The 268,320-nt window shown below is 38.0% G+C and overlaps 4 protein-coding genes and 1 pseudogene across 11 annotated transcripts; 2 read left to right on the forward strand and 3 right to left on the reverse strand.

Moving 5' to 3' along the window:
* Positions 1-14,325: 14,325 nt before the first annotated feature.
* On the reverse strand, positions 14,326-14,924 carry LOC130855883 (60S ribosomal protein L14-like; annotated as a pseudogene).
* Positions 14,925-38,469: 23,545 nt separating this feature from the next.
* On the forward strand, positions 38,470-39,225 carry C6H3orf80 (chromosome 6 C3orf80 homolog). Its single transcript, XM_057740333.1, has one exon. The coding sequence runs from the start codon at positions 38,470-38,472 to the stop codon at positions 39,223-39,225; it is 756 nt and encodes a 251-aa protein (XP_057596316.1).
* A 19,038-nt stretch (positions 39,226-58,263) lies between these two features.
* IFT80 (intraflagellar transport 80) lies at positions 58,264-170,212 on the reverse strand. 4 transcript variants are annotated; one of them, XM_057737841.1, is made up of 20 exons: positions 170,083-170,212; positions 155,916-156,001; positions 153,234-153,453; positions 145,240-145,350; positions 143,655-143,723; positions 131,767-131,876; positions 128,389-128,478; positions 127,387-127,524; positions 104,014-104,193; positions 94,297-94,415; positions 90,048-90,122; positions 85,235-85,398; positions 80,743-80,807; positions 79,032-79,167; positions 78,464-78,611; positions 77,182-77,353; positions 76,253-76,342; positions 75,989-76,161; positions 67,558-67,681; positions 58,264-59,820 (listed from the first exon to the last, which is right to left on the reverse strand). In XM_057737841.1, exons 1-20 carry the CDS (start codon positions 170,144-170,146, stop codon positions 59,710-59,712), a joined length of 2,445 nt encoding a protein of 814 aa, XP_057593824.1. In that variant the 5' UTR covers positions 170,147-170,212; the 3' UTR covers positions 58,264-59,709. The 4 variants fall into 4 exon arrangements, with proteins under 4 accessions (XP_057593824.1, XP_057593825.1, XP_057593826.1 ...); XM_057737842.1 differs by lacking the exon at positions 170,083-170,212 and adding an exon at positions 168,266-168,629; XM_057737843.1 differs by lacking the exon at positions 155,916-156,001 and having other exon boundaries at positions 153,234-153,311; positions 170,083-170,149.
* Positions 168,870-203,193, forward strand: SMC4 (structural maintenance of chromosomes 4). Of its 2 annotated transcripts, XM_057737839.1 has the most exons (24): positions 168,870-169,432; positions 170,140-170,283; positions 171,120-171,298; positions 171,762-171,953; positions 173,502-173,678; positions 180,158-180,322; positions 180,597-180,724; positions 181,112-181,252; positions 181,918-182,068; positions 183,445-183,609; positions 185,549-185,782; positions 187,252-187,437; positions 188,435-188,596; positions 190,790-191,015; positions 191,109-191,188; positions 192,032-192,184; positions 193,293-193,419; positions 197,940-198,129; positions 199,214-199,358; positions 199,641-199,814; positions 200,260-200,442; positions 200,564-200,796; positions 201,319-201,502; positions 201,984-203,193. In XM_057737839.1, the coding sequence occupies exons 1-24, from the start codon at positions 169,420-169,422 to the stop codon at positions 202,134-202,136; spliced, it is 3,885 nt and encodes a 1,294-aa protein (XP_057593822.1). In that variant the 5' UTR covers positions 168,870-169,419; the 3' UTR covers positions 202,137-203,193. The 2 variants fall into 2 exon arrangements, 1 of the variants encoding a protein (XP_057593822.1); XR_009054206.1 differs by lacking the exons at positions 201,319-201,502; positions 201,984-203,193 and having other exon boundaries at positions 168,876-169,432; positions 200,288-200,442; positions 200,564-200,700.
* A 1,863-nt stretch (positions 203,194-205,056) lies between these two features.
* Positions 205,057-215,635, reverse strand: TRIM59 (tripartite motif containing 59). Of its 4 annotated transcripts, none has more exons than XM_057737848.1 (4): positions 215,526-215,629; positions 214,522-214,595; positions 209,781-209,839; positions 205,057-206,503 (listed from the first exon to the last, which is right to left on the reverse strand). In XM_057737848.1, the coding sequence occupies exon 4, from the start codon at positions 206,498-206,500 to the stop codon at positions 205,298-205,300; it is 1,203 nt and encodes a 400-aa protein (XP_057593831.1). In that variant the 5' UTR covers positions 206,501-206,503; positions 209,781-209,839; positions 214,522-214,595; positions 215,526-215,629; the 3' UTR covers positions 205,057-205,297. The 4 variants fall into 4 exon arrangements, with proteins under 4 accessions (XP_057593831.1, XP_057593830.1, XP_057593828.1 ...); XM_057737847.1 differs by lacking the exon at positions 215,526-215,629 and adding an exon at positions 214,717-215,238; XM_057737845.1 differs by lacking the exon at positions 209,781-209,839 and having other exon boundaries at positions 215,526-215,635.
* Between the last annotated feature and the right edge of the window lie 52,685 nt (positions 215,636-268,320).

Below are 268,320 nucleotides of genomic sequence, written 5' to 3' on the forward strand. Positions count from 1 at the left end.
TATATACAAGAGTGCTGTATGCTCAAGTATCTAAGCACAGATACTCCAGATGGATAAGAATGTGTTCTTTTAGGGAAAGGAATTAGGTACCTGGAAGTTTGCCCTGGTAGGGATGCTAACTTTTCAGTGTATATTCTTTAATACTGTTGGAAGGTTTACCATGTATATTATCTTCCACTGAAAAAAATTTTTTCATGTTTTACAGCTTTACCCCTACATTTGGTAAACCATAGCTAAGTTAATAAGTTTTTAAAAAATGGGATTCAAATACTCTAACTACTTTTGTCCAACTACAATGACAATGAAATACAATAAGACTTCCGTGGTGGTGCAGTGGTTAAGAATCCGCCTGCCAATGCAGGGGACACGGGTTCGAGCCCTGGTCCAGGAAGATTCCACACGCCGCTACCAAGCAACTAAGCCCATGTGCCACAATTACTGAGCCCCTGTGCCACAACGACTGAAGCCTGCGTGCCTAGAGCCTGTGCTCCGCAATGAGAGAAGCCATCACAATGAGAAGGCCATGCACGGCAACGAAGAGTAGTAGCCCCGCTCACTGCAACTGGAGATAGCCCACGTCCAGCAATGAAGACCCAACACAGCCAAAAATAAAAATAAAAAAATAATAAATAAATAAACATGAAAAAAAACACAACTCTGACCAAATTTTAATACATAGTTAAATAAGAAAGTTGCTTGAAAGCTTCAATTTTTCCATCTCTAATACAGAGCTATTATTATGAAGACGGATGGAATAACTTTTGTAAGATTGTGTGAGATGCAAAATCATTGAGATGGAGTTTTGCAGAAGCAGCTCACCCTTGGGTAGACGTAAACTAAGGTCAGCTGCAAAAGCAATAGATCTCTTTGTATTGGACGTTTGTTACTTACTGATCATTGGATCATTTAGGTTGAATTGGACTTGACTTATGGTGATCAATTATGTCATTTTGCATTACAGGACCAAATTCATTACCAGATTCCTTCGGGACTAAGTTTACCATTAAATATGTTTGCAGCAGCAAATTCATAATCTGCCTGTCAATTTATTCCACTGCATAGTCATTCTCCTGCCCATACACTTAATTTAGCTGAAGAAACAGTAATAAACTATCTTAAAATTGCGACGGCACATTACAGTTCGCTCAACACGTCTGCATATTTTATCACATTCGACCCTCTGAGCAACCCTACAGGGGATGCAAGAGAGACATTATTATGTCTGTTTCACACACGGTCGTAGTTAAATCACTCAACCAGGGAGCAGAGAGTTGAGATTAGAAGCTGGGTTCCCACAATCCCCTTCCACCCAGTTATACATATTTTACAGGATGTACATGAAAGTTTAGGAAAGGGTGTATTTCTATACAAAATCTGTTTTGTCCTATTAGAACATAAAGACAATGTGTCAACTTCATCATTTCTGTTTTTTCTGAATGGAATTCACATACACATTGTTTCATTTGTTTTTTGAACTTACTTTGACCATTATATTACCTAAATTCACATGGGTAGCCAAGGAGTGTTCTTGTGCAATGGGCACCATTCATTTTCATGGTCTCATTTATGACTCACGGATTTGTGTGGGTGTTGAAGAGAAAAATCCAAAGAAAGAGGAATAGGAAAACATTTCTTTCTATATTTAAATATAAATAATAGAAAGAGGCTGAGCTAAGTTATAAATAACAGTGAAGTGAAATGTTCTCTGGAAGATCCATGGCAATGGCATTACTGCTGCCTGAGAAATGTGACTGCTTAAAACCCTGGTTTGGAAAACCTGTTCATTGTAAAACAAATGCTTTTTTATTGTTATTATTACATCAGGTCATTGCCCTGAAATTTTCCAGGCTTACAAGTGTAATAATTGGTTTCATACATTCCAGTGATTCAAGATGTATGGTTTTTAATATGCATCACGTATTAGCAAGAGCAACTCGGGCTATCATTTGGTGTGTTGCTCTGGAATGAGGTGGATTCTTATTATTTTTGGCAGCAAGGTGTGACGACATGGTTATTATTTTAAACATTAACCAGTTATTGTATGACAAAAATATTATTAGGTTCAAATTACCATCATTATTATTCTTACACACACTAATAAAGGCATTAAATAGCACACCCAAGACCAGAATCTGGGAACTCGGACAATATCCATGGCATTGACGTGATTTCGTTGCAGTATTTTTCAAGATTTAATGAAGTTAAAAGTAATTTAGTTTGCTTTTGGACATAATCTAACCTGTTAGCAGAAGAAATCACCTAATCTGTTAAGGGAAAGTATCATGATTTTGTGTAACTGCTGAAATCGCCTTTCTTCATAGCTTAAAAGGAAATGCTCACAGCAGAATGTTTCACATCCCTTTTATTTGGTTCCAACTTGCAGAGTCATCTTACTTCTAAAATGGTTTCAGAGCCAGAGATGGGAGGTTTCCATGCCAGAAAGAAACTCCTCTTGTCTTTGAATATGTATTTACCTTTTGAGAATTGAACCCCAAGGATTCAACTGTGTAATTGCATTCTAAAATTTTTTGTTTCCATTAGATACATTTAGCAAGGCAGCATCCGTCTGAAGCCTCCACAGTAGTCATTCTAATAATCATGCACAGTGTTAAGAAATAACTTCCACCCCTTCTGTACAGATGCTCTGAGAACGCCACAGGGAAGCGGGAAAAGGACAGCTGAGCTGGACCCATTCAAGTGTGAATGAACTCCTTGCACTTTTATTTTCTATTCTTCAAGATTGATTTAACTAATCCAAGCTAAAAGAAAGCTAATTACTTTGTGTTTGAGTTAATGTGGAAGTTTACATTATATTCTGAAATGTTAGCCAACATCTGAGATAAAGATGTACTAACCTGTTATTGAACATTTACACATATAGACATACAGTGTACACATATAATTGTATATTATATATAATTGTACACATATAGCTTTTGTCCTGGGGAATGGGTTATAGTGAGCAGGGCTACTACAGGGAAATGTTAGCCCTTAAAAAAAAAACTGACAATATTATGAAAATATAAATTATCAGAGCCACAACATGCAAGAGGTCAAAGTACACATGCACAAAAGAGCATGCTGTTGTTAAAAAGCAGGTAACAGAGGAGATCAGAAACCCAGGCAGTTAATTCATCGTTTAAAGGGACGTCGGGTACTACGAGTCAGGCGCTAAACATTTGAAAGTCAGGCCAGGTAGGTATGGTCCAAGACCCGAGGGACTAGAGCAGGGGCTACAAATCCAATTCCGAGGGCGGGTCTCCTATCCACTCCCCAGGAAGATGGGCGATCTCCCACTCAGAGTCTGTGATCCTTTGACTGCCAAGTAGACTTAGGATCACCTAAATGAATTTTGCTACCAGGATAAATTGGATTTGGAATTATCTGTTTGCCTAGGACTCCCTAAGCTCAGTTCTCTTTCTTGGTTAGTAGCAAATGAGCAAACTGAAACATGCCTGGGGACAGTTGATGCGTTTAAATATCAGGAGATAAGCACCCCACCCCATACCTCAGAGGTGGAACCAAGGTGCCTGAGTGCTTGTCTTGCAGGAGCCTGAGGAGGTTGCTATGGAAATATGATCATATTACTGGAATCATTTGTGTGCCCAATAGAACTTGAGTTTCAAAGTCCACAGGAAGCACGATTAAAAGGACTTTCTTTGGCCTGCTGCGTGTTTACAAGGCAGTTACTTAATGGATTGGATTGCATGAGTCTAGCCACCTCTGAGAACCCAGGTAGGGAGAAAGCTGACATTACTGGCACCCTGGTGCTTGCTCATGATAACAAGGGGACTGGAGCTCCTAATACTGAGGATAAGCAGAAGCTGAGGGAGCGTTTACAGACACAGAGCTCAGCCTCTACACCTGGGCAAGAGCGTTGTTTCCTTCTGTCACTGGGGCCTGTGGTTAGAGCAGGGCTCACCCTGCAGATTCCAGGTGGAGCGTTGTGGAGCGCTAAGGGAAGGGGTTGACAGGGACGAAAAGAAATGGGGAAGGAGTCGGTGGAAGGGAGCAGGACAAATCCAGCATGCAGAAATCCAAAACATGGGTGAGGTTTCCAAATCCAAGCTGTAGGATAGCTTACATATCCAACGTGAGGCAGGCGAAGGGCAGAACGGAAGCAGATGTGTCAGGATCGCACTTCTGAGATGGAGCCCTGTGTTTGATCCAAGGATTGTCTCATCCCAAGACTCTTTAGTTATTCCCAGCCAAAAAACTATTGCCTCCGCATGAAGAAAGAGCTATACTTCACCAACAAGAGTGGATTCTGACAACGTGTATTTATTGGAGTTTATTGATGTCAAAATATGCCAAGTACCTAGGGATCAGCTTAAAACAAAAGGGAAAACGAACAAGCAAACAAACAAAAAAACCATGTTTGTATCCATTTCCATCAGCATCCATAGGAGTTATAGCTTAAAGAGACTTTGGGGATTTCCTACTCCAGTTTTTCTTTTTTTTTTTTTTTCCAGATGTGCAGCTGAGGTCCAGAATGGCCAAGTGACTTGCCTGAGTACACACACAGTGAATACCCGCAGTGCTGGTGCTGGAATTTGCATCTCCTGACATTCTGGTCAGTGTTCTTTCCATCACTCAGGCTTTTAATATTCACAGAGTATTGTGGATGAAGGAGCAAGTCTCTGGGGCTTCAGCAACCAGAGCATCATAAATTCAAAATCTCTCAGAAGGGGAGGGAAACTCCCCTCAATGGTAGGAAGTTGAATGAGAAAGAAGAGTAATGGAAACTTAGCAAAGACAATTTGTATTTGCTCCTGGAAAGGTGGATGTGTGATCCAGGATGTATTAGAGAAGTGTTCAGCTGGAAGTAACAGAAATCCAAGCTTTGAGACCTGAAATGAATATGAGGGTATTTTTCTCACCTGACAAGGTATCTTTTTTCCCCCTTTTTAAAAAAAAATATTTTTATTTATTTATTTATTTATTTATTTATTTATTTATTTATTTATATTTTTGGTTGTGTTGAGACTTCATTGCTGCCAGTGGGCTTTCTCTAGTTGCAGCGAGTGGGGGCTACTCTTCATTGCCATGTGCCGGCTTTTTATTGTAGTGGCTTCTCTTGTTGTGGAGCACGGGCTTTAGACATGGGCTTCAGTAGCTGCAGTGCATGGGCTCAGTAGTTGTGGTACACAGGCTTAGTTGCTCCGTGGCATGTGGGAGCTTCCTGGGCCAGGAATCAAACCCATGTCCCCTGCATTGGCAGGTGGATTCTTAACCACTGCGCCACCAGGGAAGTCCCCTGACAAGGTATCTGGAGATAGGTGGCTACCGGCAGTGGTTTAGCAGCTTCACAAGGGAAGAGGCAGATTCTCTGTGATTCTCTGATGCTGTCTCCTGTTCACAAAATGGCTGCCATAGCAGCAAACACATATCCAGAGAAGAACTGTGTTATAGGCCACCCCTAGCTGCAAGGAAGGCTGGGAAAGCAAATGTCTAGATTTTCCAGAATTTATAGTTAACCTGGGCAGGGGAGGAAATGCTTAGAATGGGTGTTGGTCTAGGCAGTCCATAAACTCTGGATGGCAGGTATCACCACGTGCTCCATGGCTCCATCCAGGCATTGCTAATCCAGACATTGCTAATCTAGACATTGCTAACCAAACAAGCTTGGATGTGGCCTCAAAACTCTTCCCCACAGAGTCTTCCAAGTGAGCACTACCAATTAGACAAAGCCGGCCCGTGAGATGAAGCCTATTTGCTCTCCCTGATTATTTTCAGCTTTCATGGCAACTCTGAGGTATGACAAGAAAGCTCTTTTAATAAAGATAATAATAGAGCTTAAATATCCAAATTGTAGACACACAGTAAGAGCTGGTCTTTGGTCCCGAGTCTTTGTTTTACAGCTGAGGAAACTGAAGCCGAGAGTGGCTAGGGCTCTTAATCACAGCCACACAACACGCTAGTTGAATGTGGTCCCTTTCAGAGCAATTACCTTGAGAGGCTTTATACTTATTCCAGTTTTGCTGACAGTACTCAGAGCATCTCTGAAATTCCTCTTTTAGAATGTCTCTCATTTAGTTAATGAGCTGCTAACACGAGAAAATTTAGCTCTTCTATTTTGCAGTTGCCTTCTGTCTTCTTCCCCACGCCCTGCCCCCACAACCAGTGCTGCCCAGCTCACTTACTCATTAATTCAACAAAAATGTGTTGAGTATGAGTGCACCGGATCCACTCCAAATGGCTCTGGCTTATTCTGGAAGATCAAATCCACTCTTGGTCTTTTATCTTTACCGGCCATCTCCGCGCCTCTTCCACCCCTCTCCCCCCATCATGCTAAGGCTGTTTCGTAGAACAGGCTGTTATAGGTAGTTGTTCTAGAGCCAGTACTGCCCCACAGAACTTCCTGTGGTGTTGTAAATGTTCCAAAACCTGTGCCACATGCAGCACTTACAATGTGACTAGGGTAACTGAAGAACTGACTTTTTATTTTAACTAATTTAAATTTAAATAGCCACACGTGGCCAGTGGCCACCATGTTGGATAGCACCGTTCTGGACCCTTCTTCCATTTCCTCCCAAACTCATCTCTCTTTGTCTCCCAGATCCCTGGCTCAATCCCAGCTTTGATCCATAATTTTCCCCTCTTCTCTAGAGCCCCTGTGTGGTTTGACCTCCTTTCTTCTCTGGCTCCACTGCACTTTTCTAGTTTTGGCAATTCCATGGTTCAGACATTCCGTGCGCTAGCCCCAGGTCTGTAGACCCTCATGGATGGCCCCCTCCTGATCAGCACATGCAAGAGGACCAAGAGATTCAGACAGTTGCCATCCCATTAGAGACATTCAAAATAATGTTCTAAGGGCTCTTTCCCCTTTTCATTGGGGAGTCATGAAGCTAGAAATTTGCCCTGGATCCTAGGATGGCTTTATCCTTGAGACTGAGTTTAATGGCACTGCAACAGGTAGTCCATGGAAGTCCTTCCCGCTATGTGCATAGCATACTTGGAAAACAAGACTGGACAACAATTCTTACTACTGACACTCTGAAGCACCTCAAATAATCCGTTACTCACTAGAAAGAAGCAGTATTTCCATGGTATAATGATGCATCTTTGGTGCTTTTAGTGGATGTGTATTTGTCTGGAGATGCAGAGGTCTTTCACCAGCCATTGTTGGAATCTGAGATGCGGGAGCCTGGAGAGGGGGTGTTTCTGCTAGGATATATCTCCTGGAGCATTGATCTTTCCTAAGCAATGTAGAATGATGAGCAGGGTATTAAGAGGAAGCAAACCACTTCACTTACCTCAGGTAGGAATATGGGCTTCCCATAAAGGGTTTTCAGTAGCAAACATGTAACTATGAGCTGGTGAGAGTTTGGGCTGAAATATTTTCCTGCCCCTGGAGGTTATCTGATAGTTCAGAGATGACCCTTCAAGTAGATAGAGGCCCTATTGATAATAAAATCACTAAATTCTCCAGGACTTAGTTTACAGAAGGTCCCCTTCCAGGGAGGAGATACCCGCAGCGGCTGAACTGGCTTTGGGGTTTTTATCCTGGAGATAGCAGAGACGACTGGGAGAGAGGAGGAGGAGGTTGCCTTTAGAGGGAGGGCAGTATTCATGAGAATAAGCCATTTCCTCGCCACCCTAAGAGACAAAGAGAATGGGTGCTGGTTCGTTACCGTTCCTCAGGGACTCCTGGTTAAAAATTGAAGTTAAGAAAAGAGGTCCACAAAACACTTTTTCATAAAGTTTGGGTTTTATTCCAGGAGGAAAAACTGATGGTCTTGTTCCCTGTTTGGCTGTTGGCTTGGCTGCTGGACCCCTAGCCTGTTCAAATGCTTGCAGATTGGGCAAGGAACCCTGGGGAGATGTGGCATGGTAGATGGGGTGGACGTGGGGTGGAGGGACAAGAAAGATCTGATCCAAGCTGTCAGGCCCCAGTTTCAGAGGTTAAGGAAGGAAGAGGAGATTGGAGCTGCTCAGCTTGGAGCACGGAGGTCTGCACAGCTGAGGAGTGGGGGGCAGGTGTGTCTCCCAGATGCCTCCACAACACCTGGGTTGATCAAGTGCCTTGGGAGTAAGGCACTGCTGACAATGGAACTGGATCAGTGGTGACACCCATGGGAAAGCGGACCAAACCTTGACGCACACTCTTGCCTAAGGAAACAGCTTCCCTCCTTTGCAAAGAATGGGAAGAAGAGGTGAATGGAGAAGGGAGCAGACCAACCCACCGTCCCCACTCCAGGCCCCTACAGCAGCAGGTCACCCTGAACTCAGGAAAGGAGGAAAGATGTGAATCAAGTATGAGGGTGGAGTGTTAAAATGAAACAGGACTGAGTTTTAATAACTGGGTCACATTATTTTAACAACTGAAATGATGCAGATTTATAGAGTTGGACTGAGATGACATTAAGGGAGCCCTTGACCCAGCAGCAGAGCATAGATGGGGACAGATATTGGGAAAGTAAAGCCATTTCACATATGCACCCCCACGGGTTGAATAACCAATCACCAAACTGGTTAAACACTTCACTGGCCTTGCGGTGCAGGTCCTGGGTCTCACGGCCCTGGGCTGCGTGCTGCACTTACCATCTGGGTGCCCTTCAGCATATTTTGGGAAGTCTCCTTGTTCTCAGCTTCCTGTTTGGAAAGTGGGGCTAATATATCCTATGTTATACAATTATGAGGCTTACATGAAATAGTGTCTATACACATTCAAAAATAAAAGGGACTTGCTTTTTGCTGTTTGCTCCTCCACGTATCACCTTCCTGGTACAACGTCCTTCATCTCACCTCCTGGCCTGTCCTTGGCTGCAAAGGTCCTCCTGGCTCCCGTGTCACTGACTGCTGATGAAGTGAGGTTCTTTCCTGCCTCAGAACCCTCCCAGGCCCCCCTTCCATTCCACACTGGATCAGTTTTCCCTGCAGGCCCTCAGCAGTGACCACCAGAAGCATCCTCTTTTAGTCTCAACAAACTTTTTCTCTTTTTCTTGAGTATCCTGAGCCCTGGGAGTTAGCGCTGCCCCTCAAGGTCTGCCCAGTTCCCTGAGGGACCCTCCGGCCACTGACTCTTCTCAGCCATGTTAGCCTGGAATAGCTGGGCCAGCTCAGCATGGAGCCCTGCCAGCAGACATCATGAAACTGAGCTATAACTTATCTATTGTGAAGTGTACAGAGCATTAGTGTACAGCTTGATGGACTTTTATATAGGCATACACCCATGTAACTTTTATATAGGCATACACCCATGTAACTTTTATATAGGCATACACCCATGTAACCACTACCTAGGTCAAGATTTTTTAAAAATTACATCACCCCAAAAGATTTCCCCATGCCCCTTCCCAGCCAATAACCCCCTACCCCGGAGGTAATCAGCATTCTGACTTTGAACACCACAAGTGGGCTCTGCCTGTTTTTGAACTTCTTATAGTACATAGAGCCATACTGTATGTCCTCTTTAGTATCTGACCTGTTTCGCTCAACATAATGTCTCTGAATTTCACCCGCATTGTTGAGGGTACCAGTGGTTTGTTCCATTTCCTTGCTGAGCGGTACTTCAGCAAGAAAGTGTAGTACAATTTGCGTGTCTGTTCACCTTGATGGGCACTGGAGTTGGTTTCCATTTGGGGGCAATTATGAAGAAAGCTGCTATACACATTCACATAATGTGTTTCTGTAAACACATGGCACTCAGTTCTCTTGAGTAAATGCCCAGGAGTAAAATCAATGGGTCATGTGGTAGGTGCATGTTTAGCTTTAGCAGATATACAGGCATTAATGAATGCTATTTGTTCAAATAAACGCGTAGATGGATGAAAGACACTTTAGTGCCACGGTTAGCTTTCAGACACTAACAGAGGAATCTATGAATTTGGGGTTAAAAAGGGTTTGTTGCAAATAAAGCTTTTTAGACAGGGCTGGGAGTGGTTTTAGGACAGAGCACGAGGCTTTTAGGCACAGGGAGAGAAGTTCCACCGAAAGACCCTGGGGAGAGGCAGGTGAGAGCCGGAGTGAGATGGAGGCTGGGAGGGGTTTCACGCAGTGCTGAGAGCAGGGATCTGGCACAGGCTTGTGACCCACACGCATCTGAGCCCACAAACAGAGCAGTAAAATATGCTTCCAGGGGTTCTCCGTCATATTTCTTAATTGGTTGCCCTCACCTTGGGAGTCTTTACTCATGAAACATTTAGCCGCCCAAACATCATCAGTTCAGCCCTGTGCATAATGGATCAGCCGAGTAATCCGCAATGAGCGCAGCTGTCAGTCAAGGCCGCCCTGGAGAATACAACGGGCCCAAAGCCCTGCCCCCTCCCTCGCTGCTGCAGCTGCCCCGCTTGGCCCAGACACCCAGTGCCACCCTGCCTTCTCCAGGCCCCGCGGGGTCTGCTCTCAAATCCCTCAGTCACAGCTACACTCCCTTCAGTATCGGCAGCCCTCCCCCACTCCCAGGAGTGCCGGAGTACTTTCTGAAGTTCAACAGGGAACCGTGGGAGGGGTAAAGGGATTGTGATTAAGGGTGGGATTTCAGACGCTGGGCGCAGGGGGGATTTGCGGAGAAAGCGATGGAGACATCCCAGTCTCCCTAAATCTCGCTTGCTTTGCCTTTGCACGTGATGGACCCGGCCCATGACATCTCTCTGCACTTCCAGGTTTACTATTAGACTTAAGAAACCTTTAACCTGCTTTCCATGGCTCTTTTTTAATTTAATTTAATTTATTTATTTTTAATTTTATTTTTTTAACTTTTTATTTTGTATTGGAGTAGAGTTGATTAACAATGTTGTGTTAGTTTCTGGTGTACAGCAAAGTGATTCAGTTATGCATATACATGTATCTATTCTTTTCAAATTCTTTTCCCATTTAGGTTGTTATATAATATTGAGCAGAGTTTCCTGTGCCACACAGTAGGTCCTTGTTGGTTACGCAGTTTGACTATAGCGGTGTGTACGTGTCAATCCCGAACCCCCTAGCTTCCATGGTTGTTACTCACCTCCGGGACTTTGGCTCCCTTCTCCCTTCATTGTGGCCACACTGGCCTTCTCTTTGCCCGCCACGCTCCAGGTTCTTGTCTCAGGGAGTCTGCACACATGGCCCCAGCCTACTTGCACCCTTCCCCCACCTCCCACCTCTTGCTAATTCCCTTTATTCCTTTATCGCACAAGAGTGTCATTCCTGGGTTTCCGTTCTATGTAAGGTTCCCCTCAGAGACTTGCGTGTCCCTTCCAGCTCTTGTGAGTCTTGAAAATTTGAAAGTTACTTGTGTGGTGCTCAACTGATGGCGACTGCCCGCTGGAATGTAAACCCAAGCGGACGTGTGTTTTCACAGCATAAACACTCAATCTAAGCCTATGGCATTAGGAACAGAACCAGTGGTCTCTACCCACACTCATGCCTTTCATTATGACTGTCTCTGTAAGGCAAAGTACAACAGCACTATCATTCTTACCAGTAATGCACCAAAATCTTCAGTCGTACTATTTAAATTATTTAAGTTTACCGGGGGAAAAAATGCTAGGTTTGTCCCTGCCCTTTGGAAAAAATATATTTTTAAAAAGATGGTTTTGCCCAAGCACTGGAATTGAGTTTAAATTAGCTATTTTACCTTCAGTCCAGATCTTAGTTCGGTATTGTAACCAGCAGGAGGCCTTGCCAGGTGGTTCTCAAGTAGCATCAATTCTGACTTACTCTCAATCTAATTATCCAGTTTGTGGATCATTTAGCTCCTGGGCTTTCGTTTCTCTTCCCATCACCTGTCCCTCAGTGATACCTGTTAAAGCTCCCTCCACAAGGAGGGGGAAGATCGCTGAACCTTGGGTTACTCAAAGTGCTCGAGCCCCACATGGCTCTTCCAGGCAGGAGAGAGCCCAGGAAAGTGACTCTTGCACTCCCCAGGTGTTCCTACTCCGGCATTGGAATGTGGACTGGGAGATCCTCATCTAGGTGGCTCAAGTCTAGAGGCAGATAAACCTCAAGTTCAGTCCACTTGCCACTTACAAGTTGTGTGATCTTGGATAAGATGCTTCATCTCACCCAGCTGACCTTTTGGGTCTTAGATATGTATTTTAAAAACTATCTCTGAGCAATGAGACTTAAGTTATTTAAAATTTCTGTGCCCCGGTTTCCTCCTCTGCAAAGCGGGGATACTATATCGTAGGTGTATTGTGAAGATTAAATAATCTAATATGTGCAAAACTCTGCTAAAAATGTATTAGGATGGTGGTGATGATGGTGGTGGTGGTGACGGTGATGCTTTTACAGTAATGTGATTTAAGAGTGTCAATTCTGAGTCAAACTTAGGTTCAAATCCCAGAGGTATACCTTGAGGAAGTTGGTCTTTTTAAGGTTCCGTTTCCTCATCTGTACAATGGGATGATAATGAGGGCTTCCCTCATAGGGTGGTTGTGAGACCAAAGTGCTCAGTGTGGTCCTGGTATTTAGTAAGCAGTCAACAAAGAGTAGCTATCGTTCTGGTTGAAATCATTATTGTTACACAGTCCTCAAGGGAATCTTTAACTTGAGACCTTGTAGAGATGGCAAAAGGATATTTTGGAAATGTGGAACTCACCGTCTGAACTGATAATAGACGACTCAGAAGACAAAGTATGGACAATGACCTAGAAAAGAAACGTGTGCATCTAATGTCGGTCCCTGTTTCCTCTTACTAAGCAGCATTCTTAGCTGGTCCTGGCCAGTCAGCTTTTGGGGGTGGGGGTAGGGGTTGCCCTGCTGCCCTTGTGCTGAGCAGGCTGTCAGCATCTCGGTTCGGAGCTCCAGAGGCTGAGTCTTAGTCACTGCTCAAGCTCCTGGCCTTCTGTTCTGCAGAAGGTTGGGTTTTACTTGTTGACAGAAAAGAAGGGGCTGCAGAGGGCCAATTTGTGCAGACAGTGTCAGTTCCGTGGCCTGCTGGCATCCTCTGCTCTCTCATGGCACAAGGAACATGAGATGGTCCTCAAAGCCTATCTGGGAGTGGAGGTGGAGGGTGGCCTTGAGTCTGCCTGGAAAACAATCCTCCATTTAAGCCCAACAAGACGCACCCCCCCTTCCCCCGCCCCGTGACTATTAAATATTCCCCAGCAGCAGCCTCTGGGACAGCTCAAGGGAGCTTGTCACTGCTTCTCACTGCTTAGTGGCTTCATGCCCAAGATCTAAAGCAGCAGCAGCCCATCTGGTCCTCCCACAGTGCTCCGAGGGAGATGGGAGAGTTCTCAGGCCTCTCGAGTTCCCAGATGAGGTGATGGAGGCCCAGGGATGAGCTTTGCTCAGGTTCAGCCAGTTAGTAAGCAGAGTACCTGAGCCTCAAGTCATTTCTCCAAGTCTCAGGCCATTTCTCCTTCCTCCAGGCCCTGCGTGGCATGGCCCCTGCTGACCTCCACAAACATGGCTCACTTCCCACTGCCACCAGCCCTGGCCACCTTGCTCTTCCTCAGACAAACCAGCTCTTCCTGCCACTGGGCCTTTGCACTCTCTGTGTTCTCCCGGCTTGGCACTTCCGTGTCATTGGATCTCAGCGTATGTGTCACCACTTCCAAGAGGCCTTGCCTGGTCATGCTAAAGCAGCATTCACCAGTCACTCTGCACCTCATCCTCTGGCTCAATGCCTTAACATCCTTTATCGCAGTCATCTTTGTTTATTTCTGTCTCCACCATTAAGGCAAGAGCCTCAGGAATTGTGTTCACTGCTGCCTCCTGGCACTTGCCACACAGCACTCTCCTTAGCCCAGGCAGCTGAGGACCTTCTACACAGAATTAATGCCCAGAGGCTTTGCATTGGGCGCTGAAGCTGTGCCCTCCCCATGGGGTGAGGGGTCCACAGGGCCAAAGCTATACCCACCCGGAACCCACCACCTCCCCTTCTAGACTACACTGGGGGTACCCAGGAGCTGGGCTTCCCTGGCCACATGGCCCTAAACCCACTTCCAAGGCCTGTGTGGGCCTCGGCTTCCCAAAGGCAGATCACACCCCTGCTGGGAGACGCAAGGCCTGAGGCGGGAACAGCATGTGCAGCTGAGGCCCCGAAAACCCCTGGGCAGATGGGGCAGAGTGGTGAGGAAAAGGGGGCTTCTGTGAGGGCTGGGGGGCTGGAGTAGGGGTGCCGTCCTCCAAGCCCCCGAGTTTTAATGCAGAACCCCAAGGAGCCCCAGAACTACATTTGAACCTGTTTTTCCAGGTTTCCGTGAGGGTATATTTTATATATATATATCATATATTTTTATAAATATAGATATTTATAAAATAAAAATATCTATATTTATATAAATACAAATATATTTATATAATTTATTTATGAATATATTATATATTTATAAATATATATATTTAGGATGTCAAAAAGAACCTTTATTCTGTTTATAATAGCCTCTTATGCTCTCACGCTTTCTTGCCAGATGCCTTTGGAGCAGGTGCTTTCTGGGCTGGAGATTTCTGACCCTTCTGAGCTTTTGGAGGAGGTGCTGTCTTCTGGCCTGCAGCTCGCTGGGCAGGAACCTTCTGGGCTGGAGCCTTCTTACCCACAGTGGGCATCCTTTTTGCTGGAAGCTTTGCAGCAGCTGCCCCCTTGTCAGCGAGTGCTTTCTTGGGAGACACTTTCAGGAGAGCTGCCTTTTGAAGTTTCTTAACTTAAGCTTCATTGGTCTCTTCCTCATTTTCCTTGCCTTCGTAACTTTATAATGATCAACATCTGACATCTTGGCTTTCTCTCCTCTGGCTTCAATCTTCTTAGCCCACCTTGTGCCTGCCCGCTTTGCATTGATATCTGCCTTCTGGAGGTCACTGTGTGGGAACTTGATGAAGTTAGGGAGCTGCATGCATTTGAAAGGCAAAGCCTGTCTCCTTACTTGAGTGCAAGGTCCATCCACCAAAGCCCTGTTCTGATCAATGACATCTACAGTCGCAACCAGCTTCCCGGCATGAGGCCCAGAGGAGACTTAGGCCATCCGGCCAACCTCTACAAAACACCTGAATACCATGTTGGCGGCGTCCAGCGAGAAGCGTAAGGGTATATTATTGAACAGTTTGTTAGTTTGATTTATAACTTAAAATTTAGTATGAGGGCCTCCAATTACTCTTTCACTCAGAGCCTGACAAATGTTCAGGGCAGGTCTGCCAGCGTATAGCAGACAACCACTAAACATAAGCTAAATAAATGTATAAGTGAATGAAGGAATGAACGAACAAAGTTTAGGTCCATACACCAGAGCTTCCACAGTGGCAGCTGGGGTCAGTTTCTGCAGAGAGCAAAGCTGACCCTCTGAGTCAGTCTGGATGTGCACAGTCCAAGTGCAGAGCTAGTGCCATGGTGGTCCAATCAGGCTGCCCTGGGGATTACGTAGGACAGAACCAGCCTCACTCATGAGATCAAATTAGAACTGTAACCAAAATAACCAGCCATTTTCTAAGGTGGCCTAGAAGGCGGCTTTGAGCTTTTCCATGGATTTAATCCCTCCTGCTCTGTCTTCAACCATTGACCATATGTGTGTTTAAAGCAAGGCATTAAGGAACATCATGGCATACAGACAGCTCTGTCCTATTTTTCTAGAAACTATGAAGCTTGTGGACAAGCCCCAGTAAGATAATCTATTAACAAAAGAAGAAAAAAAGAGTTAATTCCGTAAAATGCAGTAACTGCTAAGTCAACTCCTTTTAAAACATTTTAGAGATTTTAAGGTCAAGAATTAATGGTCCGCTTACTTCAAAGGAATCAATTTATTTCTTCAGCGTTCATTTTCAGAATCAATCATTTTGCGTCACCTAGAGGACTTAAGAAATTGAACTTGAGAGCACATTACCGTAAAACACTCATCAGTCTATGTATGACTTCCAGCTACTACAAGTCTTTTTCACATAAATCCCAAAGATAGTAGATTTCTTGTTGCTTTGCTCTAAATGTAACAGCTAGTGATAATGTGGTCCTGCAGAGGCATTCTAAATAATGGGTAGCAAAGCAAAGGGCTTGCGGAGATCAATTCAGACTAACAAGCATCTGGAGAGAACCTACACAGGCCAGGCATGTGCTGGGTGCTGGCAGGAACATTCAGCATCATCGAGCAGTGCCAGTAGCCAATTTGGGAAATGCGTACAGAAATATGCATTTGCTTTTCCCTCTGCTGGCTGAGCTATTCCTGCAAGATGGGTTTATTTGGGGGTACTGAATTATTTAAGGATTTATGCTGAAAAGTTTGAGGGCAATAATTAAGGGCATAATTAACAAATGGCCACATGTATTAGGTTTCTGCTGTATAAAAACATCTAATCAAATTAACCTAAAGGCTGATGCTAATATTCCAACCTGCAACTAGTATGTTGGGTGACCTTGGGCAAGTCACTCCATCTCCCCAAGCTTCAGCCTGGATGGATGATCTGTAAGGCTGCTCCCAAAGCTAACAGTCTGGAAAACTCCGTGTTAATCAACACCACCAATGATTCAGACAGACCAGCTGTTTGGCTTCAGAAGACGAAATGTCCAGATGAACAAGAGGGCATTTACCATTGGGCTTTTTGGCAGTTGCACACCCAGTGAACAGTGCTGGGAGCAGATTAGTAAGGGAGCCTTGGATAGAGAAAGCTTTAGTAATTCAAGCCTTTAAGCATCCTATTTACTGAGAAGTGGCTCTGGATTAAATAAACATTGAAATTACACACTCATCCCAAATTGGATTTCAGGCTGAGCGTCATTACTAGAGTGGAGGAGAGGCAGCTGCAGCTCAAGGTTACCTGCTCTCCTCAACCTTCAGGGCTAATTGGATCAAGGTTAAATTCTCCCAAACTGCCACATAATTCACATTGCATTTGACTGGAGAGAGACTACTGTTCATTGCAGGGGTGGGGGATGGGGGAATCTAGTGATCCCACCCCAAACTCTTCACTGAATATGTATTGACCTTGAGAAAATCTTGTTTTGTGACCACTAAAGGTCCTGCCCGTCTCTAACATTTTACAGTCTATGGCTTGTTCTAATGAGAATCGGGTCAAAATTAATGCTCCTGGCAGCCTCTAGAGTAGGTAAGGTAGAAATGTAGCAGTAGTTCCAGACCTTGGCTGCATGTGGTAATCACCTGAGGAGCTTTGACAGTTACCAATGTGGGGTCCCACCCAGAGATTCTAATTTAACTGGCCTGAGGATAGCCCGGCCTTTAATTTTAAAAGCTCCCCAGGGAAACTAGTGTACATCCAGGATGAAAACCTCTGCTTCAGGGAGAAAATTACATGGGGTATGTCACAGACACTGTTAGCTACACCGAAGTCACTCATGCTCATGCCTTGTCTTCTGATAAAAAAAAAAAAACTAGAAAGGGAGAATACTTTCCTCCCCAGACTTCTTTGTAGCTAAGAGGCCCATGTGACCTAGTTCTAACCAATGAAATGGAAGTAGAATTCAGTGCGTGGAGAATCCAGGAAAGCTTTTGAAGGGAGACTGACGTAGCTGGCGTGCCCTCCAGCCACTTGCCCTTTGCTTTCTTTTCTTCTCCTGCCGGTGACATAGATGTTGGCTGTAGCAGCCACATTACAATGAAGTGGACGAGATCAGATGCTAACGTAAAGGTGGCAGAGCAGGAAGAGGGAAGGTGCCTGGATCCTTGGGCTTTTCGTGACCTGTGATATCTGCCCTGCTGCCTACCCTGGAACTCCTTGATGCTTAAAATAAATAATCCCCTTATTTTGGCCACTGTCAATCACATTTCCTCTTGTAGGCAGCCCACACCATCCTTAAATAATACACAACATGAAAGGTGATAACAAGAAACGCTTTGCTTTCTCAAGATTTCCTCAATCGTATACCAGGGACCCAGAGTGAGAGACAATTTCCTTATTTAAAAATGGCCATTATACCTAAATTACTTTTTCTCTTAAACCAGGAGAAGTCATGTGGGGGGTTTTTTTGTTTTTTGTTTTTTCTAACTTTTATTCTGTTTATTTATTTTTGGCGCCTGGACGGGAACTTGAACCCTGGGCCCTCAGATTAAAGCCATGTGTTTTTATTGCTGTAGGAGGCTCCCCAAAGGGCCTGTACTTTGATCGAACCATCTGGAGACTAGCTACTTCTTTAAGGTTATGGCTCTTGGAAAACTGTGCTGACACTTGACTGCCATCCTGACCCCAATGAGTCTCACTGAGGCTGGCTTGTGAAAGGCCTGGTGTGCTCAAGGGTGCAAGGGTAGGAAGCTGAAAACGGAGTGGCGTAGAACAGGGGCTCAACAATCCTCAGGAGCTTTCTAAAGAGATGTGACCTCAGAGGACATGATCCTAGCAGTGATTTATAACTAGGTCTATGTGGCTGGCGTGGGGGTGGGGCGATTAGCTTCTCTTGCTGCCTTGACGTCCTCACTTCTCTAAATCTGCTTTCTATGCCCACATTCCACACTCACAGTGGAGAGACAACGTGTTGCCTGTCCTTAGGTCACCAGCACCTAGCAGAGTATCTGGCAGACAGTAGGTGCTCACTAAAGGAACAGACATTCATCCTCAACGTCTGCTCACACCCGTCCACATGGACCCACCACCACACCCTCTTCCTGTGCGGTGAGAAATCTAACCTGTTCTAGTTACTAAATTACGCTTCCTGCTCTTCCTACCTCCTCTGAGGCACCCGACGGCCTTTCCCACCCTGGAGCTGGTGTTAAGAAAGAGAAATGGGAAAGCAGCAGGAGAGACTTACGGGGCGAGGGAGGTGACTTTTTGTTTTAAGGATATGTCTGTCTGCTGGTGGCGGTAGTCTAGCAGAGATGGAGAGGCTGAAGATTCAGAAGAGAGAGCGGAGAGACAAAGGGATAAGGTCCTTGAGAAGGTGAAAGGGCCCCAAGTCAGGGCATGAGTGGAGGGTTGAACTTGAGAGGAGCTGGGGCACGTCCTCCACTGAAACAGAAGCTAAGATGGGCCCTCTGTCAGTAGACTTGTAAGTTTGGCTTCTATTTTCCTAATAAAGTGCAAGAGAGATCCTCTGCTGAGTAGAGTGGAGGTAAGGGTATAGAAGGTTGAGAAAGAGGACCTGGGATAGAACTACCGTGACTCTCTTCCTCTTTTCCTTTTGGCCTCCACGGGCTGGTCTTTTTCATGTCCTGCTGGCAGGCTTTTGGTGACTGGCATAAAGATTGGCTTTGGCCTCCTTGGCCTAGGTTGTGAGATCAGATCAATCTAACTGTCTTGGTACTTCCCTGGTGGTCTAGTACATAAGACTCCAGGCTCCCAATGCAGGCGGCCGGGGTTCCATCCCTGGTCAGGGAACTAGATCCCACGTGCATGCCGCACCTAAGTCCACTTGCCACAACTAAGAAGTCCACATGCTGCAACTAAGACCCAATGCAGCCTAAATTTAAAAAAATAAAAAAATGTCTCCAACTATCTTAATTGTCTAATACCAACTCACACAGGGAATGGGCATGGAGTTATTTTCCCATGCTAAATCAAATTAAGTTCATTCAATTTCTCCCCCAGACCTCAGCATCACCCATGACTATCCTTATCCTGGTGATGGCAAGGGAAGGAGAGGTAGAGAGTCTGGTTTGGGCTACAGCAAGTGAAATTTGGGAAATTCAGTGAAGTCAAAATAAGACCACCCAGATCCTGAAATAAGGTGACTGAGAGAAGTAAAGATTAGTTCTGGGGTCTCTGGATACCTTTTGATAAAGTTTCCAATGCTTCTATAAGACATAATAGAAACAGTAATCTTAACATTCCCAGGATTATTGTAACTTTATCTTAGTTAACCTCAGTCCATTCTACACAATGAGATTAATGGAGATGTCTTAAAATATGGGGTTGGAAGTGTAGAACATTGAGAAGAAACTAGGGAGAAACGGGAAGTGACATTTTCTCCTAATTTAGACCCCATAAAATTCTCCAGGAATACCTCCTAGAACTCTGCTGGGAATTCCACACCAGGCAGGGAAACAGAGCCATGTCCAAAGAGGGGATGGGTGGGAATTGTGCACCATCTTTCTGGAACCAAGAATGGGGTGGGTCCTGAACATCCATCTGGTCCTGGACAACCACGATTCTTGGCGTCAAATGTAGCCCAGAGAGAAGGCTATGAGGCCCACAGCTTGTGTGCAGAACTGAGGGAAAACACGGACCAACATCACTCAAAAAGCGCATGCCTTCTCCTGCTAATTCAGCACCACTGTAATTCCCATCCTCTCGTCCCCTTTGTTTATGCTCCTCCCAGTGGAGTCTTCAAACTCCAAGCCTCACAGTCGGAGCTTCTACATCTCAAGGCAAATTTCAAATATTTGACCATGCTCCTTTTCCCATCAAAGTGACCAAGAGCCACAGCACTAGAAATTTGGAGTTTCGCTGGAAGTAGAGTCTTGTAATGCATGCCTTTGCAGAGCAGTGACTTTAACATTATGGAATTTTACCCACTTGAGAAGACTGCTATTTATTGAGGAATTAAGATTAATGAGTTGTCATGTTCTTATGATGGGAAAGGGGAGAGATAATTTTGCATCCATATTCAGCCTTCTTCCATTAAATTATAGAGTCGTGTAGGAAAACATCTGGATGGCCTCAAAGCAGTGAGTGGCCAGAGTATTGGGCGTTGAGTGCCTTTTGAAAGTGTACATTTACTCAAAGGAAAAAATTAAAAGGAGGATGTTGGAATGTAAGGGTGGTTATGTCCTCGTTCATTTGGTAGAGGAAATCCAGTGTTTCCACCCAGGGTAGTGAGAGAGAATTCTAAGGAATTTAAATTATAAAAAAAAGAAAAGAAAAGAAAAGAAAAGCAAGTAAGGGAAGGTGAAACTAGAAAGAAAACAACAAAGGGTGTTGTACCCCTAAAGATGTATACCCTTGGGCCACAATTTCCTCTACCACTGGGCATCTAACCATCACTCCCTAGTACATACATTTATTTTTGTTAACCATTGGCTCTCCAATGATTTCCAATGGATTGCGGTTAGAATCCTAATAGATCTTGTCCAATGGTCTTCAATCAAGATCACAAAGAAAGACAAGCCAAAAACCCCATTTGCTCTTACTCTGTTCAGAGTGCCTCCACATTAGCCCAACTTTCCACTTATGCCACTGACTTCAGACTTCTGGATGACAAGCATAAAATAGCTTTGTTATCATCCCCAGGATCTGAAATTACGTGCCATCCCATTTGTGAGCTCATTAATCTCTGTTTTCCAGTGGGAGCTGTACAATTACAAAGAACTGCTCAGCAGAGGTCTGTAATAGCTGTCCAATGGCAGCATCACCAAGCCACAGGCACCTCTGCCTGAGTGGAATGGGAATGCGTAGTAGGGGGCAGGGAGGGCAGGTAGCAGGGGGCTTGAGCTCATCAAGTACAAGGCTTGTTTAGAATTTATTGTCGTGTTGTTAAATGTGTTGTAGCTTTTCCTAGTATGATGGCTGTTTATTTATTGATTTTTCAAAAAAGCTTTCAATATTGCGGTTTGTTTATCATGGAGTTTTGAGCGGTTGAAAGTTGACCTCAAAATTGATGTAATTAACTGATTTTAGTTTTCTCTGTTTAATTGATGTTGAATTACAGACAAAAAAGTGTGTGGGGGTTGGTGTAATTTTCTAGTTAGTTGGATGCCGTTTTTGGCTTTTATAGCCTTCTGGTTACTCAACAATAACTTTGCAAATGTTAGCTTTGCTCTGATTATTAGCTTTATGATGATTACTTTGCCATTTTGGCTAATCAACAGCTGTGCGGAAGCTCATTGTAATCATATTTTTCCTGCTTAGAAATTAGCAGATGAAGGATAATTGCTGCCGAATCGCTCTAGAGTTCTGATTGGCTGCTTCCTGTCTAACACTGTCAAAAATGAAAAATGAAAACTTAAAGAACATGTAAAACTTTTATTTTAACTTTCTAAATAAACAATGAACTCTTGGCCTTTTTTAGGATCCAGAGGCTGAGAATGAGTTGCTCATTTCTCTACCCTGAGACCAACCATTTACCAAATCAGGGTAATTTAATTATATGAATTAAACTAGATTAAAGGTGCTCTTTACCACTTGTGACTTAAGCAGCCACAGAGTCATGATGGATGACAACATTTCTTAATCTCCAGAATTTAAGTAATGGACTTTTCCTTTGTACGTACGTCATAGGAGCATCAGAAATTTCAACTTGCAACCAGGGCTGGAAGGGCTTGGATAGACCATCTAATCCAGGGTTTGCCTGTGGACCTGGGGATATATATGCACATGGACATATTTCTGGGAAGAGGAGTCCAAAATTCGCAAGGGGACCACGGCTCCAAAGAAATTAAGGACCACAGAACAAACCTGGCTCTCTCATTTTACAGAAATGGAAACCAGCAGGGTCTCCGAGTCCGTGGTGGCAGAAGTGGGACTGAGAAACAGGGTTCTCATACCTCCCGGCCCTCCTTGCCTCTCAGAGAAGCTCCCACTTGCCCTAATCCAGCATCGCTGTTAGCACCTCCCTGCCGAAGGCTCAGCACCCCCTCATGGCACTGCTCTCTGACCTCTGCTCGGACAATAAATTTGGGCAAGGGTGTGATGTGCAGTGAAACCCACTGGAGCAACAGGCCCTTCTGACCTCAAACAGTGACCAAAGTCGATGGCTGGTTGGTTGTTTCCCTGCTACCACTGCTGTTGCACACGGTGAAGAGGCTGTGAGCCATGGCTCATTCCAAAATGAAATGCACGGGTACAAACCGTCAAGGACCAACCATGCAACTAAGCGCTGACATTCAGATTTAAATGCTTTCATGACCCCAAAGAATATCATACTAATAACAAATAACAGTTTGAAAAATTGTTGAAAATACGCTCATATAAATTTATGGAATTCCTTTAGGTTTCAGATGCTATTAATATTTGATTATGAAATTCTCTTTCACAATTGGAATAAACAAGGGAAGAATGGTTAAAACCTTCATAGTCTAGGATGTGTTACAGATCTGAACATCAAAAAAAAAAGAAAAAGAAAAAGAAAAAATCTGCAGAGCTGACATGCTCTGAAGCACTGGTTTGCAAACTTTATGTATTAGAATCACATGGAGGCCTTGATAAAACACAGGGTGCTGGGCCCCACCCTGGAGGTTCTCAGTCAGTAGATCTGAGAAGAAGCCTAAGAATTTGCAATTCTAATAAGTCCCAAATGAGCCTGATGCTCTTGGTCTAGGGACCACGCTTTAAGAACCATGTGTCTAAAGCTCATGTTTATGGACATAGAGAAAAGACTGTGGTTGCCAAGGGGGAAGGAGATGGGGGAGAGATGGAGTGGGAAGTTGGGGTTAGCAGATGTAAGCTTTTATATGTGGAATGGATAAACAACAAGGTCCTATCTACTGTATAGCACGGAGAACTATATTTAGTACCCTGAATATGCAGAAAAAGAATGTGTGTGTGTGTGTATATATATCTGAATCAGTTTGCTCTACAGTAGAAATTAACACAACATTGTAAATCAACTATACTTCAATCAAATAAATAAACAAAGCTCATGTTTATTAACTACACCTAGCTTTATAGTACCACCTTCACACTTACATATATGACTAACTCTTAACTTAACCACTCTGATAGGCTCCCTGTCACCTGGCAACCATCCATCTGCCTTACATATCACTATAAACACACCTGTCCCTGCCTCTTCCTCCACCCCACACTGTGTGCTCCTTCAGGGCAGGGGCAGGGGCTCAGCAGGAATGTGTTTCTCTTTGGGTTTCCCACAGTGTCTGAAGCTTGTTGCTTTGAGGTGTAATGGAGCTACATTCAAAATAAGGGGGATGGTCTACATGACTTTAAGAATCCATTCTGGCCCTAAGGTTTTATTAGTCAAAAGCTACCTCTTCAACCTGGCCTTTGCTCTCATCTCCATGGCAGATCCTGACTAGCTGATCACTGAACCCATTTCCTCCTGTCACTCCAGTGTACACAGATGAATTATGTTTCCCAGCCTCTCTTGCAGTAAGACGTAGCTGTGCAACTGATGGCTAGTCAACAAATGTACATTAGTTCCAGGGTTGGCTCACAAGAACCACCCACACGGGATCTTCCAGCTTTTTCACCCTGCCACTGGCTTTAGGCAAATCAGCAGATAAAGTGATGAGGAAGGACCCTAAGGCGAAAGGAGCCTGGGTCCTCAAATCACTCAAGCACCCATCTAATCATATCATCCTGTAAATGGCTTCCATTGTCATAATAAGAAACTCTTCAAGGCCTATAACCTGTCTTCAACTGACCACTCTTACCCTGTATCCCACGCAGCCCACATCCTAGGACTAAGCAGAGATGCTAATCATCTAAGCTAAGCACCTCTTTGTACACAGAACTGTTCACGGGGCAACCCCCAAATGCCTACATGTGCTTGGACTTCTTTAGGAGAGGGGTTACAGAGCAGTCAGTGCTGTAATATCTGTAGTCCTGCTGCAAGTCCTTCCTGGCATGGAGGGGTTCAGGCTCCTTAGGGCCTGTTCTGGCTGAGAGAGGCTGGGAGGTTTACTCCCTGCTTGTGCAAAAGGGCCTGAGGGACTTGGGAGAGCGTGAGTGGTCTGGGCTCTGAAGGTTCTCCTAAGAGCCTTTAGAGACCCTTGCAAGGAAGAGGAATGGAAGAGGAACTAAGTTTTTTGCAAGTGTCCCATGTCCAGGTGTTATACTGGACATTTTAGGTGTATTTTTTTAATTGAAGTATAGTAGATTTACAATGTTGTGGTAGTTTCAGGTATATAGCAAAGTGATATATATATATATATATATATATATATATACACACACACACACACATATGTTTTCCTGTTGCAGATTCTTTTCACTTACAGGTTATTACAAAATATTGAGTATAGTTCCCTGTGCTATACAGTAGGTCCTTATTGATTATTTTATATATAGTAACATGTATATGATAATCCCAAATTCCTCGTTTCTGCCTCCCCTTTACATGTATTTTTAAATTTAATGTAATGTAACTCTTATACATGGGGACAATGAGACCCAGAGAAAGTGAGTCTTTTACCCAATATCACACAACAGTGCCTGGTCTAAGTCCTTCAGATCCCAAAGCCAATGTTTTTTCTAGATACCATTAGTCTCTCTAAAATCTGCCCCAGGAGTATGCCACACTCAGGAGACTGCAAACCCCACGTGATAGACACTACATTTTTTTAATCAGCAGACCCCCAATTATGGTTTGGGCAAAATGTGCCCAACTACGAAACTATATATCCCAGATCCCTTCCAACTAGGGGTAGATGCATACACAACTCATCCTTGTCAATGTGGTATAAATAGAATTGTTTTCGTAGAGCTATTAGGAAAGCTCCTTAAGGCAAGAGCAGACACAGCTAGAATATACTTTATTTTTATTTGCATGTACTTTTTTTTAATACTTTTTATATTTTGCCCTTCTTTTTCCTCCTGCCTGGAACTCAGAGGTGGAGTTGATGTTTGTAATCATGAGGTAACAGGATGACATCACAGGACAGCATACCAGCTCTGTGCTGCCTCCCACAGGATTTCTCCCACTGGAAATAAGTAAGAGCAACAACGCTTATTTGTTTGTCACCATTTCTTCAGGTTTCCTGTTCCTTCCAGTCAAATAAGATTCTAAGTGTTTCCCCTTTGAACCAGTCTACTACAGAAGTGGTAGTAGATTCCTGGCTCCTCTTGCTAAAATATATATTGGATCTCCTGGCTCCTTTTGTGCCTCAAACCACATTCTCTAGAGCTTCCCTGGAGGGTCCCCAGAAGGAGGGGGACTGTGCGGTATGCAGGCTGAGGTCCTGTGACTGAATGGGCACCAGCCAAAACGGTAACCTTGCCTGTGGTTTATACCCCTAAGCAGAACTTCACTGCCCTCCCACTGCAGCTGAATTCCTCTACCGCACCTCCAGCATGCAACCAATTACACATCCAAAAGGACCCAGAAGAACACTTACATATACATGTCTACACAGCCAAATCATGGCACATGTTAGTCCTCTTTTCGGTAATGGTTTTTCATCTTCTCTCAACTAATTTCAAACAACTAATCAAGATTCTCCAGCTCCACATGAAGTTTCCAAAACGGGCCTAACCTGGTTCTAATCACGCCAGAGCCCCAGCAGTAGTGACCATGCATTGTGCTTTGCATGGCTTCCTGAGTAGCAACCATTGCCCAGGAAACCAATCTGAACGGCCTGCGAAGACTGTTCATGAGACACATGTGAAACATCCCCAAGGATTCACAGAAATAACTGGGAAGAAACATTTGCTCTGATTACTATGGCTGTGGAGTAAATCATCCCAAAACTCAGAGGCTTAGGCCAGCAATACACATTTATTATCTCCTTTAGTTCCTACGGGTCAGGAATTCAAATGGGGCACAGCAAGGCTGGCTTGGTTCCGCTCCTCGACGTCCAGGGCCTTGGCTGGAAGACTCAAAGGCAGAGAACCGGAATCATCAAAAGGCTCATGCATTCACAATCTGGTGGTTGATGCTGGCTGCTGCTGGGGGCCCTGCCGGGACTGTCCACGAGAGTATCCACATCACGCTTCTCCAGGTGGCCCGAGCATGGTTCCAGGGGTGAGTGTTGCAAGAGATGGAGCCAGGTGGAAGCCACATTACCTTTTATGACCTAGCCTTGGAAATCATCCAGAGCCACCTCTGCTGTGTTCTGTTGGTTCAAGGGGAGAGACCATATCCCCCAGCTCTTTCTTGATGGAGGCATGTTCATATTACATCGTAAGAGCATGTGAGATGGAATATATATATATCAGTGCATATACATATATTTGTATACATATATATATGTATCGGTGTACTTGTCTTTGGAAAATAAAATCTGACACCATATTGAAGGAATTTTATCAGGGGGTGGGAGTGGGAGGAGAGGCAAGAAGTCCAAGCTCAGGGTGCCAGAATGGTCAGGTTCTGGCAAAGGCCCTCTTCAGGGTTGCAGATTGCCTTCTTCTCATTTTATCTTCACATGGCAGAAGGAGAGCAAGAGAGCTCTCTGAGGTCCCTTTTAAAAATGCACTAATCTGTTCCTGAGGGCTCCACCCTCATGACCTAATTACCTCCTAAAGGCTTTGTCTCCACATATCTTCACACTGGAAGTTAGGATTTCAGCATATGAATTTGGGGGTAATGCAAACATTTAATCCATTACACTTGCATTTATTCTAAGTCATTAGACTATAGAACTATTATACACACTTTACATTATGATGACCCACAGTTCTCAGTGTCTTTTTCGGTCCCAACTCCTCCTTCAAGCTTCAGCTTACTTTTCCCCTTCTTAGTAGAGCTGTCCCCTCCTCCTCAAGGGAGTACAGCCTGCTTATGCTCCTTGCCCTCCTTGTCAGGCTCACAGAATTCAAGATATCATTTTTGTAACAGCTAAATGCTCATATTACTCCTGGTCGACAGTAGTTAATATCAAACGTCGGGGGGCATTATTTAATATTCCATCCTCTGATGTTCTTTTAAGCATCTCGTATTTAAGTATAAACCTTAAATTATATCTAGAAGTATATATTGACTTACTGTAACTACAAACCCAAGATGCAGTAAACATGCTCGGAAGAGCTTGCCAAAATGTTACTTCTAAGAGCCTATTAAGGAGCTTTAATATTTTATTTTGGATTATGCAGATAAAGTTTATAAACAAGATTGTTAAAAAATAATGGGGATAAGAAGCCTTTCCATCTCTTTCTTTATATCTGAGTAAAGGCAATAAAATGCAAGTTTATATCTCCACCTCATTGGGCGAGAACTGGGGCCATTCCTATGCTCTCCAGACTGATACAGAGCCCCCCAACCCAAACCAACCTCACTTCTCAACAATGACCAACATCTATTGAGAGGTTATCATGTACCAGCCACTTTACATATATCATCTCACTGAATTCTCATGGTGATCCTGAAGAGGGGTATCATTATCACAATTTCACGGAGCTAATTGAGCAAACCAGTGGCAACACCTGGATTTGAACTCATACCTGCCTAATTCTAAAACTCAAGCACCTTCAACCACCCCACACACCCTGTCTACTAATGCTTTGGTAGGTCATGTGCTAGAGCCCTGTTAAGGTCAGCAGCGAGCTCGCCAGGCAGGCAGCCACCTGCAAGCACAGGGCTCTTCTGGTTTCCCTACTGGGAATAACAAGATCAGAGTTCAAATCCTAGCTCTTCCCTTTTCTGCAGCTTTGAACGAGTCACTCTCTTGAATCTTGCTTTCTTCTACATTATCTAAAATAATGTATCTAATGAGCATTTACTCTGCACTAAGTACTTTGGATTAACTCATTTAAGCTTCGCATAACCTTATAAATTAGATTCTATTATTTCCATTTTATAGAGGAGGAAACTGAGGCTTGGAGCCATTAGGTGGCTTGCCCAAGGTTCCAGAACTAGTGGTAGAGCCAGATTGAAACCCAGGTCTGTCTGATTCCATGGCTTAAACTCCTAACCATGCAGCATAATTGTCCGTACCAACACTTCTCTGATCCACCTTGCTAAAATGAACAAGATGATATACATGCAAGCATTTTGTAAAAGTTAAGCATGAAAAAAAACACTGCTGTGTTTCTGTTAGCTGTTTTGACTCTGGTTGTGGTAGGAAACCATGCTGGAAGAGAGGCTCTCTGGGAATAAATGTCCACATAAACAGAGGAATCTAGAATTCTGGAGCCAGCACCACTATACTCTCTGGAAGCAAAGACAGGCAGCCAGAATGCTGTATTACTAGATAGTTCCACTTAACAGGATCCATTTTGTTCAGCTTTAAGAAAAAGTAAATCACTGTTAAATGTCTTTCTGAACTGCTTTAATTATAGATTAGCCTTGTCAATCTTAATAAAAATGCCTTGTGTTTGAGGTTTATATATGGAAAACTGCTCAAAAGTGATTACTTTTATTTCCCAAGCATGTCATTTAAAAAAGTCGTATATTCACAGCTTGATCCCTTTAACTCTTTTCTTAGACTCATTCTTAATCCGACTCTGTCTAAGACTAAATTATGGCTCCATGATATTGGACAGTTTAGATGTCGTATTAGTGACATTGTCATTGATTTTATATTTCTGTCCAGACTAGTAGATTTTAAGCAAAAATAGCGAGGCCCCAGAAATAAAAATGTGCAGTTACTTCCAAAGAATCCTCTTTTATTATTACAGTAAGATGAATTTTTAAAAATTAAGAAATCTTCAAGATTCTTGATTCTAAGGAATGCTCTTAATTGATGGTGAACAGTCCTATTTTCTTGCAGATTTATTTAAAAAGTGGTACTTGCCTAAGTTATGCAGGGGAAACCCGGTCTATGGGAAATTAGCCTCTGTAAGAACCCTAATTCCTCAAAATATTAACCGGAGTTTCAATTAAGGAAAAAAAGGCAGCAGAGCAGTGTGAAGAGAGTTCCTTAATCATGCAAGTTGGGAAACTGTTACTTTATATTGCTTCTTTCTAGAGAATCATATTGTACCATAACAAATTAAAGGTTCTGAAAAATCCTGAAGCAGTAAGAACATAATTTTCTATAACTGGGCATTTCCCAAACTTACTGGACCATAAAACCCTTTTCCCAAATAACAATAACATCCCATAGAATTCATGCACTGTAAGACTTTGGCAGTCTATTATAATTGATTCTGAAATAAAAATGAGTGAGGAATGTGACCAGACCACTTCAACTTCCCAAGACGGGGCTTGCTGAGAAATACAGCTACCAAGAATATAATTTTTTACTTTGAGATTAATTTCTTTTCTTTTAAAGTTTATTTTATTGAGGTATATAGGTTGATTTACAATGTTAATTTCTACTATACAGCAAAGTGATTCAGTTGTACAAGTATATATATACATTCTTTTTCATATTCTTTTCCATTGTGGTTTATCACAGGATACTGAATATAGTTCCTTGTGCTATACTGTAGGACCTTTTTGTTTGTCCATTCTATATATAATAGTTTGCATCTGCTAATCCCAAACTCCCAACTCATCCCCCCACCCCCACCCCCAAGATTAATTTCTAAAAGGACTTTGGTGACACCATAACATATTGATGGAAAACTCACAACACACTCCAAAAACCCTACAAATTAAATTTGGTGTTATTTATTTATGTCACATCTTATTCCACAAAGAATGTGCTATAACATAACACTAATACAAATGGCAAAATGTGAATGGAATCAAACAAATATAAGTTGAATCAGAAAACCAAGGCCATATTCAAGCAGAAACATAAATATGTGTGGGGAGGGGGAACCAGCGCAGATGTTATAACTAAATTTTAAATTTAGTTCTGAGCTCCCCAACAACCAAAACCAAAAGGGATTCATGGCCATTTACATAATCACCATGATGAAAAAGGAGAAAGCTTTGACAGGTTCTTAAGGAAACAAAGCTTTTTTGGACTGAATTCTAAAAGAAATCATTCAAAAGGGAGAATTTCATAGGAGACATTATGCTTCCAACCATTTTCCAAATGCAGTAACAAATTTATGTGGCTAATTCTTATAGCGTTGCCAATGATAAAGCTCAGGCCAAATATTAAATTCTGCAAAGTTAATGGGTTCCATTTGTCTTTGGCTGATTCAGGAAGACAAGTTACAAATCTAATAAAGTCATGATAACCCTAAAACAAATTTGCTTTGTACTTCACCATTTTCAGAATTAAACTAACAGACAAGAAGAGATAATGAGCTGTTTTTACTTAAATTATAATAGTTAACACTTATATAAAACTCTGTATGTGCCAAGCGGTGTTCTAAGCACTTTACATATGTTCATTCACTTAATCCTCACAACAACTCTATGAGGTAGGTATTATTATACAGATGAGGAAATGCAGACCCAGAGATTATGCGCCCAAGGTCACAGAGCGGTACTAATACTGTCTACTGTCTCTTGCAATTGAGGCCAAGTTTTCCATGTGGATGGATGCCAGTCTTAGACAACAGAGTGGGGAAAACTACTCCTTTCAATCTATAGAATCAGAGGAATCATGTAATTTCTCATGTTTGCATCCTTAGAGCTGGAGAAGGTGGTTCAAGGGCAGCGTATTAGTCCAATCAGAAAACAAACCATTCTGAGTACTTAAAAAAAGGGAATTAAATGCAAGAGACTGGTTACACAGGAAGAGCTAAGAAACCCCCAGGCGATGGCGAAGCAGACTGGAGATCAGCAACAGTGGGAAGGGGAAGTGTTCCTACGGGAGCCTGGGGCCTGGGATTGCCCACCACAGACCTATGGGAGCCATGGAAGAGCTGCCAGAGCCCCCACCTGGGCTTCTCCCTTTATCCCCCCACCAAACTCCCACTGGCTGAACCCTGCCAGAATCCCAATAACAGGGAAAGGCACCCTCTAGGGATCAGCCCTCCTGTGGTGCAGGGCAGAGCTATGAAGTGTCGAGGAATGGATCTAAAAGTAAAAATGCCCAAGACTAGCCCAGGTATTAACAGTTAAAATGTGAAAATTGTGTCTTCCAGTAGCTGGAGCTAACGGGCTGCAGGAGCAAATCACTGGGTAAATGAAGGCTTGTCCTCTAAATCCCTGGTCACTCTAACAAGGGGAAAATCCTCTTTTTTGTTTGAAAGAAAATGTAAGTAAAATACTTCATTCTGCAGGTAGCAAAATTGTATCGTTACTTAAGAGAGGGCTACATGTTGAAAATATAAACAGAGTCATACACTTAAATTAATTCCATAAAAATGCATTTAGCATCTATGATGTTCAAGTTGCCAAGGCAGAGATTCCTAAATGATGTGGCCCTGGCATTCTGGAGTGCTATAAGCTCTTCATAGATGTGCTCCCAACTCTGGTCGGTCCATTTTGTCCCAGCTAAGCCCCACGCATGCATGGTGATGCCTGTACCACGGAATGATGAATGGGAATAGGTCCTGTGACTCGTGGTCATGGAAGATAAACCTTGCTGCAGGAAGGAAGAAGAGCGACCTAACAGCAAATCAGGACCATAGAAAGATGGTGTGCTGACAGGAACATTTGAGAACTTTGCCTCATGAATTTCTAGTAGTCCACAGGCAAGCAGGCAGGAGTTATAGTCAAACAGCATAGCAATGGGGATTTCCCTGGTGGTGCAGTGGTTAAGAATCTGCATTCCAATGCAGGGGACACGGGTTCATCCCTGGTTGGGGAACTAAGATTCCACATGCTGCAGGGCAATTAAGCCCCTGTGCCACAACTAGAGAGCCTGGCGTTCCACAGCTACTGAGCCTGTGTGCTCTAGACCCTGTGTGCCACAACTAGACGGAAGCCTGCATGCCGCGAAGAAGATGCAGCCAAACAAAACAAAACAAAAAATATAGCAATGGCAGAAAGTTAGTGTGTGAGCAGGGGAACCCTTCAGGTGAGCTTCCCAAAGTACTAGTCAAAATGATGCCAGTCCACAGAGAGATGGAAACCACTGTTCTGCAGGGGCCCAGACATAAAGCCTACTTCTGTGAATGGATTTCTAGAACCCCCAGGACTAACATTATGTACCCAACACCTGAAATGTGAGGTAGAAAATGAGAATTGCAACAAATGGGAGATGGTGTTAAGGGGATTCTGAGAAGAAAGAGATAACTTCTAGGTGGGGACTGTGGATTTAGGGATAACTAGTATACATTTTGGAGAGGAAGTGATATTGGAGCTGTGTCTTATATGGTTTTGACCTATAGAGGTAGGAAAAAGAATTGCTGGTGGAGGGCACAGCAAAAGGGAAAAGACAATGTCTCTAAAGTAGGGGCATGGCCACTGTCTCTGGTAGTCATATATTGAAGTAAAGGGTATAGGAAGGAAGGGAGTGGAAAATCAAGATGAAAAAGGAAATTTAAGATTATACCCAGAAGGCTCTTTAAAAATTCATTGTTGCATGACTCTACAATGAAAATTGTCAAGGGAAATTTTGGCTATTTGGCCATACTGACAATCTTTTAAGGCAAGTGTGTTGGAAGAGTTATTCCATGCCATTCAACATCAGAAGCAGGGCGCTGGGTAGACAGACCATGACCCTGCCCAGGGACGAATGGGCAGCTCAGAGTCAGTGCCCCTGGTCCTGCTCTCCTGTAACTGTAAGGTCACGGGCAGGATCCTGAGCAAGAACAGACACCTCACATTCCATCCAGTTCTACAGAGAATATGCAGAAGGAGGTATTAACAATCAATTTTTCTTTGTAATGAAAGGGAGGCAGAGTATATTACTAGTTTCAAGTTAAAATAACAGAGCATAAAAATGTTTCACCTTATGAAATTATTTCATCCTTATGAAATTATTTCATTGTGCTTTTTCTGCCAATGTGAGCATTTGGCTGGTGCATCGGTCTACTGACAGATATATTCTAACTTCAACAACTTGACCATTTTAAAAAGTATGAGTGAGAAAGAAATTCATTCAGCTGATATAACTGAAATTCTAATTTCAGATCTCCTTGGCCTCACTAAATATCTCTCATAATATTTATGGTTTGATTTTTATATCTCCAGCAATAAAAAAAGAAAGATGGCCACGAGAAATTAACTGATAAATTGTTATAAAGCAAAATTAAATAGAGATAGTTAAATCACTGATAAATAATGTCATATATTCACTTTGTGTTTCAGAACCCACTACATGCTTATTTTCTCAAGCATGTACCATTAGCATATTGGTGTGCAATAGATGGCTTAGTTTATGTGTAAAGAATGTAAAATATTGAAGCTGGGGGAGTTAATTTTTTGTTTTCAGAAATGCATCCAAAAGTAGCTGGCCTATCACATCATTACCTAAAGCATTATTAATGGGTTACTGAAAGTAGCCACAAAAGTGACAGAAATAAAAGCTTTATGTCCTCAGAAGAATCTCATATTCATGGTCTAGAACAGAGCCCAGCTCTATTTTCCTTATACATAGCCTCTTAATGCATCTGAAGTTGTCAGAGGGAACACAAATGCTTCACCCCAAGGGTCCCTTTGGCCAGGCCCAAGTCAGTGAGGCGGTGAGAGGCTTCCCACCCTTTTTAACCAGACTTGGATTCACAAGCCTTGGATCCCACTTTTAGCACCGCCACTAACTTACTCTGTGATTGGGATGTTTTTCAACCTCTCTTCACCTGGAAAAAGGGATTAAACTCATTTCACAGGAACCTAGGAAGGAGAAAACAAAACAATGCATGTGGAAGTACTTTGAAAGCTGAAAGGCCAAATACAAATGTAGCTGTTATTATTTTCCTAAGAGCCTGAATATACCTAATCTTTCGTTTCTAACTTCAAGCATGGGAGAAAGATTTCGATTTCCTTTTGTGCCTAATTTGACCATAAGATACAAACCATGTCACTTTGACTTTTCTCCTACTTCAAGCATTTGGCTTGAAAAAGCCTTTTTTGGGCAAGCTGCCAACTTATATTGTTGAGAGGAAACCCAGACTCCACTCCAAGTCTGGCGAGTGGAGGTGGCGAGAACAGGAAACAGTGCTGGAATTTTCCTGGTCTCCAAGGAAAGGTTGAGCAGGACTGCAGAGGTAACCATATTCACACAACCTGTTACAGACCCTGCAGGGAACCAGACTGGGTTTAAAATTGAACAACAGTGAGTCATGGCTTGATTCTACTTAAAGCTAATCTATGAGAGGGTCTCAACTGTTGAAGCAGAAATTATACAGGCTTTGCCCCAAGCATAAGAGATGATGTGTGAAGGGTCTTCCCACCTGGGGAACTGGTCCCCATGAAGTTTCCTCTGCCTGGAGCACATCATTTCTCTTAGCCTTGTCCTTTCCTAAGGAGCTCTTTCTTGGGGAGAACTTTCTGGCTGACACCCTCACCCCACCCTAGTTTAGATCACATCCAGTGTAAAAACTCAGAGCTCCTGCACTTCTCCTTTATAATCATTGATCTTTGTCTGGAATTAGTGATTCTTTAGACTGATTAGCCTCTGTTTTTCTCTCTTCTCTCTCCTAGCAAGCTCCCTGAAAACAGGGAATCGTTTGATTTCATAGTGACCCCAGGACAGAGCAGAATGCCCAGTTCAGAGTGGGCCCTCATTAAATATTTATTAAATGAGTGATGAAAGAAATATGATTTGAAGAGAACTTCAAAGCAGAATATTTCAGATCATGAATCATCTCTAGGTAGGCACATTTATGCAAACCCTCAATTTACTGTTGCTCAGGGAGGCCATATTGCACGTGGAGGGAGACCATAAAATGAGGACATTAATAAATCAACTTTAATGGCAAATTAGTAGTAAGGAAAAATGTTGCACACCCAAAAGGGGGAGTCTTAGAGACTGGATGGTTTATAAGGTCCAAACCGCCGATGTTTAGACCTTATGAAGGAGGGATGCAAAAAGGGCAGAGCTATTGCTCCCCAGGTGTGAACTCCCAGTCAGCAGACATCAGAGAGAAATTCCCCTCTGGACCAGGTGCCATGGGACAGAACAGAAAGTTGCATGATTGGGCCACCCACTCTTCCTCAAGCTATCAGGACAGCTTCCAGAAGCACAGGTGAAACAGCAGCCACTTTGGTTGTGTTCTGTTTACTTTCTTCTGTTCTAAAAAGTTGAAAAATATGGCTCACTTGGCATTCATTCACATGAATGTAAATAACAAGGAAAATAAATTTTTCAAAAAATATTCTTCAAGCACCACAGCAACATAAAGCAGTTAATTGTTCTTAATTTTCATCAAGCTGTACTCCCAGAGACCATGCTTTTTGGATAAAAGTCAGTCCCCACCCCCCCTTCCATCATTTTTTTCACTCTTGCACACACTTACAATTTGGCCAGTTTTCAACAAAATAAGGTTTCTTTTTAATTTTTACATTGTATCTTCCTTTATCTTTCAATTATTCTATGGAACATGTAATTAAATTCCATCTTCCCCACTAAGTGACTTGAATTTGTCACTTCCTGGGAGCTAACACATTTATTTATGTGTTAAACAAATATAAAAAATAGGGACTCTGAGTAGTGAAGATCATGTCTTTTCTGGGGCTTTTAAAGCTATAGAGTTTCTTTTCTTTCCTTCAAAAGGTTGTACACAATAAATTACATTGCAAATAAAAATGAATTAAGTGAGACTGAGAGCTCAGAGAAGAAATAAAGAGGCGCCAGTTTCTGCAGAGGGTCTTTAATGGACAATGCTTTGGGACTATCAATTTGGAAAGAAAAAAATCAAACAAAAATCCATTCCATACTCATTTTGCAGACCTCATCCTTTTCTTTGTGTTCATATAAGTAACTCTGCCAATGTTTTGTTTTATATAAGATCTATATTGTTTTTCTACTGTGTCCTAATAGTCTGCAAATTCTAAATCTCTTAAAGGCAGACAGAAATTAAACAAATTAAATGCTGTTTGTTAAGTAATTTCAAAATAACAATAAGCAGGACACTTTCACTTACGCATCATCAGCCGTATAACTTCCCCTTTACTTTTGCCATTGCTCCTACTATGACCAGCAGAAATCCTAACAGATCAGAGAATAAAAACCCAAAGAGATCTTCACATTTTTTTCAACTTCATACTCAAAGTCCATCTCAGTCTATCAACTGCTTTCATCTTTGAGATTGTTTGAAACCCATTAGTTTTATTCTTCCTTGGGGAAAGTAAGAACAAGTAATGATCAGAGAGGAAGCTGCCATTTCTTTCCCTCTGTGGAGTCTCTCCATTTAGTAGTGGCTAGGACTGCAGACCTGGGTTTATTCCATGCTGGGGAGGAATCATTTATTTCTCCATAATGGTGAGCACCTAGCAGAGTTCTTTCAATGTAGAAAATGTTCAGTGCAAATCTGGCAAAAGAATGGGTGAATGAAAGAATAATTTTCATTGTTTTAAAATGAATCACTTCTGCCCTGTTATCTTACTACAATTTGAAACCCCTTGTTAATCAGTCTTTACAAAATAGGTTTTAGGCCTCCCTATAGAGAAACAGATGATGGCACAGAGAATCACTGTGGCTTGAGGAGAGCTTAGGAAGAAGGACCTGTGCTCAACTAAGCTCCACAAGAAGTAGCTTGTCTGAGTGACACTTCAGAGATTCTCCAAGAGGAGAAAAGATTGTTTTGGAGTGTGAGACAAAGTAAGGTGCACCCAGCAGCAGAAATATTTAAACTGTTTTCATTTAGGAGGAGCAATGACTTGTCCAAATCAAGCCAGCGCCCCAACCTTGTTCCGTAAGGCTATTAGAGAGATACAGTGTGACTTACTCTGAGAGAAATCTTTGCTTTTTACCTGACCTACAGTTGAGTCTTGTGTGTCTCTATGTATTTCCTTTGCTTTTACTTTTTTCTCGCAATGACTGTGGAATTTCCTGCTTGGTTTCTCTCTAAGGGACCAAGTGTTTAAGGGGTGAGGGAATCAATAAATCCTAATCCTACAAAGATGACTGTTGCAGTCAGCCTTAATAAAAGCACAGGTTCCTAGCTTCTTCATGGTGCCTCTAAGGAGCTGCTGAAGGCCACCACCCAGCAGATGTGCCTGTGTCAAGTACCGCGTAATCCCTCTTAGGAGCGCCAAGGAGCTTAACCAGGGAGGGAGCGGTGATTACTCCACCCCATGTGCTAAATGGGAGCACAAACTCCATTTCAGGCAAACTTTGCAAACAAGAATAACCTTGAAAAAGACCCTTTAGGCGCAGATCAATGCTCAGAAACGTTGCCAACCACTTACAACTCCCCTTCGACATTTCACAGATGTGTTACTTACGCGGGAGAAGAGGCCTCCTTTATACCCCAAACTCAAATCCCTGCTCTGACCCTTGAGCGCAGTGGGGGCTTGTCGGATGAGCCCCTGGGGAAACATGCGCCCCTTTTCCTCTCCTTCGTCAGCTCGGGTCACCTTGGCAGAGTGCTCCCTGCCCTTTGGGAATACTTCCGTGGTGTCATGACCTTAGCCTCTCCGGATAATTCTCTGTTTCTGGAGGTCTCCTGGGGGTACCGGATTCCCAGACCCTTGGATCTATCTGCCTGAAAGCAGAACCATCCGTCGGTCTCCAACCCCCCCAAACTCTCGGACGGCTGCGGGCCCATTAATGGCCATCATCCATTTTTAATCAGAAACATCACAAGCAGGATGGTAAGCGAATCCCAGTCGCAAGTCAATTTAAATAACATTCCTGGGGAAATCCAATCACTTAAAACTGAGACACCTACGCGAGCAAGAGCCCCCGCCCGAGTGGCGGGGAAGAGCGCGACTGCTGAATTAATCAAGATCTGGGGCGGGGGGACTCCCAGGCTGAGCGCAGAACGTTAACCCTTCCAGCCCCGGAGGGTGCCAACGGGGGCTTGGAAGAGCGCGGCCGGCCGGGGCCAAGATGCCCACGGCAGCCCCGCGCAGACTGCCTCTGCCATCTTGGGCGGTTCCGGACGGCCTGCGCCCGGCCGGGGCGGCTGGGCGCGCGGGGTTAAGGTCAGCAGCTCAGGAGGCTGTTCGGGCGGCGGGAAGCGGCCGCCTCCCGCAGCCTCGGCGCGCCGCGGGCTCCTCCTTCCGCCCGAGCGTGGCCAAGTGAGGACTGCTCCGGCCGCAGGTAGCAGAGGCGCGGGAGGCGGCGCGCGGGACCCGGGCGGAGCGCCTGGGGAGGGACCGACGGACGCGCGGACGGACGGGTCCCCCGCCCCGGACCTCAGCGACGGTGCGCGCGGGCCATGTGGGGACCCGGGGTCACGGCCGAGGGCCTGTCCGCGGCGCCGGCGCCGCCACCGCTGCTGCCTCTGCTGCTGCTGCTGGCGCTGGCGCTGGTGGCGCCCTCGCGGGGCGGCGGGGGCTGCGCGGAGCTGGCGTGCGGCGAGCGGGAGCGCTGCTGCGACGCGGCCAACGCCACCGCGGTGCGCTGCTGCAAGCTGCCGCTGCACGCCTTCCTCGACAACGTGGGCTGGTTCGTCCGCAAGCTCTCCGGGCTGCTCATCCTGCTGGTGCTCTTCGCCATCGGCTACTTCCTGCAGCGCATCATCTGCCCCAGCCCACGCCGGTACCCGCGCGGGCAGGCGCGGCCCGGGCAGGCGCGGCCGGGGCCACCGGGGGGCGCCGGGCAGCCGGGGGCCGCGGGGCCGCCCGACGACAACGACGACGACGACTCCCCCGCGCTGCTGCGGGACGAGGCGGCCGCCGGCTCCCAGGATTCGCTGCTGGACAGTGGCGGCGGTGGCCGGGGCCGGGCGGGCGGCGGGCGCCTGGCCCCCTCCTGCGCCTCGGAGCACGAGCTGCGCGTGGTCTCCCCGGTCTTCCTGCAGCTGCCCAGCTACGAGGAGGTCAAGTACCTGCCAACCTACGAGGAGTCCATGCGGCTGCAGCAGCTCAGTCCCGGGGGGGTCGTGTTGCCAGTGTCGGTGCTCGGCCGCCCGCGAGGTGGCGGCGCCGCGGAGTCCGACGGCGGCGGCGAGGGCCGCTTGCCTCTCATCTGAGCGCCCGGGGCCTCGCGAGGACCGAGCAGACAGAACCGGGCCGGGGGCTGCGGGTGGGACGCAACGGCCGGGGTGGCTGTGGCCGCCGGCGATCGTCTCAGACCCCGCCTGTCGCCCGGAGACTGGGTTGGGGCCACCCCCACCCCCGCTTCCCCTGGGATGTTAAGTTTCCCTGCGTTTCATTCGGTTCAGGGAAACGTTAGGCACGAGCGGCGGGGCGACAGCAGCAGAGGAGCCCAGACCGCAACTTTGGAGGACGTCCCCGCCCTTAGCCTCCCCTCGGCTCGTTTTCACTCGTGAGTGCCTGCTTCCCGAATCAGAGAACATATGAGCTTCGGGAAAAGGGCAGTAACCCTTAGGGATGAAAGGAGAGGGACGCAGTTCCACTCCTTTCCCTCTCGTCTGGACAGGTCAAGGTCTCGCAGGATGGGCAGAGGGCGAGGAGGCGAGTCGTGACTGGAGACTGCTGCGCGCGGGTCTGGGAGAGCAGCACCTAGGTATGATCGAATCCCTCCCTTGCGGAGAACCCCCCAAAACCCCTCCGTGTCTCCCTGGCCAAGCATAGTCACAGCTCACAGGTTGGTGGGGGATACCCATGATATCCGGTCGGTTGCTGTACCTATACAGCAATTACGCATATCCAAGACCATACCCATAACAAGATACAGTTGAACTTTTGATTCTTTTCAATAACTGAGAAGATATTTATATTTATTTGCCTTTTATTTTTATATTTTTACCATGTATTGAACCGCATCCAGAGGGTATTTCTGCAAGTAATGACAAGATAATCGTCTTAGCACCTTTTTTAGGCCTTGATGGCCTAGAAATTGTCTACACTCTATCATTATTGTTTAATAAAATGTTGGACATTATTTCATTTACAACGGGAAAAAGAAGAGGCATGGTCAAACGAGAAAACATGTGATTTAAAACACGAAGGATACCTTATTTTCACTATTTGAGAGGAATATATTTTATTTTTAGTACTGTGGCATAATATATAACTTTTTATAATAACTATACATTATGTATGTAGTCTAGGTCATAGTTATATGTAAAAAGGATTGATACATGTATGCCATACCATGAAGCATGATGTCATGCACTTTCCCCTCCATTTTTCATTTGGAATACGCTTCATAACATGATACAAAACATAATTTGTTGTGACTTGTAACTTGTTTAATGTTATAATTGTGCAGTCAGGTACTACAGAAGGATTCAGTCAACCTGTGTTAAGAAAAAAATGTCATTGTATCAGTTCTACAATTCTATGAAATGTCCTTTAAGCAAATGGTAATATACAGTAATATATTAAAATGCATTATGTATAATGTACATGTGCATATTGTCTATGTACAGTATACACACTGTATATCATATAATTATTCCAGTTTGTGATTATCAAGAAAGAAAAAGAAGGAAAACAAATACAAAAGTTTTCTCTTCTTGGGAAAGGATGAATATTACATTGAGAAAAATTACACAATGGACCTCACACATGTATCTAGAAAAGTTGTTCTTTTGATTGAAAAATTCCGAAAAATTCGGACGATCCTGAGAAATCTTAAAATATCTGAATTGTATTAGAAGAAAATGATTTGATTACTTTAAACTTTTTAAAGCTGATTGAAAAAGTCTGACAGTTCTAAGAAAACTTGAGGTGTCTGAATTGTAAGAGAAGAGAATGGTTTACTCTAAACTTCTAAAAGCTAATGACCCTGTCATTAAAGAGAATCATTTGAAGTGTATTAAAACAGAAAAACATTAAAATCTTTCTCTGTGCACATTGTATTAGATGTGTGACTATATGGTAATGTATTAAAATACGAAATAGGTGTCTATCATTTAAAAGCAATTTTAAGCTGTGAATTGGCAAAAGCATCGAGTTGAGACTATATCAACTTTTATTGAGAATGATATATGATTTAATGATATCACATTATACTGAATAGTCATAAATATTAATGTTACTCAAACACTGTACATTTTAGTTACACATGGCTGTCAATATCACCCATCATTCAGACAAACCAGAAAGTTGCCTTATTCCTTTAAATTATTTATCCTTTGAGGGTAGACTGTTTTAGACACTTTTAAAAATTCACCCATATCTGAAACAGTGACATGAATATCCAAGAACCAGTATATAAAGTATATCCTCTATGTTGTTACAACTAACATCTTGAACTGTACAACAAAATCTTGTGAAAATCCACTTATAATATGAATCAAGATGTTTTTCTTGTACCAGCTACGGAACATTTCTCTCCCTAAAATTCAGAATGTCTATAATGTGACACCAATCATGCAATGAGAGTCTACTAAATTTTAAAATTACAACGTTTTACACTTGTTTTTTTCCTACACATCACACAAGCTTTTATTCACATCCTCAGTTCAATAAAAAATGAGTTGGACTCTACTTTGTTTTTTTTCTTGTAATTCATGGATTTATCAAGCACGATTCTGTTCAGGCATAATTTGGTGGGGGAAAAAAATCCTGAAAAGTTGTTTTTATTAGTTATAAATGAACATGTCTCATGGTAATACACATGAGTATTTAACATACTGTATAAATAGACACAGAACCCATGTATTCACAATGCTAGAATATCTGGATAGAAACATTTTTAAAGCGCTAAGGGCAATATCTTGGTGTTCAGTTTTATAGATTTCACCTGGAAGTTATATATTACGTAGGACTAGTAGAAAATAGAACTGTAGAAAATAGTTTTATTCTTTCACCGGAAATAAGTCATGACGAGACGCTGATTCTACTTATTTTTCATATGCTTCTATATATAGTGTAGAACACAGCTATATCTATATAGATACAGACATATCTATTGATATATAGATATATGGTCTGTAACCAATATTTTTTGCAAGGCTGCTACATACATACATATCTTAACCAAAGCCACCTGGAAATGCCAAGTTCTCCAGTACTAACTTTTGCTCCTGGTTTTAAGTTATCAAAGTAATTCACATACTAAAACATTTCGAACATTTTTATTCTCATTGACTTCTCATGAGTAGGAAAATAAATGGCCCTGGTTATAGTAAGAATGCATCTGGAATGAGAGAAAACATGATTGATTTTCTAAATCTGTGTGTGTGTGTGTGTGTGTGTGTGTGTGTGTGGATAAAATCACCAGTTGCTTAAAAGCAATTTATATTGGTGTTCAGTATCATAACCAAGAGCAAAATGTCTTCTTGAGATATAATGATAGTTTCAAGAGGCCATTAATTGCCATATTCTGCAAATGTGCGTGTGCTTCAACCATGGAAAATGGCATTGGCAATTACTCCAAAGGGCATGAGGTATACTATGTAAGGAAAACAAGATTCAGTTGTAAAGGCCAAAGGGAACACTAAGGAAATGGCCTCAGCAGTGTAAGGGCAATATGGTGAGTATCTTAAAGTTGTACTTTATGTATATAGTTTCTCTCAAGTGGAATTAATAAAGGAAACAATCCAGAGCTGAAACTGACATGTTATAAACGTGAAAATGGTGTTCAGATTTATACTATATTCTGTATTGACTTGTAAAAATTTCATGAATCATAATTAATTTGGATTTCCAGATTGAGAGAAACAATGATGAGTTTTATTTTGAACAACCCAGCATTAACCATCTCTCCAAAAGTGTAAGTTGCAGACAACCAATCGGTAATAGAATAGTTGGCAAGTTTATGTCTGACCTCACTGGTTTACAATTTATTTTTTCATTCCCCTTTCATTCATTGGTGAAAAGCTAATAAGTGGTAGGCAAAGGAAAGGTATTTTATCAACCAAAGATTAAATCAGTAACCAGCTAATTGCAAGAAATTGACATCTTTTCTTCTATAGGGATGGAAAGGATGTCTTAATTCTTTTTAAAAATTTTGCCTATAAAATAATTAAATGTCAAATAAAACCAATACTTTGATTATACTTAAATACACATAGAACCTAATTTTATTTATTTATTCTCTTTTACTGACAGAATTCACTTTTAATTTTATGGCAAAAACTATTCTATGGAGAATATTTAGGCTTGCCATTAAACTAAAGATTACCACTTTTTCCCCCTCCTAGCTAAGCACCTTTACCTTGTCTTGATATCTTCTAGTTCTTATTTTCTTTCTTTGTGTGTTGTTCTTATCCTGCTTTGGATTTTCAGTAGATGTTTTAGCCGAAACTCATCTCTTAGAACTCCAGGTTAATCTTTGCTGTGATTTAATATCACTCTGGTTATGCCTTGGCTTTTTGCACAAAGTTTCTTCTTTTGGTAAAACAGTATTTTCCAAAGTGCTTCTTTTGTATTCTATTTGCATCTGACTGCTGTAGGTTTCCAGTTTTGAAGCAGGTGGTTTTTCCTTTTCATCCACTAAATGAATGTAAACATATATCTCTTTGTTCTTGGCTACAGAATTTTCTCTGTCACACTGGGGCAAAGGTCAAATATTTGCATCTCTCTAGCAAAGACTTTAATTTTTCTAGACTTCAAAAACAAATCTTGATTTACCTCTTTGTCTTATTGCTGCCTCTTTGTTGGCTATGTTCCATCAGACAAAGGATTAGAATCGTCAAGATTTGCGCCTGTTTTATTTTGCTTTCTGTGAATTTTCTCTTCTGAATTGACCAAAGAGTTTACCAGATCAAAATTATTTTTTCATTATTTTCCCAGGCCTTAAATGTATTTTCTGTTCATTCTAGATTTTACTTTTCTCTTGCAAACTCTTCACTGGTTTGTCACCTTTCTCCATGTGCATAATCCTTGTTGAACTAGCCAAGCTGCAAGGTTCCTGTAGATTTACACCAGTTTTGCTTCTTCCCCTGATCTTACAGTCTCTGTCTTTTGTTGCATAGCTCCATCTTCCGAGTTTTTCCTCTTAAAAGCTCTTGACAGTATTCTTTTCATCTTTCTTTATCTGAATCTTTTCTGTTGATATAAGCAACTAAGACGCGACTTGAGTTCTATATCAGTTCTATATCTGTGTCTGGGATGTAGGGACATTCCCTGACTCAGCTTTTCTTGAAAATTAAGCTCATATTTCTTTACATTTATCTCTCTTCACACATTATCTTTTTGAGTAGGCAAATGTTTAGTTTTTTAAAATCTTTTTTGTTTCTTAGGCTAGATCTTGTTCTTTGACTATCTTGAATGTTCTTTGTTTACATGTCTTCCATTTCAGAGCCATTAGTTTGAGATTCCTGTTCATAAGGTTTACAAAAGGAGTTTTCTTGACCGAGATCTCCTGGTCCATTATTTTTGTTCACTGAATCAAACATCTCTTCAAATCCACTATAGTCCACTTCCAAACAGCATGTCTTCTGCTTGGATTCTGCCATAAGTGTTTGCATTCCAAGAAGTCTTCAACTGCATTTTTCTTTTTTCTTAATGGTTTCAGTAAAGTACTGATAACTATTAGCTCCAGGTTTTCAAAAAAAAAAAAAGTTTTTGTGACCTTCTACATTTTCTTTTGATTGAAAAACATGTACACTCTGTATATTCTAATTCTTTTTTCTGCTACTTGGTTTTCTTGAGCAGTATTTTTTCACACCTAAAAACCTACAGATGTTTTAGGTTTTCCTTGTAATTTCTCTAATAGATCTGACTCCTTCCTAAGGGTTTCCTATGAACAAGATTTCAGAATTTGGAGTTGCCCTAAGTATGGTAATGTCTGCCAGTCTTCTACTGGATACACCTAAGTGCTTTCCGCAACTTTCTTCATGCCTTTGGATTTTCTGTCCACTCACATATCTGCTTTAGAGTTCTGAGGTTAATGAGAAGAGTTGCATTGTATTACAGTTTTGCAAATTGTAGAAGACCTGTCAAATCTTGTACTTGGTTTCCCTTTTCTTTAGGGGTTTTGTCTATTGGTGCCTGCCAGGTTTTCTGTGCATTCAGTCTTTTTCCACAAAAGTTCTCAGAAGTTTCTTGATTGTTGTCAGAAATTCAGCTGATTCACGTTTCTCCCTGGGAACTGTCCTGAGTTTCTTATTGTCTTATCTTCTGGGTCCACAATTTGCTGTGAAGTTTTCATAGGGCCATAGGTTCCTGTTGAGTCTTCCCCTGGTTCTACCCTTTCTTTAGGTGTCCTAAACAATTAAAAAAAAAAAAAAGTCCTGTAAGGTTTTCACCTTTTCTACATTTCCACTTGGGGGATAGGGAGTTCTTGTTGCTTTCACTCTCTGGTTGTACTGCGCCTTTGGTGTTTGTGTAAACTCTTCGATGCCTGTCAGATAAATCTTCCACAGAATCTACACTTTCCCTCAGTTGTTCCCAGTGGTCTCCTGAATATTCTTAGATGTTCTGCTGGTTTGGGTTTGTGCTTTGGAGTGTTCCTAAGCAATTTGTGAACATCACCATCATTTATTTGTTCCTCTGGTTCTTCTGGTGTTTCCAGGAATTCTCTGACACCTGTCAGGTCTCCCAGGGGTTCTGGTTTTACTTTATATGTTCTCAGCAGCCTCCTGATGCATGTGAGATGTTCTGCTGGTTCTGGATTCTGCTTTCAAGAGTTCCTCAGCTGTCCGTGGACATTGATTATCATTTATTTGTTCCTCTGGTTCTTTCGGTGTTTACAGGCGCTCCCTGAGAGCTGCCGGGATTTTCATTAGTCTGATTGTATTTTAGGTGTCCTCAGCATTCCCACGAGCATGCTGAGGGTGTTTGCTGGGTCTGGTTTGTGCTTTGGCATGCTCCTAAGCCTTCTGGGGACATTATCTCCATTTATTTGTCCCTGTTTCTTTGGTGTTTGCGGGAGCTCTCTGACACCTGCCGAGTCTTCCACAGGTTCTACTTTTCTTCAGGCATTTTCAGCAGTGTCCTGAGGACTGCTAGTTTTCAGAGGCTGCTGATCCTGCTCCGGAGTGCACCTAAGCTTTTTGTGGACACAATTTTGTTCTAACAAACATCTGTCATCGGTCTATAATTAATGATTTCGTAAGTTCATTCCTGAAATGTGTAGTGCTGTGTTTGAGTTCTGGCAACTCACCTTGATAAGTTACATATCATTATTTCTAGCACGCTCTGATTTAAAATTTGGTATCAATTTACATGTTAGCCTTTCCTTCAAAGAATAAAATATCAGCATGCACACAACTTTAGATATGAGGTCAGCAGTTGCTTTGGGAGTGACAGTTTTCCTTTGCTATCATGATAATTATCACCGTAATAACTGTCATTCATTGAATGCTTCCATATGCCAAGCACTGTGCTAGGCATTTTACATATATCATCTCATTTAAAATTCGTAACAGGAGGAGGTAAGGATTATTAGTCCCGTTTTACAGATAAGGAAGGTGCAACCCAGAGAGGTTGAGTGATGTGTCCAAAGTCTCATGGCTGGTACATGGAAGATCCAGGGGTCAGGGACAGCCTGTCTGACTCCAGAGCGGGGACCTTCAACCATTAAACTTCCCAACATGCTCTCAACTTAACCCTACAGAATATCTTATCGTTAGAGCTGTGGCTTAGCTGCAGAGCATCGTGCGGCATCACTTTCTCTCTTTCACAGGTGAATAAGTAGCTATTATTTGTTATTTGCTGTTTAAAAGAACTATTATTAAAAAATACAATAGCATCTGGGCCAGGAATCTTCAGTGACTCAACAATTATCTGTGGGCATGCAGAAATATTTCGTGGATAAAACCTGAAGTGGTCAACAAAAAGCTCGGATACTGTTTTTTTCCATTTCCTTCAGCCAGTTCCTTCAGGGCCAAGTGTGCCTCCATCCTGGTCTGGCTTCATTAACTTTAAAAATTGAAGAACACTTCTTTAAAACAGCTGGTAAATTGTTTCCAGTCTTTAAAAAAAGAAACAGATTTCTGTATGCTCAGCATAAAATGAGAACCAGAGAGGCTAACATTACATCTAAATACCCAGTGCCAGCTAATATCAAAGCAGGGACAAAAATAGCTTCCTAAATTAAGATTTTGTTTATGTTCTTGTGGTAGAGTATGATTGTTAAGACTTCGTGGAGAATAGCAGAGTGGTTTGGAGTGAGGCTGCCTGGGTGAATCTCTGGACTCTAAATTTACTAGCTATGTGACCATGAGCAAGTTGCTTACCTTCTCTAAGCCTATTTTCTCATCTGTAAAGTGGGGAGAGATGGTTATGATGAATATTAAGGTGATGTATAGAAAGCGCTTAACACTGTACCTGGGACGTAGAAATGTATTTCAAGTGCCAGTGCACGTATCTTGGTTGACACTGAGTTCTTGATAAACCTGTATAAATTCAAAAACTTTTCATGGACGTTTATGATTTGAATTCAGAATAGAAACATTTAGGATGGAACTGGAGGTTATCAGACTAAGTGAAGTAAGTCAGACAAAGAAAGACAAATATCATATGATATCACTTACATGTGGAATCTAAAAAATGATACAAATGCACTTATTTACAAAACAGAAACAGACTCAAAGACATAGAAAACAAATCTATGGTTACCAAAAGGGAAAGCGGGGGAGGGACAAATTAGGAGTTTGGAATTAGGAGATACAAACTATTTGCATAAAATAGACAAGTAACAAGGGACCCGCTATATAGAACAGGGAACTATATTTAATATCTTGTAATAACCTATAATGGAAAAGAATCTGAAAAAGAATATATACATATATGTGTATATATATATATCTATCACTGCTGTATATCTGAAACATTGTAAATCAACTATTCTTCAGTAAAAAAAAAGAATAGAAACGTTTTTAAGAAAAACATAAATTACCTTTAAAAAGAAAAACAAAACTGTCAGCTGGTCTTAAGGACTGGTTTTGGTTGAGATACGCTCTGGGTGAAAGCCTGGGTGGGAAAAGTGAAATGGGATTTAGGTAGCAAGGGAGGACAGGGAGTGGAAGACTCAATAAAATGGGAAGGGTTGAGAGTGTGTCTATCTTGATGTTGAAGAGCAGCTGTAGTGGGAGAAAGGTAAGAAGAGGTAGAAGGATAGGCCACTGGAGTAGGAGACTGGGGGATCCTGGACCTTGAGACTTCATAGATGGAGAAGCTATGGATAAGGATAGGTTGAAGTGGTGACCTTGGGAGTGGGTCCTAGAGAATGGACTTGGGGTTGTTGGGGTAGAGGAGGGCACATGTTTCTGGGGGAATGAAAGGCAAGGCAGGTAGAGGAAGCAAGTCAAACAATGAGGGCAAAGGCACTGGCCCAGTGGACATTGAAACCCAGCCCAGATATGGTGGAACTGAGTCTGATATTAAGGCTTTTAATTTCTGATTTTTAGCCTAAAGAAGAGACAACTAAGGGAAAATAACTGTCATTAAATGCTTAAAAGGCGGACTTGCAGAAATGGAATTAATCTTGTTTTACAGCATTCCAGAGGATAGAACATAGAGGTAAAAAAAAAAAATAAAACTACAAATACATCAATTATTCCATCTGTCCATCCACTCATCCATGTACCTGTGCATCCAGCCATCCAGCTATTCTGTAACTTACATCAAAGAAGATTTGGAGGCAAAGGGGTAAAACAAAGTTGGAAAAATAAGGCCATACCTTGGTTCTGAGCTTTGTAGCAGGAAATACAAAGAAAAAGCAGATAAGTTAAAGGATTCAATGTTTGTAAGTCAAAACCAGACCAGCTGTTTGAGAGAAACACAATATTCCTGGTACTGAGATCTAGGAGAAGCTTCTCCTGTGAGTTTTTGTAAAGAAGACACTGTAAGGTCAAGAATAACATATTCAACCATCTTTACATTAAATATTTTCCGTAGAGCTTCTAAGAATGAGATCTTCAGTATAGGCCAATGGCATGACATTGTAGCTCACGACAATTTTTCAAGAGATCTAAAAAAATGTAGTATAGGAACTCTTTCACTCCTGATGCTTTTTCCCAAAGGAAGTGAAATCTCTATCTCAAAAAGATGTCTGCATCCCATGTTTATTGCAGCATTATTTACAATAACCAAGATAGAAACAACCTGTGTGCATCAACAGGTGAACGGATAAAATACTATTTCATTATACATAATATGTATAAAAATTAAGGAGGAAAAAAAGGAAGGAAGGCTTCCTATTTGTGATAACATGGATGGACCCTGAAAGCATTATGCTAAGTGAAGTACAGACACTGTATGACAGAGAAAGATACTGTATGTTCTCACTTATATGTGGAATCTAGAAAGGTCAGACTCATCAATACAGAGAACAGATCGGTGATTTCAAGAGGCAAGGGTGGGATGGTAGAATGGGTGAAGGTGGTTAAAGGATACGGATTTCCAGTTACAAGTTAAATAAGCCCTGGGGATCTAATGCAGAGCATGGTGACTATAGTTAGCAATACTGTGCTTTACATTTGAAAGTTGCTATGTGTGGTGATGGTTGTGACCTAGATTTATTGTGGTGATTTTTTGCAACATATACATATATCAAAGCATTATGTTGTACACCTAAAACTAATACGTTATATGTCAATTATATTTCAACTGAAAAAAAAGCATTTCCCAAGAAGCGGTAGGTGGCATAGATTCTAGTACCAGGTTGTCGAGGCTTCTGACCTCAGATCTAAAGATTTTTAGGGCTGTGATTCCAGTTGAATGGCTTAACCTCTCTGTGCCTCAATTTCTACTTCTGAAAAAGAAGCTAAAAGTAGTACATCAGAGGGTAAAGCTCTTAGAGCCTGGAACCCAGTAAAGACTACATATGAGGTGGTTGGTATTACCACTGTAAATGGATTTGAGGGAGAGGAAAGGTCAAAGTTGACTTGGAGGCTGTGAAAAATGTTTTCTGCATTGAGCTTTGAGAAGCCCCTGAATTCCAGAATGTGTCAGAAGCAGACCTTTAGTACTTATCAAAAGCTATAAAATGTACATAGCTTTGGTTCAGCAATTCCCCAATGGGGATCTATCCCATGGAAATAATCAAGGTCCTGTGCAAAAATAGGATTACAGAGATATCCATCAAAGCACTGCTCTAATGGTGAAGTATGGAAAATTACCTAATTATCCAATTGTAGGACACTGATTAAATAAATGCTACTCCATTCATACAAAGAGACATTACGCAACCTTTAAAATGATGTGATAAGACATGTATTACTATGGAAATATGTTTGTATTATGTCATTAAGTGAAAAGAACTAGCAATAAAACCATAATACAAACACACACACTGAAGAAAATTCAGTTGTTTTGTTTTTTTAATTTTTTTATTTTTTGGCCTTGCCATGTAGCTTGAGATCTTATTTCCCCAAGCAGGGATCCAATCTGGGCCCTGGGAGTGAAAATGCTGAGTCCTAACCACTGGACCACCCGGGAATTCCCAGAAATTCAGTTTTAAAATCCATCTTTTATGCCATTACACTGAGATATGCCAACGAATGTATAGACACTTCCAGCCTTTTTTGCTTAAATTTTCAGTTACTCTGGAAATAACAAACACATCTTCTTTTCAAAAAAAGAAAAGAAAACATTTCGGCAAATTCCCCTCTAACACCTCTGCTCACTCAGTCCCAGCTCACTCCTCCAATATCCTTTCAGAATAACCTCTATGTATTTTTACTACACATAGATGTGTTTATAGTAAACATATATGTAGTACTGTTTTGCACTTAATGTTTTTGTTTCCATGCAATTTTATCACATGTGTGGCTTCGTGTAACCACCACTACAATCAAGACACAGTGCTGTTCCATCACCACAGAGCTTTCTGGTGCCACCCTTTATAGCCCTATAGCCACACCCACCCCCTCCCTCTCACTAATCCTTAACCCCTGGCACCTGTTAATCTGTTCTCCATCTCGGTATTTTTGTTATTTCAAGAATGTCATATAAATGGAAGCATATAGTGTATAACCTTTTGAGATTGTTTTTTTTTTTTCACCCAGCATAATTCTCTAGAGATCTACTCAAGTTGTGTGTAGCAATAGTTTTCTTTTAACAACTGAAGAGTTTTCCATGGTATAAATGTACCACAGGGTGCTAAACTATTCATCCATTGAAGCATGTTTGAGTTGTTTTCAGTTCTTGGCTATTATGAATTGAGATACTGTGAACATTTGTGTGCAGCTTTTTGCATGAACATAAGTTTTCATTGCTCTGGGATAAATGCCCAAGAGTGCAATTGCTGAGTCGTACGGTATGTGCATGTTTAGTTTTGCAAGAAACTGCCATACTCCTTTCATTAGTGGCTGTACCATTTTTATATTCCCATGGGCAACATATGAGTGCTCCAGTTCCTCTGCCTCCTCACCAGCATTTGGTGCTATCACCAGTATCTAATTTTAGCTATTCTGATTGTTGTAGCTTTAATTTGCATTACCCTATTGGCTAAGCTTTTGAATATCTTCTCACGTGCATAATTTTCCATCTGCATATCCTCTTTGGTAAAATGTCTGTTCATGTCGCTTGCCCATTTTCTAATTGGATTGTTTTTTACTGTTCAGATTTAACAATTTGTTATATATTCTAGTGCAAGTCCTTTGTCAGATATGTGGTTTGAATATTTTCTTCCATTCAGTCACTTTTTAAGAGTCAAGTTTTGTTTTTATCAAAGTGATACATGCACGTATTTAAGTAAGCAAATAGTTTTCTGAAACTTGCTGTGAAAAACAGTGGGACTGGACTCCTTCTCAATCTCAATCTCTCCAGAAGCAACCACTTTCAGCCCTTTTAGTTTTTACTGCCATATAACTTAATACAATGTTTATTATTTCCTGATTTGGTCGGGGGGGGGGGGTAGCGTTATCTATTGCCTTTCCACTATGAAAAATGAAGATTTAGTTCTTTTTTTCACCCTTCCATTTATCCCCATCCAACATATGCACCCCAATCCCTCCAAAACAAATCTACAATCCCATTCCACATTCTAAATCCAAAAAATGTTTCATAATTGGCCCAAACTGAACTCATTTGGCAGCAAAACCTGGTGAGAAACTACTTCTGATATTTATTCATATTGCTTAATGTAAATGTCCCTGTGCTTCACTGCAGAAATAGTAATATGTTTGATTAGGAAGTGTTAGCTGAGACCCTTCTGGGGTTGTTCTGTAATAAGTTATCTATGAGCTATATTACCAAAAAAAAAAAAAGAAATATACTATATTTCTTAAACAAATTTGAATTCTGAAACATTTGACGCAAGCGTTTCAGATAAGGGACTGTAACCTAAATAGTTGTAATTTGGTCAGATAAATATTCAGTGTTTACATTATTATGACTACATAAATAAATCCTATTCATAAGTAAGCCATATTCTGCATAATGATGACTATTCATGTCAAAACACGTAGAACTACTTTTGTTGACGAGCACATTTTAAATTGGGTTAAAGAGGGATGACATGAGCTCATTTAATAGGAATTTTATTTGGTGATTTTCCTGTATGTCATTTAGCAGAAATTGAAATTAAGCATCACTTTCCTTGGAGTGTTAGCACAATTTGCACCTTCTCAGTGACACTTTCTCATACACTCTGTTGAAAAATCACATCCCCCCATCATCTTTATCTCCTTTGTGCTTTGTCTCTACTCATTTATATCTAAAACACTATATATTTTTTGCTTATTTGTTTAGGGTCTGTCTCCTTCCCATTAAGATGTTAGCTTCACGAGAGGGCAGGAACATTTCTCTCTTTTGCTCGCTGCAAGTCCTCTGTCACCTAGAACAGTGCCCAGGCCACAGTAAGTGCTCAAGAGTGATTTGTTTAATAAATGAATTTTGCCATTTGAAATGCAGGTAGTCATCAAATGGGGAAAAAAGATTTTATTCTGGGAAGACAAGTGCCACGAAAAGGAATTTTGTTGGCTTAATTATAATGTTTAAATTATAACTCCTTTTCTAACAGTTTTGACCGAATCATGTCGCTAGACTTAAAAGCTAAAAATTTTTGTCTCATTGCAAATACTATCTGGTATTTTCTTTGAAGTCAATGACAAATTCGTTATAGTCCTGAATCTGTTAATATAATGCTTTTTAGGATTACATTTTGTGACACGGATAGCTAATCAGAACAGGTAGCAGGCGGAGGAAAAAAAAATACATTCTGTGCATTTTGTTGTGTATATTTTCATCTACATTAAAAACACAGGAAATGAAAAGAAATTAATATTATGTTAGCGATAGATATTGAAAGTCAGGGGAGAAAACACTGGAACATTGGCAGTAGAGTCTACTATTATGGGTATATAAAAGTTCTAATTTAATCCTCTAGCACATTAAAAATATTACTTAATCTCTATTTGATTACATTCTAGCGTTTAATGCTAGACATGTGTATCCTTAAGGAAAGACAAAATAAGAAATATACTAAATATACAATCCCTTGGTTATTGTTATCTGTAACTGCTAAAATGAGAGTGAAAGAGGATGCTGGGGTAGATCTTGACTGAGGACCAAGCTCAGGACTATGGCCATTAGCCTCAAACTTGCCCCCAAAGGAAAAATTATGCTAGAACAATGGAAAGTACCTCCAAGACCTCTGGTTGCCAAGAAAGTAGCCCACGTAGGGGGGAGGGCAAAACCAAGGAAGTATTGAAATCAGAGGGTACGGTGTGAAGGAGTTTTCTTGTTTTGTGGATCGTTAAATCATCGGCTCCCTGCAGAAGCTCTACTAAACCCGATTGTGTGAGTGACCAATGTAGGGGCGGTGTCTTTGGTTTTGACTGCTGCCCAGTGGACGAGCCCATTTGGGGGGATACAGGACCCACAGCTCCGTATGGGACAGTCATAGATGGCTATACGTGACCCAGGCGCACAGCCGGTTATTCCCAAGGGAACAGCCAGCCTAGTGCACTAAATAAAACTGCTGTAGAGTGTGTTTACCCTGAGAAGGAGGACTTCCTAGCTTCCCACGTAAAGGCCAAGTGGAATGCCCCGGAGAAAGCAGCTGACACGCTTTACATACAGACTGCGCGACTGGCTTTGTGACGATGAGGCTCTTCATCTACCCGCCTCAGGGTAAACGCTGCGACTAAGGGGGCCCCTTTTCCGCGGGCACCCCGTGTCATCTTCCTGCTGCAAAATTGAACAATAGCCTGTGAAGCTTTATGAGATTCACTCCCTCGGCTTCCTCCTGTGGGTCTTACAAATACCAAAAACATTAGAGAGAGTGGGAGAGGCGTGGGAGAATCGAGGGGCTCACTCCACTGCGGTGGAAATCTTCGGATAGTTGTTAAGAAATTGATATTTGAGTATTGAAATTTGATACTTATTAAGAATAAAATGAACATCGATGGAACTGGAACAAAAGTTCTAATACAGCACTACTGAAATTTGGGAGGATCTCCTGCTAGACCTCCAACATTAAAGGTTCCCTCCAATTTGGGGGAATTTTAAAAACTGGAAGGCAAAGATTACAATGAGGAATTCATCCTGAAAATACCTAGAGTAATAGGGAGACCAATCAAGATAAAGATTCATAAAACCCTTGGCTCAACCCTGCGCTGGGGACCAAAAGCCTTATACACGTTGAGTAAAATGGTTGGAAGGTGGGGAGGTTTGGGGGACACTTTGACCTCAGAGCCCTGTGCACTGTAGTACTAAAATCTGCTGATGAAGTTCTAATGGGAGGCAAAATATGTTGAGAGCCTATAGAAATGCAGTGGTTAATGGGATTAAGTTGAATAAATTTATATGAAGCAGTTATGACTTTTTTACCTGAATGTGTTATGGGGATGGAGACTGTATCTGGGGAATATTTCCCCTACAAGTAATATTGTAAAATAGAAGGCATGTAAATCCTTCCTTGGAGTCATAGCCATTAGACCTGCTAAATGGGAATGAATACAATTGCCCAAGCCCACACTTTATGGAAACTGGAGTGCTTGTCTGGACAAATCTGTGTACAATAGCCATGCGTGGAGTGTATCTGTGGCTTACAGCAAAAGCCTGTAAGCACCTCCCAGCCATGACTATTGGAATTGTGGACTTGAAAATTTCCATTTGAGGGGCAATTACTAGCTTGCTACCAGACATTAATTGGAAATGCCCGTATGACTGAAGACATAAAATAATCTTGCCACCTGAAATATCCAGGTTGTCTGGTGATGTCAGAGAAATGCTCTAAAAAGGAAGGCAGTACTGGAAGAGTTCTATAATAAAATAGACATGAAATATGCTACTGGGGATTGAAGTGTATCCACAAGGGGGTAGACTCTCTTCCCTTAGGACTGACTGGAACCATGTGAGGAGCTGCCAGAGTCTATCATCACTTGGACGGTGCCCTATAAACAGCTCTCAGCTGACCAACAGATAGCTGCTTGGTGTATGGATGGCAGTTTCAACATGAACAGACAACATTCTGTTTGGAAGGCCACCACTCTGATGGAAAAAAGTAGAAACAAATCAGCTTGGTGAGCTGCACTGCACGCAGTTACCCTGTATGTTTGGATCTTTACCTACTCATAGGCAGTGGCCAATGGCCTGGCCGCATGGTCAGGCAGAAGGGCAATGGAAGATTGGCCTATTAACGTGAGGCACTCAATGGGGCATGGCCCTATGGAAATCATTATGGAATTTAAGGTGTGCATTAAAGTAGGCCATGTCAGTGCCCATCAGAAGAACCCACTTCCCGCACGGGAAGGCGATTAGAATCAACAAGCAGATACCCTAGTGTGCTCACCTGAGGTAGCCACCTGGGTCTGTGAAATGGGTGGACACTGTGGGAGCCACAGCCATGCAGAGATGGGCTGAATCTAGACATATTCCTCTGGTGTCCTATGAGGCACAAAATGCCAACAAGAACTGTTCTGTCTGCTAAGAAGAGACATAGAGACTGCAGCTGGCTCTGGGGCAGATTCCCAAGGGGGTCCTTGCCCAGAGCTGGTAAGTCAGGCTGATGCCGGCAGCCCTGGAGGACAACAAGGATAACTTGCTGGGGTTAACCTGGGGTCCTGACAGGGAGAGCTCTGAGTCTGGCCTGGGCTTTGCTTACCCAGGGGTAGGTGCGAATGCTCAGAGTAATGCAAAAAACTAGAACAGAAGATACTGCCCCATGTGGACCACCGCGTCACATTTCTTCAGACCAAGGAAAACACTGTTTACAGGCCATCGTGTCCAACAATGGACAGAGAGACATCTTGCTCAGAGTAACAGTTTGGTAAAGAATTAGAATAAGCTATCAAAACATCGGTTATCTAAAATAGGGGGGAGGTAGAGTCACGAAGGACTGGCTTACATGCCTTTACGAATGTGTGCTCACACTCCACGTGAGGCGGGCTAAGGCAGTGTCCTCACTGGATAAATTCCTGTTACTCTGAACGTGGAGACGAGGGGGTGGGTGAGGTTTCTGGTGTGACAGCGATACTTTTTTTTCTTTCTTTCCCACATCACCTTAACTTTCTTCTTTCTACTTGATGCAATGGTCCCTGGACCAAGGCTGCAACTACATTGCTGGAAGAAGGGATGATTCTCGAGCAACAAACTGTAACTGTTTTAAAATCTTTATGTCAGAGTTCCTAAGGGCCCGACGGGGTGTGTTTTGCATTCACGCCATCCGGCAATATTGGAGCTAAAAGTGAATACAGTTATATTGCCTATTGGTAGAAATAGCTCACTAACACTACCTATGTAATCCTATTCTACGTGGTTAGCGGGGGAGGCACTTGGCTAGACTCTTAATGCTGCCTATGATCTAGACCAGCACACTGGCCGAACCTACTGTCCCTTCCAAGGTGAGAAGGTTTGGGTACAAACAGGGGAGAGAAATAGTAAGTAGCCAACAGTAAATGAATGAATAACTGAGTTATGCAATGAGAGAATTCCAATGGTAATGCTTGGAAGGAAACTCAGAGCAAGAAATGATATTGTCTCTTAAGCCCAATCATACCAAATGCCTGAAAGTGTAAAGTCATATATTGCTGAGACCACTCCTGCTCTCGAACCTGACAAGATTGAATGGAAACCCTGAGACATCCTGAGATACGATGATGGATTGGGCTGATTATCAGACTGGATGGGACTCCAGTAAATGTGTCAGTATCTTTGACTCTTATTTTTCAGGTTACATCTACCATAATGTGATGTGCTATAACACTGGCATTATGGGAATGATAATGCCCATATTGATAATCAAATGTATTAGGAAATTGAGTTTAATAGCTTCCTATCCTTACCCCACATTGATTCCTCCAAATGTTGCTGTATTTGTTATGCTCAGTCAGGCATGTTGCTTTTGCTATAAAAGATCCCGTGATCAAAGACCAGGGAGTGGCCTATGATATAATAAAAGATGTATCTGGTCTTGGGGAGGGGGGCTGATAAAGAGCTTCCTAAACCCTTGGAATTTCCTGAGTGAAAGGAGTATCTTTGTTATGCTAATGAGTGTGTGTTGGGATGGAGGGGGTGGAGGGGCTTGAGAGCTTCAGGATGAAGGCTAGTCACCAGAAAAACCACACGATTAGAGGGCTAAAACTTTTAGCCACCTGACCTCCAGGGAGAGGAAGGGGGCCGGACACTGAGTTCAGTCACGTGGCCAGTGATGTAATCAACTGTGCCTACCTAATAAAACCCTGATACAGAATTCAGGACTGCAAGGCCTGGGGGAGCTTCCTAGTTGGTGAACATATTGATGTGCTGGGAGGATGACGTGCCTGCGTTCCAGGAGGAGGAGACGGCATGGAAGCTCTGTGTCTCTCGCTACCCTCAGACCTTTCGTTCCTCCTAGACCTCGCTCTATGCATCTCCACTTGGCTGTTCCTAAGATGAATCCTTTATGATAAAACTCTAATAGAAAATGTTTCAGTAAGTTTGGTGAGTCATTATAGTGAATTATCAAACCTAAAGGGGGGTGGCAGGAACCCACAAATATGCAGCCAAGTCAGAGAGAGTGGGTATCCTGGGGTCCCCACTAGCAACTGGCGACTGAAATGAAGGGCAGTCTAGTTGAGGGTCTTGCCCTTTAACTTGTGGGACCTACACTAACTCTGGGTCGTGTCAGAATCGCACTGAATGGTAGGAGACCTAGGTGGTTATCAGATGACTGTTGTTAGAATGCAGACATATTTTATTGTATTTTTTTTTGACTTTTTAAATTGTAATAAAATAAACATAATATAAAGTTTACCCTTTTGACCATATTTCTTTTCAAACTTTTTATTGTAACATAACATAACATAGGAAACATATAAACGTATAAGTACAAATAAGTAAGCTGCTTAATCGTATTTCACAAACTGACACACCTCTGTACCCGGCATCTGGACGAAGAACAGAACATTCCAACATTCCAGAAAGGAAAAGGAGTATGTTGAAAAGACAGGAAAAAAAGAAAAAGAAAAGACAGGAACGTTTTCATTTAAAAAAATTAGATCTGTATATTAACTAAAATGGGGGTGAGAGAGGTAATCACTTTCCCAGGCATATGCCTGTGCCCACTGTCCAATATACCATTTCCAAAAATGGCTTTGTGGAAGAATTTCTAAGGATTATTTGCGTTAAGGTTAAAAAGCTTGGTGGTAATAATAATTTGGGGACATACTGAATTACGGCTAGTCAAAGAGGTTGATCATTTAAGGAGATTTTCACAAATTCAGACTCCAGGGCCTAGTGCCTGAACATTCTCAAGTCAGAAGAGAAATGAGGAAAATATTTCTTGCCCATTCTAGATACATTTCTAAAATTATGGTAAGATATATGCAATAAAATTTACCATCTTCACCATTTTCAAGTGTACAATTCAGTGGCGTCAAGTACATTCACCATGCTGGGCAACCATCACCACTATCCACATCCAGAACTCATTCATGCCACATGGGAATGCTGAACTTACTAAGCAATAACTCCCCAATTATCCCTGCCACAGTGCCTGGCAACTACTATTCTCCTTTCTGTCTCAATGAACTTGCCTACTTCTGGTACCTCATATAAGTGGGATCATATAATATTTGACCTTTGGTGTCTGACTTATTTCACTTAGCATAGTATTTTCAAGGTTCATCCATGTTGTAGCACGTATCAGAATTTCATTCTTTCTAAGGGCTGGATGATATTCCACTTGTGTGTATATACCACATTTGGTTTATCCATTCATCTGCTGATGGACATCTTTTTTTTTGCTACTGTGAATAATGCTGCTATGACCATATACAAGTATATATATCATTGTATATTTTCATAAATCAATCTTCATTTTTTTCTCGTGTAAAGAAACTTTTGGAGCGCTTTATAATCTAGAGATCAAATAGAAATTAATGATAATATACATTTCAAAGAGTCCAATGTTTTATTATCAGCATTAATATGTGTTCATTCTGAAGATTCGGGGATAAAATAATGGCTAGAAAACTGGAATGTAAGCCATACTACATGTATCATAAATATATAGGAATGTTTTGCTAAATATTGGACTAAAAAGACAAAAGATGAAATTACATCAATTATTTTGTGCTTAGTCTTTCTGAATGTACTTTTGGTATTAAATACACAGCAAATGCTTATACTTAGGATTCTGCCTTTTTCTTTAGCCATGAAACATGTCTATCCTTGGTTAATCAGAGTCAGTTTCAAAAGATAAAACTTCTTAATAATGGCACTTAGTGCTTTAGGCCAGTATTCTTGCTGGGCTGGCTACTCGATGATCGCTCGCGTTCTTTGGTGATTTCCATCTCAATTTTGGCTTTGATTTTCTCCCAGTCTATTTGGAGCTGCAGTAGAAGAAAAGAAGAAACATGCATATATAGGATAAGACACTTTCGTTTAATCCAAAGTAACTAAGAGTAAGCAAAGATATAACATATGACTTCCAAAACATTAGGGAAAAAGAGGGCAGGAAAGAAAAATTAAGAAATAATGCTCCCCCCAAAATGAAATAGCATTAAGAATAAGACCTGATAGAACACTTATCACAATAAAAAGCAGAGACTCTCTTTGTGATACAAAAGACCAAAATCTAGTTGTGGCTGTTTATAAAAGGCACATCTAAACTGTCCCGTGGAGCCTCAGGATTCTGCTCCGGCGCCTCAGGTACGAGGGCGGAGGGGCGGGTGGAAGTGGACCGCTCTCCTCCAAACAAGAGGGAAAATACACAGGGCTCTGACCATCAGGACTTGTTTCAAATGGGGCAACTCTTCACTGCTTTTCTACTGAGGTTTTCATTAGGAGCCTAGCTAAGAAGAAATATAGGGGAGCATTTGCTTTCCCAGAGCATCCTCTGCAAAAGGGGCTCCTCTGCAATAGCTCTTAATATGAAGACGTGGTGGTAAGACAGTGATGAAAAGGCACGAGAGGAAGTAGCGGGAAAGCAAGGCTGAAAGACACACAGAAAGAATAATTGAAAAGTGACAGCATGTTTATCTGTCTCTGGCCAACCACGTGATACCGCAACCCCCCCCACCCAAATGCAGCCCTCCACCCCTTCACCTCCACTAAATCAACAGACCTGGTGTTAGGAATGGACTCTACCCTGAGTCCTATAAACAAATTCTTCAGGAAAAACCATTCTTTTTTTTAGTTTGGAGATCACTAATTTGGGAATGTGTGTCCCCTCAGGCAAGACATGGGAAAAATTGGGTCCTAGGTTAAACTAACTCTGATTTACTTTGAAATAAACACAAACTACTTAGACCAAGCCAAAAGTGAATAGGTTTTCACCTCCACGTAGGGGAGCTGAGTAGAATAGGCAACATTAAAGCAGACGGTGGTACTACCGGCTGCCTGAACAGATTTATCTTAAGTAACTGAGACTAATTTAACCTTAACAGGACTTCATGCCTCTTTTATTTTGTGCTAGAAGTAGGTGGAATTCAGTATTTGGTTCTTTTTATGCCAATATCCTTTCTCTAAATTTCTGTGAAGGAATTTGTAGATATTTTTGGTCACCTTTTTAAAAAAATAATCATTCCATATACTTGTCTATAATACATAAAATAGATGAGTTAAAAGAATCCCTCTTACTCAAAGAAGATGAATGTCTGTGCTAAGATGCAGGTGACAGATTACTGAAAGGCAGAGTGAACGTTAGATTATTTGAAAGACTCATTTTTCAGTCAGGTCAGAACTTGACATTTTTTAAATGCCAAAACACTTGTCTAAGAAAACATTTGCAAAGAGAAAGACAAAACTTGATGAATGCCTTGGCCTTCTTCCAGCCTTGAATTGACTTACATATGTTTCTCCAATCAATCACAATAAAACCATATATTGATGATACACTAAACAACTGTTGCTTGGCTGCACCAGAAGTGCATCAAGTAGATTGATGGGACATCTATATTAGTTATTCGTTATGGTACAAATGAGGGTGTCAGTTGATAGCTATCCTACTGAAAATAAATGTTTTTCACTTTCACTCTGGCGTTTGTCCAGTTTTAGAACAATGTTCTCCTGATAATTTAGTCTCTGGAATACGGTGTTTTTAGATAAGGATGTACTCATGACAGCTGTCAAGTGACTTCTATGCTAAAACACAGCCTCTTCTATGCTAAGTAGTGTTCATATTATCTGGCACTTCTTATTCTAGTTCCCAGTCAGTCAATTCTTCTTATTCACATAGACGTCATTTCAAAATCAGACCAAAATGGCTCTCCATCTTCTACCCTATCTCTCTCATTCTCCGCTGAAAATTAACTTCCTACTTTACAGAGAACATAGTGGCCATCAGGCATGAATTCACTTACTGTCCTTCCTTTCACAAAAGTAGGTACTTTTGTATCTATCTTCATCGCTTTCCCTTCTGTCTCAGGCCAACCTCTTCACAGAAGTTCCTGATTTCACCCTCTTCAACTCCTCTAGGACACTGGCCTTCAACTATTATCTACATGTTTCAATTTCCTTCACTTCACCAGCTGCTCCTCACTATCCTTCCTTCTCCATTCTGTCTCCTACACGCTACCAACTTCATTCTTCTTTTCATTCCCAACTCTCATACTATCCCCAGGCCACTGTAATACGACTGTGTTCCACTACACTTCAGAAACTTTTCACTTACACCACCATTAAGTGTTTTGATTCTCCATCCTATATACCTTCTCTTTATGACTCAATTACTCACTTAACGAATATTTAATGCTCACTCTATGCCCAGGATTGCTTTAGGTGCAAGGATGAGCAGTGAACAAAAAGACAAAAATCACTGTTATACCAAGAGTTATACCAAGACAAATAATAAGAGTTTTGGTAAGAGTTTTGGAAACAAGGGAGGGATATAGTGCCAGGGCTGGAGTTGGGGTGGGTGGGTGTTGTATTTCAAATAGAGTGATCAAAGAAGGCCTCCCAGGGAAGTTGATGCCAAGACCTGAAGATGAGCGAGTGACTCCGTGGGTATATCTGGGGAAGAGCACACTGACGGACAGAGGGAAGGGGAAGGCCCTGATGTGGGAGCATCCCCTGAACCTTGCTGGCCACCGCTCTTTGAAATCTCTCTCTCAGTATAATACCCTCCTCTTCTGGTTTCTGCTCTCTTTCTAAATGTCCTTAGTCTTTTTCTTTTTTTCCCTTTTTCTCCTATATCCTTCCCCTTGGTATCCTCTTCACTGTTAGTATTCATTGGAGTTCCAACCACAGCTTTTCATATCAAGCTTTCCCTAGGAGATCTCATCAACTCACACAGCTTCAACTATTCCTAAACGGTCATGACCATAAATTTATTTTTCTAGCCCTAATTCTTCCTTTATCAGTACCCTTTGATGTTCACATTGATATTTCCAACTGTCCATTAGACACATCTGCCTAGATAGGCTCTACCCCACAGGGACTTCAAACTCAAAAAAATGGCCTGTTTTCATGTATTCAAACTCAAAAGGTCCAAAACTTGTATATGCTCATGTTCCTCTACCAGTCACCCACACTAGGAATGTTGAAGTTGTTCTCAAATGCCTTGCCTTACCTCACCACCTCTCCTCCCACCCCCAACCACAATGTTCTACTAATTTTACTGCTGATTTTTTTCTTACATTAATCCTACCTTTTCCATCTCCTAGTGAGACTATTATAGTAATCTCCTAACTGGTCTCTTAGTCACCACCCTTACCTCCAATCCATCTTCCACATCAGAAGTTATCTTTCAAGTCATCCTCTTGATTACAAACCTCCAAATCTTTCATTGACTTCATTATAAAGTCTATTAGTACAGTGTTAAGGCTCTTCAATATCTGGTCCCATCAATATTCCAGCCACCTGGGACCCAGGACCCAGGACCCAGGACCCAGGACCTATGGCAGTCACTCTGTACTCCTTCACCATTCTTTACAGATCCCATGCAGGGCTTTCCTGGTGGTGTAGTGGTTAAGAGTCTGCCTGCGTGATGTAGAGAACGGACTTGAGGACATGGGGTGGGGGCAAAGGGGAAACTGGGATGAAGTGAGAGAGTAGCACTGACATATATACACTACCAAATGTAAAACAGATGCCTAGTGGGAAGCTGCTGCATAACACAGGGAGATCAACTCGATGATGGGTAATGACTTAGAAGGGTGGGATAGGGAGAGTGGGAAGGAGTCACAGGAGGGAGGGGATATGGGGATATATGTATAAATACAGCTGATTCACTTTGTTGTACAGCAGAAACTGGCACAACAGTGTAAAGCAATTATACTCCAATAAAGAGCTTTAAAAAAAGAAAAAAAGTCTGCCTGCCAATGCAGGGGACATGGGTTTGATCCCTGGTCCGGGAAGATCCCATATGCCGTGAAGCAACTAAGCCGCATGCGCCACAATTACTGAGCCTGCACTCTAGAGCCTAAGAACCACAACTACTGAGACCGAATGCCACAACTACTGAAGCCCGTGCACCCTAGAGCCCATGCTCCACAACAAGAGAAGCCACTGCATTGAGAAGCCCGTGCACCACAATGATGAGTAGCCCCCGCTTCCGCAACTAGAGAAAGCCTGCAAGCAGCAACGAAAACCCAATGCACCCAATTAATTAATTAATTAATTAAAAAAAGAATAGGTCTTTAAAAAAAATAAATAAAGATCCCATGCATTTCCTCTTATTATCATATCCTTTAACTGACAAAATCCTACTGAAGATAATTTTGTGGAATAAATTTAAAAAATTAAAACTAACAAATACTAAATATACAATTTCCGAAGTATAATTTTGTGGAAAATTCTAAGTTTCTGTTTCTACTTAGGAACTGGGATTTTAAAAGGGTAAAGTGATCGTGTCACTTCCATTCAATATCTTTACATTAATCTTAGGATAAACCCAGTATATCTGATTTGCCCTATGAAAACTTCAGGTCAGTCTGCCTCTTGCTCATCACTCTTTCCCACTTCAGAGCCTTCTCTCTGCCTGGAGCATGTCCATCCCCACACCCTCTCCCCCACCCCCACCCTCAGTCAGCTTCTACTATCCATCCTTTAGAGCTCAGCTCAGACATCATTTGCTTTGCTGAGAAAAATCTTTGCAGATCCCCCCACCCTAGGTCAGGTTCCCCATTCATCAAGTCTTACAGCACGAAGTATACTACCTTCAAGGCAATTATCACAATTGAAATGAACAATTAACTGTATAATTAACTATCACCTCCATTTGAATATAGTTTCATGTAGGTCAGTGTCTGCCAGGTTTACTATTATATCCCGACCACCAGGGAGAGCACATTGTCTGCAGGAGGCACTCAATAAATACTGAGTGAATAAAAGGTAACTGATTACCCAGCAAGTGAGCTATCACCTAACGATCTCTCACTATTTTCTCTCCTGTTCTTCCCTCGTTTTTTCTTCCTCCTGGCATAATGCTTTAAACACTGCCTGGCTCGTCTACTTTTCTTCCTGCGCAGTGTATGTATTTAGTAGACTGAATGTATTCCTCAAGTGGATTTTATTTGCCAGACTCATAAGTTATTTTACAAACACTGGACTTCAGTGTAGACCAGGTATAATGACTCTAACGGGGTTCTTAGAAGACAGTACACCTCGTATGGATCTCAGATTTCCATATTTTAAATGAGAAAGGCCCAAAATAACATTTCAGGGCTCACAAATAGGAATGTATGTCAAACTTCACTTCTTATTAACTTTTACGTTACGCACTGTGGGCACATTTGAATTCACCACATACCTAGAATAAATTTCTCAATGTTTTTAAAAATGATCTTTTTCTATTCAATTCCGAATTCTGAAATAAAGAGTTTATATAATTACAATTTTGGCTAAGATAATTTTTAAGACAAAGATAATTTTCAAGTCAAAGATAATTTTCATCTTAAAATACTGCTTTATGATTTCTAGTTAACGTCCTAATTACATTTATGAAGAAGAAAAGCTGGAAACTAGAACATAGTGCCATAGGGAGTCAAAGTAACCTATATAGTTTCAGGATGAAAAGAAAACAAAATACTGAAAAAAGCCATGTGGTTCTGATTATCCCACTTTGAACATTTCTGCTACTCTTGTGACTGAGGTATCATACGTCAGTTATAGTTGACTACATATATAATGAAAAAGAAGATAAGAATGTTAAGCTTTTACTATCTGAAATGTAATTTCCTTGAGGGTAAAAAAATATATTTTCTATGTCCTCAACAGCACCTAATGTGAACACAGTGAAAAAAATATTGATGATGATGATGAGGAGGAGGAAGCAGAGGAGCACGAATCCGCTTAAAATTACACAATAAAGTAAATTTAAGACGGGTGCACATTTTTAACACACTGTCATATTTGCAAAACCGAGACAAAAGAGATTAGGTGACTGATGATTCTGGGCGCTGCTTGGCGCTGTAGTGGTGGTGGTCGCTGTCACAGTATGTGAATTAAGAGCACAGCCTTCAGAGCTCCCAGGGAGGCCCTCATGGCCCACACTCCCAAAGGATTCAATTCATTAGCAAACAGCTCTGAGTCAGATAAAAAAGTTTTGTTTGTTTCTAAGAAAGCTTCTACAAAATACATCCGTTTCCACCAAGAAACCCATGGCTTGTTTCCATCCCGGACCCAGATGATGAAGCTGCACTGCAGGACTAAGAACAGCCCCAAAGGCGTCGTCACCCTGAAAACTGTTCTGAAGGCCCCAAAGGTGGCTCGTGACACTTCATATTCTAAATACTGCAAATGAGAAAGAGAAAAACAAATACCATATACTAACTCATATATGCGGAATCTAAAAAAATGGTACTGATGAACCAGTGACAGGCCAAGAATAAAGATGCAGATGTAGAGAACGGACTTGAGGACACGGGGTGGGGGGTGGTGAAGGGGAAGCTGGGATGAAGTGAGAGAGTAGCACTGACATATATACACTACCAAATGTAAAATAGATAGCTAGTGGGAAGTTGCTGCATAACACAGGGAGGGCAACTCGATGATGGGTGATGACTTAGAGGGCTGGGATGGGGAGGGTGGGAGGGAGTCGCAGGAGGGAGGGGATATGGGGATAGATGTATAAATACAGCTGATTCACTTTGACGTACCTCAAAAACTGGCACAACAGTGTAAAGCAATTATATTACAATAAAGAGCTTAATAAAATAATAGATACGGCAAATGGATAATGTTGCCTTTAGTAGATGCCTTCTTTCCACATCCTTCTTCCCAAGGTTCCTCTAATATATTCTGCCCCCTAGGAAGATTCCATTTTATTCTATCTCCCAGGAGGAGCACTCCCACATAGTCCATAAGCGCCATGAAGATAGAAGCCATATCTAATTCAACACCTAGCATAGTGCCTGGCCCAGAGTGAGCACTCATAAATATTTTTTGAATAAATGAATGATTAAAAGGCTAAGGAAATCAACTAGGTCACAGAGCTGGGAGCAAGGTTGGCCCTGTCTTGGGATTACAAGTCTCTTGGATCTGCATGGCTAGAGGTGAGCTCTATTTCTGTCCTCTGAGTCTAAAAGGACCTGGGCAGGTGGCCACAATCATTTCTGCTCCAGGTGTTGGCTCTCCTTGTGGGCTGATATGTACTGGAATGGCTTTTTTCCAACTGGATTGATAAAACCTTAAATTCTGGTAGGAACCTGAGAGGCAAAAGGTTAGCATTCTTTGGTTCTAGGCGGTGAAGTCTACCCAGGTTAGGCACCTCTTGAAGTGCAACCAGGGTCCCTAGAATCTGCAAAGGGGCGAAGTATCCATTTTCTGGCTGGTGCCCTCTGTGCTTATGTACTTCCCCTGCAGCAGAAAGGGCAGCTGGTGGAAGAGAGAATTCAGGACTTAGAAGCCTTTATCCTCGCCATTTACATGGTTTATCTAAAAATATCAGCACACAACCTTAACACAAGCTGATTACAGAGAGACTTAAGTTAATCAAAACATGGCTATGAGTCCAGAAAAATACTCAGTAATATAATTATATAGTCAAATTAAGACTGCAACATTGGAAGGCAAGAAGTAGGTTTTTTTTAGAGATTATGGTAAGAATTATTCAAATTTTGTCTCAAGATGAAAAATATATACTTAAAAAGCATATACGTTATTATCAAATACTGCATAATACTTACACCTTCTGCATACTGCAGGTATCGTTTATTAGTTTCCTGTTTACCAAATGTTTCCAAAAACTTTTGACGGTATGCAAGCACTGTATCAACGTGTGTTTTGTATTTTACAGCCAATTCAAGTGCCCTATAATGAGAAATAACACAGATTATCAGCACGGCTGTGTTAGCCTCTAAGGGCAGTGAAGTTTTGGGGTAAGAGGGTGGGACAAACAGTCTATGTTGATCCCTTCAACATGAAAGGTATGTCATTCCCTACCTTATCCGTCCTGCAAATTCCCATTTACACTTCAGGGTCCAGACCAAACATGATCTATTCTCCCTGACCAGCTCTCCTTGTAGAAATAAATGACAATTATAGCTTCTCTGTGCTACACAACATTTTCTACATACTATTATTACGGCCCTGCTTACAGTGTATTGTAACTATTATGAATCTGTTCCTTCCACTAACCTATACAGTTATTGAAGGGAGACCTGGGTTTCATTTCTCTTTGGTGAGTACTACAGAGTATGTGTATGGTAAATTTTCATTGAAAAATTCATTGAAATCATAGCAAAATTCAAGTGAATGAACTTCCCCAGTGTAAGTGGTTTGACTATCCTGACCATTTTTTAACTCTGTAATGAATTTATTCTGTTCAATATTCAACTAAATACTGATATCCTTACATTATTAGTACAGTAAATTAAAAATACTATGAAAATAAAATTTGAGGATAATAAAATATCTTTTGCCATTTTATTCTTAGAAAAAGCTAATAGCCATTTAAATTTTATAATCCAATCAATATCTATCTATGTAACTAAGTTTTTAAAAAATATTTATTTAGTTAGTTGCACAGGGTCTTAGTTGCAGCAGGCGGGCTCCTTAGTTGTGGCATGTGAACTCTTATTTGGGGCATGCATGTGGGATCTAGTTCCCTGACCAGGGATCGAATCAGGGCCCCCTGCATTGGGAGCATGGAGTCTTATCCACTGTGCCACCAGGGAAGTCCCCTAAGTTATTTTTAAGGTAATATTTTATTTAAATAGCAGACAATAACTAAATAAATTGCTAAAATCAGTGGTATAACACCAAAGACATAAAATCTATATATTGATAATTTGGAGGGAGATGAAAAGATTATTCCTCAGTTCCAGGTCTATTTTTGCAGGTGGGTTTTCGACAGCAACTAACCTGTGATCCTGTGCGTAGCTCATATTAGCTGAGCCAGGAACAATCCAGTAGAATATAGCTCTCCTATACGGTTCACTGTTATCATGTTTTAAAGCATGGGTCATCATAATCGTCAAAGTACATTATTTCTCAAGTTCTCTTGCTTTCCAATATGACATATGACTTCTGAATAGGCCACTCATGGTTTATCAGAGCCAACTATGAACTTGTTGTTTTAGACAAAACTGACTACTGACTAGAACTTTTGCAATGTGTGACTGTTTAGTAGGAAAATCTGTTTGATTCTTAGCACGCTTTGGTTTGATGTAAACTAGTCACTTTGAAAACCATTTTAGATATTATGTGTGTATTAATTGACAAATGATAGACAACTGAGAGAGATATTAAAGACAATATGAAAAATTATGAATGTAAGTCATGTATAATACAAATGATAACATCAAAGTTCACTATAATAATTTCTTACAAAAATATATTCACGTAAACCATATTGCTAAATCCGAGGGTCAGTATTTGGTACCCATCATAAAACCTTCACAAAGTTCCCTCATCCCTCTGTGACTTTAAGTCTTTCAGAGAAAAAGAAGATACACAGGAAAAAAAAGTGTCAAGGTACTAGAATATATAGGAACAAAAGCATAAAACAAGAGAAGGCAAAAAAACAACAACCCCAATTCATAGAGGCTTAAAAGATGAGAAACAGAAGTAAAGATGCCTTAATTCTTTGAACCCTCTCTCATATCATCCTCCTACATATCCCTAGGGCTCTGATTCCAGTGCTATATGTGCGAGTGGAGACTCTGGTGAACTACCTATCTGTCACCTTAGAAGTCCCATTTCTTATTCTTTCCTTACTATTGTACATGATGGGGGAAGGAGTCCTTGACTGTGCAAAACTGGAAGTGTCCTAAGTGGGGAATATATAAGCATCTATTCCGGGTTGGGGCTTTTCAAAAATTCCAAAGAGATACTTTTTTATGGAACATCAACACATTTAATTATGTAGAAAGGATAGAATATGATGTCTAATCCTGTATTTAGATACTAGACACTAAGAATTACCTATTATTAGTCATTATTATTATTATAAAATATGTATTAATTATCTGATTAAAAGCAATGGCTAAAGTTAAATATTCAAATGATATGTGCTATTTTAAATGTTTTCTAAAAGCACACGCTGGTTAAAAAAATGTTTCTCTACCACATTTAGGAGGGAACTTACTCCAAATTATCTAAGAGTTATGGGAACAGTATGCCTCTAGCTTTAAAATAGTCATTTGGCAACCAAACAAATGTAACATTAGATTATGGGGCTGGAAAAAATCCATGTATCCGCTCTGATTTTAAATAGAAGTTATATAAAAAGATGTTATAACTTCAAAGTATAATTTTTTTGCATAACTTGAATGAAGCAAAGTCACTTTATATAACTAGTATAAGTAGAGAAACAATTTTTATTAATACTTACATAAAGGATTGATTTGCATACCTGGAGTTTCTAGTTTCTACCTCTGTTCACTTCAGTTTTTGAAAACAGACTACACCTAATGTCCAAAGTGAATGTCAAATAGACAACTTACGTACCTACAACTCCTCAAGGGCTCCATCTTATTAGGTTGCAGGCAATTTTCAAATTCAAATATAAATGACAGAAGCACAAAGCAGTAAGACTATGCTTCTCAAGTAGAATAACACATACTAACAAAGTAAACTCTGTTTCCTTCTAAAGGATTTAAACAAATATAGAATTCAGGGATCCTAAAAGCAATCTAATATATTTATCACCCAATACTTACATTCAATCGTTCTAGAATTCTGGAAGGATAGAATTAGAATATCACCATAACTGATTAATGGATCTGGGCAATGGCTATCAATGGCTGCTAACATCACAAACAGATAGATGACCAATTATTATGGAAATACACATAATACCAATTCTGATGGATCCTTACCAAAAGGGGGGAAAGTTTAAACCTAAATCTAATCAAGTTCCTACATTCAATACCAATTCACAACTAGTTCAGGGGGCAGAGGAACATGTTAAATGACACCACAAAGATGTAATCGACAAAGTACAGAGTATGGGAAGTTCTACAGGCTCAGCTGGGAAAATAGCAAGAAAACACAAAAAAGAAATAGGAGAACCTACAGATGAAAGGAAACTTAAGAATGTGTCAACCAATTAAAACATATGGACCCTTTTTGAATCCTGAATCAAACAAACCTTAAAACAAAACACTTATGAGACAATCAGAGAAATAAGAACACTGAATAGAATTATTGTTAACTTTTAAAAGTGTGATCATGATACTGTGGCTGGATTAAAAAATATTTTAAGATACATACTGAAATATTCATAGATAAAATGATATGATGACTGGGATTTGCTTTTAAAACACTGTGGGGAGGGGCAGAGGAGAAGTAGAGATTATTCACAAATTGATAACTGTTGAAGCCGAGTGATGGGTACATGGAGATCCATTATACTATTCTCTTTATTTTTGTATACTTTGAAATTTTCCATAATAAATAGTTTTTAAATTCCATCTTTTTTGGTCCCTCCTGATCCCTTTTGCTGAATCCTCCTCTTCAACCAGATCATTAAGTGTTGAATTTCAGGAGAAATCTGTCTGCTGCCCTCTAAATTCTTTAAATTCTTGTAAGTAATCTTAGCCATACTCATGGCTGCAACAACTCCAAAGGCTGATAATTCCCTTAGTGGCTTTCCCTCAACGTCTAGGACCTCTCCTCAGCTTCACACCTGTATATCCCACTCCTGCTGGACCTCATGAACTGGATAGACAAAGGTAACTAAAACTCAACAAATCCAAATTGTCAGACAGCTTAATCACCTCCCCACCCTCCCCACCCACCCCAACACAAAAATTTACCATCCAGCACAGCTTCAGGCTACACAGATACCACATGTGGGCTTACCCTCCTGATAAAAGACAGACAAATTAAAGCCCTGCCAGACTTTTCTGGGATATATACAACACTCAAACATTTTTTAAAAACTCAAAACACTATTTGATAACATAAACCAGTTCTGGAAATCTTAGATTATGAGAACAATTATTTACTCACTCCTGGAAGAGGGAAATACATGTAGAGAAAAAATAAGATCTTTTTTTAAAAGGCCACCATCTGCATAGATAGGCATGCAAGAAGTCTTATTAATTAATCAATCAGTCACATGATTTTTTCATTTGTCCTATGTTTGAATATCTTCGCAGATGGGGATTAGTCTGCTCTCTAAGCAAGCCATTCTTTGGATTATGTTGTTATAAGTTGATTCCTATATTGGATCCAAGTATTTATTCCTCTTACTTCTACTTTTTTATATTAGCTATATCATTTAGAATCAAAATTGTCATCACAGAAATGTGTTGGTTTTGTTCATTGCTGTATCCCCCATGCCTAAAACCTGGCACCCTAGAGACACTCAATAAATATTTAAAGAATGAATAATACCTACCATTTATTGAAGGCTTACTATGTTTCAGGCAGTATGCTAAGAGATTTTTCACATGCTATTCTACTTAATCCCAACAACAAATACGTGGTTTTTGTTACTATCACCATTTTAAACACAAGGAAACTGAGGCTTACAGAGCCTCAGTAACCTGTCCAAGATCACAGGTCTAGTAAGTGCAGAACCAGAAATCAAACCCAGGTCTTACTCCAAAGCCGCCATTCTTAACCACCACATTTGTCTCTGTCCCATTCAGCAGCCCCTTCGAACAAGTCATTAAAAATGACCAGACATTTCACCAAAAGACTGTTGTTGTTGTTGTTTTAAGCAGATCTCCATGTAATATCTAAATATGCCTGGTATGGCAGACACTTGATAAATATCTGCTGAGTGAATGAATATGCATTAGGAAGAAATATTTCAACTGGTTTCAGAAATATCTGTAGAATTTGGAAATGAAGACCATACATAAGTTTCTTAAGAGTTTCTTAGCAGTTATAATTACTTCTGCTGATTATTTGAAGTCATTCTTCTCCCGTCTTTGATATTTATGCTAAACGTGATAGGAAACCATGAGCTTCATTTAAGTGAGTCAGAGGTCAAGAGTGACATGATCAGATCTCCATTGTGAAAAGATCGCTATGACTACAGTGTGAAGAATGGATAGGAAAAGGTCAAAGTAGACGCAGAGAGACCAATGATGATGTTCTATCAAGAAAAACTTGGATCAGGGAATTCCCTGGCAGTCCAGTGGTTAAGACTCTGCACTTTCACTGCAGGAGTCGAGGGTTCAAGCCCTGGTCTGGGAACTAAGATCCCACATGCCCGTGTGGTGAGGCCAAAAGAAAAAAGAAAAACTTGCATCAGCTTAGACAAGAGTGCTGGTAGCAAAGTGGATGAGTGCCAGAGATATTTGAGAGGGAAAATGGTTGGTAATTGGAATATGGGGGAAAGAGCATAAGGAAAATGTCAAAAGTAACTCCTAAATTTCCAGCTTTGGGTAGCCTGAAAAGATAAGATAGATTACCATGGAAGAGGACCAATTTTATGAGGGAACAAATATAAATTTGAACTCAAACACATGAGCCATCCAATGGAAATGCTGAATAGGCAGGTGGATAATCGGGTTCTGGAAGCAGACATGGGCAGGACAGAGGCCTAGAAGGGAGATGCACATTTGGGAGTCTTAAGTGTGTAAATAGTAATCAGAAGTCTTGAACAATATTCCTTTACCTTTATCAACTTGTCAGGTAGGCACAGAGGTCTATTAGCATTTGATCAACCCATTGGTTTATACTTTAGATGAAAAACACAAAGCATAAGAAAAGGAGATGCCAGGTAGACAGGAGGAATGGAGGAACACCCAGCGTTCATTCTCTTTCCCCATTACATCTCTATGTCCCTCTTGTTTCCCTCTCCCTGAGATCTAATATCTTAAGGCAGTCATCTGCTGAAAACTGGAGGAGGGGAAGGGGCGGTACAGAGAGCAGGATGTAGGGATAGTAGGGAAGATGTGAAATTAACAGCAGGGGATAAGTATGGTCACGTGACGTAAGTCTCGAAGGATCAGAGATTTTACAAGAGAAGTAAAGATGGAGGTGGCAAAAAGGACACCAACTACACTCACACCCAGACCAAAGGAAAGTGACGTCAGAGAGAATAAACTGACTCCATCTGAGAGAACTGGTAGGGAAGAGTGTCCTCTGGAAAGACGCAATTTTCACTTAGGTCAAGGAGGTACAAGAAATGTTCAGAGGGCTGTATTATAGGCCATCGATAGAAGCCATCAGAGGCAAATTGCTTCATCGACCTGCTCTGGTACTTATACACCGTATGTATCTACACCCAATGTTTGTAGAGCAAGCACACGGCAAAAGGACTAAGAGTAGTGTATAAAGATTAAGAGCATGAATATTAAGTACCTACTGTGTACATAGATAATATAAAATGATAAAATGTTTCTATCCTTCAAGAGGTGTGTAGTCTGGAAGGGGAAAGATGACATAAAAATTTACAAAGATAAATAACAAAAGAGATACACATCAGTGCTGTAAGTAAGTAGTGGCATCAGCAGTGTATATTTTATTGTGGTACTAGTAGAAAATTCAGGTTCTCTTTGATATTGGAAGACTCAGGTTCAAATCCTAGATCTGCCACTTACTTGTGAGTAACCCTCGACTTCCTCATTTGTATAATGTTGTGATGACCAAATGAGATGATATATGGAAAGTGTTTAACATGATTCTTGGTACATCACTAATAAATAGAAGCTTCACTATTATTAGTGACCATAAAATGGAATTCCTAAGTAGGTTGTAAGCTTTGTAATATAAAGATAATTTTTAAAACATGTGTTATATTGTATGGTGTTCAGAGTGCTGTATAAGTAGGAATGCCTAGCATTTACCAACATAAATATTTTCTCAGAAGTATAGGTTGGAAATATGTTGTGAACACCATTCTTCCCTATTTCTCATGGAATGCATAGCTTAGTAATGGTATATACAATTTTCTGTTAGTTCCTTAAAACACAGTTTTAAAAATATTATTCATACCGTCTCTTTCCAAAATAGTTACTTTAATAGTTATGAATTATGAATAAATTGAGGACAAGAACAATGGCCTATTCACGTTTGTAAAACCTAAAACATCTTTCATGATCCTTTGTATAGCTAAACAATGACAAGTTTGTGTAAATAAAGGATAGAAACAGGGTGGCTGAATTGTATGACGAGTACAGATAATTAATGTATAAATTAAATAAATAAAGAGACTACAGTATGTCGATAACAAAATTAACTACCTTTTGTTACTTTTTTTAGCCATTTCTGTTACCTCTATTCAAGGGGAAGACGGAGACAGGACTATAAAAATTCTAATCTAAGGGAATTACATGTAAGGGGCCAGTAATAGAAAGATTCATGGGTTATTTTTGAGCACAGAGAGAGACAAAGATGATGAGACATTTCAAACCTGGAAAAATCAACATGCCAACTTTATAACACAGTAACTTCAGGTGTATATAAGCACTACAACCTTGTTCACTGAGAGATACATACCCGAGAAAATGAGTAGAGAAACCTAATAAGTCATAGAGAAGAGCAGCCCGCCCCTCAGTCTCAGAAAGCAATCTGTCCCAAAGCCTAAGGTAGCGGGGAAGATTACTGACCACTCCTTATTACAAATCCTTTGGTATTTTTTCCTTAGCTTCACAAATCTTTCTTGGCTCCTCTCTCTGCCTGTCTGACTGCTTTATCTCAATCTTTCAGTGGATTTCTCTTTTTTCACCCACCCCAAAAATATAATTGATGTCTTCTGACTGCACACATTCCCCAGGCAATTGCATCCATTCTTCTGGCTTCCATTCATTTGGTGTTGACTCCTAAATCTGCATCTCTTGTTCAAATGTTTCTTGAGCTCCAGGTCCAATAATCAACTATTATCACTTATCTCTTCACAAATATTTCAAATCCAACATCTCTTCCAAATTTGCTAACACTCTCAGCACCATCTATTCAGTTACTGAAATCAGAAATTCTGGAGACACCCGAGATTCTCTTTTCTTCTTTGCAGAAAACTTCCAGTCAATTATGATTCAGAGACAGCAAAAAATCTTTAATGGCAAACTACTCACAAATATAAATGTGAATAAATTCTTTTATGATATTAGGAAACTATTAAGTACAGTGGAAGATGTAATTTACTAAGTGGTAGAGAGAAGAATACATTAAGATCAATCAGGTTTTGGAATTGATGAAAAACATTTTTATTACCTTTCCCAGTTGTACAGATTAATATTGATCTGAATCGCTTGATAAACAAGGCCAGCCTGAAGAAGCACCATTTCAGCCTCCTGTATGTTCCCACTAAACATTAACATGTGGGCCATTTTTGATTCTTTAGATGGAAGATTTTTTATAGAATTGATGTACTGAACCTTATCAATCTAAAAAAGAAGAAACATATTTGAAGTGGATAGTAATAATTTATGGTAAGAAAAACACACAAACATATACACATAAGTAAACATTATTTACTTCACCAATTGCTGCATAGGCTATTTCTGCAGTAGTCATATCTCGATTAGCAACTGCCATAGCAGCTAGGCAAGCCCACATGGTTTGCTCCTAAAGTGAAATATGAGAACAATTATTTCAACTACGTGGCTGAACTGCCTTAAAATAAACAGTGAATTAAAATGTAATAAAGTTATATTTTAATGGAAAATAAAAAATTAATGAGCATGGTGCTGAAAAAACCAACAATTTAATAAGTTAATGATGTGGAAATTTCACTGTGGCTACTTTGTTAAAATATATTAATAACAGAGAGAAAGTTTTGAATAAAGTTTTTTGAAAATGTTAATTTCTAATTATCAAAGGTTTATTTTTGAACTTATGATATACTTTCACGATAACACAAGGTTATAAGCCCTCCAGTCTTTTTGATGAGATGCTGAAGAATTTCTCAGGGAACCTGAGAAATACTGAGGTTCTCAGAACGCTGCTACAACAGATTGCCGCCAACAACCCATTGTAAGGAAAAGCATCTAAAAGTCCTTTCTCAAAAGTGTAGTCTAAGGGAACTAACCAAGGCAAAACAAAAGAGTTCAGTGGTCAAATATGCTTGGAAAATACTTGATTCAATCAGTTGGGAAATGATGATCTGAAGTAGTCTTCTTAACCTTAGCTGTACAAATCATCTGAGAGGAACTTAGTTCTTTAAGAGGCTTTTTATATGTACCATTAAGAAGAAACTACTCACTTAAAGCTTCTTCAGAGAATAAATCACACAGCAATATCTATCTCTCTGTATTACTCATGTCTTCACTTATTAAAAAAAAGAGATGTGATCCCATTTGCAGTTTTTCCAGCCCTTAGCTCTTATTATTTCTCATTTTGCACAAAGATATTGTATAAACTAATACACAATATATACATAACTACAGATCTGAAATGTACAGTACCTTAACAAAACGACAAAGTCTTACAGCATCATCCCATTTTGAACTGCTTACATATTCGTGGAGAATAGCAGGATATGGTGATATGCTGATGTGCACCAGTGAGCCATCAGCCCTTCTTATAGTTACCTGATTTCCAACAAAACTCACAATATGGGGATTTTTACTAAATTCACTGTTGAAAAAAGGCAAAGTGCAACTTATATTCTGAGCAAAATTTTTCATAGATATTAAACTTGGGGAGTTGACCCCTGACATACATATAAAATCTCCAACCTCCAAAACACACTCCCAAAAAAGTTAACCCAGGAAGAATGTATATATTCAAATAAATATTGGACTCTAATTTGCTATACACACTTAGAGTAAAATATACAAATATTTTAACAGGGCAAAAAAATTATCACATATTTCAGAATTATGCCTAAAAGCATTTGAAATGATCTTTTTTTCCTAAGTCTTAAGGTAAATCACACAAATGATTAAAGCACTTAGCTTCAGCTTTTAAAAGTATAAACATTAAAAATTAAGCTGATTCCAAGATTATTTTCTCAGAATAACATGAGGTGAACAGAGGCTAACTTCTCTTCATTAGTTAAATATTTTTTTATACGATGCCTCTCTGGTTTTGCTAATGCTGTGAGCTTAAACATTAAAAATGAACTCAAAATAGATTTGAAAATTAAGCTAAGATTTGGAGTTGAGAAGCCTTTGTATACCTAGTTTGTCAAGAAGTGAGAGATCTCCTTGCTATTTTTTAGAGAATTTAGGAATATAAAAGCATTTTCTTTGAACAATATAATTTTTTAAAAAAGCTTTTCAGTATATATTTTTCTATATTTAATATTAATTTAAAAATTCAATTCTAGAGAGATATATTCTTGAAAGTCTCAGGATTAATGATAACCTGGGAAAGAGTAAATGTTGTCACAAAGTTATGTATCACAGAAAAATCTTAAGAGAGCCTATATTAAAATAAACCACATTGAAAAAACGACCTGAATTATCATTAAACAACAGTAAACCTGAAAATTATATCCATATAAGGAAAAATTATATTCATTTAAGGAATAAACAAACAAACAAATAAATAAAATAGTATTATATGACACTTTCAACTTGATTCCATCACTTAAATCTCATTAAACTAGTTTTAGCTGAACAATTTATTTAGTTGACTAAGTAAAGTGGAAGATATCTTGCAGGACTGAAATTAGAGGCAAAAACACAACACTCTGTTAGTTTTATTTACAGCAATAAACAATCCTATGCAGTAAAACGTTACCTTGCATCCCTTTCATATAATGTTTTAGGCAAAATGTCCCTGTCCACATAAACCGCATTGGGGTAATACCACACTGTAAAGCGAGTATCTTGAAGTCCACAAAGGATATTGCATGTATCATTCCACGCCAGAGTATGCACCATTGTTCCTTATTTTAAAAAAGAATGTTAATGTACTATTAGTTCCATTATATGAGTATTAAAAATATATCTTTAAAATCAGCACATGTACAAGACCCCAACTAACTGCTGGTAGGTATGACTATTTTCTGATTGTATGATGGTGGAAACATGCAAAAATTCACATAAAAATTTATGGAAATAAATTTGAATATTTTACCCAGAAGCATTCTGTTTTTAATTTGCATGTCTTTCTTTCAATGCCAAGTTAGCTGTAACAGCTAAAGACTTGCTATTAAAATGGAATTAAGTAACTGAGAAATGTTATGAGACCAAAGCATTATTCACAGATTCCTCCAAGCAAGTAAGCTATGTGGTATAATATATGCCAGAGTAGATCAAGAAAACTTAAAGTAACCAAAAATTTAAATGTATTACAATTATTTTACCAAGTTTGACAATTTGTTCTTCCCTCCCAAATCGTTTCACTGAAGTAATAGAGAGATCTCTATTTTTATCAATGAAAGCAATTTTTCTGTCATTGGTAAGTCCCTTTTGATCCAGAGCAATTTCCAAAATTTCATTCTAAAATTAAAAAAAAAATGAAAATTCTGGATTAGTTTTAGTGCTTGACATCAGATCATTTTAATTGTTTAATTATAAGAACATTTGTTTATTTAAAGATCAATTAAATATCACGTACCTACTTATAATGATAAAATGTCCCTGTTAAATAATTTAACTGCTAATATACTAATAATTCAAAAGCTTAAGTGTAGTTTTTTTTTTATTTACAAGGGAAAGAAATCTGTTAAAACACTATAAAATAATGTATATTTTGACATTCTGTAAACTGAAACACACCTCCATGTGTGCCCATCATATGGGCACAAGTTAAACAAATTCTGATATATCCATAAAATGTTATACTATATGGTGGGAAGAAAAAGGATTGGGAAAGCACTTTATGTATTGATATGGAAAAATCTCCAGAAATAGAGTGTTGCGTGAGAAACGCAAAGTGCAGATTTATATGTTATATTTTTGTAAAAGAAGGGGAAAAGAATATACATCAGTTTTGTCTGTGTATGCATTAAAAATCTCTGTAAGGATGTAAGGAGATTAATAATGATGGTTACTTATTTGGTGGAAAGGAATTATATTGACAGGTGTAGCAAGAATACTTTTTCACTGTATGCTTGTTTATGCTTTTCCATTTCTGAACCATGGAATGTACTTGTTATTCAACTTTAAAACTAATAATTACAAAAAGAAAAAAAATAAAACATAACACTTCACTAGGAGCACTGAACAATAAAGTTAAAAGCACCTTTAGACCCTAATATGTCACTGATTGAAGGATAACTCGCACTTCCCTGGTGGCGTAGTGGTTAGAATCCGCCTGCCAATGCAGGGGACATGGGTTTGAGCCCTGGTCCGGGAAGATCCCACATGCCACGGAGCAACTAAGCCCGTGTGCCACAACTACTGAAGCCCGAGCGCCTAGAGCCCGTGCTCCTCAACAAGAGAAGCCACCACAAGGAGAAGCCCGCGCTCTCCGTAACTCGTGTGCAGCAACAAAGACCCAAAGCAGCCAATAAAAATAAATAAATAAATAAATAAATAAATAAAGGATAACAATAAAATGTGCTTATTTGTTTATTTTAAGGCTAAAAATAAGAAACCAATAAACAGTTCACAATTCAGGGTCTTTTTGTATTTCTATAGGGTTTTTTGGTTTTTGTTTTTGTTTTTTCCAGTTTAACTATAGTCTTAAAACCTAAAGAAAATGCTGGCTAAGGACAGGTCAATGGAAAAACTACAAGCTGTTTTGAAGTATAAACGTATTTTTATTTACTGATACTATGGGTGCTAAAAGTTTAATCAAGATAGAACATTTTATTGAAATGCAGTAAAGAGCCTGAACAAAAAACATAGAAGTCAGATTCTTTTATTCAATTAATTTGCATATATAGCTTTCTATTACAGAATTTACTTGTGCTTAGTCTTCATAATATTTTTAGGCAAAATACTCTATATAGAATGCACACTGGTTTTAAATATAAAACTCATTTCCATGTTTTCTTCCTTAAAATTAAAACATTAATTTTAAAAAGAAGAAAATGGCTATTTACATTAAAAATAACTAATATCCATTACCTTATGAGCAAGAAGCTTCCCATCTCCCAATGGTTTTCCAGTTGATGCCTCAAAGAGGAAGATTACTTGAAAAAAAGTAAAGCATTAGATAATGTATTACATTAAAATTTTTTTTGGTAAACTTCTGTGGGGTTATCATAATCCTAATGAGAAATTATTTAACCCTTTGGACCGTAGTGCACCTATCAGCACAGAAGAGCAGCAGCATTAAATTCCTACTGAGTAATGAGGTCATATTTCTCAGTGGAACTGAATACATCTTCCTAAAACATACATTCCCTAATTAGAATTGTTACTAATGGTATGGCATCAACACACCATAGGATCAACAACGGCAAGTCCAAATCTGGATGTAGTCTATAATTTTCATAACTGATTTAGACCAACATAACACAATCATTTTACAAAGGAAAAATGCGTTGAGTGCCTACTATACTATCAATACTACGCAATGCGTTATGTACTCTTCAGTTCCCTCTGGTCAGTACACTACCCTGTAATAAATAATTTGTGGTCTTTGTCCTGGGTTCCTGACACGGGTCTTCAACAACCCTTGGAATTTTCTGAGTGATTGGAGTGTCTTTGTTCTGCTAACGGGGAGACTCTTGCTGGTTCCCTAGATAGCTTCAGGATAGGGGCTGGTCACCAGAAAGACCAAACATGTGACTATAGTGTTTTGGACTTTCCAGCTCCCTGAAATGGGAGGGAAGCCGGAAATCGAGTTCAACCTTGATGTTCAGCCTTACTACACTGATGCAAAGGCTCTTGCACGAATCACCAATGACCCCTATGCTGCCAAATCAAAGAGCCTATTTTCAGTCTTCAAGAATCTACTTCTAGTCTTGACCTCCCAGCAGCACTGGATACTCCTGACCATCCTCTTTCTTGAAACTCTTATGTGGGCTACAAAAAAAAACCTGTTTTCTCCTAATTCTCTCCTATTTTGGACCATCCCTCATTCTCTTTTGCTAGTTCTTCCTTATTTGGTGATCCTTGTTCCTATGTTTTGTTTTAGGTCAAATTTTCATGCTATATACTTTCCTGGATTATTTTCATGACATCAATCATTATCTTAAAAATGATAAGTCAAAGTTCTCTATCTCCAAGCCCACCTTTCTTGGATGTTCTGAGTAGGCCAAGTTGTAAAAATTATAGGAAATATTTTATTGAAGAAGCCAGGAACAAATGCTGTCTCTGCCTCCTTCTCTGTTTCACCAAAGGCTTCTCCTAGTCTCATAAATGACAGTATTGCCAGATGTTCTTTGTTCTTTTAAAAAGACTGTTAGTGCTTTAGTGATTCTCTTTGAGTAATTCCCAGACTACTCCAGCTCAAGATTCATCCCATATAGAGTAATTTCATATGACTGAACACACACATAGAATTACAAAAATGAAAAGACAGAAGTGACACGTTTAGTCAGCAAAAAAACTGGACAATTTATAAAGATCATAAAAATGCTAATATATGTATAACATGATATTTAAATTCCAGAGGATCACACTCTTAGTATATTGAATTATAGCTGTTAGTAAACCTTAGGATGTTAAGTTTGAGGTCACTGGCTATATTCACAGAGGAAATTATGTCTTCACAATAAATTATGTTCTAAAATCGCCAATTTTGCTGAGAAAAATGAAAAAGAAAAATACTATAACAGAATTTTTAATTAAGTATAGAATCAAAAATTAGAAAAATTTGGCTTCCACTTTAAAAATTGCTTTGGGTGTGACTAATCCCACTTATTTTCATAGCTATATAAGCTAACAAAAAAAAAAGCGTTCCATTCTTTTGTTGACTGCACATATTATAAAGAGCTGGAGGTATATGGATGAACTTGTCTAATTTCTACAACTGCATAGGCCCTGATCTATGGGAGGCTGGACTGTATTTTAATACGTAACAGAAACTGGCAGGAAGGACAACTAAGGAGCTGGAAGGTGAAAGGGTTGCTTCTGAACATAAGTAACTGCTCTCTAACTTCCCCTCCCCCTATACCCAACATTTGCTTCAAATCACCCACGCTAACACCATAGTGTGTCTGTGCAAGGTGGATGGGGAGAAGAAGGAAGTCAAAAGCAGTACCTCAATCACCCATAAGGGGTATTCAAATCCATTTAACGTGTATTTATTGACCACCTACTATATTATAAGTGTACTGTGCTTGGTACAAAGAATCCTGACTATAAAGGAACTCCCAACTTCGGAAGGAACCACTGATTTCATAGTTGGATGGCCCCCTTGAAAGAAAATTTTACAGGTTAAAGATTCCAGGTACTTCAATTGTGCTTTCTATTGTTAGCATATACCTCTATCTAGCTTTCAATAAATACTAGTTTCTTTAAATATAAGGAAAATATTTTCCTTTTCCTTTTATATCAGTTCTACAAAAATTTTATTAGTTTTTAAAATTTTCTGTTTATGGCAGGATGAATTACATGATTATTTTGTTTAACAATCAAAGTTTATGTAAGTAAAATAATTTATTTGTGGGTAAATCCATATCCCTGAAAATGTTCATAATTCTTTCTGGCTCTAAAATTCTATGAATCATCAAAGGGTTAAAGAGTAATGGAATATGTTTCAGATGTGATTAACTACAGAAAAAACTCAGAAAAAAGGTACATTCAGTTGGAAACATACATACTTTATAATAGCTTCTATCTAAAATATGTGATGTTGAATAAGAAAAGTATAGAAAGCTCATAGCGATCACTGGGATTTTCAAACAAGTTTAGTGAAGACAGAAATCTGACTTCCAAATTATTATCATTAACAATTAATTTTACACAGCCATCTTAAACCTGTCTGCTATCTAAATACTATTTTATTTCATTTCATTCCCTTTCCTCTCTTTTAGCCAGAAAGGAAGTCCTTTAAAAACAAAACAATTACCAAATGTCCTCTCTCAGAGAAAGCCTAAGGTATAAAGAGAGAGAAAAGCTCTACTTAGGAGAATTATATTTCCTACCAGTATGAGAGGTGATGCTATCTGAAAGTACTGAAAATTAAGAAGTGGGACAGTTTTCTAGCTCCTGAATTAGGTCTTTGATGGCATGAAATAACAAAATTAACAGCCAGGTCAGACTTTTTTTTTTTTTTTTTTTTGTAATACGTCACAATAGTGAACAATGTTTAGCAATATGTATCAACAGAGAATAACAACTATTTAGTATCTTTCCACTAGGCTTTAGGGATACCTCACTCTCATTCTCACTTCACTGACTCCTCCTCCTCTTACCCATCTCTAAATATTGATGTGCTCAGTCACTGGTCCTCTTCTCTGTCTACATTCACTTTCTAGGTGATTTCATGTAGTGCGTGGCACCATCTACTCACCAACGACTCCCAGATGTAAATCTTATCCCCAACTCTCTCCTGAGCCCTTGACTTGCTTATCCTATTGTTTCCTCTCCAACCCCGCTTGGATGTCTAAGAAGCATTTAAACTTACCATGACCAAAACAGAACTCTCTGGGTTTGTGAACCTCGTCTAAACGTCCTCGTTCCCCATTTTTCATCTCATTCATCCAGGAAAAACCCTAGGAAAATATGCTACCACGGCCAAGTCTTTACATGATCTTGGCTCCTACTTATCTAACTCTTTGTCTTCTCCTATCACTCTCTGCTTGGCTCGTGCAGACCTAGTCCCACAGCCTCCCGGCACTTCCTTTTAGGCACCAACCATTCCCATTCCCACCCTTGCACTTGCTTGTCCTACAGTCATTCCCCCACCCCACCTCTAGAATTCTCCATTCCCTCATCCTGCATTAATTTTCTTCACAGCACGTATCATTAGCTGACTATAGTTTGATTATTTGTCTGTCTTATGCACTATTATACCCTCAACTTCTAGAAAAGTACTTGGCATATAGTAAGCACTCAATACTATCCGTTGGATACATGTTCTGATACAGCATTGCCTTAAAAAGATGGTTTCACTCTACTATGGAATTCCAAAACACCTGACATACTCATATTTATTTATAAACACTAATGTGGCCAAGATTTTTATATGAAAATTTAAAATTATTCATAACTTTCTTCTACTTCATTAGTTTAAAAATATGTAAACATAAAAGTATATACATATATAAGCAAAATAAATAGTACAGTGAAGCACAATATTTGCTATGTCACTAAATAAAGAAAAAGGAAATAGTTTAAAAGATCAATAAACTTAAAAATTAATATACATTTTTAGGACTCACACTCTTGAATTCAAACTCTATACCAATAGCTACTGAATATATAAAGATTTATTCCTTACCACTAAGCTTTGATTTGTGACAATATCTATTTGTTCCGTCAGTTGGGAATAATATGACACCTTTAGCTTAATTAATTCCTACTTAGGACAAATTAGGAAGCTCATAATTCTTTCATATAAAGTTAACATATGAATAGATGAGAAAATGAAAGTTAATTGATGAAAATTTTACAGTGTTAACAAATTTCATGAAAATGTAACAGAAAATTATAAAAATGCACTTACTTTTTTCATCAGCTTTATCTTTTATTGCTATGGTATCATTACTCAGAGAGACTGTCTGTGCATTTAGAATATCTGTTCTCATTCCAGGAAATTTTGGAGAGGAAAGGAAGCGCCCTTCATAAGAATATAAATAGATACCACCACCATCTACAAGAAGAAAATGTCTAAAAAATAAAGAATAAAAATATATTCTCAAATAGGAGTTTACTATAATTTCATTTTTATATTAGAAAATAGTTTATGCTTTGGAAAAATCTAAATCTTGCAATTAAAACAATAATAAAATATAGATATATAAAAGATGAAATATAAAAACAACCTGAAGTCAACATTGGTTGTTTTGGTTTGTTTTCTAGGTTTTTGTTTTTTGATGGAGGTAGGAGAAGAAAAGTGAAAATGCCCATAATCACTACCCTATAAACTAAAGTTTTGATTCCTTTCACATTATAGTTGTAATTCATTTCCTTTCCTAAAGAAGCATCTCTATACAATGGCAATAAAAAAAATCATGTAATTTACAATTCAGTGATTTTTTAAAATGCCATATGCTATTTGTTTCATGAAACAGTATTAATACATATTTCACAATTAAAGATTATGCTAAAGATCATTAAAATTAAATTACAGTACTAAATTAAATTAAATACTGGGTAAAGTCCTAAACACTGAAAATGACTCAAAAATTAACATCAGATCCAGCATTTATTAAAATAAGATGTTTTGACTTTAAAATAACATGGTAAACATCAGTAAATGTATTCATATCTAAAACCACATTTTTAATATCAGGGACTTGGGTTCATTTGCTGTGCTGACAGCACTATTCAAGGCACAGAAACAGTGTTTACTTATAAGGAAGTTAAAGCTTTAGTGTCTTGTTTAGAAGAGAAAAGGTCCTGTATAGTTTATTTTTTTATTAAGTCAAAATGTAAATATTTTATGGCTGCTATTTTTTCCTTTGAAAATTTATGAACATTGCAAAATGCAATTCAAACAATACAGAGAAAGCAAAAGATCTCTTGCAATCTTCCTACCTCCATAGAGAGAACTTATGGCAAAGTATGGATTTACCTTAACTTTACTTAATTTACTCATTCCTGATGGACATTTATTTTATTTCAAATTATTCACTGTTTTAAAGAATGTCTAAAGTATATACACATCCCTATATGTTTACATTACTTATTTCCTTAGTATAATACTTGTAAAAATGCAATAATTCGATCAAAGGGCATATACTTTTAAAAATTTAACATATATTGTTAAACTACTCTTTGAAAGGTTGTATTGACTTACACTCATACTACTGCTATAAATCTTATGTTCAAGACTTTAATATCCTTGATTCAGAACTATTTCTTTTCTTTTCTTTTTTTTTTTTTTTTGGCTGCGCTGAGCAGCTTGTGGGATCTTAGTTCCCCAACCAGGTATGGAACCAGGCCCTCCTAACCACTGGACCTCCAGGGAATTCCCCAGAACTATTTCTTGATTCAAGAATTGCTAATTGTTCTTTTTTGCTATGAAAACAAATAGGAAATAAGCATTAAAACCAACAAAAAGTTCATATATAATGAATACCAAATATGTACACTTGAATTAAATTAATACTTGAGTACATTCTCTACTTCTGCATCTCAGTTCCTACCCTGCCACTAGGTTCATCAGTACCATTTTTCTAGATTCCGTATATATTTGTTAGTATACGGTATTTGTTTTTCTCTTTCTGGCTTACTTCACTCTATATGACAGACTCTAGGTCTATCCACCTCCCTACGAATAGCTCAATTTCACCCCTTCTTATGGCTGAGTAATATTCTATTGTATATATGTGCCACATCTTCTTTATCCATTCATCTGTCGATGGGCATTTAGGTTGCTTCCATGTTCTGGCTACTGTAAATAATGCTGCAATGAACACTGTGGTATCTTTTTTTTTTTTTTTTAAGATTTATTATTTATTTATTTATTTATTATTGGCTGCATTGGGTTGGGTCTTCATTGCGATGTGCAGGCTTCTCACTGTGTGGCTTCTCCTGTTGTGGAGCATGGGCTCCAGGCGCACAGGATTCAGCAGTTGCAGCACTTGGGCTCAGTAGTTGTGGCCACAGGCTTAGTTGCTCTGCGGCATGTGGGATCTTCCCAGACCAGGGCTCGAACCCGTGTCCCTTGCATCAGCAGGCGGATTCCCAACCAGTGCGCCACCAGGGAAGTCCCTGTGGTATCTTTTTGAATTATGGTTTTCTCCGGGTATATGCCCAGGAGTGGGATTGCTGGGTCATATGGTAGTTCTATTTTTAGTTTTTTAAGGAACCTCCATACTGTTCTCCATAGTGGCTGTATCAATTTACATTCCCACCAACAGTGCAGGAGGGTGCCCTTTTCTTTGCACCCTCTCCAGCATTTATTGTTTCTAGATTTTTTGATGATGGCCATTCTGACTGGTGTGAGGTATACCTCATTGTGGTTTTGATTTGCATTTCTCTAATAATTAGTGATGTCGAGCATCTTTTCATGTGTCTGTTGGCCATCTGTATGTCTTCCTTGGGGAAATTATGTAGGTCTTCAGCCCATTTTTGGATTGGGTTGTTTGTGTTTTTGATATTGAGCTGCATGAGCTGCTTGTGTATTTGGGAGAGTAATCCTTTGTCAGTTGCTTCATTGACAAATATTTTCTCCCATTCTGAGGGTTGTCTTTTTGTCTTGTTTATGGTTTCCTTTGCTGTGCAAAAGCTTTTATGTTTCATTACGTCCCATTTGTTTATTTTTGTTTTTATTTCCATTATTCTAGGAGGTGGGTCAAAAAGGTTCTTGCTATGATTTATGTCATAGAGTGTTCTGCCTATATTTTCCTCTAAGAGTTTTATAGTGTCCAGTCTTACATTTAGGTCTTTAATCCATTTTGAGTTTATTTTTGTGTATGGTGTTAGGAAGTGTTCTAGTTTCATTCTTTTACATGCAGCTGTCCAGTTTTCCCAGCACCACTTATTGTAGAGACTGTCTTTTCTCCATTGTTTGTTCTTGCCTCTTTTGTCATATATTAGGTGACCATATGTGTGTGGGTTTATCTCTGGGCTTTCTATTCTATACCATTGATCTGACACAATACTGTAAAGCAGTTATGCTCCAATAAAGATTAAAAAAAACAAAAAAACAAAAAGAAACCAAAAAGAACACACAAAAAACAAAAATTAATGCTTGAGTATAGGTGTGTAGCTTATTTAATTGAACAGTTTGGCCCTTACTCATTAGTGTATGAAAACACTACTTGCTAATGTTGACAAGTGATATATCATATTAGTATATATTCTTTCTTTGTCTCAGTACTAAAAGCGTTTTCTCTTCTAAACAAGACACTAAAGCTTTAACTTCCTTATGAGTAAACACTGTTTCAAGGGGCAAACATTTACAGATGTACAAATAAGACCAGCAGTGGGCAGTAAATAAAATATTCTTTAATTACCTAATCATTTATGCCATTAACATATGCCTTTACTAAGAGCATATTCAATATACATTTATAAATAATATATAAAGAAATAAATTTATTCGGAACTGTTTCAAGAAAAAAGAATTTCAGAAGTACGATTTTTTAGATAGCTGACATCTAACCTTTTAAGTGGCAAAGATGTCTTTTTGTTTTAAAAATGTATGCTATAAATAAATAAATCACTGGTTCAACTTCATTAAACAGCTGGTAGAAAATTTGACACGGCTCTTTTCTTGATCACTCGAGGTCATCAATATGACGATCATGCTGTTCAGTAACTGTGTAACTGAGAGCTTTGATACTCATGGGAATCTGTTGGTGCATCAGAATAATTGTGCTATTCAGCTACACGATTCTGTGCTTTTAGTTTTCTCATGCTCCCTTGCCAGGCGGTCACTTTTCTTCCTGTCATTGTGCCAGCCTCTAACAGCTCACCAGTATTTCCCTTCTGGTTTGCTATTTATGAAAAACTGTGGGCTGGAAAAGCTGGTAATAACACTAGGGAGAGCTGCCTCGGTGGTGAGTAAAGGGACAAGGAATAATGTAAGTGGTTTTAGTGAAAAGATTTCATGGGCAGCTATCTTAGGTAGTTGCTGATTATATCTTCATACTTTATTCCTGGTTTTATTGAGTTGTAGCTTTCTAACTCTGACCCCTGGTTTGGGAAGGTGTCACTGTTCTTGACAGATTGATAATTTTCATGGAAAAGTGTGGGTTCCTGAGTAATAGCTATTCCTACTTTACTCCAGTTAATTGACCCAGAGTTTCTTAGTCCTGTATACACAAAGTTTTGGTAGAGAATATTGTTTTGCAAACTTCAGATCACAGCCTAGTACTGGCTCATAAAATTAATGAGTTTCAACCCATATTTAAAAACAAAAACAAAAACAGAACAGAATAGAACATATGGGAACCACGAAGTCAAAACTATGTTATAGTAATTTGCCTGTTTCACTCTCATTCTCTAGTCATTACTCTGATGTTTACTTGTAATAAGTTTATTCTCATAGTTTTTAAATAAATTAATACCTTTTAAATCTCTCAATTTTAATTTCTAGTATAGTAAATGTCAATGTATATAACCCACATATAGCCCTCAATACCTTTTTTAAAAACGTAAAGAAATTCTGGGACCAAAAAGTTTCAGAACCACTGATCCAAGAGCTTATTCTCTTACTTTTTTTCTTTTACAATAAATATTAGAAACAGATTGATTCCAAGTGACTAATGTACCATTCTGTAAATGGCATGCCTTAAAGAGTGCTTTATTGCAGTTTAAAATATTGTAACCCCAAATTCAATAGTGAAACATGATAAACAAATTACCTTTCTGCCTGCAGAATTAAACTAACAGTTCCTTCTTTGAGATCAAATATAAGTGGTGTATTCCAGTTCTTCGTACTAAAAGACAAATAAAATGGATATTTATTAACATTTGAAATACCAAATACTTTTTAATAAGTAGATGGGTACTCATTTAAAAAAAGTGTCTTTAATTTCACAGTCATTTAAAAAAAGTGTCTTTAATTTCACAGTAACTCTGTACATATTTCTATTACAGCACTTGGCGCACTGTTCTGAAATCATTCACGTACACGTCTGTATCCCTGACTAGAAAGCTGACTCTGTGTCCCCAGCACCTAGCACATAGTAAGCACTCAACAAATGTTTATTCTAGGAACCACAGTATGCAAATTGAGGAATCATAAGTTCAAGCTCTGTCATTTATTAGCTCTGTGATTTGGGTATGCCATCTACTGTTTCTCTTTTGAAAAATAGTAGCAGCATAGTATAGTGAAAAGAGGGTGGGTTTTGGCTAGACAAATCAGGATTAGAAATCTGCTTTCACCACCTGTTGGCCATATGATCTTAAAAAGCTTAACCTCCTAAAGAACAGTTTCCTTATTTTTAAAATGGAGACAATGATGACTTACCTAAAGTGTCTAGCTAACGGCCTATTGCATAGCACATACTGAACAAACAAGAACTACAATAACAATAACATGATTATTTTTCCTACAGGCCTCCCAATGCAGACGTTGAGTTGAATGAAAATTTCTGTGAAACATTCTGTAAACTGTAAAATACTATAAAAATGTAAGCTACGACTATGCTTACTGAATAAACAGATGAATGAATGAATAACTCTTATGATTTTTATGATGTAATATGATTCAAAGATAGGGATGGGTGGAGAGAACATTTACAAACTGAAAAACCCATCCCCAAATAATCAGTGTTTCATAGTTTAAAATGTTTTATTACTCCTATATATTCTGAATTTCTCTCAATTACTTTCACAGACCCAATTCTTTAAATCAGATTAAATCTCATATTGATCCAGGAGATGGGAGAAAGGGGAAGGGTGCGGTAAACTGGTGAAAATTAATCCTGGCTAATGCAGAGCCTGATACCCATTTTAATAAGTAAATGCATGCATAAAGCCAAACAGCGAATAAATCGCTACTAAAAATTAGTAAGTCTGGGGTTCACAGGTATGATAAAGCTATCTACTTTTGCACTTTAGAAAAAATATCACAGCATGCTCATTTATGCAGTCATTAGAATTAACCTTCAATCTATGTCAAGAAAGCTATGGAAATATAAACTCCCCCAAAACAATGTTGATCAAAACAAGAGAATTTTCTATACAACTATTCAAAAAATCAAATGAAGATTTAACATAGATATGTGATTTTCTTTGTCTAGAACTACTTTTCACACAAACAAATATATTGCTTGCATGTTTGTTTGTTTTTTAAGAACTTTTATTGAGACACAGTTAACATACAAAAAACTGCATATATTTAGAGTGTACAATTTGGTATCCCAATCTCCCAATTCATTCCCCCCCAACCCTCCCCACTTTTCCCACCTGGCGTCCATATGTTTGTTCTCTACATCTGTGTCTCTATTTCTGCCTTGCAAACCTGTTGATCTGTACCATTTTTCTATATTCCGCATATATGTGTTAATATACGATATTTGTTTTTCTCTTTCTGGCTTACTTCACTCTGTATGACAGACTCTAGGTCTATCCACCTCATTACATATAGCTCCCTTTCATTCCTTTTTATGGCTGAGTAATATTCCATTGTATATATGTGCCGTATCTTCTTTATCCATTCCTCTGTTGATGGACATTTAGGTTGCTTCCATGTCCTGCCTATTGTAAATAGTGCTGCAGTGAACATTGGAGTGCGTGTGTCTTTTTGAAGTGCATGTTTGTTTTTAAAATTATTTTTTTTATTACTGAAAAGGGGCAACAGTTAAAGAACTTGGATTCAAATCCCAGCTCTTCCTTTAGTAAAGAAGTTAAGTAATTTGACCTCTCCATCCTTAGTTTCTTCATTTTTTAAAATGGGAATAATAACAATAATAACATTCAACACAGAGTAAATCAGGTCATGAACATAAAAGATAGTATAATAGTGTAAATAATAGTTGTCATTATCCAAAACACTAGGTGTTTTTAGTTTAATTAAATATATTTTGGTATATGTTTTGTGTCTCAGCACTACTTCATTCCCACTACTGCTCCCTGGTACTTCACTGTAATAAATATTTTGTCCCTTAATAAATGTCTTGACAGCAAGAGAGGGGAGGCAATGTTAAATCAGAAAAGAAGAAAAGCAATTTAATATTTTGACACATATTAACTGGTATGAGAAAGGTAGAGTGACAAAAAAATTAAATAACAGCTTCTAAATTTTTGGTAAATATTTTAAAAAGCAACTTCTCTAATACAAGTAACACATAATGATACAAATCCTGCAAATTCAAACACTATGTCCTTCCATTAAAACTAACAGAATAAATCCCTCATTTAGGGCAGTTAATAGCCTTACCTTTCTTCAAACAAACCCTAAATTGAGGAGATCTTCTCTATTTTCCTCAACCCCATGAAAATTATTCAAAACCCATGTGCACTAGGTGACTGTGAGATTTCCTCATATTCTATTGGCCCTTCCCTATACTCTACGGTATAACTTGGTAGCTTTCTTGACTTTTCCCAAAGGCTCCTTCTCTCTCATTTAAGAAAAAAATTTTCATGTAAAATTGAGCTGTTTATTTCTGTATCCCCTTTCTCCTCTGTTTCTCCGATTTCATTACTCCAGGCTTGGCTGTTATTCTAAGTTACAGATTCTGATTGGTAGCAGATTTACACATAACTGAGGGACAGTTCTTAATATATACTTGTAGAAACTAATATTGTTAATTAAACTTTAGGATACCTTTGTATTGTGTATTACTGTGCTTTAGCTTACCAGGATCACAGCACACTTTATGTTTTTCAATTCATTTATTCATCTAAAATTATTTATTTATTTATTTACTACATGTTGAACACTTTGCTAGGTACTTGGTATAGGTGGTGAATAAGACACATACATTCTCTATCCTCAATTTTCTATTCAATGATTAAATTATAACCACATAATGTTATAAATATAAGCGCAAAAATGTAAAAAGAAAAAAAATCCTTATTCATAACTCTTAAAAGTCATAGTGGTTACCTGAGTTTTCTGGATAGTTGAGAAGTCAACTGGTGACATACTAGAGCCAGTTTGTACTGATTGTTCTATTTTCAGGAATTTTGCAAGCCAAATGTTAAATAAAGCTCTTATTTAAAATTAAAATATATAAACATAATTAAGCAAATTATATTCAAAACAAAGATGATATTCAAAACTTACCACTTTCAGATCATTTGATTACATTTTACTATTATTTATGCACTTGAGACTATTAACATCTATTGTATCCATATGGTGGCATTCTATATAATGGTTTGCCACTGTGCATATCTTCTTAATTCTGTGACATCATATTGGTAGCTTGAAATTGGTCATGATAGAAGCGTTTATATCATAGAAATCAGCAAACACTGCAAATCAGGTTGGTTGGTTGGTTTGTTTCTAGAAAGCCAGTTCAATATTTATCAGCACACACTGAGCAACACTTTTAAAAATACCAAGTAAGTTTTTTAAGTTTTAGGTGCAAGTTTCTTGGATGTACTGAGTCATTTCCTGCTTTCTAAGACAAAGTATACTGAATATATTTTCTTTCATCCTCTCTGGACAACTATGCATTATCAATATGAACATTCATGATTACCCTGGACTATGATATTAAGCCTAAACATCTTCTTGTGTGTTTACAGAAGGACACAATATCTTTGAGCCTGTTGTCAGGCATGTTAGCTGTCCCCTCTGCCAATGGTTAGGTGGTTCTTTTTCCCACCATTTATCAGATACTTCTAACCTTCTCTGGGCTTTGAAATCAAATTATACTAAAGTCCTTAGAGCTATGAGTAAAGTAAGAGTAAACACTATCTCAGAAAAGGTATTTTGTATTTTAAAAGTGATTATTAACCTCTGATGCACAAACTTTATTGATCTACTTTCCCTGCTCATAGCTCACTTTTTATCACTTCTTGGTTGGGAATAAATTCAAGATAGGTGAGGTTTTGAGAAAGTTAAGTTTCAGTCAAACCATATTGATATGAAAGCTTGAAAATAAATTCCTCCTCACAGACAAAGCTCTGGATTTTAAAGAAATGGTAGATGCTTACGAGAACACGTAACACTGAAGAGACGTTGAAACGACTAAGTGTGCATAACTCAAAGAGGCTTTAATGACTCTATCACGGAATTCCAGTAAATCCACTGCATCGTTAAGAACATTACGAACCTAAACAAGGAGAAATGAAATACCAACAAACAACATTAAAATACATCAAACTTTTAATAAGTTAGCATGATGTTGAAACACAAAAAATTCAATGTACTCTTGATTACCTAATCATAGAAAAAAGAAGAATTCATTAGGAAGCAAGCATAAGATGACATACTTGGGTATAAAAATCAACCAACAAAAGTACAGACACAGAAAACTTAGAAATAAGTAGAAAAAGATCTATAGAGATTTCTAACCTGAAAGTCAATCTGTATGATGTGGCAGTGAGGCAATAAGGTGAAAAATGCTGTAACAGCAAGATATATAGTCCAAGGTAAATGGCATATAGGAGCTAGAAACAGACTATATGATTTCTGCCCAAAACAGTAAGAATATCTCTTTTTAGGGTTAGGATTCTTTAAAATTTAAGTTCTAAAAAAAGATACATAATAACTTTAAAAATCAAAAGTGGAGTAGGGGGTGTTAGTAAAGAAACCAACTACGTAGTGAAGAAGCCAAGTTGCACACAGGGGTGGAAAGTATTTCCATACGTAAAAACACAGAGATAATATATAAGAAATTTAAGCACAAATTAACAAACGGAACCTTTGCCTAGGATAGTCAAAATTATTATAAAAGTTTGTTAACTGATAAAGTTTTTATTTTAAAAAAATTTTTAAAGTGTTTATGTATTACCAGCATGCGTAATACATTATATTGGGTTGACCAAAAAGTTCATTTGGGTTTTTCTGCAAGATGTTACAGAATAGTAACAATAGTAAGAGGTGAAAAATTAAGAAAAAGAGATTAATTGTACTTAGAAGTTACTATTTCTTTAAATTCCTCTCAAAATGTTATCATCTTTCTAAATTAACATGACACTTATAGTATTAATGAAGAATAAAAGGGTATGGGAGGAAAAATAGGAACATAAAGTCAAACTTCTTATAAGTACTTAATCAAAGTACTTACACCTATAAGGCATATTATAGTTTTATTACCTGTTCCTCAACTCCTATCCCCACCAAACTATAACTACAATACAAGAGATAGCAGAATTATATACACATATAATCCTTGACCCAGCAATCTTATTTCTAGAATTCTATACCAAAACAAACAAGCAAAACTATGAAATAACATACACACAGGATATTACTACATACAGTACTATTGGTAATAGCAAAAGACTGGAAACAGCCCAAATGTCTATCAATAGGGGATAGGTTGAATAAACTACATTCGCAAAACAGAATAATATACAGCTATGAAAAGGACTGAGTAAGATCTAAGGAGCAATCTCCACGATATATTGTAAAACAAAAAAATGCAAGATGCAAAACAGTGTGTATAGTATTATACCTTTCATTTTATAAAGGGAAAGATATGAATATACATGGATTTGTTTATACTAAAAAAATCAAAAAATGTAAAAGTATTCAGTAATATATTATTAGAAAAATACTGAGATTGTTATTTTAAACTATATTTTAGGATGTATTCTAGGATATATTAATGCCTTTAGGAACAAAAATTTTCTTGTAAAAGAAAAGAACTGCAAATAAAAAAACAAGAGTAAAATTCCATTATCTTGAATTTGAACTTGAAACCTCAGTATACATTCATGATATATTTTATCTGTCAAAACCAAATACATTTTATCTAGAAGTAATGATCAAACCAGTAGCAATGAGCACACCTAGAACCTAGATCATGGTCTCTAAATAACATTCCCCTCCAAAAGGAATGAGGCCTTCTTGGAAAAACAGCAGATTCCAAGTCTGGGACAGGAAATGTATAAGAGGCCTGGAACATCTTGTTAGAAATGCAAGCAAGCTATTGAAATCATCTCAAAAGAACACAGGAGTCAAATGGCCAAAGATGGAACCATTTGAGCATTAAAAAGAATGTATCAAAAATGTTAAAAATCTGCAAGTTTATAATGATAACATCATCAACAACAACAACAAAGAAACTCCTTGGGCATGCCAGGAAATCAACTCATTATTTGAAAACTGGGAAATAAAGGAAAATAATTCAGAATTTGTCTCACATCAGAGTAACAAATAGTTGATCAGGCAAAGTCTTTTAGAGAAGAATTTTAGCTAATTAATGCAGAAGGAAGGATAGAATTACAAGATGCAGCTCCTGATGAAACATGGTTCTAAACAAGTACCATCCAAGGCTGCTAAAAATATTAAAGTAAAAGCCTAATGGGAAACTATATGACATATGAATCAGACTTATAACACCTGAACACACTGATAAATCTCATCATTATTAAAAGAGAGATAAGCAGACGTGTCTTGATGCAACAGGAAGTGCGGAGCATCACCACACAAGGCTCTAAATCTAAGAACCAGTCTACAGGAAATACAGGGGCTAGATGAACATGTTAAATGTAATCATACCACAGGAATGCAAACAGAAAAATGTGGGAAATGCAACTGAACAAATGACCTGGTTTCTTAAACAAATAAATAAATAAGGAGGAGGAATTGTTCCAGATATTAAAAGACTGAAGAGACAAATTAACTAAATGCAATATGGGACTTTGTTTCCTGATACAAACCAACCAACCATAAAAATATGTATTTAGAAAATAATTGGAGAAATGGGACCTGTTACTGTAGACAGACTTAGGAGACAACTGGAGAAATGGGAAATATCACTACGATTATATTAAAATAAAAATAGTTCCTATCTTCTGGACTTTTTTCTTTTAAGTCTTAATAAAAGTCTTAATAAAAAAGAGTGTTGCCAGGACTAGTGGTAAAGAAAAAGACACTGATATGTTTGCGTCACTCTGCAAAAGGGGACTAGTCCAATGGCAGGTGCTTCCAAGGAGCTGAAGTCCTTTAGGGCAGAAGTTACATAGTGTGGTCTAGATTCAGCAATGAAGGGTGAGGAGATGCCTACCCGACCCCCAGACCCAGCAATACTTAGCATAAAGAAGAAAAACACCTCTACCTGAGAAGGCTGGAAGAGAAACACTGGTCTCAGAAGTTTTTACAGAACAAAAATGTGAAGTGTACTTTCAACGAAAAGGCTGAGCTCTGTCTGCAAGGTCACAGGTACACGCTGCAGGTTGCGCACTGCACAACTCCAGGTCTACGTGATGGACTTGCTAGAACTGAGCAGGCCATGACTGTAGGTGGTGACCCTGTGAGTCTCTCTTTAAATCCTAGGTTGTTCTAGGTTTTCTTTCAGGAAGGGGAAAAGAGAACTGCCCTACAGAACCCCATGCTCTGATTTCAGACAGAGGCCAGATCCGGCCACTTGTCTCACTCTGAGTCCCTTCAGGTCCATGAGCCTGCAGGAGCCCGTCTCTGCATTGCCTTTGCCTCCCTGCTTCTGGACCAGGAGTCAAGCAGGCTGGAGGCTTCACTCCACTCTGCATTTTTGTTCCATTTCTGGCCCACAGAGATGTTAATCCTGTTTTTGAGTCCAGATAAGTCTCACTAAAAAATATATTTCATAAATTATTGATTTCTTTGGAGCCAAATGTATGTCTCGTCCTTCTAAGTATGAACTTCTGACACCATTTTCACCAGAAGTCTGAGTGCCCAGAGAGTTTTTTAAAAGTCCAAAATTCCATCCTCTCCTAGAAACATTTTAAAGCTAATGGAACAAAATGAAAGTTTCTAAAGGAAGTTATATGGCGGCTTCTTTATAGCAACATGATACCCAGTGAAATAAACTGGCTATTCACACAGGCTTAGGAAAGTTCAATATTTAAAAATTCCTATCGTATAAGCCTCTGTCATTATTCAAATTATAGACAGACTTCTTAAAATTCATATTGGCCTAAAGCTTCACATGGGATAATTCTCTTTTTTGTGAATCTGGAACACTCGAACAGGAATAAAACATCCTGGCCATAATAACATACCAAAGACACACTGGTAATCGCTGTTATAATTTCGAAGCTATGGTGAATCCCACACCAGAAGTGCCCTGTGCTGAATTTTAAAACTTACCCATTTACTTTGTTCAATTCAGGGCAGCTTCAGGATTAGCCTGTCCGTACTTGTATCACCTAATTCTTCTACCTGACCACAATATTTAGGCTCCTCAGACTGACAGAAGTCCAAAAATTCTGTTTCCACATTTCCAAACACTCATTTAATCCTAAACATAGGTATCGCCATAGCAATAGTTACCATTTATTTTTGTTTTATATACATTATCTCATGTAATCATGAAAATCACTCTCTCAGTAACTCTTGACTTTATCTTTAAGAGCCGAAGCTGTACCCCATGCTAAAGTGAGAGAGGCAGGAAAGAGAAAATGGTAAACGTGAGACCTGAGGAACGCCTCATCTCCTCCACCTGCACCTTCTCCATTCTAGGCACTTCCTCCCTGCAAAGCCATCACCCATGCCTTTTGGAAAGAATCATCCACTGGGATTGAGCCTGGAGACAAGGGACAGATTAAGAAAGCTTCTCCGAGAGAGTAGCACAGACATACATATACTACCAACTGTAAAATAGATAGTCAGTGGGAAGTTGTTGTATAACAAAGGGATGGAAGATGCCTTAGAGGACTGGGGCGGGGAGGCTGGGGGGGACTCGAGGGTGGGGGGAGTCAAGGAAGGGAGGGAATACGGGGATATGTGTATAAAAACAGATGATTGAACTTGGTGTACCCCCCAAAAATAATAAATAAATAAATAAAATTTAAAAAAAAAAAAAAAAAAGGAAAGCTTCTCACTGTAGGTTACTGTGTCACATAAAAGCTGAGGTCCAGGGAGACAGGTAGGGCAATGAAGCCTACTGCCAGGTAGCAACTGCCAGGCCAAGGTCTAGATTTAACAATTAGGACTCAACATGACCTCCGGTTTCTGAGTTAATGAAACATAAATCAACCAACTCCACCAAGCTTCGAAGGACACTGTAAGACCCTAAACCAGGCAAACGAAAAGTTGTGATTTTTACCCCTATCGCAATCTGTGCCTCCAGCTCACAACAACATGAAGTGGGCTGCTAAAACGTACAGAGTCCAGAAAGAGAATCCTTCCAAGTGGGACATCTTCCCAGAAAGGCAAACTAGAGGTGCCAAATTAACCAAGCAACTAACTTCATTGCTAAGAAAAAGAGTTCTCAGCATATTCCTGGCCAGCTGGGGTTTTGCGACGAACCTGGTAATTACGGTGTGGTGTTTTCCCTTCTCCCATTTTCCACATTGTTTTCATCGCAGCCTCCCTGTTTTCCCTTCATCATTATAAACTGGGAATGTGGGGAGGAGGAGGAGAATACTTAGAATTCGCATTTATTTATCATTTTCCAGACCAGAGATCTGGAGCTGGAATGACTGAGTGGGCCTAGGCTATCATCTTTCAGAGAGGGGATGGGTTTGCTTTCAACCGCCTATGGAATAGCTGCGTTAGTTAAGTTGTAGTGCATTTCTGAACTATACGTATACGTGAGTAAGGGTAAGTATGTGTGGTCGTATACGTGAGTAAGGGTAAGTATGTGTGGTGAGTAGATGGTAAAGGGTTTTGTGATTTCCAGCTCCTAGTATTCACATCTTTATGGAAGTCTCTCCACTCGTGTGTGGATTGGACCTTGTAGATTGCGTCCAGTGAACAGAAAAAGGCTAAAGCGATGAGATGACACTTCTGAGTTCGGGTTATAAGAAACTGTGACTTGTGTCTTGCTCACACCCTCTGTGCCCTTCGCAGCTGCTCTGAAAAAGCTGCCAGGCTGTAAGCTGCCCTATGGAGAGGCTACATGCAAGGAACTGGGGGCGGCCTCCAGTCAACTGCCAACAAGAAACGGAGGCCTCAATTCAACAGACCTTGATACACAGAATCCTGCCGACAACCCTATCAGTGAGCTTGGAAGCCAATCCTCCCCAGCTGAGCCTTCAGGTGCTACTAAAGCCCTGGCCAACACCTTCACTGCAGACTTGTGAGAAACTCTGTGCTAGAAACCCCAGCTAAGCCATGCCTGGATTCTTGACCCACAGAAACTGAGAGAGAATAAATGTTGCAGTTTTAAGCCGCTAAATTTTCGGGTGATTTATCGTGCAGCCAACCATAACTAATACACTTATGGTTGCTAAACAGCCAAAGGATAGACTATAGTGGATATCTATTGGTCTGCCCAGGATCAAATGCTATCTTGTCTGGTAAGTATGCCTTGGTTTTCCTTTGGGGGACTATCCCCCCATTATTCTAAGTGACTAAGTGGTTTAGATGGGGTTGACTCATCATTGCCTCCATCTCCCAACTAAATATCCTTGGCCCAGACTTGGCACATGGGATCCAATGCCGAGACTTCTGCTGGAATTACTAAGGGACTGGAGGGGAACGTACGCTTTCTGTTGGACATGAAGTTGGTAGAATGTAAACCTGAGCTATCAAGGCCACAAAAGAGAGACAACCTTTGTGAAAATGAAGACAATACAGGAAAAAGGGCCGTTGAGGAAGAGAAATGATGGAAATCCTGTTGACCTTATTTAAGCCTCTGGATCCAGTACAGCCTTGTCAGTCTATCTCTTGACTTCACATGGACCAATAAATTTCTTTTATTTCTTTATTCTTTACCTTCATTCAATCAATTTGAGATGAATTTATGAAAAAAACAAAAGCTTTTAAACATATTAATCTGTCTTAGTCACAACTGTACTTCCCATTGCCTAGCTCAATGCCTTGCAAGTAGAGCACTGAATGAGTAAATGAAATTGTTCTAAGAAAAAACTATGAATAGACCCAACTTAGCAAAAATGCAATACAAGTGTCTTATAATCACTGAGGCAGACTCTTTACAAAAATAAAAATAGTGTTCTAGTTCTAAAATTTTGAAAGATTATTTGCAAACATTAAGTATAAAGACAATCTGGATTAGATAAACTATTTAAAAACCTCCACTGTTCATCTTATCTCACTTTAAAATCCTCTAACTCTATGACTGATTCCTTTTTATTATGAAAAAAACTTCTCTTTTTAAATATATTTTCATCTTGGGGCATTTCTGAAATTAAGGCAATACTATATTAGCTAGCCCGCACATACTATATGAGTAAAACTGTCCCCAAATTATTTGATTAGAACTCACAATGCATTCTTTGTCATAGACACAAAACTATAAGTAACGGTTTAGTTTCCAGGTTGACTAACAAAAATATATATTTACACCATCACCTAGATGCAACCACTAATTTACAAGAAATGCAGAAGACAGAGACATATGTCAAACCACACCATGCAGATACAATCAGCAAAGTCCAGACTGTGGGGCTGGACAAATAATTTGGTTTCTTCAACAAATAAACGGCAGCAGGTAAAACAGAGATGGAAGGGGAATCTACAGGCTAAAAGAGACTTAAAAGATATATCAAACAACTGCAACATGTAAACCATTTTGGATCCTGATTCAAGCAAACAAACTTTTAAAAATGTGACACTGAGGAAACAATTGAAAATTTGAACACTTCTTGGATATTTGATAATATTAAGGAATTATCATTTTTAAGGTATGATAATGGTATTGTGGGTATGTTAAAAAAAGTCCTTATCTTTTAGCTGTATATATTGAAAATTTTACAGCTGAAATGATACCTGAATTTGCTTCAAAATAATTGGGGGAGGGGAAAGTAGATATGGACATGGATAGGGCAGGCTTGATCATGGGTTGATGGTTGTTGGGGCTGGGTGATAAGTACACAGAGATTCATTATGCTATTCTGTCTATTTTTATGTGTTTTAAATTATCCATAATAAGTTTAAAATTTTTTGAATAAGAAAGTAGAGGGATTCCCTGGCGGGCCAGTACTTAAGACTCTGCACTTCCACTGCAGGGAAGTTCGATCCCTGATTGGGGAACTAAGATCCTGCATGCTGCAAGACACAGCTAAAAAAAAAGAAAAAAAAAAGTAGAGCAAAGAAAATGTATAAGGTATCTAATTATTATCAATCTGGTGACCATATTATCCAAATTTTACAATCTGAATACTTAGCCTAAAGAATACCTCCAAGAAATCACAAGACATATGCTTTCAAAGATTTTTTTTTGATGTGGACCATTTTTAAAGTCTTTATTAAACTTGTTACAATATTGCTTCTGTTTTATGTTTTGGTTTTTTGGCCATGAGGGATGTGGGATCTTAGCTCCTAGACCAGGGATCGAACTCGGATCAAACCCACACCACCTGCATTGGAAGGCAAAATCTTAACCATTGGACCACCAAGGAAGCCCTCAAATTTTTATAGTAATTATAATCATCTAAATTCTTTACACTGAAGATAGAGGCAACTGACATGGACAGTAGAAAGAAAGGAAGAAGGTAGCGTTCCCTTTTCTTTGGCAGAGGGTTTGCCATCAACACATTGTCTTTGGCTATTCCTACCTTTCATCAACTAACTTTTTAAATATTTGTTGAGCACTTATTCAATGCAAGGCACTGGGCTAGGCGCTACAGGGAGGAAAAGACGAGTGAAATAGAGTACTGTGCCCTTAGGAAGCTTACAATTGATTAAATAACCCCTCCCACTGATGTTCTCTGATCTGTAAAACATTTCCCCCATCTCCAGTCACCACATGTCAACCTCCCTGTCTTAACTGATAAAGACTTTCACTCCAAAAGTACCTGTTTTTCTTCCTCACTCTCAATAAAAACTTCCCACCACTTTCCAATTTTAGCTTGTCTTAGGCAATTCTTAAAAGGGGAAAAAAAATTTATCAGGTTAAATAAACTTATACAATTATAAATAAATAAAATAATGTAACCCTGACAGTGACCATCAAGTTAGGTCTGCCTTGAGGTCAGCTCCAGGAGTTGCATCTAACTTGTTATAGCTTCCTGCCTTCTTCCTCAACTGAGCTCACACATTCCCTCACTATCTCAAGCTTCACTATCCCTGTCATCAAACCCAAATTTGTGTGCCCAAAGCACAGTGAGGCCAAACAAACCAAAACATGGGAGTCTGGAGCAGAGGAAGGTTTACTGCAGGCGCTAAACAAGGAGAAAGGGCAGCTCATGCTCAAAAGGCCCCAACTCCACAACAGTTTGGGGTGGAAGAGTTTTTAAAGGCAAGATTTGGGGTGAGATCGGCAGGGTATGTGATTTTCTTCTGATTTGTTGGTGGTGAGGTAAAAGGGTGATGTTTCTAGAATTTCAATCTTCTGGTTCCAACCAGTCTTCCTCCACCTGGGTTGGGGTCTTAATTTCTATAGAACAACTCGAGAATATGGGCTTTTGTACCAGGGAGGGCCCCACAGGGTCCTGCTCCGTTTCCATCCATGCCCTCTTTTCTTTGATACTCCTCAATCTTGAGGGGAACAGGTGAGAGACAAGGAAGGGAATAATGCTTTGGACAGAGAGGTGAACCATAAACTTGGCAGAGAAACTCGGGTTTAGGGGGACTCAATTTCATCCCTGCCTCAACCCCATAATTTCAGTACCTGTGGGCACTCATATTCTATGTCAGTGAAATGTTCTTATTTTATGTCGTGAAAAAGTCACTAATGGTACAGTTAAAATATTTCTAATATGACTGAATTTTTATAAACCTGAGTTAAATATAATTAGTGAAGATAATTCCATATTCTGTACTGTAAACTAATGTGAAAAGAAGCAGATTTAATCAACCATGAAACATAATCGTACCTGCATGGTTCTTCTTTTAGTTAATGTTACTTGAAAATTTTTCCACTCCCAACGCTGCTCCACCACATGTGCAAAAACAACATGTCCATTTCCACAGGCTCCAGCGATCTGGGTGCCATCAATCGACCATGCGATATTAAATATGCTGCCAGTGTTAGGCTTTTCTAAAGCATATGACCACTGGAGAAGAAAGAACAAGAATAGAATCAATTTATTTAAAAAAATTTTAAAGACGTTTTAAGTTGAGTATAGGTTAGCATACTAGGGTGATTTTTTAAAAAAAAGAATGTGTCTTTATTCTAGAATTATTTAGAAATATTTTTCTTAATAAAATGATAGTGTACTGAATGGAAGATACAGATGTGATTTTTAAAGTACACAGTAAAAAAAAAATAAAGTACACAGTAGAATACATAATATGATAAAAGAGTATGAAATCGCTCAAGAACTGCAAAACACCCACACCGTTTTGATTTACACCATTTGATTTACTTTTAAGCAGTTAATACTGAAAGGGTAAATACAAAGGTTCCGTAGGAAAAAAACAAAGACATCACACTGCTAATTAATAAGGATCTCTATAGTCCACACATGTAAAAATTTATTGCCGTATTTCAATAGTCACTAAAAATTGAAACTAAACACACAGTGTAACTAAAACACCTCTGATACATATCTTAAACCATGTAAGGACAGGTAAATAGATTTTTTTCTTTTTCCTTTTTTCTCACAGTGCACTAAGTATGATCTCTTAGAATCTATCTGTTTGAGAAAGCGATCTAGCAACATCAATAAGCATCAACTGGACAAAGGAGAATCTTGTGTGTGTGTGCGTGTGTCTGTGTGTGGGTGTGTGAGAGAAAGAGAGAGAGAATAAGACAATAAGAAGAAAAACTTTTTCAAAGATGGTATTATATGCATTTTCTTTCATTCTTCAGATGAAATACATATTTACTAGAAGGATGATTTTTTTATTTGACAAAATTTATATTCTCTTTCCATTCTTTTAACCTTACAGAACAGACTATAGTCAAATTGTCTTGATTTTTAAAAAAATTTTTATTTTACTATTTGGCTGCATCAGGTCTTAGCGGCGGCACGCGGGATCTTCATTTGCAGCACATGGGATCTTTTGTTGTGGCACACGGGCTCTTCGTTGTGTCACACGAACTTCTCTAGTTGTAGTGCGCCAGCTCTAGAGCACGCGGGCTCAGTAGTTGTGGAGCCCGGGGTTACTTGCTCCGCAGCATGTGGGATCATAGGTCCCCGACCAGGGATAAAACCAGTGTCCCCTGCATTGGAAGGCAGATTCTTAGCCATTGGACCATCAGGGAAATCCCAAGTCTTGATGTTTTTTGTTGTTGAATTTTTTGTTGTTGCCCTTGGGTGGGTATTTATTTTTGTGCTACACTGGTTTCTTGTTTGTTTGTTTGTCTAAACATTCATTAACAGCTATGGGCTCACTGGCAAAAATTTAGAGAAAATAGAAAAAATATAGAAAAAATTCACTAATCCACACTACTATAAAATAAGATTTTAAATTCTCAATAAAAGTTCACATATACAATAAAAAGGCTGTATGACCCTTACTACCCACTGACACTTTTTTTCAACTCCTTCCTATCCCCTTCGAATCTCTAACTATTGCTTAAGTAAAAGGCCTTATAATAACGTTATTATGGAGAAGGTAATGAACAAACTATAAGCTTTACTTCATCAGCAGCATAAATATAAATGCATAATATAAAATTCATATTTTAAAATCATTTACTTTGAAGTATGATTTTAAAATACGCAAAGAACCAAATCACCCAGAAAAATCTTACTAAAATTAAACACCCAAATATTTATCTAAGAACTCATGATGCATGATCCTAATGAAGAGAAGAAAATGGAAAGAAATTTTAGATATTATCATCACCCTATATTCCTCTAACTTCCTTCAGAGTCCACATGAATATACCCGTGATATTAAATTCTTACTTTCTAAAAAATTAAGTGACTTCTTCCTCTTTGTGATTACTCCAGTAATAAAATAAAAAAACAAAAAAAACAAAACAAGCACAAGTGAATCATCAGCGGAGTCTTGAAGAGTTATTAAATTTGAGGGGACAGGGTTATATTTTGTCCAATCAGTAAATTTAATAATTTTTATTGGTAAATCAAAAGGATTTATCATTTGTCCTTTTTTTTTTAATTGAGATATAGTTGACTTACAACATAGAGATTCAAAATTTTTATAGATTATACTCCATTATAAAATACTGGCTACATTCCCTGCGCTTATCATTTGTGCTTTTAAAGAGACTTTTAATGCTCTAAGTCTGTTTTCTTCTCCAAATAAGCCATGGAACAGTGGATTCACATTTGCATTTATAACTGCTAGAAAGAAATGAGGCAGCCTCCTTGGATGTAATTTAGTGGTTCTAGCAGCAAGAACCCTGAAGATCAATTTTTAACAATCCCTCTGACTTATGCTAATCTCTTTCTTTGACCAAACTATCACTGCATTTGAAGTAGTGTTACTCAAAATGTGCTCAGGCCAGCACCATCTATATCACCTGTGATCTTGTTAGAAATGCAAATTAATAGGCCCCACACCATCCTATTGAATCTGACCCTCTAGGGGATTAGAGCCAGGAAACTGTTTTGTTGTTATTAGTCTGTTTTTCTTTTTTAATTTTTTTTTATTGAAGTATAGTTGATTTACAATCTTGTGTTAATTTCTGCTATACAGCAAAGTGATTCAGTTATACATATATATATTCTATTTAAAATATTCTTTTCCATTATGGTTCATCATAGGATTTTTTTAAAATAAATTTATTTATTTATTTATTTTTGGCTGCATTGTGTCTTCGTTGCTGCACACGAGCTTTCTCTAGTTGCGGTGAGCAGTGGCTACTCTTTGTTGCTGTGCTCAGGCTTCTCATTGCAGTGGCTTCTCTTGTTGCGAAGCATGGGCTCTAGGTGTGTAGGTTTCAGTAGTTGTGGCACGTGGGCTCAACAATTGTGGGTCTTGGGCTCTAGAGCACAGACTCAGTAGTTGTGGCACATGGGCTTTGTTGCTCCATGGCATGTGGGATCTTCCTGGAGCAGAGATCAAACCCGTGTTCCCTGCATTGGCAGGCGGATTCTTAACCACTGCGCCACCAGGGAAGCCCTATCATAGGATATTGAATATAGTTCTCTGTGCTATACAATAGGACCATGTAGTTTATCCATTCTATATATAATAGCTTACATCTGCTAACCCCAACCTCCCACTCCATCTGTCCCCCAACCCACCCCAAGCCTTGGCAACCACGAGTCTGTTCTCTATGTCCACGAATCTGTTTCTGCTTCACAGAGAGGTTCATTTGTGTCACACAGCATTTTAGATTCCACATATAAGTGATTTCATATGGTAATCATCTTTCTGACTTACTTCAGTTAGTACAATAATCTCTAGTTGCATCCATGTTGCTGCAAATGGCATTATTTTGTTCTTTTTTGTGGGTGAGTAGTATTCCATTGTATATATGTACTACATCTTAATCCATTCATCTGTCGATGGACATTTAGGTTGTTCAGGAAACTTTTAACGAGCTCTTCAGGAGATTCTTAAGCATTGTAAAGTTAGGACACTGGTTCTCAACTCCGCATATTAGAGTCATCTGGGACGACTTTAAAAAAAAACATAAAAAACCAAAACACCAGGAATACAACCAACTAAATCCAGAATTTCTTGGGGTGGGGTCTGGATGTGTTCTTAAAAGTTCTCCAGGTGATTTTAATGTAGAGTCACTGTTCTAAGAGAAAAGCAAAATCTGTGATTTTCTTTAAGACTATCATTAGCCACTGGCTCACTGTTAGTACCATGACAATTAATCTGCAAACACTTGAGAAAATTACATGACCTTTGTTTTATCCTCTAATCCAGCTTCTCTTTGTTATGTATAAAGTTTTCTTACATTCATCAAGCTAATTTTTTTCTTTGAAGCCTTCCATTAGAATTTCAAACATAAGGTATAATAGGAAGAATAACATAAAGCAATGGTTCTCAAACTTTAATGCATATTAGAATTACCTAGAGGGATTGTTAAAATAAATTGCTGGGCTCCAGTCTCTCTGATTTAATAGATCTAGGATGGGGCCAAAGTATTTGCATTCTAACCAGTTCCCAAGTGGTGCTCAGGCTCCTGGTCTAGCAACCACACTTTTAGAAAGTCTGGTGTGATGAACCCCCATTACCCAGCCTCCAACAATTATCAACTAACTGGTAATTCTCATCTCATGTGTTCTACCACCATGGACCTGATCATTTTGAGCAATCCCTGACATCATCTCATTTCATCATGAAATATGTCGGTATATATCACTAAAAACACAAAGATTTTTTAACCCAACCTCAATACCATTATTAACAACAATTAACAGTAACTCCTTAATATTATCAAAGTATCTAGTCACTGTTCAAATTTTTCCAATTGTCCTTTTTTGTCTTCAGTTTGTTGGAATTAAGATGCAAATAAGGTACAATCATTTTGATTGGTTGCAAAGTCTCTTAGATTTCTTTTGATCTATAAGTTCCCCTTACACATGTTCTTCTCCCTTGCAGTTTTCTGTGGCTGAAGAAACTGGGTCATGTCCTGTTGTTTCCCACAGTCTGGATTTTACCACCTGCATTCTCATGGTGTTAACATGTTAGTCTGTCCCCTTTATTTCCTGTTAATTGGTAGTTAGTTCTAGAGTCTTGATCAGATTCAGGTTTGATTTTTTTGGCAAGAAAACTTCACCAGAGATGTTGTGTACTTCCAGCAGGAAGCATTTAATGTCCAAATGTCTTCTTATGCTGTTAGCAAATGATATTCATTGCCTAGGAGGACTAATTCACTTATAGTTGCAAAATGGTAATATTCTAATCCTGTCTTCACCTACTAACTGTAATAGTGCTACAAAAAGAAACATCTCAACTATTTGGTTACCCTGAGTTCATATATCAAAGGCAGAATAAATTCTCGATTATTTCTTGTTACTTATTAGTTTTCAAAAATATAAACTTGAATAGTGACTGGATAATTGATAATATTAAGAAATTACTGTTAATTATTTTTAGGTTTAATAACAGTATTGAGGTTAGGTTAATGAAAAGTCTTTGTGTTAGTGATATATACTGAAATATTTAGCGATGAAAAGACATAATGTCAGGGATTTGCTCAAAATGATCTCAGCCATGGAGAAGTAGGTGGTGGTATAGAAGAGAAAAGAATTAGTCATTAGTTAATAATTGTTGGGTAATGGGTAAAGACTCATTACACCAGTTGGAATGTTACTGTTTAGTATCATGAACTCATTCATTATAACATATTTGATGTGTTTTTATAAATACAGTGCTCCAATTAGCCCAATTTTAGCCAGTGTTTAGCCAGTGGCATCCCCTTTCAGTTGGTTCTCTAGTCTTTCTGACAGAATCCTGCAGTCTTTGATCACTTCCCTCGCTTTGTACAATGACAATATGTTCCAGACTCAGTTTTATATTTCCTGACCCACACCTGGCATCAGTCTGTTCTTCAGTGAGTCATGGTTCACTTTATGGAAATGTGGAAAATGGTACTGAAAAAAAACTCCACAAGTGCTAAGGGTGCTTACTGTTACTGAGTTGATCACTAAAGCCTTTTCTAGGCCTTGTTAAAAGACAGAACCAGTTTTCAATAACAAACTGAGACTTCCAATTCAAATCCAGGAACTGTAGGATTTTTATTTACCCTCTCCAATCTTATCTCAGTATATGCTTTCACTTAGCCAAAAATCCCAGTTCTTAAGAGCATCAATATAAATACTCAGAATAACGTCAACACCACAAGTAAATAGTCACAAAAGAGTAACATTTTTTTCATTCTTTTGACTTTAAGCTTATTTCCCTTTTTTAAAAAATGACAAGTTTATTGAGATATTTCACATATAAAGTTCGCCCTTTTAAAGTATAAAATTCAGTAGTTTTTTTTAGTGTAGTCAGAGTTGTGCAACCATTGCCACTACTAACTTCATAACATTATCATCACCACAAGAAGAAACCCACACCCATTAGCAGACACTCTCACCCCTACCCCCTACCACCCCCCACCCCCAGCTCTTTGCAACCACTAATCTACTTTCATTTTCTATTATGGCCATTCCATGTAAATGAAATAATACACTATGTAGCCTTTTGTGACTGGCTTCTTTCTCCTAGCATAATGTTTTCAAGGTCGTCTATGTTGTAGCATGTATCAGTAGTTCACCACATTTTGTTTTTTTTTTTGGCTGCGCTGGGTCTTCGTTGCTGCGCGTGGGCTTTCTCTAGTTGCGGTAAGTGGGGGCTACTCTTCATTGTGGTGCACGGGCTTCTCATTGCGGTGGCACTGTAAAGCACAGGCTCAGCAGTTGTGGCGCACAGGCTCAGCAGTTGTGGCGCACAGGCTTAGCTGCTCTGCGGCATGTGGGATCTTCCCGGACCAGGGATCAAACCTGTGTCCCCTGCACTGGCAGGCAGATTCTTAACCACTGCGCCACCAGGGAAGTCCTCATTACTTTTTATTGTCAAGTAATATTGTATTGTATGGATATACTATATCTTGTTTCTCCATTCATCATTTGATGGGCATTTGAGTTTTTCAACTTTTTTTACTATTATGAATAATGCTGCTATGAACGTTTGTGTATAGGTTACTGTGTGGACATGTTTTCAATTCTCTTGGGTACATACTTAGGAGTGGAATTGCTGTGTCTATGGTAACACTATGTTTAACATTTTGAGGAACTGCCAAAACGCTTTCCAAGTGGCAGGAAAATTTTCTGTTGAGTCTCTACAGTAAGCACAAGGAACAGACAATCAAATCATTTAAAGTCATTTGGACTACCTCCTCTCTGTGTAGGTATACAAGTGACTGAATACATAATTAGGCTCATTTTTTTCATTTACTTTGGTTTTAGGAATTACTTTCTAAAAATTTGATTTTGTTTTATAATTATGTAAAATACTTACATGGTTCCAAAATTAAATTTACCCCCCAAATACATAAAACAAGGTATAATCACGTAAGTCCAACTTCTATCCCGTTTCTCTCTCCTTCTCAATATTAGGTAATTATTTTTTAATTTTGTTTTATCATTGTATCTTTCTTCATTACACGTGTGTATGTGCACAGCTGTGTGTCTCTGTGTGTGTGTGTGCGTGCACCAGCGTTTATCTAAGAAAGGGGTAGGAGTAATGATACAAATATATCCAATATGAAGACATTGTCTATTGTATATGGATATACACATCCTTTTATAGCTATTGATAGTATGATCAATGTTTTTATGTACTTTGTACATGCATACATGTGACTTTCAGAGTGCTCTATCTGAAGCTATAATCCTCCAGTAGACTCCTTGAAAGACTCATGGAAATAACATTCCTTGAGTTCTTGCATGTTTATACCAGTATGCTTATGACCTTTATATGTAAAAGACAGAATAGCTGTAGTATCCTATGTTAACCATTGTACAGTGACACTATTAAAGTCTGATGGCATTCTGATTTTCCTCCCTTTACAAGTGATTTGTTATTTTCCTTGGATGCCCACAGGACTTATTTCTTCTTTAAACTCCTATAGTTTTATTAGCATATATCTGGGTATTGGCCATCTGGGTCAATTTTCCCAGGTATCTGGTAGGCCTTTTCAATATCGATTTCAGATCTCTTATGTTTGAGGAAATCGTTCTTGAATAGCGGCTTTTAGTATTTTTCTGTTCATTGCTTTGGGCTTCTCCTTTAAAGATTCCTACTATATGTACTTTGGATTTTCTCTGCCTATTTTCTGTATCTATCACTGTCTATCAAACTTTATATCTCTTTTGCTATTTCCTTGCTTCCATTTCACATTCTATTTATTTTAAGGCATCATCCACTGTGTTCGTTAGCTCTTATATTCTTCCAGTTTGGTCTTCACTTCTGTAATTTTCCTTTTTAAAATAATTCCCTCCTGAGTTCTGTCACCTCTCCTTAAAAATCTTCCATTCCCCTGTCACCTCATTTCTTAGTTTTCCTAGTTCTGATTTATATGGTTATTTCATAACTTCTGTCATATTTTTAACATTCTTCAACTTCTTCTGAATTAACTGGTTGCAGTGCTTGTCTGTTTATGGCATGCTTTTGTTGTCTTGGGCAACATTATGTGATTTGACTGTGATCCTGATCTTCTGCTCATTTTTAAGTGAAATGGGTTTTGATCTTCTGCTCATTTTTAAGTGAAATGGGTTTTGCTGTACTTTTGGGAGGAAGGGGTATTCCAGCATGAGCTCTAGAGCTCTCTCTTCTGTTGTTTTCTCAAAGTGATTTAAAAAAAAAAAAAAAGCCTCCAGTTTTTGAGACTAGCATTCTCTGCTTCTTCTCCAACTTTATTTGAATCTATTCTCATCTTTGCTCAATTGTGTCTGTTCTAATAAACTGGATTTTAATCTCAGCAATTTCTGCAGTTCAGGGCTTTGTCCCAAAAGGAAGCTTGATTTGTTAGTTTCAAGAGTACATTAGACCCACACATCTCCAGCACTGCCAGATCCTGTCATGATCCCCTTGCACTTACTCAGAATTGGATTCTATAGAAATTTCTTTCTAGTTTCAGCTGCTGTTCTTAGATTGGCCTGTCTCACTTTCAGGTATTTGTTGGTGATTTGGGAGTTCTTCTTTCCTTGTGGTCTTAGAAGCCTGGCTACCTTTGCTCTGCTTCCTCACACACAGATGCTGATACCATGTATACTTGTCAATGGTAGTTCTGGGAAAATCGCTGGTATTTAGGGATTTGTAGGGATAGAGGATCACCTACTTTTGCTGTAGTTGCTATCTGTAGGTCTTGGTTATAGTCTCTGACTTTCTATGTTTTATGAGGAGATTTGAGAGGATTCAAAAACTATGCCACTATACACAACAACATGGATAAATCTCACAGACATATGGTTGAATGGAAAAAGTCAGACAGAAATGTAAATACCATATGATTTCATTTATATAAAAGTCAAAACAGGCAAAACTAATCTATGATGATAGAAGTTAGAATTAGTAGTTATTATTGAGGGGTAACTGACGGGGGGGGCACAAAGGAAATTTCTAGGTTGGTGATAATGTTCTATACCAATATGGGTATTTGTGTATATAAAAAATACTGAGCTGTACATAAAAGATATTGTATATGTTTTATCTCAATTTTTTTAAAAAATGCTGCCTCTGCCATTATCATTCCCCCAACCTATTTGATTGAAATTATACTCATAGTTTGTTTTCATAGTTTAAGAGTATTTTGAGACATAATATTGATCTAAAATAAGTAAACATCAATACTAAAAAATAAAAGGGTATATATATATTTATAGTTACCATAATCATGTAAAAATGTCTAATGACTTGTACGGTACACAGAAAATGAAAATACCTGATTTTTTTAATGTTATGGTTATGGGTATTATTTTTTCTATTTTTTCTTATTATTTTTGTTATACTGCTTTTTGCCATAAATTTCTTCAAAATATAAGCTTTCTTGTGTATTTAGTTAAACAATTTAATACTAATCACCTTTTATGCCTTCACAATACTGGTGAGGTTTTCTATTTTTTTCACAATTCCAAGCAATAAATTGTAGCTAACATGGTTTTCTTAGAATATAGAATATGAAAAAGTAAACATAAATTACTTTTGACTTGGATAAGTGAAAGTAACATAAAAAGATAACAATATGAATGAGTAAAAAAACAGAAGAAAAACAATAGAAAAAGTAGTTATTATAAAAGAAGTTTATGGAACACAAATGCGATTTGTATTCACAATACGTTATCCAAGTAAAACACCAATGTTATTTTGAGCTGTCTATGAAGACCTATGTCACTGAACAAGAACACACAGTTGACTGCTGTTTTGCTTTTGAGAGAGTTAGCAACATACAGGCATAATTTGTTTTACTGCACTTTACTTTCTTCTGCATTGTAGATACTGCATTTTTTACAGATTGAAGGTTTGTGGCAACCCTGTGTCAAGCAAGTCTATTAAGCAACATTTTTACAATAGCACTGGCTAACCTCATGTCTCTGTGTCACATTTTGGTAATTCTAGCAATATTTCAAATTTTTTAGTTATTATTGTATTTGTTATGGTGATCTATGATCAGTGATTTTTGATGTTACCATTGTAACTGCAGATGTGGTGGAAATAGCAAGAGAACTAGAATTATAACTGGAGCCTGAAGATGTGACTGAATTACTACAATCTCATGATAAAAGTTTAACAGATGAAGAGCTGCTGCTTCTTGATGAGCACAGAAAGTGGTTTCTTGAGATGGAATCTACTCCTGGGGAAGACGCTGTGAAGATTATAGAAATGATAAGGGATATAGAATAAAACATGAACTTAGTTAATAAGGCAGTGGCGGGGTTTAAGAGGATTAACTCCAATCTTGAAAGAAATTCTACTGTGGGTAAAATACTATCAAACAGTATTGCATGAGAAATTATTTGTGAAAGGAAGAGTCAATCCATTCTTACTTGAAGAAATTGCCACAGCCACCCCAACCTTCAGCAACCACCACCCTCATTAGTCAGCAGTCATCAACATGAAGGCAAGACCCTCCACCAGCAAAGAAGGTTATGACCACTGAAGGTTCAGGTGATGGTTAGCATTTTTTTACCAACAGAGTATTTTTTAACTAAGGTATGCACAATGTTTTCTTAAAACACAGTGCTTTATTGCACACATAATAGACTACAGTATTGTGTAAACGTAACTTTTAAATGCACTGGGAAACCAAAAAATTCATGTGACTCCCTTTATTGTGATATTTGCCTTATTGTGATGTTCTGGAACCAAACCTGAAATATCTCCAGCAATATCTCTGAGGTATGCCTGTATTTTTGTCTAAAGGCAGTCTTGAAAAGTTGTGAGGCTGGCAAGTTTAGCTTTGGCTCTGGGCAAATATCACTGGCACCTCCCCAGACATCCAGGACCTTCATGGTGTTCTATGGCTAGCCAAAAATTCTCCCCACAGAAACCCATCTCCCTGGGTAATAGTATCTATGCCTCTTCTTTCACACTCCCATCCAAAATCTGCTCTCAGCTAGCCAAATTACTTAGAAAAGAACCTGGTAAGAACAAGTTCAGTATGTTACTCCCATGATACTATTATATTTTAAGAAATAACAAGTCCTTAAAGCAAAGCAATAAAGCAAATAGGAGAAATTTTGTCATCAATAAAGAGATGGTGAAAGTCTTCCCCAAACATTCTACCCACATAACTCATCACTAAGGTTGGCTCTGTACCACAGTTACAAAGATGGTTTTCTATTCCTGCTGTAACAAATTACCACAAACTTAGAGGCTTAAAACAACACAATTTTACTGTCTTACAGTTCTATAGGTCATAAGTCCAACATGGGTTTCACTAAGCTAAAATAAAAGTGTTGTTGGCAAGTCTACATTCCTTTTTGGAGGCTTTGGGGGAGGATCCATTTCCTTGATCATTCAGGATGGTAGCAGAATTCAGTTTCTTACACTTGTAGGACTGAGGTCCCCATTTCCATGCCGGCCATTTGTAGGTTCTAGAGGTCACCTGCATTCCTTGGCTGTGGGTCCCCTTCCCCTTCTTTAAAGCCAGCAACCGAGGTTGAGTTGCTCTTACTTTGAATGTCTCCTCATCCTTCATCCTCTAGCCCAGCTGGGAAAGATTCTCTGCTTTTAATCACTCACATGATTAGTATGGGCCATCCTGAACAACCCAGGATGGTGTTACCATCTAAAGGTCCACATGCTTAACTCTATCTGCAAAGTCCCTTCTGCCATTTAAGGTAACATTCACAGGTTCTGGGGATTAGGACATGGGCATCTTTGGGGGCCCACAGTTTGGCCTACCACAAAATTATAGCAATCAGTTGGGGATTTTAAAAGCTTGTTCATTTTTTCCCTAAAGATTCCCATATAAACATAAACACACAAAACAATATTTTTACTACTTTTAAAAAGTAGTTTGGGGTTTGTGGTTTTGACTTTCAAAAGGTTTAGTCACAATAATTTGACCATCTTGTCACCAAGTGATAGTAAGACCTTGGTATTATTCATGTGATACTGAATGATCAAGGATATATATGTAGGTGTACGTATGTGCATATATATATATATATATATACATATATATGTATGTAGCATTTAAAAATTTTTGAACAAGTCGCTTTTAGAAAGAAAAAAGAATCAAATTGAGTTTATAACATCAAGCAAAATATGCATTTAATATTCTACCACATAACTTGTACAAAAAGCATTGAGATTATATTAAGAAAAAGAAAGCTATCATTTTTCATTAATATTTCCTGATAGTATGAAAAATTAGACTATGAGACAGAGGCCTCCTCTGATAAAATATGAGAAAATATGGATAATCTTAGGATACTGGGGTGAAAGTCTTTATGGAACAATTTTAAATTGTCAAATCTATAGCCCCTAACAAATGATACTGTAAATAATCAGATATGGACTAATGGTCTGAAAAAATCTGTAGAATTCTTTAAAGAAGAAAGAGTAAGTAAGGGAAAGATAATTTCACTAAAGACAATGAAATAAAAGGAAATAACATCTTTTCTTAAATCAAAATAAAGGATTTTTTTAACATGATTGGTATCTCTGGCAATGACTAATCAGAATGTGTGAATACTGAAGTTTGATTTATGAGGTGTTTATAAGTAAAAGAAAATACGAGAGATATTTTAGAAGAGGAAACTACCGCTTCTCCCACAAATGGAAGGCAGAGGAACAATGACATACTGTGTATGAGGAATCAGAGTTGGAAAGGCCCATGTGTAACAGGAGCGTTTGCGTGATTTTAGCATATGCACATCTAGAAAACATCTGTCAAAAAGAAGTAAAGTTCTGTGCTTCTAGAAATAGAGAATTATACTTAGATTTTTTAGGTACCAAAATCAGAAAAAAGCAAATTCATATTTGTGCTTCTTCGTAAAAAAACAAACAAACAAAAAAACCCACATGATTTGTTGGTCATTTATAAAAAGGTTTCTTAATGTTTTTAAGTTACTCCACCAGAGAGGAAGTTTACTTTAACCAATTTAGCCTCATCCAAAATATGTACAGACATATCTGAAAATTTACCATTATTCTATTCTTTATTCATTCTTCCACAGGTATAACCTTTGCCATTAAATAACTACGTTATTTCATTATCTGTTTACATATCAGTACTCTCAAAAGAGGTGAGCTACGCCTAGAGGACAGGTATGGATGTTATTCTTTGAATACTCAGAGTATCACACAGAACTTAACACACATGAGTATTTGTTGAACGGATAAATGAATGAAAGAATGTGCCTGTGTCTTTAAGCAAGCATTCCTTCCCAGTGCTTAACCATGACTTCAACCAAACATGACTTTTAAAATTTAAAAAAATCCAAGGAACAAATTAAAAGCCAAAGATTTACAAATTTTAAACTAGCCTTCTCAAAAACACCAACCAAACTGACTAAATGGGTCAATTCTAGTAAGATACTAGAGTAAAAGGATCCTCAAAAGCTTATATCTTTAGCTAAGTTGGACTAATTCAATTCATAAAATTGTGCATTCACAAATTAAGTTCGGGTGGAAAAGAAAACAGACTCAAAGTTTCTTATTTTTCTTTAAGGGACACTAACAATTTTTGAGATCAATATTCTCTCTAATATACCAGGAATTAGCAAACTGCAGGCTGTCTTAAATTACATGTGTTGACATACATAATTGACAATGAAAAGTTACATAGAGCAATAAAACAAGTTACTGCAGGTGATGAATTATTGCAATTATTTTAATTGAATGGGAGAATGAATGAATGGAGGGGTCTTTTTTATTATAATGACTAACTCATTGAAGAACAGAGAAAAATGATAAAAATCCTCTTACATAAGCAACAGCACCACCTGCTGATAAATAATAGCAACGACATCAGTTAATTTAAATTCTGGCCAAAGGTACTTTATAAATAAAATAAAATTTATTATGGAATAATAAATTTATCATGGAATAAAAATAAAATTTATTATAGAATAATAAAATTTATCATGGAATCTAGGAGAAAATTATATTTTGTGTCTGATATTCCCTGACCACTTCTCCTAAAATAATGCCATTTCCCTTATCTAGCTTTATTTTTTTATAGCATTTATTACCACTTAACATATTATGTATTCATTTTGTTTGTTTATAGTCTTTTGTCTGCTGGAATGAAAACTCTCCAGAGCAGGGAATTTATTTTGTTTACTGCTGCTTCTTTAACAACTAGGGCAAGTGCCTGGCACAAAATAGATTCTCAATAAATATTTGTGAAGGAATTAATGAATACAAAAATAAATGAACAAATGAATATACAACGTATTTTTAAACTTCCTTGAAAGTATAACAGCTGTGTCAAAGACTTCGAGGTCTTGATAGATTTTGCCAAATTACACTTGAGAAAAGCCGAACCTCAACACTTTATGAGCAGGCCAATTTTCCCATTTTCTGATGAGTGGGAAATGGTATTACACTGCAATGTTTATTTCCATGAAACCCATTACTGAAGAAACTGAATATACTTGGGGTTTCTGGGGGCATTTACAATACACTTCTTTTAGCCTTAGCTCATTTTTTTTTTCAGTTAAAGATTTTCTATTTGGTTCTTTTTTATAATTTCTATAAGACCACTGATTTAAAGTCTTTTTCTAATAAGCCCAATGACGGCTTTCTGGAGGGACAGTTTCTTTTTTTTCTTATGAATGGGCCATGCTTTGTATACTTTGTAATTTTTTGTTAAAAAGTGGACATTTTGAATATTATAATGTGGTAAACTCTGGACTTCAAATTCTTCCCCCCTCACCAGGGCTTGCTGTTGCTGCTTTTTGAGGGCTGTGGTCATCTGTTTATTTAGTGATTTTTCCAAATTATTTTTGCAAAGACTGTATTCCTTTCACGCATAGTCACCGAAGCCTTCATTCTGTTATCTCAGTGGTCAGCTAGAGACCTGACAGAGCCAAAAAGAAAGAAAAAAATATTCTCCCACTCTTTGCCAATCAGCTCTGAGCTGGGGCCCTCTTTCAACACTTAGCCAGGCCACCTATAATTCTATCTTAGCCTTCACCTCCTGCCTGTGCACAGCCCAAAGATCTGCCAGTAATACTCCTCTAAAGTCTCTTCTGCATGACTGGCCCTGAGCATATGTGTTGCACACTGAATTCCTTATGATATGTGACACCTCTCCAAAGCCCTTATTTTTCCATGTGTATCTTCCTCCTCAGCTTCTTCCTTCCCAGGCTTTTTTGGTCTACCTGCTGCTTGCCTCATTCACCATCCCTTGCCCCAAGTGGCTGTGGGTAGTATGTTTTTTACATGCTTCCAGCAGATGCCACCTGAGAAGCCACCCCAACTCTGAGATATTTCCAAGGAAGACAGAACAAAGACAAGCCTCTGTGCAGGTCTCTCAGGGGAACCACCAGATGGGCCAAAAAGCACAACTACAGTTTTTTGAGAACATGGTCCATCTTGCTCTCCCTGGCACCAACCAGCTGCACCAGCACGCAGGCTGCCATCCCCATGGCCACTGCTGGGAATTGGGGAGAGTAGGCAGATAAGCAAAAAATGCCACAATGCTTTGTTACCAAAATTTAGCAGCCTCTTTCTTTCCTCATTAAGCATTTCCCTGGTTTCTACAAGTTTTGAATTAGATTTCAGAGCTCTGAAAAAGTTGATCCTGACATTTTTTTTGCCAGTTAATGGTTGCTTGAGTGGAGGGACCAATTCTTGGAGCTCGCTACTCTGCCATTTTCTGAGACATCCCTTGCCTTATTTACTTTTATTGAAGAACTTTGTAAAGACCTTTATTGCATCTGTACAACTGATACACAATCATTAAAAAAAGGTTCACACCGCATAAAATCATGTAAAGAAGAAAAAGATCCCCTAAATTTAATACTGGGTATACCTTTAGCCACAATTGTTAGCAGTGAGACGTAGTTAGAGATATGGGTGTATAATTTTATACAAGTGAGATCACAGAATAAAACCTGGTCTTTTTGCCAAATAACTTACCATAGATAGCTTTCCAGGTTATTAAACATAATCCCTCTTCCCCACTTTAAATGAGTTGAGGGTATCCCATTTTAGGTATATAGAAGAAGAATAACCTAATCAGCCTCCCACTTGTGCACACAATTTATCTCTGATTTTTACTATTATAATACTGTGATGAAATCATTATGCATACATCTGTGCATACTTGTCCAATGATCTCTTTAGAGTAAATTCCTAGAAGTGAGGGGAAAAAAAGATTGAAGAAATACGAATAGAGCCTTGCTGACCTGTGGGACAATATCAAAAGTCTAAAAAATTTGCAATTGGACTTCCAGCAGGGGAGGAAATGGAGAATGGGGCAGAAAAAATTGAAAAAAATAATGGCCAAAATTTCCCCCAGTTTGGTGAAATCATAAATTTACATACTCAAGAAGTATAGAGAATCCCAAACAAGACAAATACAAAGTAAGTCATACACTATCAAACTGTTAGAAAACAAAGACAAAGAGAAAAACTGCAAAGCAGCCAGAGGTAAAGGCCACTTTACATTCAGGAGAGCAATGATATCAACCATACCGACGATACTTATTTCTCATCAAAAACAATACAGACCAAAAGAGAGTGAAACAATACCTTTAAAGTGCTGAAAGAAAGAAAGAAAGAAAGGAAAAAAAGTTTTGTCAATCCAGAATTGTAAATCCAGCAAGGAGAAAAATGAAAACATCTTCAGATAAACAAAAAGAAAGAAACTTTGTCATCAGCAGTTACACACTACGAGATACGCCTGAAGGAAGATTTTTAGGTTGAAGGAAAATTACATCAGATGGAAATAAGGATCTTCAGAAAGAAACAAAGAGCACTGGAAATGCTAAACATTTATTTCTTTCTTCCTTAATTTCTTGAAAATGAATATGACTTTTTAACAGCAAAAATTGTAACATACTATGATGGACGTATGAGTAATACAACTATCACACAAAGGAGAGGTGGGTAAATGGAACTACATGGATGCAAGTTTCTTATATTTTACATGAAATGGTATTCTGTTAACTCTAAGTAGTATGTGAGACAATAACAAGCACCACGTAATGCTCATTCTCTGGTCAAGGGGCCAGGTAGAGGAGTTGCAATGCAGGACGGAACCCTTTGGACACAACTACCCTTCTCCACACATACACCATGAAAGAAGCCACGCACTCTCCCCACCAGGCACTGTGTGCTGCGGAGACAGTGGGTTGGAGCCCTGTGGAACATTCCTGCTCTGCGCTCAAGGGAGCAGAGGTAGCACCTTTCCCCCTTCCCACATAGTGCTGTAGAGTCTTCAAGACACAGCCCGTCAGACCATTCCAGCCTTGCAATCCTGAAGCAGGGGCCCTCTCCAACGAGCACTGTGAAGGTTGTCCGAGGGGCCCTGGTCAACCATCCTTGATTTGCACTAATGACAGCAAAGAGGCAGCACCCAATCCCCTCTCTACAAGAGCTGGGGTAGGATTATGGACAGGAGGAAGTTGGAGAACAGTATTCTTTAAGTCTATGTATGAAACCCCTGGAACAGCATCGAGCAGCCTATTCATGCAACTGACTCGAATCAACACAGTAAAACCATGACAACTAACTGCACTGTGTGATACCACCTAGGTTTCAAATTTGCCTCTGGGTTGAAAACATGCCAAGCAAACCAGAATAGTGCTGCAATGGCTTTGAATATAAAATTGATATTTGAACAACATTTCACAAAAGTGAGCCAGGATGTGAGTTCTGTACCAATTGCCTGCTTAAATAGTAGATATAAATAAGAACCAGAATTTCATATCAGCCTAGTGAGCGTCTTTTTAAAAAATTCCAATTTTATGATGAAAGTTAATGGGAATATTAGATTTACTGTATAACAGCTGAATTGGAGTAATGTACCTATACAAAAATACAAAAATTTCTGCTTTTTCAAATATTCCTCTCAACAGTCCAGTTGCATACTAAGGAATATAGTCAAACCAAAACCTATTATTTACAGCCTCCAAGCATTTGAGCTTTTTTCTCCCACTAGAAATATTTCTTGAAAAGCATTATTTCACAGATAACCTGAAAGTTTACACCAACATCATTCTTTAAAAGTTTATATTAAAAAATCACTATCCAATTTCTGTCAAGGAAGCCTAGATAAGAATTTTTAGTAAAACGTTGATTAAGAACACTGCACTCAACTAAAAATCTGTGAAGAGCTCTCAAAACAAAGCTCTCACAATAGAAATCTGATAAATTTGTAGCAAATCCTTCCTCAGGACCAGATTTTTATATCTAATGCTAAAATTCTCCCACAGAATCTGGCCCTGGATAAATGATTACTACTATTAATTATACAACTTTAAGTTGCAGATTACGAGGGGAAAAAAAAGAAACAAGGAGATACATTTAAGAGTGACATTTCTAGGTTGAAGAGAACATGTACTTACTTCTTAAAAGAAGACTTAATAAGTTTTTTCAAGAGATAAACAATTGCGTGAGAAAAGTATCCAGCACCAGCTGACAAATTTTCAGCACTGACTTGACACCACTTACTTGGTGAGTAGGAAAGGTGAAGAATTTCAATAAGCAATGCCCTTCTTACCTTTCACCACACGAACTTGCCTTGACCCTCCAAGAAGATTAGTTCTCATTACTAGGAGCAGCCTGTACCTCCTTGTAAAATTTATTACAACTGTAATTAAATAACTGAGTGGGCAATTAATCATTTAATACCTGTCTGAGCAACAAGAAAGTAAACTCCACAAGGGGAATGTCTGCTTGGCGTTTTTTAAAAAGATGTGCAGGAAGTACTCATGTAAGTAATTTGGTTTTGACTCAAAATGCTTATAGCATTTATATCTTAGGGAGCAGAATTACTTACCAATGAAGATGTATATGTTCCATATCACCTTAACAATAATTTTCCATGTTTTAATTATATACACATATAAATTAAATAGCTTCAAAACAACATTTTTTTAAAAAGGAAAGAAAACTGAATTACATGATTAGAAAACCCAATGAATTTTGGGAGCAGGATAAATCTAGTTTTTTTCCTCTTCAAAAATTATACAAAGCATGTCTTTTATTTGAAAATTTTAGAAAATGCACGGATGAAAAAAAAATCACCTATCACTTCAAACTCCAGGGATATCCATTGTTAAAATGTGTTATATTGTCCGACTATTTTTCTATTCATATATAGACCATCTTTTGTACAAATAGGACCATCCTATGCATAAAATTGTAACTTTTTTCCTGACTATATATCGTAAAAACCTTTTCATGGCATTATGAAAGCAGATTATCACTTTTAATAACTACATAACAATTATTATAATAATTATAGTCCATATTTAAATTAAATAATGTCCTAATGTTGGAGATTTAGGTTGCTTTTCATTTGTTCAACTATAAATAACACTTCACTGAGCGTTCTTTTTTTCTTTTTTTGGCCTCTCTGTGCAGCTTGTGAAAGCTTAGTTTCCCGACCAGGGATTGAACCCAGGCCCTCGTCAATGAAAGCACCGAGTCCTAACCACTGGACCGCCAGGGAAATCCCACATTGAGTATTCTTTATCCTACTATTTCTGTGGGATAAATTCCTAGATCTGGAGTTGCTGGGTGGAGATACAGTATATGTATACTTCTCGGGGGTTCAACATATAATGTCTAATTATCCTCCAGAAAGTTTTGAACATATCAATATACATATCTATTTCTAGGTACCATTCTAGGAATAGATAGGACCTAGTTTAATCAAATAACTCACAAAATCAAAATGATAATCATATGAAGGGATATATTATACAGTTAATAAAAATCATGCAAAAAGAAAAAACAATTGCATGCCAGAGTTCCAAATATTTTCTGTGAAAATATACAACAGAAGTGAAACAAACAAAAAATCCACTGATAATTAAATGAATGTAAATGCTCCAATAGTATTTAAAAGCAGTTATTTTGAAAGAAGCAACTTAGAAATTTAGACAATATCATCACACACATTATTCATATACTATAAACATTTTCCCTGTAGCAAAATGATAGGATATAGATATTCCTAAGGACCAGATTCTTATAATATCTAACACTGAAATTCTCACACAAATTATGGCCCATGGAGAAATGATTGCTACTATTAATTACACAACTTTAAGTAACAGATTATGAGAAATAAAATAATTATATCCCCAAAGTAATCTTAAATGAAGCAGAAGCTAAGGAAGAATCAGAAGAATAAATTACTACATGAGATTTGTTTAAGTTCATCTTTTCAATTAGACGACCCTTTTGATGTCACCATCATGGTCATTTACTATTTCTAAAACAAAAGCATTTTTTCTACAGTAGGGCAAGCATTATCACTCTCAGAATTGAGAAGGAATATCAAACATCTCACACGTTTTAAATGTTCCTTCAAGTATGATCTGAGGGTTACCTCATAAAGATAATCAGGGAACGTCTTAAAAATACAACTCTCTGGACCCCATTCTCCTGAAATTTTGATTCATCACATTTGAAATGGGGGCTCAGAATACATATTTTAGCAATGTCCAGGTGATACTTGTGAACCCTAAAATTTAGATAACTTGATTTATTACTGTAATGATTACACAGGGATTGAATAAAATTATATCGCACAAAGCCAGCACAAACTATATCATACCATAAGAGGGCATTATCCTCAGGCCAGCACCAAGACAGTAAGGTACTCAAATTGAAATCCAAATAATTAGTCTTCACTCTTCCCACTTTTTATAGCAAGAATTTATCTCCTGAACCTGTCCATTTCTTTCCATGCCACTGCTATTCCCTATTACTCAGGCTAACATCATTTTCTCATACTATTGCAATAGCCTCTAATTGGCCATCCTGCCTCCAGTCTACCTCCCCTCTAATCCAGCCTCCCTGCTGATCTCAGAGTATGCTTCCCTAAAATGCCAAATCTAATAAGGTCACTACTTAAAATGGACCAGTAGCTCACCACTGCCCTGAGGATAAAATGCAAACTACTACAATCTCATTGACCTTTAATTTTTCTAACAGACAATAATGTTTGACCTTTGCATGTCTGTTCCCTCTCCTACACCACTGTTCCTGATATCAAATCAATATTTCCAATATGTGAATATCACATTACTATCCACCATCCATGGCTCTCTACTGACTAATATATTGGTTTTCCAGCTTCATTGTTTTAGCTGTTCAAAGCAAATATATTGGATGCTCAAAAATTAAAGCTGATTAATGTAGAGCTTTTCTGGTTGTGAGTGGAGGAGGACCAGGCGCTCAACCTCATCACCTCTTTCCTACCCCACAGTAACCCCTATAGGGGCTCCACATAAAATAACTAGATTTTAAAATAGTAAAATCTAGACTCTTTTAGATGGCAAACACAGATCTGGTGTTAGAATACCTTTTCTATATTATCTCTTGGTATCATCCCACGCAAAATCTTATTGACCCTGCACAAAAAGCACCATACTTTGATGCACAAGGGGTTCCTTCTGCCTACAACTCTCTTCTCCACACATATCTCCAGAATTACTGATTCTTCAAGCCTCAGCTCTCAGTCAATGTCCCAAAGGCAGAGTTAGGCTCTGCCACTCCTTCACTGTGCTCGCACACAGCAACCTGTTGTACAGCACTTATACAGTCGTATAGTCTGATTCTCCACTAGACTGTCAACAACTTGAGTGAAAATCTTTACATCTTCCCATCCCCAGTTTCTAAAATGCTCTCTGATGAGTAGTATATATTTGATATCTATTGACTAAAATAAAATGTTTAAAATGTTAATCTCAAGTCCTAAAAAATTGTTACAATATATTCAGTCTGTTCAGTTAAACAAGGGAAAAACAAAATCCTTTTAGAAAATTTACTTTCCAGAATAGTTAACATTCTAAAAATAGGTCTGGTGTTTAATTAAGTAAATCTTTAGTTCAGTTATTCAGATCAATTCAATGCCCCAAATTTTGAAAATTTTTAAATATTTTTATCAAAATGGCAAATTTAAATTATGCTTAAATTGAGTTATTAGTGAATTATTGAGTATCTACTCTGTTGTACAGATAATAGAGAATCATTAAACTATAGAATCTTATAAACTATCTATGGAGTCAAAAATAATATACATAAAACTAAAATGGACAGTGTAAGAGCATAATAAATTGTGAAAATGAGAGTATATATTCCATAGACTTAGAATCATTGATAGAAAATCAGATGAATATGAGATGATCTAACTTAATATTCTGATATTATAACTAAGAAGAGATCTAGGTGAGAGGAAGTTAGAAAAATAGATAAACTTTATCTATGGAAGTTATCATGAAAAGAAGTCAAATATGACATGGGCCTTAAAGAATAGGAAGAACTCATTAAGTATGAGGTGAGAGCATTCCTTGAAAAGACAAGATGAATGAGGATGTTAGTGAGGGCAGAGAAGATTTGAGCCTGATTTGAGCACAGATACAGATTAGAGAGTTACGGGGAGGAAAAGACAATCGGTTTTATGGCATCAGGTTTCAGAGAGTTCCAAAGTCAGACAGAGGACTTTATACATCATATGATAAAAAACAAGTAACCAGAAAACTTAACAGGTCATTTATAAAGCTCTAAGAATTCTAAATTAACTGTCTTGATTTACATTTGAGAAAAATAAGCCACAGAAAAATTATGTGATCTCCTCATAGTTAGGAACGGTATGGAAGAGTCCCACTCACATACTGCTGCCGCCTCTGGAAGACTTTGATGAAGCAATTCATTCTTCAAGTGCAGTGGGTAAATGCTGCTGAGCTTGGCTGTTTGCCTAAGTTCTAAACAGAATTTAAATAGAGGGCATATTCTCTTGTGAGCGCAGTCTCACACACATTCAAATGTGAATTCTTTGGTTTTAAAATGACCATTTAAAAAATTTACTATCAATTCCTTACCAAAAATATGCAACCAAAATTTTTGTATGAAACATATTGACAGTTTTAAAAAAAAGTTCAAAACTGAACTCTCTATATTAATTGGGCATAAATTTTAACACTTTGCCATCTTTCACAATCATGCTTAAAATAAGTATTTCCAAAAAGACAGAGAGTAGAGAATATACCCAACCTTCCAACTGAACTTAAAGAGTTTGCATGGTCCCATAAATCTGGAATTGATTGAACCAGTATATTGAGAAGACAAACCAGGAGATGCAGTCAAATGCATCATGGAAAATGTTTTTTAAAGATTGAGAACCAGGTGTGTTGTGCATTATCACATTTATGACAGCACATCTGTGATTGCTCACCACTATAACTTACCCCAGTTTTATCACACAAACGTAAAGTATGAAATGATCCAACAGCAAATAATTCTCCATCTGGAGCCCAGGCAACTGAGGTAATAGGATGCTCATGAGGTTGTGAACTGTACAGAGGGCGGCCATAACTATCCCATACCTACAAAAGCAAATTTTTAAAAATCTTTTATAACAGTCACCACGTTATTACAAGCAAGTTTGCCTTCCAGTAAAGTATCAAGTAAAGATTCAGAAGTCATCACTTTATCATATTACCAATTACATGTCTTTACCATCTAACAAGGTGGGGTAGAGGTAGGGAAGCTGTAATCCTGGAAACCTAAAGATCTTCAAAAAAATGTTATGGTAACATCATGATAATTTCAGATTTTACTAACTCTTTAATTAATCATAAAACCTACCCATTTTAATCCTTTTATTTTTTTTAAGCTCTTTATTGGAATATAATTGCTTTACACTCTTATACCAGTTTTTGAGGTACACCAAAGTGAATCAGCCATATTTATACAAATCCTTTTAAATTTAATAATAAAGTTTTGAGATGTTCAGCTTTTTGCTTTTTTTTTTTTTTTGTCCAATAAGTGCTCTATCAACTTTCTCTGAAAGTATTTATTTCAATTAAATTTCCTCAAACTATAGTTACCTTAAATCTTATTCTTCCTCACAAGTTATTTTGGTCTGAAGCTGATTAATGTTTAACAAACCAGTAAGATTGACTTCTTAAAACTTAAATTGATTTAAATAGTCACTAAAACTAGGAGTTGTATTCATGTTGCTACTCATTAAATCAAATTCTATAGGTCAACGAAATAGGCCAATGAGAAAGTCAACACTTCAAAATACCACTGAAAATTGTAAAATAACAATTTGCTAAATTATAGGAGTTAAAAGATATGGCTAAAGTGAAGGACTAAAAGAACATTCTTATATGCTAAATACTTTTCATCGAAACCAATTCTTTCAGCCAAGTGATAAATTCAAGCATTATTCAAATATTACATACCTTATATTTACAGTCTTCACCAGCAGATAAAATTAAATCATTGACTGAGTTCCAATCTACTTTTAAAATAATGCCATCATGAGCTTTCCACTATGAGAAAAAATAAGATATTAATTATAACTTCAAGAGCACTGAAAAGTTTTTTAAATAAGAAAAGACATTTTGCCTCTTTCTAATGATTCTCTTGTCCTCTTCGTGGAGAAGACTCCTATATTCCTTTCATAACCATTATGCATAACCTATTTGCTTGTTTCATTTCCGATTTAAACTAATGAAAAGCACCTTGCACTATGACATCCACTACATAATTCACATCCTTATAAATTTCCTGAATTGCCTGGACTCCAGATGGAAAATCACTTGCTGAACTATTCCAAGCTTGACATTTGTGTGATAATAATGGAATGAATATGTTATATACTCCAAAACTTAGTTGAATCCAAATTTTGCTCCCTTTGCAGTTGATCCCATTATTGGTACTGCCTTCATTCTTGTTTACTAATTCTTTTCTTTTTTTAAAAAAACTTCTACTACATGAACATCCTCTTTAGTGCTCTCTTCATTCTCTTCTGCACATTCCCCTAAGCTTCATTCTCTTTACCTTCATGTCCCTGGAGTACTCACTAACTCACTCTGAGAAACTTCTGCTGCATTTACCATAAAACAATAAGTTTTCCACAGATTACATTCTATACATATATCGAATGCATACATATTTGTGTATATATCTATATGTCACCCCAAAATTGGCAACCTAGAAAGTAAGCATGGATGTCTTCTTGCTCTTAAATATAATTTATGTGTTCATTTAGCTATTACCACACACATAATTAAAAGCCATTAATCTTTCACTAGGTTTAAGCGGAATAATATAACTGTAAAAGAATTAATTTTTCTTGAAGACTATAAGTACATTTTAATGTCTGAGCCAACTAACTTTGTATTAAAGAGTGACTGATTTTAAGGGTTTTCTCTTTACATATCCTTCCCAATCTATTATTCTTAATGTATGCAGGAAAAAAAAACCCATTAAATTAGGTCAAGTAAGCCCTAAGAATAAGCAATAATTCATAGCTTGTTTTATTCAAGATACATAAAAAGACATACTGTCAAAAACAAATTTTTTGATAAAGCAATAATTTTCACAATTTACTGCTAAATTAATGCAATGTCCTGAAATAAATTGCAAACACAAAAATAACAAGATATAGATATATAGATACACACATGCAGAGATTCTTAAGAGCTTCATTTTAAAGTGACAAAAATAAAATTTTGCACATTCAAAAGCTAGGAACAAAATATAGTTTAAATTTTCCTCATACTCTAATTTAGGATATTGGTTGTCCATGACATATATTTACATATTACATACAATACACAGACAGTTTTCAATTATTTCTTAATGTATTAGGCATTTTGTGAAATTCCTGTGAACTGTGAGCTCCTAAGGCAGGAACTGTGTTGTTTCACTTTGAATACCTTATACCTAGCATAGTGCCTGGGATACAGTAAATATGCACTACATTCCCACTGAATGACTAAATAAACAGAAGTCTCCTCACTATGAAACCCAGGTCTGGGTCTCTGCAAGAGTCCCTAAACTTAAGGGAAATGAGGTATATACTTTTAAACTGTATTCTACAAGCAAGAATTAAATAAGCATTCTTTTTTGTGAATAATCCAAATTTGAGTATGTGTTTATGCCCAAGGAGAATTGCTGCAGCTTTAGCTTTCCAAAAGGAATAGAAGATTTGCACTGTTACTAATTATACTTTAACCCCTTCTCCACTCTAGCTGAATTTTGGCAATGGCGACTTTTCTTTCCGTCTACTACTTCCCAGGCCAAAGGTTTTACCAAGACACAAAACCATAACTTAATTTATCAATGGTAATATAAGCATCTTCCTGAGTTTCATTTATATATGCCTAGTTACAGGTATCTTAACAAATCACATAACTATAAACTAAAAGATTCATCTGGCCTGCTTTTGCTATATGATTTCAAAGCACATTTTCAGAGTACAAGTAGTATTGGAAGGACTTTGACTAAAGGGAGTCAGAGTCAGTCCTCTTTCCTAGCTTCTTGTCTTTGCCCAAATTCTTCCCTTTCTGTTGTTCCACAGTTCTTAGCAAAGTGTTCTGCATGTAGTAAAAACATAAATGCATGACGACTGTATGGAATATGTACAGCATAATCTACACAGAAGTGACTAATAGGGAACCTCAAAGTCATTTCTATATCCTTACTCTCCAAATTCTACGTCTACTCATTGTTAAACCTGATGCTTTTTCTTAAACGCTCTTACACCTGCTGTGGCCAGTCAATTCCCAGCACCAAATCCCTTACCCAGGATGTGGTCATTCTACACCTTTTAACTGGCTTCCTTGGCTCTAACCTATTAGGTGTAGACTGAAAGGTAGAGATGACATAATAACACCATAACATCAATAATAGCAACTATTCTTTATTGTGTACACTCAATATTTTTATTATATGCACTGTCCTATGCACTTTGCAATTTAACTCATTTAATCCTCAAAACAATCCTATCAGGTAAGTATTAACAATACATCTAAGAGATAAGAAAGCTGAGGCTCTAAGATATTTAATAACTTGCCTAGAGTCACATAAAAGTAAGAGAACATTTGAACCTAGGTTACTAACTCCAAAGCTTATATTCTTATTACCCACACTATACTGTGGCATTATCAAAATATGAAGAAAATGATTCTGCCTCTTCACACTGAAATCACACATCAAAATCCTGGACATAAGCTTAAAGGTTTTCCATTAATTTGTCCTACCCTGACCTGTTTTAACTGCCACTATCATTTTGCTTCCCTATAATTGGTAAAATTATATATACCCAATTTGTTCTAAATATTACATTGACTTCACCCTCCACTTTAAAAATACTAAAAGAATTCTAGGGTCTTAGAGAAAGCTCAAGGGTACTGAACAGACAATGAAGAGGAGGAGGAGGAAGATGATAGAGATAATGATAAAAAAAACCACAGCCTAAACAAGCTGTTAAAAGTTTTATGACTTAGTCCTGCTTTGTTTCAGATCTATACATGCAAGGTTGACTCTGCTAAATTTAAAGATGGCTATTGTGCCAAATCATGCAATAATTTAGTAACACAAAACACATTTATGATTTACTGGTATAATGTGAATTGGAATAAGGGGGAAGTGAACCTTGTTGGAAACATAACTGTATAGTCCCTGTTCTGTAACAAAGGCTGATAAAACCACACACTTAAAAGCCTTGACTATAACCAGACCACCCAGAAGAAAGGGACACCTAAGAAAGTGACCTCTTACTTAGCAATCTGGCAGACCCTGATAACAATTTACAAATGCCTGAGAAGTACCTGTAAAACTTTAGCATTTGGTTGAAGAGGTTTAATGATCAGCTGCTTGCCTCCTGTGTAAAGAACCTTTTCTGAATCAGGGCCCCATGCTACTGAATACACTGGTGTTCCTGTAAAAAGGAAAAGAGAAAAACTTATAAAGATTAATTATTATGCTTTATAAAAGGGAGATTGTTAGGAAAATCAAAAAAGCAATTTGGGGTGTCATTTCATTTCCTCCCTATTCAATGGCCCATCCAAACTGGAGTATATAGCCAGATACTGAAGCATAGAGCAGGTTACGACTGACCATTGAAAATCCACTGTGAGCAACTGATAAACTATATTTTTTACTAATTTTGACTTTGCTGAGAAAATATGGAGCTTTTAGGAATTCAAGTGTGCTATGGAAATACATAAAATAAAATAAATACACTTCATTATTGTAAGATATAAAGAGGTATCAGAAAAGTCATGATTTATCATTTCCCATCATCAACAGCCATAGTGTAGTGGTTTGACATGATTTTAAATCCACTTGTTCATAACAAAAATGAAGTTGTTTTGATCTAAGAATGAAGTTGTTTTTGTAAGGAAGGCTGTTTTGCTGTAAGAGTGAAGGCTTTGCGTCAGGAAGTCACCATGGACATCTGAGGTTACTGATGAAGCAATCTGTAGCTCAGCTGCTGAGGGGCACCACTGGGGGCTCATCAACAAGAACAAATGAAGAAACAACCATGGAGAGGGGACATTTAAACTATAAATACTCAGAATCTGTGAGGACTGAGAATGGCCTCAGCAAGGCGATTCTGCTCATCTATATAGCTCTCCCAAGACCTTGGGGCATTAGCTCTTGCCAGAATAAGACCCTTTACCAGCAATGGTGGAAACAGTGCAGCAGCCCAGCCAAGATCATCTAGCCGGTCAACACCTGAGTCTTCGTTCCCTAGCAACGTGCTCCAACAGCAACAGACTTTCGCTTTTCTGCCTTCAGCTCTTGGTTGACTAGGCCAACTCTCCAGGAAACCAACTGGTAGAAAGGTATACCTCAACTAAATTTGGACTTTTTTTCTTTATTTATCATTGGTTTGGAGTATATTTCTTCATTAGCTTCTTAAGAGACATTATCTTGTATGTTACTGGCTTGTGAAATTATTATAATTCTCACAGTAAGCCTGTGTTAAATAAAATATTGGCAAAGACAATCTCCGTTTCTGAGCATAATTTGCCCTGAAACAAAACCACAGCCATCGGTGTTTAAACTGACTCTATGCATAAGTTGATTTATGTTTTCCATACAAAAATACAGATGGTATACTCACCTAATAGATTAATTCCCATTCCTGATGCTACTACAGGCAACAGAACTTCCTCTCATCTGCTGCCTGAGCAACAGTCTAATGGACAGAATTCACCCTGCCCCAAATTAACCTATCCCTCCCATCTACGAATTCATAAAAGGCAAAGTAAATATCAGGTTAGGGAAGGTTTTGCTATCTATCAGTGGCTTTGGCCTGAAAGTTAGGCTAAGGTATTCACAGGATAAAGCTGACTCCACTTCCAGGGGAAAGGTACAGGTTTGATCTACCCACCATATATATAAACAACATTAAATTTCACACTGTTTTCAATTTCTTAGGATAGGAAATTTGCAATTCCTAGGATAGGAATCCTAGAGATAGGATTTAGGTATTTTTTAACTCAATTACTTTGTAGATTACATAATATCTTCTGGAAAGCTATACTTTATTTGAGCATACTTTTTAAAAAATGAATATCTTATCAACGGAGAGCATTAAATTATCTGTACTCCACTGTCTGACCCAGTTACCTACTCATTGGAACCTATTCATTAGGGAAGTGAATGAAGGTTATATACAATTACCCTATGAAATATTAACCCATTTATATTTACAAAACCAAGCTTTTAAACATTGTCTAGGATTCCTAAGTCAGACTATTGTAGCAGTTGACTTTCTGTGAATAAATGAATAAATCCTTCAGGAATTTACATTCTCAATAAAATGAAATCTGAATCTGAGGATTTATGAGCAATCACTAAGATTTGTTTATTTAAATAGGAAGCCCAGCTGATGCTAATCAACAGGGAGTAAATTTCAGTAAGATAACACTGTATTTAAGTGGCACCCTACTCCTTTAGTGCCATTTTCCCCCCAACCAGAACATAATTCAACTGTGAGCGAGTCTCAGTGGTTTACAGGACTTAGAAAGTCTGAATTAGACCTAGTCCAAAAAACTCCTGAAGTATTCCTTCCACAGTGTAAGTTAGATATTATATTGGGTCTTAATATCCTGTTCAGTCGGCCACATCTAGGACTGTCCTGTATCAAAGGAACCTACAGATGGCCAATGAGATGGCTGAACTCAGAAGGTACTTCTTCTATACTTAGTAAGTACATTCTCTTGGAACATTCTCTGGGAGTAGCCAGGAGCTGACCTGGGCTTCAAAGTACATCTCCAAAATTCCCCAGAAAATGTAAATCAAAATTTCAGATATTCCAAATGTAATTCTTGGTGAGGACTGTAAAGGAATAGGGGAGGAAAGCTTATTTGGTAGAATTATAGGTGCCTTCTTTATTTCCATTATTATAGTTGTAATTATTGTGCAAAAAAGTAAATTTATATATTTTAATTATAGACTATCAAATCTTCATGAATACACTCAGTAAAAGTACACTTTCCTGATTGTATACAAAGCTATGACAAACATCTACCCCCAAGGAAATAATTCAGTAAACACAACTCCCATTGAGTTATACAGGATGTGACTCTAGCCCTTAAGTTGTGGTAAAAGGCATGGTTTGGGGTATAGGATGAGGAGCTAGGGACTCTTATGTCCTCTTTCACATTGAATTTGTTGCCCCATTAAGTAAGCTGTGTCACCATTTCCTTGTTTATAAACCTTATAAATCTTTAGAAGACTTATCTTCCCTGTTGGGACATGGAGATTATTCATTTCCTGCTTATAAAACAATTTTTTTAACAACAATAATGCTAAAGAAACAGGTACAGTAACTTATAGAATAAAACAAAAAAGCTTATAGAGAAAAATTTAAGTAACTCCTTTGTTACAACATGTGGTTTTTAACCACATTCCTTTAATCAAAAAACAAATATGGAGTAATTTATGATAAATAAGCAATGCTAAAAAAGATCAATAGCTAAGTCTTATTAGTTTCAGCTTCCTAACCACCAATATTCAAAATGAATGTAACATCAAGAACTAAGAGAATTCTTCCTTATAGTCATTCTTTATATTTATAATAAAAATGTTAAGTGTGAAACTCCAGTATATATAAATGTTTTTATTGCTACAACTTCTGATTTGAAAGTGATTATGAATTTGCTTCATAAAGAAAATAATGATTTCTATTATTAAAAATCCACCGCATTAGCATTTGAAACAAATCTTTAATATGTAAAATTTTTTTTAGTATTTATTAAAGCACTGAATTATTCCCAGTGCTACACTTCACTTTGCAAAGTCAGTATGGAAATAATAATACAGCCTTTCAGGTTAAAAAACCTTACAACAAAATGTTTAGCAAATTATGTAATAAGATGTTATTAATTTCATCAATAACAAAAAATGGATAGAAAGCAAAAGTAGTTTTATAATAATTAATTTCTTGCTTTTTATATTGGGAATTTTTATTTATGCTCCATTTCAGTTAAGACACTCAAAAAGATCTTGTTTTTCTGACTTTGTACACTAAGATCATGTGACCTTTTTGACATTTTTTAAGAAACCACATGCACCTGGGGTTGTGTTAAATGTCAGACCCTTATCTCTCTGTAAAACAAATTATCTAAATTCTTTCAACCTGTTGAAGGCATTTTAAACCACAGAAGAGGAGACAAAAATGTATTTCAATTGTTTTAAGGAAGTACATGGTCAAATATACCATGTTTTTCACATTCATACTAAAAGGTATCCCCTAAAAATGTTGTTTTGCATGTTTTTAAGAATGCTTTTGAAACAAACTCTTCACTATTACAATGAAGCATTAGCTACCTTTGCCTTGAGTGCAGTATAGATCTACACTGATTGAATATAAGTAAAGAATTTAGAGCAGAGTTTGGCACTAGATAAGCACTATCAGTAGCTACTACTACTACTCTGTAATGCAATAAGCAACCATTTGTTACTGTGTTGTTCATGGGAGTAGGTGCTCAAATTTTTGGTTGCCAAATTATTAAGAATTCAAAAACAATTATTTCCCTCTCATTCTATTTGTAGGGACATGTACTAACAAATAAGTAAAATCAAGTGGGATTTATTCCTCAAAGAAACAACTTTTTGGTTGTGTATGTCACTGGGTCGATACAGAGGAAAAAACTGAAATGAAGGCATGTGTTTCTTTAATTTCTATCCTCTGTCACCTCTCCCTTGGGGATCTCAACTTCCTCCATAGTGAAGCCTTTCACCTTTCTGTAACTGACTCTCACATTAATATTTCAGCCTTTATCTCTTGAGCTCTAACACATTTCCACTTGCCCCAAAGATGTACCAGAACTTCGGACTCTACATATTCATATTTCATCACTCCACACATATCCCCTCATTTATTCTCCCTCTGAATTCTTTACCTCTCACAGAGTTATCCATTCCTCTTAGCCACTGGGAACTATTTACCTTTTTCAGCTACTCTTATCACTGCCTCTGTTCAAGCCTTACTGCACACTAGCATAGAACATTTCAGTAACCTCCATACCTGCCACTCCAATTTTAACCTCTATCTCTTCTAATCGATCCTACATATTACTACTAAGGTAATCTTCCTAAAAAGACAGACTTTATCCCTTACTCTCCTGCTCATTTTTTAAAGATTTTATATGCTTATAGAATAAACTCCAACCCCCCTCATTTAGCATCTTTGAGAATACCAGTGTCTCAGTCCCTCCGGCAGTACCATTCCTCACACAGCCTCCATCCTGGCCCAAGGGAGCTGCTCCCACTCACCTGACTTCCATGCCTTTTGCCGTTCTGCTGCCGTTCTGCTGCCGTTCTGCCTCTGTGCCTCTGATCATCTAACTTCCTCCTTAGCTCCACTTCATTGCCAACAAGTCCATTTCTCTACCTAATTTCTGTATCTTTCAAAGCCTAGTTAAAGGATGCTGTGATATTTGCCAGGAAGCCTTTCTGATACTTTCTCTCCCCTCAAAGCATTCATCTCTGCCTTCCTGACCTCCCACAATGCCTTAAAGCAACGAGCACATTCTGCCTTATGTTACAGTTACTTATATTTCCTTTACTAAATTCATTATAGACAGGTTCCATGTTTTGTCATCTCATTCTTCCATTTGAATATAGTATAAGGGAAATGTCCTTAAAGGTTTGGAGTATTACTCTCTTCCAGTTTTAACCTATATTCAAAATATACAATGTACCACAAGATAGAGTGTCCTTATAATTATCCTCGGCTGACATTATTTTTCTCTAATAAGGAAAAATAATTCCTGATAGGCACCAGTAAGAATCATTTTTAAACAAAGTCAAATTTGCCACCCCACCCCCCAAAAAAACAGGATTAATGCTTCTTCTGTATTGGAGGAGAAGGTGATGACCAGGACTTTTTCTATCTTTATATCTGCCTCCAATCATCAAGAAATGAATTTGGGAATTTTTCTACTCATCAAGAATAAGTACAATTAACATAAACATGTAGTAAAAATCATAGGATGCTTTCAACATTATTTACATAATTCCAAGTTTTACATTAATTCAGGCTTATGTTATTTTATTTTTCTGCCCAAATTTACAGTTTTTCTCCTCAAAGGATCCAGGAGTCGCCCATCTCCACCGCCCTTGGTCTTTTTACCTGAGCCTTTAGCATTTAGCTCTCAGTAGGTCAGATTTATAACCACCCTCCAAACTTGTAGCCTGTAATAAATCAAACTAACCCTGAAGGAAAAATCCCTAGTTATTTATAAGATTAATGTTATTATAACTTCTCTAATGATTTTTCCCAGAGATAAAACAGGAGAAATCGATGCCATATTAGGAAAGTGTGGGTGGCAACAATGATCAAAAATTCAAAAATTAAAAGCATAGTTCTACAGTGAATTTATAATTCTTAATCTAGAAAAAGATAGTACATGATTCAGTTGAAATACCAATAGGTTAACGAAAATAAAATCTACCTAATTCAGTTTTGCTAATTAATCTCATAATTAACATAAACCTTGAGAGAGAAGAATAAGACTCAAATAGGATAAAAATGATCAGCAATTTCACAGCCATTTGATGTTAAAGAAATTGCAGCTATCTGGAATGCTGACGTAAAATACCATTACATGATCCAACAAATACATAATAAAATTATCTATCTTACATGACATAATATGTAACTTAGCTTTTAAGAAAATCCTATATGTTCACCTATTTGAGAGGAAGAAAAGAAAAAAAAAAAGAGCACCACCTATCCCTCTCCAAAATAAATACCATACACAAAAACTAACTCAAAATAGATCATAGACCTAGATGTAAGTACTAAAACTATAAAACTCTTAGAAGAAAATATAGATGCAAGTCTCCATGGCTTTGGATTAGGCAATAGTTTCTTAGCTATAACACCAAAAGTAGAAACAATCAACAACAAAAAAAACTGAATTTCATCAAAACTTTTGTGCTTCAAAAGATATCACCAAGAAAATGAAAAGGAAATCCACAGAATTGGGAAATCATATATCCAAGTTGCAAATCATATATCCAATCAGAGTCTATTAACCAGAATATATAAAGAACTCTTACAACTCAACAATAAAAAGACAACCCAATTTTAAAATGTGCAAAGGATTTTAATAGATATTTCTCCAAAAAAGACCTACAAATGGCCAAAAAGCACATGAAAAGAGGCTCAACATCATTAGTCATCAGGGAAATGCAAATCAAAACTACAATGAGATACCACTTTACAGTCACCAGGATGATTGTAATAAAAAAAAAAAGACAGTAACAAATGTTGAGGATTTGGAGAAATTGGAACCTTCATATATTTCTAGTGGGAATGTAAAATGGTATATTCACTTTGGAAAACAACTTGAAGAAGATTTTAATTCACTGATATGAAACTATCTCAAAGACAGTTCATGATTCAAGGGGAAAAAAGCAAGGAGCATACTGTAGCAGATACAATATGCAACCACTTGTTTACAAAAGGAAAAAAAAACACATAAAAACAAATTTGCTACACAAGAAAATGGTAACACTAGTTGCTTCTGGGAATGTTTGCTGGGTGGCTGGAAGATAAGCTAATATGAGAGACAAGGGTAGTATTTTTTTTAAGCTCTTTTTATTAGAATATAATTGCTTTACACTGCTGTGTCAGTTTTTGCTGTACAACAAAGTGAATCAACTCTATTTATACATATATCCCCATATCCCCTCCCTCCCACGGCTCCCTCCCACTCTCCCTATCCCAGCCCTCTAAGTCATCACCCATCACTGAGTTGATCTCCCTGTGTTATGCAGCAGCTTCCCACTAGCTATCCATTTTACACTTGGTAGTGTATGTATGTCTACTCTCTCACTTCGTCTCAGCTTCCCCTCCGCCCCCCACCCTGTGTCCTCAAGTCCATTCTCTACATCTGCATCTTTATTCCTGCCCTCTCACTGGTTCATCAGTACCATTTTTTAAGATTCCATATATATGAGTTAGCATACGGTATTTGTTTTTCTCTTTCTGACTTACTTCACTCTGTATGACAGACTCTAGGTCCATCCACCTCACTACAAATAACTCAATTTCATTCCTTTATATGGCTGAGTAATATTCCACATGCCACTTTTTCTTTATCCATTCATCTGTTGATGGACATATAGGTTGCTTCCATGTCCTGGCTATGTAAACAGTGCTGCAATGAACAATTGTGGTACATGTTTCTTTTTGGATTATGGTTTTCTCTGGGTATATGCCCAAGAGTGGGATTTCTGGGTCATATGGTAGTTCTATTTTTAGTTTTTTAAGGAACCTCCATACTGTTTTCCATAGTGGCTGTACCAATTTATATTCCCACCAACAGTGCAGGAGGGTTCCCTTTTCTCTGCACCCTCTCCAGCATTTATTGCTTCTAGATTTTTTGATGATGGCCATTCTAACCGGTGTGAGGTGATACCTCATTGTGGCTTTGACTTGCATTTCTCTAATGATTAGTGATGTTGAGCATCTTTTCATGTGTTTGTTAGCCAGCTGCATGTCTTCTTTGGAGAAATGTCTGTTTAGGTCTTCCACCCATTTTTGGATTGGGTTATTTGCTTTTTTGGTATTAAGCTGCATGAGATGCTTATATATTTTGGAGATTAATCCTTTGTCAGTTGCTTCATTGGCAAATATTTTCTCCCATTCTGAGGTTGTCTTCTTGTCTTGTTTATGGTTTCTTTTGCTGTGCAAAAGCTTTTAAGTTTCATGAGGTCCCATTTGTTTATTCTTGATTTTATTTCCATTATTCTAGGAGGTGGGTCAAAAAGGATCTTGCTTTGATTTATGTCATAGAGTGTTCTGCCTATGTGTTCCTCTAAGAGCTTTATAGTGTCTGGCCTTACATTTAGGTCTTTAATCCATTTTGAATTTATTTTTGTGTATGGTGTTAGAAGTGTTCTAATTTCATTCTCTGACATGTAGCTGTCCAATTTTCCCAGCACCACTTATTGAAGAGGCTGTCTTTTTTTCCATTGTATATTCGTGCCTCCTTTGTCAAAGATAAGGTGCCCATATGTGTGTGGGTTGATCTCTGGGCCCTCTATTCTGTTCCATTGATCTATATTTCTGTTTTTGTGCCAGTACCATACTGTCTTGATCACTGTAGCCTTGTAGTATAGTTTGAAGTCAGGGAGCCTGATTCCACCAGCTCTGTCTTTCCTTCTCAAGATTGCTTTGGCTACACGGGGTCTTTTATGTTTCCATACAAATCGTAAAATTTCTTGTTCTAGTTCTGTGAAAAATGCCATTGGTAATTTGATAGGGATTGCTTTGAATCTGTAAATAGCTTTGGGTAGGACAGTTATTTTCACAATGTTGATTCTTCCAATCCAAGAATATGGTATGTCCCTCCCTCTGTTTGTATTGTCTTTGATTTCTTTCATCTGTGTCTTATAGTTTTCTGCATACAGGTCTTTTGCCTCCTTAGGCAGATTTATTCTTAGGTATTTTATTCTTTTTGTTGCAATGGTAAATGGGAGTGTTTCCTTAATTTCTCTTTCTGCTCTTTCATTGTTAGTGTATAGGAATGCAAGAGATTTCTGTGCATTAATTTTGTATCCTGCTACTTTACTAAATTCATCAATTAGTGCTAGTAGTTTTCTGGTAGAATCTTTAGGGTTTTCTATGTATAATATCATGTCATCTGCAAAGAGTGACAATTTTACTTCTTTTCCAATTTGGATTGCTCTTATTTCATTTTCTTCTCTGATTGCTGTGGCTAACACTTCCAAAACTATGTTGAGTAATAGTGGTGAGAGTGGGCACCTTTGTCTTGTTCCTGTTCTTAAAGGGAATGCTTACAGTTTTTCACCATTTAGAATGATGTTGGCTGTTGGTGTGTCATGTATGGGTTTTATTATGTTGAGGTAATTTCCTTCTATGCCCATTTTCTGGAGAGTTTTTATCATAAATGGATGTTGAATTTTGTCAAAAGCTTTTTCTGCATCTATTGAGATTATCATATGGTTTTTATCCTTCAATTTGTTAATATGATGTATCACATTGATTGCAAGGGTAGTATTTAATAGGTAACTTTATACCCTTTTTTATGCTTTAAATTCTGAACCATGTGAATGTAATACCTATTAAAAATTAATACTTAAAAATAAAATAGAAAGATGTTAAGTGCTCCCTGTAAGGCACATACTAACAATCAAAATTTTATGATCACTATTATTGAAAATGAGCTGCAAACTCAAATCCCTTGAGAGATTTATGTTGTGTTCTACAATGTAACATAAATGAGTGAAGCATTAGAGCGTAAGAAAAATAAGAGAAGCTTAAAATCCAACTAAAAATGGAGTAGCCACTACTGAACTCCAGCTGATTGTATTTATCCTGGAAAGAAGACAATGTTGCCAGTTCTTCCAATTATTCAAGACACCAGAAATCCAAATATGTATGTAAAACATCCTAATTTTTACATTGGGCCTGCACCATGCTAGTGGGCCAGATTCAACCTACAGGCCATCTGATTGTGACTTCTGATGTATAAAAAGTCCTTAACTTATGAATATATTAGGTTTCCAAACTGCTGCTGCAAGTTTGGGAATTCTAAATGCATTTTCTCTGTGAGAGTAAAGTAAGCAGCAATCTGGTTCCCAGGCCGATTAAACAGGTAAACTATAGTACTGAACCAATAGCACTACCCTCTCTGATTAACAATGTTTATGTTAAACGACTTATTCTAAGTTTCAACTTTAGACTTTGTAAAGTCCAAAATGGTGGATCCAAGGGGTAATAAAAGGGAAGGAGATGATTGGGAAGAATTTAAAGAAAGAGAAGGAGCCTTACGGGGACGGTGGTGAAGGATCTTAGGCAAGAATTCAGATTATTGTAATGGGTAACGAGATAAGCTTTCAAAATTTCTCTGAAGATCTGTCTTCTACAGACAACATATTTAGTTAAAGAGAAAAGAAAGGAAAAAAGCATATGTCTCAGTAGCAGCAACAGCTGAAAAGAACTGCAGCCCCAGTTCTAAGAAGGTGGTGATGATCTCTAAAAGAATTCTGTAATTGCTCATAAGTCAGACATCATAAGGTAAAAATGCCAAATAATTAGCTCTAACAAAAATTATAAAGCCAAAAGTAAATGCCCATGCCTACTAGAAGATTAAAATACAACTTATTTCCTAAAGGTACACTTTATTACTAAAGGAAAATAAATTGATATTTTTTTCTAACAAATTTACTCATCAATGTTTCTATGAACTCTAAATTTCCTACTCACTGATAAATATTCTATATGGATATCATCTATATCAAAGATTTAACCTCAGGAGATAACACTACCTATTACTTACAGTTACCTTTGCTAACATTTAGTTAATATGTAGCTAAAGAAATGTAACTATTTTAACAAATCCTAAGAGTAAATATGATTTAAAAAGTGAAATCTGGAGATTTTTGGAAGTCAGTTGTTAGAGATGCTTCACAATATGACTTTATCATATAATTCTGAAGGATGGTCTGCAAGCTTATTGGCAACCTGTCTGAAGACGAGCTGATGTGTGCTCAGGACAACATTAAAACTGCTTTACTGTTCCTAAGTAAACCTAATTAGGAAAATAAACCTGCTACATGGAAAATCATATGTAATCTAAATCCCAACAGGTATGACCACTGGATTGACTTTATGGGCACTTCTTCCCAGACATGGAAAACCAAGCTGCTGCTCTACATAGTTGTAGTTTACCAAGTTTTGGATCATAAGAGTGTTTGTTCCCCTCCATTAGTACAGAAATCTAATGTACAACATAAAAGGATGCTATTATTATCTAATTATTATCTAATTATGAAGTAATTAGAACTTTTTAAGTAAGGAGATACACTAAATGTTTCCTATTATTATTATTTACTTAACTAAACACCCAATCCTATTGTAGATAGTACATGCTCATAATGCTTCAGGATTATTTTAAAAAGAATCATTAGCCTATAACTCCATTTACATAGAGTCACTAACAAAGAAAAAGCCCTTGAGTGTTTCTTACATTTCTTGGCTCAAACAGTATAGTTACCATGGCCCATAAGGTGATGTGAAAATAAGAGGAAAAAGTGTAAACAGAAATAAGAGATTTCAGGTTTTGAACCTGACCAAGATCTGTCTGAGGAACTGTATTAAATTAACCATATTAGACTTTTTATAGGAAAATGTAAAGCCATTTTAATTGATTATACTACATACCTTGCTGAGCTAAAGTTGATCTTAGCATTCCAGTCTTTGACCAGATTTTTATTTGTCCATCTTCTCCAACTATAAAGAGAAAATAATAATTGATTTTTTATCTATAGGAAATAAATGTAAACATTAAATTTACATATAAAAATCAGCAGTATCTACACTAATGCACATTTAAAATTCAGATACTCTAATTAGATGTCACTGCTTCACAACTATAAAATTTAACTGAAATTACTTTGAAACAATTTTATCAAAGTAGCCTAACCTCAATGACAAAATAATTTTTTCCTTTAATCATAGAAGATGTATATTATTCAAATAATGCTTTCATTTTCACTGAGATCCCCATCCTAGAATTCTAAGAAAAGTGTTTTCAGTGTAATAAGAAGAGTTACAGCCAAATTCCAGTGAGTTGGGGACTGAATGGAGTGAAGTAATAAACCACTCTTTCGAACAGTTTGCCTGAAAGGGAAAGAAAGAAAGAGGAAATTGTAGCTAGAGAGTTATTTGTTAAAGGAGGGATTTTTATTTCTTTTTTTTTTTTTTCAATTTTCAAGATGAATGACATCTGAACAGATTTGTATGCTGGGGGTGGGAGAGGAGGAAAGAAATAAACACTGGAAAGGGAGAAGTTGAAAAACCAAGCAAGAGAAGAGACAACTCTGATAAAAGTACTACAGAAGGCTCAGGGGATAGGTGTGATGATTTTAAAACATACCCACAAATTCTCTGTTATTCCCTCTTTTAAGAAGTGAAGCTTAATTTCTCTCTCCTTCAGTTTGGGCTATACTTAGTGACTAGCTTCTAAAAGAATATGGTGGAAATGAGGAGTATGACTTCCAAGGGTGGGTCATAAAATATATTGTGTCTTCCATCTTGCTACCTCTTGGATCACTCACTCAGGGAGAAGCTCCAGCTGTCATGTCGTTAGAACACTCAAGCAGCCCCAGGGAGAGGCCCCTGTTTTAAGGAACTAAGTAAGGTTTCCTGCAACAGTCATAGAGGAAGTAAGACCTCTTGCCAACAGCCATGGGAATGAGCCAACCTGGAAGCACATCCTCCAGCCCCAGTGGGGCTTCATATAACTGCAGCCCCATCCAACTTCTTGATTCTGAGATAGAACCACCCAGCTAAACTGTCCCCTGTCTCACAGAAACTGTGAAATAATACATGTTTACTATCTTAAGTCACTAACTTTTGGGATAATTTGTTATGCAACAATAGATAACTAATACACTGGGTGAAGATGAGAACCCGTGCAGTAGGGCAGGAGGTGGAAGAGAGATGGAAGGGGGGTAAAGTTAAACGAGAATATTTTGAATTTTAGAATTTTAAAGAATTAAAAGTTTTATTTACCTCACCCTTGACTATTCCAAAACCATCTTGACAGAACATTCTCCATAAGCCATATAAGAAAACTAATACGACACCCTGAATTATAACATTATATAGCAGTCTAGATCTATACTGTGCCAATTATTTGCTATTAGACAATGAAAGACACTATTGCTAAATGAAAAAATTCTGTTCCTTTGGAAATTTTTCTTTAAAAATTTCATTTTAAATGTCATTTTTGCAGATGACCTACCTGTAACTAATGCTGTTCCTTCATAATTCCATCGTCCAGCAAGTACTGCTCCACAGTGAGCTTCTACACTTTTTTCCACTCTTCCTAACTTAGAAATCAGATGAAATTTGCCTAAAAGAGATTACACGTTAGAAATCTATTTTATTAAATTAACTTATCCAGTCACAACCATCTGTTGAGTACCTACTGCTAGACTAGTTAGCATAGTGCTAGGCATCAGAGATACAAGGGCTAATAAGATACTTATTCGTACTCTCAAGGAACACACAAATCTATTGGAAAACAGGCACAAAAACAAAATCATAAAACCTTGAAACAAGTGGTGTAACAGAAATATATATATGATACTATGATAGTTCAGAGGGACAATAAAATTCTGCTGGGATAAGGTCAAAGAGGACCAAGAGGAATGTCAAGAAAGCCTCCTATTTAAGCAGAATTTTGCAGTCTTGCTTTTTTTTAAAAAAAAAAAAAACAGGCTACAGAAAAGTTAGAAAAGGTGTAGAGGAAAGGAACCAAGATAGTTAAATGATATTAAAAGATAAACTGAGGCATATTAAAAAATATTGAGTTTTGTGGAATTCCCTGGTTGTCCAGTCGTTAGGGTACTGAGCTTCTACTGCAGGGGGCCCAGGTTCAATCCCTGGGTTGGGGAACTAAGATTCTGCAAGTCGCGCTGGCAAAAATAAATAAATGAAAAATTTTAAACCTGAGTTTATTTGTGCAGAAACCAATTCCATCCAGTAGTGCCAAACCTGAAGGGATGAGGAACGCTCCACTGACAGGAGCTCAGGGAGAGACTTTTATAGAGAAAGGGCAAGAGTAAAGTAAGGATATTATTGATTGACTACAGTGTAAAGCCTAGTTGGCTGCTTGTGACTGGTTATCCTTAGGCTTCAATTTCATGACCCTGAAACATTCATTTACAGGCTTGGGTTCTGGTTTGCTGAGGTGTACATCATCAGTCATCTCAAGTCTAAAGGCCTCCTTGTTTAACTAATTTAATAACTTATAATCCCCAATTTTAAAAATTTTGCCTTATTTGATTTTACACTGTGCAGGCACCAGGTAGACAAAAAGAAGCAGGTTACTCGGTTGCTGTCCTCAAAAAGTTCACACATATATAGGCAAACAGCAAAAGGCTTACAACTTTAGAGGACCTAAGCAAACTATAGAAGAGACGTCAAGGGATCAAATCAACTGTACAAAGAATCAGTGCTACAAGAAGCCAAGAAAATATCAGTGTCGTTCTGAATGATCACGAAGTTTAGTAATATACAGTTTGTAATAAAATAATTAAGCACAGTTGGCCCTCCACATCCAAGGGTTCTGCATCCTTGGATTCAACCAACTGATAAAAAAACAAAAATAAAAACAAAAAACCAGAAAGCTCCAAAAGCAGAACTTGAATTTACCTTGCACCAGCAACTATTAACATAGCATCTACATTATATTTACAACTATTTACACAATGTTTATACTGTATTAGGTATTATAAGTAGTCTAGAGATGATTTAAAGCATATGAGAAGATGTGTATAGGTTATGTGCAAATACTATACCATTTTATAAGAGGGACTTGAGCATCTGTGGATTTTAGTATCTACAGGGGTCCTGGAACCAATCCCCCTCGGATAATGAGGGACAACTGTACAGTAAAGTTAGAAACTTTTCCCCAAATCAAAAAAAAGGCATATATTTTTTGTAGTAAAGGAATAATGTGGCTTGCCTAATCAAATTTTGCCTCAGAGGATTTATTTTATTCGAATTCATTTTTAACTTAAGGCTTTTCAAGATTCTGGACTAATATTAACAATCCATGAAAAACATATTTAAGTCAGGTGCTTTAGATGGCTTTAAAACATTTCTCTGGACAACTCTAATACAGACGGCTTTAAAATATTTTACACCTAGCACCCTGTGGCTATTTCACTGACCACCAACCCATTCCTATTAACAAAGTCATTCCCCCTTTTTACACACATTGCACACTATTTGTAGCTCTGTTGTAGCATTTTTTATTGGGCTATGGTTCTTTTCAGAAGGCCATGTCTTAGTCATAGTTTTATTTGCAATAGTGCTTTTACATAAGCAGCATTTGTTAAATTTAACCAACTCAGTAACCATACTTAGCAACTGTAAAAAAAAAAAAAGGACTGCTTTGACATTCTTCTCTTTGTCATTCAATTTGAGAGCCTTCTTTTCCCATCATTCATTTTCTAGGCCCTCATCAATAAACTACCCCTTTCCTTCATCTAACTACCCACTAATGCCATCTACTTTTCCTCATATCTTCCTTTCAATTTTATATTTACCTCTGGGTCATTTTTCAATATAACATGAATTCAACTGTGCTATTACAGGCTCTTTATGAGACTAACTTAAAATTAATTTGGATACACTTTTTTTAATGCATTGCTTTACAGAGAAAATACAAGGGGGGAAATCTCAAAAGAGGAAAATAAAAGATGACATATAGTGAGTGGCCATTATTTACTTTATCCAAATCTGTTTCATAAATGTTAGCACACTGCCTAGCACAAAATATCCATATACTAAATTGCTGCATGTAATGAATGAATCTATCACCAAAGAGATTAACCAAACAAGTCCTGAACCACAAATGAAGGGTCCAAAAATTTCTTTTCAACATATTTTTGTATTTTAGAAATTGTATGTATTTTGATCAGTGGTATTTCTCATCCTAAAATATCTAATACTGACTTTCTGACAAGTGCTGAAATGATTCTTGCTTCTCATGACCTCACAGAAGACATATACTGGGACAACTAAAGCCAACTCCTTGCATAGATTTGGCACTTAATAAATCTTTTGCTTTTGTAGTTTGTCTGGTTGTTACACATTGCTCGAAGAGCAACCCCAGAGTAAAGCATAAATATAAAACTAAAGATAACACAAAAATTTAAAAACATAATTATCCTTTTAACTATTTTGGTTCTTCTTCTCTCCAGCTTTTCTATAACCTTTTAAATATGACAGACCAAAACCAGAGAGCAAATAATTTATTTCCAATTATTTGCTAGGGGTGGGGTTGGGAAGAGAATGCAATCAATACAATTCACTTATTGATTTTGATACAATGTATTGATTAAACAATGGATGACTTGGGTAAAAAACATGAATATTTAAATCTTAAGGTATAAAATTTATCTCTTATTATTAAATAAAAGATAAACTAAAACGAGGAAAATGTTATAAAAGAAAAAAATGAAGTAGATTAAAATTATATGAAACACATTTCTTAAAGTTAGAAATGCCTTAAGAAATGTCCATGGAAACATGAGAAGGCTTAGAATAGGGTGCTAGGGAAAAGGTCATATGAGCACTTTTGCAGACTGCTTAATAGCAGAAATGTTTTTGGCAGATGGTTGCAAAAAGCCAAAGAGATCGATAACCACTAACTTCTGATAAAAAGAAATGAACACACAAATTCTTTTTAAAGTGAGATTTTAAATGTACATGTTGACTAATATGAGAATGTGAGGATTACTTTAAGATATCTAATACAATGCATAAAAATTCAACTTTCACTAAATATAATTTAAGGAGTGTTTATTGGCTTTTCAAAAGATTTTATACCAGAATTCCTTTACATAGAAGCTCCCCAATGCATTTTAAGTAATTCTTTTTTAAATGTAAATCTTTTAACACATTGCCAAAGAAATATCTCCTCTAAAAAGTAGGATACAGCTGCATGAAACATTCAAAAAGAGGTAATAACATTGAAGAGAGAATTATTGGTGAGACAAAATACTTGGCATAAGTCTGCCTTATGTATTGATATTTGAGGACCTGCCCCCAAATCTCATGGATCTTTTTGTGAATGTTACCACTAACAGAGAAGTTCGAGTGAGTGTGACAAAGGGAACACTGGAAGAGTGAACAAACTCAAAAACTGTAACCTTTTTTGCCAGCTTTGGGGGAGAAAAATCAAGAGAAGAAAGCTGCTGCCAACCAGAAGAGGGAACCTCTTAAGCAAATGGACTAAATTTTGAAAAATAATTTTTTAAGTATTGGGTTAACATTATACAAAATGAAAAAGTCCTAGAGACTTACCCAGTGTACATCACTGTGCTTACACAAAAATTATATAAAATTATTAAATATTGCACTGTACACTTAAAAATTTGTTGAGGGTAGATATTATATATTTCTTAAATGACAATAATACTTTTTTATAGTATTTGATTAACAGAGAACATAGCATTGATACATAAAATGACCTCAGGTGTTTATCTGGCAGGAAACCCCTTGACTGACCACCTTCCAATGGCATCCACTTTCTTCTTTTTTTGAACATTTCTTTTTCACTTCTGGATTCTGTTTCCTGTCTTATTCTTCTACTTCTTTTCTTTGAACTATCATCCTTTGCCTTTGCTTTCACAAGATCCCAGATATTCCTCATCCCAGCCTAAGAGAAAATACTTAATTACTCTGCTTTGGTTCTCTCTTTTTCCCACATCCAGTTATGGCATGTTATGTTACCTTGTTTGTTTGTTTGTTTAGTAAACCTAAAAATGAAAGTAAAATAGTTTCTCAAGTCATAATATTTTCTCCCATATTTAATCTTGCAAATTAATCTTTATATTTGTTTTACTTTAGACTTTTTTTCCCTATCAGAAAGTGTTTCACCTAAAGCCAATGTGAAATAGAGACCCAAACAACTATTCTTCAGTTAAGTGTACCTAAGTAATCTTAATAAATCAGGGAAACACTCAGGTAACAAATTATCAAGACTTAACTATATTCACTGTTCATATTCATCAGATAAAAGTCAATCCTCATATACTAGTGACTTTAAAAGGAAAATGAAAAGAAAATATATGGTATGCCACCTTCTGTGTAAGAAAAAAAAAGGTGAAATGAGAAAATACACATGTATCTGTTTCTTTTTGCCAAAACACTGAAAGGATAAACCAGAACCAAAGGAATTGGTTGCCTAGAGGGAATAAATAGAAACAGGGTGTATGGGATTGGGTGGGTAGGGGTAGTGACATTGCTCTGAGTATATTTTTTTACATAGTTTTGACTTTGTGGAATCAACCATGTAATGTTTTACATATTCAAAAAATAATCAAATCAACAAGGATGGGGAAGGGAGAACTTACATGGAAAACAAATAGAAATAAATACACTTAACTGTATTTTAAATGAATAATAACAACACTTAAGCAGGAGGGGAAATGCAAGTAACTTTGAACACAAGACTCTGACCCTGTATCCTCAATGTAAAGATAAAAACAACAGTAAATAAATACTAAACTCTATTTTTTTTTTTGCAATAGTATGGATTAGCAATTCTGAAACAACCTACTGTGTATTATAGAATTGAGCAAGTGAGCAAATATATTGAGAATAATGGGAGCCAAGCTTCCTCACTGTTTCCAAGTATGGGGAGAGAAAACTAGAATTAACCCTGTGGTGCTGAATTAGAACAGGCAGCATCAGGATGAACTCATGGTTTTTATCACTGAAAGGGAGGGAGGGATAGCTGTAGATATGTGTGTTTTTAATATACATTTATATTCATATTTCTTAGCTCTGTCCTGTGAAAGGACCTTGAAACAAACATATCCCATTGAAATGAGCACACCTGGCACTCTCATCTTGGCTTTTAAATACCATTAAGCACCGCCCCCCTCCAAAAACAAGTCTCCTTGGAGAAACAGCTGATTTGGAAGCTGGGACTGGGAAAGTACGAAATGAGCCTGGAACATCTTGTGTCAGCAAGGAAATGCTCAAAAAACGATGATGAAACGTAGCCCCCGACAAAAAAAAAATTCATTTGAGCTGGCTTCATGGAGTTCCCACTGCCAAATCTGGGACAATTTTAACATCAAAATTTTTAAATGATAGTAATAGGATGCTCAAGAAATAAAATAAGAATCTATGAGTCTAATCTAAGTGAACAAATAAATAAATGGGTGGGAGATAGAAGGCTCTTCCTTGCAGTAGAGTATCAACTAATCAATATAAAAGAAATTACAGAGTTTAAAAAAATCACCATTTGGCAACCATCTCAGTAATAAATGATTCAGCCAAGAGTCATCAATAGATGCTAAGATAGTGGAAGGAAATCTGAGGACGAAGAGAATTTTTTATATAGTCTGAAAGTGTCCTTTCAGAAATTATTTATTAAAAGGGAAAAACATTAACTTTACAGTAGATTAATTTAGTGAACACAATCTTTGAAAGTATCAAAGTTAACGTCACCAATAATGGGTCAAACCAGCATCATGAATCTTCCAATCTAATGCCCTAAGTATTGCGGCTAAAAATGTATAATTGAATTTAATCATGAAGAAACATCAGATAAACATGAATTGAAGGACGTTCTATAAAAATAACAGGCCTGTATTCTTCAGAACAGTAGAGATCATAAAAGAAAGACTGAGGGGTTACTCCAGATAAAAGGAGGTTAGAGACATATGATAAAAACAATGTGTTATTCTGTACCAGAAAAAACCAAATTTCTATAAAAGATATCATTAGGACAATTTTTAAAATTTGAATGCAAACTGTAGATTAGATAACAGTATTACATCAATGTTAAATTTCCTGATTTTGATCAATGTATTGTGGTTAAGTAACAGAAAATCCTTATTCTTAGGAAATGAGTTGAAGTATTTATGGTTAAAGTGGCATGTCTCTCAAATGTTTCAGAAAAAGGTGTGTGTGTGTGTGAGAGAGAGAGAGACAGACAGACAGAGACAGAGACAGAGAAAAGAGCAGCGATGATAAAGTACATGAGACAAAATTTTAACAATTATTGAATATGGATAAAGGATATGCAGGAGCTATTTGTATAATTCTTGCAACCTTTCTATAAATGTAAAATTATATCAAAATTAAAAGTTTTTTTTAAAGTCAACTCTTCATTTTATCATCAGAGGTAAACTAAATTCTAGCTTGTTTAGGGTCAATTTTGTAAGCACTAGGCACTGTACCAAATACTTTCACACAATATCTCATTTAGTCAAGATTCAGAAAAATAATTTTAAAAATTACGTGTAAAAGAACTGGAATCTGATGTGATTGTTTGCCATTACATCCCTTCCCTATTCTGGCTACAAAAGTCCTCTTCTCTTTCCCTTCGCACAGTGGCCTAAGGCCTGCCATACTCAGTCAATCAGTGTCCAGTACCTTGATTAAAATGATTCACTCAGTGATGGGCACATGACCCAGATTGTCCAAGACTCTCTCTGCAAGTTGACTGCAAGAGATATTGAGGAAGAAGCACTCTCTCTGCTGACTTTTCTTTTCTTGTAGGGTAAGCCTTGGGCTGCTGGCTGCCATCGTGCTCACCTTCTAGGGCAAGTCCATCCAGGAGATGGCAAGGGTAGGGGCCTGGTGCAGCTGTGCTTAGAGATCTACCCCTGGAGCTAGGTAAGCCAGAAAACTCCATCTGTGCATAAGTTAGCCAAGTAAGTGTCTGTTCTTACTTTTGATGAATGTACTCAACTGATATAGTAAGTAAAGTACAATACAGATGAAAACAGTTCAAGTTATTTCGAAGAAAATAAAAAACATTTCCTCAAAAAGTAGAAAAATCATGCTTTTTACTCACCAATAATAAAACTAGGGTTAAACTAATCTCCAGCTCTATAAATAGAAATTAACAAATACTAAAAAATAAAGACTATATTTAACAGATAGCTTACTAAATGAGTGTGTATTGTACCCATCTATTTTCAGCGTGGCTATATTATACAGTTAAGTTTGATGAAATTAGAAACCAAAATTGATAAAAGCATAACAATACCTGCAAGCCCGGAAGAAGTAAAGCCAAAGGTTCAGATTCAATCCCAGTACATGCCAGTTTAAATCACTTTCTTCTATGACAATAGTTTTATAGCCTGTACACAGACCAACGGACTACACAGGGAATGGATAAACAACTCAAAACTAAGTCATACTAAAATATTATGTCCTTTAAATACAAAGATAAGCATATAATATTTATTAAAAACTTACCATCAGAACTTGTGAGAACAAAGCTTTCTGCTTGAGTTTGTTTCTTTATGCCCAAACTTTTCGGAAACCAGTGAAGATCTATTGGGTAAATATCATCAGGCAGCTTTACTATTTGACTCGTTTCACTAGTTAACAAGTTCCACTTCACTATCTGGTGATCATCACTACATGAATACAGTTCTTCAGCAGTAGTCCAGCCCACACAGCTTACTAATTCTTGATGTGTCACCATGTTAAGGAGACATAAAACACACACAAGTCTTCAATCTTAATAAATACAATATTTTGCAGATGCAACTTATAAGAAGAGTATAAAATAGGGTCAAATGTTTCAAGCTTCTAAACCTGCTTTTCATTTTATGACTTTCATATTTTTTCCATATAAGCAAAGGAAAATAAGCATCTATCAAAACAGTTGTAAGAAGAATGGAAAACAAGATAAGAAACCCAGGTGCCAAAAGAGAAAAAAAGAAAGATTTGACTACATGTAAAATTTTAAATTGTGTTACAAAGTATTCCATAAACAAGACCAAAAGATACACAAAAAGACCTGTAACAGATCAACAGGAATGAAAGGATCTCCTCTAACCTGTTGAGGGATAAGTGGGGAGAAAAGGGAACTATGCTTTTCTTTATTTACATATGTCTGTATCATTCAAGTTATTAGAATAAGCATGTATTATTTTGATAAGTTTTCAAAAATAAAATGTTAAAAGAAGACAAGTAAAAATACCTGCTTAAATGACACATTATAATAATTTACCTAGGAAAAAACCTACAGCTTAACAGCTGAAACTAAAATCCTACCAAACTTCCTGACATTAAATCCAGGAAGTAATTCAGTTACAATTTACTGTACCTACAAAGTGATATGGATAAAATATGAACCCTAAAATTTTTACCTTAACCTATTTTTTTGGTATTTGATTTATCAAGTGGCTTTCTATAAACTGAGGTGCTCAAGTAGCCCTCACTCCCATCACCAGAATAGGCTGCTTACCCTAGCAGAGTTGTGTATCTAGAGGAGGCGCTTCAGTTTGTCATTTATGAGAGACGCTTTCTTCTGCTTATATGTGGATTTCTATATGACCACATCATCCTGGCTGGATTGTGTGCTCTTTTGTTGTTATTGTGCAATCATTTTACTTCCCTCTCTTCTCACCAGTGCTTTCCATTGGTTCATCCAAGCAATCAATAAACTCTAAGGAAAAAGAGACTATCTGCCATAATTATTCTGGGATGTTCTAAGATTCTTTAATACTTCAAAATATGATAGATTAAGCAAATAACCAAAAAGGTAAAAAAAGAAGCTATAGAAACATCTTAAGAGTCTACACAAATTGGTAATAAAGTGGCATTGGAATACTCAAAATTCAAAGTAGAATCTAAACCAAAGGACCTGGATATCACTAGACCATTACTGAAAAAAATTCTTCCAGTATAATTGCTATAGCTTAAACAATGTTAGGTAAAACCTTTAAAAAGGAAGAGTGTCAGGCAAAATCTAGAAAGAAAGAAAATACACATACACACATGTCCCCAAACAAAAAACATTAAGCTTATCCTCATAAAAATTGATGTAAGTACACATCAGACATACATGACGTATCTTCAAACTAATAAGTCAACTAAAATTCTGGGAGAAATGAGAGGGCTGCCAGAATAAGAAAGTCTAAAAAGACCATTATTCTTCAGCTTGAAAAGGTAAAAGCAGACAACAGATACAGTCAAAAGCTGTAAGATTGTAAGCAGCATGAACTCCTGAGGGCACACTTTGAACAGAGAATAAAAATGATTCAAGGAGAAATAAAAGGAATTATATCTTCATTCAAAAGGTTAAAAAAAGCAGACAATATAAATTTAAAAAGTTTGATCAAATGTCTAAAACGGTGCTTTTCTCTCTTTCAGAGGAGGATCCTCTGAAAGGATCCTATTAATTCAAATCTGTTGCCATTTTGTAAGACAAAATAAAAATGAATTACTAGAAAAATGATCTTATATTTGGATGTGGTGACTATCAAATTGCTATAAAAATTTATTCCCTCTTACTTTCAATTTCTGGACGTATCCCTTCACAGACCTACAATAAAGTCTGCAGATGATACTTTTAGAAGCACTGGTCTAAATAACTAAGAGTGAAGGCAAAGGGGCCTATCATATCTTCCTGACACATAATTGAGAGTTCTGGCTGACAAAATGTAGGGTCATGCGTTTGAGAAAATATTTATAATTGCCACCTTCCCACATGAAATAATAAAGGTCTGCTCAGATTTCCCCAGGGTACCCTCCACTTTATCATGAGTATGAAGAAACAGAGCAGAACTCAATGAAAACAAACTAGATCATACTAACAGAGAAATGATTTGATTTTTCTAAAAAAACTTCTCTTTAAGCTCTTATTAGGCTAAAGAAAAACTTTTTTATGTACTTAAGTATGGCAGTACTTAAGCAGAGTAAGAAAAATGTCAACAAAAATTTGAAAGTAAGATTTAGAGCGAATAGGTTGCTTTGGAGAATTACTTGCAACAGATGACTTAAGTATTTCAGAAACAATTTAGTGAAACTACCATTAAAGGAATGAAAAAAAAATCCATTCTCTAGCTAGACTACAAAAATAGAAGAAAACTTTTATTAATATTATAATAAGGTGATCACAATAAGGTCTGTAAGTATTAAAAGGATATGCTTTGGTTCTTTCAAAAGAGATATCTTCAGTCTCATGTCTCCACTTTCCAGCAAAATTTCAAAATGCCACTTGATTGTACTCACTGTAAAAATAAAAGGGGGGAATATAGACTCCGCATTAAAAATAAACACACATACACTTAAAAAATTGAAAGCAAACAAAACATCTTAAGCACCCAAGGACACTGAAACACCTTCAATCTTTCTGGTAACAAATACACAGAAAGAGGAAGAAAACTAGTTAGTGTGCTAATTCTGCCAGTGAGTGATTGGAGGCCTTGGGTTGGACTCTGGAGGTCCTCTTCAACCTGCCTAAAACAGTCCTACAAGTGCAGAACACCACTAAACCTGGCCAGGTAAATAATTTTAAAGGGCTGACATGAGGCCTAATCAAAAGATTTTTTAAACTGGAAACCCTTCAATGGCAGATCAATGTTGGTCCTATTGGATGGATATACATTAAAATGAATTCCAAAGGTCTGATCAAAGGCTAAGATACATTTTTATGGGCTTTAATTATGGAATCCACATGGGAATACTATGACATCATCAACTTAGTGATCCAATCTGAGATTTACATTCTGTTGGAGGTAGATATACAGCCCAACAGTCGTGGTTGCCATGGTGACAAAGTGAAAAATAAGAAAGTTGTTTAAGAAAGAGGTAATAAATCCCTTATAAAAGTTACAAAAAATTACAATGTAATTGGCAAACAAATTTAGAAAAAGAAGAGTAATACTCTCTCAAATAACCATGCTATCAAAAGATACAAATCAAGAAAATGCTAAATTGTCTGAATGCAATTTATAGTTGTGGGATTCTTTTTGAGTAATATCACTAACCTAGAGAAAAAAATAAATGAAAGTGTAATTAAAGGAAAAAGATCCTCTTCACCAAGTAGAAAATTACCACTAACTACATCAAAGGAGGTGCTGAGTTATAGATGAGAATTCAGTGAGCCTACCTTAGATAATTTCTCATTCTCCCAAATCCGGAAGACTTTTAGATTAGCAAAGTGCCAAATACAGCTGTATCTCAAAGCACCTTTTTCACTTATTATACTCGTAAATTTGTGAGAATGGGGAGAAAATTGTTAAGATCGCAGAAAAAAAAATTTGAAGTTTTCTATCCAGTCAACATGTAGCTAGGGTCAGAAACCTTCCGTTTCCTCCAGCTCACTTAAGGAGACTTATGTTCAACTTCAAAAGTATGAATCTGTGTATAACAGCCAGAGCAAGAAAACAATCTCTCCTAGATATGTCTTCTAAGGCTCACTTTTGGTCTTAGGAGTTTTAGCACCTCTCTCAAAACTCAGACCTCCTTCAATTGGGGTGGGGGGGGGGGGAGGAAGGTAAAAACATGCTGCTTTTTCACAATAATTCAAATTAACCCAGTTTATAAGGATTTTAAAGGAATAAAGGCAGAAAATTGTTGATTTTGGAAATTAGAAACAACATAATAGACAAGAAAAAAATATATATATAATCTGAGTATACAATCAGAAACTTTAAAGATCTTTAGCAAAGGCATGTTGTATCCTACATCAAAATACCTCAAACTGCTGAAATCCATAATTAGGAATCATTCCTCACCAAAAGAAATCATTATCCCATATAAAGAGTAAAGGCAGTATGTTTTTCATGAGAAAGTAATCTGCAACTACTCAGAAACAGAGACAGAGAAAGGGGAGGGTGGCATCCTAACATTGGGAAGATTCTCTCTTGCTCAGAAAGCTCTTCCCCGTACATCCTGTTTAGCTGAGATCATCTGCATGAAGGATATGTGCATTCTGATGTGAGACTGAATAGAGGAATAAGGGAAAAGTAGTATTAGAGCACAGCCAATTCAGGGAAATGCAGAGCTGCCCAAGGGATGCATTGAGGTGTTTTTATCTGCCCAAAGGCACTGGTCACCAAGGACCTGACTAGTCAGTGGTAAGTGGGGTGGAAGGGGGAATAATAGAAAATTTCTAGAGTATTGGAAAATCTATCTATTTTACAACTTTATATAGGGAGCAGACAGGAGCAATTATGCCTTTGCTACTAAAAATCATTTATATGTTGTCTCTGGTCCAGTGTGGGTTACCGTTCATGGGGCTTAAGAGGAAAAAATGAGCCCAGGAAATCCTGATCACCAAACTACCAAAACAGACTCCAAACCTGGCCACTTCTCAGTATCTCCATCATAAGTCTAAAGCCACCATCGTCCTCAATTATTGCAGTAGCTCCAGAACTGATCTTCCTGATCCTACGTCTACCCTTCAAACTCTTTTAAATACAGTAGCTAGTAATGCTTTTAAAGCATTAATGCTAAGTCAGATCATGAAGGCCAGTGTGGCCAATACAGAGTGAGTGAAGGGGATGGCAGGAAATTGGAGAAGAAGAGGGAGGGACACAGATCATGTAGAGGCTGGAAAACCACAATAAAAGCTTAGTTTTTTTCACCTGAATGAACGAAGAAGTAGCGGAGTGATATTATCTGACTTACATTTTTTAAAAGTGTCACTATGGATGACCAGGAGAAAAAATAAAAGAGCAAAAATGAGGAAAACTGGAAGCAATTAGGATTTCAATGATCCAGAAGAGAAATGAAAGTGGATTGATGACAAAGGCAGTAACGGTACAAATAATATGAAACAGTCATATTCTGAATATATTTTGAAAGAAGATTCCACAGAATTTGTTGATGAATTCGGTTTAAGAGAAAGAGGAGTCAAAAATGACTCTAAAGTTTCAACAGGTGCAATGGAGTTGCCATTTACTGAAAACGGAGGGAGGAACAGGTTGAAAGGGATGATATAAAACTTCTGTTTTGGGTATGCTAAGTTTAAGGTGTCTATTAGATATCTGAATGAAGAATTCAAGGAGAAACTGGATATACAAGTCTGGAGTAAAGGGAGAGGTCATGATATCAGCACAAAGATCATGTTCAAAGCCATGGGATAAGACTACCCAGAACTTGAAAAGGTGGTAGCTTCAATGGCCTAGAAGTCCTACTGAAGTCTAAAGACTTGTCAGCGTTAAGATTCTAGAGGAAGTAAACTAGAGAAAAACAAGTGGAGATATACAGACAATGAGATGCTTAAAACAGATTTTGGGAGACAGTATAGATATTGGTAATGATGAGGTAGGTTAAGACTGTGAAAGTGGGTGGCCAAGGTCAAGGAACTGAGAGGCCAGGGAATGGAAGAATTGATTTGAGGATGGTAAATCACTGAGAATAGTGACAAGAATAGTGGTGGTGATAGACACAGTTATGCAGCTGCTAAAATACTATTCATTGAATGAGGAAAAATAGCAGAGATCTGTAGATGACTGCAAAAAGGCAGAGTAGAGAATGGTTTGATCTCACAAGACTTGTCTCAAAGGGACTAAGGGATTTTAGAGAGGCAAGGGAAAGACAATTGAATTGTCCAGAAACACTAATGAGAAGCAAGGCCCTTTGATACACGGGGGTCTGGACCGCAAAACACCCTCCATTTGAAACAACCAAGAGGAAAGCAATTTCCTTAGGAAACAACCAGATTTAAGTTAGACTATGAAGTTAAAGGGTAAAACTATGAAGTTTTAGAGTAAAGGTTGGGAACACAGATGCGGCCAATAACATACTGTGAGTTCCAAAAGGTAGAGTGGAAGGATTTAAACAGGGAAGAACTAAGAGTTTGGAACAGATGGTGGAAGATGGTTAAAAACAGCCAGCTGGGGACTTCCTAAGTGGTGCAGTGGTTAAGAATCCACCTGCCAATGCGGGGGACATGGGTTCAATCCCTGCTCCAGGAAGATTCCACATGCCATGGGGCAACTAAGCCCACGTGCCGCAACTACTGAAGCCTGCGCACCTAGAGCCCGTGCTCCACAAGAGAAGCCACCAAAATGAGGAGGCCGCACATCACAATAAAGAGCAGACCCCACTCACCGCAACTAGAGAAAGCCTGCATGCAGCAACGAAGATTCAACACAGCCAATAAATAAATAAATAAATAAATAAATTTATTAAAAAACAAAACAAAACAAAAAACAGTCGGCTGTCCTCTTTCATTCATCCCTGCTTCTGTGGTAGAAGAATCTGAATTTTTGCTGCAAACCTGGCCACCCAGAATAAAGATTACATTGCTCAACTGCCCTCGCAACTGGGTGTAGCCACACAGGACGTGAACAATTCTTAAACCCAATGGGGATATTACAACATCATCAACCTCGTTGCCCCGTCTGGGACTTAAATTTTGTGGGGGGTAGATAACACTACCCAACAGTATTGGTTACACACAGTGGCAATATGAAAAGTAAATGAGTTACTTCTTATAAAAGCCACATTATTACCTCTTAACAAAAGTTTTATAAATCAGCATATTGGCAAATAAAAACTTGGAAAATAGGAGTAACACTCTCCGTGCCATGCCATCAAGACCATATATACAATAATGCAGCAACAAGATAGAAGGAACCAAGATTCTTGACTTTGTAGAGAGTCCTATCAGTCCTATTTAGCCTTTAAAGTGATAGAAAATAAAGTTTTATCATGTTGAAGTTACTGTCATCTACAACTAAACCCAATAAGGAACTAATGCAGGGAATTAAGAGTTGTGAATGTGGAGACTAAGGTAAACAGGGATGTAAGGTATGATGGAATAGTTCCAATGGTCGAATAAAGGAAGGAGGATAATCAATTTAAATTGTAGCCTTCTTCCTGGAACTGTTTTCTTAGGTGTTTTGTAGTGTTGATGAGTTTTGTAAGAGAGGAAAGGGCAGTCTTGCTAGGAGCACATGTAACTCTGTGGGAATTCTTTTTCAATCCTGCTAATAAGGTTGTTAGGATTTACTTTAATAGGCAGTTTAGGGAGGGAAAGGAATTGCAGAGTTATAGAGGGAATACATATCCCAAACCTTTTCTCCTAATTTCCCTAACCTTAAACTGTGGACTCAGTCCTTGTACCTCTGCTGTACCTATACTTACTGCCATGGTGATCTCACCCAGTTTCATGGCTTAATGTAAATTTAAATTTATTGACTAGTGACAACTCCCAATTTCACATCTCCAGTTCAGACCTCTGCATTGAATCCCAGACTTTTATATCTAACTGATCATTTGACAACTCTATTTGAATGTGTGACATCTCAAACTTAAGATCCAAATCAAACCCTGGATCTTTCCTCCAACTTTGATCCTCCCTCAGCCTTACCCATCTCCATAAATGGCAATTCCATTCTTCCAGCTGCACACGCCAAAAACCTTGGAATCATCACCAACTCTTCTCTCACATTCCAAATCCAATTTGTAAAAAACAAAATCTGTATGATCTATCTTCAAAATATCTGATTTCCATGACCCCCACTACTATGGCCCCAGTCCAAGGTGCCATCAATTGCTAACCTGAACTATAATAGCCTCCTAATTGGCCTGCTAAGCCCTCACAATCAGTGCTCACAATAGCGGCCAAAGTGACTTTTAAAATAGGTCATGGTGTTTCTAACTCAAAACTCTCCAATGGCTTCCTGTCTCACTCAGGGTTAAAACAAAGGCTTACAATGGTGTTCAAAGCCTTTATTGATCTGGACTCCTTTTGTGATGGTTAATTTTATGTGTCAGCTTGGCTGCACAATGGTGCCCAGTTATTTGGGCAAACACAAGTCTAAACATTGCTATAAAAGTATTTTTTAGAGGTGATTAACATTGACAATCAGTTGACTTAAGTAAAGCAGATTACCCTGTGTAATTTGGATGGGCCTCATCCAGTCAGTTGAAGGCCTTAAGAGCAAAAACCAAGATTTCCCAGAGAAGAAGGAATTCTGCTGCCAGACTACAACACAGGAATTTTACCTGAGTTTCCAGCCCTAAGACTAAAGACTTCAGTATTAACTCTTCTTTCTCTGGAGAGCCCCAATAGACAACATAATTTCTCTGACTTCATCTCCTGTTTCCTCTCTTTTTCTCTCAAACTGCTCCAGCCACAAACACAGAAAAACTGTCTTTTTCTTCTTACATACTATGTAAGAAGTATGTTTGGGGCAAAGGAGAAAGAACCAGTAGACAGGGATTGATTGGCAATATTATAGAAACAGAAGAGACAGCATGGTCCCCTATGAAGTCATTTGATCAAGGACACTGATAATGTGGTACTTCTATTTGTAAACACTTATAAATTGATAGTTCACAGAAACAAAAATACAGATGGTCAGTGGGCAATCAAAAACATGAAATAAGGCACAGCCTCAATTTTAATTAAAGAAATGAAAATGAAAACAGCTAGATACCCTTTTTCTGTTGTCAAAGTGGCCAAATGCAAAATACCCAGAACCCAGCACTGGCATACAGAGAAACAGATAGTCACATACATTACGGTAAAGCAGGAAAACTGGTGCTAATGGTCATTGATTCTTTTGTCCCCACCCTCCCCTCAACACTTCTGACTACATTTTCTACCTTTGGGGAATTTCCTACCTTATAAATAAAAAACAAATTATTTCCTCTCTACCCTCCTTACAGCTAGGACATAGGCAAATTACCTAGGCTTTGCCAATCTGACACATCTTTGCCATATTTTGAGTTAGAAGATACTGATTCAAAGCAAGTATATACAAGGAATCTATCCTGGGAAGAATTCCTAGTGATGGGAATTTGTCATATACATATAATGTACACCAAGATACATATACAAACTATACAAGCCTGTTTATTACAGAACTCTAAATAGTACTATCAAAACCTAGAAATTTAAATATTCATCATAGATTACACATTTATATTCCAGATACATGTTTATAATGTGGAACAGAATTAGAACCAAGAAAATAGAATTAAGAATTAATGTTAAGAATTAGACTTAACATTATGCTAAACAAAAGAAGCCAGTCACAAAAGGGCAGGTACTGTATAATTTCCCTTATATGAAGTATCTAAAGTAGTCACATTCATAGATATAAACAGTAGAATGGTGGTTGCCTGAGGGGAAGGAGGATGGGGAGTTACTATCTAATGGGTTCAGAGGTTCAGTTCTGCAAGATGAAAAGAGTTCTGTGGATGAATAGAGGTGACAATAGCACAACAATATGAATGTACTTAATGCTACTGAACTGTACACTTAAAAGTGGTTAAGATGGTTTATAAAAAAGAAAAAAGAAAAGAATTAGATTTAAGAAATAAAACTAAAAGTTAAAAGCACTAACAAAATGAGAAAAATTTTAGGCAGGAAATAGGGAAGGTATGACTTGTCAACAAGAATGTACCTGTAGATAAGAGATAGTAGAAAGCCTAGGAAGTGAACAAGAATGTGCAAGAGAGATAAGAAATCCAAGAGCTAGATCACAAGTGCATTTATACCAAGTTCTGTTTGGGTCATTTGCATATTGGCTAACCCTTGAATGTTGATATTAACAGTTGAAATTAATGGTTTGCTGATGACTACCCAAGGCCCTATTTTTAAAAGTACAATTTCTATCAACAGTTTCCTAAATTGATAGCTGTGATTAGACTCCTATGTCTCTCTTCCAGGAAAGAGAGGAGGGAGAGAGAAGCAGATCTTTCATTCAGATTGGTCCCATCATAGAACCACTTGTAGACTAGAGCTGAGATCTCTCATATAGCAGGGAAGGCAGAGGCCAGTTCACCATTTCCAGGGACAGATTCAAACACCTAACAAGCAATGGAAACAAGCTTACGAAGAGCAGTATAGTTCAATTACTAAAGACCTCCAACCCCCACCCCACTCCAATTCCTGTAGGTATTTGAAGTGTATGTATTGATATATGCAAGGGTATTTACATTTCCTGCAATTTTAGCTATAATTAGAGCTAGCTCTTGCCAACCATACTTTAATATTATTCATATTGGTTTTATTTATAATGTTTTTGCAGGATGGCCTAATAAATTCTAGCCAATAAAGCACGTGAATCACAAACTTAAAAATAAATAGTCATCTTTAATTCATGCTTTTAATTCATCAACTAGCATAGAAAAAAACCACACTCAACTGATAAACTAGAGTGCTGTGCAACTATTCAAAAAATGAGATGAATCTATATATATTGATACAAAAAGAAGTCTATAATATGTTAAATGACAAAAACAAAGCATACAGCAGTATTATAAAATTCAATCCCTTTTGTGTTAAAAAAAGGGGGGGATAGATATTCAAGCTAGTGGATACTAAAACATTCTTCTCAGAAGATATGCAAGACACTTAACAGAGACCTTCGTGAGGGTAGGGACACTGGGGTGAGAAGGGAAGCTTTTAATTTTCATTTTATATGTTTCTATATGGTTTGAAGTTTTTATCATGTTCATAATATTTTATCTATACATTTATATTTTTAATATAGAATTATCTGAATGATAGGACTATGGCCCAATTTTGCTTCCTTCTTTATGCATTTCTGCATTTAAAATAAAACCTAATAAATGTTATATTTTCATGACATCACTATTCTCATTCTCTTTGCAGTTTCTACTGCATTTGATCCACTTCTTACTGAAACTCTCACCTAGTGATCTTCCAAATACTGTACTTTGTTTTCTTCTGTATATAAAATGGGGTTAATAATACCTACCTCACAGGTAGTTCCCTGGGTGGTCCAGTGGCTAAGACTCCATGCTCCCAATGCAGGGGGCCCGGGTTCAATCTCTGGTAAGGGAACTAGATCCCACATGCCACAACTAAGAGTTTGCATTTTGCAACTAAAAAGATCACGCACGCCACAACTAAGACCCAGTGCAGCCAAATAAATAAGTAAATAAATATTTTTTAAAATAACAATAATAACACCTACCTCACAGGTATTATATAGACATGAGGTTAAAAAAAAAAAAAGACATTTTACAAATGTCCAGTAGGGCGCCTGAAACATAGTAAGAACTTAATAATTGTTAACTATTTGTAGTAAAAATTGGTGTTTTTGTCACCCTGCATATATTCACTCTTTTCCTAGCTACAAAGAATTTTTTCTTTGAACACCACGTCCTCACTCTTAGTCCATATGGCTTGAATGGAGCCAGCATGAGACCTAGGCTTAAGTCAATTAGAGCTTTCCAATAGAAACTTTTATCCAACCAAAAGGCAGGGAAGAAAGTCTCTTTCACCTGCCCCCTGCCCAGGTCTTTAAGTTTAGGAGATTTAAGGCTAGAGTTACTGTAACACCTTACCACAGCAAGGGGATAGCCTGGAGATGTCAGAGGCCACTACGTGAAGCCTGAGAATAATGCCAAGACAAGGGAATGCAAAGCAGAACAAAGACAGAAACACAATCCTAGGGCCTTTGTTTGAACGCTGAATTCAATTATACTCACCTAACTTTTTGGTTATGGAAGCTAATTTTTTTCTCAAGACAATTTGGATTGGGTTTTCTGTCACTTGTAATCTATAAAGTCCTATCTGAGACATCACTACAATTGTTTCTTCTTCCTAGATTCTAAGAATGGACATTCTCTGGTGCTATCCTCTCTCTGTTCTAATCTATTTTAAGTGTCCCAATTATTCTTGTAACTTTAACTCAACCCTATTTTCTTTCCTGAACTATATTCTCTACCTCTAATGCCCACTGGATATATCTTTCCTAAACTCAACCTATATGAATAAAAACAAACTCATTTTTCAAAACAGGCCATCCCCCAAAACTGCTCTATTTCCTCACTTCCCATTTTTTTCTATGTTAAGATAGGTGAGAGTTTCAACAAGACTAGCATTTTAAGGGGCTTATATTATCAAGAGGAATATTCGTTACTACCTGTCCTGTCTCTATATCCAATTTATTCACCTTGAACAATATTCTCTAAGTAGTTATACATTACTTACATAAATTCATGTTTATTCACTTTGATTTATTCTTAATATCTAATTAATCCAAATATTTACAATCAATTACAAACTTTATTAATATTTTAAATATTTAGCCACAAATCTAATTTCAGACTTTGTGAAATGCTGTAACCACATTAGAAGGTAGACAAAACACATGTTATTATAATGATGACAAAATCTAACTATGCACTTAAAGAATTGCAAAGGTTAATTTTATTTCTATTCTAATTTTTCCCCTTGAACTTATTCTTATTTCTTCCTGTGGGGTACAACTTTTTAAAATATAAAAAGTAAGGGTTCTCTTCTCAGCCCTGCCTAAAATTATAGATAATGGTTAGTAGATGATTTTGGACCAGAAAGATGAGACTTGGTTATACCTTCCAAGATGACTGTAACCTAGTCCATCCCAATTGGACCAGCTTCTTTTTATCCAAAGTACTGGCAGGGATCAATCAAGTCTTTATTTCTTGTGACCCTAATCTCTTCTCAAATCACTTCTTCACTTATTCTGAGTGTCCTACTTTCACTCTATATTTTTCTCCACTGTAGCTATTTGTTATGAATGTCTTTTCTACATTATGTAACTTGGTTTAAGCCTGTTTAAAAAATATTTATTCTGAGTGTAGCATGGTTAGGTTGAACTAAATCTAAAGCCATCGGTCGCTTTATTAATTTATTGAAATTACATTTCTTATCAGTCACTAAGACCAATCATTATTTACGGCAACCATCAAAGGCAGTAAAACTAGGATTTGTCACTTATCTTTCTTATCCCCTCGTCAGTAATCCAGGGATTCTCAAAGAATAAAATCTGATTAACTTTAAGGGCTCAAACTCTTAACCATTAAAATCTACAAAAGCTATAGGTTTTCCCCCAAAATGTGTCCAGATTTTTACCATTCTACTGCACAGGCACTTCTTACCTCCTACATGAAGGAATGGACAGTAAAAATCTAACTAAGCCACACCTGATCTCAGTCTCTTTCCCTTTTTACACATCCCACATCACTACGTTAATTTTTTTCTTTACCAAGTCATTCCTTAGCTCAAAATTTTTCTAATATTTTGAAAATTTATCATATCTAACATCCTTGACCTGGCTTTCAAGACCCCTCATAAACTAATCTTCTAACTTGACATCCCATTATTCATCCTTAGCACATACCCTAATAAGGTCAATGTCATAAGCACAGCAATATCAAATGCATACAGTGTGTGTGCTAGACAAACAATCATAAACAATCCTATGAGGTAGGTATTATTTGCTTGTTTTATAGTGAACAATCTCAGAGAGATTGATAAACTGCATAAACTGTCTAAGCATGTAGCTTAAAAGATGAGAGTTGGGATTCTGTTATCTGTTACATCTTTCTACTACATCATGCTCTGTCTCCCATATACATAACTCAGTTTGGTCTAGTCTTGTTTTGCTCATGGTTAATATCTCTCCAACTCAGGTTGAGTAGTGTTCAGACTTCAAAAATCCAAAAGATTCCAGATACTTTCAAAGAGAACTGTTTGCTGCATTTTCTGGTACACCTACCAGCCAAATTTTTTTTCGCTGAGCTTTATTGTCTGTAGTTTTTCTCATGAAAACAATAATTTTTTTCAATTTCAAATATAAAGGTATATTACAATATCAAGGCAATGTTTATTCAAATCACAGCAATCTCCCAACCTCACCAAATTCTTACACTTGAGGGGAGTGTCCTCCACACCTCCACTTGAGAATCACTGATCCTGAATATGCTCCTCAGGACAAGAGTCATACTTACTTACTTAGAATGACAATGCAAATTCATTCATAAAGCAGATTTATTGGGGCTTGAGTATGCCAAGTTCTAAGTATGCAAAAGTTAAAAGGGGGAATAAAAGAGGCTCCCAGTTCTCAATGTCAAGTACTTAAGAGTGGCTGAATAAATGCTTGTTGATCACAGTCAAATCAATTAATGGTTAATATTGTGAGGGATGAGTATCACATTTGAGAATCTGATCCAAGTTCTGGGAAAACTAACTCCCCAGAAAATTTCACAAGCACACAGAATTTTGTATACAATTGGGGGGGGCGGGGTTGGAGAAGAGGTGGTATGAACTCCTCTGAAGCCCAGTCACCTACCACCAGATCCACAAATGCCTGGTTAAAAACCTACTAGCAAAACGAAATTCTCTGAGAATAGGAATACCTGCTTAATAATCTTGATTATGCCTGACAGTGCAATGTATACAAAAGCTAATTAAGAAATATTTACTGATCAATAATATTCTCATAATCACACACCAGCAAATCGTTTCTTCCGTTAGTCTTTCAGCCAAATGATTTTAACAGCCCGAAATCCCCTTTAACTAGTGACATTAATAACCTAACACCAATAACTCGAAATAATTATTTTGCTATTCGCTACACGATCATTTACCAATTCAGGTCTTCCTTCCTCCTTGTTAACCCCTCTGCTCCCCCCAAACTCAGGGCTTCCTCCTTCGCATCCCAAAATCTACGCCCAGAGCCGCACTGCCCCCAGGGAGACGGAAAATAACTGATGCTCCACGCCGCACTCACCCTCAAAGCAGGGAAGGTAGATCCAGTAATGGCCACAACTTCCAAACCCTTTCCTCACCTCTCGGCTAGAGGTAAAGAGATTTACCTGCAGTGCCAGGAAAGCGGTGCCGATCGTACTCACAGAACTAGGACCAGTTACCAAGATGCCTCTAACCTCCCTGTCACCATAGCGACTCCTAAGAGCTAAGCTCACTCCCTCTTCCCGCGATACTTCCCCACTGCGCGTCACCCGAGCGGGCCCGAGACCCCGCCCCTTAGCGAGCCCGCCCTCGCCTTAAGGGACGTTATTGGACGATCGAGCCTTGCCTTTTAGCTATGGGCGGAACCCCAGTGTTTTTTTTATCTTTTTCAAAACTCGCAAGGTTTTTTTAAAATTATTTTTTATAAGATTGCTATTGCCGTAAGCCCATGGAAAACACTGTCTCGCTTTTCTTTTTCACTTAGTAGAAAACGTCCCCTGTCTTCTGGGTCCCGCCAGCAGTTCGCGCATGCGCGTAAGCGACCAGAAGATGGCGGCGTTAATCGCCGCATTTTTTTCAAATTAGTGGTTCCCAGAAAGCATTGCGGGCATTTGTAACGAATTTCCGTTCGAGTTTGTATTTTAGGCGCCATTTTCGAGTGAAGGACCCGGAGCCGAAACACCGGTAGGAGCGGGGGGGCTACACAACCGTTTCCAGCCTTGGTCTGCGTGGACTATCCCGCAGGTAAAGTACTTCTTTTCCTGATCAGGTTGTCACACTGTTACTTCCTGCCCCGTCCGCGGGCGCCTGGAAAGTAGAGGCCTTGAGCTGGAGCAGCCGAAGTCTAGGCTGAGGCTGCCGCCGGGAAATTTTCTCGCTGTCACCCCTCCCCCCTCGGCCGCTCCCCGGCAGTCGAGGCTCCCGCGCGCTTCTCCCGGGCGCCACTTCTCTGAGCTACAGAAGCGTCTCTCAGGGGACGGCGGGCGCGGGGCGGGTGGGGGTGGGGGGGTCTCAGCCTCACGGACCTCTTCTCAAGAAATCTCGGTCTTGGTCGGACTCTAGCGTCGCCCCCTGCCCCGGCCCCCTGCCAGCCTCTCTTCTCCCAAGGGACTCATCAGCGGGGCTGAGCCCTTGCTGGTGACCTTTCGTGGTTGCCCAGCGGGATTCCGCCGCGGACCCCGGAGGGACAAACCCATGTCACCCCAAGGTAATTGAACCGGAGCGGGCGCTGCCGGCTTCCGATTTGAAAATCGCGAGTGGTCGACCCCAGCCTCCGGCTGCTGGTCCCGGCCGAACTGTAGAGAGGAGACCTCAAAGCCCCCGGGCCGTCGGCGGCGCCAAGAGCTAAATGGCGGGGAGAGGAAAGTGGGCGGCGAGCCGCTAGTTAGTTCTTTGCTGCTCTGGAAGAGTTGCTAGCCCCGAAAACCTAAAGCTGACACGAACTCTTCTCTCGCAGAGTCCGTGCGCTTGCATCCCTAGCCCCGAGAGCGTGGGAATGTCCGTAAATGCCAGCGTATGGGAATTATTTCGTTTAGAAATTACGTTAGAATATTCTTACACACTTATACTGGGGGCGGGGGGTGGGGGGCATTTTAAAAAGTAAAAAGAACCTAAGCAGTTGCTCTATCCTTGCTTGAGCCCCAAGCACGTCTGGGTTTTCCCACTTGCTTAGGACTTAAGAAAACGAATCCCGCCTTCTTGGCACTTGAATTTTTTGTGCCTTCTTTCTCGAGGACCGGCTGGCGTTGAGCCGGGTTTGAAAACGGGGCTCTCGAAAACAGGTGGAGGGAGTTTTCCCTGAGCGGGACGGGGTGGGGGCTGAGCCCGTCCCATCGCGGGGCCCGGCGGGGAACGTACCGACACGGTCCTGCCGCCCCGCGGGCTGACTTGTTCCCGGCTCTCCCTCGGCCCCAGCGACCATGCCCCGTAAGGGCACCCAGCCCTCCACTGCCCAGCGCAGGGAGGAAGGGCCGCCGCAGTCCCCGGACGGCACCAGCAGCGAAGCGGAGCCGGAGCCGCCGCCCGGCCGCGCGGGAAGCCCGGCGCCTGCCACCGCAGGTGAGTAACCCTCTGCGACGCCGCGGGCAAGCGCGCCCGACCCTGGACTGGCTGGTGTTCTGGGGCGCGGACGGGAGGGGTTGCGGGATTGACATCTGAAGGTCGGGTAGAGCAGCGGTTTGGCGATTTTCACAGATTAAACAGTGTGCAATTTCGATGTAACGGTGCTGGAGAGGATGGGAGCGAGTAGCTTCAATAACGAATTTCTGTTCATTGTCTTCTGTTTCCGTGGAAATCGACATGGTCAGCCAGTAGCTAGTGGACTGTTTGTTTCAGACCGTCAGCATGTCTGTATGTTAATACGATGAAAAGTTGCTTTACCATATAACTTCATCTCCGTGGTCTTAAATTGAGAAAAGAAGATAACTTACTCGAAACTACCGTAGCTTTTGTGAGTCCACGAACTCAGTGACATGAAACCCCCTGTGACAGTGTCGCTAGAGCTCGCGAGTGTCCGAAGGTTCCAGGTGCTCACAGATACGGAGGCAGTTGGATCTAGAGCCCTACGATTTAACCACCTGTTTAGGCAGGGAGCAGGGAATCAGGTGGTTGTGAATTTTCCCGATTTGCGTGACGATGTAGCGTTTTGACTCCTAAAAGATATATTTCTATAGAATTTTGTTACTGGTGGCATTTCTTTCAAGAATTTATTTTTCTATAAAACCAAGCCGAAAGATTCTCATCTCCTGTGAGTTTAGGATAATACATTGAGTGAAAAATAGATTCCTAGGTTTCATAAATAACATCTCAGAGATTAGCAGGCAGTAGTCCTCCGAACCAACTGCACTAATGCAGGCTTTTTTCCCCTTGTTTTCCCTTTGCTTTGACTGACTTAGAGACTCCAAGTGACGAAATTGATAATAGAAGTTTAGAAGAGATTTTGAATACCATCCCTCCTCCCCCACCTCCAGCAATGACCAATGAACCTGGAGCTCCTCGTCTTATGATAACTCATATTGTAAACCAGAACTTCAAATCCTATGCTGGGGAAAAAATTCTGGGACCTTTCCATAAGGTATTTGACCTTTTTAAAATAACTGGTGTAAGATAATGCGTCTTTATTACAAAATGTTTCAATTTTGTAGTTATTGTGTTTATCCTGATTGATACATACATGGTATGTTTCCTATGCTTTTTAACAACGGAAATTAGCTTTTGTTTATCTGATAAACTTTTGGTACCCCTCCTTATAAAGTTTTCCTCACTGAATAGAATTGGTGGGTTTTATGCTGGAAAGCAGTATTTTCTCTTTAACTGTAAGAATTAATTTTGTAGAAAGTCTGAGTTAAAATTAGAGTATGGTCTTATTTAAAGTATTTAAGTCTGTGATATGAGAGACTTGATATCTGAAAACTGCCGTCTTCTAGCAATGAAAACTTTTTAAATACTTGCAGTTTTGCCGCAAGTTAAAAAATCGGTTTAAGTTAAAATCAGTAGTATGACCTTTTTAACTTTTTTTTTCTGTTCTTTTCATGCAGCGCTTTTCCTGTATTATTGGGCCAAATGGCAGTGGCAAATCCAATGTTATTGATTCTATGCTTTTTGTGTTTGGCTATCGAGCACAAAAAATAAGATCTAAAAAACTCTCAGTTCTAATACACAATTCTGATGAACACAAGAATATTCAGAGTTGTACTGTAGAAGTTCATTTTCAAAAGATAATTGATAAGGTAAGGGGCTTTGTTTAGTAATTTGCAACTTTAAGGAACACAAAGGATTTCAATACATTGTACATTTTTATTATTTTTGTCTTAAATTGGCTTTTAAAAATTAATACGTGGTTAAAGCCAGAACCAGTATTAATTTCATTACCTTCATGACCATATTTTCTTTTTGAGGATTGGTGGTGGTGGCTGTTAAATTTAAAATATTAAAATTTTTAGTCAGGGGAATCAATTATAAGTAGCTCATAATAATGCTTCCCTTTTGAGCAGTTTTATTATCCTCAGTACCAAGTAGACATTCTTTTACTATAAATTTTGAATTCATTTTTAAGTTATGTTTTTATTACTTTCAGATAAATTACCTAAACTTGAAAATGTAACAGGTGACTGATTTTACCATCTCCATTAATTTAATTTGTGTTAAATTTAATGTTATTAGTAGTCATCTGTATATGTGAAATGAAAGAGCTTTGCTTCAGTTTGAACTAAACTGAACTGTCCTTTTAAAACAGGGGAAGGATAAGCTAACATGTTTGTTTTCTAGAAAAGGAGACAATTATAGGTAAAATGCCCGTTTAGGTTATTTACATGGCTCTGTTGGTATTGGGGGTTTTTTCTTTTCTGTTTAATAATTAACTTTGGAAATTTGTGATTCAAAAATGACTAGCAGGAACCTAAAAATGTAGAAAACTAATTATATAATGAAATGAGAATGTGATTTGGCCTCTAGGTCTTGTTTTGTTTTGGGTTTTTTATTTGTTTTTTTTGTTTTTTGTTTTTAAACATAAAGAGTTTTAATTAAATCTAAAATCTATATTTTAATTTTGTTTCTTGGTGCTTTTCTGTTGTACAGCTTGGAAAGTAGATTGCCAGTAAATCAGATATGATTCCATAGCTTATTAATTACACTTGATTTGTGTAAATTTTAAAAACCATGATTTCAAAATGACATAGCTTTTAAAGGAAAGTGAGTTTTAATGTTAAAGCAGACTTCCACTTCATTTTTTTTAATTTGATTAAAAAAATAGGGGAATGTGGTTGTTAATTCTTTGCAATTCTTTTTACCTTTAATTAATGGCATATTCTTCACCCAAAAAAGGAAAGAAAAACTAAGCTGTATCATCCCACTACTATACCTTCTTTCCTTTTTCCTTCAATCATCTCTTGCAGCTTTTTTTAATGGACTGGTAATGTAATCTGTCAATACAGTTTACTAATTTGGGTGAGTTTATTTTGGATACAGTGGGATTCTTGTGCCTCTTCATCAGTTCTTTTCTCAAATAAGTTTTCAGGCTTGAAGGTGGGGTGTTTTCTTTTTTGTTTGATTGGTTTGACTTTTTGGTTTTTGTGATCTGAGGAATCAAAGAACTTGGGAAATTATTTCTGTTCTTTGCTAAGATGATTAATTCTAAGAACTATTGTCAGTTTATGTGAATATTCAATTGAAGTTCTTGATCCATAGAATTGGTTTCAATATGAAATGAGTGAAATTTGGAGCAAACCTATGACTTAATACCAACAATTGTTTTCTGGTTTTGTTTTTCCTCAAAACAGGAAGGGGATGATTATGAAGTAATTCCTAACAGTAACTTCTATGTATCCAGAACGGCCTACAGAGATAATACTTCTGTTTATCACATAAGTGGGAAGAAGACGACATTTAAGGATGTTGGAAATCTTCTTCGAAGCCATGGAATTGACTTAGACCATAATAGATTTTTAATCTTACAGGTAAGTTTATTAAAGACATCAGAGGTTTGTTTGTTTATTTTTAAAGAAAGTGTAAGGAGTTTTTCCCTATTGGATGAATCCTGTATTTTTGAGACCTTAAAGTACTGTAGCAGCACATCATGGTTTACATACTATGTCAAGTTGCGAATCATTATTTGCTGCTCTAGAAATTTAAGGAAATTCATTCAGAACTGTAATTTCATCATCACATGCTCATTTTATGTTTGGGTGGACTGACATACTTGTTCCGCTCTAGCAGCACGTAAATATTGGCGTAGTAAAATAAATATTAAACACCAATATTATTGTGCTGCTTTAGCGTGACAGGGACATAGCAACTATTTATCATTTCTGTTTGTATTTCTCTTTAAGATAACATTTTAAATGAGATTTATCTTTTAATAGTTCTTTTCCTTTACTTTTGTTTTTATTCTTAATGTCTACTAATATTATATACCCAAAAGAAAAAACCGTATACTTGGTGTTTCACAAATTTACCTGAGCACCTGATTTAATTTTTTTTTTTTTTTAACACTTAAGAGTGGTGAATAAAGCTTATTCAAGCTCTTTGTTTTGGTTCAAATGGCCTACTTGAACCACTACTACTGGAAGATCAGAAAGTAACTGATACTTCATTCTTAAGTATCACAACTCTTAAAGTCTTTTTAAAGGGGTATAAAATTAAGTGCCTGATATTAAGTTGATTTTTATTAGAAACCCTATATTCTTTGAGTAAAGATATTTTCTACCAGTGTTGCTTGGTAAGAAAAATCCCTTATCTTCTCTATGTCTTACCTTTCAAAAAAGTTTTTAGTGTAAAACATGGCTTTGTCAAACATTAAAATTCACTTTTAATTTGAGGCTATCTTCTTTTGCTTTGTCCTACCTACAATCACCAAGAGCATGATAATAGGAGGGAAACTATATTGTGATGTAGAAATAGCGTTAATATTCTTTAGTGTTCTACACTGCTGGTTTTAAACTAACTTGGGAATTTTGGTTTGATACTAAAAGTTTTATTAGCCTGTATTTCCATTTTAGTCTATATTCTTCAACTTTTTTTGTTGTTGTTTTTTATTTTTTATTTAATGTTACTTTAAGACATACATAGTGTATGTAGAAGGTAAAGAAATAACATTCTGGGGTGGCTTATGTTATTATCTTGTTACAGTTCATTTGTAATACTTCTATAACCCAAACTTATTTTAAAACGGATGTTGGGAAATCATCAGATATATTTCTAAATATGATTAGAATTTACATAAATTTGGGATTAAAGCTGTGTGTGTGTGTTCTAACCAGATTTAACTGTTTTATGGACTTTTTGTATTCTGGGATTTGATTTGGTTAATTATGGATTAAAAAGTTATGCCCCTTTAGAATACTAAATTTGATAGTGATACCATTTTGAAGGAACCTATTGTTGTGTTTCTTATTATTTGCTGTCTATTTACTATCACCCAAGGATAATCAGTTTTACACCTGTACATAGACTCTTCAAAATAGACTGTTTTAACCATTGTAAGGGTAATTTTTTTCCGCTTGGTATTGCCTTTCTGTACCTAATTCAGTAAAGGGAGCTAAATAAAGTAATTTCCCAAAGAAGTAAGTAAGAGTAGTTTTTAAATTGTAAACTTTGTATTAAACATGTGCTTCTAAAGTGCCCAGGATGCTTAAGCCATTTGTCCTCATAATAATCTCAACCTTTTTATGTCATCGTAACAGTTACATTGTTTAAATGGTTTTTAATACCAAAATAAACTTTCCACCTTAACAAATTGAATTCCATTTGATTAAATTTACAGATAAGTACCTTAGGAACTCACCTGTTAGGAAGAAGAAACAGGGATTGGACTAGATAGAACTAATGATGCCCTATTTAAAAGTTTGAGGGAAATGGCAGTGGTTTCTATGCATTTTTATTTAGTTCTTTATCAAAATCTAAGACTCCTGCACTAGAGATTTAAAGCATTTGAAGGTAAGTAAGAATGCGATTTTCATCACCTTATCTCCCACTAAATAACATCTTAAAAACTAGCTGTGGTTAGGGAGGCTGGGAACTTGGAGACATCAGAATATCATCATCTAAGACATAAGTGATTACTCTGAGTAAAATGTATAGGCTGTTTGGCCAGTGGTATTGATTAATAGCCTAAGTAATATAAATTCAGCTAAAGTGAAAACTTATTTTTAAGACTAAAAAGCACTGAAGTTTAGAAGTCCATAAGGGTAAACTTTTTTTTACAGTATTTATAATGGTATAGTAGGTTCTTAAAGTAGGCATTTCTAGTATGTGAAGTCATTTAAAATTTCATCATTGACTATTTTGAATGAGTTCCTAATGAGTCACTATGCTGAGATGCTATAAATGATACAAAGATGGTAGACCTCTGTTTCTTGTCCTTAGAGACACTTATACATGCCTTCCATAAGTGTTAGGTTATAATTGGCCATTTTGCTTTTTATGTTTGTACATTTACCTGTTTATATATAACTTGTTTGGGAGCTGTCGCATCGTTATAACTAGTGGTGTAAACAAGTAGGGTTTTATTAGCTCTGTATAGCATTTCATGGTAGCTAGTTTTGTCACAGTTTTCAACTTCATATGCTTTTTGTCTTCATGTTATAAAATCTAAACTAAAATTTAAAATAAGAACCTAGATTTTTTTCTTATTGTTTAGAAATTTGGAGACTGGATTAACCAAGATCTGATTTGTTACCTACTCATCTCTTCATTTTTCTTTCCAGTGTACTTCTTTTAAGCCTGGCATAACACACAAACTTATTAGGATTCTGTTCTTTTGGCCTGTAGAAGTAAATCTGCTGTATCAAAAATTTTTAGCCTTATCAATAGTAGTTCAGTTATCTAAAAGTGGTCTTGTTCAACTGCCTCAACTGTATGAAAGAAGATAGGAAGCTACCCCTTAGCATCCAAAATAGATATCAAGCAGTCTGCCTCCAAAAGCGTTGTCCTTTCTGTTTATGCACTTATTTTAGACAAGATACTAACCTTAGTCATTTGGTTTCTTGGCCTCTGTTCACAGAGAAAATCAGAATAAAATTTATTAGAATAAGACTAAGAACAATAACTTATAGTAGAAAATGGAGAAAATAAAAATACCACCAAGGCAAAATAAAAATTTAAAGCCTAGTAAATCTTTATCATTTAATTTTGATGCAAACACCCATATTTACCTTAAGAAACCTTCAGACCTTGTTAGGAAAAAAGCTTTATCATAGCTATGTACTGTGTTTGAGTTTGCTGTGGTTCATGCTTGCTGAAATGTGGATTCTGTTTCAATAAAAATAAAAAAGCATTGTACCTATTCATTTCTCTTAGATTTTTAAGCTGTATTCTAGTAAATTAGATTACTGAGGAATGCTGTAAATGAATCACAATACCCTGGTTTGCTGCCCACTTCAATAAGTTAAGATTTAGGCCTTGGATATTATAAATATCCTCTTGAAGTGTGTTTTCTATTTTTTATATTACTTTCAAAAACCATAGGGTATTTTCCACAGTTGTTTAATATCTCTGATGTAGTGTGAATGTAAATTAAAACATAGGAAGTCAGTAGTAAACAACACTGAAAAAAATTGTTTAAAACCTTATTTAGTATACTTAAATTATAGAAAATAGAAATAACAGTGTGGAGGCCTAAAAAACTTTGCCAGCTTCAGATGATAGCATTATAACAACTTGAAACTTTTTTTTTTTTTTTTTTGGTCTCATCATATTACCACAACTTGTGATTTGCAGCTTTGAGTGCTAAGGTGACTTTAAATTCAGGTTGATCCTTTAAAATTATTTCTGAAATGTATTGAGCTTATTGCCCTAAATTAAAACTATATTTTATAATTTCACATGGGCTAGGTACATTTTCTATAATATGAGTGGTCCTCTAAGCACAGACTGTCAACTCACAGATTATACATGAAATGACACAAAATGGAAAAAGGAGAAAACAATTAGTAGCAGGTGGTAAGGCAGGCAGAGGACATCAAGGAACAGAACCATAAGAAAGGTCCAAGAAAGGTCCCAGGTCGTCATTGAAATAGCACAGCAGTCCTAATAGTCACATGACAGGTAGAGGCCTAAATGTTCCAGTAATGTGTTAATTTGATAGTGCTAATCTGATAGTAACCGTTTGGGTTTTTTTTTAATGAGTACCATATGACAGATTAAAACTGAATGTTATATGGGACCTGAGATGGAACTATGTTGATTTGTAAATGTCCTGTCTTTCACTTGAAAATGTCTTTTCTACTGGGCAACCTGGTTAGAATGAAAAGAAATCAGAGCTGTGTATCCTTCATTTTAATTGGAAAGGGAGGAACAAGTAACCAAAAACAAGCAACTGCTATGCTTTATTCAAAGCTAGGCAGTCTCCTAATGATGGTATTCCATCTCTTCAGTAAGTAATATGGCCAGGAAAAGTGTAATGCCTTTGGGAATGTTTTTATTGTTAAACCAAATCATAACTTTTGGTTGTTTGAAAAATATATACTTAAATAATACCTTATGGTGATTTGACTCAGACGTAAATTCTCTTGGCATGGTTTTTAATTTTATCTTAAAATAAGTGTTCAGATATTCAAATTGAATTAGGTAGAGATTAGACTATCGGGTGTCAGATATTTGGATTATAAACACTAACACAAAAGAGTTAAACTGACTACCTCCAGATCAGTGATTCTCAGCAGGGGGTAGTTTTGCATCCTCATCTCTGTACATTTAGCATTGTTTGGGGACAGTTCAGGCTGTTACAGCTGGGGGAAGCCTGATGCTGCTGGCACCTAGTGGGTAGAGGTCAGAGATGTTATATTACACATCCTGTGATACCCAGCATAGCTCCCCACAACAAAGAGTATTCAGCCCAAAATGTCAGAAATGTTGCTGTTGATAAACCCTGTCTAGGTAACAACTGAAGATGTCTCTTGGCTTCTTCAGTGGCTCGAATCTCTGTTGTAATCCAAAGCTTTGGACACCCTTCCAGGCTTAAATCCTTAAAACTGTTGCCGAAAATGTTTGGAAAGAACTGATAATTGAAAGCAGAATAAAACATTTTATATAAATATTTACATATTTTAATTTCAACACTAATATTTAAAACTAATTCATACATACCCAAGGTTACAGGGAAATCTAAAAAATAACAGGCTCTTAGGATAACATTTCACTGTGTATTTTATAATCATGTGCTGTTGTCAGAGTATAGAAAAGTGATCATCTGTTTTAAAAAAATGTTTAAAATTATGCCCTTAATGAGTAGATTTTTTTTTTTTTTTTTTTTTTTTTAATGTTGGGTCTTAGTTCCCTGACCAGGGATTGAACCCGTGCCCCCTGCAGTGGAAGTGCAGAGCCCTAACCACTGGACCACCAGGGAAGTCCCTAATGAGTAGATTTTAAAATGAGCTGTTTTATCTTTAAATTTTTTTATTTTATATAATTATTTTGAGGATTTTGGTAAATATGACGCTTTGTCATTAGCAAGTTTTACCCCAGATTTTTTAGGTTCATTCATAAAATACATATTGTAGATACTTAAATTGAGAAAGAGTATCAGCTTTTTTTAATATATAATTAAAAAAAATTTTTTTTCTATCTTTTTATTTTGTAGAAGTAAAGGAGTATTTTTTTTCCCCGCTGGTCTGTCCCTTTTCTTGTGTTGTAATAATATAGAGTACAAGCAGCCTACTGGTGTGAAGTAAAGTAGCATTTTGTCTGAGCATGTTCAGACAAAAATTTTCTTCCCCATCAAACTAAATGGTTGCCTGGCAGTCAGCCTTGAAAGTTACTGATTGTGGGTTTTTTCTTCTTTTCTGTTTGTAATTAAACTGCATAAATACAAATATGTAATGTTAATCTAAGATTTTAATTATAGTTCAAAAGTTGTTATAATAATGACTGCAAGCAAAAGTTTTCCAATGTTGTGTGTACCAGGACCTTTAGTTTCCAGTCAGCTGGATTTCTTCTATTAATATTATTACCATGAGAAATAGTAATATTTCCTTTTTCACTTAATGGTCTTGTTTTTAGAAAGTTAGAACATTAAGTTTGAGATATTCTTATAAAGCCCAGCACTTGTTGAGGAACTCAATACCAGGTTTATAGAGAAACCTTAATAATATTAACCATCTTGGGACAGGATTCCTGCTACAGTTTAACCATGAGGTGTCTTTTTGAAAATTCTTTGTTTTAGAATAGGAGCTATAATTATGTTATTAATAGTTGAAATGTTGCTACAACAGTTGAATTGTAGATTGTATGAATACCTTACTGAATTTTGCTTAAAACTCTTACGAATATCAGTGGAGAGAGCATTTTTACTTTTATCTTACTAAATCTCTTTAAGCTACTGATTTAAATCATTTAGCTCTTCATTACTATTGGACTTAATTGACTGTTTCTAGTTCTCACTTAAGGTTGATGTAGATAAACATAACGCAATGAGTTTGAAATATTACTTTTTTTAAAGGGTGAAGTTGAACAAATTGCTATGATGAAACCAAAAGGCCAAACTGAACATGATGAGGGTATGCTTGAATATTTAGAAGATATCATTGGTTGTGGACGGCTGAACGAACCTATTAAAGTCTTGTGTCGGAGAGTTGAAATATTAAATGAACACAGAGGAGAGAAGGTGAATCTTCTGTAGACTTGTTGTAAACCAGAATATTTCATTTACTGATTAACAGATTTTCCTGAGCCAGATATTCAAGTTATAATAGATCATAATTTTTCAAGCAAAGTGTACTATTTCAGGTTGAATTTTATATTTTTCTTATTGGCATTTCAGGGGAACATTGTTTTATTAATGTAGTTTATATGTTTTTATCTAATGTTGGCATATTTTAAGTTCAGGTTGTTCAAATACACTTCATATGAACAATCTCTACACTTTTAACTTTTTTTAGTTAAACAGAGTTAAGATGGTAGAAAAGGAAAAGGATGCCTTAGAAGGAGAGAAAAACATAGCCATTGAATTTCTTACCTTGGAAAATGAAATATTTAGAAAAAAGAATCACGTTTGTCAATATTACATGTAAGTACCTTAATTTATCAATTTTTGTATTAGTTTCTGACATTGAGTCTGAGCCCTTTTTTCCTATACTAGAGAAATGTGAAGACTGAAGTTTAAATTCTATAAGTTGTTTTGTATGATGAATTCATTAAATTAGTGTTGTTTACCATAGTATTGAAGTTGACTTTTAAGTATCCTACTTTAAGTTGGGAGGTGGGCTTCCAAGTATTAGTATGCTTAATAGTTTCACATACACGTTCTTTTGAATTCATATAACAGCAGATCTAGTTTTGTTTATATGGAGCCTATTTTGTTCCTAATTCCAGCCACCTGATTTTATACTAAAATGTTAAAGAATTTTAGAAATGGTATCTTAGGATCTCTGATATCTTTTTTTCCTCACTCTAGTTACGATCTGCAGAAACGAATTGCTGTAATGGAGACTCAAAAGGAAAAAATTCATGAAGATACCAAAGAAATTAATGAGAAGAGCAATATACTGTCAAACGAAATGAAAGCTAAGAATAAAGCTATAAAAGATGTAGAGAAGTAATAATCTTTTGGAAAGTACTAAAAGTATTTAGATTATTTAGTTTCATTTTATTACATGTATGGGTGTCTATATATAAACTTACTGCCAGCACATGAGTATAATAAATTTGCCAGCATATAAAATGGTCTTCTTTTGCAAACAAAAAACTTAATTGTCCTTCATCCAGTTGATGATCCTCAGATTTGAGTACTCAGCGCTCGTTTTAAAATAATGGAGGATGCTACCCCCTAGTGGCAGAACATAATAACATAAAATATCATAGCAAAAATAAGCATTTAACCTGATAGGTTAGCTGTCTTAAAGTTTTATCATTACTTTTCTCATAGCAATTTTCACTGACACCAATGTCCCTTAGCTATGCAGTTTTCTTTTTTATTCTTTAAAATGAATTTTGCTCATTATTTATGGTCAGATTTCTCTATACCTAGATATCATAGTCACTATTTCCAATCCAGCTTAGAAGGACAAAATAACTCTCATAATCACACATTTTAAAGCTCCCTCAAATATGGGTGGATGGGAGGGTCAGCTTGAAACAGGTGGTATTAGGATCCTACCTTATAAGAACTTGGATACATTTACAACCAGGCAAGGTATATAAGTTGGCTTTAAAACATCGGAATATCCAAAATTGTGACTGATAATTTTCTTACTTTGCTAGGAAGCTGAATAAAATTACAAAATTTATAGAGGAGAACAAAGAAAAATTTACAAAACTAGATTTGGAAGATGTTCAAGTTAGGGAAAAATTAAAACATGCTACAAGTAAAGCCAAAAAACTGGGAAAACAACTTCAAAAAGATAAAGAAAAGGTAGGTTATAGGGGGGAAATTATTAAAATTGCATGTCTGGATATCAGTTTTTATTATTTTTCATGAATGTTCTTTCCCCTTACTTAGCTAAGACAATGAGTTGGGATTCTGAATGTTGTGTTTCAGGATTTATCTCTGAACCAGATTTTTTTTCCCCCAAAGGGAAATCCTACTTCCATTGACATTGAGTTTTAGAGCTTATGTTCTGATATACATTGTTGGGAAAATATTTACCAAATCAGCGATTCTATTTTGGTGACAAAATAATTTTCTTCTTCCTAGAGTGTATGGTTTAAAAAGATGTTTTTGGCTATGTATCATAGACTAGTAAAAATACTACCTGTGTCTACAGAAATCAAGTTAAGAGTATCAGCAGGAGTTTCCCCTTGAAAAGGAGGGAAGGGGAAGTTCATAATTTACAGCAAGGGGTTGATTAGCTAGTGTGAGCTTTTTTTAAAAAGATGAAGTTTATAGACCAGAATGCCTAACTCGCTAGAAGCCAGACTCTTTTAATAAATCAATTAATTTGGGGTGTTTCAAACTATATTCATAGTTTAATCAGATACTAATAGATGCGACATCTAAAGCCCCCCTCCTCAAAAAAGTTTTGTACCATATAATTACATGGTAGTTATGACAGGCTGTGCTTTACCCTTTAAGCATTATTTGAAATGCATTTGTTCACAAAATATGCTCAGTACAGTAACACATCTTATGTGAATTGGTGTTTGAGGGACACCATTTTGGGAAATGTTTAATTTCTCTGATACTAGATAATCACAATAAACAAAATATCGTGGATATGATAGTTAACTCCTAAATAGGTGATTAAGCCAGATGTAACTGTAGTAGGGATATTAGCCTTTAGGCATCAACTATAGAAAAGTGATTACTACTGGAAAGTATTAATGAAATAAAATATTAGTCCTACTGGTGACTCTGGAAGGGTAAAGTTGGGAGAGATCTTAGGATTTGAGGGAGACTAGGGGGTATAAAGGTAATTTGTGGTAAGTTGTAATGTGAGGGGTACTTTAAGGAATTCCATGTACTAAAACCATATTCATAGGTGAAGAAGGATAATTACAGCCTAAAGTTGGAACAGAGGAAGAAAGATCTAATGCCTAGCCAGGGAGAATTATCTCTTACAAGGATTTAGGAATTCCTAGAATTAGCTTTACCATTAGACTGAGAGAATACAAAAATTGCAGCAGATGGTTAAGGAAGTACTTTCTAAAGCTAACTGGTTCAAACCTAATTACAATGAAAACCACAAAGATCTAGAAGGTCCTGAGAAATGCCTTTAAATAAGTCAAATATTGATGGTATTGGATAGCCTAAAGGTACATGCTCCTAGTAACTTTATTTTATAATTTTAGGTTGAAGAATTTAAAAGTATTCCTGCCAAGAGTGAGAATATCATAACTGAGACAACAACTAGAAACAATGCCCTTGAGAAAGAAAAAGAAAAAGAAGAAGAAAAATTAAAGGAAGTTATGGATAACCTTAAACAGGAAACACAAGGGCTTCAGAAAGAAAAAGAAGTAAGATTTCTTCATCAGTTGGTGTTTATTTTGGTGGCTTTTTTTTTTAATCTTGAAGATTGTTTTTGTAGTAATAGTAAAAAATGAACTGTTGAAAGAAAAAGTTTGGACTTTTAACATCTAACAGTCCTAAAAATGATCAGCCTAGACTCTTTCCCTTTTTTGTTTTCTGCTTTCTCATTTAAAAGAAAAAGTTAACTTAGAATGAGAACTTATAGTGGTAGAAGAAAATACACGTCAAATACTTTGTTTTATGTGCCATTCTTTGTTAAACATTAATCATCAAGTTTTCTTTTTCATCTTTTCTTAAATTATTTTCTTGGTGATTTAATTGGTTACTACCTGTAAATGCTTGGGACTACACTAAGCATAGGTTGACATCTCCTTTCTTTCTCCATCTCTGTAGCTATTGTGTTTTAAAACCATGGCTCTTCTGTCAGTTCTTGGTTCAGATCCTAGATCAGTCACTTATTCTCTCTTATCTTGTTCAGGTTCTTATGTCTCCAAGTTATATTCCTCAAAATGGGGGAGAAAATATTACCCATCTTGTGAATCTTTGTGAAAATAAAATGTGTGTATACTTACATAAAGTGCCTAGAAAGTAAGGAATTACTAAACATTAGCTATTATTATTATTTTAGCACTTTATTAAAACTGGGGAGTGTAAGGTTGTCACATCGATATGTCTTATCTTCCCAACAAGACTATAAGCACAAAGTTTAGCTACCTTTGTTTATGTTCTCCATAGCCTTTTAGACAACACTGAGCATGTTAAATAGATATTTTAAAAGATGACAGTAATTGAGTTGGATTGACTTATATTATTTAAGTCAATTATGTAATTCCTTTGTTAATTATACCTCAATGAAGTGTTTTGGAGTTTCTTTACAGACTAAATTGATTCTGTTTTGAAGTATGTTCTAATATCATACTACAAGACTTTATAAGTAGAATGCCCGTGTTACAAAATGGTGAAGGATAATACAGTTGCTTTCCTAACGGAATACTTTATAGATACAGATTTTCACATTTGTTCATCTAATGTATATTGAGTACTCTTGTGTGCCTTGACATTCTATGTTAGTGACAAAGCCTAGACTTGTATCCAGGTATCTTTATTCCTCAACATGATGTAGGAGCTAAAAACAGCCTCTGCCGCTTAGGAGTGAGTGCATGACTTTGAGCAGGTTATTTAAACTCTGAACTTAGTTTCCTCAAAATGGGCATAATGATGATATTTACCTCGTAGGATTGTTATGTTAAGGAATTAATATGTACAAAACATTCAGAATAGTGCCTCGAATATAGCCCACGAGGGTGTGTGATTTTTACCATCGAACATTTAAACTGATGACCTTGGACGTAACCCTATATTCCTGGCCCTATTGCTTTGTGTGTGAAATGAAAGGGTTAGGCGTTTGTATGGGCTTTTCTTATGCCATTACTCTAATAAGTAGATCCTTTCTACACAGTCAACTACAGTAGTCAAATTTCTACTCACTCATCAAATTATGTCTTGGGTTGGGGATTTCCTCACCCTACCTCTAAAACTTAAAAAGATTTCCAACATAAATATACTTGAGGAAACTTTCTGCTGAGTAGTCCTTATACCTTACCATTTTAGATAAAGTTATATGGAAAGACCATGGAATCTAGAGTTTAGATCCAAATTTTTGTTCTCCTCTTCCAACCACTCTTTTTTTGTCATTTTAATCTCTGAATTGAGATATTAGTATGATATCTACCTCATTAAGCTCTTGTGAAATCAGTTGGGAAAAGGCTATATACTGTGAACATTCACAACTAGGCAAAAACTGTTAGTCCATTCCACTTGTGAGATTTTAGAATCTATTAAATTCAAAATGTATGGTTTCCCTTTCAGTTTAGGTTTGAAAACACATATATTTCAGATTTAATGGGGTCTATCATATTTTAACAGAGTCGAGAGAAAGAACTTATGGATTTTAGCAAATCAGTAAATGAAGCACGTTCAAAGATGGATGTAGCCCAATCAGAACTTGATATCTATCTTAGTCGTCATAATACTGCAGTGTCTCAATTAAGTAAGGCCAAGGAAGCTCTAATGGCAGCTTCTGAGACTCTCAAAGAAAGGAAAACTGCAATTGGAGATATAGAGGCAAAACTCCCTCAAACTGAACATGAACTAAAGGAGGTAAATCTTTTCTTATTTATCAGCCCAGTTGTATTTATTTTTATATTTACATCCATATATATATTTTTTAATCTCAACATCTGAAGTGACTGGTACATAGATTTTTTTGTTGTTGTTTAGTGTAATCTTTCCCAAAAGAATGGGGTTAATATTTCAGTATTCTATCTGATACGAATTGAGACTACCAAGAAACTGCATTCTCCCCTCAAGTGTCAAACAGCAGATAATATCACCGCTGCCACCATTATTTCCCATGGTAATAATTTACACAAAGAATTTTTGGTTTCCTGAATCTAAGTGTAGACAGCTTATGCAGTGGTAAAGGAAAATCACAAGTAAATGTAAGTATGTGTGTGAACAAATACGCAAGTCAACTATCTTAGTGTATTTTTTCTGCTTTTGAATTTATGAATGTAGTTTCTTTGTTGGAACTGCAAGTTGTTAAACCAATCAAAGCATCTGGCTTAGCTCACCGATGTCCTGTCCCATTCTTGAGTGAATTAGACATCTAAGGAATTTCATAATGTTAATCTCCAAAGCATCATTAGGCAAGATGGCAATAGAAAATGCTGCTTGAAGAGAAATTACACACAAAGTAAAGCCTTTTTCATTTTACTAAATGAACACTGCCTGGTCATCAGAGAACTTCATGGCTATGTAGAATTTAAATGTAAACTTAAGTTGTATTCAGTGACTACTTGTATCTTCCTGGTGATTCAGTTTATTTTTGGTTAAATTGTATCTGTAACTTTGAGCTTTTATCACTACTTTAAACCAGTATGACTGGTAATAGAGGTAATAATTTCAAGCCAGGAAATGAAGAATGTCAGAAAAATGGCTGCTCTAACTTGGATATTGAGAAACTCAGAATTAGGATCTTTGTGTGCATGTGTGGTTCCTCTCGTTGGCAGCCTGACATTTTTGTATAGCAGTAATACTGTCCACTCATCATGCTGTCCTTCATTTCAGTGCTGTGCTTTTTTTGTTGTTTGTTTTCCTTTAATTAGCTATAATAATATATGCTATATAATAAATTTCCTTTTATTTGGAAAGCAAAGCAGAGTATAACATAGCCCTGCCCAGTCACCCATATCTAGAGTCCTGTATTGAGATCTGTTTTTGCCTAGTGTGAGAATATAACAATTAGGACACATTTATGCATAACTGTGTGGTGTCAGACTGGGATTTCCACAACCCTTGCTCTTCTTTTTCTGTCAGTCACTGCATTGCTCCTAGGACTATATTGTGTTTGTATTCCTTATTATTGACCCAAATGATTTATGCCCCCTTTAAAATAGAAAACCCATCCATGTTTTTCAAAGTCAAACCAGCGGTTGCAATGTGATAGCTTAGTTCTGGTTCAAGTGTTTATTATTGGCCTTTCCTTCTTTTTTTAGATATCACAGCTGATTCTATGCTATGATAGGGTGTATCCTTCTGGGATTCATTTTCTTTATTTTCACCTTTAGAGAGAAAAACAACTTCAGAAACTTACACAAGAGGAAATAAATTTTAAAAGTTTGGTTCATGATCTTTTCCAAAAAGTTGAAGAAGCAAAGAGTTCCTTAGCAATGAATCGAAGTAGGGGGAAAGTCCTTGATGCAATAATTCAAGAAAAAAAATCTGGCAGAATTCCAGGAATATATGGAAGATTGGTAAAGTGAATTTATTTATAAATGACTGTGTTTTTCTCATACATTATAAATTTATTTATAAATGACTATGTTTTTCTCATACATTATAATTTTCTTACCTTGACTTAGAGAACTGTATATTAAGTGTCTCTGTATATAAAATAACACTTACTTTTCTTTTTAAGGATGTTTTTAAACATTTTGCTCTTACACTCGGGCATGATAAAATTCTTCGTGGTATGGATTCTTTCATGTTAACAATAGTTTTGGGTTTTTTTTTAATTTTGGATAATTATAGTGATAAATTGATATTGATATGATCCAACTCTAGTGATAAACTTAACAAAACTGCTTTTTTCTTTTAAAAAAGGAATTTGATAAATTATATTCTGGGTTTTATACCATTATACTGAAGGTTGTGGCTAGAGTTTAGGAAGATCAACAAGGGATGACGTCAAAACCCAAGGCTAAGGATAGTGGGTACCTGAAGCCTGAGCTTCTGAGCCTGAAGAAGGAAGAGAGCTGTGCCCATGGCTAGAGGGCGACTGGAAGGAAATGGGGCTAGCTAATTTATTAATAGACAGATAAGCAGATTTATATAATCTTAGATGGCTTTCAATAACTCAGAGTTTTATTATTCTAGAAGTTATTTTGCTTATAATACTTTTAGGTTTCAAATCTTCACATTATATGTTTTCATTTACATGGAGTGAAAACAGTTCTCTCATTTTGTGCTCATTAAAAATTCAAACTCTGTATATCCGTAAGTTTTTTTTAAAAAAGTGAATTAAAAACTCTAGTGGTGACTACCTCTGCAGAAGAGAAAGGTTAAATGTGAGGGACACTTAAATTCTTCATTGTGTACCCTTTTTGTACTTTTTTAAACCGTATATAGGTATAGTTCTTACTTTAAACGCAACTTGAAAAATCTATATGAAATATATTAGCAATAAAATGGTCCTGTGCTTAATTCCTTACTAACTGTGCGTTGTTTTTACCCCTTCCTCTTAATTATTAGGGGGACTTGGGAGCAATTGATGAAAAATACGATGTTGCTATTTCATCCTGTTGTCATGCATTAGACTACATTGTTGTTGATTCTATTGATACAGCCCAAGAATGTGTAAACTTCCTTAAAAGACAGAATATTGGAGTTGCAACCTTTATAGGTTTGGATAAGGTGAGTATTCATAATCTACCTGTAATTTAGTTTTTAAGTGCCAGGTGTTTTTTGATTTTTGAATCCTAGCTTTTTTTCTTCATAGTTATTTGAGTGAACACCTGTTAGGTTTTGAGAAATATATTAGGCTCTGGGGTTACATGGTTGTGAAAAAAATTCTTGTACTACCTCCCCTAAAGGAATATACATTCCAATGTTATAGTGACTGGTGGTTTGCATTTCTAACTTCCATCATCAATAACTACTTTTTTAAAAAAAGAAAGTACACCTACTAAAATATAATTCACAGCCATAAAATTCATTATTTTAAAATACATAGTTCATTGGGTTTTAGTACATGCACAGGATTGTTCAACCATGACCACTGTCTAATTCCAGAATATTTTCATCACCCCCAAAAAGGAACCCCATACACACCCCTTATTCTCCCACCCCTCCATCTCCCCTGCAACCTTTAATCTACTTTTTTATCTCTAGATTTACATATTCTGGACGTTTTGTGTAAATGAAATCATATAATATGTAACCTTTTTTGTGGTTTCTTTAACCTAGTTTTCAAAGTTCATCCATGTTGGGACTTCCCTGGCAGTCCGGGGGTTAAGACTCCGCACTTCCACTTCAGGGGGCATGGGTTCGATCCCTGGTAGGGGAACTCAGGTCCTGTATGCTGCACAGCCAAAAATAAGTTTGCTCTATGCTCTTTTTAAAAAAAAGAAATTCATCCATGTTGTATCGGCACATCATTCCTTTTTATTGCCAAATGATATTCTCTTATATGCTGTAGCACATTTTGTGTATCCATTCATTAGTTGATGGACATTTGGGTTGTTTTCATGTTTGGCTATTGTGGTTAATGTTGCCATGAACGTTCATGTACACAGATTTCTGTGCAGCAACTTTTCACGTGCTTATTTATTGGCCATTTGTTTATCTTTGGAGAAAAATCTGTTAAGAGTCTTTGCTCATTCGTTAATTGGTTGTAAGAATTCTTCACGTATTCTGGATACAAGTCTCTTGTCGGGTACATAATTTGCAAATGTTTTCTCCCATTCTGTGGGCTGTTTTTCCACATTCTTGGTGGTGTCTGCTGAAGCACAAAACTTAGACAGCAGGGGTTTTTTTGGTGTTTTGTTTGATTTTTGGCTGTGTTGGGTTTTCGTTGCTATGCGCAGGCTTTCTCTAGTTGTGGCAAGTGGGGGCTACCCTTTGTTGCGGTGCCAGGGCTTCTCAGTGCAGTGGCTTCTCTTGTTGCAGAGCATGGGCTCTAGGCTTGTGGGCTTCAGTAGTTGCAGCACGCAGGCTCAGTAGTTGTGGCGCACAGGCTTAGTTGCTCCTCGGCATGTGGGATCTTCCCGGACCAGGGATCCAACCCGTGTCTCCTGCATTGGCAGGTGGATTCTTAACCACTGCGCCACCAGGGAAGTCCCAGAAGCCCAGTTTATTTACTTTTAGTTCCTTGTGTTTTGAGTGTCATATCTAAGAAACTACTATGTAATCCATACTATGTATGGATTTAGTTTTGGACTGGTTTTACATTTAGTTTTTTAATCCATGTTAATTTTATAATACAGTGTAAAGTAAGGGTCCAGTTCTACTATCGGGTTGTTCTAGAATACCATTTGTATTCTTTCCCCATTGAAATTTCTTGGCACCCTTGTCAAAAATCAACCTATCGTAAATGTAAGGGTTTATTTCTGGACTCTTCATTTATCTATATGTCTGTCCTTGCACTGATCTTGATTACTGTAGCTTTGTAGTAAGCTTTAAAATCAGGAGTCCTTTAATTTTGTTCTTTAATTAATCAAGAGTGTCCTGGTTTTTTTGTTTTGTTTTTAGTATATTATAAATGGAATTTTCTTAATCTCTTTCAGATTATTCATTTCTAGTGTATAGAAATACAATTGATTTCTGCATATTGATCTTGTATTCTGCAACTTTGCTGAATTCATGTTAGTTTTAATAGTTTTTTTAATGTATGGATTCTTCAGGATTTTTACATATATAAGATCATGTCATCTGTGAATATAGTTTTACAATAACTTCCTTTTTAAAACAGCAGTTAAGTAATAATTATGTAGATACGCAGAATGTTGCATGTGTCCTTGTTTAATACATGTGTATTCTATAAATGATACCGAAAAGAAACTATCTTTTTGTGTATATTATTATCATTATTTTCTTTTTTATGTTTAGATGGCAGTGTGGGCAAAGAAAATGACCAAAATTCAAACTCCTGAAAATACTCCTCGGTTATTTGATTTAGTAAAAGTAAAAGATGAGGAAATTCGCCAAGCTTTTTACTTTGCCTTACGGGATACCTTAGTAGCTGACAACTTAGATCAAGCCACAAGAGTAGCATATCAAAAAGATAGAAGATGGAGAGTGGTAACATTACAGGGACAAATCATAGAACAGTCAGGTAATGTGTTTTTGTTTTTGTTTTCTGCCATTGAGTTTATTTAATCTTGTTGGGGGAGACATCTAAGTCTGACTTCTCTCCTCTGTTCTCTAGGTACAATGACTGGCGGTGGAAGCAAAGTAATGAAAGGAAGGATGGGTTCATCAGTTGTTGTTGAAATCTCAGAAGAAGAGGTGAGCATGTACAGAATTAGTCAAGACATTTTTGTTAAAGCAGCTTTATTGATATGCAACATACTATAAAATTCTGCTGTTGTAAATGTACTGGAATCAAATTCTTAATTAACAGATTGAATTTTCTCTAAATGACTAATATATAAGCTGTGGAATTTTATATGAAACCTGTTAAATTTCTAAAAGTATATCAACTAAAAGTTATATGCTCAACATATATCTCTTTCTGTTATGACACTTGGATCATATCATAATTTATTTAACCATTTACTTACTGTTTGACATTTGTTTCTTCACATAGTTACTGCTGTATTATATAATTACCTTTTCTATTTCAGAATAATTCTTTAAGTTGTAAATATAGCAAAGACTTCTGATTCATGTTTCCAAGTTTTATTTCAAAATATTTTATTTGTCCGAAAGTATAAGAGAATGTCAAAATGCACAGGAAAAACTGCTATGTTCCATTATCACCCTCAGAACACTATATTTTTTTCTTCCTTAAAAACATGTACTTGGACGTCCTGGATACCTAGCTTTTTCCAAAGAGTTGTACTTTGATTTTTTTCATATTTTGAAATTGTTTTTTCACTTAAATATTTGCGTAGTATACCATCATTGTAATAATAGTTGACTATACAACTTTTAAAATTATCTTTTCATCTGATTCTTTGATGCAGAAATTAGTTGACCATCTCCTAAGCTTTAGACTTTGGGATTGGAACTGGGTTGTTTGGTTTGTTTGTAGTCTTTAAGATCAGAAATTTGGGTTTTCTTTATTCATAAAATGCTGTTAACCTGAAATGACTCGGAGTAAACTTATTTCACTGGTATTCTTTGTAGGTAAATAAAATGGAATCACAGTTGCAGAGAGACTCGCAAAAAGCAGTGCAAATTCGGGAACAGAAAGTACAACTGGAAGAAGCAGTAGTTAAGTTAAGGCATAGTGAACGAGAAATGAGGAACACACTAGAAAAGTTCACTGCAAGCATCCAGGTACTTTTTTAAATCAATATTAGCTGAAACTATTGGAATTCAACAACAATTTGGCAGAAGTATTTTGCTGTTTGCTTATAATTTTAGAATATAAGGGAGGAGGAGGGTGGGTCTCTACATGTGAGGCCCATCTGTTGATTTTGATTTTGTTTCCCTGAGTACTAATGGATAAATGAATGCCCTGTCACAGTGTTGCTCCAGCCACAGCTATTTCTGGTTTCCATTTTGTACTCCAGAGAAATGTGTCTTCCTGTAACAACTAAGTGACCCTTTATTTCATTCTCTTTCCAAAGTGGAATGTTTTCTTAACTATGAAAAAGCAGTGCATGCCCACAGTCTCTTTAAAACAACAAAACCAGAAAACAGTTTTTAGAAAATATCGAAAAGATTATCACCTTCAATTTTTATGTATGTCCTTCAACTTTTAGTGCCTCTAGTTTGCATGTATGTGTTTATATATATGGTAGATGTTGATATACATATTAAATTTGCATATGGATTTTTAATGAGTCTTATTAACTTTTCTTCACTTATTAGTTTTCTTTCCAAGCCAATGTACATTTACTTTGCAAATGTACCACCATGTACTTTGTACCACAATTTGACAAATGTTTTTCTGTGTTGACTGTGTACACTGCTGTTTTAAATATCCTTGTTGTGCATAACTTAATACACTCATCCAGTTATTTCCTTAGGTTAGAGTCCTAAAATTATAATTATTACCCAGTATGTGTACAGTGTTTTAAGCATTTGTCACATAACACCAAATTGTTCTCAAAAAGACGGTTCTAATTCATTTACTACTACTAGCATATGCAAATAATTTTTGAACACTGGGTACTCCAGTTTGTTGTAACTTTGCCACTGATGTAAATATTAAAAAATAGCATTTTAACTTGTCTTCATAATGAATTTATATGTTTCATGTATTTTGTTGGCCATTTTCAATTTTTATATTAGTTGCTCATGTTTTCTGCCCTTTGCCATTAGTTTTTGTCTTTTTCTTAAAGATTTTAAGTACCTTTTTAAAAAAATTCAAAATGTTTAAAGCAAATGTTATTGTTAGTAAGTTAAAATACTGACCTTAAATGTTAAAACATTTCTGTAGCGTTTATCAGAGCAAGAAGAATATTTGAATATCCAAGTTAAGGAACTTGAAGCTAATGTACTTGCTACAGCCCCTGACAAAAAAAGGCAGAAATTGCTAGAAGAAAATGTTAGTGCTTTCAAGACAGGTATGTTTTAAGGATACAGACTTTTTTCCCCGTTTTATGGTCAAAAACAGGTTTGGAATGTTTAAGATAGCAGTTTGTAGAATAAAAAATAGTAGATTTCATATATTATGTACATGGCCACTCTGTCTCATGGTTTTTATTTTTATCTCGTTTTCAGAAGGTTGTAAATTAAGTACTTCATTTGACAGATAAGAAAACTGAGGCACAGAATGGTTTATATAATTTGCCCAACGTCACAAAGCATATGGTGGTGGTATTGGAATTCAGGAACAAGGCAGTCTGATTATGATACCCATGCTCTTAATTTTATATTTTGTATACTTTGGCCCAATCTTCCTAAGAATCCTTCAAGATAGTAGTTATTTTGAGAACTTAAAAGACATTTTTCCTTTCAGAACTTTTTCTTCTTCTATGTGTATATATATATATATAAAAACATGTAAGTGTTCTACCAAAATCTTTAAGCAAGAAAGGAAATTAGTTCATAGGCTCATAGTCAGAATTGCCTTTGACATTAAATCCTCTGGTCATGCACTATTGAGCAGCCCTGCTTCTATCCACATTGGCTTCAGTGAAACATAGATACGCATCTTATTGCAGGAGGAGGTAATGGTGAGTTATACAGTATCTTAGTGACCCCAGCAAACACAGTGAGCCTTCATCATGTCTTCAAGAAAGATCTTTATTATAGTCTGATTCATGAGCAAAGGAAGGCAGATAATGTTTGTTCATCCCAAAGAACGAGGTGGACTGGAATTGGAACAATTATTGAAATGTTCAAAAAATGAGGGAGTTTTCTTCCAAAAGAAAAAGAGGTAAGAGATTGTAAGCAGACAGATGTCCACTATGCACACTGAATATTAATAATACCTGTATTGTTTTTATTTTTTGTGGTCATGTATCTACATTTTTAATATTGAGGCATTCACTCAAATAGCATCTACTGTTTTAGGTGCTGTCGATCTAACAGTGAACAAAATAAAGTCCCTCTTTTCAAGGAATTCACACTTGTGGGGAAGCTAATAAATACATTGCATTACTGTATCAGGTGGTGCTAGGTGATAGAAGTAAAACCAGGAAAATAGGACAGGATTGAGATTCAGATAGATACAGTGGTTAGACAGGCCACTGCTAGAGATATTTGAGCAGAGAGCCAATGTATGAGTGCAAACATGGATATTTAGGAGAAGAGCAGTCCATGTGGAGGAGTAAGTAGAAACCCTGGGGCAGGAAGGAGTATGCCAGAAGTTTCTAGGAACAGAGGAAGCCAGAATGGCTAGAGGTAAACGTTGGAAGAATCCAGATAATGTAGAGCCTTATAGGCCGTGTCTGCAGGTGAAATTAAAAGCCAGTGGAGAGTGATATACAGGGAAGTAACATAATCTGACAGGACTTTTTTTTCCCTTGCATTTATTTTGGATCTTTATTTTGTTCCTGCAGACACAGGGACTTCACCTTACTCCTTCTCCAGAATACCTACAATATTTGTTGTGATTGCTTTGATGGAGCCTAGGGGTCATTTATAGCAACACTTTCACAGAGAGACTACAGGAATCTGTATTTGTTTCTTGTTTGAAAAAGAATCCTTGACTTTATTAGGAGCCTCATCTATAACTCCTCTCATGGAAATACTGGCTATTATTAGTAGGCTCTGTAAATGTCTAATATGGAAGCCCATTTCTGCAAGCATATCTGTATTTCTTCTTACACTTAGATGTTAAAAATCTCTGGCTAGTATGTGGAGAATAGAGTAAGGGGAGCAAGGTGGTATAAAATAGTGACTTCAAAATCATAGACTATATGATGTTAGTTTTCCCCTCCTACTTTTTTTTTTTTTTTTTTTTTTTTTTTGGTACACCACATTTTATTTATCCATTTTTTCAATTGATGGACATTTAGATCATTTCCATTTGGGGGTTATTATGAAGAATGGTACAATGAACATTAGAGTACAGGTTGTTTCTGTTTTTGTTTTTTTGTGAAGATATGCTTTTGTTTCTCTTGGATATATACTTAGGAATGGAATTTTGGTCATATGGTAATTCTGTGTTCAACTTTTTGAACAACTTCCAAACTATTTTCTAAAGTGAATGTACCATTGTATATTCCCTCCACCAATGTATGAAGGTTACAATTTCTCCACATCCTTGCTGACACTTATTTTCCATCTTTGTGACTATAGTTATCCTAGTGGGTGTGAAGAGGGATCTCATTTTGGTTTTCATTTACATTTCCTTACTGAATAATGATGTCAAGCATCTTTTTCTGTACTTATTAGCTATTGTGTCTCTTTTCTGAGATGGTTCCATTCAAATCCTTTGCCCATTTTAATTCCACAAAGAAGGGAAAGTATTTTGTCTGATATGACTGTTGCTACCCCCAATTTCTTGTCGTTTCTGTTTGCATGAAATATGTTTTTTCATCCCCTCACTTTCAATTTGTGTGTGTGTGTATTTAGCTCTGAAGTGAGTCTCTTCTAAGCAGGGTATAAGTGGGTCTTTTTTTTTTGTCCTAGCATCCACCATAAATGCTCTTTTGATTGGAGCATTTAGTCCATTGGCATTTTTTTGGGGGGCGGGGTACACCAAGTTCAATCATCTGTTTTTATACACATATCCCCCTATTCCCTCCCTTCCTTGACTCCCCCCCCCCCTACTTCTAATAGACATGCTACTATAGATAGGAAAAAATGTTTTTTAATGCATGTTAGGTACGTGAAAATAAGGAAGATGTTCTGAAGGATGGAACCGTTTCTAGTTGCATACGTGGCCCATCCCTCAGTATAATTCATGATGCCAGACCCCACAGCAGCTGGTGCTCTGCCTCACAAGGGAGCTAAGCACACAGGCAGCCTAAACCACAGAGAACATCGCCACTGTGAGCAAAACAATTTCTTCAGTAAATACAGTATCTTAGTATCCTTAGGGGAAAGGGGGACTCAGAAGACCAAAAAAGGGCAGGGTTTTTGTTTTGCCTTTTTTTTTTTTTTTAAGCCAAGTGATGATCTCAGAAATATAAAAACTAGAGTTTGGAAATAAACTCACTAGATGCGCTTTAAAGATCAGACTAAAGAATTCTCTGATAACGTAGGACAAAAAAGATAAATAGTAAGTTGTGAGATTTGGAGAATATTGAAATTCCAACCTGCCTAACAGGAGAGAAGAGACAGTTGAGAGGAAGCAACAGTTAAGTCTTTATCTTATCTTTTCCTCTCAGCAAATCCTACCTCCTTTCTCCTTTGCTAACTGCATTGATACATACCTCCCATAGGAGCTTTATGGGATTCTCTTTCAACACGTTGGCTCCGTTTCTGCTTACCTTTCTAGACATAGGTGTTGATAGCTCGAACTCCTTACCTTTTGCTACCTTTCATCCTTCCTATATTGTATAGTGATTAGGATTCAAATATGAAGAACAGAATCCACTCTGCCTAGTGCACATATGATTTGTGGGATGTGTGTGTTTAAGAGAGTAAAAGATTGTTTACAGAAAGAAATTCTAGCTTGAACATCAAGAATAATTTCTAGAACTACTCTGCATAACCATGAAAGGAACTATACTGCCTCTTCTACAACTGTAAAGTCATCTCTCAAATTGGGAAGATGAGGGACTTACCTGGTAGTCCAGTGGCTAAGACTCCTTGCTTCCCAGTGCAGGGGGCCCGGGTTCGATCTCTGGTCAGGGAACTAGATCCCACATGCCACAACTAAGAGATCACATTGCCACAACTAAAGACCCAGCGCAACCAAATAAATATCAAGTTGGGAAGATGACACTACAACTGCCAACAACAGAAGCACATTGTACCTATTGTAATCTACACCATCAAAGTTAATGCCACTGCCTGTCAGTATTCACAAAGCTTTTGACAGGACACCAGAGCCTCCAACACCACCAAGAAAATTCAGACTTTTCCAAAACTGCTGGCAAAAACATGCTCAGTTCATCAGTTTTGCCATCCAAATTGTGTGAATTTTTTTTGATAGTTGGACTTAATTATGTCTGAACCCTAGGTACAAGGGAATCTAGGAAGTGTAACTTAGAGCTTTCTGTGCACAGAGAAGAGTGCCACTTCATCCTGTCTCTCCCACTTTTTGTTGTTGTTACCACATATGGAGAACTCTAGGTTAGCAGAATAAAATAACCAGTTTCTTCACCACGGGCCATAGTCAGGCACATGGTCTGTCTAAGGGTAAAAATCATTTTGAGACCAACAGTCAAGAAAGTACCCCAAAAACTTTTTGAAAAGAGCTTCAGGGCATGAAGCCATTAAGAGATAAATGAGTTATGTTCACAGGTGAGCCAGAGAATTTAACCACGTATTGTTATATAATACCATTTGTTTTGACGTAGGGCATTCTGTTTTTGTGTTTTGGGGTTTTGTTTTTTTGGTATTTTTCTTCAAATGTCTAAAATTTCTTTTGCATGTATCAGGTTAAGTCACATTGAAGAGATTTACATCTAACAAACGATGCTCATTAGTGTAGAAACATTAATTTTACCTTTTTTTTTTTTTCCAGAGTATAACAATGTGGCTGAGAGAGCTGGTAAAGTGGAAGCAGAGGTTAAAAGGTTACACAATATTATCATAGAAATCAATAACCATAAACTAAAGGCCCAACAAGACAAACTTGATAAAATAAATAAGCAACTAGATGAATGTGCTTCTGCTATTACTAAAGCCCAAGTAGCAATCAAGACTGCTGACAGGTAAGAGTATGTATACTACCCTTTCTGTTCCCTACATCACATTGAAAAGGGGGTTGATATTTAAATTTAATGTCCATTAAATGTTTCTGTTACTGTTACTTATTAAGTGCATCTAACATGTTACCTAATAGGATTTTAATAGGTGGATACCTATAATAAACATTTATCACATGACTAGTTTTTAAAAACTGATAACCAGGTATGCCTTGGCAAAATGTGGTTATATAATTCCCCAGTTGTGAGGACAGAGAAGTCAGAGTTTCATTTCTCTGGCTTAAAGGAGTAGATGGTGATTCACTGAAATAGATCTAGGTTTTAGGAAAATAAGGATGAGATCTTTTAGCAAAATTGTTTTACTAACTTAAGTTTTTAATTAGATTATTCCATTGTCACAAAAGTTTTGTTTTTAAATTTTCAGCATATTAAAGTATTTCTAAAATAATTAAAGCTATGTATAAAAATGTTGAAATGTGAACAGTTGTTTGTTTTGTCTTAAAATTATCATTAGTTGTATATCGATTATCTGGTTATTCAGTTATTGCAGTGTCTTTTGTTCAAAGATAAGGCACGTTTTGCCTAAACAGTTATCAAAGTAGCAGTAACTTTATTAAGGGAAAAAATACTCGTGTGTGTGTGTGTGTTGTCATTGTCGTCCCCTTTGTCGTATGTCCCATTTCCTCCCTCACAGCGCCAGTAAAACTTGTTTGCCCTGACCTGAAGTATTTATTTACGTGAAGGTATAGCTTCATGGGTGTAAAGATTTAAGAATTTCCAATATGACAAGAAAATGACAAGAATATAATAACTTGATGGACAATTTTGCTTCATAGTCTAAGATTGAATGACACTAAAATCTTATATAAGGAAGTTTCATTAATTTGTATGAGAGTTTAATATACAACATCCCACAAGTGTATGTATAAACATAAAAAACCAATGCAAGGATTTTAGTAAATCATAAACTTTAAAATCTATGATAGAAAAAATGTTATATTAATGTCATGAAAAGTTCTTTGGTAGGTTTTCAGAAGCAGAATAACAAATCACATTACCACATTTTTAATATGTGATTTTGCTTGTTTAGAAATCTTAAAAAAGCACAAGACTCTGTCTTTCGCACAGAGAAAGAAATAAAAGATACTGAGAAAGAAGTAGATGACTTAAAAGCAGAACTAAAAAGTCTTGAAGACAAAGCAGCAGAGGTTGTAAAGAACACAAATGCTGCAGAGGTAAGACGTGGAGAGGGGAGAGGATGGTATTTGAAGCAGTTAAGAGTTAGGTGACATTAGTACCTTGCATAGTAAGCACTCAATAGATTAAACTTATAACTGTGTTAACTTTCATCTGTACAATAAAAATGAGTACTGTATTGTAACTTTTCTGTAAATAAAAACATTTTCATTGAAAGTGGAAGGCATACAGGGAGAGATTGCTAGCTGCTTCATCTTTGTAATGTGAAAATCCCTGTTCTATTTGAGAAGATTATATCTGTAGCATTTCTTGATTTTTAGGAGTCCTTACCAGAGATCCAGAAAGAACATCGTAACCTACTTCAAGAACTAAAAGTAATTCAGGAAAATGAACATGCTCTTCAAAAAGATGCACTTAGTATTAAGTTGAAACTTGAACAAATAGATGGTCACATTGGTGAACATAATTCTAAAATAAAATACTGGCAAAAAGAGGTGAGAATTGTTACTGTTAGTTAAATGTAACTTTAAAATATCCTTTGTGAAGAAAGGTTGGGGTTTTTGTTTTTGTGTTTTTGAGGTATGTTGTGATTCTTAATTTCACGGTATATAATCACTTCTCAGGTTTACAGGGGACAAAATGAACAGTATATAGTAGTTATTATATTACAGAAAAATATGGGTAATGGTTAGAATTAGTGAACATTTTCACCCCATGACTGGTAACAGAGATTTAACAAACGGCTACACGAACACTTGGAACACTACAACTATTTTTTTTTTTAAGTCCTTTGAAAAATAGTTGATACACAAATTAGTCACCACTCCTTAGGTATATATCATTTTGACAGGCAATTTGTCATATTAATTTGTGAGGTTTTTTTTTAACAATGAATTATAATACTGTGCCTTTTCTAACACTCATCTAACAAACTTTTAGATTTCAAAAATATCATTACATCCCATAGAAGACAATCCTGTTGAAGAGATTCCAGTTCTAAGCCCAGAAGATCTTGAAGCAGTCAAGAACCCAGATTCTGTAACAAATCAAATTGCGCTTTTGGAAGCCCAGTGTCATGAAATGAAACCAAACCTTGGTGCCATTGCAGAGTATAAGAAGAAGGTACAAATAAACTGTTCGTGTGTAATGGTCAGAAATTCTCTTTAGACCTTAGCCTAAATTGTGGCCTTTATTTTATATAATTAGTAGTGTTAAATAGATGTTTTTCTCATTCTTTTCCTAGGAAGAATTATATTTACAACGGGTAGCAGAATTGGACAAAATTACTTATGAAAGAGATAATTTTAGGCAAGCATATGAAGATCTTCGGAAACAAAGGCTTAATGAATTCATGGCTGGTTTTTATATAATAACCAATAAATTAAAGGAAAATTACCAGATGCTTACTTTGGGAGGTGATGCTGAGCTGGAGCTTGTAGACAGCTTGGATCCTTTCTCTGAAGGAATCATGTTCAGGTATGTAATTATGCTGTATACCGAGTTTTGGATTCTTCTGTTACATCTCTCTACATATTCTCCAAACTTAATATTTTTTAGGGGTGGCATGTGACGGTTAGATCTACAACTTGTTTTATTTCATAAATAAGAGTTTGCCTACATGTTGGCTGTTTATAACATAAATTCTAGACAAACAGTAAATACTTGATTTTACAGAATATTTGTCTAGTTAATTTTTAATTTTCGAGCCATTTTTAATCTAACATCTGGATTTTTGCAAAGCAAAAAACTGCATTGGAAACAGGAAGAATAGCAAGAATTACTTACTGGCTTGCTGTCTAAATCTTATATTCGTGTTAGGTGTTCCTATATGTTCATCCTCCAATAACATGTTTATAAAATAACCCCCCAAAAGTTTATATTTGTGAAAAGCAAATTTAGAGATTCCCAAGAAAGGTGATAGAAGCCAGTTATGGGAAACAAATCACAAAGTCTTAATTTAGCTTTACAAGTAATTTGAGATTTTCTTAATTATTTCAGTGTTCGACCACCTAAGAAAAGTTGGAAGAAGATCTTCAACCTTTCAGGAGGAGAGAAAACACTTAGTTCATTGGCTTTAGTGTTTGCTCTTCACCACTACAAACCCACTCCCCTGTACTTCATGGATGAGATTGACGCAGCCCTTGATTTCAAAAATGTTTCCATTGTTGCATTTTATATATATGTAAGTAATCATTTAGGGCTTTTCATTCTGAAAATTGTATGGTTTCCCTAAATGTCATACATAGAATTCTTTGACTTGATTCTTTCTTTTGAGCTTTTTCCCTGTTCTCTAATACCACGTCCCATGGTATTAAAGGAGACCGCATCCTTTATTTGAGCCAAATAGTTCCATTTTGGAAAAGTAAAATATAAAGGAATAATGTAAATTAGTAGCAGAAACACAGCTATAACTTTTTTTTCCTAGATCTTTTTTCCACTAGAATTCTAGACAACCATGCTTCCAAATACCCAAATTCTTCTCAAATCCAAATACTGTTTCATGAATTATCTATGTTGTCATTCTTGTTCATGTTAATTATCAATGTCATGTTGAATTTATAGCCCAAGAAATATTTCAGGGAAGTAAAGCTTAGATGTTTATTATGATTTATATATTTACATATATATGTATCACTTTTCTAATTTATTCTCTTTCTCTTTAGGAACAAACAAAAAATGCCCAATTCATAATAATTTCTCTTCGAAATAATATGTTTGAGATTTCAGATAGACTTATTGGAATTTACAAGACATACAATATAACAAAAAGTGTTGCAGTAAACCCAAAAGAAATTGCATCTAAAGGACTCTGCTAAACTTGTTTATACCGAAGACTTCTCAAATTGAATCACCATAGACTGTATTTACTGACTTTCTATGTGTAAAGTTATCAGTTATATAAAATACATATTCTTAAACTGGATCATGTAACTAGCTTCTATTTTATGCTGTTAAGTAAGAGATGTTACAAGTCTAATAAAATATTCTCTATACCTGCTTCTAGGAGATTGTAAGAAACTGACAGTTTTGTAAGTGGCAGACTATGGAGAAAATAAAATGTCTGGGGGTGGTCAGGTGACTTACCCTTAGTCCCAAACTGCCACCTGCAGAGTTAAGTGTGTTACTTGATAAACAGTACAGTTCTAAACTAGATCATGTTACCAAAACGCAGCATACTTTCATGGACCTTTGGCCTACAATGGAAAAGCCTACCAACTGCTACTATAGTAAAAATTTTAAGGTATTCCACTTAGTAATTTAATCGCTATTTATTACCCAAATACTGAGAACATTTTTTTTTAAACCAGTCATTCTGAATTATTAGAATAAAAAAATTTAAATTTTGTACATTCTTTTCTAAAACTTGATGTGCTTGACTGTTTAAAACACTTGCAAAGGGGCAGCAAATACGTCTGTAATAACCTGGATGTCTCATTAGTTAAAGGAAAAAAAGTACCCACTATTGTTGCTTCAGAAAAAGAATGAAGTGTATAAGGATTAATTTCCTTAGTATAAATGGAAATTAAGATGGAGTGCTGTTTTCCCATCAAGTTATCAAGGGGTTTTTTTTGTTGTTGTGTTACACTGTATTAGCTCAAGAACATTACAATGGTACTGGAAATAAGTTGGCTACCAACCACTTGGTTTTCAGGAGACATTTTGGTATTGAATCAAAAGTCTGTCCTAGCTATTCAGTTTCTAGATACTGATTCTGAGGAATTAAAATTAAAAATTACCTTGTTAATTCAGTGCAATATTGTTTAGATACTAAAACCCAACAAAGACAGTCTGTATCATAATATAACCATTAAAATGTAAGTATATTAGCATGGACTTAAATAAAGCAAGACCTAAAACTCAAGTATGATCATTTGTTTTAAATCAAGATTATACAAGGGAAAAGTAGAAAAAAGCATCAATAAAATCAAAGGCTTTTTCATTGGTGAGAACAGAGATGAATGGAATTTAATATTTTTATATTATATTTTAATAGGAGTTAAAGTAGATAATGCCCATAACCCATATGAAAATTCCAAAGCAACCACTCCTGAGTTTGAGCGCCTTATTAAGGCACTCAATGCAACTAAAATATCAAAATGAGTTTATTAAAATATATACTTTTGTTATACATAAAAACTTAGACATATTTCAAGATTATACTTTAAACTTTACAATCTCATCCTCTTGATAAAAATAGAAAAGAGAAGAGCACGTATAAGCATCACGTCTGTATATTTGACTATTCACAATACATAAAATTTATCCAAAAGTAAAGTTTTGTCTACTAAAAACTGGCAAAATGCTTCCATTTTTAGCTGATTAGAAACCTGAATTTAATAAAAATCTTGGCTTAAATTTGAAAGGTAGCACGACATGAACTCTGAAAAGAAGACGTGGGGTCTCATATACTAGATACATGGCCTTGGGCAATTTACTTTGGTGTCTGTTTCCTAATCTACAAAAAGTGAGAATTAATACCTACTTCAGAAATGTGAGAATACATTTTTAACACATAATAGCTAACGTTTCAGTGCTTACTAATATTTATAAGTATTCCAAAAAGTATATGGCATTTTTCTGTTGTAACTAGTACTTCAATCAAGTCAAAGCAACTTCAGTCTAAAGTTAGTGTGTAGCTGAATATTTACCTCCTCTACCTCCAAATGTTCTTTGCCCACACAACAGTTAGTTGTGCTATTCTGAGTCTGATCATAAATTTACAATACAGCCAGCCATCTCAGTGTTCAGACTTGATTCTCAGCAGATAAGACATTAAGGAGTATTTTAGAACTAATGCCCTGATTACAGCCACATCTGTAGGACTTAACCTGACCTGGAAAGTAAGAACTAAGTAAGGCTCCTAAAGATGTGATCTAAGAGTTATACAGCCAACTTGTAATTTCTGGAAAGTGAGCTTGTCCTTACACTTGCATGGACAAAAGGGCCAAGAGTCCTACCACAAGCAACACAATTCAGTTCCTGTTAATAAAAAGGGAACTAAATCAAAGGGATTTGACTTAATATCTAAGACTCCCTTTATAACACAAGTCAAGAAAATAAGATCGAATTATTGGTACTTTGGCATTAGCGTAAGAATGTACGACAGAAAATGTAAAAATTTTAAAGACAAATACAGTTAACATGATGCCACCCAAGTATGATAAGGGTGAGATATGTCAATAATATTCCTTTCTAGTAACATGTTTTAGAGTTTTTATCCAAGAACTGATTTGACTGATAAGACTAAATAAGATTACACAAAAGTCAAATACAATCCTAAAATCACACAAACCATAGAATAATAAGTGCTAGGAAATGTTACTGTTTGGTCCCTAATGGTACTTTAGACTTCCAAAAGCAATAGTTTTATTAGGAGTGAATGCTGATAAAAACATTTGAGGACTCTTAAACCTATCTACCAAATGTACCTGTGGATCAAATACATTTGATAAAACACATCTCTAATGTAAGCAATCCCCTATCACTTTGAGACTTTGCTAATTTAAAACCACTTCTCACCGTCCTTATTTGCCCATTCAAAAGCATCTAACTTCTTATACTTTTCGGGATTTTGCCATCTTTTAATTAAAAGCTACATATACACAACTGCAAAGCCAACCACTGCAGTATATAATGCTAAAAGGTAATACCAGTACAAGAATATTTAAATATTACAGTGATATTAAGCCCACCTCTCAAACCAATAGAAATGGGATATGTGTTAATACCCAAACCAAGTAATTACTAGATTCTGTTCTGGTTTTCAGGAGACCAGAGACATTCTGTCTCATTTCTAACTTTTGATGACACATTTTCTATTCAGCAGAAGCATGAAAGGGATTATTTATATTTGTTGCAACTCAAACTTTAGCCTGCTATTTTATTTATCCATGCTACCCCTATTCCTCCATTTAGCAATGGTCATTAGTCTCTGCTGTACAGAATAAGCCTACTTGAACAATTCAGATTTGAATTTTCAATAAGAAATTATTTTCCACATGAATTCCTTCAGTAAATATAAAGTGTGACATAGTATATTCTTTAAATAATGCACATTCTTAAATAAACTTTGGTAAACAGATAGAGAGACTTCAGAAAAACATATTGAAGTGATTTCATTTAAAAAGGTTATTATGTGTTGGTTAAAAAAGAGGATCAGCATGAGTATCACTGAAATTAGTGTAACTATAACAATGTTTAGAATCTTAAAAAATTCAACTTTTTCCTCATCAGGCCAGGAACATGGCATCCTTTTTGAAGAAATTTTCATTTCAGGAATGAGAAGTTTCTTAATTTGTCCAATTTCTGTTCTGCTCCAAGCTTTCAATACTTGGCTTACTCGAGGATATATTTCAACAGGCTGGGCCTCAGGAAGTGGTCTTTGTTTCAAGATCTGCACACGTTGGCGGACATCATCAACTTTTTCAAGAAATTTAAGTGGAGACTCTTCTTGTAACGATGTTGTCAGTGTCACTAATTCAAGCTGCTGCTCTCTTATTTCTTTCATTCTTTCAATCTGTGGAGTATATTCCTGATTGATCAGATTCCCAACATCACAAAGAGCAGTTAGAAAAAATTTTTTTTTCTGTTCTAATGTATCACTAAGCTCTTTAAAATACTGGAGAACAACTTCCTTATCACCTTGGACCATTTTCTCCGAATGAGATTTTTGTTCTTCCAGGTTTTCAATAAGATGAGTAAGATCTGTCCAATGTGTGTCAGTTAACTGTTCAAGCAGTTTTTGAGGCGTGTCCTTTTCTTTCACATAGGCACTTTCAAGGTCATCTATAGGATGACCATGATGTTGACCTATGGTAAGGCAATGACCACAAACTAATTTTTTATCCAGAAGACAGTAAACATTTAACGGCTGCCTGTAATGTTCAGGGCAGGTGACAATATCTGGATGGTCTTCCTGCTGGTACTTTTCAATAATAGCCCTTAATGCAAAATTAACAGGTAAAGATTCGATACCAGTTGGAGCAATTTCAATAATACTTCTGCAGTTAGGGCACTTGAGTGGAATGTGTAAAGGTCTCCATATATAAAAGTTACCAGATGCCTGTAGAACATTTTCCAAGCAATTTCTACAAAATGTATGAGAGCATGGTAGTACACGAGGATCTTCAAAAATACTGTAACAAATGGGACATGTTAACTCATCCTCAAAATTGTGCATTTCCTGTCAAGAGAAAAAAGTATTTTAATTCTACATATAACAAAGACACATGCACGTATTAAGTTTTAGGTGTTAACCTCCAAACTGTTAACATACTGTACTTGTCATTTAAAAGAGGATAATTAAGGTATCTACTAAGATTTTTAAAATTAGCTTTCTATATAATGCAATTCTTAATAAATTGATCACCTTTAAGAGCTTATTTACTTTGGGGTGTTCTGTTGAAATCTACTTAATGATTATAACTAGTCTGTGCAACTTTTTACATTCTAAGATGCTAAAATCAAAACTATACACAACTAATGAAAAGGTAAGACTAAATATTTCTATTAAATAACAAGTTAATTCTTAGCAAAATTACATTCTTCAATTCACACTCCCAGTTGGCTCCACCATAGCTTCTAAAGTAAGTTACTAAATTTCTGTTCTATAAATTTTTCAGCTTCTTGAATTGGAATACTAGTGTGTATGCTTAAAGCCCTGACTCAGCATAGTGTAATATTCTAAAGTAATACTAATTTGAAATTTGGAAGGGAAAAACATTTCTGAATTAGTCCTTGCAATAAAGAAGTTTGAAAGATGAAGTCCTGATTGTGGGAATTATGAACTACCGGCCACTAGAGCGTCCATGATAAAGAACATCTTAGTCATCTTTCCTTCATGGAAGAGACCCAGCAACAGTTCAGAGCGCCTCTCTGACACAAGTAACTGACTACTTGGAAAGCTATTATTGCTATTTCCAACACTCCTTCCATTACCACTCATGTAAAATCTAAAGCTTACCAAACCCTCTATAAAAACTGTTAGGAGTCTGAGTAAACAACATCTACAAATAACTAATTGTACTTTTAATAAATATAAAAACCTCTTCAGACTTTTTATAGCTCTCTGCACCTCATCTTCACCATTGGCAAAACCAAACTCATTCATTCTTCAAGTCTCAACTTGAGTCCCACCTCCTCCCCCAGATTAGGTCCCCTGTTAATCTCACTGAACACTGCACTTCTACTTTATAGCAAGCACTTAGACGGATTTTCTTTAAAAGAATTTTGTGGGAATTCCCTGCCGGTCCAGTGGTTAGGACTCAGCACTTTCACTGCCGCGGCCTGGGTTCAATCCCTGGTCAGGGAACTAAGATCCCGCAAGCTGCATGGCGCAGACAAAAAAGTAAAAATTTTTTAAAAAAATGTAACATTTTTGTATACATTAGAATATAAGTCTGCAATAAGGACAGGAATTGTGTTTAAGCACAGAACTTGACACACGATAGCCATTACTCAATATTGGTTGAATAAACACTGCCCCTTAAGATACCAATGTTAAAAAAATGTCAGATCTTAGTTTTTTTGTTTTTAAATTGCAAAATCTCTGCTTAAGAAAAGCTCTATTAAGAATCCATCAGAAAATAGAAAATACTCCATTCAGACCATAATGAGCCAAGATGTGAGAGACTGATAAGCCTGAACTGTGAAGCATTCCAGGAAACAAAAGTAATTGGGTGGGACTCCCCTGGTGGCTTGGTGGTTAAGAATCTGCCTGCCAATGCAGGGGACACGGGTTCGATCCCTGGTCCAGGAAGATCCCACATGCCACGGAGCCACTAAGCCTGTGCACCACAACTACTGAGCCCACGTGCCACAACTGCTGAAGCCCACGCACCCAGAGCCTGTGCTCTGCAACAAGAGAAGCTACCGCAATGAGCAGCCCATGTACCACAAGGAAGAGTAGCCCCCGCTCACCACAACTAGAAAAAGCCTGCGCACAGCAACAAAGACCCAACGCAGTCAATAAATTAATTAATTAACTTTTTAAAAAAAGTAATTGGGGGGACTTCCTAGGTGGTGCAGTGGGTAAGAATCTGCCTGCGAATGCAGGGGACACGGGTTCAATCCCTGCCCCAGGAAGATACCACATGCCGCGGAGCAACCAAGCCCATGCGCCACAACTACTGAGCCTGCGCTCTAGAGCCCGTGAGCCACAACTATTGAGCCCATGTGCTGCAACTACTGAAGCCCATGCGCCTAGAGCCTGTGCTCTGCAACGAGAGCCACTGCAATGAGAAGCCTGCGCACCACAATGAAGAGTAGCCCCCACTCGCTGCAACTAGAGAAAGCCCGTGTGCAGCAACGAAGACCCAACACAGCCAATAAAATAAAATTAATTAATTAATTTTAAAAAAAGTAATTGGGCAACAGAAGATGCCATTCACTGCCGATAAATTCAAGTGCCTACATGCTGGGAAGCCTTTATGACTACCCTACATGTACAGCGAGCTCTGAAATTGAAAAATCACCCAAGAAAAACAAATGTTTCTCAGTTTATTTCAGTGATTTCAGAATTCATAATGAAGGAATAAATAGCACTTTGCAAAGGAAAAAAATTTAAGCAATGGATATATATTCGATTTAGATTTAAGTTATTTAGAGTTATTTCATATATCAAAAATTAACCCTAAAACAGAACCCAACCTTTCCCTCTAAAGTTTTCCTCCAAAGTACTATATTTGTCAAAAAGTTCGAAAACATTTTCCCTGGGAACCCATTTAAGGACCCAAAAGCTTAAATTTCTTTAGAATGAGGATATTCAATAACAAAATTGTAAAGAAATATTATCTCTTAAACTTACATAACATGGAAGCAAATATCCTGGCCTCAAAAGTTACTTCCATAGCATATAAAATTTTTAACAAAATTCAATCAGAAATGTGTAGATAACTTCAAGATACAGAAATCAAATCTATTCTCAGACTACCTTCTTCTAGCTGATTTAAGAAAAATTGATTTTAGGCAACAAATTCATAAGTCAGGACTGGCTAATAGAAGTAAGCCTGGTTGAAAATAACTATGTAAGGCCAGGAACTTTCTAACTCTGGCTGCTGCCTGAGAAACAGAAGACAAAGATGGCTATCATGCTTAGGGGCTAGTTCTTTCAGAAACTAGTATGAAATTATATGCACCAGAAACTTTCCATAACCAATCTAGACTCTTGAGCAGGAGAAAAGGAGCAAAAAATTTTTCCCGTTCTCTGGGGTGAACATCTTGGATTTAGCTATGCTGTGTGTATGTGACAACACTGGAAACTAAAAACAATGAAGCAACTCTTCATTATTCTCAGGAAAACACAGCTTCCGACCCAAAATTCCATACCCAGAAAAAGTAAATAAATTTCTGAAGGTAGTCTAAAGATAGTTTGACAAAAGAGGTCTCAAAAATGAAGCACCCGTCACCCACCCTTTCTAAAGAAACCACTGCAGGAAGAAAAGAAAAACAAGAATTCTCACCAGGATAGCTGTGAAATGAAGTCCTGGATAACTGTGCGGCAAGCCATAGAAAAAGAAGTCTGCAGGAAGAAGACAGAAATCCAGAAGGAATGTCTTTAAGTAAATAAATGGAACTGACAGAATATTTCATGTGTCTGAACATATTGAGAGGTAATGAGAAAACTAAATTTAGGGAAAAGTGATGGAATCATGAAAAGAGGAAATATTACAGCACATTATATAGCTCAGTTGTCCTAACAGTCATGATATTATAGATATCAAATACTGATTTTACCAAAAAGCATGACTCTTATGGATTGAATGTTTCTCCCCAAAACTCCTATGTTGAAATCCTAGTCCTTAATGTGATGGTATTAATGAGGCAGAGCCTTTGGGAAGTAATTAGGTCATGAGAGTAGAGCCCTCATGAATGAGATTAGACCCTTATAGGAAGAGACACAGGGCTTGCTCCCCCTCTTTCTCTGCTCTCTGCCACGTGAAGACACAGCAGGAAGACAGCCACTTGCAAACCAGGAAGAGCGCTTTTGCCAGAACTCAACTTTGCCAGCATCCTGATCCTGGAATTCCCAGCCTCCAAAACTGCAAGGAATAAGTGATTGTTTTCTAAGGCACATAGCCTACGGTATTTTTGTTATAACAGCCTAAACAAAGAAAATGCCAAAATTATGTCGGGAGGAGGGAATAAGGGAAGGAAACAGTGTTTAAGAACTTAACTTCCCTTATAAGAAGTCAATACACACCTAAAAGTGAAAAAATCAAGAAATCACATTAAAAGCAAATTATTTAGAAATACAGAAGCAATACCAAAAGAAATATTGAAAAGAAATGAAGTGATTGCTTCTGGAGAGCAGGAATCAAGAGTGGGAGAGTGAGGGCAGGCTGCTGTTTTTCATTATAAACCAAATTCTGTTTTACTTTCAACTATTAACATGCAATTAAAAATATTAAAGTTTTAAATAAAGAAATAAAAACAATCCCACATGCTCCAGGCAGAAAAGATATCTAAAAAAGGAAAACAAAAGCATAATGGTCTTAGAATTCTCTGGGAGACTATAAATTCCAAAGATGGCCACAACAATTAACTCCCACATATGTTGTTCTGTGATGTGACTTCGCTGATATTCTCCCATCAAGAGATGAAATCTATTATCCCCTCAAAAAGATCTGGGCAGGACATGTGACTGCTGTGACCAACAGGATACAAGTGACACTATGACAGTTCTGGGTATAGCCTTTAGCTAGCCCAGCAGATTGCTGCCTCTTGGCTATGTGAAAAGCCTAGGCTATTCTGCTGACTAGAGGGGCCAAATGGAGAAGCAATGAGGTGCCAGACATGTGAATGAAAAGCCATCTTGAACATGCAGCCATCCAAACCTTCAGATGTTTGTTACACAGCAGTAGATAACCAGAACATCTCCAAAGCAACTACAAATGCTAAAAGACAATGTAGCAATCAATATGCACAAGGATCTGGAAGGAAAAGGATATGACCTAAGAATTCTTTACCCAGTCAAGATGTAATTTATTCATGTGAAGTAATAAAAATGCTCTTTAGCAAAATCTAGAGGATTAAAAAAAGTTCTATAGGGCAGAGCTGAAGCCATATCCTTTCATTAACAAACAAAAGAAATAATATAAAAAGGATTCATATAAAAGAAAAGAAAATGAACCTAGGGATAGCAGAAGAAAAGAACAATTCTAATTCATGAAGAAAACCATGAATTAGAAAACAGAAAACTGTTAGAATTGATAAACCCAGGAGCTGGCTCTTTAAATAAACAAGCCATTAGCTATCTATGATAGGAAGCTTCCAAGATGGTCCCCAATGACCTCTACCTCCTAGTTGTCACACTCTTTTGTAATCCCCTCCTCTTGAGTGTGGGCTGGACCGAGTGATGCCTTGTAACAAACAGAATGCAGCAGGAATGACAGACTACCACAAAGATTTTGTAATAAAAGGCCATGGCCTCCATCTGGAATGTTCTGGCTCTCTCTTCATCCCTCTTAGATCACTCTCACTGAGCGAAGCAGGATGCCATGCTGCAAGCAGACCAAGGTCCACTGGTATAGCAAAAAGATAAGGCCCTTAGTCTAACAGCCCCCAAGAACCTGAAGCCTCAAACAACTACACCGTGAACAGATACTTCAGGTCCAGTAAAATCCTGCAACGACTGCAACATCATAAGAGACAGAGGCAGACAGCTAAACTGCTCCTAGATTCCTGACTCAAAGAAATCTTCAAGCTGCTAAGATCTGGGATAGTTATGCAGCAATAGATTAATATACTATCCTAAACCAGAGGGGAAAAGAAGAAACAACAAACATACTAAGTTAGTGTTGAAAAAAAGCAAATAAGCCAAATATAGAAAAAGCCCAAATTATAAAGAATACCTTGTGTAACTCTATGCTACTATATTTGAAAATCTACAACAAATTAACTATTCTCTATATCAGTTCAAATACCAAAACTGACCAGAGAACATAAAGCAAACCATGAGGGAAATTCACAAGTTGGAAAAGTGCTACTCTGAAAAAAAAGGGGGAAAGGGGGCAAGTTTCTCTGGTGAGTTCATTCAAGTGGTCAAGAAACAACTACTTTTACAACTCCTCCAGAACACAAGATGGAAAGTTCATGAATTGTTTTGAAGATAGTATAACACAATTCCAAAACCTAACAAAGACAACACAAATTAAATATAGATTACAAAAATGGATACTGATGTAAAATCCTGAATACAGTATTAGCAAAAACAAATCCTCAGCACATTAAAAGAATACACTACAGGACCAAATAAGGTTCTTTCCAGAAATGTAAAGTTCATTCAATAACAGAAAATTACGCAATTAGGTCAGTGGAGAAAAACTGTATGACATTAGATGTGAAAAATGCACATAATATAAAAACCAATACGCACAGTCCACAAAGACAAAAAGTGAAATGGTGGTTGCCAGGGGCTATGGGGAGTTGGAGAGTTTTTGTTTACTAAGTATACAGTTTCACTTTGTAAAGATGAAAGAGTTCTGGAGATAGATGGTGATGGCTGCACAACAATGTGGAAAGTTTCTAAAGCCACTGACCATACACTTAAAAATGGTTAAAATGGTAAATTTTATGTATGTTTTAAAAGGCAAAAAAAATTAACCCATGTAAAACGTTATTTTCCTCCAGTGGGTACTAACAGCCCAACTACAAATTGATAACTTAGTTCAAGATTTCCTGCTTCCCTTTTAAATGTCACTAAGAAATATGAATATAAAAAAGAAATCTTTTTAGAAATAAACCTGAAGCTAAATCATCTACTTATAAATTTCACAATTCCTTGTGCTTAAGTGTCAAAAACAAACACATTACTGAATTTCTAAACTTTTATGCAGTCTTTCTCCATAGGGCTGATTTTCTATGGCGCCTCCATGATGTCTAACCAGCACATTATGGATGGTCAGTACTGATGGCAGCTGATAGAAAATTGGGCAGTACCAAAAATATCATTACCCATTCTCCTGTGTAAACTGTTTTTCAAGCTTTAATTCCCTAATGCATTATTGCCTTTCATCTCCAAACATAAATGGTTATAAAACATTCATTACATTTTACAACCTCTGAAGAGAAATCTGCCACATTATAGAGTTAGAGGATTTGCTCTAGGACTTAAGAGTGTGAATCAGCTATAAGCCTGGAAAAATTCAAGAGATGCCACCACCCAGGCTGGGTCTCACATCTTTGTGGCCCTAACTGATAAAAAGCACATTTTATGCAATTCAAGATTTACTTTAGAAATACTACGTTTGTGCCATCTATAAATACAGGGGAAGATTTTTAAAATACTTTTGTATGTATACATGCACAAAAATAATGAAGGATCACCTAACTCTTTCAAATTAAAAAAACAAATCCTATGGTCAGATCTGATTTTAACTCTGCCCATTTGCACTGTTTTCCTGCATTTTGATATTAATCTGTTTTCCCAAACTATAAAAGAAACTGTTAGTGCAGTTTAACCAGGAAATGACATGAGAAGTTAAGATTGTTTTTCTTTATATTTTTCAAAGTGAAAATATGCATTTGGTGGAAAAAATTCAGCAATATGTTTGCTGAAAAGCAATGTGAAAACTAACATCACCTAGGGACTTTCCTGGTGGTCCAGTGGGTAAGACTCCCGGCTCCCAATGCAGGGGGCCTGGGTTTGATCCCTGGTCAGACAACTATATTTCATGTGCGTGCCACAACTAAGACCATGTGCAGCCAAAATAAATAAATAACTATTTAAAAAACAAAAACAAAACCCTAACATCACCTAAAATCAAAATTTTGTCTTGCCAGAGTAGTTAAATTATGGTACCTTACTTTCAAGGATAGCTACTTGGTCATTAAAAAGGAATGCAGATCAACATGTAAACACATGGTAAAAAGGTATCCAGATAACTTAATTCAACTCCAAACGCAGATCTGTATGTGTTAAATGTGTGTATCTGTATTAAGATGCACACATCCTTGTAAAATTTCTAGAAGGGTAAACAAGAGTTAACAGTGACCAACTTTAAAGTACAGGTCAGATAAGGGAGCTGTTTACTTTTCACTTTATGTTTCATACAGAATTCATACGGTTTGAATTCTATACACCATCAACATACACACCTGTTTTCAAAAGATTTAAAAATTTCACCTTACAGTTTAAACCATACATTCAGCAAAAATTTACTGAAAACTTCTTTGGTACTCACTTAATCTCCCAGAACTTACCACTTTGTTGGCCTTCTGGTCTGGCGACTGAATATATATCTTCTCCAACTTTTTCAGATTCTTTTCTTCTTATTCTGAAATGAAAATAATTTTATCTTAATGTTCTACATCTACATTCTCAAAAAAATGTTAAGTATGATATCATAGGGAATGGTGGTAATTTGTTTTTTATTGTGTACCTTCCCTAAGTCTCACCGTTTTTTTGTAAAGGAGTGACAAATTTCAACAGCTGTGGATCAGCCAGAGCGGTATCACCTGTACCCTGAAAATCTCAACATGTCTGTGACCAAATAAATTGTCACAAAGGCCCTCTTTTTATAGCGTCAAGTATCTTCTGAGCTTTTGAAAACATTAGCCAACAATGGCGATGACAGAGCAAACATTCACAGTCATTTTGGACTGCTGAAAGTCAACTGGAAGACAAGAAGCACCCATGGAAGTGAAAGATTTTGCCAGCTTAAAATTATAAATCTTGATTTAGGTTATCCCCATCCATACGTTTGTTCATCTCTCAGTTCTGCCATTTAAATGTTGAGAGACCCTGGGTCAATTTTACTTAGTGCCTCTCAGAACCGACGTTTCACATCTGTAAAATGGGCATAACTACACCTATCCTGTTAAATCCAATGAGAACGTCTCCCAGAGAAGGGGCTCAAAACAGCAGCGCCCTTGCCCTTCTTCCCCTTCCCGAAGGTTTAAGACAAATCCTCGCGGGCCTTTCTCCCAACGCGCTTCAGTGCCCTCCGCTCCGAGCACTCGCGAGGCCGCCCAGCTCGGCGGAGTCCGGCTCCTCCCCACCTCCCCACCACTGAGGGCCTTCTTCCTCACGGAAACGCAGCTCCTTACTGGCGGGACGTTCCCCAAACTCTCCACCTGGGACAAGAGGGAAGAGAGCCGAGACGCAAGCCAGCCCTCTCCCTTATCAAGCCCCGAACACAGCTTGCGCTACAAAAAAAGGACCCAGAGCCGCCTTCTCGGACTGAAGAGAAGCTCCTTAGACTCACCGGGAGGACGGTGAAACCAAGCAACGCTCCCACCAGAAACAGAGCTGCACGGCCTCCGGGCGGATGCTGAGAGCGGCTCGGCGTGCTGGCCCTCCTCCGCCCTGAGGGCCTTCAGGTGCGGAGACGAGGCGGGGCACGGGAGCCTCACGACGCAAGCGCGGTCTCCCTGGCAACCTTCAACTGCAGGGCGTTAGCCAATAGGAAAGAGCGCGGGGTCGCTGTTCGAAAGTAAACTGCCGTCAGCTGGGCAGAGGCGGGGGCGTGATCTCCCGGGTTCCGCGCGAGGCCCGCGGCGAGTTTTCTGCGCCTGCGCACACGGGGTGGGCTGCCGCCCCAAAGCTCAAGAGGCGTGTCGTAGGGGACGCTTCGGTGTGTGGAGCAGCTTCTGGAATCCGTGACCCGGCCTGGAGTCCCTAGTGGGGCCGCGGGATGGCGTCCCGGGAGAGGCGGGGCCTGGCGGAGGCCGACGATTCATACAAAAAAGATTCATAGAACGTTTTTTTTTTTTTAACCTGGAGCCAAGCCGGCACGACCTGATTCTAGACGTTAAAGCGTAGCGTCTTCCATTGTGACCTCATAGATTCCCAGCGCCCTGAGGCGCCCTTGAGGGCACACGCACCCCAGTGGGCAAGCGCTGTCCTCCCCTGAGCTCGGCTTTCCTTTTGTTTGCTGCATCTGGAGACAAACCCAGCAGAGTACTTGGTTCAGGATAGGAAGAGGGGGTTTCTAATTGTTGAGGATTCTTATCTACGTATAGAAAACTGTCTCTGAGGGCTAGTGCGACTTTAAGACTCATTTAGGACAGTCTCCCTCTGTCTCTCCCTACTCTTCTTCCCGCCTCCGCTCTTCTTTCCACGTTATGAAATTATTGCCTGGAGATGACTGTTGCACAGAAATCCTGACTTCCAGTGCAATTTCTCCGCCAAGTTCCTATTTCACCTTCTTAACCCTTAGAATTAGAAAACAGTTCAGTAATCCTTTCCCCTGTTTTTCTTGAGAAACTTTATCCATCTGTATCGCAAGACACACTCAAACAGCTTCCCTCTCTCATTTACAGCTGTGCTAAAGAAAGCTTTGCGCCTCGGTATACTGTGTATTGCCAGTACTTTCAGGTCTTAGGCTCATGTACAGTAAATTACAGAAAAAAATATTAACCAGAATAAAATTAAGTTAATATAGTGAGTCCTGAGTCACTCTGAGATGTCTTCACCAATTTAGTTGCTGAAAAGTTTGCTTGTGATGTGTGGATTCCAGTGATATCCAAGATATCCACTGTTACAGGGTGGCGTATATCCATTTAGACTTTATGATGCACGTAGGTTTTCTTTACTTTTTTAAGAACTTTTATTGAGATATAATTGCCAATACAATAAGTAAGCCAGAAAGAGAAAAACAAATACTGTATGCTAACTCATATATATGGAATCTAAAAAATGGTACTGATGAACCCAGTGACAGGGCAAGATTAAAGATGCAGATGCAGAGAATGGACTGGAGGTCACGGATGGGGCGGGGGGATTTGGGATGTAGTGAGAGAGTAGCATAGACATATATACACTACCAACTGTAAAATAGATAGCTAGTGGGAAGTTGCTGTATAACAAAGGGAGATCAACTCCATGATGGGTGTTGTCTTAGAGGGCCAGGACAGGGAGGGTGGGAGGGAGTGCCAGGAGGGAGGGGATATGGGGATATGTGTATAAATATAGCTGATTCACTTGGTGTACCTCAAAAACTGGTACAAGAGTGTAAACAATTATATTCCAATAAAGAGCTTAAAAAAAAACAAAGATACTTTCTACTGAGCTTAAAAAGAACTTTTATTGAGATATAATTGACATGCAATAAACTGCATGTATTTAAAATGTAAAATTTGATATCTTTTTTTCTTATGTATATGGCAGACTGTTTTTTTTTTAAGCTCTTTATTGGAATATAATTGCTTTACACTGTTGTGCCAGTTTTTGCTGTACACCAAAGTGAATCGGCTGTATTTATGTATATATCCCCATATCCCCTCCCTCCTGTGACTCCCTCCCATCCTCCCTATCCCAGCCCTCTCAGTTATCACCCATCATCGAGTTGCACATAGGTTTTCTATTTAAACATTGGAGTCATCCTGATAAAGTTTTTTAACTTACTGTGAAAACAATATGTTGTGAACATCTTTCCGTAGCAATAAATGCAATATACTTCTATAAAATTATTCTCAAAAAAAAAAGTATAAGGCTGATGTTAACACTGGACTTTGGGTGATTATGATGTGTCGGTGTAGATGCATCACTTGTAACAAATGCACCACTCTAGTGGAGGATGTTGATAATGTTGGCAACTATGCATGGGGAGTAGAGCAAGAAATATATGGGAAATCTCTCTACCTTCCCCTCAATTCTGCTGTGAATCTAAAATTTCTCTAAAAATAAGATAAAGTCTTAATAATTTTTAAATTTTAAGTGTAATTGCCTCCAGAATGAATGTATGTGGTTGAATAATGCTTGAAGCTATAATTTTTTCAACTGGTGTTTTCCCTGTTGCATTTCCTTACCTAAAGAGTTATGTATGTAGCAAGAAAGCAGAAGTAACTCTCACTAGACTTGACTGGTTTTGTTTTCCAAAAAGGCTCAATCCACTGAGGGAAATAACATTTAAGGGAAGAGGCTGAATGTATGGGAGAAGTGAAAAGAGAGAAGCCCCCAAATAGAGATTAATCAGGTCCTAGTGGAGGCAAGATTTGACACCTGAAAGGAGGGGCTACATCTGTTCCTACAGGGAAACTGTCTTAGAGACCCATGGATTCCCAGCTCTACCAAAGATTTCTGGAACCCAGCATGACCAGGAACTGGCAGAGAGCTACAGAAGCCTACAAAAACAATGGCAGTCTCAGTAATAACAGTCAACTTGGCATAGTTGGGTTTGTGGACTGTGATTCATCCATTCTACAGAAGGTAATGTTGGCCTGGAAAGACTAGGCAGAAAAGTAACACATGCAGAAGTACATGCTTAAAATCCATAAGCTTAAAAATCTGAGGTGCTAAGGTGCACCCAACCCCCAAAAAAAAGGTGGGAGGGAGAAATTTCAGCTGCTTTGGGTCTCTGCCTATATACTTGCGCCAACCTCCTTTTAACAGAATATAGGAAAAGGATAAAAGATGAGAAATTTTTTGCAGTTATTAACAGGTGATATGAAGGAGAGGCAATAAAACATGAATTTTATGACAGACTTTGGTGCTCAGATCAGAATCCCTACTTAGACATTCTCTGTCTCAAGAGCCAAAACAGGAGGCCTCAGTCACAGAGAGGTGTCCTGTAGGCAAGCTAAAACACTTTCTGACTCGGGGTTTTAATAGCTACAGAGTTTAAATACCCCTCTGTTGTCTCCCATCACATTGGCCTCACAGAATTATAGTAAAGAGAACATGTGATTTTCCAAATTATAAGGCACCTTATAAGTTCATCTCTAGAACTTCAAAGAAAGCACAGCCACACTGGTGCCATGATTACAGTGGCAGTGAATCAAGGACAGGGAGCTAGGAGAATTTACCTAACAGTTCTGAGAAGGTCATTTTATCTGGGAAAAAAAAGGACTTGCCTTGATGCAGTAAAGTTCACAGAGTCAGGGATTTGGAATTGGAAGAGATCTTAGAAACAATTTAGAGAAACCTCATCTTCAGAGGAGAAAAGCCTTCTGACCATGTTGGCGCTGCCTTAAACTGAGTTTGAGCTCAAATTTGATATTAGTACTGAAAAATATATAAACTACATAGTTTTAAGCATTAGAATATATTATATAAAATTAATTTTCACACAGTCCTTTTCAGCAGTATCTCAATGCAACTTGGAAAACTAAAAGGATATCTTCTGTTCAATAGTAGTTTTTTTTGTTTGTTTTTTGTTTTTACTTTATTTTTTTTTTTGGGGGGGGTACATCAGGTTCAATCATCTGTTTTTATACACATATCCCTGTATTCCCTCCCTTCCTTGACTCCCCCCCCTCGAGTCCCCGCCACCGTCCCTGCCCCTGTCCTCTAAGGCATCTTCCATCCTCGAGTTGGACTCCCTTTGTTATACAACAACTTCCCACTGACTGTTTTACAGTTGGTAGTATATATATGTCTGTGCTACTCTCTCGCTTCGTCTCAGCTTCCCCTTCACCCCCCGCCCCCTCCCATACCTCGAGTTCTCCAGTCCATTCTCTGTATCTGCATCCTTATTCTTATCACTGAGTTCATCAGTACCATTTTTAGATTCCGTATATGTGAGTTAGCATACAATATTTGTCCTTCTCTTTCTGACTTACTTCACTCTGTATGACAGATTGTAGTTCTATCCACCTCATTACATATAGCTCCATCTCATCCCTTTTTATAGCTGAGTAATATTCCATTGTATATATATGCCACATCTTCTGTATCCATTCATTTATTGATGGGCATTTCGGTTGTTTCCATGTCCTGGCTATTGTAAATAGTGCTGCAATAAACATTATGGTACATGTTTCTTTTGGGATTATGGTTTTCTTTGGATATATGCCCAGTAGTGGGATTACTGGATCACATGGTAGTTCTATTTGTAGTTTTTTAAGGAACCTCCAAATTGTTTTCCATAGTGGCTGTACCAACTTACATTCCCACCAACAGTGCAGGAGGGTTCCCTTTTCTCCACACCCTCTCCAACATTTGTGGTTTCCAGACTTTGTGATGATGGCCATTCTGATTGGTGTGAGGTGATACCTCATTGTGGCTTTGACTTGCATTCCTCTGATGATTAGTGATGTTGAGCATCTTTTCATGTGTTTGTTGGCCATTGTTCAATAGTAGTTTACCTCCTAATTAGTTTCTCTTTCACTTACTATCATTAAGAATCATTTAATTTATTTTTTAAGAATCATTTTATTTCAAATGCCACTAAGTTTTTTTCAAGTGGGGACCCACTAGGTTTTTTTTTTTTTTAATTAAGGTATAATTGACATGGGACTTCCCTGGTGGTCTAGAGGTAAAGAATCCTCCTTCCAATGCAGGGGATGCAGGTTCAATCCCTGGTCTGAGAACTAAGATCCCATATGCCGTGAGGCAACTAAGCTGGTGTGCCACAACTACTGAGCTCACATACCTCAACTACAGAGCCTGCGTGCTGCAAACTACAGCGCCCACGTGCCCTTGGCCCAAGCACCGCAACTAGAGAGAGAAAAGAAGCCCACGCGCTGCAACGAAGAGCCCACATGCCTCAACGAAGATCTCGCGTGCTGCAACTAAGACCCAACACAGCCAAAAATAAAAAAAATAAAGAAAATAAATAAATAAATATTTTAAGAAGATATAATTGATACAAAACATATTTGTTTCAGGTGTACAACATAATGATTTGATATTTGTATGTATTGCAAAACAATCACCACAGTAAGTCTAGTTAACATCCATCGCCACACAGTAACAATTTTTTTCTTGTGATGAGAACTTCTAAGATCTACTCTTTTAACAACTTTCAAATCTATAATACAGAATCATTAACTATTGTCATCATGCTGTACATTACAGCCCCAGTGACATGCCTACTTTATAACTGGAAGTTTGTACCTTTTGAAACCTTCACCCATTTCAACCACTCCCCACCCCACTGCGTCTGGCAACCACCAATCTGTTCTCTGTATCTATGAGTTTGTTGGGGTTTTTTTTGGGGGGGGGGATACTGTTGTGGGGTAGATTCCACATATAACAGATCTTTCAGTATTTGTCTTTCTCTGTCACTTAGCATAATGCTATTAAGGTCCATCCGTGTTGTCACAAATGGCAAGATTTCCTTCTTTTTATGGCTGATTAATATTCCATTGTGTATGTTTGTGTGTGTGTATATATATATACACACACATATATATATATATATCACAACTTCTTTATCCATTTATCCATCAATAGACTCTTAGGTTCCTTCCATGTCTTAGCTATTGTAAATAATGCTGTAATGAACAAGTTGGTGCAGGTATCTTTTCAAGGTAATTTCTTTGTTTCCTTCAAATACGTACCTAGAAGTGGAATTTGTTGGATTATATCCCACAGTTTTTTCAAATGTTCAATTTTAGGTACTTCCCTGGTGGTCCAGTGGGTAAGACTCCATGCTCCCAATGCACGGGGCCTGGGTTCAATCCATGGTTGGGGAACTAGATCCTACATGCATGCTGCAACTAAGAGTCTGCTTGTCGCAACTAGAAGTCTGCATGCCACAACTAAGAAATCCACATGCTGCAACTAAAGATCCCACATGCTGCAACTAAGACCTGGCACAGCCTAAATAAATAAATAAATAAACATTTTGTATAAAATAATAACTAAATGTTCAATTTTATGGGTGGCTTTAACCTTAAAAAAATTTGGAGATCTCTTAATTTAGGCACTTAATATCCAATTTTTCCATAACATTCTGTGTAATTGTCATGCCATCATCATATTTATTTTAATCATCCAAAATTTTTGAATTTCAAGAATCTTTCCTGGGACTTCCTAGGTGGTGCAGTGGTTAAGAATCCGCCTGCCAATGCAGGAGATGTGGGTTCGATCCCTGCTCCAGGAAGATCCCACAAGCCACAGAACAACAAAGCCCGTGTGCCACAACTATTGAGCCTGTGTGCTGCAACTACTGAAGGCCACATGCCTAGAGCCCGTGCTCTGAAACAAGAGAAGCCACCACAATGAGAAGCTCACACACCAAAATAAAGAGTAGCCCCAGCTCGCTGCAACTAGAGAAAGCCCGTGTGCAGCAATGAAGACCCAACCCAGCCAATAAATAAATAAATAAATAAAGTTATTTGAAAAAGAATCTTTTCTTATATTTACATCATTCACAAAATTTTTATTTTGATACAGTCTTATATAATTCCTTAATCCATTTCATCAAACTAATGTATGTTTTTTGCCTAATAAATGCACTACCTCAAAGAACACAGGTCCTGTACTCAAGTTGGTTTTTAAGTGAGCTAACACTCAGATATAATACCTTTAAATTGTAATATCAGATAAACTGTAGTCTATAGTGATTGTACAGCAACCTGGGACAAGATTTGAAGCATGAAACTCCCCAGATTGCTGGTGACTGGTGACCAGGTAGCTGAAGCTGCACATAGGCGACCTTCACCTGTTTTGAGACCCATAGAGGGGTTTCTGTAGTAGATACAAATCAGAGTGTCTGCCCACCTTACAATTAGATCCTCATCGGTCATATCTGTAGTACCCCACATTTTCAGGTTATGATCTCTGTCTCCTATATTTAGAATGACTGGATTTGCGGCAGGAAAGACAAGTCTGGGATTGACTGTCTTCCCAACCCTGGTTGACATCACATTGAAAAATCAAAAAACATTCATGAAGTCAGAACATACCCTCACACCATGCACAAAGATAAAGCTCAAATTGGCTGAAAGACTTAAACATAAGACATGACACCATAAAACTCCTAGAGGAGAGCATAGGCAAAATATTCTCTGACATAAGTCATGCAAATGTTTTCTTATGTCAGTCTCCCAAGGCAATAGAAATAAAAACAAAAATAAGCAAATGGGACCTAATGAAACTTACAAGCTTTTGCACAGCGAAGGAAACCATAAACAAAACGAAAAGACAACCTATGGAATGGGAGGAAATATTTGCAAATGATGCAACAGACAAGGGCTTAATCTCCAAAATATACATACAGCTCATACTACTCAACGACAAAAAAAACAAACAACCCAATCAAAAAATGAGCAGAAGACCTTAATAGACATTTCTTCAAAGAAGACGTACAGATGGCAAATAGGCACATGAAAAGATGCTCAACATCACTAATTATTAAAAAATGCAAATCAAAACTACAACCTCACACCAGTCAGAATGGCCATTCATTAAAAAGTCTATAAACAATAAATGTTTGTTTAGGAGGATGTAGAGGAAAAGGAACCATCTTACACTGTTGTCGGGAATGTAAGTTGGTGCAGCCACTATGGAAAACAGTATGATGGTTCCTCAGAAAACTAAAAATAGAATTACCATACAAGCCAGCAATCCCATTCGTGGGAATAAACTGAGAATAAACACTCCCAGACAAAACCATAATTCAAAAAGATACATGCACCCCTATGTTCATAGCAGCACTATTCACAATAGCCAGAACATGGAAACAACATAAGTGTCCATCGACAGATGAATGGATAAAGAAGAAGTGCTCCATATATACAATGGAATACTACTCAGCCATTAAAGAGAATGAAATAATGCCATTTGCAGCAATATGGATGCGACTAGAGATTATCATAGTAAGTGAAGTAAGTCAGAAAGAGAAAGACAAACACCATATGATATCACCTACATGTGGAATCTAAAATATGGCACAAATGAACCTATCTATAAAACAGAAACAGACTCATAGACATAGAGAACAGATTTGTGGTTGCCAAGGGAGAGGAGAAGGAAGAGGGACTGGGAGTTTGGGATTGGGAGATGCAAACTATTACATTTAGAATGGATAAACAACGAGGTCCTAATATATAGCACAGGGAAATACATTCAATATCCTGTGATAAACCATAATGGAAAAGAATATTTTAAAAAATGTATATATGTGTATAACTGAGCCAGTTTGCTGTACAGCAGAGATTAGCACAACATTGTAAATCAACTATACTTCAATTTAAAAAAAAAAAAGAAACATTCAACTTTTAAGTTTTGTAGACAGGGGAATAAAACACCTCTCTTGTTTAAATCCTCTGCTGAGACACTACCCCGTCCTCTTTTAAAGGAGAAAGAATCTTTCTAGTTACAAAGTCCCCCTTACTTGGCACATGATATCCAGTGTACATGTCATCCTGTGTATTCAGAGGGCAAATGCTGAATATACACGTACGATAAGGCCCTGAAATAGTTTATGTGGATGAGAATATATAGCTCCTTTTCTTTCCCTTTTCAGGATGCTCTTAACGTTCATAATAAACAGAATTCACCTTTTTTTTTTTCCTCAGCACAACAGAAGTTTATTTTTGTATGCATAACAGTCCAATGGGCATGTTCAGTGAATGGCCTTCTGTATGATGATTAAGAGCCTCAAGCCCACTTCATCTTCTAGCTTGCTACTCCAAGGCCCTCAGAGTCCTCTACTGGACGCTCGACCTCTAGCCAACAGATAGGCGGCGGGGGGGAGGGCGGAGAGCCTGGAGGATCACTGCCACTGACCAGAGTTCAGTCTTATAGCTGCAATTATCAGAACGTCATTCCTTTTCATAGCTGAATAGTACAGAATTCACCTTTTTTAAACATTTAGGCAGATTTGAAGACAGAAGCACATGATGTGATTTTTCTTGTAGCCTGCCTCATTTTTGAGATTTTTCTAGCAATATGTGAGTAAACACTAAACAAGTTTTAGAGACAGAATTCTAAAGAGGAAGAGATTGTCATCTCACATGTGCAGTAACCTTAATTATAATGACTGACCTTTATTGATCACTTACTATGAACCAAGCACTGTACTAAGTAATTCATTATCTCACTTAATTCTCACAACCGTTCTATAAATTAGTTACTATTTTTTAAACTTTTTTTTTTTTTTTAATTGGCTGTGTTGGGTCTTCGTTGCTGCACGTGGGCTTTTCTCTAGTTGCTGAGAGTGGGGGCTACTCTTCATTGTGGTGCGTGGGCTTCTCGTGGTGGCTTCTCTTGTTGCAGAGCATGGGCTCTAGGCGCGTGGGTTAAGTAGTTGTAGCACATGGGCTCAATAGTTGTGGCACACGGGCTTAGTTGCTCCGTGGCATGTGGTATCTTCCTGGGGCAGGACTCGAACCTGTGTTCCCTGCATTGGCAGGCAGATTCTTAAACACTGCGCCACCTAGAAAGCCTCTATTTTTTAAATTTTTAAATAAAGTATAAAAAACAAACAATATCTCTATTTTAAATCCTAATTTTACAAAGGAGGGAACTAAATGCCCACAAGTTGAAATAGCTCCCTCGGGGCTACCCAGTGTGGTTCTCTGATCCCAAAGCACGTGCTCTTCATGCCAGGCTTTCATTTTCTTCCTCAACTTCTGTACTGCTTTCCTAGGGTTGCTGTAAGAAATCAAAACAAATTTGGTGAATTGAAACGAGAAATTCATTCCCTCACAGTTTTGGAGGCCAAAGTCCAAAATCAAGGTGTTAGCACGGCTGCACTCCTTCTGAATGCTCCAGATAAAAGTCTGTCTTCATCTCAGCTCTGGCGGCTCCAGGCCTTCCTTGCCTGGTGGCTACATACCTCCAGTCTCAGCCTCTGCTTTCACATGGCCTTCTCTTCTGTGTGTCTGTCTTCTCCTTTTCTGTCTTATATAAGGACACTTGTCATTGGATTTAGGGTCAACATGGATAATCCAAAATGATCGCATCTTTTTCTTTTCTCCAAGATTCTTAACTACATCTGCAAAACCCCTTTCCAAGAAGGTCACACTCACAGGTTCCTGGAGCTAAGATGTGGACATACCTTTGGGGGGAACCACCATTTAACCCCCTTTACCCTCCTAACAAGACCTCTGAGGGTTGTAGTTGTCACTTATACAGTGTTCAGGGCTTCACAGAGTCACAGAAAACTAGAGGGAGAGTCCTGGAGAGCACCTCCTCATTTTCAGCAGGATGAACATAGGCCCAAAGGAGAGGTGCCTCTCGCTCAGGGTGACACAGCAACTGCACAGCAGGTTCAAGGCCCCACTTAAACTCCCTGATGCCCTATCCGAAGGCCACTTCACAGGACCAGGTGACTAATACATGTCATTGTGAGGTTAAGAGTGTTTTTCATCTCATATTATTTTTCATCTGTCAAAGAATCATGATAATAAGAAGTATGTCTCTGTGACAAATTTCTCTCAACTCTCAGGCCCAGGAAAAACTTTTTTTTTCCCCCACAGCTAGACTGAGTTTCACACAGCTATGAAAGCCTCATAATTATATCTATTTGTGGCCAACTGCTATATGCATGGCATCATGTCCAAATCTTAGACTCAGACCAATTTCCTCCTCTCTAGGCCAAATAAATTACTTTTCCTCGGATAGCTTTTGTATTAGACATTTCAGTTGCAGCTTCAAGGTACGAGATATCAAACACTGAACTGAACTGTGAGGCAGACCACTCTGGGGAAGTTATGGAACATGGAGTCTTTACCTCTCTCACCTTCAGGGAAGGTGTGCAGGCTTGGGGAGAGGGTTTGTGAGGAGGACTCCCTTTGGAAAGGTTTGTGGGAGTACTTTCAGTCCTGCCTCCCTCCCCCAGCGTCGGCCCCTCACCTCAAGCCTAGGGAGAAGGGCTCAGCTGTGTCTACCCTGTGTTGGAGGGACTGAGTGCATTGGCATCTACTAAACGCCCGGGAAGTCTAAGAGGTGACAGACAGAATGAAGGAGAATTGCTGCTGCGTGGGGACCGGCCTGCATTCCCTGAACTGGTGGGCGCTGGGGAAGCATGAGTGCTCCCCAAGGATCACATGAGTGGTGTGGTGTGGTGTTCCCTAAGGCCCTGCCCAAATGCACCAACTAGAAGGGCAAGCAAGCTTCAGCAGAGAAACCCTGAAAGTGTCCCAGGCCTCCTATAGGCTGCAGAAAGAGTGAACAAGGAGCTGAAGGGAGCATATCCACTGGCCCAAGCAAACTCAGGTGAGACATCCCCAGGGATAGACTCCGGAAAACCTGTGAAAGAACTTCAAAGTGTGTAAAGAGCCCCACGAGAAGAGAATCAGCTTCGGAAATCACCCAGGCCCAGGGAATGCCATCCAGGCTCCCACAGCATCAGTCGAGCAAGAACTTTCTCCTCCACCTTCTGCCCTGTCTCAGGTGGGACTAGAGGCAGGAGGGACTGAGGTAGTGGGGGCTGGGAGGGAAGGAGAGAGGGGAGAGGAAGCAACTTAGAAAGAAGCCAACCTTGCACCTTCCCTAGGAGTCAGCAACCCTCCTGGAGCTGGCCTTACCTCCTGAGCAGAGGATGAGGGAGTAGCTGTAGTTTCAAGTGAAGTTAGAAGCTTAGACAGTGGGACTAATTTCTGAAATGAGACTGTGTTTAGCAATTTAAAGAAGCCTTGGGACATTGTTGTGTTCCTCAACAGTGACCAGAAAAGTCAAGACTGCTGGCATTTTCATCCAGCATTAGGGGAAGAACTTTCCCTATGGAGTATATTTTAAAGGAACCATCGAAGAACAGAATTAAATTTGCTATAGAGTTGATATGTTCTTGTTCAAATTACCAGTTATATTGTGTTGAAAACAAAAGTCCCAATCTCCACCACCTGTCGATGAACAATTGGAGATCTATTACTCATAAACAAAAAGATGTTTGTTAACGTGGGACAATGTTGGCAGAGATGGGTCCCAGCTAGTGACGGCTTCAGCGGACGGCCACTGTTCACCATTGCCCCCTCATTTCATGGGCCCTGTCTTCCGATTGCCCTCTCCCAGGAGCAAAACAGTCTACTCACGTTCCCATCTAGAGCAGCTTAGCCACTTCTTATTAGATAAGCTTCTGACTTCCCTATTCACAACGTCAAGTTATTATTCCTAAAACGAATAATAAAACATTGTTCCTCTACTAGCAATTCTGGTATCAACTGAAGAGACACTATGTTTTTCATTCTGCACCCATTTGATAGCAACCAAAATGAGTTGTGCATCTATAAAGATAACCTGCTGTGTGCATTTAAAAGATAATCTTTTCAGCAAAAATTATGTAGCTGTCAAAACCATGAATCTCACATGTGTGGTGAGGATTTGCTTGACTACAGTTCAATGCTTTTGGTCCTGGTGGTTAAGGGGGAGTTATAAGCTTCATATTCACTCACAACTTCTGAATACTTGTTCACAGCGTTTACCCAGTCCAGTTGTAGGACTGACAGAAGTAGGTAGTGACGGGCAGTGGCCTGTTACCAACAATAACTTATCTGATGACATTTCCAACAAGCCAAAGGTCTGCGTTTCATAAAACTGGGAAGCTTTCTATTATTTAAAATTATTCAGCTGAAGAATATTCTGCTAAGTCATTCAGAAATGACTGACAGTTATTTTTATGTCTAGGGATCCTAGATTATAAAGAATCATCTGCAATTGACAAGATAGTTACCATGGGGGAAAAATTACCTACTGAAACAGTTCCTAGTTCTGATTGTAATATTCCAGAATATTTCAAATTTTCTCAAACATTATTATAACTTTTCAAAATATTTGCTCAGTAAAATCTATTTCGCTTTATTTTTTTAGTATTACATAGTCATTGACTATATTCCCCAAGCTTGGCATTTCATTTATTGTGCAACTGGAAGTTTGTAACTCTTAAATCTCTCTCACCTATTTCTTTCCTCATCCTGTCCCTCTCCCCTCTGGCATCTACCTGTTTGTTCTCTGTTTCTATTTTGTTATGTTTGTTCACTTGTTTTGTTCTTCAGCTTCCCCGTGTAAGTGAAATCATATAGCATTTGTCATTCTCTGACTTATTTCACTTAGCCTAACATCCTCTAAGTCCATAGGTGGTGTTACAAATGCCAAGATTTCATTCTTTTTATGGCTGAATAATATTCCATAGTATATATATATATATATACACATACCATAACTTCCTTATCCATTCATATACCGATGGGCACTTAGACTGCTTCCATGCCCTGGCTATTGTAAATAATGCTTCGATGAACACTGGGGCACATGTATATTTTCAAATTAGTGTTTTCATTTTCTGTTGATAATATCCAGGAGTGGAATTGCTGGATCATATGGTAGTTCTATTTTTAGTTTTTTCAGGATTCTCCAGACCGTTTTCCTTAGTGGCTGCACCAATTTACATTCCCACCCACAGTGCACAAGGATTCCCTTTCCTCCACATCCTTGCCAATACTTGTTACTTGTTGTCTTTTTGATAATAGCCATTCTGACAGGCGTGAGGTGATATCTCTTTGTTGTTTTCATTTGCATTTGCCTGATGATTAGTGATGTTGAGCATCTTTTCATGTGCCTATTGGCCATCTGTATGTCTTCTTTGGAAAAAATGTTTATTCACATCCTCTGCCCATTTTTTAATCAGGTTGTTTGTTTTTAATAATGAGTTGTATGAGTTTTTTTGTATACCTTGGATGTATCCATACTGATATAAAATAATTGAATGATTAAGTAAATAGGAGAGAAGCACTAGCTCTTCAATACAGTAAAATTCCAACTCATAAATGGGGTAGGGATGTTAGAAACAGAAAACCACCATTTGGCAAACACCACAGGAATAACTGCTGCAGGCAAAAGCCATCAATGTCTACTAAAATTCAAGTGGAAATATGATGAGAAGCCGGATATTCTTCCAGTCTGAAAGTAAATTTACAGTGGAGAAATCTAATGGACACCGTTAACCAAGTGATCAAAGTTAACGCCACCAGTAATGAGACATAGCAACACAAGGGCCCTCCTGACGCAATCCACTGAGAAGGGCACAGCATCGCTCTGTGTTAATCTTGCCGAAAAAAGAAAACATCATACTCAAACTGAGAGACAATATCCATAATAATTCTATTGTACTTTTCAGAAGTCAAGGTTATAAGGAAAGACTGAGGAACAATTAGAGAAGACAGGCTGAAAGCAGTGTGGGATCCTGGGACAAAAAGAGACCAGTCATGAGAAGAATGGTGAAGTCTAAATCAGGTCTTAGTTAACAGTTAATACCCACGTTAATTTCCTGGTTTTGATCATTGTACCATGGTCATGCAAATAGGTTAACATTAGGAGAAGAAGCTGGGTAAGGGATATATTTTTAAACTACATTTGCAACTTGTCTGTAAGTCTAAAGTGAACTCAAAAATAAAAAGTTAGGGACTTTCCTGGCGGTTCAGCGGTTGAGACTCTGCGCTTCTACTGCAGGGGGCACAGATTCAATCCCTGGTCAGGGAACTAAGATCCCACATGCTGTGTGGCATGGCCAAAAAGTAAAATAAAATAAAATAAAAAGTTAAAAATCTGTTAACATCATGAAAAACAAAGATTGAGAAACTGTCTCCGATTAGAGGAGACTAAGAAGACAGGACAACTTAATATTCCTTATCTTGATTGTGGTGATGGTTTCATAGGGGCATGTTAAAACTTATCAAACTGTATCCTTTAAATACATGCAGTTTATTGTATGTTAATTATGAAACAATAAAGCTCTAAAAAAAAGGATGAAGGAAATAGATGGAGGCAATGGGCAATTCATAATTAAATCCAGAATGAGTGAATTCATGAGTTGTGTTTTTGTTTTCCCCCCTAATGCTTATATAAATGACAACTCCCACATGTGCTAGAGGAATAGATTTGTGCCCAGGGCCTGGCCAAGTTGAGCATTCCTTCCTCTGTCATTTAGATCACATTAATTAGTTCAAGTACAGGCCCACGACCCAAGTCAGTTCAATCAGAATCCTCCCCGGACTTTGTTCCTTGTGCCAGAGTTATAAGAAAAAAATCCCATCTATCCTCCCACCACTGGTGCGATATGAGTCTTGAGCTACACGTAGCCTCTACTGGAGATAGTCCATGAGAATGAAATCAATACAGAAGAAAGTGGACTGGGGAGATGGGGAGAGAGAATGAATGACATTATTTGAATCTTTGGATCCAGCTGTTCTTGAACTGCATCTATCTGTCAGTCAGTTATAAAACCCAATCAATTCACTTTCTCTTTTTCTTTCCCCCCTGAGCTGGTCTGAGTAGAGTTCCTGTCACTTGCAACCAAATGAATCCTGAGCACAAAATAACTCTAAAATCAGTGGGGTGGGGGACTTCCCTGGTGGCACAGAGGTTAAGAATTCACCTGCCACGTGGTTTCGATCCCTGGGCCGGGAAGATCCCACATGCCGCAGAGCAACTAAGCCCTAGCGCCACAACTACTGAGCCTGTGCTCTAGAGCCCACAAGCCACAACTACTGAAGCCCTCGCGTCTAGAGCACGTGCTCCTCAACAAGTGAAGCCACCACAATGAGAAGCCCATGCACCACAACGAAGAGCGGCCCCTGCTCGCCGCAACTAGAGAAAGTGCGTGTGCAGCAACGAAGACCCAACGCAGCCTAAAAATAAATAAATAAATAAATTTATTAAAAATCAAATCAGTGGGGTAACAGATGTAATAAATAATCCTCCTTATCCTTGAATACCAACTGTGTCCAAAACACAATATTAGAAATTAGAACTGTTTAGAGAAAATGGATGTCATGATTATTACAATGTAGCTAAGCATTCCATAAACATTTGTTGGGCGTCAGATCCTGGGCCCTGAACTAGACCTGACTAATGTATGGAAGAGTCAACACCTACATTCTTCCAATCATCCACAGTTGATGATCTACTGCCGGTCCTCCTCTCAGGCCTGAAGAACTTAGAACGAGAATTCAGGATCTTATCATGAAGTCAGTGTTCCCTTGTTCTCACTCCAGCGCCTTATCCCTGTGAGTAGGCCCATGAGCACATTCCTGTCTTTTTCACCCTGAAGCCCTGGCTTGATAACACATCAGGTTTCCAGTTCAGCAGAGAAGTTCTGCCTCCTGCTCTGCTGACTCTCCGTGAGCTTCTGTCCTGCAGCGGACATCCTGCTCCTCGACCTCCTGGCACCAAGGCCCTGCCTGGATCTGCATTTTTTGCCCATTTCCAGTCTCACTGTCATGACCCCCAGGACTCTAAATAAATTCGGAATTATTTTGGTTGCAAGTAAGAGAAAACAGCTCCCAAGGAAGGATTAACAAGTGTTAGACAAATAAGGATTTCGTTGTCTCACATAACCAGAAATCTCAGGTGAGTGGTCACCCACTGTGTGTGTGAAGCAGCACCTCAGTACCAGCACCTCTGCACCTCTGCAGTTCTCTCAGCCTCTCCCTCCCAGAGGCAGGAACAGACATAATATAATGTCTGCCTGCATTTTAGAAAAGGAAGGGAGGTGGCAGCCATGGCTGTGTCCCTTTCATCGGGAAAGAAAAGCTCTGCCAGAAACTCCTCAGCATTCTGCTGTGCGTGTCTTCTCAGCCAGAGTTATGTCAGGGGGACTGCGATGGGCCCTAATGGCCCTGCCAGAGTTGATTTAAAATATACATATGTACACAGGGACTTCCCTGGCGGTCCCGTGGTTAAGACTTCGCACTTCTACTGCAGGGGGCATGGGTTCGATCCTTGGTCTGGGAACCAAGATCCCGCATGCCACGTGGTGTGGCCAAAAAAACCCAAAAAACAAACACATACACAAAATATATCCTATAAATGCAATGGAAGTAACAGCAATTCTTGAAAGAAGGCTGTTTACTCTGTGAGTGAGACATTATCTGGACTTCTGATAAAGAAACTAAATATGTAATGAAACAAATGTTGTTACTTATAATACAACTTTGAGAAGGTCAGTTTGAAGGAATTGGAAATACAAAGAGCAAAGTCAGCATTAATCCCTGCTTGAACTGGATCTACGTACGGCTGTCTGATGTTACAACTACGTTGATAGTTTTGAATGCTACTAAAATGGCCTGTCTTTGTCAGCAGTCAGCCCTGACCTGTGTCCCGATGAGGGGAAGTCCGCATATGGGCTGTGGAGTGAAACCACCAGCAAGAAGGGCAGTCTGTGTGCCCACACAGCAGCGTTCATCACAAGTTTCTGTCAGAAGCTTGTTAAAATAAACTTGTTATCAGACAGGTTAGTTCAGTTCAATTTCAAAAACACACTTGCAAGGGATCATCTCTATCTGTTGAGTACCAACACAGTAAAGATAAATTTTTTAAAAAATTAAGTTATTTATTTATTGGCTGCGTTGGGTCTTTGTTGCTGCACGTGGGCTTTCTCTAGTTGTGGAGAGCAGGGGCTACTCTTCATTGCGGTGCACGGGCTGCTCATTGCGGTGGCTTCTCTTGTTGTGGAACACGGGCTCTAGGCCTGTGGGCTTCCGCAGTTGTGGCACACAGGCTCAACAGTTGTGGCACACAGGCTCTAGAGCACAGGCTCAGTAGCTGTGGCACATGGGCTTAGTTGCTCCACAGCATGTGGGATCTTCCCGGACCAAGGCTCGAGCCCATGTCCCCTATATTGGCAGGCAGATTCCCAACCACTGTGCCACCAGGGAAGCCCCGGTAAAGTTAAATTTTATTTCAATTTCATTATTATGATAAAGCTGTTTTACCTTTTTCCTTTTTCAAGTGAGAAAATAATCTCTAGGTTCATGAAACAGTTGAAGACTAAAGTATGAAATAAATTTGACTTCTAAAAATATTCACAAATGTAACACAATTCCCTATTTGAAAAACAATTGGTACAGAAATGGAGAAAGTGGAAAATGTAATAACCTTTTAGAGTAATCACTGTTGACAATGTGGTAAGTTGTAACTTAACAATATAAATAGTTGCCTCTGCTTTCAAACTTCGACAAATATGGGGAAAGTTGCATCAGAGTAAAAACTTCATTGTCCCTCCCAATCACCAAGAGATGAACTTGGTGGACACCTGCATAGTAACGGGACTTTATACTTAACGAACACATGACCTTGTTAAAGGCTTTTGAATTCTTTCATATTTGTAAGAGGAGCGGCTTCTGTATTCTCCAGGTGTTCTATGTATTTGCTAACAGCTGATGAATTGTGAACATTGGCTTTACAGATAATGTGTATCATTCTCTTCTAGAATCTTTCTTTCTCCCCAGGGAGTACTACTAGGTCAGCTGGGGTTTTATGAAAACCTACCCCACCCCTTCCTTTGAATTTTGTTTATCCATTCCTTGAATTTTAAGGTGCAATTCCTTTAAACCACCTCCCACCATTAATTTTTAACACCTGGGGAAATTCTCAAGGGTTCCCCTGAGATTTCTGAAACCTGTGGATTTAAAGTCCTCTTGGCCCATGGATGATGTCTCTATTTCACCCTCATTTCATCCCCAAATGCAGAGCTTAACCTCTTTTCCAGTTTCCACAAGAAATCTCCTCACCCCAAGCAGATTATATTTGAAAGGGTTTTAGCAGAGTTTGGAGGATTGCGTCACACAGCACCCAGCCTTCCACCATCTCCTTTGCCTCCCTCTCCTCTCCTTTCCTCCCAATCTCCCTTCCCCCAGCCCCAAATTCTTCCTCTTCAGTTATCCAGGCAGTCTCCTTTCTTGTGAGCTAATGGTTTCCAAAATTTGGCCTCTAAAACAGCAGCATCACACGACCCAGGAATGTATTAGAAACACAGACTCTCAGGCCCTACCCCAGGTCTACCGACTCAGAAACGCGGGGGGCAGGGAGCCAGCAATCCAGGTTTCAACAAGCCCCCCAGGGGTTTTGACGCCTGCTAAGTTTAAGAACCTCTGCACTCAGATCCAGGGCTTAAACGCTACCCCACATCTGCCTCTGAAGTAATTCTGTGAACAAAGAAGCACCCCACACACCAAAAGAGGAATCCCACACCAGCTACTGAGAGCATAACTATGTCCCTGTCTCACCGCATTCCATATCCATTACACGACACTTGCTTCTTGCTCTCCTCACTGTCCCCTTCTGATCAGACCTTCCCTCTTCCCTGTTATGGAACACAGAGGTGGAGCCAGGGGCCTGGCCACCCCCTTGACGACAGCCTGATTCACCGAGTTGCCAAGCAACTTCAGAGTAACCTGGGCGGGTCCAGCCTGTGGGTATCTGATAGGCAGGGGATTCATGACAGGACACTTAGGTCCCTGAGTAGAAGAGCATGCGGGGATAAGATGTACATGCAATTAACCAGCAAACACCAAACTCTAAGATAAGAGGTGGAAAGTTTCACATAAACTAGGGGCACTCCCACTACCAACAGGTAATTAACGGCTTTGAGTTACCTTGGAGGTCAGAGGAGATACGGGTAGGGAAGAGACATGGCAACGACCCCAACCCCCACCCTGCCCCAGAAGCCTACAGACCAGGTCATAAATAACTTCTCCCCAGAAGAAGAGGATACCCTATTCCCCAGAGACTGATGTCCTTTCCAAAGAATGAGAGATACCTGGAACTTCCCAGGGCTGAGGCCCTCCTAGAAGCATGTCTGGCTCTTTGTGAGATCTGAATTTGCTTTCCCACCCTACCTCCAAACCGTCTTCTCTAGCCCTCCCTCCAGTCCTGATTATCTTTGGTCAGTGCCTTTCTTACCATCCCTCCTCTATGCATGTTCAACCCCTTATTTCTCTGGCCTTTCTTTCCCTGACCTAGTTTTCTACCATTCCACTCCCTCCTGAACTTTTCTTCCCACAGTGAACTCTAAAACTTCTGTTGCCAAGAAAACAAACTCCCCCATACACTCCATCTTTCCTCTGAAATTTCCCTCCATTTCCGAAAGCTGGCCTTTTCCTGAGGAACTCTGTCTCCTGCAGCTCTCTTTAAGAATGCTACTCATGGGGCTTCCTAGGTGACGCAGTGGTTGAGAATTCGCCTGCCAACGCAGGGGACACGGGTTCGATCCCTGCTCCAGGAAGATCCCACGTGCCGTGGAGCAATTAAGCCCATGCGCCACAACTACTGAGCCTGCGCTTTAGAGCCCATGTGCCGCAACTACTGAAGCCCATGTGCCTAGAGCCCGTGCTCTGCAACAAGAGAAGCCACGGCAATGAGGAGCCCGCGCACCACAATGAAGAGTAGCCCCCACTCACTGCAACTAAAAAGTAAGCCCGTGCACAGCAAAAAAGACCCAACACAGCCAATAAAATAAATAAATACAATTAAAAAAAAAGAATGCTGCTCTTTCTCCCACACTCAGGTACCTGAAGACCCCCTTCTCATCAGTGTGGACACACAGAACATATTTTGTTCTTGCTCTTTCATTCCCCACCTGCCCCCAGCAAAACTTCAGCCCAGGGATGTGTCATGGACCCAGCGAGTGACTCACATGTACTCTTGCTCTTCCTTCCAAGATCTTAAATAGAGATCACTACCTCCTCAGGTCATTAGAGGCTGGCCCGGATGCTGCTCCCCAGCTGCGCTGTGGACACAGGCAGACAGTGGTCCTGGTATTGCATAGAAGTGAGACCCCAACTCCAGCCCTGTATCCCTTAGACCCAAAGTCTCACAAGATCCCTCATTATCCAGTCCCCACAGCTTCTGCCTGTCCCCCTCAGGGTTTCCATTTCCTTTATCTTTCTCCATCTTTTCCATACACCTAGGCAACAAGGTTGTTTTCCTCTTTCTTTTTTGTTTTTTTTTCCCCCAACTGTATTGAGATATAATTGACAAATCAAGTTATGTAAATTTAAGGTGTAGAATGTGATGATGTGACATATGCATATATTGTGAAATGATGACCACAATAAAGCTAGTTGACATGCATCGCCTCACATTGTACTTCTTTTTCGTCCCTCTTCTCTTTCTGATACTCTCAGTATCCATGCATGTTGAGATACAAATGGATGCCAGGGGTGGGAGGTTATCTACAGCCCCACACAACAAGCTATTGCAGTATTTTACACCTTTAACCTTCTCTATCTTCTAGAAAGGCTCTGCGTCTTGTCTTTCAGGACACCCCAACCTTCGCTCTTCCTCCGCTGCTCTGGCCATGCCTTCTCTTTTGGAAGTCCTTTTCTATGCCCACATCTACATGCTGATGCTCCTTTCTTGGGCCCCATTTTCCTTTCACTCCATACATTTCTCTTGGCCAATCTCTTTTTTTTTTTTTTATAATGAGTGTAATTTTATTTGTTTGTTTGTTTGTTTATTGGCTGTGTTGGGTCTTTGTTGCTGTTCACGGGCTTTCTCTGGTTGCAGCAAGCGGGGGCTACTCTTCATTGCGGTGCTTGAGCTTCTCATTGTGGTGGTTTCTCTTCTGGAGCACAGGCTCTAAGTGCTCGGGCTTCAGTAGTTGCAGCACCTGGGCTGAGTAGTTGTGGCTCACAGGCTCTAGACCACAGGCTCAGTAGTTGTGGCACATGGGCTTAGTTGCTCCGCAGCCTGTGGGGTTTCCTAGAGCAGGGATCGAACCCGTGTCCCCTGCATTGGCAGGTGGATTCTTAAAAACTGCGCCACCATGGAAGTCCCTCTCTTGGCCAATCTTAATCACAGTTGTAGCTTCAGTTCCTATAGACAGGCTGAGGATTCCCAAACCTACAGCTTTAGCCTAGACTTCCTTCTCTGCTCCAGAGCCACAGATTTTCCTGCTCCCCGGACATCTCTTCTTGAATGTCTTCCAGGTACCTCACCATTAACAAGTCCTAACTCATAGTCCTGCCCCACAAATGAGCTCTTTGGCTGTGTCCCCTTCTCAGTGAATGGCACCATTAGCCTTCTCGTTGCCCAAGACTAGGGGTCGCCTACTCTTATTTCCCCTTCACTCTCTATAACCAATAAATTACAAAGTCCCGAGTCAGGTCCTGACCTCTTGGTTCAAATCAATATGATTCCCTCTTGGATTTCCTATCTAAGCAGCTCACCACCTAGAGTTTTGCTCTCCTCCAAGGCAGCGCTGTGCAATCTGTCTCTCATCATAGTACACAGTGGAAAATGACGGCTTTTGTACAGCTCACTGAGACAACCATTTGAAGCTGCTGGTAGAAGCTGTCAGGATCTGCCTATTGCCCCAGAGGTTAAAGGTTCGTAATCTGGACTTACTTCAAAGCCATTCCTACCACACCAGGAAGCTCTGGAGTCATTTCTTCATCCGTCTGCAGCCAGAGGGGGCTTTCTGAAGCACAGACTTTACCAGGTCGCTGTCCTACTCAGAATCCTTCTGTGGCTCCCCACCAGCTCACGCAGCTCTTCAAGATCTGACCCTGCCTCCTTCTCCAGCCCCCTCGCTTCCTCTTGCCTTCTCCTTCCTCCTGTTCCAATCACACCAAAATGACTCGCCGTTATTACATAGAGAGGCTTGTGAGCTCCTGCCTCCAGACTCCCCCGCCCCTGGCACAGCACCCCGTACCTCCCCTAGGACCGCACTCACTAGCATCTAACATGTGAATTCACTGAGGAGGAGAACTAAGCCAGAACTGTGCCTGGCACATGGTGAGAACCCAGACATTTCTTGAAGCATGAGTCAGCTTTTGCGATCGAGCACTAAAACCGAGAAGGAGAAACTTGGGTCCCTGCCATGCCGCTAACCCACTGAACCACCTCCGTCTTCTCATCTGTCAAATGAGAGCATTAATCTCTGCATTCCCTTCCAGCTCCAAAGGCTGTTACTCCCAGGGCTCTTGGGATCCCAGCAGTTCTGCAAAGCCATGCAAGTCTTCTCCTTTGCAAATAAATGAAGGCTTAAATTTGTAACAATTACTGCAAATACTTGCGCTAGAAGGAATAAGAAAGTAACTAAATATAAGTAGCATCTTTTAAATAATACTTTTTAAAAATTCCAAATTTGGTGAGAGCAGCAAACCTGGATTCCCCCTCCCTTCCACCCCTAGTGTTTTGTGTTTAGCATGAGGAAGTGAGGCACAGGGCTGCAGAGGAGAGACGGTTCCAGAGTCCCTATGGCTCTTCTCTTCCTGCCTTCATTTCATTCCCCTCCCTCCTCCACCCAAGTCATTTGGTCCCAGAAATGAACAGATACACTCTTTCTTTCAAGGCTGACTATGAAATAAGGCCCTAGTGAAGGAGGCAGAGAGGTGGGTAACACGAGGTCGGAGGCAGGATCTTCAGTAAGTCCTTTCAAGATGATACTGATCTTTCCCAGACCATAGTCACCAAACAAAAAGCTTTAGTCATCATGACAGAAATGGGTTACATTAATGTTACACTTTATATTGAGTAGTGACTCTAAATGAAAACCACACTAATAAATGACCCAACACGAGAAGAAAGGAAAATGTCAATCTTCCCGTGGAAATGAACCTAAGAAACTCAGCCACTGTTAAGGATCTTTCATCTTGAAATTCTGTTGGTGTGTTCAGGACTTAAACCAAGTCTCAAGCCAAAGTGATTACTGCTATTAGGGTTTCTACCAGGTAGAAATTTTACAGTTCAAAGGCCTTGCTAATAACCACTGACCATAATAATGCTGGCCATTGAATGCTTAACACTGAGTCGTATCCACTGTGGGCAAACTGAAGCCTATGCTATAGTATTCTTGTTCATTTATGTATTTGTTTGGTTTGAGAGAAACTATCACTAAAACAACCACATACACGTATACACACTCATATATACACATAACTACCCCTCTGGTATATAATATAAATCTGTATACTAATGATTATTTTTATTTCTATAATCCTTTTAATTTTGTAGGTTTATATTTCTTATTTCACCTTCACTCACATTTGCTTCTCTTAAAATTTTCTGATAGATCCCATAGAGCAGTAGATGGGCATTGAGATTTGATGTACTGAGAAACTTTAGAAACATGACAATTGCTGAGTGAGAATGAGGAGTGACATCCAGAAAAGCGGGTGAAGGAGAGGCACGAGAGTTAACATGAGTTCCTGCTTCAGCACCCTTATGCACCCCTGCAGATAAAATGACTTTTCTTCCAGCTTTAAAGCCAGAGATGCCAGGGTGTTCTGGATACGCCTGCCTCCCGAGGGTGGCTGCCTGTAGGAGGATGGGCCCAGAGCGCTATGTCCCAGGAAGTAGGGTCATCAAGTCCCCTGTCCGTCAAAAGTTGGAAAGAAGAAACTGACCGACCTGAGAGGGAATGGGGACAGTGGTTTCGGTCCCCAAGGGGTGAGTGCCAGAAGCAGCCGTGACACACAGCTTCCAGGGGGGTATCACGCACCCCAGGAGCACACCCTGCTGAGGGTCCTCCTTGGCTGAGCTTGGCGCTGAGGGAAGGAGAGTCCTCATTAGAGGGACCACTTCAGGCTGGTGCCCCACCTGGTCCGCGGGCACAGTCGCTCCGTGGACAACAGGAACGGCCTGTGATAACGGAGGGCCAGCCTCAAAAAACACCGAATGGCAGTGAGACCCAATGGCAGCAACGGCCACCCGGACAGAGTGGACATGACTGCTTTTCCTGACCAGACCCTTGCAAACGGGGCGGGCCCTGAGGCGTTTGGTAAATGGAGAGGGAGAAGACGTACATGCTTTAACATCCTTTGGTTCGTGTGAAAGCCCATCTTCAGGAATTTAGAGAGTTAAAGTTTCAGGGGCTTCTTACCAGTTATACTGCAAACATCCTATTTGAACAGTCAAAGCTCTGTGGCTGACCTTGGTGTGGGCTGGAGGTGGAGGTAGCGCTGGAGAGGAAGCAGTCTGGAGCCGGTTTGCTTTTTATCACAGGTGATTACCATTCTGTTTAAAAGAGAAAGAAAAAAAAGATAAAAACTCTGCAGAGAATGCTGTGGCCACCTGAGCCCTGTGTTGGCTCCCTGGGGTCACTCAAAGGCTATTACCTCTCCTTTACCTTCTCTCCGTCCCGTGATTAATCCCAGTGAAACCACTCACAGTAACAAAGGCAGAAACACTATAAACAGTAAAACATCGCTCTGAATTTCTGCATGTTCTCTCTTCCCCAGTCTTTTTTGGGAAGGGGTCATAGATCAATTATTATGATTCTGTTCAAAAGTAAGTAATTGGGGACTTCCTAGGTGGCGCAGTGGTAAAGAATCTGCCTGCCAATACAGGGGACATGGGTTCGATCCCTGCTCCAGGAAGATCCCACATGCCATGGAGCAACTAAGCCCGTGCACCACAACTATTGATCCTGTGCTCTAGAGCCCATGAGCCACAACTACTGAGCCCATGTGCCACAACTATTGAAGCCCACGCACCTAGGGCCTGTGCTCCACAACAAGAGAAGCCACTACAATGAGGAGCCTGCTCACCACAATGAAGAGCAGCCCCTGCTCTCAGCAACTAGAGAAAGCCCGTGTGCAGCAACGAAGACCCAACACAGCCAATAAATAAATAAAATAAATAAATAAATAAATAAATAAAAATTAAAAAAAAGTAAGTAATTGTAAAATAACTTTAAATGAAATTAAAAAAAAAAATCTCAAATAGGTCCTTGATATTATACCTGTGAGGTGACTGTCCTCACAGAATTTACAGACCCAGGTCTATAAGAATAATAAATAAATAAGAATATATATGTGTATTTACTAGGAAGCTGATTAATTCTTTTCAGTTTTTCATGTATTCAGTACCTAGTAAGTGCAGGTGTAAAAAGATGGCTAAAAGTATATTAAAATAAATAACAATGTGAGTTCCTTGAGCCTAGGGAGAAAATTCTCATCTTCCAAATGGGTACATTTCAGATGTTTGCTTTTAAATTGTCTGGAACTCAAAATGTGCTTTCCCACAGGCGTGGCAAGAACTAGAGAAATGAGGAGGGGGAACATCATGAAAAGAAGTGGGTCTCTAGGGATTTGAACTAGTTGGCATTACAACTTCCTGCTATGGAATTTAAGGAAAAGTAAGGAAACAATGGAAGAACGGGAGCAGTTCTCGCGGTGGGCCAGGGAGCACAGAAAGCTTGAGTACTTTCCAGAGGAACGGGCTTGCATGGGGGCTGGGTAGCCACCTCCTCCGTGAGACAGCATGTGGCCATGTGCTTTCATACAAAGGTCTTTTAAAACTCAGATTTGTGTCCCTTGGTTCTCACTGCATACGCCGTCCAAAGTCACCATTCTGATCTCCAGTGTGCTTAAACTCGATACAGAATCTTTTCTCTAGTTCCATGTATTGCCCAGAATCTTCTTTATCTATGACTAGTCCCCCTAATTTATTTTTGGCACAATCCACCCTTCTTCTCCTCTAGGGTGCCACAGAAGTCTTAGTTTTATAGAAATGAACTTTCTGACTCAGGCTAGAGGAATCTCTCTACCACCATATTTTGACTCTACCTAGAGAAAGAGAGGTAGTCTCTGTTTATCTACACAGATATCGGAGACTCCTTGTGCTTCTTCTAATCTACATAGCCTCAGAGTACCATTGGGAAGCTTTTTTTGCACCCTAGAGCTATTTAAATTCGGTTATCTTCCAATGAATAGAAGGATTGTTTAATGGAACCATCTTTATTTTAAATGAAATTTTGTTCTAAAATTAACTTTATTTCAAAGGCAAATATTAAAAGTTGTTTAGCATCTTGTAAACTATCATTCATCATTTACATTAAAATAATCTTTTAGGACAAATATACAGTGGACAGAGGGGATGGATCCATCTACCTTAAATGACTCAATTCACAGTTCTTTCTCACCATTCCAGGTCTGCTATGAATGAAAAAAAATTATTACAAATTATAAGAGTAACATAGAAAAACTAAACAATCATGCTGGTCATCAGTCTAGTTATTTAGTGGCAGAACATTGGCTATTTAACAGGTAATGGTTTCTTCCTGTTCCTTCACACACAAGCAGTAAAGCAGTGATTGGATTCCTCATGAAGTCAAATCCAAGGTTTATTAGGGAGTCACTATATGTAGTTTTATTTGCAGGAAAAAATCAAAGGAGTAATTCTATCACTCCTGTCTATATGCTATTTGGGAGTATTAAAGAAGGTGTGAACTAGATAAATGTTTACAAATGAATTTTAATTTTAGTATAGCTAAATATTTAGCATACCAAATATTAACGGCTGTGGATTTAATTCTGGATAAACCAAATCTTAGTTGGTGTTAAGAGGCCAAGGGTTTGATAACTGCTTGATGCTCATTACAGAGAGATTTATTTGCTTTTATAGCCATAGTACCTCTGAACCGTGCCTGCAATGCCTGTGATCAGGGGAAGCCAGCAGTAAAAACCATGAAGGTGACTGAGAAATAGCTCCTGGTATACACCCCCTTGAATGAATAGTCTCAGTTGCCTCAATACACGAAGAGCAAATTATTTTGGTTCTTTTTAGCTATGTGGACATCCCATCTCATTTCACAAAAGGTTTATGGCAAACCATCATTCTTAACTCACAATTTAAAAATTGATTCTTGAGGAATCCATAAGGGAGGAAGGAAATCATCTGTGAAAACAATTTTAAAAGTTAAACCATCTAGTGACCCTATGATCCCCACCTTCTGGTGTTCACCCCCTTGTATGATCCCCTCCCCTGAGTGTGGGGAGGACCTGGCTGACTTGCTTCCAACCAATAGATTATGGTAAAGGTGATGAATGTCACTCCCATGATTATGTTATACTTATAAGATTCCATCTTGCTGGCTGTCTTGCCCTCACTCCCCTGCTGGCTTTGAAGAAGCAAGCACTCATGCTGTGAACTACCTGTGAAGGGACCCACATGGCAAGGATCTGAAGGTAGCCTGTAGGAGATACAGGCCTACAGCTTCAAGGAACAACAGCATGAGTGAGCCTCAAAGTGAACCCTTCCCCCGTCAAACTTCAAGATGAGAATACAGCCCAGCCAACACCTTGGTTATAGCCTGGCAAGACCCTGAAGCAGAGAACCCAGCTAAACCAGGGCTGGACTCTGAATCACAGAAACTGTGAGAATGTGTGTTGTTTTAAGCTACTTAAAAAAAAAAGTTGAACTAACCAGGCATAGTCTATTTTTCAGTAACTCTACATGCAGAAGGATTTTTAAGCTCAGTTATTCTCCCCTGTTCAATTTCCTAAAAACCTTAAGGCCCATGCTGTCTGAAAGAAGGTGAAAGACATTAAAGGTGGAAATCAAAATGGAAAATATAGAAGATAAGTTTAGTTTGAGACATAAAGGAAACAGAGCTTGCCAGGAAGGATTTTCTGAGATGATTAATTATGGTCATTCTTTCTAGCCATGGTGTGCTCAAAAGCCATAGCTCTGGCTACGCTCTTTTCTTCTTTCTCTTCTCCTCCCCTTCCCCCCTACCCTCTTCCCCTTCATATTCTCCTTCCTTCTCTCTCCCAATCCCTCTTCTTCTTCTCTCTTCTCCTTTCACTTCTCCTCCTCCTCCTCTTCCTCCTCCTTTTCCAGAAAGAATGCTTGGCACTCTGCATGTATTATTTAATACCTCATTTAATTTTACCAGGAGACAAAACATATGTATTTTTCTCAGATGAAAAAGCTGAGGCTTAGATTGATTACGTTGTTGTTCTCATCTAGTAAATAAGGCAGAGGTGAGATTCAAACTCAGGGCTGCTGAACACAGATGCCCATGTTCTTTCTACCACACTAAAGGCCTTAAGGAGGGAACCAAAGAGTCTTACTGTCTGCAGGTACACAGGGTTGGTGGACAATCTCTACTTCATTTGAGGCTATTTCTCTTTCTCTTTCTTTCTTTCTTCCTTCCTTTCTTCCTTTCTTCCTTTCTTCCTTTTTTTGGGGGGGCGGAGTATTTTCTTTCTCTCCTTTTATTTTTTTGTGGGGATGGGGAGGGGAGGACATTGAAGTTCTACAGTTATGGAATAGTTGGTGGTACATAGTTCACTTGGCTTTGGTTACATATTGGACTTAAACAAGTAAAGAATCCATGAGTGTCATTTAAAGAAAAGTTACAGAACAAACAATTGGCTTTAGATATTTAATCCACAAAAATACTCCTGTGCCCATATTTAATGCAATTGTATAAGTGGGAGCAAAAATATATTCTGCTTTTCAACTGTAGGTGCTCCAGACTTGCTCTCTGTCACTAACACTAAATGTTCTGTTTTTCTTGTTTTTCATCAAACACCTGAAGAGAAACTTCTGTACCTTTCTGTAAGTTCTTTTTTGATTTCACAGAAATAATCTGCTGACGTTGGAGGGCTGCCTGCAGAGGTAGGGGGCAGCCACGGCCCACCGAGGAGACAGGGGCACTGGCAGCAGGGGTTCTGGGACGTGCCCACTGGCTTGAGCCCTCCCAGAGTCCCTCTTCCTTTCTTTCTTTTTTTTTTTTTTTTTGCTACCTATAACACTTTGTAATGATTCTGCCTTCAATTCAAGAGTATGTTGGAGTAAGGACTGTTGGATGCAAAAATTGTGTCAAAAGAAATTTGTATACGTAATAACACATATTTATACTTGAAATAACATTTTGAAATCACTAATGAGCATTATACCTTGCCTTTATGAATAAATGACCATCATAGTCGGTCCTGCACACCCATCTGCCTGGAAGAGGAATTAGGAATATTAATGGTAATATTAGCTTCTGACATTCAAAAATAAAACTCTGAAATAAGATAATAGCTTTGTAAGACATGCTACACCACTGTCTGGATAAACAAAGCATCTAAAAAACGTTTGTCTCTTGATATTAGCATATCAAGAATCATGCTTAGCCAGCTTTATGATTGGGAGGTCCAGCGAGGAAGAGGAAGGACCACAAAGCAGACCCTTCCCCATTTCAGGCTTCAGAAGAATGCATCTGTGTCAACTTGACTGGGCCACAGAATGCACAAATATCTGGTTAGACATTCTTTCTGAGTGTGTCTTTCTGAGTGTGTCTTTCTGAGTGTGTCGGTAGACTGAGTCAAGCAGATTGCCCTCCCCCATGTGGGTGGGCCTCATCCAACCCACTGGGGGTCCGAATAGAACAAAAAGAAGGAGGAAGGGAGAATTCACTCTGCCTGATTGCTGGAGCTGGAACATCAGTCTTCTCCTGCGCTTCTCCTGCACCCAATAGGACTTACCCCATTGGGTCCTGGTTCTCTGGCTTTGGGCTGAACTGAAACTATACTACTGGCTTTCCAGGGCCTCCAACTTGCACCCAACAAACTGGGACTTCTCAGCCTCTGTAATTGACTGAGCCACTTCCTCATAATCTCTCTCTCTCTCTCTCTCTGTCCCTCAGTTCTGTTTCTCTAGAGAACCCTAACAACGTGGGTGTAAAGATAAAATATACCTTCAGTATAGGGCCTGCTGGGAAAAGAGTTTCAACATAGCACAAAATACTATATGTGTGTGTGTGTATTTATCATTTAGAAATGATGTAATGATAAATGTATCAGATATATTTATCATTAGGCATTGCAGTTACAACTCTAAACCTGAATCCGGGCCAATGACTGTGCAAGGGTCTGAGAAAGAACTTGACAGTGTCAGTGTGGAGTCATTGCTTACACAGTCGCTGCATCCTTCCTGCTGTTCTGAATTTGCTGTAAATACCAAGGGGATAACAGGAAGAGTGGTACCACCTCAGGACCTCCTGGAAGACTCCTGGGGTCTCAGGACCACCTGCTCACCTTTCCTCATGTTCCATCTTCTTTCCTTAGGACTGTAGTTCCAATTTTTCCAATGACTATATAGATTATACTATCAAATTTTGTGTTGTCTTGGGTTTGATTTTGAAAACCCTAATGAAGGCTCCTTAGCATTCCTCCCTGACAGTTTGCCTAAAAGCTTTGTAGGGACCACTGAGAACAAAAACAGAGTCTCCTGGCTACTCTGTTTTTGTAGGGGAGTGTGTAAGGATATAGCTAAGTGACAACACAGTGAATATGTGATTAAATGCTCAAATGAGTGATATCAATGGTGAATGCTCTGGGAGAAGGAAAGGCAAAGGTGAGGTCACTGTGATACTCTAAGAGACGAAGGAGGCTTCAGGAAGAAGTATAGTCTGAGCTGGACCAAATAGCTCCACCCTGGACCCAGTGTGGCAGGACACCCTCTGGTCCTTCTTTGGTCACACTCCCCTACAAGAGTGAGGAGTGTAGGGAAATGCATCCTCCTTTTCTGGGCCATGCTCTATGTACTGGGACCCCAGGCTTCTGGCCAAACACTGAGCCCTCTTCCAGGGTCTCGTCTCCTGGCAGCCACAGGCAGGTGAAGGATTCAGTAGAAGGTGGAAAAGAAGCAGGGTGGACTGAGTGTCTGGGGCTGAGGACCAGTGCTGGCTCTTCCTGTAGCATCGCATCCTGGCACAGAACAAGAATTCTAAACTAGAACTCAGACTTTCAGGTTACTATGAAGGTCAAGGGAGGAAGATAGAACACATCTTTTTTTTTTTTTTTTTTTTTTTAGGTTAATTTGTAGCATTTAAATATTTAGACATAGTAATATTGATTCAAATTTGTATTTTTGCCCCAGGCCTGACAAATGTCAGGGGCAAGCCTGACCAGAAAGGATAGGGAAGGGGAGGAAGGAGGGGAGTAGAATGAAAGGGAACATCTAGGAGAAATGTGCAGTGAGCTCCACGTGACGGGTAAAGTGGACCTCTCAGAGCGCGAGGGAAGGTGACAGGAGATGAGTTCTTCTTCTCCATGACTAAGAAAAGAGAAGCCCTTACTTGAACGTGTGCATATACACGTTAATAAAGCATAAGTTCCGGGTGATTTACGGTAATTTGCAGGCCATCTGCTTTCCTTTCAATAAATTTCTCACTGTGTAAATCAAATGAAGTACAGTTCTGAACTGCAAATAAGACTAGTATACAAGCACACAAGAAAGCCCAGGGGTGATAGATATGTTCTATGAGAACAAATTAAGAAACAAACAAAAAACCTGGGACCAAGCAAAATGGCCAACAAAAGGAGGATTGGTAAGTGACTGGTGGTCTATCCATATTGTGAAATACTATGTAACCATTAAAAATCATTTCCGAGAAGATCATTTTGTGACTTGAGAAACTGTTCATGATATAAGTGAAAAGAGCAGGATATAAAATTGTACTTGGTATATTGTTTCTTTTTAAAAATACAACACATTCATATTAAAAAGATTGAAAATAAATACATGGTAATGGTAACAGTAATTATCTCTGGTGAGTAATAGGCATTTTTTATTTTCCGCTATTTCCAAATTTTATATTATGACATGTATTAGGGTTGCAAACTACTGCTATAAACACACACACACACACACACATATGCACACACACATGATCTGTGGAAAAGAGAAAAAAAGCAGAACTAAGAATCATGGCCAGAGTATTCCAGTTCAATATGGTGATGGAATATGTGTGTTCCCAGATGAGAACCTGTTGAAATGCTGAAATGAAAATGGCCATGTGAAAGAGCTAAATAGAAATAAGCTCTTAAAGTTAAGGATAATAAGTGAAAGGGTGAGTCATCCAAAGAGAGATATCAAGTGATTTCAAGAATAGAGAAGGAGGAGAAGGTTAATTAGAGTGGAGGAAGCCCATAGTCCAAGTCTGAAGACACTGAAATGGAGATGAGAGCCACCCTTAGGGATGCAAAGCTGGGGAAGCTCTAGGCCAGGAGAGGGCTGGTGGATAGAGAGTTGAGGAGGGTCTGAAAACAAGGATACATTGAAGGTTAACACTTGACCCCTTAAATGCCCTCCCTACCCATATATCCATGTAAAACAATTGGCATTTATCTTGAATGCAACAAAATGAAAAGAAAAACAAGCGGGCTCTTACGCAAAGAAAGTGATCTGCTTGGGAAGAACTAAGGCTTCCTCTTCTTTAATCTGAAATGTTCAGGTTCTCAGTCCAATGATTAGCATCCTATCCACACACTTTAAAGCAGTGTGCAGTCAACCCAAAGCATGCAAAGTTCTCAGCCTTCTCAGTTTAAGAAGAGGCCACTTGGGGGAAAAGACCTATAATGCAAAAGCAGAGGAAACTCACACTAGTGACCTGGAACAATCAAGCTGATCCTTCAGTCTTAAAGGTGAACAGAAAACCAAGACTCACTGCATATATAAATATCAATAGCAAGAAAGATAAGGGTCCAGATAAGCAAAACACCTGATTACAGAAAATACAAATAAAATTCAGGGAATAGAGGGCTAAATAACCTTCCAATTAATACTTAGATTGAAGAAGTCAGTAACCCAGAAAACAAGAATAGAATGCAACAAAGAAGGAACATTCAGGAATACAAATGAAGCTGCTGAAAATTAAAAGCAAAAATTACCAAAGTAAAAAAAGAAAACTACCTAAGGGACTGGTAAAGTCAAAAAACCTCCCAGAAGGTTAAGCACACACACACAAAAAAAGACAAAGGGATGAAAAGTAGCATCTAAGTTTCAACATTTATGTCCTCAAAAAAACCCCAAAAAACAGAAGTGAGGAAATGGAGAAGAAATTATTAATTTTTTTTTCAAAGGGCAAAACATTTCCAAGATCTGAAGAAAGACAAGAGTCTGTCAAACATGATAAATGAAGCAAGATCCATGGTAGACACCATCACCACGAGGTTTCAGACCACCAAGCATAAAGAGGTCATGAAGACATTCAGAGGAGGAAGGGAGATAAACAGACTACCAACAAGGGGATGAGAAGTCAACTGTCACAGCAATTATTATCAGTAATATTTGGTGCCAGAAGACAATAAAGTAATTTCTCCAAGGGTCTGAGAATTCCAGATTTGAATGAAGAATTCTCTACTTGGCCAAATAAATGTGAAGGTGAAATATATTTTCAGACAATACAAACACATCAAAAAGTTACCTCCGTGAACTATTTCTGAGGAAGCTACCTGAGGATGAATGTCCTTAAAACAAAAGGAATCAACAGAAAAGAAAAACACATGGGATCCACCCAGAAATTATCAATTCTCAGATTACCTCTTGCAATGAGTTTACATTGGGGCAGAAAGTAGAAGGCTCTGGAAGAGATGTCTCAGGGGAAAAAAGGAGGTTGTGATGTCAGTTTTATAGAGAAGTAAATATACTCCTAGCACACTACTGGGCTCTTGTAGTGAGCAACGTGAACACAATAGGTAATCGAATTCATTATTTTTCAACTTTCAGAATCAAACCACAGTCAAGACAGACAAGGCAATTATAAAATACGGTTAAAGACAGGCAAGATGATTACAGAATATGGTTACAGAATAAAATGAAAAGTAAATCTAACAGTTTATAGCAACATTATTCATAACAGCAAGGAAAAAAAAGTGGAAACGACAAAAGTGTGTGTTAACTAAGATGAAAAGACAAAATGTGGTATATCCATACAATGAGGTATTATTCGGCAATAAAAATGAGGTAAAACACTTGCTAAAACATCGATGAACCTCAAAAACATTATGCGAAGTGAAAGAAGCTAGTCACAGAAGACCACATATTGTATGATTCCACTTTCATAAAGTGTCCAGAATAGGTAAATCTATGAAGACAGAAAGCAGGTTAATGGTTTTGTAAGGTTGTGCAGAAATGGGGAGGGACAGCTTATGGGAATGGGGTTTGTTTTGGGAGGTAAAGAAAATGTTCTAAAGTTAGGTTATGATAACGGTTGCACAACTCTGTAAATATATGAAAAACCATTGAACTGTAGACTTTAAATGGGTAAAGTTTATGGATTGTAAATTATATCTCAATCAAGCTTTTCTTTTCTTTTTTTTAAGTAAAGCTAACAAAAGTTGGGAGGTGGACAAGAGGGGCTAAGAGGAGAAGAGAAGTGTTGAGATAGTAACACCCTTACATAACATATCAGGGGGTTGAGAGAGAATGCTGAAAACTGACAGACTAAGAACTGGAGGCTTAAATGAACAATTTAAAGTATAAAGGTAACCAATAAAAGCATTCAAAAACAATTTATCAAAAACCAGTAAGAAAAGGATAGAAGTGGGGTTAATATGAGTGAGTGAAGTCTGTCTTTCATATATAGGGAGCACATACTATCTAAAAGCTGGTAAAATAAAAACTAGACATGTATGCATATTATTCAAAGTTTTGCAAGTAACCCCAATTACAATAAAAGGTAGCTGCCTCTGGGGAATGAAAATGGGATGGAGACAAAGACTGTGATGTTTCATTACAAGCCCATTTGTACTCTCTGTCGTTTGTTTATTTTGTTTTTCTGTGGGCATATAGTGCTTTGATTAGAGTAAAAAGAGAACAAAAGTGACTATGATTACACGATTAGGGAATTAAAGGAAAAATATTTAAGTGGCTCCCCAAATATTCTGTCTTGTATGAAAACACTACCCTCTATTAGATCCTAGAAGATTGCAAGCTAAATAACAATTTTGTCAAGACCAATTTCAAAATACCGTGCTCTTCCATAAAGCCTTTTTAACACTGCCACCTTGTGGCAGAAAAAGGTGAAATCGTATTTATGTAGAAATTATTTATTTATATATTATTCACATGGTTCAAAATTCAAAAAGATTTTTTAAATCGCATCATGAGTTAAAACATGTCTCTCAGAAACCCATGTCCTTCAGAAACCCAGCTCCTCTCCATAGAGAATCCAATGTTAATATTTTTTGTGCATATTCCTCCAGAGATATTTTAAGCATATTCAAGCAAATATGTTTATATATAAACATACACACACAAAGAATACTATACATAGTTATATATTTTGCTTTTTCAGTCTTTCAATATTTTGGAGGTTTTCCTATGTCAATACACAAAGAGTCTTCCTTAATTTTATTAGTAGGTATAAAACATTCCATTACATGAATGTTGATTGGTGGTTAATTCTAATCTTTTGATTTTTCACATGATGCTGCAATAAATAAATTTGTATGGTGGCATTTCTCATATTTGCAAAGGGTACATATATTTACAATTTTTTTTAATTTTTTTGGGGGTACACCAAGTTCAATCATCTGTCTTTATACACATATCCCCATATTCCCTCCCTTCCTTGACTCCCCCACCTCGAGTCCCCGCCACCCTCCCCGCCCCAGTCCTCCAAGGCATCTTCCATCCTTGAGTTGGACTCCCTTTGTTATACAACAACTTCCCACTGACTATCTATTTTACAGTTGATAGTATATATATATGTCTGTGCTACTCTCTCGCTTCGTCTCAGCGAGACGAAGTATTTACAATTTTGAGAGATTTTGTCAAATTCCCCTCCACTGAGTTTGTACTAGTTTCTACTCCAAACAGCAAGGCATAAGTGTACTGTTTTCTTAACACCAATGATTATGTGTTATCCAGACTCTTTTGAACTTTAACAACCTAGACCACAAATGGTTTCTTGCAGTTTTACTTTTAATTTTACTTATTATGGATGAGGCTGATTATATTTTCTTATGTTTAACAGCCTGTATTAGTTTGCTAGGGCTGCTGTAACAAAAGATCACAGAGTGGATGGCTTAAACAACAGAAATTTATTGCCTTGTTCTGGAAACTAGCAGTCTGAGATCAATGTTGGTAAAATAAACAGGGTTGGTCCCCTCTGAGGGCTGTGAGGAAGGATCTGTTCTATGCACCTCCTCTCTCTTCTGGTGGGTTGCTGGCAGTCCTTGGCGTTCCTTGGCTTGGAGAAACATATAGCCTTCTACATTTTCACATGGTGTTCTCCCTGTGTACATGCCTGTGTCTGTAGTATCTGTTTTTATAAGGATACCAGTCATGGGACTTCCTTGGTGGCGCAGTGGTTAAGAATCTGCCTGCCAATGCAGGGACACGGGTTTGAGCCCTGGTCCGGAAACATCCCAAATGCTGCAAAGCAACTAAACCCGTGCACCACAACTACTGAGACTGCACTCTAGAGCCCTTGAGCCACAACTACTGAGCCCACGTGCTGCAACTACAGAAGTCCGTGCACCTAGAGCCTGTGCTCCACAAGAGAAGCCACCGCAATGAGAAGCCCCTGCACCGCAACGAAGAGTAGCTCCCACTGCCACAACTAGAGAAAGCCCAAGCGCATGAACAAAGACCTAACACAGCCAGTAAATAAATAAATTAAATTAAAAACAAAGTTAAAAAAAAAAAGACACCAGTCATATTGATATTAGATTAGGGCCCACCCTAATGACCTCATTTTTACTTAATTACTTTTTTCTTTTCTTTTTTTTTTCTTTTTTTTCTTGCCATGCTGAGAGCCGTGCAGGGTCCTAGTTTCCCAACCAGGGGTCAAACCTGCAACCCCTGCAGTGGAAGTTCAGAGTCCCAACCACTGGACAGCCAGGGAAGTCCCCTTAATTACCTCTTCATAGACCTTCTCTCTAAATAAGCTCATATGAATTTTAGGAGGACACAATTCAAGTTGGAGCCATTTATATTTTCTTAAACTGTCTGTTCATATATTTTATCCATTTTCCATTGAACCTTTAAAAACCGATTTGTAGGATCTTTTCATGTTAGAAAAATTGGTCCTTTCTCTAGGATGATTAGAAATATTTTTCTCAGTTTTTCTTTTGAAGTTTTCTTTCTTTCTTTCTTTCTTTCTTTCTTTCTTTCTTTCTTTCTGTCTGTCTGTCTGTCTGTCTGTCTGTCTGTCTTTCTTTCTTTCTTTCTCTCTCTCTCTCTCTTTTTTTTTATTGTCCATAATTTTATTATAGTCATCCTAGTAGTTCCTCATTGAGGTTTTGTGTTTTGTTTTGTTTTTAAGAACTTTTATTGAGATACAGTTAACATACAATAAACTGCATATATTTAGAGTGTACTATTTGGTATACCAATCTCCCAGTTCATTCCCCCCACCCCAACCTGCCCCACTTTCCCCACTTGGTGTCCATATGTTTGTTCTCTACATCTGTGTCTCTATTTCTGCCTTGCAAACTGGTTGATTTGTACCATTTTTCTATAGTCTGCATATATGTGTAAATATATGATATTTGTTTTTCTCTTTCTGATTTCACTCTGTATGACAGACTCTAGGTCCATCCATGTCTCCACAAATGTCCCAATTTCATTCCTTTTTACAGCTGAGTAATATTCCATTGTATATATGTACCATGTCTTTTTTACCCATTCATCTGTTGATGGACATTTAGGTTGCTTCCATGTCCTGGCTATTGTAAATAGTGCTGCAATGAACATTGGAGTGCATGAGTCTTTTTGAATTATGGTGTTCTCTGGGTATATGCCCAGTAGTGGGATTGCTGGGTCATATGGTAGTTCTATTTTGAATTTTGTGAGGAACCTCCATACTGTTCTCCATAGTGGCTGTATGAATTTACATTCCTACCAACAGTGCAAGAGGGTTCCCTTTTCTCCACACCCTCTCCAGCATTTACTGTTTGTAGATTTTCTGATGATGCCCACTGTAACTGGTGTGAGGTGATATCTCATTGTCATTTTCATTTGCATTTCTCTAATAATTAGTGATGTTGAGCAGCTTCTCATGTGCCTCTTGGCCATCCGTATGTCTTCTTTGGAGAAATGCGTATTTAGGTCTTCTGCCCATTTTTTGATTGGGTTGTTTGGTTTTTTGATATTGAGCTGGATGAACTGTTTATATATTTTGGAGATTAATCCTTTGTCTGTTGATTTGTTTGCAAATATTTTCTCCCATTCTGAGGGTTGTCTTTTCATCTTGTTTATACTTTCCATTGCTTTGCAGAAGTTTGAAGTTTCATTAGGTCGCCCTTATTTATTTTTGTTTTTATTTCCATTACTCTAGGGGGTGAATCAAAAAAGATCTTGCTGTGATTTACCTCAAAGAGTGTTCTTCCTATGTTTTCCTCTAGGAGTTTTAGAGTGTCTGGCCTTACATTTAGGTCTTTAATCCATTTTGAGTTTATTTTTGTGTATGGTGTCAAAGAGTGCTCTAATTTCATTCTTTTACCTGTAGCTGACCAATTTTCCCACCACCACTTATTGAAGAGGCTGCCTTTTCTCCATTGTATATCCTTGCCTCCTTTGTCATAGATTAGTTGACCGCAGTTTATCTCTAGGCTTTCTATCCTGCTCCATTGATCTATATTTCTGTTTTTGTGCCAGTACCACACTGTCTTGATCACTGTAGCATTGTAGTATAGCCTGAAGTCAGGAAGCCTGAGTCCACCAACTCCATCTTTCCTTCTCAAGATTGCTGTGGTTATTCGGGGTCTTTTGCGTTTCCATACAAATCATAAAATTTCCTGTTCTAGTTCTGTGAAAAATGCCATTGGTAATTTGATCGGGATTGCATTGAATCTGTAAATTGCTTTCAGTAGTATAGTCATTTTCACAATGTTGATTCTTCCAATCCAAGAGCATGGTATGTCCCTCCATCTGTTTGTGTCATCTTTGATTTCTTTTATGAGTGTCTTATAGTTTCCTGAGTGCAGGTCTTTTACCTCCTTGGTTAGGTTTATTCCTAGGTATTTTATTCTTTTTGTTGCAATGGTGAATGGGGTTGTTTCCTTAATTTCTCTTTCTGATCTTTCATTGTTAGTGTATAGAAATGCAAGAGATTTCTGTGTGTTAATTTTGTATCCTGCAACTTTACCAAATTCATTGATGAGCTCAAGTAGTTTTCTGGTGGCATCTTTAGGATTTTCTATGTATAATATCATGTCTTCTGTGAACAGTGACAGTTTTACTTCTTCTTTTCCAATTTGGATTCCTTTTATTTCTTTTTCTTCTCTGATTGCTGTGGCAAGGACTTCCAAAACTATGTTGAAGAGTAGTGGCAAAAGTGAACATCCTTGTCTTGTTCCTGATCTTAGAGGGAATGCATGCAGTTTTTCACCATTGAGTATGATGTTTGCTGTGGGTTTGTCATATACGGCCTTTATTATGTTGAGGTAGGTTCCCTCTATGCCCACCTTCTGGAGAGTTTTTATCATAAATGAGTGTTGAATTTTGTTAAAAGCTTTTTCTGCATCTATTGAGATGATCATGTGGTTTTTATCCTTCAATTTGTTAATATGGTGTATCACATTGATTGATTTGCGTGTATTGAAGAATCTTTGCATTCTAGGGATAAACCCTACTTGATCATGGTGTATGATCCTTTTAATGTGTTGTTGGATTCTGTTGGCTAGTATTTTGTTGAGGATTTTTGCATCTAAATTCATCAGTGATATTGGTCTGTAATTTTCTTTTTTTGTAGTATCTTTGCCTGGTTTTGGTATCAGGGTGATGTTGGCCTCATAAAATGAGTTTGGGAGTGTTCCTTCCTCTGCAATGTTTTGGAAGAGCTTAAGAAGGATGGGTGTTAGCTCTTCTCTAAATGTTTGATAAAATTCACCTGTAAATTCATCTGGTCCTGGACTTTTGTTTGTTGGGAGATTTTAAATCACAGTTTCAATTTCATTACTTGTGATCGCTCTGTTCATATTTTCTATTTCTTCCTGATTGAGTCTTGGAAGGTTATACCTTTCTAAGAATCTGTCCATTTCCTCCAGGTTGTCCATTTTATTGGCATATAGTTGCTTGTAGTGGTCTCTTATGGTGCTTTTTATTTCCGCAGTGTCCGTTGTAGCTTCTGTTTCATTTCTAATTTTATTGATTTGAGTCCTCTCCCTCTTTTTCTTGGTGAGTCTTGCTAGAGGTTTATCAATTTTATTCATCTTCTCAAAGAACCAGCTTTTAGTTTTATGGATTTTTGCTCTTGTTTTCTTTGTTTCTATTTCATTTATTTCTGCTCTGATCTTTATAATTTCTCTCCATGTACTAACTTTGTGTTTTGTTTGCTCTTCTTTCTCTGGTTTCTTTAGGTGTAAGTTTAGATTGTTTATTTGGGGTTTTTCTTGTTTCTTGAGGTAGGATTGTATTGTTATAAACTTCTCTCTTAGAACTGCCTTTGCTGCATCCCATAAGTTTTGGAACATTGTGTTTTCATTGTCATTTGTCTCTAGGTATTTTTTGATTTCCTCTTTGATTTCTTCAGTGATCTCTTGGTTATTTAGTAGTGTATTGTTTAGCCTCCATGTGTTTGTGTTTTTTACAGTTTTTTTCCTGTAATTGATTTCTAATCTCATAGCGTTGTGGTCAGAAAAGATGCTTGATACGATTTCAATTTTCTTGAATTTACCAAGGCTTGATTTATGACCCAAAATGTGATCTATCCTGGAGAATGGTCCATGTGCACTTGAGAAGAATGTGTAATCTGCTGATTTGGGATGTAATGTCCTATAGATATATATTAAATCAAGCTGATTTATTGTGTCATTTAAAGCTTGTATTTCCTTATTAATTTTCTGTGTGGGTGATCTGTCCATTGGTGTAAGTGGGGTGTTAAAGTCCCCCACTATGATTGTGTTACTGTCGATTTCCTCTTTCATAGTTGTTAGCATTTGCCTTATGTATTGAGGTGCTCCTCTATTGGGTGCATATATATTTATCATTGTTATCTCTTCTTCTTGGATAGATCCCTCAATCTTTATGTAGTGTCCTTTCTTGTCTCTTGTAACATTTTTTATTTTAAAGTCTATTTTATCTGATATGAGTATCACTACTCCAGCTTTCTTTTGATTTCCATTAGCATGGAATATCTTTTTCCACCCCCTCACTTTCAGTCTGTATGTGTCCCTAGGTCTGAAGTGGGTCTCTTGTAGGTCTTGTTTTTGTATCCATTCAGCCAGTCTGTGTCTTTTGGTTAGGGCATTTAGTCCATTTACATTCAAGGTAGTTATTGATATGTATGTTCCTATTACCATTTTCTTCATTGTTTTGTTTATGTTTTTGTAGGTCCTTTTCTTCTCTTATGTTTCCTGCTTAGAGAAGTTCCTTTAGCATTTGTTGTAGGGCTGGTTTGGCGGTGAATTCTCTTAGCTGTTGCTTGTCTGTAAAGCTTTTGATTTCTCCATCAAGTCTGAATGAGATCCTTGCTGGGTAGAGTATTCTTGGTTGTAGGTTCTTCCCTTTCATCACTTGAAATATATCATGCCACTCCCTTCTGGCTTGCAGTGTTTCTGCTGAGAAATCAGCTGTTAACTTTATGGGAGTTCCCTTGTATGTTATTTGTCATTTTTCCCTTGTTGCTTTTAATAACTTTTCTCTGTCTTTACTTTTGTCAGTTTGACTACTATATGTCTTGGTGTGTTTCTCCTTGGGTTTATCCTGCCTGGGACTCTCTGCGCTTCCTGGATTTGGGTAGCTATTTCCTTTCCCATGTTAGGGAAGTTTTCAACTAGAATCTCTTCCAATATTTTCTTGGGTCCTTTCTATCTCTCTTCACCTTCTGGGACTCCTATAATGCGAATGTCAGTGCGTTTAACATTGTCCCAGAGGTCTCTTAGGCTGTCTTCAGTTCTTTTCATTCTTTTTTCCTTATTCTTTTTCGCATCAGTGATTATCCCCACTCTGTCTTCCAGGTCACTTATTCGCCCTTCTGCCTCAGTTAATCTGCTATTGGTTCCTTCTAGTGTATTTTTCATTTCAGTTATTGTACTGCATAACTCTGCTTGTTTGTTCTTTAATTCTTCTAGGTCTTTGATAAACTTTTCTTGCAACTTTTCGATCTTTGCATCCAGTCTTTTTTCAAAGTCGTGGATCATCTTCACCATCATTATTCTGAATTCTTTTTCTGGAAGGGTGCCTATCTCCTCTTCATTTAGTTGTTTTTCTTGGGTTTTATCTTGTCCCTTCATCTGGTACAAAGTCTTTTGCATTTTTATTTTCTCTGTCTTTCTGTGGCTGTGGTTTTCAGTTCCACAAGATGAAATACTGCTGATACTGCTTGATTCTGCTGTCTGCCCTCTTGTGGAGGAAGCTATCTAGGAGGCTCACGGGTGCTTCCTGATGGGAGGGACTGATCGTGGGTTGGGCTGGGTGGGAGGAGCTCAGTAAAACTTAAATCAGATTTGGTCGGTGGAGCTCAGTGACACTTTAATCTGCTTGTCTGCCAATGGGTGGGGCTGTGTTCCCACCTTTTTTGATGTTTGGCCTGAGGCTACACAGCACTGGAGCTTACAGGCTCTTTGGTGGGGCTAATGGCAGACTCTGGGAGAGCTCGCGCCAATGAGCACTTCCCAGAACACCTGCTGCCAGTGCCCCGTCTCCTTGGTGAGCCACAGCTGCCCCCCACCTCTGCAGGCAACCCTCCAACACCAGCAGGTAGATCTGGTTCAGTCTCCTATGGGGTCACTGCTCCTTCCCCTGTGTCCTGGTGAGCACACTTTTTTGTGTGCCCTCCAAGAGTGGAGTCTCCATTTCCCCCAGTCCTGTGGAGGTCCTGCAATCAAATCCCGCTGGCTTTCAAAGTCTGATTCTCTGGGGATTCCTCTGCCCTTTGCTGGACCCCCAGATTAGGAAGCCCGACATAGGGCTCAGAACCCTCACTTTAGTGGGTGGACTTCTGCAGTATAACTGTTCTCCAGCTTGTGAGTCACCCACCCAGTATTTATGGGATTTGATTTTAACATGATTGTGCCCCTCCTACTGTCTCATTGCAGCTTCTCCTTTGTCTCTGGATGTGGGGTGGGGTTTTTTTTGGTGAGTTCCAGTGTCTTTCTGTCAATGATTGTTCAGCAGTTAGTTGTAATTCTGGTGCTCTTGCAAGGGGGAGTGGGCACACATCCTCCTACTCCGCCATCTTGATTCCTCTATGAAGTTTTCTTTCTTATGAAGATTTTTATTTTTTATGTAAGTAAATTAATCAATTTCTTGTTTACAGTGCTTCTGAGTTTTCATATTATACTGAAAAAAAAATCCTCCCTTTACATTTATAAAATAATCCTCCCATGGCTTTCCACTAGTACTTCTATAGTATTAGTGGGGATTTTTACTTTTATTCATTTGGATTTTTCCTGGTATGCAGTGTGAAATATAAAGCCAACTTTCTTTCTGGATGGCTACTCAGTTTCCTATTACTATTTATTGAATAATTCATCTTTTCCCTTTTATTTGAGATACTGACTGCTTTTAATATATACCACTATGTTCCTAAATGTGTTTAGGTCTATTTCCGGATTTTCAGAAAATTTCGCTCTAGTAAACTATTATTAATAAGCCTGTTCTATGCTGTTTTTTTTTTTCTATACTGTTTTAATTAAAAATTTATATTTTACAATCTGGCAGAGCTAGTAAGTACTCCTTTTCATAATGTTCGTATTTCTGTTCAAATTTTTTCTTTTAAAAGATCAACTTGAAAGAACTGCCGTATTTATGATGTCTTATTTAAGAAATTTATGACTTTTATTTCAGATCTCCATTTGTGTTCAGCAAGCAGTAGCATTTTTTTTAAAATTGAGGTATATTTTATAGAGTAAATTTCATCATTTTTAGTGGACAGTTCTATGTATTTTGACAAATGAATACAGTTATGTAATTGCCAATACAATCAAGATACAGCACTTTCCCATTATTCTTGGAATTTCTCTTGTGCACCTTAAGTCAATTTCTCTCCCACCTAGTCCTGGGAAACCACTGACCAATGTTTTATCCTTATAGTTTACTTGTTCCAGATTGTCATATAGCTGGAATCAGACAGTATGAAGCCTTTGAATCTGGCTTCAGCATAGTGCATTTGAAATTCATTCATGTTGTTATATCAGTATCTTTCTTTTTATTGATGATTAATAATCCATTATATGGGTGTACTCGTTTATTCACCAGTTGAAAGAGTTTGGGGATTGTTTCCAGTATTGGGTAATTATGAATAATGCAGCTATAAGCATTCACGTGCAGATTTTCCTGTGAATGAAGTTTTCATAAATACCTAGGAGCTGGATTGCTGGTTGTAGGGTGGTGTGTTTAACATTATAAGAAACTGACAGACTGTTTTCCGAAGTGACTGGGCCATTTTGTGTTCTCACCAGGAGTGTAGGAGAGTGCCAGTTGCTTCGCATCCTTGTCAGCATTTGGTATTGTCAGTTTTTTGGCCTTCGTTTTGTTTTTTAAATTTTAACTATTCTAATATGAGTGTAGTGGTATCTTACAGTTCTTAAATTTACATTTCTCTCATGATTAATCATGTTGAACATCTTTTCATGTGTTTGTTATCCACATATCACTTTTCATGAAACGTCTGTGCAAACTTTTCCTCATTTTAAATTATGTTATTTGCTTATTGAGTTTTGAGATTTTATATAATTTGAGATTACATCGATTTCTTGCAGTGGCATTTAAAGTTTAATCTGGCATGCTTCTTATAAATTATTCTTTGGATAAAATTTCAACTATATATATTTTTTCATCATATTTCCTGTATGACACACACATCCATACATTGCTGTGGAAACAGCCTGTTTGAGCTGTTCTGAGGCAGCTGCTATGCTGGGCATGGCCTGAAGACACAGCAGGAGCTGGTCTCTTAGGGTCTCTGGGCTCTAGTGGTAGACAATGAAAATGGACAGCTGGCATGCAGAATTGTCTTCTTGCTACAACGGTCTTGTGGTGTTATTCCAGGGCTCTCTATTGACAAAGCCTAACATTGTGCTAGCTGGTAATGGAAAAACATTTACACCGTCCAGCCCGTGTCATAAAGTAAGGCAAAGAAGGATGGACTTGGAGCTGAAAGACAACTGATAACAGATATACCTCTAAATATTTTTTAGGTCATTCCCTCTTCTCTGTTTCTATTGTGCACTGCCCTATTCAGTACCTCCTTTTCTCATGCCCAATTGCTCTAAGAGGTTCCTAATTGGTTTTCCTGCCTCTATTCTTATCTTCCTGAAATCCATGTTCAACAAAGTTGACAAAGCGATTTATTTGAGTTCAGATTTGACAATGACACTCTCCCACTTACAATCCCTAAGTCTCTTCTCCTAAATAAAACACATTCCTAAATAAAACACATTCCTAAATAAAACACATTATGTGTTGCTTGTTCTCGTCCCTTCCCACCAATCCTGACGTAAACTTTTAGATTAAAAATGATTGTTTTCCCCCTCCCTGACATTGCTTACAGGGGAAGCCCCTTGCCCCCACTTTATCTGGCTAACTCTTGAGTCAGTCAGGAGGTCCTACTTCCTCCAAGAAGCCTTCCCTGATGACTCTTCTTCCCCAAGTCTGGATTAAGTACCCATCCTCTTTGCTCCCATCAATCCATTTATTCATTCATCTAAAGAATATCTGTGCTCTTAGGACTTCCCTGGTGGTCCAGTGGGTACGAATCCACCCTCTAATGCAGGGGACGCTGGTTCGATCTCTGGTCAGGGAACTAAGATAACACATGCCATAGGGCAACTAAGCCTATGCACTGCAACTACTGAGCCCATGTGCTCTGGAGACAAAATGCCACAACTAGAGAGAAGCCCACGTACCACAACAAAGAGCCCACACCATGCAACTAAGACCCAACGCAGCCCAAAATACAAATAAATAAATATTTTTTTTTTAAAAAAAGGAATATCTGTGCTCTACATGCCAGACAATGTGCTATATGGTTCCTGCTATAGCCTAGTATTGTACGAATCTTAATTGTGAACTTCAAGGTGCTCTAAAGCAGTGGTCCCCAACCTTTTTGGCACCAGGGACCGGTTTCATGGGTGACAATTTTTCCATAGATGGGGGGTAGAGGGTGGTTCAGGCGGTGATGCGAGCAATTGGCAACGGCAGATTAAGCTTCACTTGCTCGCCCGCCGCTCATCTCTTGCTGTGCGGCCTGGTGCCTCTCATATGCCCCACCATGTCCTCTGACGCAGTCCCCAAACAGTAGGGCTTGCCAAAGGGGTCACACACATCTGTCACTGTACTTACTGTTTCTATCTATGACTGTCTCTCTCTCAGTAAACTAAGTTGAGAGCAAGTATACATTTCAATTGGCTTCATACCCCTAACTCCTGATCTAATGCCTAGCCCCATGTGGGCTCTCAGGTATTTGTCAAATGTAAAAAACAAGGCCTCTGCCTTTATTTGCAGCAAAAGTTAAAGGGAAATTCTCCTAGCTGCTATACTTATTGTTTATGTAGGATTATTCTGAGTGCTTTACATGAATTAATTCATTTAAGCCACAAAATAACCCAGTGGGGTAAGTATTACTACATTTTCCATTTTTCAGATGAAGAACCAGAAGCACATAAAGTAATTTTACAAGGTTCCATAAGAGTTAAGTGGCAGAGCTAGGATATGAAGCCAGAGAGACTCTATCAAAGAGGCCACTGTATGAGTCTGCTCTTAAGGCCTCTGTAATACTGAACAGCAAAAAATGAGTAAACACCATGGTGATTATCAGAACTGTTTAGATCGGGACTAGATAAAACTGAAGGAGTTCCTTGTGCTTGTTCCTAATTATTTCTAGCATCTAAAAATTTGTATAATTTCTAGTCTGGTAGCAGAAAGCTTATGTGATTATTTTAACCAAAGAACAATGCAACATCAATAACCAAAAAACATTCTAATAATTTCATACTATAGACTAAAACAAATCACTTACCTTTATGGTTTGGATGCTTTCTTTGTAAAAACATTATGATGATGCAAAGATATTTCAGTAAATGGCACATTTCAAAAAATTAATTCCATCAATAGTATTATGTATTAGGTTACCCTCTGCTTTATATTATGCAAAGCTGGTATTTGAAAGACACATGAGGACGCATTGCAATACCCTGTGAGTGTCAGATGTCCAACTCTGACATTGGGTAAATATCAAAAGTGAAAAGGAAATAAAGAAATGAGCATTCGTCTGGCAAAGGATGGAGTATCTCTCCTTCCTACAGAGAGCATTCTAAACTTCAGATGCAATGAGGCAAACTGAAAAATTCCAAATCGAAGGAAGAGTTTTAGAAATAGTCACTACAATCAATTCATGTGAGAGGTTGCAGTGCCTTCTAATAGCAAACCTTTACTGAGTGCCCATAGAACTCATGGCACTTTCATAGCGTTTACAGAGTTTTGTTTATTTGCTGACCTTGCCCTTAAGGAGTATGCAATTTAGAGGAAAGATGGAGACATGCAGATGTGATAGAACAACGACTGAACAGGCTCTACGGACTGAAAAATAACCGTAAGTGTAAAACACACACTGCTAAGTGGGAGCTAATAGGGATGGCATGGGTAGTAGACAGTACTGGATATATTTGGCTCCTAAAAGGAGACAGATATCTGGAATGTTGAAGGTATGTAAAGTGGTTGAGAAAACCAGGATCCAAACAAGACACTTCCTGCTACCTCTTAGCTTTCCTTAGTCTCTGCAGCTGGGGAGAACCACAAAAAAGTTAAATGAGGATAGAAATAACAGGGAAACAAACTTCAGTACTCTTTCAGTACCTCTGATCACTAGTTGACTCAGACTGGAACAAAGTCATTATTTACGTACCTTAACAGCTTTCCTATAACCATCCTGAACAGGTTCAAAGGGGGGGAAAAAAAGGTAAAACCCAGTTTCTCTGCACCAGTTATAACAGAGGTGGAGCATCTTGTAGATCACACTGGGAGCTACTAGATTTGAGGCAGAATGTAATGTTTATGGAGGGAGCACTCTGGAAAGTACAAAGGGAAACGGTTGGAGGTAGAAAATACCAACACAGGTAAATTTTACATCACTGAGTTGAACAGGGGGGGAACGCCTAAGAAACAAGGAGTATGGTAATAAGGCAGGAGAGAATAAGACTATGTCAGTTCCTTCCCAACCCCACAATTATGAGCCAAAATGACTTTTTTTTTGGCTGAGTGGCACGTGGGATCTTCGTTCCCTGACCAGGGATGGAACCTGTGCCCTCTGTAGTGGAAGCGCAGAGTCTTAACCACTGGACCGCCAGGGGATCCCGTTTTTCTTGTTTGTTTGGTTGGTTTTTTTAAGTAAGAGAAATACCCTCCTAAGCTGAGTCTAAGTGTTGGATATTAGCATTATAAGTATCCAATTATAAAATCAGTAAAAAGGTAACCATGTACAAAGTATGGAGAAAAGGTGACTCGGAAGGCTCAAAAATCAGAGGCCTAGAGAAGACAGGACATTGAATGAATGATCTGGAAGACAGGTAACTGCAGACTGAGTGCAACAAACAGCATGCAGATTTAAGCAGGTTATTAGATGTTTTTAACAGAAATAAGAGCAAAAATAATAGATGAGGAAATCTTGGGTAACATTAGAGTAACAAGGAATCCATCAGCTATACAAATTAGAGGTAAGATATGGTCAGGGAAAGTAGGATCCATACTTGAAGAATAACAGAAAGAAATGAAAAGGTTATAAAAATTTTTCTTCATGAAGAATAAAATTGGAAGAATTGAGTCTGAAAAACTAAGTAACCTGTAGTAAGCATATTCAGAGCTGCAAAGATGCAAACTTGTGGAGAGAAGGCAGCAGTTGGGACAACAATGTAAATGATAAGAGAGGAGTGCAGGCCTCTGGTAAGAGGTAAATCAGAAAGAATCTGAGGGGCAGTATTTATTTTTCTTCACACTCAGAAGCTCTCATACACAAAGTAGGAGCTGTCAAGTCAATTTTATAAACAGTACATTTTGACATGGACATCCTGAACCAAATTTGTCACCTAAAGGGCCTGAATTGAGAAGAAATATTTGAAATTAATGGAACTACTAGGTTAAGTCTTGAGAAAAAATATTAAATTTACCTTTTTGTATATTATCAACATGACAGTTAATATGTAATGTGACACTGCAGTTCAGTTGCTTCTGATCACATCAGAATACAGGCTTTACAAACCTTTTCATCTTCCCTTAATTTAGGAATTAACTCAATTACCACTATGAATGTGCATTTTATTTATAGGCATATATGCATAACTTTCATTACTTATATTTTTAAAAGCATATACTTCATCAGTGTGCTTATTTGTTGAAAAGGTTTAAAAACCATTTTCTCCTTAAATGCTTAAAATGTCAAGTTTAAGAGGTAAAAATTCCATTAACCTCAGGAGCTAACAACTTGCAACTTTTTTGATTAAACTCAACTGTTTATAATTCCCCTTTTTAATATCTACAATGAAAGATTCAGTTTTGGAAACAAAATCAAATACAGTGGACCCTTGAACAACATGGGTTTGAATTGCATGGCTTCACTTATACATGGACTTTCTTTCACTAAATATGCACTACAGTAGTACATGATCTGTGGCTGAATTCTTGGAAGAACCATGGATATGACGGCCAACAGTAAAGATGAGGATTTTCGATTTCTGACTAAGTGGAGGGCTGACACCCCTAACCCCAGCTTTGTTCAAGGGACTATCTACATAGCACTTACATTGTACTTATTTACATAGCATTTACACTGTATTAGGTATTACAAGTAATCTAGAGATGACAAAGTACAGTTGACCCTGTAGTATCATTTAGTGGGGGAAAAAAAAGACAACCTTGCATGTAAGTGGGTCTGCAAAGTCCATGCTGTTCAAGGGTCAACAGTAATCTCAAAACTTCTATAAGAAGCTTCTGTAAGAATTAGTGTTAGCCATTCCTCAAAATAGACAGGAAAAGCTACATAAACTTTTTTTTTTTTTTTGCATTGGCTCACAAATTTAAATTTAGTTTTAGAGTAGTAATTGAAAGCATAGCTTCCAATGGTATGGGAGTTGAGATCTGGGTCTCATCCAGCCCTTAGTAGCTGCGTGACCTTGATCAAGTCACCTCTTGGCAACTCTAACACCTGAGGGGGAGGATTGGGACAGCTCATTCATATTCTGAAATTCAGTGATTCCCACAGAATCCCTAAAACTCTATGTATATGCATCTTGGAAGGAAGCTGGTGCAGAGTTTTCATTATTCTCACAGGTGACCTTCATCCAAAAATAAGCTTGCAATATATTAGGTGATCACTGCTAAATTGCTCCAGCTCTAAATACTGGTATTTCTTTGTGGCACAGGAACTCTTAAGTGGCTCCCAGGATTCCCTGGTGTACATACACTTTATAATCCCCTTTACTCAAGTGTTAGCAGGACATGTGAATATGATGGCTATCACTCTGTAATTATGCTATAGTATAGGGCAAAGAAGGGATGTTGCGGGTATAATTAAGGTACTAAGGTTTGGCTTTGGGTCAAAGGGGAGATTATAATGGGTGGGCCTGATTTAATCAGATGAGCCCTTCAAAAGAGAGTTTAGGGCCTTCTCTGAGATTAGATTCTCCTGCAGGCCTTGAATAAGCAGGCTGCCATGAGTCCTGAATCCATCCGTAAGAAAATTATTCTATAAAAACATTTGGCCTATGATAACCTCACTGGCTTACTTTGAACCAGGTATGCAAAGAAACATGAATTTATGCAAAGTACTATTATGTTCACCTGATAACGTAAGCCATTTGTAAAAACTATGTTTTGTATGCAATCTGTCATTTGGAGCCATGTGTTCAAGTTATAGAAATACTTAAATATAGCTCAAGTTGTCTCTCTCAGTCCATTTTGCTGGAGGAGTGAAAGAAGGTCAAAATCTTGGTTTGGACAGGGAGAAAGTAGAAGCATAGATGGTGTCACCTGAAGAAATTCAGTAAGAATATTAATACATCTATACTGAAATTAAAGAATTTAAGAAATTTCTTCTGTAATGTTGGGTCTATGTCAAAAGCTTATGAAAGACAAGCAAAATTAAGCCACTGAGTTATACTCTAACTTTACACTGATATATAAAAAAATCCACACAGCACACACACATGCCCCATGTAAAACATTGCTTTGAGTTTTAATGTTTATTTCCCCAAGACAGCCTAGCCTGCACTCTACTTGGATAAATTTTACAAGCTAGTTTTCTGCTGCTTCTAGTTTTAAACTTTAACCATGTTTCTGATGACAAGGAATGCTGCAAAAATACTCTAGTTCAACAAAGAGTTATGATCACAAAATAATTTTTATCCATTCTACAGTGTTTCAGAATTACCAGTTGATTTTTTAAACACAAAGTAGATATAGATGCTAATGGTGGCTAATCTGGTATGTTTCTTATAGCAAACTGTTGTTCATGCAACACTTGTGCTCAAAGGGGAAGGCACAGGATTTCCTACAATGAGCCACCTTATAAAGAGTTCTTTTTGTACAAATTAATTTATGTCACATTTAATTTAGTGTGCATAACCTCAAAACTGAGGTATTATTCCAATTTATAAAAACCACTTGCATAACTTTTATGCAAGTTTTAAAAATACAAAGTTTTCTCCCTAAAGTGGCTCAAAATAGATTGTTCATGGCTGCCTACATCTAAGATAAAAAGATTCTAAAACAATTGAACAGATTAGGCATATTATTAAAGGTGTTCAAACCATTACTTGATTTGTACATCTACTCAAACCTCTTCATCGGTCTTTATTCAGCAGTACATATGCACCAAATTCCATTTTAGAAGTTTCCATATCATTTTCATAGAAAACAAAGTTTGAAAACAAGTAACATTTAAACACAGCACGGTATTCTACCACAACTGAAACTTTTTCTTCTTCTTCTTTACAGGACTCAACAAAATCTAAAAATGAACTAGGCTGTAGATTTACCTCATGCAAAGTTCTTTATGTTATCTCTGAAAATGAAACGGATGGCTTTTTAAAGCACATTTTACTGTTTTATACTATTATGGCAACTTGTGTACTGCAACACAGTCTATTTTGAGGGAAATTGATGATTTTTTTTTTTCATGCAAAAATCTACACAAATTAGTTCTGATGATATGGAAAGCTTTT

Source organism: Hippopotamus amphibius, chromosome 6 (genome assembly GCF_030028045.1).
Source record: "Hippopotamus amphibius kiboko isolate mHipAmp2 chromosome 6, mHipAmp2.hap2, whole genome shotgun sequence".
Taxonomy (NCBI): Eukaryota; Metazoa; Chordata; class Mammalia; order Artiodactyla; family Hippopotamidae; genus Hippopotamus; species Hippopotamus amphibius.

What these genes read in the sequence shown, in the direction of transcription:
- C6H3orf80 (XM_057740333.1), top strand. Translation starts at nt 38,470, where the DNA reads ATGTGGGGACCCGGGGTCACGGCCGAGGGCCTGTCCGCGGCGCCGGCG.
- SMC4 (XM_057737839.1), top strand. An exon ending in AGTTCACTGCAAGCATCCAG is followed by an intron (nt 192,185 to 193,292) that starts GTACTTTTTTAA and finishes ACATTTCTGTAG; the next exon opens with CGTTTATCAGAGCAAGAAGA. An exon ending in TTGTTGCATTTTATATATAT is followed by an intron (nt 201,503 to 201,983) that starts GTAAGTAATCAT and finishes CTTTCTCTTTAG; the next exon opens with GAACAAACAAAAAATGCCCA.
- IFT80 (XM_057737841.1), bottom strand. Translation starts at nt 170,146, where the DNA reads ATGGTCGCTGGGGCCGAGGGAGAGCCGGGAACAAGTCAGCCCGCGGGG. An exon ending in CTAAAAGAAGAACCATGCAG is followed by an intron (nt 94,416 to 104,013) that starts GTACGATTATGT and finishes CTCCTTGTTTAG; the next exon opens with GTTCGTAATGTTCTTAACGA. An exon ending in TTAATTCTGCAGGCAGAAAG is followed by an intron (nt 85,399 to 90,047) that starts GTAATTTGTTTA and finishes TTTATTTTTTAG; the next exon opens with ACATTTTCTTCTTGTAGATG.
- TRIM59 (XM_057737845.1), bottom strand. Translation starts at nt 206,500, where the DNA reads ATGCACAATTTTGAGGATGAGTTAACATGTCCCATTTGTTACAGTATT.